Below are 276,614 nucleotides of genomic sequence, written 5' to 3' on the forward strand. Positions count from 1 at the left end.
CCCTGCACAGCTGTCAACCAGTGTCCACCTGTCACCAGCTTTCTGGCTCCTCCATCTCCTGTTTGTTTGTTTGTTTGTTTGTTTGTTTGTTTAGTATCTTTTTTTTTTTTTTTTAACATCCTCCTCAAAAAAAAAAAAAAAAAAAAATCAGGGAAATGGCCAAGAGGCAATTGTTTTATTCTTGACAGTTTGGTCATGTGAAGAATTCTATTGGGTAAGAAGTTCCTTTAAGATTTTGAAGTATTGAACCTTGTCTGCCGGTATTCTGGGTTATATTGTTAAGTCTGCTGCTATTTTGGTTCCCACTTATTTATATATGACTCTCCCTCCCTCCCTCCCTCTTATCCTCATACCATATCCAATACTTTAGCCATTACACAGGAAATTCACCCATGACACTGAGCATCTGCCCAGGCCTTTCTATCTACAGCTCATGTCCTAAAGTCATGGAAATTATGTAAAATGTATCTATATTAATGACTCTTCAGTAATTCCCCCTCATCAATATTTGTTCCTTCATTCTCCCGGGCCCCTTTCTCTCCTCTCCCAGTTAGCTGAGTTTAGATCTCACCATTTATTGAGCCCGTAACTTCCTTCTCTTCCCTTCCCTCTTTTTCTTTCTTTTGTTGTTGCTGTTATTTGTTGTTTTACTGACAGTTTTGTTTCTTCTCTTATTCTCTGTCCCAGAATATACCTGTACAGGAAGTGAAAATATTTAGGACCACAAAACCATAAGAGCTCTGACAGCTAGGCTGTCGACACTCTTATGAGACCCGGCCAAGGAGAGAGGCTAGTCATCCCAATCTGCTGTGGGCTTTGACTGGATCCCTCTGTCTTCAGTGTCACCCTCGGAGCCCCCTGTGCTCAGTTTTGAATGCCCTTATGAGGCCCTCCCTGGGACAGTTTCTACACTCTTCTCCCATGAGCAGCTAAAGATGTCCAGAGTTTGCCTGCTCTTTGTACATGCTTGGGGTCTGTCTGTCTACTTCAGACCTGGCCTTGGAGGTACCTGGGCCTCTCATCCTGAACCCTCTGCCTCTAGGTGAAGCGATGTCAAGTTCTTACCGGTTCCTTTGAGGTAGACAGAACACTCCCACTGTCTCTACCACCCATGGTCCCACACTTCCAATCACATGACCTTTTTCCTCTATTGTCATCTTTGCTTTGCTTCTATTCTCTCATCTCTACAGATTTATACCATTTGAATTTCCTTATTCTGCCATTTTATTGGTAGCTCAGCAGAGAGTAAGAAATAGGCATGTATACAAATCACCCTGTTCAACTTTTTTCTATTTGTACTTCTTTTGTTTAAAAAAAATATATTGCAAATTTATGTTGTTGCATACCAAACAGAGCTGTGATTTGTATTTAACAATTTAAAATGCCACATCTCTTACTTTTGACAGTTCTAACACATTTTAAAGAGCTTTTCAAAAAGTCTTTTCTGGGAATTTCACAGATACACTCCGTTCTCCCCACCCCCTCTGGAACCCGATGTGTTCCACATAGGATCCAGCCATCGAATGTGTGATAGGAGCCAACAGAATTGTCACTACATCATTAAAACTAGAATCTTGGACTCTGTAAGATCTCAGGTGGTACAGTGACTATGGAAAGATGGGTGGGTTTCACACAAGGCACACAGGTGCACAAGGCACCTGATGGGAGTCTGGATAAATGATGAGGGGGGAAAAAGGAGGAGGATTTAGCAGACACATAATAGTTCAGTCCAGCTGCTGCCACTCTCACGTGACCATCAGAAGATGGGCCAGCCACATCTGTAAAGGTGGAGTTGAGGTATGAATTTAGCTGTGTCTGACTTCTCCAGAAAGAAAGTGGCCCGTCAGTTCTCAGATGCTGGCAGACTGATGTGGGGTGATAAATCTAAAGGCTCTTGGAAAATAAGGGGACTATATAAATTCACAAGGTCATTATCAGACCCAATACAGTCCAGACAAGTCCAGTCTTAACCTGTTATAGCATTATCAAGCAAGTACAGTACAATGATCAGTTGTGCAGATAGACAAGACAAGCCATTGGAAGCATCTGTGAGGAAACGTGCCATTCATTGAAGCCCATGTTATCTGAGACTCAGGAAGAGATCTGCCCCAACATTCATCTGCCTGTATGGAGCTCTCAGAAGACATGTGAAAAGGTATCTTAAAATGTTGTACTCCAAGTCTCCAAGTGACCAGATAGTGGCTCTCCCTTGCTGGCCCGCAAGTAGACTGTCTGAGTGAGAAAACCATGGTGCTAAGCCACAAGGATTTGGGTAGGTTTATCATGGAATAGCTTATCCTTCCCCATCTGAGGAGCCGGACTCAGAAGGCTGCTGCCAGGCCCATGGCTTCTCTCACCCCCCAAGGCAGTTTGCCCCCCATAAGGCAAGCCTAGATGCAAAGAAGTAGATGGTGCTTTGAATCCACTTGAGACTTGAGGCCAAGGATCCAGGGTTGGGGCGGGGAGGGGAGGGTGAGCTCAGCCATGCCGTTTCTGTGCACACAGCCCCGTGAGTTTCAAAAACGTTCACATCCTTATTCAGACAGTTGTTCTTGTGTTGGCCAAGAAGCCCAAAACTTTGAAGGTGTTTTGGTACTTTGCCACTTTGGACAGCCCACCCACTGAGTATTGAGTTTTAAGATTGGATTTTCCCAAGGCCTAGGAGAAAAAGGACCAGGAGAAAATGTGAACAGAGAATAGAAATTCCATGCCCAAATCTTAGGAAAGAAAATGTGTTTTCAAGTTTATCATCAATATCACTGAATTGTTTCATTTTTTCAAAAATTACCGCCGGCTTCCTTTTCCGTTAGAAATTGAGCAAGCACAGCACATCTCAGGCATGCCTTGCTAACCACAGATTCCATTATGTGTTTAATAATTGACTATTCAATAGAGCATTGATGCATTTTTGTCTGGAACTAATTCACCTTTGTCTGTGCCTGAGCACGGATGTTTGGTGAATCACAGATGGGCTTGTAGAAACGTTCTAGCACCGGCTGCCTGACACAAACCCACATCCTGAGGATTATTCACATCAGGCCTTGTGCTCAGGAATGTTCTAGCATGCTAAAACCACCTGAAGATGTGATTTATGAAAGCCGTGGAATGCGAGACTACACCTTTTCCCTTCTAATGAGAGCTAACACATCTCAGTCGGCCGGCGGCTTAAACCGGCAAAGAAACTGTCAGCTACAAAATTAACAATGAATACCCTTAGAGCCCTTTACGGCCCCAGAGCTACCCAGTTGAACAACGGACTATGATGGGTTGACTGGGGAAGGGGGAAATCAGCCAATGCGAGTGGCTCGCCATTTCTGTGGTGAAACTTGGTGGCACTCAGAGGAAGGATAGCAGGCTACCAAGAAGAGACTTGATACCCTATGAGCATATACAGGGGGAGGAAGTCCCCCTCAGTCACAGTCGTAGAGGAGGGGAGTAGGGGGAGAATGGGAGGGAGGGAGGAATGGGAGGATACAAGGGATGGGATAACCATTGAGATGTAATAAGAATAAATTAATAAATAAAATAAAATAAAAAGAAAATCCCTCACCTCCTGAAGTGTTGCCTTGCCTTTCTCTGTTGGGCTTATAGATCTGAACAGCCCAGCAAACAACCCAATATTGCAGAGCTTTGCGATGGACCAGGTACTCCATCCTTCAGGGCTCTTATGCCTGGACTCAGGGGCTGAACGGGGCTGGTGTGGCACAGTGTGGCAAATCTGGGGTGGCAGATTTGTAAAGGGGCAGGAAGAACCTACTCCCTGGCAGTCATCTTGGCTGCTACAGAAGCAGAAGACTCAGCAAGGTCTCCAGGGAAATCCAGTCCCTGAGGGAGGCGAAGAATGAATGAGAAAAGAAGATGGCGGCCTTGGCTTACAGCCATAAAAGACAAAGGGACTACGGGGGACGACTCCCTGACTCCCTGTTCTATTCTATTCAACCATTTGTGGAAGCTGGGTATATAGTTTGATAGCTTGTGTGTTATTTTCTAAAATTATCTATCTGGTTCAAACTTCCAGGGCAGACTTAGCTGTCTAAACTTTGTTCTTCTTGTAGATTGAGGTTCCCAATGAAATTTCCATTACTGTTTTAAAATTACATGTATTATCTGTAGGCCCGACTAGCAATCTATTAAAACACAGACACTTATTATATTTCCAAATAGCCTTAGTCAACCTGGGGCAGGGCAGATATCAATCCTCTAAACTACCTTCCACAGTGGGGCAGGCATGGGATCCCTGTCTCAATCCCATGCTATCTGCTTCCAATAACTTCTATCAAGTTACTTTCCATCCATAATCCCGAACACTTGCCAACGTTCCTCATCTGGGCCGGATTCTCCATCTACACCGGCCATGTGCTTCTCCTCCAGCTAACCCATGGCAGCCTTCCTCTCCTCACTTCAGGTCTCCTCCTCCTCTCTTGGCATTCCTTCTTCTTCCCAGAATTCCTCTCTCTCCTAGCCCCCACCTATCTCCTGCCCTGCCCAGGTGGGATGGCTTTTTATTAAGCAAAAGGTGGGCCAGACAGCAAGCAGTAATTAGCATCAAAATATATCATATTATCCCAACATTTCCATTGCTTGAGATACAGGACCTGTTTTATTATTTACCAAATGCCGAAAGATAATGAATAGCCGGCTTCATTCCACCGGAGGATTCAATGCCTCTGTTGAGTTCTGGAGAGAGAAAAGCATTTCTCTCCCAGCTCCGACCTGTTACGTCCAGCTGCCTTGAGTGCAAGTGCAGAAGCCAGCACACACTCCCAGCCAGGGCTGAGGAAGGCTGTAGTCCTTGAGACACCAGGAGGAGCATGAGACTGGAACATAATCACAGCCGAAGCTGCAGCTGAACCAAGACTGGAACAATTTGGCCTGATGATCCTTCTTTTTCTACTATTTTCTTAAAATATCCTCAAATGCAACACCTTGGAGGCCTCTTGAATGAACAGGAAATATTTACTTTTTTTTTTTTTTTTTTTTTTTTTTTTTTTTTTTTGCCTTTACTAACTTTGTTGGAATAACAAGGCCAGAGAGCCCATTATCCTCAGCTACAGCAATAACCTAATCCGGCTGTGATGATGCTACATGCTTGTAATTATGGCACTTGGAAAGCTGAGGCAGGAGAATAATCATGAATTTGAAGTCATGGGATCCTGGGCAACATGGCTTTATAATGATTTCATGACTCACCTGTCCTCGAGCCAGACTATACTGGCAATGTCTATAAACAAACAAACAAACACATAAATCCAATGTGTATAGTATTAAAATGAATGCTCTGTTGTAAGTGTATCTACAATTTAACTCTAATAACTCCCTTAAAACTATAGATATGGAAACTGAGGCACAGTAAGGTTAAGCAACTTGCTCTAGACTATGCAGCCAGTGGTAGAGCAGCTTGGCAGTCATAGCCTATATACCAACATGCCACTGCCCTTCATGGGGAGGAAATCATGCAGCTTTCACTTTTGGACCATAAATTGCTTTATTCAGTGAGGACACTGTGACAACTCTTAAACAATGCAAGGTAAATAGGGAGTCTGCTCTTCTCCTCTGGGTTCCAAATAAAGGGCATTCTGAAAGGAGTGTGGCCGCCTATGCCTCCTGGCGGCTGGGTGGACTTGGCAGCATAATTTACCTCACAGAGTTTCCATTTATAAAAAGATGTTGAGCAAGGCCCCAAGGCATCCCTCTTCCAGGCATCAGGGCTGCTCTGCCAAAGGCCCACAGTGGGTGGTCCCTACTAGGGCATGCTTGAGCTGATGTGACAGACGGTTCAAGTCTGGGACGATTAGCATCTCATGGTCTGGCTTTGGTATGCTGGTGTTGGTTTCTTTAGAAGGTGTCACAGAGCCTTTCACAGGGGACAGGGGACTAGTTTAAACAGAAACCCTGGAGTTGTATAACACGGGGACTCTCGTTTAAGAACAAAAGGCACACCAGGAGAGGCTGAACAGGGAAGACCTAGGAAAAGGGAGACGGGAGGACATTCACAGAGTGTTTTAAAAGGATGCTTAGAAAGTTTGTAGCAGACATCTTCCTATGAGACCGTGGAGGGCAGGAGCTCGCCACTTGTCAGTTGAAGTAGCGGAGTGATTTGTGAGGGCTAACAGCAAGAGTAGAAAGAAAGGAAAGCCAGCCTTTCAGCAAAAGCAGAGGAATCCAGAGGACCCGCCACTGTTCACTGCAGAGCTCAGCGAGCCATCGCACCAGGTGTCAGTGTGAGAAAGCTCACACTACAGAAAGGAGGAAGGGTAGTTCAGGATAGGCTCCTCCAAAGAGGAGGAGAATAGTGTGGCTTCCAGCATACATGGAGACAAAACCGTCCTGTGAGCTCTGAAAACTCTGCCCCCATATCTATTCCAGGCCTACGTGGCCTAACAAAATGGCACCATTCTACCCAAAGCATAGAATGAAGCCCTTCTAGAAAGAGATGTGCCTGACACACCTGACCAAACCTATCATCATGTTCTCTGGATGCAATTTTTAAAAAATTATTGAAGAGACAATAGGCAGACACAGTTTTAAGATTACTGTGTCCCCAGTCCTGTGATTTAAGGCTTCTGACAGCATGATGTGTGTGTGTGTGTGTGTGTGTGGGTGGGTGGGTGGGTGGGTGTGGGTGTGTGTGTGTGTGTGTGTGTGTGTGTAGATTACTGGAAAGAAACAGAAAATGGGATGGAGGAGGGATGAAGAGCCGATGGCGCATGGACTGACCCAGTCACCTTCTTCTGAGCTCTGAGTCAGAGTCTGAGAGATGCTGGGGTGCAGCCTGGTGCCCCTCAACAAAATTTTTGTCTTTAAGAGACCATATAAATACAGCTAGTGCTTCTAGACAGTGACTGAGAGTCTATGGCCATGCCCATCCTCCGTGAAGTGGTCACACAGCATTCTCTGAGAAGGTCACCCAGTCAGTCTTCCTTCTGCCTGGTTTCCCACGCCATAGTGGTCTATTAACGGTGCCTGGGAAAGAGAATGGGGCACCATTTTATAATTGCCTATGTGAGCCACACACTGGCTTGGAGGGGTGCTATGTACCTGACGAAAGCAACTTACAGAAGTGGGTGCTTGATTGTGGCTCATGGTTTGAGGGGATACAGTGCATTGTGTTGGGAGCGCCATGGCAACAGGAGTGTAAGGTCACATTGTACCTGCAGAAAGCAGCAAGATGTAAATATGCTCATGGGCAACAGTTTTCTATTTTCTCCTTATTTTTTGGTATTGCACATGTATATATGCATGGTCTACATGTGTACATGCACGTGCATGTGATGATTGTTCTTGTGGAAGGCTGAGGCTGACATTACATGTTTTCCTTGCAGCTAGGCGTGGTGGCGCACGCCTTTAATCACAACACTCAAGAGGCAGATCTCTGGGAGTTCGAGGCCAGCCTGGTCTACAAAAGCGAGTCTAGAATAGCCAGGGCTGCAGACAAACCCTGTATCAAACAAACAAACAAACAAGCGAACAAAAAACTCTCCCTTGATAGCACTCTACCTCACACACTGAGGTAGGGTCTTTCACTCAGGATAAGAACTTGGCTAGCTTCCATTAGCCTGTTTGCTATGGAGATCCTATGTCCTCCTCCCCAAAGCGGAGGTCACAGGTGAACTGGCACACCTGCCTGGTTCTTACGTGGGTACTGGGGTTCCGAACTCCAGTCCCCTTGCTTTCATGGCAGCCACTTTTCCCATTGAGCCATCTCCCCAGCTGCCTTTCCCCCTTTTGTCATTCAGATGCGATTCCCAGCTCCTAGGTTAGTGCTGCTCATACCCAGCTTAGGTCTTCCTTTCTCAGAGAAACTTCTCTGGAAATACCCTCAAAGGGATGCCTTTGTGTCTGCTAGGGATCCCAAATCCAAGCATGCTGACAATGAAGATTCTCCGTCTCAGGTGTCTTATGAAGCAGGCTTGAGACATGCCCTCTATATAGGTCAGGAAACTGGGCGTCTCCACATGACGAACAGACAGTCAGCAATGCAATTACTAAGCTGGAGCCCTGGGCCTTGAGGCCTGTAGTCACCAGACCAGCCTGACTCACACTCACACCTCTCTTGGCCTGGCTTGTGGAGTCTCACTTTTTCTATGCAAAGGGTCCTTCTACCCTTTGTTCACACTGGATGGCTCCTGTCAGTCGCATGCCATCAGCCCATGGCTCAGGTTATCCTAAACCCCTCCTTTGTCTAGCCAGTACTCCCTAAGAGCTTGACCATGATGACGTTTCTTCCAAAATGTTTTGCCCCACTACCTTACTAACCAGCAAGGCCCTTTGCCATTGCTGCTCAATGCGTGCCATGGCCTTTACTTCTCTTGAGACCAGAGCCAGGTCAGGTTCATCTTTGAGCTCAGCACCTAGAAGAGGACCTGGCTAAACTGAGACCCCGTAATTCTCTGTAGGAAAGAGGGGAAGGAGGAGGGGGAGAGGAGAAAAGCTGTCCCCAGGACTGGCACAGGCCTCCCTTCCCATCCTGTGCTCTCTGACCTTCTACCCCAACCACCACCTGGCTCTCGGATCTGACAAAGAGGACAACAGCATCCCCATCCCCACATCAGGGCACAGATTCCCATGCGTGGGCAGCAAATTGACACTGCGGTCAATTTTTAGTCTTCCCAAAGGGCACAGTTTGTTAGCTGGTGGTCTGCAGTGAATCTGTAATCACAGAGCTGCCTGCCGCTCCTGCTCCCCGCTGCCCTGACAGTCTCAGTGAGGCTGTGTGCCAAGGGATTCTGTTTGACGAGAACCGGCAGACAGACTGGTTAACAAGGAGATTGTTGCTTAAGCCTCAACACTAGCTGCTGAAGCCTTGTGAAAACATCTCGTGATAGCTGTTCTCTCAGCCCTGGGACAGTGCAGTGTGGAGAGTGTAGGGACGGTTTCCTCACTCTGGACTAGTAAGGACTGTGACCACTGTCACGCCAGGGGCACGGAAACAGATGCTATGACAGGGACCAGTGTGGATCTAAGGTTTCCCGGATTATAAAGTCTTCCGGGTGTGTGGCATCTTGAAGCCTCACAACAGCAACACAAGGGATAATATCACAAACATCACCGCCTCTCTGGATGTCTAAAACATGCCAGGTAGGACATCAAGATGCCTGAGTGGATCAGCGCACTTGTCACCGAGGCTGGCAGTCTGAGTTTGAAACCCAAGACCATCATGGTGGCAGGAAAAAAACAAGTCCTGCAAGTGCTCCTCTTATCTACACACACACACACACACACACACACACACACACACACACACACACACACACACAAAATGTAAAAAATATATATATATGCCAGGCACTGCACACACTGCCTTTATGATGTTACCCCTTTTATGAACTTGGCATTTGCGAGACAGGTGTATCTTGTTTTACAGCTGGCACTTTGAAGATGCTAAGTGCTTTGTCTGAAGCTGCACAGCTAAAAGGGAAGTCTCGAGCTTAAAGGTGGGTCTATATGATAGTAAGGGTCCCCGCGCTTGACCTCTTTGACAAGCTGCACGTCCATTGCACAGATGAAAAGTTAATGCCTGGCAGGCAGATGGGATTTGAGCAAAGAGATAGCATGGGGGCTGGGACCAGATGTATGGAGTTTAAATTTGTGCCTAGCCACTGACAAGGACCTGTAGCCTTGGGCGAGTGGCCAGGCCTCTGAAGGCAGGGACAATACTTCTAGAAGATAATGTACTGCTAAACCTTTGAAGAGAGCTGTTCTGACATGATTAGAAGAGTCTCCCTTCGATGGTCTTCTAGGAATCCAAAAGTCCCTTGACAGCCCCTGTCAGCTCACGTTCTCTCCTTAAATTCACTCATCCAGTGGTCATAAGACAAAAGAAATAAATAGTGCTGTTGAGGCCTGACCACGCTTCAGCCACTGTGCCGGGCGTACTTCTATGTGCTTGAGAGCAGCATACAACGGGCGTATATTCACGCACAGATGGCAAAAGGAAGGCGGAAAGAGATGAAGTACTAGTTTTAAGTTTTGTCTCGGCAAAGCCCAACCCCTTAGCTGTCTACTTTGGCTACAATTTGCTACATCAACTGTCAGTCATCCCCCTAAAACTCTCCCTTTCCTTGCTCAGGGACCCTGCCCCTGCCTAACAGAAACTCTCCCCTGGCCAAGTTAGGTTCAGTTCTAAACAGCATGACTCTGGTAAGTTAAGAACTTAAATACTCGCCTTTTTCTTTTTATATTTTAAGATAAAATGTGTGTATAAGACAGAGAGGGCTTTTTCCTTCTGTTTGCAAATAGTATTATTCAGCCCACTTGTACCGAAGGGAATTTACTTAGGAGGAAAAAAAGAAAGAAAGAGGAAAAAAGAGGGAAAGAAAGGAAGGTACTACAGTGAACAAAAGACCTGGGGGACATAATTACAGAAACGCTGCAGGTTCTGCATTAGCTGGAAAATTGAAGCCATTTCATCGTGGGAGCAAAGCTATTTTCTTTTATTTTAAAGTGGATCCTTCACCTTCCAAAGGGCTAATTATGGTACTGCCTACATGTTGTGCTCATAGGCTCCAATTTCATCTTTTCATTAACCACACCAGCAAATAACAAAATTGTACCTGCACTCTGGAAGCATCTTCGTGCCAGCTCCGTAGCAGGCGGAGACCATGGCAATCACTCACTTGTGACTCAGTCCATGTTTTCCATAATTGGGCTCCCCAAAGACCTTGTCAATGGCTCCTCCTCCAGCTCAGCCAAGAGAAATTCATAAAACAAAGCAGACGGGCAGCAGGAGGGACAGGGAGGGCAAAGTGATGCCTTTTAAGCCCTAAATGACAAAGTGATGTCTATGGAGAGTTTTAATGATGTAGGAGAATTTCTGAAATGCAACCCGTATAGGAGAAACAGCAGATTACACAGTATGGGGATAGTACGTTTTCACCTGCGTTAAAAACATACAACACGTCATCACATATTTTTTAAATTTTTTTATTAATTTATTCTTGTTACATCTCAATGTTTATCCCATCCCTTGTATCCTCCCTTTCTTCCCTCTCTCTCATTTTCCCATTATTCCCCTCCCCTATGACTGTTCCTGAGGGGGATTACCTCCCCCTGTATATGCTCATAGGGTATCAAGTCTCTTCTTGGCAACCTGCTGTCCTTCCTCTGAGTGCCACCAGGTCTCCCCCTCCCAGGGACATGGTCAAATGTGAGGCACCAGAGTACATGAGAAAGTCATATCCCACTCTCCACTCAACTGTGGAGAATGTTCTGACCATTGGCTAGATCTGGGTAGGGGTTTAAAGTTTACCGCCTGTATTGTCCTTGGCTGGTGCCTTAGTTTGAGCGGGACCCCTGGGCCCAAATCTGCCTATCATAATGCTCTACTTGTAGGTTTCTAGGACCCTCTGGATCCTTCTACTTTGCTATTCTCCCATGCTTCTCTCATATCACATGTTATTATAGTGCTTTGTGCTTGCTACAGAACTCTTCACTGTCCTATACTAACTCAAGCCCTAGTCACACAGGAAAGAAAGCATCTGTAGCCTTTCCCTGAGAGTTCAGGGACGCCGTCAGAAAAGAGAACTCAGTTTTTCTAGTAGCTGTCTCTGACTTCATCTTCCAAATCCTCTGTTTGTCTGGGTTACTAATCCCCATTAAGATAACTCAATATCTAATTGAGAAATGAGGCTCAGAACTAAACAGAGAATTCTCAACAGAGGGATATCGAATGGCTGAGAAACTCTTAAAGAAATGCTCAATGTCTTTAGTCATCAGAGAAATGCAAATCAAAACAACTCTGAGATTCCATCTTACACCCATAAGAATGCCTAAGATCAAAAATTCTATCAATGCCACATGCTGGTGAGGATGTGGAGAAAGAGGAGCACTCCTTCGTTGCTGGGAATGCAAACTAGTACAACCACTTTGGAAATCTATTTGGCGCTATCTCAGAAAACTGGGAATATACCCAGAAGATGCTCTACCACACAACAGGGACATATGCTCAACCATGTTCATAGCTGCCTTATTCATAATAGCCAGAACATGGAAACAGCCTAAGTGTCCCTCAGTAGAAGAATGGATAAAGAAACTGTGGTACATTTACGCTATGGAATACTATTCAGCTATTAAAAGCAAGGAATTCCTGAAATTTGTGGACAAATAGATTGAAATAGAAATGATCATAATGAGTGAGTTAATCCAGAAGCAGAAAGATTCAAATAGTAGATACTCACTTATAACTAGACACTAGCCCAAGGGACATGTCCCATGAAAGTCTTCACCTACTAGAAAAGTGGGACAGAGGGGAGGATATCTTATTGGGACTCTAAGTAAGAGAAGTATGGAAGAATGGGGAAATGGAAGGATCCAGAGGGTCCTAGAAACCTACAAGTAGAACATTATGATGGGCAGATCTGGGCCCAGGGGTCCTGCTCAAACTATGGCACCAACCAAGGACAATACATGCAGTAAACATCGAATTCCTACCCAGATCTAGCCAATGGACAGGAAATTCTACACAGATGAGTGAAGAGTGGGGACTGACTTTCACATGAACTCTGGTACCCCATATTTGACCATGTCCCCTTGATGGGGAGACCCATGGCACTCAGAGGAAGGATAGCAGGCTACCAAGCAGATACTTTATACCCCTCAGTCACAGTCATAAGGGAGGAGAATAGGGTGAAAGTGGGGGAGGACTGGGAAGATAGAAGGGATGAGACAACAATTGAGATGTAAAATGAATGAATTAATAAATAAATAACTTTAAAAAAAAGATAACTCAATACCCACCCGGTGTGTACCCTGCCCCTCTTCCTAAACACTTCACCCCTCTCAGGGTAAGCATCCCTCTCCTGCATGTCCCAGGGCATCCTCCACATCACAGCGCTGGTGGAATAGGAGTTGGGAAAAGTTTTCCAACTAGCAATGGCTAGGACTATGATCCTTGATCAGAAAAAAAAAAAAAAAAAAAGAAAGAAAGAAAGAAAGAAAAAGAAAAAAAAAAAAAAAAAGCAAGGCTTCTTTCTGTCCCTATCTTAGGAGTTCTGTGCTGTGGTAAAACACTATGGCCAACAGCAACTTGCAGAGAAAGGGGTTTATTTCATTGTATAGCTTGTAGGCTATCATCCAGGGACTCTAGGGCAAGAATTCAATGCAAGAACTTACGCAGAGGCCTTGGAGGCATGCTGTTTGCAGCCTTGCTCCTCGCCCCTTGCTCAGCCTGCCTTCTCACTGCACCCAAGACTATAAGGGAATGGGTGGCACCATCCACAGTGAGTGGGCCCTCCTACATTAACCATCACTCAAAAAAAAGCATCACGTTCCCTCCCTCCATCTGCTTCAGATATCTGTTTTATTTCCCCTTCTGAGCGAGATTCAAGCATCATCTTCCCTTGGACCGTCCTTGGGTTCTTTGGGTCTGTGGATTGTAGCATGGTTTTCTTGTGCATTAAGTCTAATATCCACTTATAAGTGAGTGCATACCATGCATGTCTTTCTGGGTCTGGGTTTCCTCGCTCAGGATGATATTTTCTAGTTCCAACCATTTGCCTGCAAATTAATTGCTCAATGTCTTTGTTTTTAATAGCTAAGTAGCATTCCATTGTGTAAATGTACCACATTTTCTCTATCCATTCTTCGGTTGAGGGTAGATAAAGACTGGGCTGCCTTGTCTGGCCTCAGTGAGAGAGGATGCTCTTAGTTCTGCTGTGACTTCATGTGCCATGGTGGGTTGGTACCCACGGTGGGGAGGGGCTCCCATGCTCTTAGAAGAAACAGAATGGGGAGGGAGGCATGGAGGGTGGGGCTGGGAAGAGAGGAGGGAGGGGACTGGGGTCAGGCTACAAAGTGAATAAATAAATAAATAAATCAAAAGTATGAAACAAAAGAGGGAACGCCAACATTTCTAGTAACACTGGGACCACTGTATGTTCCCATCTGTGGGCATGCAAGCACATGTTTGCTTGTGTGACAAAGAAAAAAGAAAAGGAAATGGACCACAAACCAACATGCTGGGGCATTTTCTCAACTGAGGGTCTCTCTTTTAAAATGACTCTAGCTTATATCAATTTGATATAAAGCTGCCAGCATAGTCCCTTGTCCATTCACAATCTATCTTCCTCTCTGCCAGGCTCTCTCACACTCTGTCTGCATCCCTCACTTTCTCCCAGCATACCACTGTCTTGGGTGGTCTTTTAGGTGTTCCAATATGATCAAACTTGTCTTTTCTAATTTCCAGAGCCCCAGCTATCTCTTCTTTCAACAGAGAACTGAAAAAACATACTTGATTAATATGCAGAGAATTCAGAAAACTCTTTTATGCCACGTTTCCCATGCAGACCAGTCCAGGAGAACAAGAGAGGGGAACTAATGAGCCCATTAAGGTGTCTTCCTAAACAAATGCTCTCCCTGTCCTTCCACCTCAAAACAGAAACAGCTGCAGTTTTAAAAATAGCATGCTTTCATCTTTTGAAGGAAATATGCCAAGTTTTTAACACCAGCTATCTTTAGGTGACATGGAGCAGTGTAACATTATTTATTTCTTCCTATTTTTCTGGATCTTCCAAATTGTCCTTAGCTAGCATGAAATGCTTTATCATAATAAAAATCTCCAATGTACTATGCACCTGCCCAGTATCTGATTTCATCTCCGCAAGCTCCCCAATAAGGAGATATTTATAGTCTCCTTTAGAAGTTCAGAAAGGTTAAGCAACTTGTTCAAGGTCATACGAGCAGAAATAGGTCAGAGTAGACCTTTGGCCCTTCAGCCACTAAATCACAGGATACGTGCCAAGACCTGGTGTCTCCTTCACGTGCAGATAACATTCTCACACTGGCCTCACTGGACCAGGCGACTCTCCACTGCAAGTGTGAGCAAGTCTATACAGTACGATTCACAAAAATGGCCGCCCCTAGGGAGATTTCGGTGAATTCTGTGTTCCTTTCTCATCCAACTCAGACTCAGCCCTGTGACTTGGGTGGCTTGGGTGGGGAGGGGGTGAGGCTGTTGGTCCATGGGTCCTATAAATGACCCTGGACTTAATTAACAAAACTTAGAGGAAAAATGACATGTCACTTCTATGCCAAAGTGATGGGGGTGGGGAGTATGACAGCTTATGATTCTCCATGCCCCTCTCCTTCTGCCTCTCCATAGCAGTGTGTAAACAATGTGAGATAGACAGGCGACAAGTGTTTTTCATACATCCCCCTCTTGAAGGAAAATGCAGAGGACATCCTCAGCAAACCAGTACAGTGAAATGGTCTTGGGACAGCTCTCTTATCCCTGCCACGCTGCCACAGCAACTTCCTGCCAGCCAGAGTCATCCCACCATCGGCTTTGGAAACGCCCAAGGAAATGCAGGCCAATTAGTGCTTGGCTCTGAGTCATCCCTAGATTAAGAGGAAAGAGTGTTTGGCCTCTGTCTTCCCCTCCAGGAACGTGACCTCCTGTCAGCTGTGGCCACAACTGGAAACCACAGCCTCGGGTGCCATCTGGGCACAGTGTGAAGCAGTAAAGACCAACAGAAGGAAAGCTCCGGGTAGTACAGTCAATTACCACCTTTCTGCCTGAGACCAGGGGAGCCACACAGCCCTCCCAAGCAGTCTGCAGCGCCGTGCCATTAGCAGCCCTGTCTTCTAGGGAAGAATGGTAACTTAAGCCAGGAGCTGCATGCTCAGACTGAAAACCAAAAGCCCCTCTGCACTGAGATATAGGCAGGGGAGGAAGCAGCCAGCAAGGGAGGCTCTCCTGATCCTGCAGGGTATCCCTGGCAGGGGAGGCTCGCCTCACCTCATCTGCAGTGACTGGGCGGTGGTTCAGTTGCTGAAGTGTCCTTATTCATTTTGCTCTTTTCTTGTCATTCTTCCAGTCTTCCATCTGGGCCATCACTCCTTGTGTCGTTTATCTTTGCAATCCATTCATTCCCTGGTTTACTGGTCCAGCAGGAGGTCTGAGCATCACAGGAAGATGGAGGGAAGAGGCCCAACCTGACCCAGTTTGCCAGAAACTTTGGCTTACAGCCATGCATAGGTAGGGACCAAGGCTCCCTTACACACATTCTTTTTGGCTGGAGGAGTGGCCCACAGGGACACAAACAGCTCAGACCTGCCTTCAGAAGGGATTGGCTTTGAGGGGCAAGTGGTCTCCAGATGTCAACATCTTTATAGCTGCCTTGCTCTCACATCAAGGTCAGTGTTACTGGGCAGCTGGTGACCAAGCATGGGTGAGGTCATGGCCTGGCCACTGCTGCCCAAGGCAGGACTTCTCTTCGGGGGTCAGCATCCAGGTCTGGGGACTTCTTTTTGCCAGCTTTTCTTTTGTGTCTTCCAAATGAGGCATGCCTTATAGAGCTTTGGGGCCTGTGTGTCCACCTCAGCACTTGCCTCCTGCAGAAACAAGCCACCCATGGAGGGAGTGATAGAGGGAAGAAAAAATAAGCAGGCACCCCTCTTTTGCCAAGAGCTCTATAGTTCAAGAGTGGGTGCTGTTGCTGCCTTAAAGTGGTTTTTGTTGGTCCATGTTCACCCAAGGAAGAGTCATGACATCATTTTTTTTTTTTTTCACATCTTGACTGAAGCAGGACAGTACCAAATATCTTTAGTTGGTAGAAAAGATCAGGACAGGCCTTGTGGCTCTTTAAGATCTGGACAGACTGGATGGGGCCACACTGCTGACTGTGAGAATTAATGTCAACATGGAAATGGTTCCTGAGTGTTCCAGGTCCAAAAGGATCATTGGTTACTGGGGCCTTGCCAAGGCACAAGAAAGCAACATGACTTGTCTGCAAGAATGTGAATCTTGGAAGGCTGCATGGAGGAACAGGGGGAGGAAATGTGTTGGAACATGGTCCAAGAATGGAGTCGGGTGAAGAGAATACTGAGTGCTTGTGAGAAAACTCCACGAAAATAAGACACAAGTCTTGTGACATCAGTTTCTTCAAAAACAAGCAATTATTTGGATTATGCTTTAGTGGCCCTCCGAGGTGCAGCAAATAGGAGTGAGTTTACTTTAGATTATTGTTATTTGTTTATGTGCCTCTATGGAAAAAGCGTTTTTGTCATGAGTGGCTCATCCTTGTGATTGTACACATGACTCAGGTTCTTCTTCTTAATCCTTGGAGTATAAATTGTCTGATGCTCTAAATAAACTTAGCTGTTGCATGAGACTGTAGTCTGCCTCATTTTTGAAGCTCTGTTCTCTCAGGTTCCCCGTCTCTAGAGTGGTAAACAGAGGTGGTGATGTGTGCTCTGTGATATCAGAGCTCCTTTAGGACAAAATACAAACCAGGCCCTATGGCATGCTTTGTAGACACATTTAGAACATAGATTAGACTATCGCCACGGCTTCTTCAGACACCAGCAAAAGAAGCAGATTCTGGCTAAAGTAACAGGAAAGGAGATTGTCGGGAAGGCCACTGAAAAGCCGAGGCAGGAGAAAGCCAGCAGAGCAGCTATGGGCTCCCACATGGTGAGAGGCCCTCCCACAACCCCACCAGGGTATGGGTGTGGAAATGAGTAAATGCCATCTTTAGTGTCTTGTTTCTATGTTCATGGTTCAATTTCTAAAGACAGGTACAGGCTTTTGCCTGGTAGGGTAGGTGTGGTGTCTTGCACATTCCTGATGATCTAAAAATCGCCATACCTTCCATTTTGAATGAGTGAGTTTATTAACAACATAGCAAAATAAATAAATAAATAACAAATAATGAATAGAAAAACGTCATCAAATCGGGCTTGCAAATATCCAGCAGAAACTAACTAGGGAAATCCAATTAAGGCAGCCAACTAGCTGTTCCAATCAGGGAACAAGAGTAGATTGTCCCCTCTGGTGAGGCTTCCATGTAAAATGACAAGCAGCAACAAAGAGAGACAATGTCATCAAGTTGGGTGCTCACAATACCCAACAGAAACTGACTGGGAGTTGAGGTAGTCAACTAGAATTCTCAGTTTTCTCTCCATAGATGAGCTTCCCATGCCTGAACTCCCAGCTTCCCTTTCACACTGGAGACTCTTTTATTTCTTGGGATAAACAATTGTAACCTCTGTGGTTTGCTTTCTAGCTGTGTTTCAAGGCTGTGGTGTTTTTACCCTTGGTCAGTTTTGTTGTTTTCTGCCTCCCCTGTCCCAGACAAGGAGCCTTTGAGGATACTTTGAGGCAAACATACTTGTGTCTGATATGGAGTAAAGTAACCCTCCTTACAGGGCCAACCTCTCTGTGAGCTCAAATAGCATGTGATAATTTACAAAGATCATGCGCGTTACACCTGGCAAGGCAAAATGCATCTCATGACACAAAAAAAAAGAGTGAGAGAATGTAAGGTTACAACAGGAGGAGTTGCCATCTATGAAGCCAGGGACCACCATCATCCAGTGAGGCACACAGGCCCAGGGAAAGGAGCATAAGGATGTGCTGGGAGGAACTGACAGTCAGAAAGCAGATCTGGGTGCAGGCAAGGATAGAAGCTAGATTCTGGGGGCTGCGGATTAACCAGAGGAGAGAAGATGTGGGCAGAGCCCTCCTTTGGAAAACGTAGAGTAGAAGAGTACGTGAGGACGTGTTTAAAGAGGTCTTTGGTAAATGGTGGGTTTTTTGTTGTTGTTTTGTTTCGTTTTTCTAAGATAGGACAGAGTTGAGCCTCTTTGTGGACTAAGAGGAGAGAACAGGAAAGATGAAGCTACATCAGAGAGCGGTCACATCAGACAGAGAACAGGGACAAAAGGGAGGGCAAAGAGGCCTGGGTCCATGCTATGCCTTGAGCTCAGTCTTTGCAATTCGGGTACATTCCTAGCTGCTAAGAATGGCTTATAGGGCAGGAGAGATGACTCAACAGATTAGCACGCTGGCTGCTCTTCCTGTGCGATTCCTGACGCCCATGTTAGGTGGCTCGTGACCACCTGTAACTCCAGCTCAAGGGATCCTACACCGCCTTCTTCTGAGTTCCAAGGGCACCTGCACTCGTGTGTTCCTATACACACATTTTTAGAAAATGGATCATGAATTAATCTCTTGCTTCCTAGTTTCTTTTACTTTAGCCTCTATGACGGTTCATTTTTGCTTGAACAAATGACAGCCAGAGAGGAGGTAAGACATTATCTCTGGGTGAAGTGAAGATGATGGGGCTTTGGAGGAGACTGGCATTTGAACCACGGATCTTCTTTCCTTCCTTCCTGCTCTCGCCCTCTTTCATTGAGTTGGGCTGGGACACCCAATATTTTCTTCCCCTGCCATCAAACTTTGAAATTTATCTTAGTATTCTTGTCACCCAACCCACCTGCTCCCCACCCCCACCCACTCTCCACCCCACCTGCTCCCCACCAGCTCCCTGCCCCACCCACTCCCCACCCCACCCACTCTCCATATCCTCCTGGGCTCTCAGGCCTTCGGACTCAGACTAAATTCCACCAGTTTCCCTGTCTCTCCAACTAAGCAGAAGGTGACAGATTGTAGGATTTTTCAGCTTCCATAGTCACGGGAGCCAACTCCCATAATAGATCCTCTCTTCTATAGCTCCATAAATCATAGTGGGTCTGATCCGCTGGAGAACATTGTATAACACGACCTAAACTTGCCTTAAAGTCAAGAACTGTGTCTTTGTAAGTACAAAGATTGATGCTGCATAGGGAGTCAAAAGCCCTGAATGTTAGACTCCATTTATACTGCGGGGTTGTTCTGGACTGTTTCTGAGCTCGGTGACTTGGTCAAGTCAATGTTCAGTGTTCTTGTAAGAGGTCACAAGGCAGGAAGCTCGGGTCGGTGCCCGAGCTCATGATGTGTTTAACCTGATTTCATTGGCTCACCCTGTCGTTCTTAGCAGAGAACTCTAGATGTTCTCTTTGTCATCGCACAGGTTTAAGATGAAGGCCTAGCCTCCAGGACCATATCAGCATTCCATGCTAAATAAGGAAGAACCTGCATTATGCAGCCTGTGTCTGGATGCATGACCTTCCTAGTTGACTCGAGATAAGTCCCGTTTGCATCTCAGGGCCACTTTCAGCTGCACGAGGGGATGTCACTCTAAACAAAACAAGGTTGTCATTGCATCTGGCTTCTCTGGTCCCTGCATTCCTCTAACAGCACCCTGGGCTTCCACTGGGATGTGCCTCCCCCCATCCCCCGCCACAATGAGTCTCAGAAGATGAGCAAATTAGACATCTTCCTCTCAACATCCAAAGCCAAACACCTTTCCCAGACGGTGGAATGGAGTGTATCCTAATATCAGCCAATCAGAGGGCCTCTCTCAGGATTTGCCCCCATGTGCTGAGGCCAGAAGAAGCATCTGGAGTTTAATCACCTATCCTCGCAGTGCATCCTAATTAGGCCACTTTCACTTAGGGCTCATTTTCTAAAGGTTCACACCCTAGCTTTTTGGAGCCTTCTTACTACCTCTTTCTAAGATGAGGTTGTCAGTCAGCCAATAAGTTCCGAAGGGGCATTCATGCCAATCAGGTCCCTTCTACTCAGTGAGAAGAGACTATAGCTGCTGCTTATAACACACAAACAAAAATCTGACTGATGAGTTGTTGTGTGACCTTGTGAAAAATCACCTTCCTGCACTGAGCAGTAGAGTTCATCATCAAATGATGGTTAGTCCCAAAGGGTCTTCTTTTCTCCATGACTACTGTTTGATTACTTCCGGATGACCATTTGGTACCAAGGAGGTCCAAACGAGCATCAAAGCCTCGACGCAGGTCTCAACAGAGGCTCTGTTAGGAAAGCAAATTTCAGAAATGGGGTGCTGTGACTGGAACAGTTCTTTAGGACAGCCAAGCCTAGGTAGAGCCTTTGGTTATGAGTGGTACTATAGCCCGAGGTTTCCAGGAACAAACTTGCACTAGCTGGTGTCTTTCTTCCCTTAACTGCAAGTCTGTCTCTTCAGCTGTGTTTCATTGTAAGCATCTAAATTACACCCGTGAGACAGGACTCAGGGAGCATGCACTGTCCAGGGGAGGGCCTCCTCAGCTCACTGCATCTGTCCTACAAAAGCTCATCGTGCAGGAGAGATGAGTTTGTAAATTCAGACTTTGTACCTTCAAGGAAAAATTATTTTGTTAGAACAGCAAAGCGGCCTCAATCTGGCCTTATGTTCTAGAAAAAGCTCATTGCTTAGCTGCATTTAATAATCCATGAAACATCCCCATTAGCTTTGGTGTGAATTGTACGATTGCCTGAGTAAAAACAAAGCGAGGGGCAGAAATACAAAACATGCAAAAAATGAAAATAAGTGAGATCTTAAATATTTGATCAAGGTCTCTATTTTCAGGTAGGCAGTTACCACCATAGGCTCTCGAACACCAACAGAAACCATGGAAAACCATACTGAATTATTCAAATGACCAGGGGAACCTTTTCTTTTTTTCTTTTTCTTTTTTCCTGTTTACTACTTTTAAATGAGCATGCAGCCTTTCAAGCTAACCTTTACTTAAATATTTTAACACCGACACCGGGTCAAATATAAAATAGCAGAATTTCTCACTCAGAAACCCAAGCTGTAATTGTGAACCAGCTCACAGAACACAGCTCAGCCCCCTTCCTGTGTTCCAGCAGTTTCTCATGTGGGAAGAACCGGGTCTATGCTAGGTGAAAGTCCAAATTTTGGATTTTTGAACACTCTGGGTCCCAGGCACTTTCCTAGGAGAGGGATTATATCAGGAAGACTCAGTTCCTCTTGATCATAACATGAGACAGATTAAAAAGTGCCACAAAGGCAGGTTAAAAAAAAAATAATATGAAGGGAGGGTGTGGGACCCTAATGGCTGGGGATTGACAGAGGAAGGGTTGAAGAGAGTTGAAGAGACTTAATGAGGACAGCAGAGGTTGGCTCCCTCCTCTCCCCAATCTGTCAAGAGAAAGTCGGCTGCCCGCCCCGCTACCAACCCTGGTAAAAATGTAGTACACTGACACTTGTTTGCCTTTCTTACAATTTCCCCCTTCAGACCCCACCTCCAACCTCTGAGTATGCAGATGAAGTGTTTTTCAATACCCCTGCTCTGGCCAATTGTATGGGGCCACACTAACCTTGCCCCAGAGACCCTGCCCACCTCCCCAAGGGGATAAAGACACCCTCCATAACCTGAAGTTGTTCTCCGAAGCTGTTCCTGAGTGTGTATCTTCTATGTGTGTGCACTCACTGCTGATCAAGGCCTTGCTTGTACCCACCTGCCCCTGCCTAAGCCCCCCCCCCCCCTTCACTCCAATGAGCGAAGAGCTTGGCTATCTGGAGGGGGATCCGGCCCCAGACGCACAGGGCTGGTGTATGGGAATGTTTCCTTGAGGGCAGCCTGTTGATTGGGAAGCTGAGAAGTTGAGCAGGTGGCCTTGAGAGTAGTCAGATTATGTCCACCAATGGGTGAGAAGTGCCATACAGGCTCAGTGTGCCTGCTTTACTCTTCTTGCTGTGACTCCACACCTGAACAGACAATTTAAAGGCCTATAGTTTAGAGGGATGAGGCCACTGTGTGTATGTGCTAGGGAAGGCATGATGGCGGAAGCAGATCCTGGTGGGAGGGCCTGTGGTGTGGCTTGTTCATAATTCGCCAGATCAAGAACACAGAGGAAGGATTGGGAGGCAGCTGCTATAATAATCAACGCCTGTCCCTCGTGGTGTGGCCTATGTCTGCCTTAAGCACCATGTTCCAAAGTTTCCACAGCCTACCAAAAAGGCTCAGAGTGGGGATCAAGTGCTCAAAACACAAGCACACGGGGACATTTTATGTTAAAACCACAACAGTGTTTGAGAAAGAACAGAAAAACCAAGGAGACTGAAGATTAGGAAGGACCAATTGCACGATGTAATTACAATGTGCTGTGGGCACTCAAATTCCTATGTAGGTTATGGGGGAGACTCCGGGTTTTAACCTAATTGTGATGGAAGCCAGTAAGGGCTTCTGTGTGGTGTGGACTGATTCAGAGTTTAAAAGCCTCCTTCTCGCTCAACACAGAAGCTTTCTAATGGCCCTGTTCAATAGCCGCAAAGGAAAGACCTGGCATGAATGTCCTCTGTCTGGTCTTTGGTTGTAAGAGAGCACCCACCTTCTAAAGCACTCATAGTGTTTGAAAAGCCTGCCATCTTTGGTCATTTTAAAAGTCTACCAGTCTCCTTTCACACATTGTATTTTTCTTTATTCAACCAAAGCTTGTTCTTTCTGAATGAGAACTTAGAAGTCAAGGCAAGAACACCTCATCTAAGTGCAGAGGTTGGCCAGTCAATGGTCCCATGCAGAGGTTGGCCAGTCAATGGTCTCATGCAGAGGTTGGCCAGCCAATGGTCCCATGCAGGGGTTGGCCAGCCAATGGTCCCATGCAGAGGTTGGCCAGCCAATGGTCCCATGCAGAGGTTGGCCAGCCAATGGTGCCACGCACAGTTCTTCTGAGGACCAGTTCTTCAGAATGTCCTCAGAACATAGCCTAACATGGCCCCTCTCAGCTAGCTATTCACTGATGGCTGCCCAAAGTACTCCCACAGAGGGAGACAGCCTCAGAACGTGCTAAGTGGCAGAAGGCAAGAGCAGAGCAGCACTACACAGCTGCTGATCTCATCTTAGTAAGAACAATTTTATGTCTAGAAATAATTTCTGAATTGTTTGAAAACACAAGCTAATTTGTCAGTTCCTTTTAATTCCTTGGGGGTGGGGAGCCTGACTCCTGAAAGTTTTCCTTGGGTGGGACAATCCCAAGCCATGCTCTGCTTTCTAGACTATTTCTTTAAGATTACACTCCAATTCTAATCACCTGCTAGATAGGTGAGCTGGCTTTACACTGCCTCGTCACAGAGCTCTCTCCCTGTTCTAGTTGCATTTTTTAAAACATTTTTTATTGAAAAAATAATTCATATTACATCTCATTTTCTATCCCATCCCATGCATCCCTCCCCTTCCTCCCTCCCTCCCACTTTCACCCCATTCCCCTTCCCTATGACTGTGACTGAGGGGGACCTCTTCCCCCTGAATATGGTGCTAGGGTATCAAATCTCTTCTTGGTAGTCTGCTATCCTTCCTCTGAGTGCCATTGGGCCTCCCCATCAAGGAGATATGGCCAGATATGGGGCACCAGAGTTCGTGTGAAAGTTATTCCCCAGTTTTCACTTAACTGTGGAGAATGTTCTGTCCCTTGGCTCGATCTGGGTAGGGGTTTGATGATGACTGCACGTATTGTCCTTGGTTGGTGCCTTAGATTGAGCAGAACCTCTGAGTCCAGATCCGTCCATCATAGTGTTCTTCTTGTAGGTTTCTAGGACCCTCTGGATCCTTCTATTTCCCTATCTCCTCTAATTGCATTCTTATACCTCATGAATAAACTACTTTCACTCAAAGGCTTGTAGTGTAGTCACTTCTGAGAGACCCGGGTACATAGCCTACATCAAATCCTTGTCCTTTCTGGGATGGCATTTCCTAGATGTCTTCCTTTAGTAAGCAGCAGGGTCATAGAGAAATTAAACTTACCCATAAGCTCCCATTATCCTTATGATATTGTAGCCAGCTGTTACCACAGTCAAGGGATCTGGTTACTGGCCTTCTGGAACTAGGCACCTATCCAGACTGAGTTTCTCAGGCCTGCCTCTCTTCCCACTATGTTAGCTAAAGCCTGGCTGTTGTGTGCTGTTCTTACTGCCTTCCAAAAGTGGTGCCACACACCGCTTCTTGTCCAGGAAGCCAGCATTCTCTTCAGCCAGGAGAAGTCACTGTTCAAGCCCTGGTACACATCAGTAAAGAATATCCTGAGGACACTGTACACTTAGCTGTTTTGCCGCTTAAACCTCCTCCGAAGCCAGTGAGGTGGAGGGTTGTTTCTGCTGATTACAGGAGAGAACACCGAAACCTGAGTAGGGGAGGCTGCGAGCTCAAGGTCACTTTATGGAGGCACATTGTATCCTAGGTCCTAAGAAGACACCCAGAATGCATGGGGTCTACTACCTACCTGAGTCAGGAGGTATCCTTTCCCTGGGGCCTTAGTGAGGCCAAGACAAAGGTATAGCCTTTCCCAAAAGCCTGGGTCCCAAGAGCCTGGGAGCACTGTGAGGGGCTGGGGACAGAAACAGGGTCTAGAGACAGCTTCATATAGCACTCCCCATGCAGGAGTTGCTTGCTTTGTCACTGTGTCCAGGAGGAGGGGGAAATTAATGTGTAGCAGTCACAGAGCCTTGACATCATCTTTTTTTTCCCCCCACTTCAACTCACTTCATTAGGATTGAAAGATGCTGGTGAACTTGATCTTCAAGACTCCTTCCTGCAAGATCCTTGTGAGCGCTGGGCAGCTATAGAGGGTTATGGGGAGGCTGAGAAACCACATTGCATTAGCAGAGCAAATTAAGGTTCTAAATTACACAAAGACCTCGGGGAGAAGGGCCTGAATCTCCAAGGATTTGGTTGTAATTTTTTTTAGTATGAATGAATATACTCACTAGAAAGCCTAATTGTATTTTCTTCCTAAAATAGCCCTCATTTTCCCATCCCCCAAACTGTGTCAGCTTCAGGACCAAGCCCCGCCCTCTCCCCTCCCCCCTTCTCCCTCACCAGGGCAGAGCTGGAGAATAGAGAGGTGTAAATGTGTCACAAGAGGGAAGCAGGGCACAGGAAGAGAGTAAATCCTCATCTAACACGGCAGAAAGTCAATAGATAAATCAAGAAATCGCTATGTAAGCTCTTTTTATCTTTTTTTTTTTTTTTTTTTTGCGACAGGAAGTGACCATCTAAAGAAGGGACTGATGAAAAAGGAGGGCTGTGGTGAAACAGAGCAGGAAGGGCTTGTTGCTTTCATTACAGGTAGCTATTCTATACTTTAAGAACTGTTCATACATCGTTTAATATGTTTTTAAATTCAGACTTTTGTTTTGTTTTGTATTTTTGTTTTTTCGAGACAGGGTTTCTCTGTGTAGCCTTGACTGTCCTGGACTTGCTTTGTAGACCAGTCTGGCCTCGAACTCATAGCAATCCGCCTGCCTCTGCCTCCCAAGTGCTGTGATTAAAGGCGTGGGCCACCATCGCCTGACCTCAAACTTTTAAAGATAGTGAAAATTGGATAAGTAAGCGCAATACAAAACCGAAAAATAAAAACAAACACAAAGCAGAAACGCCAACGGTTTCAACCTACTGGGCACCTGAGGAGCAGGGGCGGGGCATTGGGCGTGGTTTTAGGCCGGCGAGAGGGGCGGGGCTTCTCCGGACCCACCTTCGGGGGAGGGGCAAACCTCGGAGCCGAGTCCCTCGGGCTCTGCCTCCAGCAGGAAGCCGGGAGCTCAAGGTCAAGTTCACTCTGGGCCCCGCCCCCAGCCTGGGTCAAGGAAAGTTAGTCTTGGAGCTGTTTGGCGGGTGACCTGATCCCCACCCTTGTCGAGCAGCAGCTCCTCCGTCCCTCTTGAGGCCCGAGACTCTCCAGGTGTCGCTGCGGAGCCCCGCGACGCTGAGGTAAGCATAGCCAGTGGACCTGGCCGCCCGGTTCTGCCCGCGTGGGTGCTCACGAGGCCCTAGATCCCGCGTTCCTCCCGGGCCCACGTGACTCTCGGCGGCTGCGACTCCGGCGCGCGCGCGCGCGCGCGCACACGCGGGCGTCAGGTGGCTGTGGAGCGCAAAACCGTGCCAGCTCCACGGTCAGGCTTCTCAGGGAACGGGATCGGGCTGCCACGGGTTCGGATCTCTCCTGCAGCCCGAGTACAGTGTGTTAGGCGATATTCTCCTTCTATTGGCCTAGCATGGAGCGCGGGGATCTCTGGTAGGGAGACCTACAGCAAAGATAAACCACACACGTTAAAATATGCACGTTCAAGTTAGTAGGGGCTGTGGAGGTTAAAACAAAACAAAACAAAACAAACAACCCCAGTGTTCTGGAGTGGTTTTTATCAAGTTTCCTGCATGCAAAACCTGCTGGAACTAAAGCTGCCTGGTAAATTCTGGAATTCCAGGGTGAGGACACTGGGACACGTTTTATCAGGAGAATAAATGTGGGCTAGGGAAAGAGGTTCGGAAGGGTTGGCCTACAGAGAGCCCGGGGCCTGCAAGTTCCTGTACTGGTCAGATTTCGTTGACATAAGCAAGATTCTTCTGGAAAGACGAAACCTGGATTGTAATAATGCTCCCATAGAGCGAAGGTGGCCTAGAGCAAATAGGGTATTTCTTTCATTGATGATTGATGTGGGAGTGTTCAGCCCACGGTGGGTGGTTCCACCACACCCCTTACCAGAAAGGTGGCCCTGGGCTGTAAAAGCTGAGCAAGCCATGGCAAACAAGCCAGAAAGCAGTGGTCCTCCGTTGGCCTCTCCTTCACCTCCGGCCTGGATTTGTATCATTTAATGGACTGTGATGTTAGAAGCGCAAGCCAAATAAAGGCTTCCCTCCTGAGTTGCGTTTGTCACAACCCTTGTTCTAAAATGGGATCGCTTGTACATCTCGGAAATGGGTTTGTAGAAAGCAGTCGCCAGAGCTGTTCAGGACAGCAGCCAGTGCAGCAGGGATGAAGATGTCTTTTGCAAGGAAGCTAGGCTCCTCAGGACTGACCTTCTGATGGCTCTCACAGAGCAAGCCTACCTCCCCTTCCTTAGTCCACTCTCTTCCGACACGTAAGTGCACTCTTAAGCTGAGGGCTGGTTCGACCATTCCTCTTTGAAACACCTGGCTCATGCCTTTTCCTTGGCCCTAAGGGGGTCAGAGAAGCTAGACACAAGACCTGCTCTCCTGGAGCCTCTGCAGGGTTGGCCATGTGCCATGCTGACCTCGAGCCTCGTGAGGAGAAGCTGCCTTGCTTCTGTTTAGCCCAGTGGTCCTCACCCTTCCTAACGCTGAGACCCTTTAATACAGTTCCTCATGTTGTGGTGAACCTCCAAACATAACATCATTTCATTGCTACCTTATAACTGTAATTCTGCTCCTGTAATCGTGATGTGCATGTATCTGATATGTGGCCCCCAAGGGGGTTACGACCCACAGGCTGAGAACTGCTGGTCTAGGGACATGTCTCCCAGCAAGCTCTGCCTGGTCCTGCCAGCCCCAAGAGCCCCAGAGTACATGTTCCCACTCTTTCACCAAGCTCTCAGTGCTTGGTGTCACTCTCTAAAATCAGCCAGAAGGCAGCTTCCCTTCTTCTCAGCTTCTCTGCTGAGGACCCTCAGAACTTGAGGCTAGCACAGATTTGAGGGCATGCTTTGCACCTGTCAGCTGCTTGGCATTTACGTATGTGTGTATTTATATTATTTCTTTTATATTTTTAAGGTTATAATAAAATTACATCATTTCTCTCTTCCCTTTCCTTCCTCCAAACCCTCCCATATATCCCTCCTTACTCTTTCAAATTCATGGCCTTTTTCTTTATTGTTGTTAATGCACATATATGTATTATATATTACAGTATATGTATATATGTATAACATATACATAAATAATATATATTACACATATATATGCATTAACAACAACTAATGAAAAAACAGGCTTGGTATATTTTATTCCTTGGATGATTCCGATGTCTTCTGTGGTCTTGTCTACACCACTGATGTAGAGTTAGGATTTGATCTAAGAGAACAGAATGGGGAGCCAGAGATGGGGAACACAGTTAAGGGAGGAGCCTGTCACCATTGGTGGGTTGTGGTCAAAACAGGATTATTAATGGGATGTCGGAGGGAAAGGAGAAAGAGCAGCCATGGTGCAGCCCCTGTGTTTCCCCTCACAGGCCATGGCAGTATGCTGGCCAGGAGAAGAAGAGAGGCTTCAAGTTGGTGGCCGTAGTCCTGCGACTTGCCAGCCTTGCGGCTGATCTGAAGAGGGAGGGTGCTTATCCTTAGCAGGTTCTTGGCATACAGTTCTGCTCCGAAGAAATACTAATCTCCTATGCTTTCCTTTTCCAAATAAACTAAAGCAAGAATAACAGTGCCTGCTCTTGAGGCCGCTGGGACCCAAGTACCCAGAAGCCTTGGCGTCATACCCTGCATGGAGGAAGTTTCTATGCTACTGGTCTTGCCTATTCCTTATCTCAGCAGACACTGGTGCAGTGGAGGGGGGGGGGGGTTTAGGAACTGGGCATGGTGATTAGTGAGGGGTTGAGCTATCTATGGCAGTCGTTCCCCACCCCCACCAAAAGCACCAGCCTCCAAATGTGAGGCATGCTCTGTCTACATGATAGTGGACTCAACACTTCAAAGGCCCAAGAGTCTGAGAAAACTTGGGCCAGAAAAAACACAAAAGAAGAGGGGAAAAAACCCAAAGAAACTAGCCAAAAGTTCTAAAGTTGCCTTCCGAGCTTAACTCATGACTGGGTGAGTCCCCTCCCCTGCAAGGGGCTACTGTTGCCTCATTGGCCTCTTTATAAATACAGTGGTATGGTTAGGATAACTGCCCAAGACTGATCTCATTCACTAAGTAGCTTGGGAGTGGTGAAGCACTTAACCCCTATACAGGACAGCCATGCTCAAAACACTACAAACAGATGAATGAATGAAGAAATGAAAATAAACCCCTAGAACTTTTTGAAGTGGTGTGTGTGTGTGTGTGTGTGTGTGTGTGTGTGTGTGTGTGTGTGTGTAGTAGGAAGTTAAGTATGAAAGCAGAGAACAGTAATGTGCTTCAGTATTTGCAGAGGACTAAACACCGTAGGAGGCAGCCTGATGGATGACCCCCCACCCCCTCCCCCACCCCACTCTGATTCCCCCAGCCCCCCACCCCCGGCTTTCCAATCAGATTACACAGTCTATGGCCAAAGTCTTAGCATCTATAAAATGAGAATCGTATGCACCTAATAGTAAGCAAGATAGGCACATGAGGGGCTAGCCTCAGCACCTAGATAGAGTATGGGGAAATCTAGTCAGTAATAGCTATTTTTATATTTATCAGTCCTCCCACAGATGGATCACACACTACCAACCACAAGGAAAACGAAGGTCACCAATGTGTGGCCTCTGTTCCAAATCAGTCCTTTCTGGTAACAGAGGCACTTCAGACAACCAGACCATGTGTGTGAAGGGCAGTCACCCTCATGTGTGTTTCTCTTATTACTTAAAACACTTGACTGTGGGGTGCTTTTTCTTTTATATTTATTTATTTATTTATTTTCTCTTATTTTTTATGGTTTTTTTTTTTTTTCCCCTCCATGACAGGCTTTCTCTGTGCAGCTTGGCTGTCCAAGACTCGATTTGTAGACCAGGCTGGCCTCGAAGTCATAGTGCAGCTGCGTCTGTCTGTCTGGGTGCTGGGATTACAGGTGTATGCCACTGTGCCAGCTCTTTTTCTTTTATTTTAGAGAATATAATATAATTACATCATCTGTCCCTTCCCTTTCCTCCCCTCCAGCCCTCCCATATACCCCTCTTTGCTCTTTTTCAAATTCATGGCCTCTTTTCTCATTAGTTGCTGTTACATGCATAAATGTATATACATATATATTCCTAAATATAACCTGCTCAGTATGTATAATGTTACTCGTAAAGGAAAAATAAAACGTGAAAAATCATAATTTATGTGCCTTTTGAGTGCAGGTGTTTTATCATCTAGATAAATCTTCCATGCATCTATGTTAAACCACTTTGGGCTGTCAGAGCTCTTAAATAAAGTGGCTTGTCCTGGCCAGTGTCTGTCTGTGATCGTTTATCACCGCTCCCTGGTAAAGATGGACAGATCCCATTTCACAGGGCAGGCCTCAGGCCAGCATCTCCCTCCCGGTGTGCTAGCATGCAGACCCTGAGGGGATAGTGCTCAGCCAGCACAGTGGGCTGGCTGCACCTTCCCTCATAGGTGGGGCTCGGTTTACTTCTTTCTCTGTGGTGCTGGGGCTTGAACCCATGACCTCATGCATGCTAGGCAAGGGCTCTTCTGCTGAGCTGTGTCCCCAGCCTCAAAATAGCCAGGCATTCCATGGCCACTGTGGATGTAGGAACACACTGGGGACATCTGAGCTCGCTCTCTGAGGTGATGGGTGAGAGGGTAATTGTGCCTGGCATGAAATGGCTCGCATCTTCAGAAAGTCATAGCTGTCTGATCTTGCCATCCAGGGGTGCCGTCTCTATGCCTGGCCTCTTGCCCAGGGAAGCCCGCTCTTCCTGCTGCCCTGCCTCTGGCCACAGCGACCCCTGAAATCTTGATGCATGGGCAGCTATAGAGCCACAGCTGGGTCAAGGAAGCCCTCCTCAGTCACTTCATAATGGTGGACGCCTGCCTGCAGGTCCCAGTGCCACCTCTGTTGGCTGGAAGGCTTCCACACCCGTGGGGCCAAATGTTCCCTGGTCCCAGCACTGTACCTGGCCTATTGTCTTGCCTCCCTCTATCCGTTCCTTCCACAGACCTCAGACAGTGTCCTGGGGATCTGACTAGGGACACAGATGGCAGTCTTAACCCTCGTGAAGCCCATACATTGGAGGCAGGATTAGTAAAGACAGACATGAGCACATAAGCAGACGCCCAGCAGCGAATCATCAAGGTGGTTATCTGTCCAGCAGCAGAGGCCAGGGGGTTCCGAGACGGCATGTGAAAGTGGGCCTGCGGATGCTGTTGTTTGGAGGCTTATACTCACAGAACACCTGCCTTTGAAGACTACTATAGGGCATTTTTGTACAAATTCTGATGAGTGGTGATTTGTGAACTTATCGAGAATGTGTACTTTTAAAATGGTGGGCCTCTGGCTTCTAAGCAGAAGAGTAAGTCTTGTGTTCACTGCTAGTGTCTGTGCAGTTCTTGTTTGCGTCTTGTCTCCTCAGAAACCCCAGGTGCCATTACCGCCCATCTCAGGCTGAGTCAAAGCAGCAAGTGGGCGCTGACGCACCTAAGGGTGTCTTTGGTGAGGTGGGTGCTGGAGCCCTCTTCCTTCTAAGTGACAGAATGCCCAGAGAGCTTGTTTTCTCCTGTGCCTAGGTCCACCAGGTCAAAGGTCCACATAGATGTTACCATAGGGCAGCCAGTGGCCTGTCATCTCAGAGGAAGGATGGCCACCTGTGCCTACTGCTGGCCCCCAGGGAGGGCCTTGTCTGTCTACCCCTGTGTGAGCTGGCTAAGCTGGTGGTGTCGGGAGGAGCCTGGCCTTCCAAGAGTAGTCACTTGTGAGGGACACCATGCCTGCCTTCAACTGGTAAGCCGTGACCTGAATGCCTATGGAAAATATTATCTTTCTATGCCCGAATATTATTAGAATAACATAATTTGCTTGGCCAGAGATGTTGACAAGTGGAAATCTTAGAGAGCCGAGCTGCCTGTTTGCCCAGAGCAAAGGACAGAGGCACACACAGGAGGCCCCTGACTCCTCCTGGTGGGGAGTGTTTGACTGCCACACAGGCCAGTGGGGAAAGGCCAGATTCCCAGGGCACGGCTTTAATAGGATTGTAATTGTGTGGCTCATGGCCACGGAGCAAAGAAATAGCTCTGGCAATCTCCCATCCATAAAGGCTGACACGCAGGAGGTATTTATGCCTCCTGAAAGTGCATGTTAAGTGGTAGATATTTATGAAAGGGGTGCCGAGAAGTAAATGTGTCCATCAGTCAACCTGGAACTCTTTAGAGCTCCTAAGATGCTTTTAAATTAGAGCCAATCTTCCCTTGCCTTCCACCTACATCTCACACACACACACACACACACACACACCAATCCCGTTCCTCTTGTAAAAATGAAGCGCCAAGGCCTTCCACCTACAACACGCACACGCACACGCACACACACACACCCCAATCCCGTTCGTCTTATAAAAACAAAGCGCCAAGGCAGGGCCAAGCATAGACAGGAGGTGGAACTTGTTGCAGAGGAGAGTGAGCATACTCATGGTGACTCTTTCCAGATCTCAGTGTTCTGGAGGTGGCAGAATGTGGGACAAGGAGGCTGACAGAGTTCAGCCTAACTGCGTCCAGGGAGTTTGCTCCTGAGGGCGCAGAGAGGGGTGGTGAAAACAAGCAAGGCTAACAGCCTCAGTCTGAGCTCAGCAAGGGGCAGAGGGGAGAGAGTGGATGCCATTGTTGTGCGAGGCATGCTGCGGAAGGCTGGGAGTTTTGTCTGAGCAGGTGATCTTTGGATCAAGTACCTGGTACATGAGCCGGTGTGGAGGAGTCTGGCTGGAAATTGGTATTCTCAGTGCTGATTTTAAAGATCAGAAGTAGGTGTTTGTCACAAGAAAACTATCCTTAGTAGCTGAGCCTGCTTAGATTCTAATTCTCCATCTGGCCTCTTTTATGAAACTATTATTGGCCATTTTTTGTCTTACTGTTGTTTGGAGGGGAGGTGCTAATGTCTGCTCCCCACTACACGGAAGAATTCAGAAAGCTGCCGATGTTTGAAGGAGAGGGGCTGCCTGTTTCAGACCTCACTGAAATGTGACTGCCTCTGAGCTTCTGTGATTCTTCCTTAAGAAAACAATCTGAGTCTAAAATTCTGAATGAAAATCAATACCTATCATATCTCATCTCTGTTAACTTAAAACATCTATCTTGATCTAAAAACTTCTTAACCCCTAACCAACTAAGCTTAATTGTAAGACTAAACTATCTGGTCTTCAGCCCTGTCAGAGACTTGAGAAGGAATAAAACTTAATTTCCTGAGAGACTCAACAAGATAGGAAAGATGTTTTACTTCAAGTTTGCCAAATACAAATAGCCAAATCACTATGAATGTAACATTTATATAATTCCTGATTGTTTCGTGGTTCTTCCTGCTGTATTTTATTTTATTTTATTTATGTGTAATAATATAAATGTATCTGTTTTTAAAAGAATCATAATTTTAAAAACTTGGAAAAAAAAAAAAAAGCAATAAAAGAAAACAATCTGGAAAGTGGGAAGAGCCGAGGTATGGTGACAGTCTGCCAGTCATCATTTGTGATGACGAAGACTTGGGCATGGCCTGAGTGACACTGTATAGGGAGAAAGTGAAATTATGGGGTACCACGTTGGTGGAGTCCTGTGCAGTGCTGAAGCCTGAAGCCGAACCCCCACCTACAGAGAAAGCAGAAGGCGATTAGACCGAGCATGTTGAGAAAGACAGTGTGCAAGGGCGTCCTAGGGTGAGCAGTGGGGCAACGGATACTTCGTTTTCATGACTTCACGTCTCTATTGCTGTATTATTTCTGATGGTTACTTTTGCCTTGCTGTGACCACAGTATCTGACAAAAACTAATTAAAGGAGGGTTTTATGGATCCTGATTTTGTGGATCCCAGTCCATCACTGTGGGAAAGGTAGAGCAAAACGGCTCATGGCAGTGGGAGCATGCAGTAGTGGCCGTTCACATGACAACCAGTCAGGAAGGAGGAAAGAAACCACCAGAGTTCCTTCATGTGGGCCAATAAGGTGAGAGAAAGGGGAAGAAACCAGAGTCTAGGTGTAACCTCCAAAGCTTGTTCTCTTATAACCCTCTTTTGCCAGTTGGTTCCTACGTTTTCAGGGTTCCATAGCCACCCCACCAAAGTACTGCTGCTGGCTGGAAGTAAGATGAATGGTGCCACGGAGAGGACTGGTTGTCCTAAGCAGGGATGAAATGCAACAGGACAAACCTGAAATACTGTGTATCCACATCTAGCATCTGGGGCATATGGTGGCACCCTCTGAGTTCCCACAGGCTTGCACAGCCCCGCCTGCATGGCCTTGCTGTTTGAAGCCTCCACGGTTTTCCTCTTGGGCCGACTCTGCCTGGTACCTGCCACTTTTCTTCAACAGATGCTCTATGCCCTCCACATCGCTAAGATCCCTTGGGTTTCCACAGAAGCGTTGGCTTTACCCTCAAAGAATTACGCATCAAATTATCATGAGCTCCCTGTAAGGAATCTTACCAGCCCATATGTGGCCTAGCCCACTAGGTGTTCCTTAGAAACCTAAGTGCAAGCTTACATAACGTTGTGACTTAGATCCTGCTTGCTTGCAAACCTGAGACCATGTGGGCAAAGCGAAATTCTGATATAGCTGCTCCCTTTGGACCATGAAGTAGTCTCTGTGTCTCCTTCAACTCTTGAACCAGGAAAAATCACTTCCCTAGGCTGCTCTGAACGAGCAGGGTACCCTGGAGGGTGCCTCTGACTAAAAGTACTTTCTTTGAAATTATTGCAGTCTGTGAGAGGCGAGAGAGATGCCATCAATTCCCAAAGTATTCTCAAGGTGCATTTCCTGTGGTCCTGGTACAGAGAAAAAAGTGTTTGGCCTCTCCTTAATGGTGTCAATCTTTTAAACACTTACAGCCTCATTGTCCATAACTGTAAACACACCCTTTTCCTAGCCAAACAAACTGCAGGGTTTTCCAGTCCTCTTGCTCTATGTTTTGGTCCCAGTTTTCAGCAACAATCATGCCAAAGCCTGAATGCTATCCTGTCTTGAAATTTCCTCTGCCAAATTAATCAATCTATTACTTTGTTAAACCCTGCTAAAAATTATCAGTTGATGTGTATATGGGTGATTGGCCTGTTTATATGTATGCCTAGTACCTGTGGGGGTCAGATGAGGCTGTCAGACCCCCTGGGGTTGGAGTTGCAGACAGTTGTGAGCTGCCATGTGGGTGCTGGGTCTCAAGCGTGGGTCCTCTGCAAGAGCAAGGTGTGCTGTTAACCACTGAGCCAACTCTCCAGCCGCCTAGTCTATTACTTTTTAACTCATCCTTAGTCAGGTTTTCTGGTGGGCAGAGTAGACAATTTGCTTTTCCCCAGAATATAATACAGATGGCTACTGCTGCCGTTCCTATGGAGTCCATACTCCCATTTGAACCCTGGCCTTCGCCACTCACATTTCCGTCAGCATTAGGGTCTTTTGAATTCTCACCAGAATGACTTGGTCATCTCTGTGTACCGCATGCTAGGACTTCACTTCCTCCCATAAACAGCTCCAACGGCCCAAGACCCACAGGCTAGCAATGTCTCGGCATTCACTTCCCTGGAGCAGTGTTCTGTTCTAATTACTTTTATGTCATTTTGAACACTGTACCTGACAGAAACTGTTTCCTGACCTTTCTGATGGGGAGGACACAGTGACACAGCTAAGTTCATGGTGACTGGGGTGTGTTGTGGGGGCTGCTCACATCATGGTGGGCCAGGAAGCCGAGGGACAGGAAGAAAGGAAAGATTGGATATAACCCCCAAAGGCCCGCCCCTGACGAGCTCCTTCTGCCCACCAGGCCCTACCTTCTAAACATGCCAGGCCTCCCCGAATACACCAGCAACTGGACATTCAAAACATGAGCCTAGAGGGGCCGCAGTAGATGAGGCAAGTTAAATGATGTTCTTTTCTGCTGTTTGCACTGTTGTGGTTTTCCTGAATTCAATCTTCCAATAGGCTCTTTTCCTTTGTTCGAGCTAAGGTCTCACTCCGTAGCCATAGCTGGCCTATAACTTGCTGTGTGAGATAGGCTAGTCTTGAACTTGCGATGATCCTTCTGCCTCAGGCACGTGAGTGCTGCATTAGAAGTGTGTGCCATCACATCTAGCTCAATCAACTATTTTTGAAGTGGGCTTGGCTCTCCACCTCAGTGTCTGTAGTTCAAGGTCATTCTGGGTCCCCTGAATGAATGGCTCATAGGTGTGCTCTCCCCAGTACTGTGGACTTAAGAGTCTTGGGATTTTGAGGTTTAAAAAAAGGGCTAACACCTGTCTTGGTATCCACTGATTTAAGAGGGGTTGATTGGAGTTTTGAGAGCATTGTTGGTGACATTTCAGCACCCTCTTTCCCCAAGATGAGTGCAAGTACATGCACAAAGACTCCCCCCCCACACACACACACATGAGCATGCAGCAGCACTGGGCCACCCCTGTACAATGTATTATTGTACAGGCTTTGATGCCTCAGGAGCTGAACACCACGTCCCATACTCCTCTGTGTATCCACATACTTTCTCTGCCTATTCTTGGCCAAAATCCCACGCACAGCCAGCCATATGTCCTGAGTGGCATGCGTTCAGTCAGCCAGACATTGGGGATTTACCATATGTCTTTATTTGAGATGTGGATTTGAGTTTTATTTGGGAGAGGGTCCAGGAACTGCTGGCAGGAAACGGGGGAATGAGCCAAAGATGTCCTCTGTCAAACAGGGACCCAACCTGGGCAACCAGAATTTAACAGAGGCTACAGATTATCTGTCCCGGAGTTGTCCTCTCAGGAGGCTTGGGGACTGAGTGCGTGCGTGCACGCGCACACACACACACACACACGCGCGCGTGCGCGCGCACACACCACTCCCCTCGGTTACTGGTTGGGCATCTTTAGGGGTGAGTTAGTCATCAGATCCTAGGCACCGGGCAGAGCACGTGGGCAAGGAGCTGCAGATCCTGGTAGTTGGAAGTCAGGCTGGCTTGCCTCAAGGTGGCAAAGCCTGCAGCCAAGGGCACATCATAGGCTGTAATGCTTAACACCACAAGCCTCACCTGAGTACGAGTCTGAAGGTGATCCAGGTCATTGTTCCACACTAAGTCACAGCCAGACACACCAGGTTGAAGACAGCACTGAGCAGAAGCCAACACAAAACGTGTGAGAAGACAGCCGTACAAAGAATATGGTCTGTTCCCAGGGAGTAGGGCTGGAGCCCTAATATTGATTTAAGAGGCAGGATGCCAGTGCTATGCAGCTGTGCAGTTAGAGACCCACCACTTCAAAAGGAGGCCTGATGGGGTAATCAGATTTATCTGTTTCGTGGCAGTGTTTTCCCGTCTGTTGATTACACCCGCTATTTCTCCAGCACATTCGGATGCATTGAAAAGAAAAATTCACTGGGAGAAAACATTTAACCTCATTTGTATCAACTCACGGTTAAATCTCCCGTGCCATGTTTTACTATTTACTGGATTTACTACACTGGCGCTGGTGCCAGAGTGTCGGGGAATTTCTGTGCTTACGGCTTCTGGTGCCCTGATAAATGATTTGTAGTCACTGCCTCTCTGCTGAAACTCCAATCTCCAATTAAAGGTTTGGTCAGCTCTATATCGCAAGACGGCCGTGCACAGTTGAGGTACGGGCTAAGGTCGTGCTGACATTTGGACTTAATTCACCAAGTAGTTGTGTGTCCATAACCATCCCATCTGTTTTGTCTTCCTAAACACAGAGGAGGTCTTCCGGTGGCAATTTGGGGCATAATAAAAACCCTAGGAACACCACATATGCTTATTGTCCCTGAGTGTGCCACAGCCAGGGCCTTACTCAGAGGCCAGTGGCTAAAGCTCACATGCGCTGGGTTACAGGTACTTTAGAACTTACATAGTAGGATTTCAAGATTCCACTGTTTTGGAAAAGTGAAGCCATTTCCCTTTAAATTGTGTTCCGGGGTGCATTCTACAGAGACCGAGATGACAAATTCTCTGCTCCCTGCCCTGTTGCTATGCCCTGTGCACATGCAGACAGCACTGACTGATGCTAGGGCCCAAACCTTGCTCGGCAGAGGCCTCCAGCTGCCACTTAGTAAATCATAACTGGTTCACAGGCTCCAGCCTATGGACGCTCCCTGCTCTACTCTGTCCCCAAGCTGACTATTGGCTAGAACAGTTACTGCAGGACTCACCTAAAAACATATATACAACTAACCTTATACAGACTGAGCAGATTGTTCTTATGTGTAGAGGAATATGTGTGAGTGTCTACAATTAATGAAAAAAGAGGCCATAAATTTGAAAAAGAGCAAGGAGGTATATAGGGGAGGGCTTGGAGGAGGAAGAGAAAGGAGAAATGATATAATTATATCTCAAAAAGTAATCTTAATAGCTACTGCACACATGTGTATAATGTACATGTGATTGCATATTTATATAAAGCATAGGTACGGCTGTGTGAGATGCGGGTCTGTGTGTGTGTGTGTGTCTACATAATGAATTCAAGAGGTAGCTGGCTTGATTGGGTTGTCTTTTCACCTTTTCCATTGTGTCACGGAGATAATCATTCAACTTGCCATTGTCATATCCTTTCGCTTTTTTCTTCTATCATGACCATTTTTCTTTTCCTTCTATGCTTCTTTTCTTGTCCATAAGATGAAGCAGGCAGCTCCAGTAGTATGTGCTCTTGTCTCATGACATAGCCTACGAGCTCGATAATAACGGTCACCTTCCCATGCGGGTCTTCTGCAGCCTTATACCCATCACATCTCCTCCCCAGGGTCCGAGCCTCTGTGTCCCACAACTCGTTCCTCTTATGTGTCCCATGACCATGCAGAGTCAACATGTTTCATCTGTTCTAGTGTACTCCTTCTTCCTCAGGGCCAACTAAACACCTGCCCACTGGGGTGTTCTGCTATCACCAGGTGAGGTAATAACTAGGTAAGCTTGTTAGAAAGCTCCTGCCCTAGGAAATCACAGCTGAGAACTTAAATCGATCATTTTACTATTATGTCACAATCTAGGGTGTGGGCCTGGCTGGGCTTGGTTAGGCAGTGTTCGTTCTGGGTCTGTTATTCAATAGCAATTAGGTAATGGCTGGCCAAGGCTAGAGCCACCTCAAAGACGTTCTCACTCGGTGGCGGCTCGCATATGGCAGTGGCTTCCATTTGGGACCTTGTGGTATGACCTGGATTTTCTCACAGTGTGCCATCTGGGTTATGAGGAATATCCCAAGAGTGCTAAGTACAAGCTGGACCATCTCCTCCATCTGCCGTGGAATCTCATAGCATCACCTCTGCCATGGTTACTGGCCTGCATGGTTTCAAGAGGGCAGAACGTAGACCCATTTCTTGCTCAGAGACATGTCACCATTTCTTTGTAAGAAAAGTTTGTACACAGGAAGTGATGCCATTGGGGTAGAAGATTTTCAGGTTGGGTTTGCTTTGTTGTTTGTTTGTTTCTGTAACTAGCATACAAATGGGAGCTTGGGGGGGGTGGCACAGTGGTTAAGAATGCCTACTGTTCTTGCAGAGGACTTGAGTTTGGATTTTCACACTCATGTTGAACAGCCTATCACCACCTGTAACTCCAGATCTAAGATATTTGATGCCCTCTTGTGGCCTCTGCTGGTTCCTGCGCACTCACATGTGTATACACACACACAGACACACAGACACACACACACACACACACACACACTGTCTTTCCCCCTGTCTGTCCATAGACAATCACTGTTGATTTTTCTGTTCTTTTGGAGTTTGTGTTCTCATGCATCACTTTGTAACTCAGCTCTTTGCTTCTTCCCCCTCCCCTCATCTAGCAGTATATCTGGGATGGATCATCTAATCAGTATGCAGAGGATCTCTCCCCATCACCCCTCTCGATTACAGATGCACTTTAGTCTATAATGAATAGTATTCTACCTCAGCTTATTTAATCAGTTTTCTGCGGGTGGGTTCTGAGCAGCTGCCAGTCCTTTGTTACTGCAGACAACACTGCAGTGAATAACGTATATATGCCCTCTCGCCTGAGAGAGAATAAATCAGGAAGCTTCCCTCAAGGGCCCTAGACATAGAGGTCCCCTTCACACCTCACTTTACATCTGATCCCACCGCACACTTCTTGTGATCGTCAGGGACTTTTCCGATTGTTGTCATCAGCTATCCAAATGGAAGCACCTTACGGGAGGGAGGGCTTACGCTGGCTTACGGTTCAAGGAGGTACAGTCCTCAGCGGCAGAGAAGAAGGGGTGGTGGCAGGAGCATGAAGTGACAAGTCACAACGCATCCACAGGAAGGAAGCAGAGATGACTGCCTGCGATCGGGTCACTTTGTCCTTCTCCGTGGAGCCTCCCTCTGCAGTTAAGCCTTTCTGGAAGACCCCTGGTAGACATGCCCAGACGTGTGCTTCCATAATGACTACACTAGGCGAGTTGACAGTGAAAGTCAGCCATCACACCACGCCTCCACACATGGGATATGGCCTCCCACAGGTCATGGAGCATTGCCACCTCAGTCCATGTCCATGCTGCCCAAAACACAGGGCCTGAGTGTTCACACTGAACAGAGGCGGCCCAGGCAAGGAGGAGTGGGAGGGAAGTGGATGCAGGTGACTGGGTAGCCCCACTGCCTAGTTTTTATGTCAGCTTGACACAACTAGAGTTATTGTAGAAGAGGGAACCTCCGTTGAAAGAAATGCCACCTCCAGATCAGCCTGTGGGGGACTGATGTGGGAGGCCTCAGCTCACAGTGGGTGGTGTCACCCCTGGGCTGGTGGTCCTGGGAGTTATAAGGAAGCAGGCTGAGCAAGCCATGGTGAGCAAGCCAATAAGTGGTGCTCCTTCCTCCAGATTCATGCCCTGCCTTCCATCTAGAATGGTCTGTGATATGGAAGTATAATTGGAATAAACCCTTTCCTCCTCAAGTTGCTTTTGGTTATGGTGTTTTATTACAGCAGCAGGAACCGTAACAAAGACAGTGACTCAGGTTTGACCTCTTCCGGTTGTGTTTTTCAGCGTCTCATAGTGACAGTTAACACTTTGGGCCTATGTTGCTCCTCCCTCTGTCCCTGAAACTGGCTGGTTCTCATGCACAGAGCAAAGGAGGCTCAAGCCCTAAGACCAGTGCTGATTACAGACATCCTCCGTTGTCAACCCAGATGCCTCCCTGGCAACTTGTCTAGTTCAGAATAGCATCGTACTGGGCTTCGTGGTAGTTGACAGTGGAATTTGAGGACCTAAATTATTGATGAATCGCTATCCTCTAAAAATACAGCAAAATGGAGTTTTCTGCTTCTTGAGGAAGTATTTTTAAATCACATGCTTGTGTTGTTTCCATTAGGAAATGTATTCATAAAAAAACATGCTTTGTTTTTGTTAAGTGAGGAGACCAGACTCCAATAAGCACAAGGAAGATTGACAGCTTCGCTCATTGCTTTATAATGCTTTCTGGAAAAGCTGTGGGCAGGAGTCTTTCTGTTGTCAGAAGCAAAACCTTCACTCAAGCTAGAGTAAGTGGAAGCAGGGACGTGACTGTTGCTCCTCCCTGAACTCAGGCCAGGCTGGCTCCAGGTGCTGCTCAGATGGTGTGGGGAATCTTCTAAGGCAGGGAATGTGGCTTCTTAATAAGCTTTTGTCCAGTGTCCAGATCAAAAAAAGACCTCTGAGTTATCCTGCCAGGCTCTTGGACCAAGCGTTTTTGAGGCTTGGATGTCTGCCCCCATTTTGAGTGTTAGACTTTCCAGAATCATAAAGGGCTGGTGGCCCAGCAATTCAGAACAGAGGGGCTGGCAGTCCACACACAGGGAGGCATCTGTCCTAGATGGTGTGGAATGCAGACGGGAAGGTACCTGAATTGCAGGTGGAGGTGGGGGGGGGATGGAAGTCAGGAAAGGATTATTATGTTAATTGTTTGGCTTTTGTATCTGTTAGAAAGTTTGTGTAATAGAAAGTTCTTTCTTAAGGCACCTTAGCAAGGGATGGAGAATTCTCTGGGCTGGGATGAGAACACTCAGCAAACAAAGCCTTCTGGCCCCGATTGCTTACTGTCCTGATTTTCTCACTGTTTCCTTTTGATTGTGCAAAGAAACCTTAATCCTTCCTTCTCTCTAGGCTGAGGATGGTGGGGGTCAGGGGGAGCACCGTGCTTGACTCCAGATGTGTGCAGTGTGCTTGGAGGGGTAGAAGAGGCAGAGAGGAGTCCTCAAGTCTACACAGTTTTCTGGAACAAAAGCCTTGACAGTTCCAAGTGGAGAGAGAAGGGTTAGCCAGTATGCCCTCATCTGAGCCAGTCAGTGTGGAAGGCCACACCAGGGGAGTGCTGGGTTGTGTTCTGGACTTTCTGGTGCAGATATGAATGGGAGGGAGGCCCAGACGCTCTGAGCTCTTTGACATCTGCTAATGCCACTGATGGTCCCTGTCTCACCTTGCTTCATGGCCAGTGTTCCAGAGCAGCTCCCCGCCCTACACACACACACACACATTGAAGGCATGGCCTGAGGCTCCAAGAATTCAGACAATAGGCTGAAGGTCGAATTGGGGTTGGCCTGGATCTAGAACTGGCTTTTAGACAGAACTGGTCGCTGATGTGTGTTGGTGGGGGGAGACAAGTGTCCTGTCTTCCACTGCCAACTGCGGGATCTGTGAGCTTGTGTTTGGATGTTGTAGCCTGTGAGGTGACTGCCTGTATCTGTCCCTCCTGCAAGATAGGCCCCTCCCATCTTCCTGCATCTGGCAATGAGGGAGCCTAGATAAGACAGGATGTGACACACTTTCTTTTTGGGGACTTTATGGAAATAAGTCATATCTGTTATTCACTGGCATCCAATGACAACTGTATCTATATTTTATCTTCTATAAGACATACAGTAATATTTAACTTGTGTTAGATAATACTGAAGTAATTTTTGTGAATTACTAATTTTGTTAGGTGTGAGCATGATACAGAGATATAAAAATGTTTCCTTATTTTAGGAAGTATCTGTGTTTTTGAAGTATTTAAAGACAAAAATATCGCAATATTTTTAATGGGTTTTAATATACTTCAGGGGCAAACAGGAAGTTAACATGGAAGTATGCTTGTGTTTACCTGGGGGCCTGAGCATGCCATTCATTATATTTTTTTGTTTTGTATGTTTATAATTTTTCATAATAAAACACTGTAAAAGCCATTCCCTGTTCCTTAGGATACACCCACTCTGAAATCTAGGAGAGAACACACAAGTAAGTGACTTGGCTGTGGTGGAAGAGGCACCTTGAGCTGTGGTTGGATGGTGGCTGGGAGCAGAGGTAGGACGTGGCCCGGGAGAGCAGCTAGAAGGAAGTGAGGCACCAAAGGGATTCAATCCCAGAAGGAAGTGAGACGCCAAAGAGATTCAATCCCAGGCCTTCCAGGTGTTCAGGGGCCTGCATGTTGTTAGTCTGTCCTGAGTCTTATAAAGAAAAGGCAGCAGCTGCTTTGATGCTGGGACATTGTACCTCGAGGAGGGGCGGCCCCTGCCCCCTCTGCAGTGGTGTTTATTCACGTGCTGCTTTATGGTATTAGGAGAGACCCACGTCGTAGTTGGTCGGACATCTCAGTGTGTGCAGTGTGTTTGTCATCTCGGATTTCCCTGCAGTTTCTTTTTGGAAGGGGAGAGATCCTGTGATCTAATAGGTTTTACATGAAAGCTCATTTTTCAGACATAGCCCTGGAGCTGTAATCAGATTCTCCCATCTCCCAGTAGCTTCTTTTTATTTGTATTTTTCCTTATCAGAATAGCCAGTGGGAAGAGACACAGCCCTGTGAGTGTTCCACTTTTTTATCTTCTGTAACTGTTAATGCCGAGGACGCTGCCAAATCAAAGACCTGTGTTGAGCGTCTTGGGATAGAGAGATCATTGCTAACCAAAAGGCTGTGCCTCACACGCATTGGTCTAGCTCTCTGAATTCCCCCTTAGCCTTCAGTGGAAGGCTTTTCTTTCTTTCAAGCATAGGAATACATAACCCAGCAACATCAGTGGTGATTCCTTAAAGCCTTGGGGAAGTGAATTGTCTCAGACCAGTGTAGCCACAGATGCATCACATTTTTTGAGCTGTGAGGGTCTGTAAAATGATCTCGTACAGCGCTGTTAGTAGATGAGACATTCACGTTAACAGCATAGTCAATTCCCAATTAACGAGGGTAATGGCGTGGAAGGAGGTCACTGCTGATCAAAAATCCTGGTGAATATAAGATTACAGTCAACACCTGATTTTCTGGGGGCTGATTAACTGGTTTGCAGGTTAACTATAGTTAAGACACCGTGGGCTTTAGGATGCCATCCCGTTGGTGATTGGCCAGCAGCGGCTCAGCTGACAACCACCCACTTTCCCTGTCCCAGGGAGAAGAGGGTTTCTCTTGGGGTACGGTCAGGTGGAACAGGCAGATCTGCTGTTGCTGCTGCAGCAGCTGCTGAACACAAACTTTCCAGCAGATTATACATGAACATCCTTCAGAAGCTTTTAATAGCTGCAGCTAGCTGTATGCACTTGGCCAGTTATATGAAAGGCTCCTGATACGGGACCCAGGCAGGACCAGTGTGAGCACTCCCTGGGTTCCTGATGTGCAGCAGATATTGACAGCCATTGTCCCATAGAGTGCTGCCTATGCTTTAGATAGACGTGCACGCCTTAGGTCCACAAACCTGCACCTTAGACACTCACACCACACCTTGTGATTTTCTTTTCCCCTTGGCATGGGTCATACATGGGCGAAGCTGTGAATACAAATAAACTGTCCATTGGCATGTAAGGCCTAACTTGGAACTCCACTGCATCTCATCAGATTTTGGGAGCCTCTACTCTAGAGCGGTGGTTTTCAGGTCCTTTTCTGTCACAAAGGATGTGTCATGCACCATTTGTGTTCTTTGTCCTGGCAGGGCCTTGCTAACAGATACCTGGTCTGCTTCAGAATAGACAAGCAAGACTGACTGTGTTTCAGAATGGCCCGCAATGGGTCTAAAAAGCGGACCTGCCCAGTGAGAGCATAAGCATTGTATAGCGAAATAAAAAGCACACTGTGGATTCAAACCCTCATGTGGATTGTGCCAAGTAAAATTAGACAAACAGCACCGTGTGTGAGCCGTCCGCATCTGCTTGAGGCTTTAAATGACATATCCATGGTGGGGGAAAACAGTGGCCATGGCTTCTGGGTGGGGCAGTGAGATTGAATGGGACAGACACAGGGTCTCTAAGGTGAAGGGATGTTTTGTATGTTGATGAGAAGGAGTGGGCTGACCTGGGTGTATTTGTCAACATTCATAGAATGGTGCCTTCCAGAGTTCTACATTCCATAGCATGTGAAAAAGGCAGGACGTGTAGTTGACAAGAGCCTGCACATTGTAGGGCTGAGAGCACCGTTGTCAGCATCTAACTTTGTTAAGTGTCAAAGAAGTAAGATGGATCAAAGAATGGATAGGAGGCAGATTTGTAATAAAATAAGAATTGTGCACTTTGGGACTTGGGCAGGCAGGTGTTCACTTTGTAAGTCTTTGAACTTTGCTGTGTGTTTGAAAATCTTTTGTCATCAGGTTTGTGGAAATTGACACATATATTTAAAACAAGTCCTTCACCCAGAAGCCTCACCTCTTCTGTGTTTGCCACCCAATAAGTCACGCTAACAATTGCTGTGCAGGTATTAGGTGAGCCAGAGACCTGGAGGCGGGGCCTGACTGCAGGGCAGGGTGGGGCCAGTCATGAGGGGCTGCTGTGTGTGGTGGAGGCTTAGGGAACCCTAGAAAACCCCGAATCTGAGCTTCCTACTGCTGGGTCTCTCTTCAGAGAAGAATGCCAAGGTATTTCCTTCTGTCTCCTGTGCTGGGTCCTTGGGGTTCCCAGGGAGGGCCACCTGGACAGCCAGCCTGGAGAAAGGTCAGAGAAGAAGCTGTGCCAGCTGAGCTACACAAGCTGCTAGGGCGTTGTCACCAATGGGACTCCCTGCCTTTCCTCAGCCCGAGATATGTGAAAGCTAGCAATATTAGGGCATAAGCGTATTCTCCTGGGGGGTTAGGAAGGTTTATAGGGAAAGAATGACCCCAGGCACAGTTGGGTGCTTACAATATGATACCATAGCACTGCCCAGAGACCACACTGAATCCTAGCAGCTACCTCCCCTTCAGCAAACCACAGCTCCTCCACAGCACACCTCCATAGCACACGCATAGCACTCTATTGTACACCCACAGCTTACCACAGCATACTCCCTCAGCACTCCACAGCACACCACAGTACAACCTCACAGCGTGCCGCAGCATACACACAACATACCCCCCAGCACACCTACCACATGCCTACCATCTACAGCCAACCTCCCTGTGTTAGGTCCCTCTGTATCCCTACAGCTCTCTCCCACTGTGTCCTATTCCCTGCATGACGTAATGCCCACAGTTCATAGGGAAACGTATGTCTCGATCACCTGTCCCCACTCCATACTGTATTCACAGAACACATCCCACAGGACACCCCAAGGACCCATCCTTCATCCCAGCCCTCCATGTTGGACTCCCACGACATCCTTCTAGACCAGAGACTCCTGTGTGATACCTCTTGTGGCTCATACATTCCAACAGTTCTCTTCCCAACCCTGAAGGAAACCTGAGAGGCCCCGCCTGTGCCCTTGGAGGATGCTCATCCTGGGATCCAACCGCAGGAAGAGCTGGCCTGCATCTACCATCCTTATTTTTGCAAAGCAGGAGGTGCTCCTGGGGGAAGGAAGAGTTTATGATTGATGGCTAAAGGACTGTTAACATGCAGATTACATCTATTGTTTCTGACAGAAAAATGAATGAGCCCATCATGAACACCAAAGAGCTGGGGGCTGGGACAAGCAGGCTGGGCTCTTCAGGGCTCCTGTCGCCTCCAGAGATAGCCGGAGTAAGTGGTCCCTCGGGGGCACAGGAGCTGCACCTGCTCTGTAGAAATGAATCCACGAACCAGGCCTTCAGCCTCTGAGTCCCCTTCAGAAACAAGATGACCTGACAGTTTTTCCCTGCATAGTTTTAACACAGAGTGAAGATAATATGCAGGGCAATGTAGGTACAAGGAACAGAGAGTATGAGTTCAAAACCATAAAAAGTGCCTCTTAGAGTTCTGTTTAGCTATTGTTACTGTTGCCGTTTCTATGGTCGTGATTTGTCTTTGCTACCGTAGGAGTAGCTGCTTTTTCCTGCATCCCGGTTTCCCCTCTAATTGGGAACTATATGTATCATACTCATTTCCATCCTCTGGGACCCAGTAGTTGCGCACAGAGCTTAAGGATCTGGATGGTGTGTGCAGTGGCACAGCTCCCTCTGAGCAAGCCACCCCAGGACCAGCATCATTTATCTGAGCTGCACTTTGAAAACCTACCGTCATCCTCAGAGCATGTTCTCAGTTCCACCTGCTCTCCACTTAATGTCACATGCTAATTAAATGGGTCATTAAGATGCCTATAGGTCTGCAACTATGTGTGGTACAATCTTTTCAGTTTGAGCCAGTGACCCGAACTCATTGCTTCTTATCCACTACCAAAGCTTGTCCTCAGCCCCATCCTCAGCCACCACCACCCCCCATCACACACGGCCCCACCCCAGACCTGCTGGGAAGACGCCCCCACACCAACCAGTTAATGCACCAGCTCCAATTATATAGTGTGACCGAGCACTGGAGCTGTGAGCATGCATCTTGAGTTATAGACATTGTCATCTTTATAATGTCCCCCTAGGGGCAGAAAACAAAAAAAGCTAGAGGGCCCAAAAGTCAGGGGGGGGGGCGGGGCAACCCAGCTTCTTATGAGCTGCTTGTGGATTTGCAGTTCCTGCCACCAGCCAGCCCTGGCTCTCTGCAGTCTTGACCGGGTTTAAGGTAGAGATCGCTGTGAGCAGTGCCCTCCAGTGTAGCCCACAGCTTGCCTGGCTTTTTTTTTTTTTTTTTTTGAACTCTTGCTATTTTATTGCCTTGGGCAAAAGGATGCGGTGGTGGCTTCTTCTCTCCCTCTGTGGCTCAAGCACTTTAGTAATTTAAAAAATGCTTTCCTCCTTCTTCATCTAAAGAAGTAAAAACAATTATACTAGAAAATGGGTGATTTGCAGCTGCGATGCCGGCTGATAATCAAAAACTTGTAAATGGAACACAAGCATATGTTCATCACTTCTTTAAATTAGAATGCAATTGAACGGAGCTGTGGCCTCTGAGAGGGGCATTATGGGAGGGAAGGCAGGTGTAGTTGTTAGCTAGAGACCTGCCTATTAAGGAGGCTTTTAAGCTGCCTTTGCCTCAGCAACAGTGAATAAAGAAGGTGCCCCAGGACAGACTCAGCTGTTCAGGGGACCCTCAGGTAATGACTCGTGGGTTGACCACTTCCCCAGGTAAGAGCTCACCAGCCACTGCTCCTGGGATCAAGTTTAACTTGGGCCAGCTAGACCGCTCTCCACATTCACTAGTCTGCCTGCCCTCTATGGTCCCAGCATGCCCTAGAGCCAGGCACTTTCCCAGATTTTTCAAACGTTGTGTCCCTTATTTATCTGCCTAAGCCTTATTCATCCTTTAGAACTCAAAACACCTGTTACTTCCTCCTGGCCCCTTTCCTCCAAACTGGCTGGACTACAGCCCTCTTCCATGGATCCAGACTCCCTCTGTTTTCAATGTGCCAACTCTTCCCGCTCTGTGTTGTGACCCTGTAGCCATTGGCTTTTTCTACCTGTTACTCGCATAGGCAAGCCGCTGGGCAGGAATGCACCTTACCCTCTGGCTCCTGGCTCCTCGTGGGTGCCATGTGAAGTTTGTGATATGAAAAGCCAATTAATAGCAGCTAAGTCTTTGAGAAAGAGAGGTATTAGGACTTAGTGTCTGTGAGAAGCCCCACAAGGCCTTCCACCACCAATTGAATGGTTCAGAGCCCCTGGGCCCATCTTTACCTTTGAATTGGACAAGCGATGGATCATGAGGTATAGCTGCTTAGCCTTCAAGCCGGATAGAACACTGGTGTTAAACACCTCCCGCCGCTCTGCTGTAATCAGTCAGGACAGCAATGTGTTTGTTGCTCGCCTCTTCTTGTGATATTATTAGAAGCCTGAAGGGCTCACAAATGCTTTCAGCATCTGAGGGAGGTCAGTCCTATTAACTGAATTGGTTGCAAGCCTGAAAAAAAAGTTCTATTTGTGCTCTTTCTCTGAAGCGCAGTGCCCCTCCCCCGCTTACTCTCCCACCCCCCCACACACACCCCTACCCCCCTACCCCCCCCACCCCCCGCTGCTCACTCTCCCAGACTCAACTCCTGCCTGTGAGAGGCGCTCTGCCTGGCTTCTCACTCCTGCCTCTGTCCCAGCCTGAGGCCCATGGAGAAGGGAGCAGTATGCTTACCTCTCAGTCAGTCACTGGTTTGCACTGGGCCTTATTTTTATCAACAGTTTATAACCACACGGTTAGCTCGTCATTCTGGCCTCCTGTTGCCTCCTCCTTCTCCTGAGCCATGGAGAAGACAAGTGGGGAACCATGACTCCTGCTTTGAGGATCTCATCCATAAGACAGCCAGTGGGACACGCCGGAGTCGTCTCTGCTGAACTTCTAGGTTAGGATTTCTGTTGGTGTGCTAAAACACCTTGACCAAAAGCACTTTGGAAAGGAATGGGCTTATTTCATCACGGTCCACCATGTAGGGAAGTCAGGTCAGAAACCTGGAAGTAGGGACTAAAGCAGAGACCATGGGGCAGTGCTGCGTGCTGGCTTGCTCCTCATGGCTTGCTGAGCCTGCTTTCATATAGCACCAAGAACCACCAGCCCAGGGGTGTAATCGCCCACTGCCAGCTGGGCCCTCCCACATCTACCGTCAATCAAGAACATGTCCGCAGGCCAATCTGGTGGGGCATTTTCTCAGCTGAAGTTCCCTGTTCTAGAATGATCCTAGCTTCTGCCAAGTTGACATAAATCTGCCAACACACTTCTCTTGTTCACTGTCCCAATCCAGAACCCTGCTGTGTTAGCTATCAAAAAATTAATCTGGATCACAAGGAGTGAGGTGGGTACCAGGTGTCATGTGCCTTTGGTCTGAAATCGCACCTCATCTCCAGTGTGCTGACATATAGACCAGCAAGGGCCAGACACTCACCCACCAATGTCATAGCACTCTGGGTCTGAGTTAGAACATGTTGCTCCCGTTATGCAGGTCGTGAGTGAATGGAAGCAAGACGTGGAAGGCTGGGTAGCCAGCCTGGATCTGCAGTAGGAGTTCTGGGGAGGGACAAGCTGGACTGTGGCCCGTTCGTCTACTCAGCTAGCATTTCCAAGTCAGGGCTCGGTGCCAGTTCTGTGCAGGCACAGAAATGGGAGGACAACAGCCTGAGCCCTCTGCCTACACCCTGCTGCTCCTACCACGTGGGCTCATGCTTAGCAGGCAAACGTGTGGTTCCAAAATGTATTGGAGCCAGTTGTGCTTAATTAATGTAGTCAAACAGCCTTATTAAATATTATAGAAGCTGATGAACTGTGAGCGTGGGAGGAAAAGCCATTTTGAGCATTGAACTGAATACTGTGGAAAGAGTCAAAGTGGGCATGGTCGCCTTCGCATTCGCCTCCTCCCCTCCAGGGGCGAGTGATGGATTCACTTCAGAAAGATGGTTGGAGGTAGAGGAAGGAGACAGAAAGCCTCACGTGGGTTCTGGCCTTTGTCACCTCTTTATCTCAAATAAGCTGGAGCGGGAAGTTGTTGCTGATGAATAACAGTCTGAGGAAGTCCCCTTCCGGTGTAACACACCCTGGCCCTGGATCTAGTGACATTCTTGCACCCATTTTAATTTTTAGACTTTTTTTAAAAAAAGGATTCTCCGTTTTGCCCATTCCTTTCTGCTGTCCTCTTCAGTGGGTGGCAGTCATCACTGGAGTGGGGCTGAGGGGCTAACTGCTGGAAGATGGGACTTACAAGGGTCACAAGAGCCAGCTTGGGGTCTTCCTAGGCCCTGGACCAGGAACAAGTGATGATGAACAGTGTTGAAGGGCCACACAGAGGTACCAGGACTGTGCAGTATTGCTGTGGCAGACCTGACTACAGAAAGGCTAGAAAAGCCATTGAGTGTTAAAAGCCCAGTGGGGTGTTCTGTAGGAGCTTGGATAAGAATGTCGAGAGCAGCCTGGCTTGTGACGTTTCAGGGGAAAGTTCAGAGATTCTATCAGGACTGTTTTGCTATTTTGTCGCCCTGGTGAGCTGAAGAGACAGCTATGATTAATAAGAGACAAGTGCCATTGAAGTGAGACCTTTGTGTTACGGGGACAATTGATGCTGTTCAGCTGAAGCAAAGAAATTAGCAGTAATTAAGAGATCATTGAGGTGAAACCTTCAAGGAAAGGGTTTCCTCAAGGTCAGCATACAAAAGCTGTGGTCCAGACGTGGCCATTGTTAAACCTTATCCTGGCAGCTGAACTTGGTGATGTAAGAGTCACCCAGGTGGTACTGGTTTGGAAGGCATGAAGGGGTCATGGAGGGCAGCTGAGGCTTGGCACTGTATGGCAGGGCTGGAAGGTCTGGAGAGAGCCCAAGAGAGGCTGTTGGTGAAAGTTAAGCAAGCGACTGAAGCTGTTTTGGAGTTGCGAGGGCCATGGGGTGACCACCAAGAAGAGCAGCAGCTGTGGAGTGGAGGCAGCCAGAGCCTCGGAGACAAGCTGTGTGTGCTACAGCAGGTGGAGCTGGAGACGACCCAAGCCCTTGGGAGGAGCCCAGGAGATCGTGAGTCCCAGATAATTGGATATTGAGTTATTTACACAGTTGGAGTTGCTTTTGCTTCGTTTAGATTGTGACTGTGCCTGGTTCTTCTCTCTTGAAGTAAGAAAGTACTTAATTAATTTTTTTATTTTACAGGAGCCTACAGTTGAGAGACTTTAAACTTTAATTTAAAAGAGGTTTTTGGGAATTTGAGGAGAATTTGGATTTTAAAAGAGACTGGATATTTTTAAAGAGGCAGTTTTAAAGGGTTTGGATTTTTAAGGCCGTGGGACTAATTACGTTTGTAAAATATTTTATATTATGACTTTATTAATGTGTGTGGTGGTTTAACAGTGATGTGTTTGTATGACAAGTTGACAAGGGGTCAGTTGTGCTGGATAGTTCTATGTCACCTTGACACATGCTAGAATTATCTAAAAGGAGGCCTCAATTGAGAAAATGCCTCCATAGATCTGACCGTACGGTGATTGAGGGAGGAGGGCTCAGCTCATATCGGGTGGTTCCTTCCCAGGGCTGGTAGTCCTGGGTTCTGTAAGAAAGCAGGCTGAGCAAGCAGCACCCCTCCATGGCCTCTGTGTCAGCTCCTGCCTCCAAGCTCCTGACCTCACTGATGGGCTCCATTGTGCAAGTGTAAGCCAAGTAAACTGTTTCCTCACCAACTTGCTTTTTGGTGATGGTGTTTCATGGCAGCAGTAGTAATCCTAACTAACTCAAGTAGGCTCTGAGTTGACTGATTGGGTAATGGTGCGGTCACTCATGGGAAATTGCAGTCACTGTAACTACACTGGTGGACACAGGGCTTTCCAAGTGAGGGAAGAGCTGCAAGGAAAAGGAAGGAATCAAGTGGCTCCAAGCCAGATGGATCATGAAAAGGTCCAAGACAATGGTGTAATTTATTCAGCAAGCATTTGTGAAACATCTTCTGTGTACCACCTTAAAGGCCATGCACATAAAACAATGGCTTGGTCTCAGAGTTCCATGAGGACAGCAAGAGACAGGGTGCCCGCCTAGCATGCCATGAGGAGAGTTGAGGAAGGACAGAGCCATCATAGTACAGAAGTGCACCATGGCAGGTCAAGTTTCAGGAAGTGATGGTGGTGGCCAGCATCAGCGCCTGGGCAGAGAAGGGAGCAGGCAAGGAAGCTAGGCCTGCAGGATTCACAAGGAGTAGAGTGAGAATGTTGGTGTCTCATAGTGCAGATGTTTTTATGCCTGAGGCTGATTCAGGAAGATGGTGGCCACCAACCTGCTGCTAAGCCATCTGTTAGGTACCTAGAAAATAGTAGTCAGTTCACACAACCATTTTATGACTTCTGCTTTCACTTATCTTTTAGCTGGACAGTTTTTAAAATTATGATGGATTTAATGACACCCCCTCCTTTTTTTCCCCCCTGTTCTGTGACCCACTGAGAGGTGCGAGATTGTTTTGCATTTGAATTTAAAAAAACTGGATAAAGAAACTGTGGTACATTTACACTATGGAATACTACTCAGCTATTAAAAACAAGGAATTCCCGAAAATTGTGGACTAATGGATTGAATTAGAAATGATCATAATGAGTGAGTTAACCCAGAAGCAGAAAGAGTTAAATGGTATATACTCACTTATATCTGCACACTAGTCCAAGGGGCATGTCCCATGAAAGTCTTCACTTACCAGGAAACTGGGACAGAGGGGAGGACAACCTATTGGGACTCTAGGTGAGAGAAGCATGGGAGAATGGCAAAATAGAAGGATCCAGAGGGTCCTAGAAACCTAAAAGAAGAACATTATGATAGGCAGACCTGGGCCCAGGGGTCCTGCTCAAACTATGGCACCAGCCAAGGACAATATATGCAGTAAACTTCAAACTCCTACTCAGATCTAGCCAATGGACAGAACATTCTTCACAGTTCACAGGAACTCTGGTGCTCCATATTTGACCACGTCCCCTGGAGGGGGAGACCTGGTGGCACTCAGAGGAAGAATAGCAGGCTACCAAGAAGAGACTTGATACCCTATGAACATATACAGGGGGAGGAGGTCCCCCTCAGTCGTAGTCATAGGGGAGGGAGTAAGGGGAAAATGGGAGGGAGGGAGGAATGGGAGGATACAAGGGATGGAATAACCATTGAGATGTAATATGAATAAATCATGAAATTAAAAACAAACAAACAACAACAACAACAACAAAACATTCCCCAGTCCCATTTTATCTGCAAGATGACTTCTGAGGGACCAGTTCATCCCACCATGTATTTTTATTTATTTATTTATTTCCATTAATTTATTCATTTTACATCCCAATCTCAACCCCTACTCCCTCCTCTCCTCTCAGTCCCACCCTCCCACCCACTACCCCCATACTCCACCCCCGGGCACCAACATCCCCCCCCCCCACACACACCCGCCCCATCACTCAGGAGTGCCTTGATTGGTTCTACTTGAAGGAGCCCAGGTTAGTTGGCTTTGTATGTCTTCTTGTGGTGTCCTTGGCTCCTCCAGCTCCCTCAATTCTTCCTCAAACTCTTCCCCAGGACTCCCTGAGTTCCGCCTAATGTTTGGTTGTGGGTCTCTGCATCTGTTTCCGTTATCTGCTGGATGAAGCCTCTCAGATGACAGTTATGCTAGGTTCCTGTCTGTAAGGATAGAAGAGTATCATTAATAGTGAGTGTCAGGGGTTAGAGCTTTCCCACGGGGTGAGTCTCAAGTTTGCCTAGGCATTGGTTGGCCATTCCCTTAATCTCTGTTCCTTCTTTTATCTTGTAGGCAGCACAGATTTTGGGTGCAGGTTTTTATGGGTGTTGATGTGCCCCTCCCTCCACTGGACATCCTGCCAGGCTACAGGATGTGACCACTTCAGTCTCAGTACCCCCCTCCCCCGCCTCCGCTGCTTGGAGTCTCAGCCAGGGTCATCCCCATATCTTCCTAGGAGCCTCCCCAATCCCAGGTCTCCAGACTGTCCCCAGAGATGCCCCAACACCAATTTCCCTTCTGTCTCCCAGCCCTCTCACCCCTATCGCTGCTCTCCCCAAACCTGGTTCCCTCCACCCATCCCCCTCTCCTCCGCTCCCTCTCTCACCCAGGCCCCTCTCTCCTTCCCCCCTTTTTTTTTTCAGTCTTGCATTTTATTGTCCTTGCCACCTCAGGCCTTGACTGCACATCTGTGCAGCAAGTACAGCCGCTCTTGCCGCTGCTGCTGCTTGGTCTTCATCTTCTCCTGGTGCTTGGCGAGCTGGCGGTGCAGGGCGCTAGTCTTCTTGGGCTGCAGGTCCAGAGGCTTGTACTTCTTGTCCTTGTAGAATTTCCTGAGGTTTTCTTTTTGAGTCTGATTAATGACAGTGAGGACACGGGCAGACGACTCATATCTTGGAGAGCTTGGATGCAGCACCGCCTGTCACCTTGGCGACCCAAAGCTGAGACAGCTCCGCCTTCAGATCGTCCTGTTGTCTCAGCAGCTCCTCCTTCTTGCCCGGCAGGTCCAGAGCCTCAATTTTGGCCATGGCTGCCTTGCTCACCACTGAGGCCGCCTGGTATGAGAGCTCTCCTTCCACTGTCACTGTCTGTTTTATTTCTCCTTCTTAATGGGAATTCAAGCATCCTCCCTTGAGCCCCCCTTGTTGCTTCTCTTCTTTGGGTCTGTAGATCGTAGCATAGTTATCCTGTACTTTATGGCTAATACTCACTTACAAGTGAGTACGTGCCCTGTGTGTCTTTCTGAGCCTGGGTTACCTCACTCAGGATGATCTTTTCCAGTTCCATCCATTTGCCTGCAAATTCTACCATGTATTTTTACAGGATGCAGTGTGCACAGAAAGTGACAGTAATAGCAGTCATTTGTGACATTTTTGAACTTCTGACATTCCTGATCTCTGTCCTTTCCTCTAGCATTTGAACTCCACCATTTTGGTAAAATAGGAGGAAGGTGCTTTCCAAGCCCATCCATTCTGAACTGTGGATCCTTTTCTTTCCTGTTCTAAGGACCTGCTGCCCCTCTGTGAGATGCATCCTGCCTGGTATCTCTTCAGTTGCATTGGCCTTTGAACTTGCAGACTTCCAGCAGAGGCTTTTGCTCTCAGAAAAGCAAAGCTGCCCTTAGCTCTGTAGTGTCCCTAGCCTCGCTGGAGGATGGGAGGGTGGGAGGGCTGGCATGGGCAGGGCCTATTGGGTCTCCTAGGGGAAGAGGCTATGGGCCATCTTTTTGCTCTTGCTTTTGAAATTAAGGTGGAATTAATTTGTTTTGGAGAGCTTAACACACAGTGCAATTGGGCACGTGAGAGTAGAACCAGGCGGTGGGGGAGCAGAGCAGCTGAGAGGAGCAGTTGCCACCTCTAGTTTGCTTGATCACTCCCAGCCAGCAGACCCCTGGAGAACCCAGCCAGGTAGGAGCCAATCCTAACTCATCTTGTCATGCAGCCTTAAGCGTATTAGCTCACAACTGTGGGTTCCAGTCCTTTGTGCCAGGGTGAAGTAACAGTATCTAGTGTGGAAAGCAAGGACAGAGTGCCTTTATGTGCTTGGTAAGGGCCTTGCCCAGATCACATGCTAGCTCTACAGCTTTTCCTCAGGGTTCAGGATTACTCAGCCTTTAGACACAGACAGCAAGTGTGGGCCACCTTCATTCTGAGATTGGCCTGGAGATGTCCCGAGGATCCTTAGGAACCTGGAGTCTCATCATTTCTGATGAAAGAGCAGTTCAGAGCCACAGCATCTGCAGATAAAAGCAGCACACGGCTCTAGCTTCCACCCTCTTTAGCACCACACACGTTAGGTTGACCTCTCAGAACAACTGCTAGCTTTCGAGTTACTGTCATGAGGGTTATGTTTAACATAAAGACAATGATAACAGATAATAAGATATAATAAGAGATACCAGGCAGCAGATAATATGTTATAGAGGAGTTTATTAAATGAGCATGGGGGGACAAGGAATGCGGGGAGGGGTACCCCAGAGAGAAACACAGACAGGGACAGACAGGAAGAATAAGAAGAGAGAGAGGGTAGAGAGAGAGAGAGAGTAAGAGGGAGTAGAGTGGGACCACGAGGAGGCTTTGTCCTTTTATGTAGCCCTGGGCAGGGCCACGCCCCAGTGGCAGGTAAGCAATGACATCACAGGTAGGCAGACCGAAGCAGAATGCTAACAACGAATGTATGGGGAATCATCTGTGGAGTTCGTAATCTATTTGGTTTTTACCTAACCCAGACACTACCCTAGGAAAAGTGGGGCCTTCTTAGGAGAGTCGAGATGGACGCCATGTGGTGGGTACCATTATTTAGTTTCTGATATGCAAGTTTTCATATCTGAAGTGTTTGGGGCTCTCACGGGTGTTTGTGTACCCTGCCTTCCATCCAAGTTCTCATAAAGTGACCTGAGTGTCCTATGACCTTAGCACTTCTACAAAAACCCAGTTAAGCTTTCAGAACACTTGTGATAAAGATGCGAAATTTCTTAGCTCCCAAAATGTCTTCCTTTTATGGCTGAAAGGCTCACATTGGATTAGAGCAATAGTTATTTTAAATAGTCACTTCTGAGTTAGCGTAGAGGGGGAATTTTTTTTAAGCCATGTAGCAGTTTTCTCTGGTTATATCTTGAGTCCTACTGTGGAGGGGAAGTCAGGCTTTCTGTCTGTAAGTGGTCGTGAAAGCTCTAAAGGGTTTTAGAGGCAAGACGGACCTATGTCACCCTGAATGATGCCAGTGACCTCGGCTGCCAGGATGGGGGGAAATGGATAAACATTGCCCTGAGTCAGCTGTGTGCCTTGCTCTCAGTGTCCTCGTCCTACTTCAGGGAGAGGGTCTTCCATGTTTGTCCCCAGGTGCCTGTCTCATTGGGCCTGGTGTGTGGCTATCTGCAGTAACACAGCCCTCAGATACCCCTGACAGTCTGGAACTGAAGAGCTTGCATTCTAGCACCCTATGCTAGAAATCTCAGCGCTAAGCTGGAAGTCTGAGCCTAGAGCTCTGTTCTCACCCTAACTGGCTTCTCAAAGAGCCAGACTAAGCAGCATCCTATCCTGTCAGTTTCCTCAGCAGCAAGACAGGTGGAGTTCCTTCCACTTGGATGTTAATGCTGCAAGTGGAAGCACGAAGTAAATGGAACTAAAATTTTTAATTCATTGGGATTCATCCTTTGTTAGTGTGTGGTCTAGTGCTTTGTATTCATTACCCCCTACCCCACCCCAGATTCTTAATTACTAGTTACGAGCAAACTGTCACATACCCCAAGTATTGCTGTTTAACCTCACCTAAGACATTATTCCTGATTGGCTGATTAAAAGTCCTAAACCTGGGCAGGGCAGAATAGCATAGGCTTGGGGAGAGAAGGATCTTGGGAGAAGAAGTGGACAGGTATTGGAGGAGGAGGGAATGGAGCCGCCTAGATGGGTTAGGTGAAGAGGTTGGCATGGATGGAGGAGATGGACAACATGAACGAGTATATTGGGATTACAGATGGGAGGTAGCCCCGTCGAAGTTATTAGAAACATGGGTACAGGGACTTGGGAAGTAAAAAACAGCTTAGGAGGTAATATCTGCCATGCCCCAGGGGAAGACTGGTCTAAAAAATACAACAGGTGTCTGTGTCTTTTTTGACTGATAGCAGGTTTGAGAATACCATGGTAATAAATATAAGCTGAATAATAAACATTTATTAGGCCATACTTTTAAATTAATAACAGTCCTTCAAGATGGAGTCGCTCTACCATAGAGAGGCCTTGTTTCTGATCCTGGGCATCTGCCTGACAGTTTGTTTTAAACACAGGATATGAAAGTCTTGAAACTTCTATAAGGAATTTTAAAGTGTCACTGATTTTAAAACTTCGGCAAAACTTGACAAAATGTACTTTGAAGAATAAACAGTTCATCTTGTATGGGAGGAAGAGGGGCTTGGTTTCTTTCAGTAGGCAAACCCTAGTAATTTCACGAGATGCCATCTCAAGTAGTGTGTATGTAGGGACTTGTCAAGTAGCCTCATAGCTTGTGTTGCTGACTGAAGTGATCCATGCTCTCATGTACCCTAAAAAGACTAGAATCGCAGTGTGTGTTTGTTTTGAGACAAGATCTCTCTATTATATAGTCATGGCTGGTCTAGAACTCACTGTAGACCAGGCTGACCTTGAACTCCATATGCCCCTGCCTCCCAGTGCTGGGATTTAAGGCGTGCACTGCTATCCTTGGCAAGAACCGTAGTTCCTTGTCTAGATATCACTTCTCTGCATTGGGGCCTGAGGTGCCCTTTTCCATCTCTTCTGAGCCCCTGAATCCATGGTAGACTCTGTGTCAGTGTGTACACCCAGCCGTCCTCCCACCCTCGGGTGTGCAGTTGAGCAGCGTGCGTCACGTTATCCAAACTAGTGTTTCATATGGACAAGGCCTTTCATCCCAGGCGCTCTCTCAGTCTATGACAGAGCTCAGTGTACTTTTCCTGGCAGCAGCTATGGAAACCAAGATGGCTGCCACTGACAAACCCTGCAGGGACCATTGGCTTCCTGGGGAAAAAGTCTTCCTTCTTTGGGGGTGAAGGGCCCCTCAGAGAAATCCTCCTACATCATGTTCAGGCACGATTCCATGCAGCTGAGGTGGGCATTGCTGAGTCTATGAACGGGGGCTCTGGCATGCAGTCACTGGGACATGCCCATGTTCTCCAGGCTGCATGCCACACAGGACCAAAAGGTTTATGTCTATGCTATTTTTATTTTTGTTTGTTTGTTTCTCCAAATATATAGAAAGACTCCTGCAAACCCCCTTTCTGAGGCGCAGGGCATGCCGGTAGGTTGTACTGCCCACCGGAGTGGGATAGGCTTCCTTCCTTAAGCAAGCACATCCCAGGCGCTGTAGCCATGGGATGAAGAGCGAAAACTAGCACGGCTTCCTTAGTCCTTCCTCACAGTTCCGCAGACAACGTTTGTTCTCACTGTAGACCTCCACGTAGGATTGTCTTAAAATCTAATATTATTTTGTGTCTGTATATTTGTGAGTATATGCCACTTGTGTGGGTACCCACAGAGGCCAAAAGAGGGGGTTGGATTCCTTGGGGCTGCAGCTTCAGGCAGTTACGAGCGGCTTAGAATGGGTCTGGAAGAGGAGCCAGAGCTCTTAACCATATCTCCTGCCCAGGAGTTCTTTAGGTGTGTGTGGCGGGGCAGGTATGTGCATGTTCATGAGTGTGTGTGTGTGTGTGTGTGTGTGTGTGTGTGTGTGTGTGTGTGTTTGTGCGTGCATGTGCGCGAGTGCGTGTGCGCATGCCATGGCATGCCTATGGAGGTTAGAGCACAGCTTCAAGTATCAGTCCTCCCTGTGCACTTGTTTTAAGGCATGGCGTCTAGTTCACCTCTGCAGATGCCAGACCAGCTGCCCATGGCTTCCAGGCATTCTCCTGTCAGCCTCTCATCTTGCCATAGGCATGCTGGGGTTACAGGTGCTCACCTGAGGAGCTTTGTCCGCCAGGCTGTCTCCCCAACTCAGAGTCAGTCCCCGCCTTCCTCTCTCTCTCTCTCCCCCTCTCTCCCTCTCCCTATCTCCCTCTCCCTCCCTCTCTTTCTCTCTCTCTCCCCTCTCTCCCTCTCCCTCTCTCCCTCCCTCTCCTTCCCTCTCTCTCTTTCTCTCTCCCTCCCTCCCCCCCCCCTCTCTCACACACACACACACACACACTTTGTCAGTACAAGGAAATACTTTACAGCTTTAGCATACTCAAATTGCCAGGCAACATCGCTCCGCTTGCACACGGGAGCCATTTCAAATAAAATACAGGTTACTTGAGCACAAACATTAGGATGCTATAAAAATCAGACTGAGAAAGTAGGTGGCTATTGAGTGATTAGTGGGCAGACAGCATATACAGACCAGCCAGTCTGGACTAGGAGATGGTCCGTGGTATGGGTAGAATGGAGCAGAACGGCATATTTCACCATGCTTCTCAGAGCAGCATAAAATAGAAACATTTAAAAGTATGTAAGGAAAATCATTTCAGTTTGAAATGATACGGCCACAGCCCAAGTGAGTGAGTCCACTCTGCTTGCCTTCTCCCAACAACTCTGCTCCTTCTGTAAAGGTGCCGCAGCTTACTGCACATCGGATGTATACCTACCTGATGAATTTGTAAATAGGTATAGATCCATATGTATATTGTGTCATTCCTGTGTATTAATACTAGTATAGATTGCCTTGCCTAATATGAGACAATGCTATAATTCTGCCTGAAACTTGCCTTCATTTCTTCACCTAATATTTACTCATTAATAATCAGTCATATCAATATATACATGCTACTCTTTTTAACAGCTATATGAAATTAAGCAGCATTTATCCAGTCCTCTATGAGCAGGCATACGGGTCTCTGATTTTTCATCAATGTAGACAAACCTTCGGGGAACAGCCTGCTGACAAGTTACTGTAGAGAGCTGATCATGTTTGTAAATATTACACGTCATTTGTTCTAGGATGTTCTTCCTACGTAGACACACACCCACACACAGACACAGACATAGCTGCACTAGGAGGCTCATTTGTGGGAAGTTGCTTAATTATTTGTTATGCTCTGCCCACTTCCCACTTACTCGTTCAGATGTTAGTTGTAAGAACCGAGCATCTTCTCTTCATGTTCTCTACTTTCTGCTTCAGGTGAGAGCATCACGCAGAGCTGGGAGGTAGATGCCTACCATCCAGCGCTGTCGGAGCCCACTTGCTGGAGGCTGAAGTTGAGTTCTGTTAAAAACCACCAAGGAGGATGTGAGGAGATAGTTAGGCTAATGCGTGAGGATCTGATTTTGGAGCCTCAGCACCCATATAATAAAAAAGGGCTTGATCATCTATTTATAATGCTAGCACAGGAAGGGCAGAGATAGGCAGACCCCTAAAGGTAAGGGAGGAGATAGGAGGCTCCTAAAGTTAAGGGACAAGGTAGGCATAATCCTAAACCTAAGGACAGAGATAGACGTACCCCTAAAGCTAAGGACAGAGATAGACGTACCCCTAAAGCTAAGGACAGAGATAGACACACCCCCTAAAGCTAAGGGTGGAGAAAGGAGACCCCTAAAGCTAAAGGCAGAGATAAGAAACTTCTAAAGCTTAGGGTAGAGATAGATATCAGGCCAGATAGGCAGACCCCTGCCATCTAGTCCAGCCAGTCAGTGAGAACTAGGTTTAGTGAAAGACCCTGTCTCGGAAGATAAATAGAAAGCCACCAAAGGAGAAGCCCGATGGGATCTCCAGCTTCCACATACACCTGCAGACATGTGTAAGTTTCCTCCAGATGAAAACATCATGTCCTGATGAGCAGGCAAGTGGAGGGTATGAGACTCAGGGAATAAACAACAGACAAGTCTCAAGAAGTTCCTGAAACCAGGTTCAGAAAGCCCCTCCCCTAGGCTGCACAAGTGTAACCGGTATTGGAGAGGAGACTCTCTAACGCGTCTAGCCTGTAAGTTTTTGCAGAGAGCTTGATAGCAGCAGTGTCTCTGAGAAGTGATCCATGCTGGAGTGGGCTTTTCAGTGACCCAGCTGCCTCTGAGTCATTCAGACTCCTGTAAGCAACCCCCACCCACGCTTCTGGAAGTAACCCTAATAAAACTCATTGGTTTACCAAGTTGGACGTTGGTGAAATGATTACTTTGTTCTGTCAACAGTACCCTATCTGAAGTGAATAGATGTTTGTTCATAACTTCATAGAATACTCAATCATACAGCAACGTGTGTGTGCATGTGTACATGCATGCACATGTAATCATTGAAATCAGGGTGCTTTAGGATAGCTTTTGTACAAAGCTACATACCTCCTACCAATACCTCTGTGATGAAGCAGTTTCTAATAACTGCTATAACAAAAGACCACAAACTTGGTAGTTTAAAACCACAGAAATGTACATATTTACCTCACAGTTCTGGAGGCTAGGAGTCTACACCCAGAATCCAAAGACCAAAATCGCAGTGTCAGGGGACACATTCTCATGGGTAGCACCAAGGGGAGTCTGTTCTTTGTTTTAGCCTTGGTGGCTTCCAGCATTCTGTCTTGATCAGGGTTGCCAAGAGGGACAGTACACATAGAATGAGCATATATTATAAGAGGGAATTTATTTGATTGGCTTATACAGTACAGACTGGAGAGTCCAACAGTGACCATCTATACACTGGAAACCGCATGAGACCCAGTAACTGTTCAGTCCACACATCTGGATGCCTCTGCAGTCCCAGGCTGACCTGGAGACCTGGAAGGTTTCTAGAGAGCCATGGTCTTCAGTACACATTGGAAGGCTAAAGAAATGGAGCCCAGTGTCAGTAGAGGATGGTGACACCAGCAACAACAGCAATGATAGATGCACTCACCAGCAAGAAGCCAAGGCTAACAGGCATACACTGCTTTTTCCCCTCAGCCCTCTTTATATCCAGCCCACCATATAGAAGGTGCTGCCTATTCTGAGGGAAGAGAACCTTGCCCAATCAACAGCAAATTCTCCCTGGAAGCCCTCTCACAGACATGCAGACTTGTGTCTTAGCTAACCCCAAATTCTATCAAGTTGTCAGTCAAGATCAACTGTCACACATCTCTTAGTTTGTGACCCTGTTACTGCTGTCCTCAGTACCTCCCCCAGGTTCCCCCATTGTTTCTTCACACAGGTTTCTCTTTGTATGTCTCAAATCCCCTTTTCTATCCCTCGTATAGAGACACATAGCACCCTCATCTCAACAGCCTCAGTGACATCTGCAAAGACTTTTTTTAAAATAAAAGTAACATTTAGTCTGTGGTCTATAATATGGTTTATTTGGGGGCATTATCCTGTGTGGGGTTTTGGGTCTTAGTTTCCAATATAATTTATGACTGGGACATGCTTGGTGTTTCCTTTGAGCTCTTTAGAAGAATGTCTATGCACAGAGAAGCCAGGTGTTTTGCTTTGTGCTCTGAAAACTTGGCCTCAGAGGTGAGATGGCAGAGTTGGTCAGACAAAATCTCTGGCTGACACACTCCTTGAACCAGAGACTGCTGGCATGAACATCATGCACTCTGATGCACCTTAGCACATGGCCTGTCGGCTCTTTAATTAGAGCTGCTTAGCTCTGTGACCTGTGTATGGGCTGAAAGGAGGTTGAGAAGCTGCCTGCTTCCCCCCCCCCCCCCCCAGTAGAACAAACTACACTCAAACAATGAGATAGTTTTCAGACTGTCCAGATGGACACACGGGTGTTCTACTGTTAGAAAACAATGGAGGGCATTGGACAATAGCAAGGGCAGAAGGCCAGGGGAAGCGCATGCCTGTCAGGCTGGAAGCACCATTGAAACACAGGATGAGTTCCTGGACTCACATTGATTTGACAGTGCTCAGCGTCTGTGCCTTCTAACTCTGATCCTCCCTATGAAAGGCCAGTTAGTAGTTTTGGACTCAGCCCTGGCCTGGTCACGTGAAAGCTAATGTCTTATGGTTCTGTTTCTCGATTTCAGAGCAGACGCACATGTTCCTAAACTGTGGGGCTCAGCATACCGCGTGCATTCTAGGATTTGGTCCAAATGGTTCAAATTACTGCCTATCTCAGCAGAACTCCCTTCGGCCATGGCTTGTTAATATATTATAGAGACATTAGGACAGCAGTTCAGGAGTGTGCACAGGCAGGTGCGGAGCATGTTTCCCTGAAGAGCTCCCCAGCCAGATAGGAGTGCTCTGCGTGATGGAGAGAGATGCTGGCCATGTCGGTTCAGAGCTGACCTGCAGAGGGCCTGCTGGTGTCAAGTGCAGGTTTGTAGTTCAGTTAGGCCAGGGCACGCTCCTCAATAGTGCTAGTGAGTCCCAAAGAATAACAAAGGAAGGGCCTCAGGTGGGCCTCACCCTCAGCAAGGCCTCAGTCATGACTGGAACTGCCCACCAGCCAGGTCTCATTTCCACACAACACAGCAGCGATCACACATGCCTCTAGCTAGGTGTTGGGTGAGCACAGTTAGAACCGCTAATTAGTCACAGCCGCAAACTGGGCTCAGTCTCTGATTTCATAGACCTCTGCTTGGTTTTGCAGCTGTCTGCTCATCACTATGGCGCTCTGTTCGTAGCTCAGTGAAGAGAAGGTAGGCTGCTGGGCTTCTCAGGTCTAGAGGAGATGGTGTTGCGCGAGGCTGGAGAGAATGGCGCCGTACTTGGTTATGTCGTCCCCACTGGGTGTGATGCCCTGTTTGCCTTAGTGGAGAGCCTGGCTCAGTTTCTACCTCACTGGTATTTTGAGGCCCTCACATTGTCCTCTTGTGGCCTTGAGAAATTTGGCAGCAGTGATAGCTTGTTTTATATTGGGGTAAGTGAAAGAATAAACAAACTAAAACAGAGGTGTTGTTTTTAGAATCCATGTATGTGTGTATGATGTGTGATGTGTAGTGTGTACGTGTATGTGATGTGTGTGATGTGTAGTGTGTACGTGTATGTGATGTGTGTGATGTGTAGTGTGCATGTGTATGTGATGTGTGTGATGTGTAGTGTGCATGTGTATGTGATGTGTGTGATGTGTAGTGTGTACGTGTATGTGATGTGTGTGATGTGTAGTGTGTACGTGTATGTGATGTGTGTGATGTGTAGTGTGCATGTGTAGATGATGTGTGATGTGTGGGTGTTCTCATGCCACAGCATGTGTGGAGGTCCTTGGACCTCACCATCCCCTCTGTTTGAGATAGTGTCTCTTGCTTACGGCTGTATGCACCAGGCTACTGGCCTGAAGCTTCTAGGGATTCTCCTATTTTCTGTCTCAGGGGTGCTGGGATTACAGGCCCACACTTCAGGTTCTGCACATTTGAAAGCAGGTCCCAATGCTGATGTACCAAGCACTTTGTTCGCTGAACCCAGTTCATGGCCCCTCTTTGTTAGAATTCTTATATTTCATTTTAAAGCTTGTCTAAAAATAACCACTCTAAGAGGATTTGAGATCATATAGGAAAGACAGCTGTCACACCATATTCCTTGGCAAGTTTTGTTTCTTCATTGCCAGAACCTTCCTTCCTCTAAACAAAAAGAAGCCTAGCTGGTCTGTGAGTTTATGGGACAGACATGGCATCCAACTCCTGCTCGGCCCCACATGGTTGCCAGGAGCCCATTAACACCTGTTGCTGTAACTCCTGAAAGCTTTTAGGTCCTACAATCCAGGACAGCTCTGGGTGCCCTTCCCTGCCTTGCCTTCACCCCCCAGTCCCACCGCAGGCTCTTCTCACTAGGCTCAGGACGCCCTAATCACCTTCCATACAAGGACGGCCGGGCCACACTTGCATAAACAATTTCTCTCATCTGAGTTTCTTTCTGTCAGGAGTAATATATTTGTGTGGAGTGTGGAGCAAGTGTGGTCAGGGCCTTGGAAGTCTTCCTGACGGCCCCTCAGCTGTTCTTCCCGTGTAGTATTTAATGGGTCATCAGGGCAATCCTGAATTTATCTTCATATTTTTCAAGAATGGCAAAGGGGCTGACAGTTCACCCTCTGTACAAATTGCTAAACTGGCATTGGGCAGCCTCACACACACTGTAAGAAGGCATAGGAATCCTGACCAGAGACAAAGGATACAGCAGCCGTACCAGCATCTGGGTATCAGGGTTTTCCTGTGCCACTGTCTCCTACCGCAGTTCCCCAAGGTGAAGGGAGGGTCAGGTGACATCTTCATAAGCAGTGGATTTGGTTACAAAAGAACGGCCATGTGCTGGCTAGTTTTGTGTCAACTTGACATAAGCTAAAGTCATCTGAGATGGAACCTCAATTAAGAAAAAGCCTCCATAAGACCAGGCTATCGGCAAGCCTGGAGGGCATTTTCTTAATTCGTGATTGATGGGGAGGGCCCTGCTCATTGTGGGTGACTCCATCCCTGGATGCTGCTCCTGGATGCTATAAGAAAGCAGGCTGAACAAGGCATGGAGAGTAAGCCAGGAAGCAGCACCCCTCCATGACCTCTGCATCAGCTCCTGCCTCCAGGTTCCTGCCCTGACTCCCCTCAGTGATGGACTGTTACCTGGAAGTGTAAGCTGAAATAAACCCTGTCCTCCCCAAGTTGCTCTGAACATGGTGTTTCATCACAGTGATAATGACCCTAATTAAGACAAGCCCTATGCTTAGGGAGCCCAAATATTTTATGAATGACAGACTTGCCTGCCCTTCGATCCAAAGACAGGCATTACCTCTGTTATATCACTCAGTGACCACAGCTGCCTCTGTCCCGGAAGAGGACGCTGTCGCCACCTTCTGCGACTGCTGCTCACAGGCTAGTTAGATGTTTCCAGCCTTCCACTAGGACACCTTTTCTTGCTCATTTTAGTAGCATGGAGTCCATGCAATGACATGTGCCAATTTGTGCCCAAGGTCCAGTTCCTGATAAAAGATGCCTCCCAGAATCCTCTTTGTCTGCTAGTGACTGGCTCTATTCAAGGTGGTAGTTGATCTCCTGTCTTAAGTCCCGGGTTGAGGGATAAATATTTACAGAGTGGAGTTTCCAGCTGCATGAAATGAGTGTATAGGAAGCTGACTTTATCCTAACATTTGGGGGTGTTTGCTAATGCAAGTTACTTGTCTTCTCTTAACAGTCACTCAAAGTAGCTCAGCTGGGAAGTTCTTCGTTTTGTGTGCATGTCTGTCTAGCTTGTTAGCTCGTCGGTATGGTCCCGTGGGCACCTGTAAGCAGGAGCAAGACCAGAGCTGTGGGTCCTGGTGTCACCTGCAGAAGTGGGGGCAAGAGTGGAGGGAGGCATGGGGCTTACTCTGTGAGCTTTGGAGGCAGATCTTTCTCATGTCCTTTCTCTCCCTCAGTTGATGGTAACATCCACATGGCCTCCTTTCAGACTCAGGTGGTTCTGAGGTTTTGGCTGGAGCGTATAGACAGCTGAGCCCTCAGAACGTTGCTAAAACTTTGTAGTCTCTGATGTCTGGAATTAGTCCAAGTGACTTGAGGGTTTGCTCACTTGTAAATGTTTGAGTGTCGTGTCCACACGTTGCAAATCGAGAAAGTCAGCTCTGAGGCACAGCTGTTCTTTGGGAAAGACCTGTCTGCGAGCATGAGCTCCTCGCAAAACTCTTCTGCTCCATTTGTGTCAAGTACCAGGAAATGATTAGAGCACCAAGCCATATGGCAAATGCCCACTCGAAGCAGCGCAGCGGCACTGGGTAATGAGTCTCTTTTTGGGGAGTCAGTGTGGAAGCATCTGGGTTTCTGTGATGTAGACAGGAACAGACTTGCCTCTGCGCATTTCAGGTTTCCACAGCCCTGAGTAAGGACTTTTCTACCCATGAAAAATTCATAGAAAAAATTAACTTACGGTAGATTTTTTTCTTTAGGTGTATTTTTCTTTTCAAATGATATGCACTTGAGTTGCTGCATATAAAATGAACTTAACTGAGGCCACAGAAACTTGTGAAATTTTTGCATTTTCTTTCTTTCTTTCTTTTTTTTTTTTTTTTTTTTTTTTTTTGGTGCTACTTAGATCAACATTCTTTAGCTGTCTCTCCCTCAGTTAGAATCCTGTTCAATTGCACAAAACAGGAAAAACAATGAAAACAATGGTAGCGGAGAAGGGTACTTCTCCTCCATGTTGAAGATACCAAGAAGTCAGCAGCCTCAGGCTAGTGTGGTCATTAGGCTCCTGTTCTTCTTAGTTTGTTCTCTGCCCAGCTGGAGTTGGCTTTTGTCCTCAGCATCCAAGCTGCCCTACTCTAGCCATCACATTGCAGGCAGCAGGGATGAGGGAGGAGAGATGAGTTTTGTTCATTTTGGTTTGCTTTGTGACAAGGTCTCCCCTATGTCACTCAAGTCAGCCTGGGTCTCACAGTGTGGTCCAGGCAGTCTCAAACCCACTGTCCCACTGCCTCATCATCCCACTGAGTGCTGGCATGGTAGGCACAGGCCTACCCCATGCTCAGCAAATCACATTCAGTGTCTCTCTCCTGGAGATGTCCTAGCTAGTCAGCCAGCCTCTCCCTGCTTCTCAGGCAACTGGAAGGGTCGTGGTTGTCCAGTTAGAGGCAAGGAGTCAGTGACTGACTTGAAGGGCATTAGTCTCAGGCAGTGACCAGGAGACTCTACCCTATCTGAGCTCATAAATACTTGGTCTCCTCTTTGAACCATACCTGGAGGGCAAGAGCAGACTTTACATGGTACCATCTGACTCTCATGGGATCTCTTGCTTCTTGTTTTCTGGAAGGAAAAAATTAGCTAAGAGACAAACTGAGGTAAGGATTGGCTCAATGGTAGAATTCCTGTCTAGCAAACACAGGGTTCTGGGTTTAATAGCAAGAGGCATAGACAGTTTTGTTGGTTTTGTTTTGGTTTTTTTGTTTTTCTCCCAAGACAGGGTCTTACTATGTAGCTCTGGATGTCCAGTAACTTGCTATGTAGACCAGGGTTGGCCTAGAACTCACAGAGATCTGCCTGCTTCTGCCTCCCAAGTTCTGGGATTAAAGGAGCATGTCACCACACCCAGCAAGACATAGACAGTTTAAGCAGAGGTTTACGTAGCAAATGAGATGGGAGTGAGCTGCCCTAAAAGTGGGGAACAGCTCAGTGGGTTCTGTGGTGCGGATTTGACAGGTGCCTATGACTATGAGGCAAGTGGCATATTCATGACATAAGGTGACTCCTTTCTTCCAGGTCACTGTGGATCAGAGCTCCCTTTAGGGTATTTTTCCCATTATCCTCTAGAACAGCCTTTTGGCAAGTGGGGCAAACCACAGTCCAAATGATACTTATAATGAAGTCAGGGTCCTCTGAGGATGCAGACCCTTCATTAGTGCATGTGTGCATTGATTGGGTAAGTGCCCTGGTGCCCTAGTTTTAGATAGAGCAGGAAGAACCTATCTGAAGCCTCAAGGATGCTTAAGGACAGAAAGGGCTAGGAGACACGGCCACCAACTGCAATGTGCCTTGGTTACTTTATATCCAGCTCCCTTCTACCGTGTGTCACCAGGCATGCAAGTCTGAGTGGCCTGTGTGACAGCAGGAGGATGCAGGTTGTGTGCCCAAGGGCTGCCAGGTTTTACACATAGGCAGCTAGAAAAATGATGGGACCCTTTTTCCAGCAGAATAAACAAGCATCTGGAAGCAGGTGCAGAGATGGGGAACTGTGTGTTAAGCACTGTGAAGGGGACCAGGCAAGGGCTCGGGAGGATGCTGTAAAGTGGAATAGGAGAAACCAGACCCAAATGAGGCAGGTCGTTAGGAATGGAGTTGCTTGGCTTTCACGAAATGGCTTACTTCTTTGTTCTTGTCCTCAGTCGTTTAAACTTCCCACCTCTGCACTACCCAGTCTGATCCCTACTTTAATCAAGTCCCCCAGCCAGCAACTGCATCCTGCCTGTCCACGCAAAAGAATGAGGAAAACCAACGCTGCCCCACAGCCTACCTAGAAGAACCGAAAAGCCTGACTCTGCTTGCTGGGCTGTGAATGGTGTGACTTTCGCTTTAATAAGTCTTGACAGGGTGCTGTGTCTTCAGACTTCTCAGCTTGTAACTCTTTTCTCCAAAAAGAAATGAACTCAAAGTCTCCCTGGACAGCATCGTTTGAGGCCTCACTCGGGACCTGTGGGAAGGCCATCTTCCAATTACGGTCAGTCACAACCAGGCCAAGCTGCAAAGGGAGCTAAGAATATGGTTGGCTGATGCCTCTCTTACCCCAAAAGTGTTGGGGGGAGAAGACTGCCTCCATTAGCAAGGCTGAACTGCTAGACCAGTGTTCTTAGTGTCCATGGTAGGAAGCCCCTCCTCATTCCAAGGCGCCTGGTGCTGACTCAAGGCACATTTTCATAAGACGGAAAGGTGGTCCGCAGGCTCTAATCCAGGAGCTGGTCTGACCCACCTCATGTCAAGAAGGTGCCCACTAGTGACCCTGAAAGGCCCTGTAGCCCAGTATGAAAATAAAACTAGAAAAGAACAAGAAGACAGCCACCAAATTGGACCAAGAATTATTCTAACACTGTTCTGCAGTTAGACCTGGGCTTGTAGGAAGAGAGCGGACTGTACTCCCCTCTGCCCAGCTTTTCTTCTACCTCTAAAACCACCATGAATTAGCAGAGAATTCAAACTACAGTTCCACACCCTACCATTGCTATGCTTTCATCCAGGAGAAGACCCATCCCCTGACCAGGAGGAGAAACGGTGAAAAGTCTCCCCAACCCATACACGCTGCTGCATACTCCCAGTAACCTTCTGCCCACAGGATTGTGTCCCCGTTCAATCACCCCGGCAAGACAGGAAGCCATGTATCTTCCCTTGACCAAGGTTGAGGTGGAGGGTGAGTGTGGCAGCAAGGAATCCATACTAGAAACCCTGATTGATATATACAGTTCTTCCACCAATTAAACCAGCTCCATGAACTGGAATTGCCACTGTTGGAACAAACCGTCACCCCTCTAGGTAAGAGAAGGATCTGAGACCGAGCTGTCCAGAAGGGGAGTGACTTCTCCACTGCTCAAGTCGAAGGAAGGATTAACAAATACAGGACACTTAATAGGGACAAAGCTGTCCCCTCTCAGAAACCTGAATGGAACTTGGGAAGTAAAAGAGGTGACTGGCTCATGAGCCCCCTGCTGTCATGTACCATAGAAGGGCTCTGAAAAACTCTCAGGTTTTCCTCATCTGTCAGGACGACAAGGATTCCCCCAGTGCCTTCCTAAACACACTTCAGGAGGCCACAGTAACCTTCACCAACACAGAGACAGGACCACCGAAAAGAGGAGATCCTCCTAAGAGGTGCATTTCTCACCCACTCATCCCCAGACGCCCCTGAGTGCTCCAGAAGCTGACTTAGTCCGGGTTGACAATAGTGTTACAGTCAGGGACAGGAGAAGGCAGGACCAGAGAGCCGATAGCTGCTATGAGAATCAACCTGACAAAGGGTCCTCCCACACCCAGAAACCCATCAGGCCTGGAGACTGTTCCTCTGTAGACAAGAAGGCCACTTTGGAGGGATGTCCACGAAGACAAAGGCCGCTGTCGAGACCCTGACCCGGTTTCAGGAGGATCCCTGGAGGACTCAGTGCTCTGGGGACCAGTTGGGTTCCACATATCTCCCCTTAGATCCTGTGGTCTCTATAAAACTGGAAGTGTCCAAAGGGTCTCAACCAAAGGAGGTTAATCCCAGACCTCTAGTTAGGTAACGAGGAAGTGGCCCCTCCCTTGCTGGTGGTCACCAACCCCTGGATCTTCATGACCCAGATGCCTCCGGTTCAGCCTACTAGCCGGTGCGTGATCTTTTTTTTTTTTTCTTCCCCCCTCCCTCCCCCCCCGCCGCATTCCCCACCCCCACCCCCGAGACAGGGTTTCTCTGTAACAGCCCTGGTTGTCCTGGACTTGCTTTGTAGACTAGGCTGGCTTTGAACTCACAAAGATCCACCTGCTTCTGCCTCCCCAGTGCTGAGACTAAAGGTGTGTCCCACGCCTGGCTCAGTGCTTTATCTTAAGAGTACCATTTTTGCATCCCACTTCACTATTAACCCAAACTTAATTTGTATTTGATGCTGCTCTCTTGGAAAACTGGCTAGGTTATATGTTCTCATCTATTTGATGGAGCCCTCGCCCTATAGTTAATGGAGTGGACATATCCCAAAACTACCCTAACCTTATAAGTAGATGACTTCTTGCTCTGTGGGCCAACTGAAGAGACCATGTCTTGAGAGACAGAGCTAATTCTTCTGTTTTTATGTGACGGGAGCTAAAGGTTTCGTAGGAGAAGGCTCAAGTACGTCAGACAAAGGTCTCAAACTTAGGTCTAGTTTTATCGCAAGAAACTGGTACTCTGGGACCAGAATGAATCCAGCCAATCTTAACCCTCCCCTCCCCCAAACTCCCAACTGAGAGCCTTTGGGGGAGTTGGGATGTTGCAGGGTTTAAATCCCTGGATACACAGAGCTGGCTAAGCCCCTCTGTCAGGTTCTCGAGAAGGCCTCTGCCAAAGGTCTTAACCAGATAGAATGGTCCCCAGAATCATGAACGGACCTTCCAGAAACCTAAGTTTAAGGATATAAAAGCATAGGCTTTCCAAGGGGTAGCCAGACTCTGCTTGGGATCCCCTTCCCTCACAGGAGTCTGTGTGCTGGCCTGTGCCATGTTATTTTCACTTTAATAACTCTCGACTCGGTTCTGTGTCTTTGGATTTCTTGTGTTGTTATACCTTACTCGAGGAAGAAAGACACCTGAGGAAGGACCCTGTGGTGCTGTGAGTGCGAGTCACCCCCAGTGGCTCACGTCCCAGTTGAACTGTTCGGAAGGGCTAGGGGATGTGACCTTGTTGGAGTACCCATGTCACTAGGGGTTGGCTTTGAGGTTTCAAAAGCCCACACCAGGCCCAGTGTCTCTCTGCCCACTGTCTGTGGATCAGAATGTCAAACCCTGCTATCCACAGACTGACATGGGACTTCCTGTGGACTTCCATGACTTCCCATGACTCCCTCTGAAACTGTAAGCACACTCCCAATCTAATGCTTTCTTTTAAAGTTGCCTTGGTTCTGGTGTCTCTTCATAGCAATAGAACGGTAACAAAGACAGACCCCCCCCCTAGATGGCATCCCCTATCAGGGCCAGGCACTGTGCAGGGCTTTGCCCCAGTCCTCATGAGAGCTCTGAAGGGGTCCCTGTAATCATCTCCACTTTGCGTGGGCCTCACTGAGGCTTGGAGAAGTGTACAAGACTGGGATGCAAGCCTTAGCCTTTCCCTTCCAGGTGCACTGAAGAATTAGCCTCAATATGTGCAGCATCCTTAGCGCAGTGTGGAGCCTATTGCTCCGTAAACCCAGTAGCTATTACTAAGCTCCACTTAGAGCGGCAGCTGAGATGAGCCCCAGACTCAAACAAGTGTGGCATGGCAAGGGAGCTCCCTCCATTCCTCGGAAACCTTTGGAAAGTTCTCAAAACTGAGGCTTCCTGCTTCCCTGGGACTCTCAATAATTAGGATGAGTGCTTAATTGGCATGTTTGTTTCCTCTAAGGGGAGGCTGGCACAGGATCTTCACAGCGACACAGAGGCCTGTGCCTTTGTTCTTAGCAGCACTGGGTGCCCATAGCAACGACAGGCAGAGCCAACAAAGTTAAAAAGAAAAAAATGGCTGAGTTCTCATGAAGGTTGATTGCCTCAGAGAAGTTGACACATTCACACAGATAAAAATGATCACCCAGGCTCTTGAAAAATGTGGCTGCCAGCCCTCCCCCACCCCCAGATACAAACCCTGACTCTTGTTCTCTTTAAGATGAGGAGCCTGGTCAAGAGGTCTGTGTAACGAAAGGCATGGAGGAGGCCTGTTGAATCCATTTCCATTCCGCCCAAAGCCACCTGCTTTATGTCTGTAATAAACAGGATGTTTGCAGCCCCGTTCCGGGGTCTGCTGTCAGAAGCACTCACTGCAGGGAAGGGGAAATTGACAGCCTCCCAAGCCGTGAGCGTTAACACGTTACATCTGCAGCGATGCGATGGCTCTTAACCTGCCTGGCTCCCTTTCTTTCCCGTGTCTCAGTGAGGACCTGAGACAAATGGCCGCGGTGTACATGATGGGTTAGAACTGAGTGTGTGGGACACTGGCCAACTTCAAATTACTTGGCAAGTGAGGTCAGATGTGTGCAGTAACAAAGGCTATCTTCCTGGGCATGGAGACCACCTGACCACCACCAAGCCAGAGGACCAAGGCAGGATGAGGTCCTCACAGGGTCCCTGAAGGCCCTTTCTGTAACATGGACCTGACTAGGCAGGCCATTCCTGGTTTAAAATCTTGCTGAGGTTTCTCCTCACCAATAGGATAAAGCCTGTACTTCCCATGTTTCTGAGCCTACAGTATCCTCCTGCCTTTGTAACCCCCAATGCCAACCAAGCCCCTCACATCAGCTCACACCCAACAGCAGCCCTGCTGACACCTTGTTCCTTCCTGCCTTCTGTGGTTTCTGTCATAGCGTATCTCTGCCTCACGCAGGCTGTGTTCTCCTCCTCACCACCCTGCTTCCTCCACAGTTGACCACAGACAGTAATTCTGACGTCCAGAGTATGCTAGGAAAGTGGTAGCGGGCCTTAGACACCTGTGTCCCCTCTGAAGATTCTGAGGGTCTGGTTTCCTTGCCTTGCCTCGCAATCTGGAGACCGCTTACTTTGTTTGCTGTGTGCCCCTTCCTGCAGACTGCCTTCTTGGCCATTGTTTCATTGATGTATCTTGCCTTGATAAAACGGGGTAATTAAGATAGCCACCGTTTTTCATGGCTGTGGTAGTTTGAATGAAAATGACCCCCATGGGTTCATAGGGAGTGGCACTATTTGAAGGATTAGGACACATGACAGTAGATGTGGCCTTGGAGGAAGTGTGCCACTGGGGATGGGCTTTGAGGTTTCAGAAGCTCAAGCTACGCCCAGTGTCACTCTCTCTTCCTGCCTTCTGCTGATCCAGGTGTAGAACTCAGCTACTGCTCCAGCGTCATGTCTGCCTACATGCTGCCATACTTCAAGCCCTGATGATAACGGACTAGCCCTCTGAACTATAACCCAGCCACGATTAAATTGTGGTCATGGTGTCTCTTCCTAGGTATAGAAACACTAAGACAATAGCCTTGTGTTTAATCCCCTCTGCAAAGTGCCATACCACGTAGCCCAACATATATCCAGGCTCAGAGGATTAGGATGTGGGTGTCAGGCACTGTTACCCCGCCTCCTGTGTGAGCTGTCGCACTATAAGCCCCCTCCCTCCTGATGTTGAATTGTCCCTTCCATCCACAAGCCAAAGCTCTCTGAGGACAGGGGCTGCTTCTGATTTTCTTTCTGTTGTACCTGATGCCCAGGTCCAGACTCTAGTGGATGCTGAGTAGGGTTGTCTGGTGGATGGAAGGTGGACAGTGCCAGAGGCCTGAACATGGCACAAAAGCTGGGTAGTCTTGAAAACTTGCCCTGACGTCCCTTCAGGGCAGCACAGTGGGAGAGTGATCCAGAACACACTGGAACTCTGGGACTATAGGGGCAGAGCGACCACAATTAATTTTCACTTCTTCAAAGCAGAGGAGTGACTCTGGAGTTACCCGGTGTGGGTGGGACTTGGTTCAGGATATTTGATCACAGTGTGAACCTGGAGATTGTGCTGTTTACTAGAAATGCCTGTTTCCAGTTGTGGTGTGGCTCAGCTCTAATTCACACCTTTAATCCAAGAGCTTTCTGATTGAATTAAATAAAATTAGTCATATGTCAACAGGGAGAGCAAGCACGCAGTTGAGCGGGAGTGACAATAGGAAGGAGGAGGACAGGAGGACGCTTAGGGACACACGGGAACTATAAGGGAGAGACACTTGGCCTCAGGAGGACGCTTAGGGATGCACGGGAGGTATAAGGGAGAGACACTCAGTCTCAGGGGTGTTTTGAACTGCTGTGGAGGAGAGCTGCTTTTTTTTTTCCTTTTGGGGTGTCAGGTGAGGAGGAAGGTCAGCTGGGTGCTTTCTCTGCCTCTCTGAGCTAGCAGGCTCTCACCCCAGCATCTGGCTCCAAGTCTTTATTGGTAAGCGGGAAAGTTAGAGATTTTGTTAAAAAACAAACAAACAAACAAACAAAACCAACAGGCAATAACTCTGTTGACAGAATCATTATGTTAACAGTGGCACAGCAGGATGGATTTGTTTGATTTCAGTCTGAACTGGTTGTGTGGACTGATGTGGGGGGGGGGGAGGTGGGGTCTTCAGAGTCTAGGACATCAGGAATTTCTGTTTCTGTCCACAGAAGGCTCAAGCCAATAACAATGACAACAGAATAGGATCAACAACAACAGCGAATTAACCATGTAACAAAGTGGGTTGGTCAGGGACAGTGGCCTCACTGATGTTACTGGAAGGTGAGAGGGTGGAGACCAGCAGAAACCACACACTGGGACCCACCTTCCACTGGGAAAGAGCCGCGGGCGAAAAGGCTATGCCTTCATGCTTCTGTGGAAATGCCTGCAGGTGCACATTTGCTGGGTGGAGGAGGAGCCATAGGTAGACACCCCAAGAGCACCTTAAAGGGCTGAGGAGAACCTTTCAAGGGGCTTTACTCCCATTACAGAAGCAGCAGGTTCTAATTGGCAGGCAGACAGTCACTCTCTGACTGACTGTGAGGTGGGAGGCCACAGCTGGAGAGGGGAAGGTGTGCAGAGCTGGAATCGACCCTGACCCCAGTTAATGATGAATTCCAGGAAGGAAGCCTCAAGGTGTTAAATCCTCCAGCAGCAATTATTGCTCACTCGGCAGGCCTCCACTGAGTGCTTATTGCTGAGCGGTCTGTCCCAGTCAGAAATCCCCCAGGCTTCCCCACCCCACTGGACACCATTTAGAAGTGAGGGCTGCTGGGTCTGAGGGCATCTGGTGAGGCCAGCTCTCAAGCCAGAGCCAGGTGTGTTCTCTCGCTTGACCCCTGCAGTGAGTCGATGCTGCCTGAGGCCTTGTGGCCTTGTCGCCTTGCAGCCTGTCTTCCTCTGGGTTTGCTTGGGAAAGGGCTTACCTGAAGCTGGGGGCATGCGCCAATGGTGTGGAGTGTGCTGACCTTGTTCTTGAACCAGCAGGGCAGCCGAGGTCAGGTGCAGCTGGCCATGAGCTGGCTGTTTCCTCCCAACCCAAGATTGGGGGGAGCGGCTAGGGGGCTGGAACAGAGTGAGTCACTGTTGGAGCAGTGTTGCTCAGTATGCCCATGGCAAGGAAAGGGACAAATGAGAGGCCCTTAGTGAAAGCCATTTGTTCCTCTCAGCATGATACTTTTCCACAGTTAGGGCCACCTTTGAAACAACTGTAATAATTTACCTTTGGAAAAATGAACCAAAACTCCGGGTTACCTGAAATGTTGTGGTTATGGTTTTGGTTTTTGGTTTTGGTTTTTTGGGTTTATTTATTTATTTATGCCTCTAAATATTTTTATTTTGTCAAAATGAAGAAAGATATTAAAAAAAGGCTTCAAGATGACTGTAGAAAACACATCTTTTCCAGACACTCTCATCATGAGGCTACTCTTGTGGATGGCTCTTTGAAATATCTCATTAGACCACTCCACTCCCTGAAGAAAGAAGGCTGCAGCAGCCTGTAGCCAGTGATTCTTTGCACACAGTAGGGGGCGTTCCTGCTGTATAAAAGAAACTTGGAGAGGCCAGCTGTGCTACATCTGGTCTGTGCGGCTGCATCCTCACAGGCAGCTCAGAATACACCATGAACAACTTTCCTGCATTGCAGAGTACACTAGGCTTTCTCATGGCCAAAGGCAGGACCCCTGGCCCGCTGGCAGAGCCTGCTTCAGCATCCACCAGCCCCACTGCAGTCAGGCTGCTTGGAGCTCAGATCCGTGGATAAAAGGCTACTCCTATTCACATAGGGCATATACTACCCAGGAGCAGGAAGCACACTGGGCTTTTCTTTTTTTCCCCTCTTCTGTAATGTGGCATGTGACCTATTTAAAGGTACATCCCGGACCAGATGACCAAGTTCCAGGCACAAAAGCAGTCTTGCTTTCATCCCTCTCAGCAGCTGGGCAGATGTGTCCCAGCTTTTTCCTACTGTGGATTAGCTCACCCCATCCCAACCCCTTGCTTGCTAATTCCTATTGGAAAGGCTGTCCAGCCTCCCTCAAGGCTAGAGGGGTGTAAGTCCTAGTTCTGACCAATGACCCAGAAGCAAACATCTTCAAGGAAACAAGTTTTTAAATGGTTGTGTTCTGAATAAGAGGGACAGCCATTCTAGTCCTTGCTCTTTTAGGGTGCCTCGACCTGGGGTCCTGGCAGTTGCTGCAGCAGCAATCTTGTGACCATGACAGGAAAGCCAAGAGAACTAACTACAGGTCCTCACTGAACCTGTGACCCAGCACGTCACTCAGAGGCAAGCTTCTTCTAGGCTTTCTGCCCTAGAGAAACAAACAGCCCTCCGTTTGTCTCAGCCACCAAAGTTAGCCCTCCATGACTTGAGTCAAGCGGGCCCCTAGCTCCTTAGGAGGCAGTCAGTAAACAGGGGGGGACGTTCTAGGGGCTGAATACTAACAGCTGTGCTGGGGGCTGTTCTGATTGGGGGAACTGAAATAGCTTTACTCTGGAAACTTTTTAAAGGAAGGTGTCATAGGGAGCTGACAAAGAGCCAGTGACAAAGTTTGCTGTTGATAAGTCAGCAGTAGGCAATGCTTGGGTATGAGCCAGGAAACATGGACAGCAGGGCCCAGGTTACACACAGGCCTCAGGTGCCTTGACTAAGAACTCTCTAAGTGTGGCCAAGGCCACCATAGCAGGAGGAGTGAATACCTGCCTCCTGTGGCCAGGCCACTGTGTCACTTACTGTTGCTGCTAGACAGATTACCTCTAAACTGTAGCCGCTTCAAACAACATGTAATGAACTTATTAATTTATTTTTTGTCTTGGCTTATGGTTCCCCAGTGTCCATGAGTCAGGTCTCCAGGTATAGCTTGACCACATCTTTTGACCCAGAGTGTCTTAGTTAGGGGTGACTATTGATATAGTGAAACACCATGTCCAAAGAAACTTGTAGGGAAAGGGTTTATTTGGTTTATGCATCCACATCGCTGTTCATCACTGAAGGAAGTCAGGACAGGAACTCAAACAGGACAGGAACCTGGAGGCAGGAGCTGATGCAGAGGCATGTAGGAGTGCTGCTTACTGGCTTGCTCCTCATGGTTTACTCAACCTGCTTTCTTATAGAACCCAGGATGGCACCACCACAATGGGCTTCCCCATGACCATCAATCAATCACTCATTAAGAAAATGCCCACAGGCCTGCCTATAGCCTGATCTTACTGAAGGATTTTCTCAGTGTAGGCTTCCTCCTCTCCAGTGACTCTAGTTGTGTCAGGTTGATATAAAACTGGCCAGCACAGTTTGTCTCTGAGGTGTTCACATGGCTATAGTGTCACCTGAAACTTGACCATGGAAAGATCTGCATCACAGTCAGATACATAGTTGTGACTGACACTGTCTCCTGTGGTTTTTGGTGACTGTAGCTCTCCCTCAGTCCCTGGCCTAGTCAACCTCGCTATGGACAGCTCACAACATACAGCTGGCTTCATCTGAGAGCAAACAAGAAAGCAAGGGAGATGAACAAGATGGCAGCTAGAGTCCTTTTGTCACCTTATCTCAGAGTTGGCATCCCTACCTGTTAGCTGTCTTCTGTTAGTAGCAGGTCACTAGCGCCAGCCCACATTCTAGGGGGGAGGATTACAAATAAGTAGCTACCAGGAACAAAGACCCCTCTAAAAGCTGTCTGCCACGGGGGCCTGGCTGTCTTGCTCTTCTTCCCCGTGGCTGAGGAAGGGAGGAAACTGAGGCTCAGAAAGAAGCTGTGGTTTGTGAGCTGCCGTCTTCTCACAGGCCCTGAGAGGCACAGCAGGAGTCAAAGCCAGGCCTGTCTTGAGTGATGCTCCAGCACACTGCCTCCAGGGCTGCACAGCCAGAGTCCAGAGAGCTAGCGGCAGCTAGCCCACAGCCACCAGGCTGATTCTGTCCTGCACCTCAGGGCTGCAAGTTACGGAGGAGGGAGCTGGGCTGGGCTGGCCTTTCAGAGCCCTTAGGTTCCGGGTAAGGTACAGTGGGTGAAATCATGCTGCCGTGTTTGCGTGTCTAAAGAGATATTCCGTCTACAAGCTCCTTACAAACACTTTAGGGGAACACTTACTTGTAGAGAGAGTGTGCACAGCGTAGGAGAATGAATATCCAAATGTGTGTCCAAACTGTTAGTATTGGGAAAATATGGGTAAAAAAACACCATACAAAATTATTTCAGAATATAAAGGTTTTCCAAAGTGCCACCCTGGAGTCTATCACAGATGACATTGTGGGAGTCACGCAGACCTCTTTTGGACCCCCCAGATGATGAGAGAGAGCCCAGGGAGGAAGTCGGGAAGAACAGATACAGAACCTGAGTTTGGGCTGCCTAGATCCCAGACCTGGCCCGGAGCTGCTGAGGTCCCTGAGCCGCACAGTGTCCATTCGAGACCTGCAGAGGGTTTGGAGAAAAGGTTCATGTCTCCATATGATGTGTAGTGGTAGACACAATCCCTGGACTACGGTGATCTCTCCGTAAATGTTATTGTCGTCGCCTCCTCATGCATCGTGTAGTGATGGGTCATGCCTCTGTGGTTTAGACACTGATCTAGACAGTTGTCGCCATGCTAGTTCCTGACATGAGCTTTTGTTCCTCTAAAGGCAGGGTGGCCACTGCAGTGGGTGCGGATGCATGTGGCAGCATGAAGAACCGAGTCCCTGTGGTGCTTCTGGCCTGCGGTTCCTTCAACCCCATCACGAATATGCACCTGCGTTTGTTTGAGGTGGCCAGAGACTACCTACACCAAACAGGTCAGTCAGAGACCCGAGTGCTACAGACCTGATGGGTCGGGGCTTGTCTGATGGTGTCCTTGTCACCATCAGTAAGACTGCTTGGTTGATTCATTCTCCACCTCAGTTGTAGGCTACACCTCCTCCACCCTGAGCAGAGGGCTCAAGCCCTTAGCAGCACAGCATGTGTTCATCCCTGGCCACAGTTGATAATCTCAGACTCCATCCTCCTTGCCCACCTAACATTGTCCATGAATACTATGAAGATGCAGGGAAAGGGCAGTTTAGGGAAACTGTACCCCACCTAGGGCTTCCTGGATGTTCCCCACATTTACCCACACTTGTCTTTGAAAGGTCCTGCTACCTGCAGCAAGTAAACAAATGTTCAGTAATGGGGACTGACATTTCTCCTTCTGAAGAATAGGTCTTTCTCTATAACAGACTGTTTTATGTATTCATAAATATATTTTATGTCTGCTTTATGTTTTCATAAATGTGTTTTGTATTACTGTGTTGGCCAAAATTTTTGCCTTTAAAGGCATTTTTACACCAAAATCAATTCCTATTTATTTTTAATATAGAAAAAAGTATTTGAGTAACATGTCAGTCATTCACAGAAATAATACACAAATGTTGGCTTATTTTTATAGAAAATGACTTTGTTTACAAAACATACTTTTATTGCTGAACAAATGATCATGTGTGTCTATCCACAGTAAACAAATGGCTTTTACAAAGGAATTTTTTGAAATACAAACAATGTAGTTAAAATTGCTCATTGGGTATTAGTAGGCAATATACCAAAAAAACTATAAATGTGCAATAAACTTGAGGATAAATATTCCAGATCACTAGGACACAATGAAAATGCAAATAAAAACATGAGAAACGTGGCCAGGTTATATGCATCATGAGGGTAGAGACTGTGGCTTCAGCACAGCCACAGAATTGCCACCACCTGTCACTGGACTGTTAGTTGCTTCCCAGTAAACATCAGTTGTAGGAGCCAGAAGTCTCATCCTGTGAGACTCGCAGAGGTTAAAGACTGGCAGAGCCCAGGGCTGGCAGCGCAGGGAGGAAGCAGAGCCTCGTGCCCTGCTAGTGAGCCTATCAACCAGAAAGCAGCTTTGTGGAGCAGCTTGGTATCCAGTCACAAAAAAAGGTATAGAACCAACATCCATAGTCATAAAAGTAGATAAATCAGTCATTGAAACCGAACCAGAACCAGCAAAGGCTGAAGCAGATGTTAGAATTAACAAAGGGACGGTGAGAATCGATGGCTGTGTGCCATATGCTCAGTGTTTAAATAAAAGCAGAGACAGCATCAAAAAGGGCCCAAATCAAACTTGTAGAGATAGAGAGAACTGTGTGAGGTGGAAACACACCTGTTAGTATTAGTAACATCAAACATTACAAAAAAGACAAGGGAGCGGGCTGATCCAGCAAGGGACCAGCCAAAAGAAAATACAGAGAGGGGAAAAAAAAAATTTTTTTTTTTAAACGGGAGTAACCATGATCTGTGTGTGTGATAACTTCAAGCCGCTGCGTTATACACCTGTCACCAGAATCTCAAAAGGAAAAATAAAAAAGAGAGCAGGAAGAATGTTTGCAGAAGCCAAGGCTGGAAGCTGTCCGGATTTGAGGGAAGCAGCTCACCGGTCCAAGGAGCCCAAAGCTGAGCTTGCAGGAGAGAGTCAGCCCGAGGAATGTGATCCTCAGATTCCTCAAAGCCAAAAGGAAAGAACAAAACTGAGGGTGACAGCAGATGCCTTGTTACCCAATCCCCGGGAGAATTCAGTAAAATCATTTCCTCAAAGAAGAGAAAGCAACGCCAATGAGCCCCGAGCTCTGCAGCCTTTCAAAAACAAAACCGCAGGGTTCTCCCAGACACAGAATCTGGAGGACTCCACCAGATACCCTCCACTCTAAACGCCATGCTTCTAAATTCCCCTGGACAGGAGAGTGACAGCTAGGAGTCCGGGTTTCCCTGAGGGACTTCAGGGAGTTAGAAACAGTGACCACATGGGGCATTATGCAGCACGATGGGGTAAATGTCTTTAAAGGAAGGTTGACAGTTTTACATGAAAATTCAATATTGTGGGATTCTAGCCTGCAGATGTAAACCCCGGGGCAGCATTAACACTGGTGGGGAGGGGCAGAGTGCACATATTTGGCCTGTGAACTGCTTCAGTGCTACTCAAAAAAAAAACTGTGGTATGTTAAAGATAAGCATTTAAACCCCCAAAATATTTGTGTGTGTGTGCCCATACATGGTCTTGTGTACAAAGAACACATGTGCATCTGTGGAGGTAAGAGGACAGCTTCAGGAGTGTTCCTTGGGTGCTACCCTCCACCTTTTGAGACAGGCTCAGCCACTCTCCTGGAGCTTGGCAAATACCCTGGCTACACCGACTGGCTAATGAACCTCAAGGTTTTACCTGTCTTTGCCACCCCAGCACAATTATTACAAGTCCACGTAAAACTACGCTGGAGTGGTTTGAACAGGAATGGTCCCCGTAGACTCTCGTGTGTGAAGGCTTGGCCTGTGGGGAGTGGCCTCGTTGGAGCAGGCATGGCCTTGTTGGGGGAAGTGCATCACTCTGAAGGCAGGCTTTGAGGGCTTACATGCTCAAGCTACTCCAGGTGTGATACGAAGTCTCCTTCTGCTGCCCGTGGGTCCAGATGTAGACCTTTCAGCTCCTCCAGCACCACGTCTGCCTGGATGCTGCCATGCTTCTCACCGTAGGCAATAATGTCCCAAACCCCTTAAGCGCCAATTAAGTATTTTCCTTTATTAAAGTTGTCTTTTTACAGCAACAAAACCCTAACTAAGACACATGCTCAGTTGTCTTTGCATGGGATCTGAGGATTAAATTCAGGTCCTCATGCTTAAAAACAAGCACTTTGTAGATTGAGCCATTGTCCCTGCCCTAAGCCCCAGATATCAGAGCAGGTAACTATGGTTAATAAGTATACAAAGGAAATAATATAGCACTAGAATATACTCAGTTAATTCAAAAGAATAAAGAGGGGACAGAAACAGGTGGGACAGTCAGAAAACAAGTAAGATGTAACACCAAAACCTGACACTGTCACTGATCACTTTAAATATAGACTAGTGGCATCTGATAAACTTTGGATTATCATGTCCAGTAAAACAAGCAAGACTCAGCTCTCTACAGTTGAGCTGCCCCCTCACTACAGGAAATGTGTTCCAGGACCCTCATGGATGCCTAAAGCTTAAGATCATATCAAACTTAATGTACTGCATTTCTTCCTGCATGGTTACCTATAGTAAAGTTGAATTTAGACATTAGGCAAAGGAAGATATTAACAACAGTAGCTAATAAAATGGAATGCCTATACTGTACACTGTAATAAAGTTTATTTAAGACATGTAAGCTATTTCTGGAGATTTTTGTTTAATTTTCATAGAATAGTTGATCACAGGTAGCTAAAATGGTGGAAAACAAAATTGCAAATAAGAAAGGATTATGTATTAAAACCACACTTTACATGTAAAAATAGGAATGTGTTAAGGAGAAAAGAATTAAAACTTATCCCACACGAACAGTAATTAATGAAAAGCTGACGTTGCTATTGTACTAGAGGACATAAATTTCAGGGAAAACAATATTACCAGCAATAATAAAGTCTTTCTATAATTACAAACTTAACCCCAGTTCCAAAATACTGAGACCCACAGCCAGACAATATGCAGAGCGTGGGAGACCGTGTAACACTCAGATCTAAATGGCTGTCTCCATCACATCCCTCCCCTCAGGGCTCAGGGAACCCTGCAGAAAAGGGAGTGGAAAGAGTTTAAAAACCAGAGGGGGTGGAGGACACCAAGAAAACAAGGCCATCTAAATTTCCAGGATCAATGCGAACACATACACACTCACAGAGACTGAGGCAGCATGCACGGGGCCTCCACAGAGCTGCACCAGATGGAATCCTAGAGCTGAAAGAAGTGGACAGGTGCCCCATCCCTCACCCAGAAACCATCTCCAATTGATAGCCACTTGCAAATGAGCATTAGTTTCCTCCAAGGGAATCTCACTGGGAAACAAACTACTCTTAAGGGCAGGCTGCATGCCCAGCAGTAGATGGCCAACAGAAAACGAACTCAGTGGTTTATTTGTCTCATAATGTTATGTCAGTGCTTTTTATTTTTATTTTTTAAATTATATGTACATAGTGGTTTGAATGAAATGGCCCGATAGGCCCATAGAGACTGGCTCGCTTGGGAGCTGCAGCCTTGTTGGAGTAGGTATGGGTTTGCACGCTAGGCCTGGCATGCCACATTCTCTTCCCGCTGCCTGCTTATCTAGATATAGAACTCCAAGCTCCCTCTCCAGCACCATGTCTGCATGCCACCAATCTTCCTGCTGTGACAATAGTGTACTAAACCTCTGAAACTGTAAGCCAGTTCTGATTAAATGTTGTCCTTTGTAAGAGTTACTATGGTCATGGTGACTCTTCACAGCAATAGAAACCCTAACTCATTGTGTGTGTGTGTAATTGTATTTCTATATATTAATAATAATAGATTCTAAATAGGAATTTAAAGTCAAATCATTTACAAGCGAATAAAAAATACTTGAGGTTTCCAACGTGTGAAAAAACAATACAATAAATAAGACATTGATAAAAGAAATTAAAGACCTCCTCACTATGCTGGAGAGATGGTTTAGCTGTTAAAGACGAGGCTCACAACCAAAAATATAAAGACCTCCTCATTAAAATAAAGAAAACTTTGTCCATAGGTTGGAAGACTCAACATGTTAAAAGTTTATTTTTTGGTGGCCTTATTAATAAGATTTTGCATTAGTATATATTTATTACTCATGGTATTGGGCTTTATAAGGACATTTTAATACAAAGTATATAACATACTCAGCCTGTCCTCTATACCCCTCCACCATCTCCTTTCTCAGGAAAATCTCTCCAAATTTTTCTATAGATCCATCCTAATTGCAATAGGTTTTTTATAGCAATAAGCTGATTCTAACAATTATATAAAGTTAGGCTTGCTAGGAGAGAAACATAACTGAAATAAACAGTTTGGAGGATTGTCACTGTCTGTCTTTAGAGATAATTATCAAACTGTAGCGCTTGTGACAGTCCTGTGCTGCGGCAGATAAACAGATCAATGGAACCGAGAGAGCCAAAGTTGACCCCATTTATATAGATAACTGATTTTTGTGAGAGTGCAAAAGAGAGAACATGGTAAAGACAGGTGAGGTTTTTTCCATAAATGGTTCTAAAATCATTGGGTACCCATATGCAAATTATGTTTAATTCATAAATCATAGTATACGCTAATTCAGCTGGATCATAAGCCTTAATATAAAAGCCCAAACCTACAGAATTCCCAGAAGAAGGCACAGGACTTTGTAACTTGAGGTAAAGATTTCTTATATAAAACACCAAAGTGTGATTCATGATGGAAAAACAATGGTCAGTTGGAGTTAATCAAAACTAATATGCTCCCGAGAGACAGATAAGAGAAAGAAAGGACAAACCGCGGGCTAGACGAAGATCTGTGGAGTTTAGATTTGATAACAGACTGATATCCAGAATGTACAGGGACCTCTGGACTCAGTGATTAAACAGATAGTAGGCTTGACCCAAAAGATACATAGATGGAAAACTATCACATGAAAAGAATCTCAAAGGACATGAGGTAAGAGCACAGTGTGTCCAGCGAGGTGGCGCATGCCTTAATCCCAGCACTCGGGAAGCAGAGACAGGAGGATCTCTGTGAGTTCGAGGTCAGCCAGGTCTACAGATTGAGTCCAGGACAGCCAAGGCTACACAGAGAAACCCTGTCCTTGGGGGTGAGGAAGGCACAGTTTGACAGCACCACACCTGTGAGGACAGGAGAGTCTCTTATCCCATGCTGAGGAGTGTAAACAGGGCAATGGGTAATGGCTGTTTCTAGTGGCACTGCAGTTTCTTAAAAGTTAAGCGTCTGCCTACTATGTACATGCCCAAGACTGTATGTGAATGTCAGAGCAGCTTGAGCTATTAAACAAGCCAGCTTGTAAATAGAGGAGCAGATTGTGATTTCGCCAAATTGTACGCAACAGGAAACAGATCAAACCGACAGTAGAGATGAATCTCAAAAACAATTGTGCGGAGTGGATGAAGTCAGCCCCAAAAGAGCATATTTTATATCCCATTTCTAGAAAACGCAAGTTAATCTACAGTGACAGCAAATACAGTAGAAGCTGGGAGAGGGGAGAGGCCTAAGGCAAGGGATAAGTAGAAACATGTTCCTGTGTTCAGGGATGTGTGTGTGTGTGTGTGTGTGTGTGTGTGTGTGTGTATGTACTAGAAATGGCTCAGGAAGTAGAAGACCCTTGCTTCAGATCCATAGTATTTATTTAAAGTCAGACATGGCAGCCTACCTCTGTAACCCAGCACTAGCTGCAGGCAGCATTGGGGAGGGAACAAAGGCAGATCCCTGGGTCTCTCTTTCCAAGCAGTCTAGCTAAATCAGTAAGCCACAGGTTCAGTGAGAGGCTTTCTAAAATATAAGGTAGAAAATACCTGGCATCAACCTCTCATACCTACCTTCCTCCCTCCCTCCCTCCCTCCCTCCCTCCCTCCCTCCCTCCCTCCCTCCCTCCTTCCCTCTCTCTCTTTCACACACACACACACACACACACACACACGCACGCACGCACGCACGCATGCACGCACGCGCACACACACACACATGCACACATGCGCATATACTCTCATGCAGACACACTTACTAAACTTGGAAAAGTTGACTCCATAGAGTTGGCTCGGTTGTATATAAAATTCCATAATTTCCTTAGGACAAATGGCCCAATGTCTTTAACAAATAAATAGCAAAGAAAGGAATAAGAAGCTGTATAATTCAACAGAGGCTCAAAAAAAAAAAAAATGAAATATGGTGTATGGACTTAATTTGAATTCCAGTTCAAACAAATCAACTATAAAATAGTATTCATGAAGAAATTTAAACCCACGTGGATAGTAAATGTTATCAAAGAACTATTTTTCTCAAAAAGAGCTACTACTTACATTAAAATAAAATGTGCTCCTTGTTGCATAGAAAGAAGTGTACATAGCTATAGCCCAATATTCCCTGCATACCTTACAAAAGAAGTGTGGGGCACGCTTAGCTTCAGGACACAGAGCTTCTGCCCACCACACTGTTGGAGTATGCTGTAAACATCTGTCTGACTGTAAGCCCTGGCACTGAGTAGCTCCCCTGCCAACCATGCTCATCAGAAAGGCCTCTGGCTTTAGGAGTGCTGTATTGTGAGGCTCTTGGGTACAGGCCTTGGTCTCCAATATGGAATGGGCCACTTCACAGACAGCTGTTAAACACAATCTGCAGACTGCAAGTACTGCTGGTGTACCTGCAGGCTTTCCCTCAGCCTTGTGGGAAGGCTTTGCCATGGCCCAATGAGAGCTCTGCTTTCCCCAAAAGTCATAGTAGCCACCAAATGTATAGACAATGGGTCTTATGGCTATATCACATATTTATATGAGGCTTGATTTCCGTCTCTTGGTAGTGTTGGATCAGATGTCACCTCAGCTCCTGCCTTGCCTTTATTCTCTGTCCTTCTTTGGAAAGCAACTAGCCATCTTTGCAAATGTGCAGTGTACTCACTCTCCTACCTTCCTGGGAATGTGCGTTACCTTTAGCATCCCACAGGCTTGCGCTTTATCATCTCCAGGTCAGGCACACACTGCAAATAGAGTGGCAAACCGCACCTGCTGCCAGACAGAAGTGTACAGCCTCAATGGCAAGAGGATGAAATCCAAAAATGGAAGACTTAGTGTAGGGCTCAGTTGGTGGGGGGGGGGGGTGTGTGGTCGGGAGGATGAAATCTGGACATGGAAGAATCATATCCTTGCACGTGGGAAATGCATCTGACTGGTGTGGGAGTTCCAGGCGTAGAGAGAGTCTGTGTTGCTATCATGAGGTGGTGCTCTGTGAATTTCCCTTCGCCAAACAGTCAGGCATCATCTCCACCTACCCACAGCAGCAGATGCCCTGCTACCACCTCCCACGGCCAGATTTGTGCACCAAGCTTGGCCCTACCCAGCCTCTCCAGGGACATGCATTTAAATGGCATATTTTCTCTCGATCCAAAACAGATCTCCAAGTGAAAATCTGGCCCCCCAGCTGACTTTTTCTTTCTTCATAACAAAAACAAAGTCTCCCTTCTGTTGGTGTAGTCACCAAAAGCAACTCACGGTTCTCTGTGGTGCTGCAAACATACAAACTGGATTAAACAGCCTGACACCATTTTTGTTTACTGCCTTTAAGTAGACACTATACTCTCCTGCCTCAGCTCTCTCTGCCGCTTTGCTTTGAATCCATTCCCCTTTCACAGCTAGCCCTTTGCCAGTTGGAGCCATTCTCCCTTTACCTATTTCTTCTTCTTTTTTTATTTTTATTTTTTTCCATTTTTGCTGAACAGAGCCTTGAAAACTGACAGAAGCACAGTAATACGTCAAAAGTATCTGCCCACTGGTTCTATGACAGTGCATTCCCTGATGATGGACAGAGAGGGCAGTGGATGAGAGAAAGTGGAAACCGAGTGTTGGTCTGTGTGATCAGTCACCCCCCACCAGAGTCTCTTCTCAGTGGATAAATGCCACACCTGGCGCTCTAACTCCTTAGCCTGAAAGGCTGTTAGGAAGAATGAGAGGCTCCCATGGGTCTTCTGTGCACACACTGGCCTAGCACTATGCTCTGGGGCTCCACAGAGACTCTCAAAGGCTTCATAGATGAATTTGCATCCTGGATGTCAATGATTCTTAAAAGTTTGTTTGGGGTTTTTATTCTTGTTTTCTGGTTTCAAGAGAAATTATTCAGCCAAACACATGGCTAGTCAATAGCTTTAGACGCACCTAAAGCATTCAGCGAATCTATTAAGAATTCAAGCTTGCATTTCTCTGAAGATGTTGGATGTATTCCCAGCTGTAAGTGGTTGTTTCCCAACATGCAGTCACAAACTTACAAATGGAGGCTGAATTAAATTTAAATGTTGTTTTCTGCTATTTAGATGGCTTAGTGTTTCTGATCAATATATTTGGCTATTGGCCTATGTTTCAACAACAGTCTCCTTGTATTTCCTTCTTCGCATCAAATCTTGCCAGCTTAATTAAGACCTTCCTTTAGCAATGAGCTAGCACCTGTTCATTTTTTTGTCTTTAACTACATTTGTGTCATTACTCACTACACCCTGGTAGTCCTGGGCCCTACGAAGTGATGTTACTGGTTTTGTAGATGAGGAAGCTTGCGCAGAAGCTGAGAGAGACGGAATGTCTTGACTGCAGCCACACATTTAGCTGTGGTAGAGCCATTCTCCCTCATTGCCCGTCACCATCATGCCGTGCTCCCTCCAGTCATTTTCCACACCCCCATCGGCTGACCGCGCTGGGTGCCGTGCTGAACTGCAGGGCACACAGAGGCAGAGGTAATCCTTATGGTGGGGGGCAGTCAGAAATCAAATCTCACTGAAGTAAAAATCACCAAGGTGACACGCCACTAAGGAGACATTCTTACAGCTATCACTGTGTGGTGATTTGGCACACACGGAGAATCCGGGGAGGTCATTTCTAAAGTTATGAGTGACTAAGCTGGTGTACAACCACAAGGCATTACTTAATTACCAGTGAAGTTGACTGGGGCCAAGAGGTGCAAGGACAGTTTCAGCCTGGAAAGTTACATGTATGAAGACCCTGCAGCATATGACAATGTGGCTCTTCCAGCTGTGAGATGAGAAGAAGTTGCTCATCTCTCTCTGTCTCTGTTACACATTCGAGCCCAAACACTAAACTGTGGCTGACAGGAAGCCAGTAGGAGACTGCCGAAGCAGCTTGTAATGTAATGTTGTCATGGTCTGGCTATAAACTGCCCCTCATAGACTCATGTGTTTGCAAACTTGGTCCCCAACTGGTGGTGCTGTTTTGGGGTACTAAGGGTTAACAGAAAAAGGTAATCCCCACTGTGAGTGCTGGCACAAGACCCTACCACCAGGAACTGGACTACTCCAGCCACTGTGCCTTGGAGCTCAGCATCAGCTGCACACTTTCAGTTATGGGCACCAGGAGATGGCACTGCGGTTCTGGAAAGCCTGGAGTGCATGAGAGGGCCAAGATGGGTATTGGAAAGTGGTGCTTGGAGGAGGAGTGAAAGCCTATTTGTCTTCCAAGCTGGGTGACTCAGCCCTGAGAGTGAGGCCTACAGAAAAGGGAGAATATTGATCATGCTGTGAGAGACCATGTGAACCCAAACCTCTAATGCACTCTGACACAGTGTGGCAAGTCCAACGAGGACATTTCTCAGCAACCCTGTGAGGTGGCTGCTCTGGGGCAGCTTCAGAGAAAAGAGGTAAGAGTTCAGCAAGGGGAGAATATGCTACTGAGGTGTGGTACAGCGCGGGAGGGGTGGCAGCGGTAGGACATGGTGCTTTGGGTCTTGCTGGGAGTATCCTTAGAAAGACTGATCTTGGCATCCTAGGAAGATCAAAAGTAAGACAGAGTGAGTGGATGGTGGGGAGAGCTAGGGACAGGACAGGCTGAGCCCCAAGAGGCAGAAGCACAGGCTTAACAGATGTGGTAAATAGTGACTAGGGAAGCGCTGAGGCTGTGGAGGTACCATGCATGAAGGGGTCTCATGGTCTCCAGAAGCTAAGGAGAGACTTTTAAGGACAAGAACGTAGGGCTCCAAAGTGGCTCTTCTGTGCAGACTTGGAAATAGGCTACATAGTGGTCAGATTTGAGCTGAGGAAAATTGTCAGATCCTAAGGCCAATAAGTGACCCTGGTTTTGTAGATTGTGGCAGGATCCCTAAGGACAAGGAGATGTGCTGTGACCGGAAGGGAGTGTGGAAGGATGGAGGCAAAGGTAACTGAGTCCAGGCAGAGGGGTGCAAAAATGGCTGTGAAGTAGGTGGTAGAGCCCCCCCAAACAGTGCTCTCACACAGTTGCATCTTATAAAGATGCAGTTGCTTCCGCATCGCAGGAATGTTTGAATCAAATGGGCCACAGAGGAGCCTGAGATGGGAGCACAAGACAGGTAAGAGGAAGTATAAGTAAGGATGGGAGGAGGAGGGGGGGAGGAGGGGGGGAGGAGGCTCAGTAGGCAGCGGGAAGGATTACCATCCCGGATTCTATGACAGGGAAACTGAGGCATAAAGAAGTTACATTTAACACAGCTAATATGTGGGGCACTGAGGCCCACCCTCAGCTCTCTGTCCCAAGGCCATTGGTCTCTTCATACCCCCTCCACACTGCAGAGGCAACAGCAGGTTATTGTTGAACTTTCCAAGTGTGGAATCCCAGGGCCAGACTTGCACAGGGCAGAATCTGGGTCCACTAGGGAGAACAGGAAGTGGCCATGGGTTAATTTTGGAGTCCATAGTGCTAAGTAAAGATGGACCTTAGATGAGGGGACTCACGGAAAGTCTTTTACCGAGCACCCGCTACATGGGATCTCTGCCATGACACAGGAACCCTCAGTCTTCAGAAAAGATGCCCCCTTCAGCTCTGGATTGCTGCCCAGCAGAGCTCATTGTGGTTGCCTCTGGGTCCCATGGGTCGCAGAGAGGCCTCTGGCTTCAGTCAGCCTTGCTGTCAAACCCACTCAGTGGCCACATGACCTTGAGCAGTTTACTCCAGCTGCAGTTGGTTTCTTTGGTTGTTACCTGGGGACAACATCTCCCAACCTTACAGGGTTATTTATTTTAAGGCTTAAGTAAGAGGCTGACACTATCTATCCAGCACATATTTGACCCCTTTTGCACTGTGTATAAGCCCCAATTCAGGGCCGGCCATGACCAGAGGGGTTAGCATAATCTTCTCATATGTATGCATGGAAGAGAGAGAGAAGCCACAGAAAAGGACCTCCTGTTTTCTCTTAGTCTTTTCTTGATACTTTATGATGTTATTTTGTAATGATCTTGCCTCACATGCTTGTGGCATCCCAGATTAAATTGCATCGTAAAGATAACAACCCAGCCCAAAGCCTTGTCCTTTTTTGTTCCCCTTTGGACAACCTTGAGGAGGGGAAAGGTATTTTATGGCTCCTAGTTTCTCCTCACAGTGACTTGCATTTTAAACGCAGGCATATTTATTATAACATCGTTTACACTCACAGTTTTCCATGCTAAGTAAAAATGTCTGATGAGTGTCCAGTATGATGCACAGCCCCTTTGTTCACCCCGTGATTTTCATCTTATCCTCTGTTGCACAGTGCATATGGAAAAAGTTAAATGCATCAGTACAATCTGAGATAAGGGGGAAATTAAGCTATAATAATTCCATTTAAGCCAGTGGCGGCCCCAATTCAGCATCTTCTGGGTTTTTGGAGATACCAGGAGAGCCTAAGTAAATACTGTATAAGCTCAGTGTGTTACTTTAATCTTGGACTTACACGGACGTGTATTAATCAAACAGAGTGATTTTAATATACATTTATGGGTAACGTTCCAGCTTGGTCTGAAGAAAAAAAAAACCTTTGTTTTCATATTTCTAATTTAAAAGAATTTTCTGGAGAACATAGGTTTAAGAATGTTGAATTATCCCAGCAATTGTTTTGAACCAAGATAATTTTTTCCCTGAGGCTTCAAGGATTTGAGGTTGTATTATATATTCGTTCAAAAGGAGATATTTTTCTGATTTAATAATACAAAAGCATTTTCCTTGTCCTTCTATTTCTTCCTTGAGATGTGGCTTTAGGGAAACAAATCCTATGAGGAAGCAGTTTCTGTGGCAGGTGTCATGGCCTCAGCCTCTGCCACTGTAGGCTAGAGTGTGAAGGGCACTGCACTGGCATGTGTGACCCATGCCCTCGGCTCTTCACAGAGCCCTGTACGGGACCTTCTCTGTCCAGTGCTATAAAAATGGAGAGCCTATTATTCATTATCTGAGATGTCCCAGCTTCCTTCTCCTGCTTCCTCTTTATCTTCTCCTTTCTCCCAAACGAATACAAAACTAAGGCATATCCGTGTACTTGTTCATCCTCCAAAGGAGTTATTGAAAGCCACATGCAACAAGACGCTAGTTTCTGGAGTAGATAATGACCTCTCAAAACTCAGCCATCAAAGCAGTCAGCCCATCCAGGAAAGGAGCAAAGACATGATAGACATCGCACTGTGGCGCATGTGCAGATTGTGAACAGCATGTGGGAAGACAGCCAGCATTCGCCTGTAAGAAGATGCAGCCTCAGCACCATAAGCGGCATGGCTACACCTCTTCCACAGGAGCTCAAATGCAAGCTCTTGGCATCAGCCGATGCCAGGAGGAATGCAGGGAGAACAGAGCCCTCCCAGCTGTGGCTGGAGAGTAGCGTGCCCAGCTGTGGCAGGAGAGCATGTCTGACAGCTTCTTATGGAATCAACATGCAGCTCCCATATGACCCAGTAGTTGTACTTTTGGGCATTTCTCCCAGAGGAATGGAAAGATGTTCATATAAAAGCTGGTACACAAATGTCCATTGCAGCTCCACTCATGTTGCCAAAACCCAGAAACCACCCAGCTGTCCTTCAAGCAGCAGCTATATCCACACCACAGAATTCCAGCGAAAATAAAAGAAGTTTTTTATGGGTTTTTGTTTTTTGTTTTTTTTAAAGGAGATGTTCATCTCAGTAAAAGGAGATGAACTACTCTCCCAGCACCTTGGCTGAATCTCCAGAGAGTAGGACTGAGTCAAAAATGTCATTCCTCAGAGGTCACATGTTACATGATTGCACTGATATAACACTCTGGAAGTGACAGAATTGTATCAACGGCTGCTGGGGATGAGGGGCAGGGGCCGGGAAACAGGGCACAGTAATTAATAAGCAGCAGGAGAGTAGGGTCCTGTCCTTGCAGTGATGGAAGTGTTCGTGTCTTTACTGGTAGCTACATGTCAACTGTAATGAGATAACCCAACCCACACCTTTTATGCACATATCCTTGAATGAGTGTGTGTAAAACAGGAGACATCGGAGGAAGGTGGCTGGATTGTGCCAGTCTCGAGATCCTGGCTGAAGTATTGTAGTGTACCACATAGATTGTTACCGCTGAGAGTAACAGTGTGGAGGGCACAAGAGACCACTCTGTTCTTTAAGACATGTGTGTCCACAACCATCTCAAAAGGTTTACGGAGAAGTACACAAGAACCAGGAAGCGCCTTTTAGACAGTCACTCTCCACACAGTCCCAGAGGTTAAGTGTTAATGACCTTGTTTTGTGGAGAAGGGAGCAGAGGCTTGGGAATGCTTAACAAAGCCTGGTGTCTGGGATACAGAACCAGAGCTGCTTCGGTGCCAGCCCCCCAGGCCAAACTCTGAGGCCCCTGAGGAGAGCTCTCTGGGCTTAAAGTGCCAGGGTTGGTAACCATCTCTGCCTTCCAAATAGGAATCGACCATCACTCAGAGTCAGGGGCCAGTGTTTGGCATCTCTGCTAAGCAGACCATCACTACAGTCCATGCAAAGAGCATCCAGCACAGCCGAGCAGCATCAGGGCAGACAGTCGGCGAAGCAGAATTCCCAGCAGCACAGAGGGCATTAATTAAAAGGAACTGAATAGATGTGTCTGTATAAATATTCCTAAAGATGAGGTTGTCAGGACAGAGTTAGACCTTGGGGAAATTTATGAGTTACTGATAATTATAAGGAAAATAAATTTAAAAGGACAAAATCATTTAAGAGTAGATTTTATAAGCTAATGAGATAGGTTAGTTAGGGGATGGCTGGGAAGGAGTGGGAATGAGGGGGGATGAGACAGGTAGAAGGGATGAGCAGGGGCTGTGCTCTGGGCTTCACAGCTCTTGACTCTCAGAACATGGAATCACATGCCAGAAAGGCTAAATACATATTTAAAGTCTACCAGGATGCCCTGGGAGAACTCAAGATGAAATACAAACAGTGGCAAATGAGCCTCGCTGTGTTACAAATGAATAGATAACTGCCCAGAAGAGGAGAAAGGAAGAACCTAGTCTTGGATTCTTAAAAACCACACCAGGATGGCTCCTTCAAGGCTCAGGACAAGCAGGTTCATTCTGCTCCCACGGGGAGAGGTTGGGCATCTTTGTGACATCTGTTTATACATACTAGAGTCAAACAAGGATGTCCATGATTGTGGATAAAAGGCAGACATAATCTCTAGTGTTGACTTGGAATTTGAGGTTTCAGTATATGAACACATAGTTCAAACACACACACACACACACACACACACACACACACACACACACACACACACACACACACGGGAGGGACAGGGGTAGAGGGCGGGGGGTGGGGGGAGAACATCCCAAGTCTAGAAACAGCAAAACTTCAGTAGCAGTGAGTGTAGCTATGCCACTCTTCAGGAAAGGACAAAAGGGTGGCTTGGGATGTTTGAACTGCTGCTCCCAGGCCTGCTGGCGTAGGGCCTGTAAACTCAGCCACTCAGACAGCTGAAGCAGGAGGATCAAAGGCTCAAGGCCAGCCTTGCAACTTAGTGACAGGCTGTCTTTAAAAGTAGAGAGAAAGCTGGGGGTGCGCAGCAGGGCCAGAAAGTTTGCCTCACAAGCCTGTGGCTCCAAGTTCACGCCTAATACCACAAAGAAAGGGAAGAAGCAAGGTAAGTCTGGACATCTTAAGGTTCCAGAGAACAAGGGCACGCCTAATAAATGACGAACAGATGTCGGAAAAGATGCTGAACCCACCCAGAGGCATTTGCTTGTGTTAGGCTCATCTAGGGTAGTTTAAGAAACAAGGTAAGTGAGGACACTAGATTATACCCTCACAGAATAAAATAAGTACCCTGAGCCCATGTTGATAAAAATAAATAAATAATGCAAGCGAAAGGACACTTTTTTTTCTTACAGTAGAATTATAATTAGTGCTGCAGAAAGAATGTTGGAAAAAGAAAATCGTCCTTCACAAAGCATCACAGTAATGATTGGCGTGGACCATAATCATCAGTATACGCTAAAATTAGTAGGCAAAGGCAGGATAGGAAATAGGGTATTTGCATAGTGTTTTTCTACAAGAACTTCCTAATTACAGATTCACAGGAGGAAATAGTGACTTCACTGCTGGGATCTGGCAGGTACCAGCCTAACTAGGTATCAAGGTTAAGACACCTGGAAGCAAGACACATGAGCAGCCTCTGATGGGCTGCCTAGAGAAGGACTCAGCCTCAGTTCTCAGGTGTTCCTGCCTAAAGCCTTAAGAGGCCCTTGAGAAAGTATCAGCACAGAGAGATGCTCCACACAGTTAACTGGCCCAGAAGTTTTTTAGAGTCCAGAGTTTTGAAAGGCTGGGAAGCTGATTGAAGAAGACTAAAGGTACATGACAGCCACGTGAGACGGGATCCTAAATTCAAGTGTAAACCAGAAAGGTGGCGTCGCAGGAGGTACCAATCACTGGTAGGTGGTGTTAAATTCCTGTTAATTGTCTGCTTTAGGAAATCTGTAGCTTGGTTATTTAAATGTTAACATTAGCAGTAGCTGCGTGACGAGTGTATGAGAACTCATTACACCTATTATCTTTGCAACTTTATTAAGTCTAAAATTAGACAAAGTAAAAGTGAGGATCGCAAAGGACGTGCATTATGTTGGAGTCATTATCTGGATATTTAAGCAAATGTGTTAGAGTAAAATAAACGGTTTTATCACCTGAAACCAACATAATAGTAATAACAATAAGGAGAATCATTTCTTATACTTTTCAAAGTATTTTTTAACTTCTAAATCTCCAAAATAAGCCCATGAAGTTAGCTTTTTTTTCCTCCTCCTCCCATCGCTTTTTCTCTCCCTCCCTCTCTCTCCCTGTCCCTCTTCTCCCCTTCCCTCTCCCCCTCTGCCTCCTTCACCCCCGCTCCACTTTAGGGATGTAAAGTTCTATGAATCTTAACCTAAGAGGTTCTTGGTGTTGTTAAAATGAGCACAGAATATATAAATATGCAAAACCTCCAAAGCCAGAGAAAGGACTTGATTTCAATCCCATACTACTGTCTCCAACCTTGAACCGGCCTCACTGGCCTCGTGTCAGGAAATGCAGAGGAATGCATGGACAGTTGCTGTTCAAACTTTTCTAGAGATGAACGCCCTGAAGGACAGACCATGATCTGACCTGGGCACTGACAGAAAGGATGGGATGGTAAGGGCAGAAGTGGTGATGACGGCAACTCTGAGCCCTGGGCATCTTTGAGTTCAGCCCCACAGCCAGTGTCAGAGTAAGCAGCCCTGACCATGCTCTGAACCACCCGTGGAGTCTTAGCATGACCACACCTTAACACTGCAGAAGGTTGTCTATGTCCTTTTTTAAAAAAAAATTCTATCTACTCAGGTCAGTATGTCTAAAAACTGTACATATCATAACACAGTTTTGTGTGTGTCAGGGAGTTAAAATGTTACTTCAATATTAGTTGCCAAATAATAATTCATATCAACCTGTGGGAGAAATGAACAGGAGTGAGAAAGGATTAGTGAGCATGGTTGGCATCTTGGCAATCCCCTTAGTCTTGCCCCTAACGTGTACATCTCCTCTGGCACTTGCTGTAGTGCAAATACTTGAAATTCTTATAGCTCTTTGACCCTGAACTGTTCTTCCTTGAGAATCATCTAGATATCAATACGTTGTATCCACTGTGAGGTCAGGACAGGCCATGACGTTGCCTTGCATACCATGGCTTCTCCTTGCATGGGGTTAACGTGAAGAGGAGGATTCATCTAAGGATGGTCCTCTCTCTATAATCCCATCCTATACCACGTTGCTGTACTTTGCATTCCTTTACCCCTTAGAAAAAGGGGCGGTGCCTAAAAATCAGCGTTTCTCTAAATTAAATAGATCAATAATCTACCTGACCATCCTTAAACTCAAAACATGCCGGGGAGTCTGTGTATACAGCTAGTGCTTATGTACTGCAGCAGTGTGACACTGCATGTGTTTTAAGACTACATGAATTCATTATTTAGTCCAGCAATTAATCAGCTCTGTAATGTTGGGATAACTGAATTTGGTGACTTGTCCATGAGGAAAATAGACAGTTCTCCAAAGGACTTATAAGGATTGAGATGGTGACTGTAAGCCTGGGGAGATGGTTCATTCATTAAAGCAGGAGGGTGGAGTTAGATCCAGTAACCATGTGGAAAAGCCAGGAGTGATGGCTCGTACTTGTAATCCCAGCACCGGAGAGGCAAAAATGGAAAGCAAAGGCTTAGTGTTTTCCTACCACCATTTAGCAATGTGTATGAGATTGTTCTGTCTTTGGATTTTGTTATTTTAAATGGCTGATTTTCAAAATTCCTGTGTGAGAGCCATCAAAACGGCTCAGTGGCAAAAGCACTTGATGCCAAGCCAGAAGACCTGAGTTCAGTCCCCGAACCCATATAATCAAAGGAGAGAATTTACTCCTGAAAGTTGTCCTTTAACCTCTATGTGTTCACTTACACACTTACATACAAACACACACACGCACACATGTGCGCGCACACACACACACACGTAAAAACATCAGTTATCTTAAATTGCCATCTAAGTTGAGTTGAATTTCATTAAAAAGGGAATCATTCAAGAGAGGGAGAGATGATTCAGCAGTTAAGGGCACTTGCTGCTCTCCCAGAATTCCTGGGTTCAATTCCAGGTGCCCACATTGTTGCTAACAACCCTCTGTAACTCTAGTTCCAGGGTCTGATGCCCTCTTCTGGCCTCCACAGGCACTGCACTCACATGGTACAAAGACATACATTCAGGTAACGCACCCATACATATAAAATAAAATTTAAGTTTGAAAAGGTTAAAAATCAGTGAATTTTGAGTTGGAATTAGCAAATAATTTTAAACAATTTCTGAAATGGCCTTAAACACACTCCTGGCATATGTATTTATATATGAAGCAGCATTCTCAGCATTGATGATTATAAAATCAAAATATTGTGATCAACTGTGAAAAATGTTAAAGATGTGGTGTCCTGGAGTATCAAATATTCAGCCAAGATTTAATTATTCATGTAAAAACACATAAGCACTTCCAGCTCATTAGTATGCAAAGCTTGTTTTCATCTTTACTTAATGGCAAAATTATATCTATACTAAAGAACTGTTTTAAAGTAAAATTCTTGATTATCAGCAAATGTTTGATTTGTGTGTCTGCTTATGAAGCTAGGTATGTGAAATTTCTGTGGGCAAAAGAGGTTATGAGTAGAAAAAGCTCAAGAAGCCCTGCTTTAGAGGGGCGTGCTAGCTGGTCACAGTGCGGTGACACACTATACTGACACTGTTAATGGTGAGATGGGAAATGGTGTCATTATGGGCTTGCACTAGGAGAGCGTGGGGCAGGAGCAGTGACTGCTGTAGGCCATGGTGATGGTGTTAGCGGTGATCTTGTTAGCTGTGGCGTGATGTGGTAGAGCTGCTAGTGTGCTAGTTGTTGTGAGGATCATGGTGCCGGCCAAGGATGCTGGTCCCGAGTTGACGATGTCAGCAGTCTTGGTGACCAAGTGCATGGTGTTTCCTATAGTATAAACCAGCATTTAAATCTGGATAACAGAGCTGGGATGTTCGTGTTCTATGCAACTCCTCCAAATTGACTGTATATACATCCGCAGCTATAAAATAATGACCTGGGCTAGGGACATGACTCATCGGGTGGCCCTTGTCATGCAAGTGTGAGGACTTGAGTTCAAGTCTCCAGCACCCAGGGAAAGCCAATGTAATAGCTTATGTCTGTGGTCTCAGCACTCCTGTGTGGAGATGAGTAGAGACAGAAAAGTCTTTAGAAGCCTGAAGTCCAGCCAACATGGCCTATGCGTGGACAAACAACAAAGAAACCTTGTCTCCGACAGGGCAGCAGATGAAGACTGACACCTGAACTTGTCCTTTGACCTTCAAACACGTGCATGCTCCCCCATGCCTCTTATTCCACTCCACCAGCCGCCTCTCTTACACACGGAGATTTAAGGGGAAAGTAAGAATTTCTTGTGGTCCCTTAAGAAACAGGCTGGCCCCTTGGTGCCATCTGTCCATGGAGTTAGCGTAGCAGCATTTGTTAGTCCTCTGAATACCCATCCAGCAGAATATCTGTGAAAAGGGAATGAGCTAAGGAAAGCCTGGGGTTTCTGTCACCTTCTTGGGGTTACTGTGCACAGCCATGTGTCCAGGGCTCTCAGAGGCTCTGCAACCTACAGTAAAATCCTGCCTCACTCTTCCTACCCCAGTGTTTGTCCAGCACACTCCCTCCCTGAACACTTTCCTAGAGGAGGCACTGGTTCCTGTTGAGCATTACAGAGAACAGATAGAGAAGCACTATAAAACAGCACTTGAAAAGAGGAAAAATACAACTTAAAAAAAAAAAAATCTCCCCACAGGGAGCAGTTGTTTTAAGTGTTGGTTGAGAATGGCTCGCTTTAGGTTAGTTTAAATTATATCATATATTACACATGGAAGGACGATCCTAAATTTACATAAGCAGAATTGGCCAAGGTCTATATTAGGCATGTAAATTCAAGGGTATTATTAGAAACAAACCTCAACAGTGAAATTGCATTAACTGGAGAAAAAGCATTTACAACCTGAAAACCAAGGCCTTTTATTCTGTACTCATAAAATTGCTAATCTGAGCATTATACAAAGCGGGCCTTGTTTACTTTGTGGAGTCCTGGCCTGGGTGAATAAACTAACCTTAGGTGGCTGAAAAGAAGTCTCCACGGTTAAGGCTCATCTGATCCCCTGCTTACCTAGGGAGAAGTAAAACCTCTGTCAGAGAGCAGTCTGAGTATGCAGAGAAGGTGCACTCTTTGCAGGCCTCTGAGCGGCTGTCACTGGCAGAGCTGCCCCTCTGTGCATTCTCCCCAGTGTTAGTCTTAGGGAAAATCCCTGCTCCGGGCTTTTGTTGCTGCCCAGGTTTAGGAGCAGCCAGGTGGGAGAGGTTGGCCACGGGCCCCTCAGGTCTCTTCCCTCAGTTCAATGTCTGTTAACCTTGAGGGCAGAGTCCACAACCCTACCAGATGCACTTAAAGAATTAGGAAAATGGTGCCCTGGCTTCTGTACCCTGGGCAATTATTAGTCTTAACACGAATAAAGGGGTGGGGGAGACAGCTAAGCAGTTTAAGTTTTATCCATAAAATTAAGCCCCATGTTCCGACACAGCATTTAACTCCATGACCTATTTTATTGAATCCCCTGGCCGAGCTTAGAGAGTTTCCTTAAGAATAAATTACCATGAAGGTAAATTGAAAATGTATCGAGAAATGAGCAAGGATACTCCGTGCAGAGTCACAGAGTCATCAAGCTCCAGTTCTGGTTTTGTTTTGTTTTTAATCCCTCTTTCAATACAATTAAGGTAGAAAGAATTGATTTGACTAGCAAGGCTTCACCTTCCATAGGTCGCTGTCTGCACTGAGGGTGTCCCACTTATAAGTCCAGCCTCCAGAAAAACCACCCTTCTCTGAGCCTCTTCTGAGATCCGGAGGCTAGCCCACGTGCCTCTGCCGAGCAATAACCATCCTGTGGCTGGCTGCCTCCCTGAGGCTCAGGATCCAGACCCATGAGGGCTGACTGCATCCATGTTTACTTAGGACCACCCAAGAGGGAATGGTACTTGTGGTGGAAAAGGGGGTGGGGTTAAATCAGATTCAGTGGTCTTTCCTGTGAGCCATCCACCATGTCTGCCCATGACCTGGTTTCTGTTCCCCATACAGATGCATTTGATTGCTACACCAAGGCTTTTGAAACACGTGATATCGTTTATCGTTGTATAGGTGAAGGGACTGGGGTACTGAGAAGTGACATAAATTTTTGAGTTCTCTACAAAATTTGAATTTAGGGAACAGATGAAGTAGCAAATTCCCCCCTGTTATATGTTCATGATTAGCAGAACCCATTTGTATTGGTTCCCACAAAGAGAGGACAAGGCAGATTTGAGCTACATTCCCTTGAGTTAAACACCTGCTGATCACTCCCATCCCCAAAGCTCCCTTACACCTACTTTTCTTTCTATGGAAAGCTCATTCCAGATCTAAGGTCCCAGGGAGAAGGTAGTCAGTTTCTGAGAAGCCATAAGACCCTTATATTCTCCATGCTCTTAAAAAACCCACAGGTTTTTTAAAAACCTGTATTCCTAGCATTTAGGGAGTGGGGGCAGGAGAGACAGGAGTTTGAACCCCAGTGCAGGCTAAACAGTAAGGTCAAGGCCAGTGTGCACTACATGAGACCAAGTAAACAAAACTGGGGAAGTAGGCATATGGCCCCTGGAATGACAACTGGTAGACCTTTTCCTTATGGCCATGTGCCATAGGAAGCTCTCAACCGAGAGCCACTGAGAACTAAGGGCCCTGTTATCTGAGCTTAGCACTGTAGAGAGCTACTCCAGGTAGCTGTAGTACTAAGGCAGCGAAAGAGCTCCCAACTCAGGACAGGATCTGGAAGATGCTAAGACTAACACGGATGACAGAGCCAAGAAACACTGGAGAAGCTGAAATTGTGGAAGATAAAGGGCTATACAGAGGCACTGCTATAAGGATTCAAGCCCTGGCCTCTCAACAAGTTCAAGAGGGCTGCCGAGGGTGCGAGGCCCCAATCAAAGCTCTGGAGCTCTAATTCTGGCTACTTGGTATCCGAACTTCTGCCTTGAGCACCTAGAGCATTAATCCTTTAGCTTTAGAAGCTTGGGGCCATAAGCTACTGGGTCTCAAGGCTTAGAGACAAAAGCCTCTGGATTTGGGAGCCTCTGGGGCTCAGGGCCATCAGTGAGAGGGGACCGCCACTGTGCCTATCTGTGTTCTGTCCATATAGAGTAACAACTGCCATTTGTGCCATTCTTAAAAGACAGAAAGTAGATTTCACCAAGCAGAGATTCACACAAAGGGTGTCGGGGAGAGGAGGGGACACACAAAGGCATCCGTGCAGGTTAGTAGTTTCTAACTGTATGTATGCAGGGCCCCAAGCAAGCAACCACCCACCAGGGCCTTTGTTAACTCCTCACGCAAACAGAAGCACCATCATCCAGCCAATGCCAGGTGCCTATAAATGATTGCAGAGGATGGGGATGGAGAGTCTATGTAAAAAAAATAAATAAATATTGTAGAAAGGCCGGAGAGATGGCTCAGCAAGTAAAGGTGCCTGCCACAAAAACAGTTTGTTCCCAGAAGTCTCATGGTGTAAGGAGAGAGTGGACTTGTGAGTATTGTCCTCTGACCTCAATACCAGTGCCATGGTGGGAAACTTTCTTCCAAAGTTTCCATCCCTTCTATACAGGCCCTGAAGGAGAGTGCAGACCCCAGGAAATACTACTGCTTTCTTGTTTGCTTTCACAAATTGTTACAAAGATGCACACAAAGAAAGCAGGGCGTTTGGCAGTGAATGAAAAAGAAAACGCCCACTGGTAAGCCCGGCATTGAACTGTTCTGGAGGGGCAGTCAGGATTTATAGCATGCAGGAGGAGGTTGCCTGTTGAAAGGAAGACACTGCACAGACAGATCAAGAGCAGAGAGAGGAGCAGCAAGCACAGAGGGAGGGTGCTGCGCGTACTTGAAGCCAGACTCCACTTTGGGGCTGCAGGCTACCTGAATCTGCTTTTCCCTCTACCCCAGGCCTCCACAATCCAAGTACGCCGTGGCCTTGGGAAGGGGTGAGAGCTGCTAGAGATTCACAAGAGCATGGGGCTGCAAAGGGCTAAAGCCTCTGGCTGAAGACAAAAACAGATGCAAAGCATGTTAAATGTGCTTGGAATCTGATGCAGAAAAGAAACGAGAGCCCAAATGGCCCCGTAGCTTCAGCAGCCCCCGCTATAGCTTGCTTTCCAGGTTCGCTTAGAAGCCAGGTTTAATCACAGTAATCTCCTTTTAAAAGCAGGCTTATCCGTCTGGTTGAAATCCTGGCTTTTTAAAAACCTGCTATCCTCCAGCTCTCCTCCCATGTTTTCTCCACTCCCCAAAACGTGTGCAACAGTTACTGTTGTTAAGTCTCAGATGTATTCCCTTTCAAGGCCTTATTTCCAGGATGCTCTTCAGCTGGCACAGCCAAAGAAAAAGAAAAATGAGCAGGAAGAATGCTGATGTGGGCAGGGCAGGAAGAGTGCTGATGTGGGCGGGGCAGGAGGAGTACTGATGTGGGTGGGTCAGGAGGAGTGCTGATGTGGGCGGGGCAGGAAGAGCTCACGGGGACCTTGTGCTTCTCTGTTCCTGCTGAGCCCAGGACTAAGTCCTTGTGTTCCCAGACAGCCACACCCTAACATTACCCACCTCTTACCTCAATTGTGTTGATATGTGTAGTTTTGTTTATGACAGGTATGGTAGGCCTTAATAAAATGCTGATAAGTGTGCCAAGGCATTCTCCATGGAAATAATGCAGTTTTTCGTTTGGAATGCTGTTCTTCGCTTCCTGGTTTGTGAGGCTGCCAGAGTTTTAAGTAGCAATAACGTTTTATTTAATCTTGCTGGCAAAGATGGTCAAATCTTTCAGGTCAGCTCCAAAGAGGCCTTCTCTCTATCATATTCCGCAAAGTAGCATGGTGTGAGGACCACATTTCTGGCATGTGAACAGTAGCCTAGGGACATCCTTCTTAGCCCTGGCTAGCTTAGCTACCCCCATCCAGGCTTCATCAGCATGCTGCATCAGAAGAGCAGGGACAGGCTTGGTTTCTAGTCTAAATCCTACAGCCAGGTCTTACAGAGGCATGTTCTTAACTGAGACGCCCTCTGCCCCAGTGACTCTAGTGTGTGTCAGGTTGACAGAAAACTAGCCAGCACAGCTACTGGATGAAGAGCTACACCAAACTTGATGGTACAAAGGACCCTTTTGTAATGTTCACCAGTTCAGTGAATCAGGAGTTTGGACTGAGCGCTCGCTGGCCTCTTGGTCAGTTTCTCAGCCAAGACAACTCAAAGACTAGACATTGTTTCATTCTTGCCTGACATGATGCTGAGTGTAGAGACCATAACATGTGCCGCCCGGCTCTCTCCACCTAGGCTAGTTTAGGACTCCACAGCATGACACCTATATGGTAAAGATGAAGTGTCCCCAGACTCTAAAATGGAAGTGCCCAGTTACCAAGCTGTGTCACTGTGATCATGTTGTGGCATAGTCACATAGAGAAATGGCCAGGACCCTATAAAATGTGCAGTTGGAGGATAATGTGGGCATGTTTGGCCCAGGCAGGTGCCACAGTTCCCTCCCCTGCCACGCCCACTGGGCCAGGACAGAGGAGGAGCCCAGACTGAGTTGGTTATGGGGATATTTAAGCAGTATCGCCATACATCTTGTTACCATATGGAGCATTAGTTAAACCCAAATCACAAGTTCTCAGTGACATGGCAGAATAAGCAGTTTTTTTTTTCCCCCATTTTGAGACACTGTCATGTTTTGGAGCCAGGCCTCAAACTTGTGATCCTCCTGCCTCATCCTCCAAAGTGCTAGAATCACAGGCTTGCACATCACCCCAAACTGATATAATTTGTTTCCTGATCACAGTTGCATGCATGGGTCAGTGGGACAGTGAATGCCTCTTCTCTTCTGGAGTCTAGGAAAATAGGTTGCCCTTCCTGTTCCTCTGATGGAGACAGCAGAGGTGTACGATAGCAAGTGCTAACAAGCAAGCAGGTTTTACATCATACCCCAAAGTCAAAGGGTGGAGAAGTCCGTTCTGTCTTTGTATAATGACTATAATGGGAGTGTGAGGAGTAGGGAGCCGTGATTCAATCTACCATAGCCATTTTCTAGCACAGAGAAAATTGGATAAGAATATTGTGGCATTACAGCTAGTGTTTAACAGCATAATCGTGGATACAAAATACCCATATAAAGTAGAAGGTTATCAAATTGCTAATAAAAGAATAATTCAGCCAGACCAGGTAGCATTTACCCCAAGTATTAAAGGAAAGTTTTCTATAAAGATCCCTATTCATGGATCACATTACTAAGACAATATATTTTTATGAAACCTAACTTGTCATCTTGCTACACACTTACAAGTCATTCTGTAATATCTAGTACCTACTTAGGTGGATTTTTTTTATACTCTTAGTAAATTAGATCTATAAAAAATACTTCTCTAGCTGATATGCAGTGGAGCCTCATTTCAGAAGCTTCACCGCTGAGACACGGAACTGGAAAAGAATGCCTTCCCACCACCATGCCTTTCCAGTGGTGTGAGTCCAAAAAAAGAAACACAATGGAGGCACGGTTGTCACCACTGTGGTGATGTCACTACACTTCTTGTAAAGCCAGAAACAGTTGAAAAAACATTAAAACTAATACGTTGAGTAAAGTAGACTAAAGTATGGTGCTTTCTATGTGGTACTTATAATGCAATCTAATGAAAAACATATGGCAAACTATAGTAAGAGTAAAAATCAACCACAGAGTAAATGCCCACCGTACACATCCCTGGAGGTAACCTGAACCAGAGAGGTGAAAGATGCCAAGTGGAGCAGCTCTGCCTTTGAGACACTTGGCAAAGTGGAAGTGTGGCCTGGTCCCCATAAGGACGACTATCCAATGAAAATACCAGTGGACACACTTACTTAATTCTCAAGGTCCTCCTAGAAAGCTAAGCAGTTGCTCTCTTTTAGCCAGAGATAGTTGAATGTAATTGTTCAGAGACAGGGCTGAAAAAGCTGGTACTGACTCCAGACAGCAGAGGACAGCATGACGTCTGCATTGAACGACGATAAATGTGATGGGAGTAAAGATGCAGGCATGATGGCCTGAGCTCGGATTCTTCACCCACGCAAAAAAAAAACCAGACAGGGTCTCACACACCTGTGATCTCAGCTTGGAGGAGGCAGAGACAAGGCAACTTTTAGAGCTTGCTGGCCAGCCAGTGTAGTCAGACTGGTGAGTTCCAGATTCAGTGAGAGATCCTGCCTCAAAAAATGATGTGGAGAGCAACTGAAGATAACATTGACCTCTGGCCAGTACATGCATGAACACACATATGCACACTCACAAAGCTCACACACACACACACACATGTTTAAAGATAAAATAATATATATGAAAAGAACATTTCAGTGTAGATGGGGAAATACTTAATAAAGTGAACAACATAATCATTTAAGTATTTGGAGAGAAAAGTGACTTTCTATTTAGTATTTCATAGATTTCCCGCTGTAAAATGCTAAAGAGAAAATTACAAATGGAGAACCCCCTGCCCATGGCTTCGGCCTGTAGCAGCCTCCTAGGACTGTATGGGCATCTGTCTTAAGTACAAAAAAAAGTGACAATAAACCTGAATGTGTCCTTCGTCTGTTGACAGAATTATTAACCAAGGCCCTTCCCAGGCTCTGGCAGGACTGCCCAGCAGCCAGCATAGAGCTCAGACAGTATGCAAAGGACCTCAGCCCCAGGGAAGGGACGAGACCACCGATTCAGGGCAGGGACTTCTGTTTAAGAAAATGCACTGTGTCAGCCCTTGAGAGCCAAGAGGAAGCAGTGATCACAGCTGGAGAGCCTACCATGAGAAGGAACAGTCAGGGTGGCTTTAAGAATGATGATACCGTTGTTCAAGTGGTGCTCAGGGAGACTGAGCAGTAGAGGCCATTTCCTGCAATAGAGCATCAGTCCAAGTATTACCAAGATAGAAAACGATGCAGGCAGTAGAACAGAGGTACAGAAATAATCCAAGAAAACCCTGAAGATGGGGCTCCAGAAATGAAAACTCGAGGCTATACTCAGAACAGAGATGGGGTGACTCTGCCCGTCCATCTCCCAGTTTGAGACTCCCCACACCAGACAGGAGCTAGTTAAAGCTCTTAATAGGAGAGGATCCTCTCTGTGTGGCCGCCAGCAGACTGGAGAAGCAACTTCAGTTCTTCATCACAGAGTTTTATAACTCTGAACTGGCATGATTTTAAGCACAGATTTAAGCCAGAAAAACAATGGTGTTTTGTTTTGTTTTGTTTTTAGTGAGTACTCCCATTACTAGCCCATATACTGTGAAGTAGGATCTTAATAGCTGCTGATAATTGCTGTTCACAACGTGTGTGCATGCATGGGTGTGTGTGTGTGTGTGTGTGTGTGTGTGTGTGTGTGTGTGTGTGATTTGAAGTAGAACCCAGGGTCTCGCATATGCTAGGCAAACATACTACAATATGCTACATCTCTGTCCCTTAATTTTTATTTATTTATTGCTTATTTATTTCCTTTTTATTGTTATTTGTTTATTTGTTCATTTTTTTGACACAGAGTCTCATTAAGTTCCCCAGGCTGGCCTTGAACTTCTTATCCTATTGCTTCGGCCTCCCAAGTAGCTGTGATTACAGGTCTGTCTCCAAGACTCACATTTGTCCAGAATTTCTAAGAAGTGGTGTAGAAAGATTTAGCTCCTTAGCTTTTTGCTTTTGCTTTTTCTATCTCTCTTTTAAATTTCCCAAAAGTTGGACCATGCTCTACAAAGATGATCACCACATACTGATTCTTGCACAGTTTTATTTTTTAAATTCCATTATTGTGAAGACATTAAGAATTACATTTTCAAGAGAGCTATTGCCCAAGAAAAAAAGGTTGATCATGTAGTGGAGTCGTAAAGTAGATATAAATAGCAAATGTAGTAAATGGTCTTATATAACACAAAAGAAAACTATAAAAGACAAATCAACCAGATACGTAGTAATGACGACATGTACTTTATTCTGATCCATTCACTCTTCAGATTTAGATACTGTCTAACTATTGGCCTCCAGTTATGAAAAATGAGGACTTAGTTCTGTCACACCTCCATCCTCACACCACGCACACTTCACCCCCACTGCAAGCTCCCAACTGGATTAGCTCACACTGTTTGGCTGATGTTTTCACTTCACATTTGGGCTAGTGTAAACAGTGTTAACTAGGCCACATAGGCCCCTCTGACTCCTTTGCCTCTCATGGGAGCTTTGGTTTTCCCTAGAGCTAGCTGCTTCCTGCGTTTGTTTGCCTGGGTTCCTTACACCTGTCACTAATTTAGTCCCAGCTTCTCCAGAAGGTCCCTAAGAGTCTTGTGTATCTGCCTGCATCCTCGCAAAGCACCCCATGCTGCCATGTATCATCTTCCTGGGCTTTCCCTCAGTTTCCTCAGGGAGTCCCTTGTCTATTTCCTGGTCCTGAACCGGCTTCTTGAATCCCATGCTTCTTCCTTTTTTACTGGTTTATGGTCTCATTTTAGAAAAGGTGCATCCTTAGGAATCTTCCTAAGGAATCCTGCATAGTGGGTAAGTTTGCCAGGACCTTGCATATGTATGAACAAGATCTTATTCCGTATTCATAAGGGCAGTAAACTACAACCCGCAAGCCCAATCTGGCTCAAGGGCTCTTTTTTATTCATTTTGTGAATTAAGAGGGTTTTAATGTTTTCTATTTTAAATTATCTAGAAAGATTGTCTGTAGCCTAAAAGGCCTAAGTTGTTTATAGTCTACTCTTAACAGAAAAAAAAATCTGCCAGCCCCAGTTTTAATTGATTGGTAATTGGCCAAATACAGAAGTGTACTTTGGAAGTCATTTTCACTTAACACTCCACTGTCTCCTGATTCCACAGCTGTCAAGAAGCACAGCGCTTCCCCGACCAGGCATGTTTGACCTATAGCTTCCTCCTGGAAACACCCACTTTCACGGTTGTGGGCTGCCATCTCCTAAGGGGCTGCCATACTGCCACCATTTTTCTGTTCACAGTGCTAGTAATCAGCCTGAAATGTATCGTTTTAATGTAGAAAAAAGTGATTTCCCGTTCCTTTGATGGTTTCATCTTGTTTTTCTGCTGCGCCTGGTGTTTCTGTTAACTTCAGTCCACCTCCTAGATTGAATGTCCCATGTTATCTTTTTTCTTTGCACATGGTTCTCTTACATTTTTCTTCTAAAGTCTTCTACTAGTTGATGTCACTGCCACTGTCTTCCACCAGAATATAAGATCCATGTATGCAGGAGTCAGCCGATAGCATCACTATCCACAGTAATCAGCCTATACCACCACCATCCACAGGAGCCAACCTATAGCATCACCATCCACAGTAATCAGCCTATAGCACCACCATCCACGGGAGTCAGCCTATAGCATCACCATCCACGGGAGTCAGCCTATAGCATCACCATCCACAGGAGCCAACCTATAGCATCACCATCCACAGTAATCAGCCTATAGCACCACCATCCACGGGAGTCAGCCTATAGCACCACCATCCACAGGAGTCAGCCTATAGCATCACCATCCGCAGGAGTCAACCTATACCACCACCATCTGCAGGAGTCAGCCTATAGCATCACCATCCACAGGAGCCAACCTATAGCATCACCATCCACGGGAGTCAGCCTATAGCATCACCATCCACGGGAGTCAGCCTATAGCATCACCATCCGCAGGAGCCAACCTATAGCATCACCATCCACGGGAGTCAGCCTATAGCATCACCATCCACGGGAGTCAGCCTATAGCACCACCATCCACAGGAGTCAGCCTATGGAATCACCATCCACAGGAGTCAGCCTATAGCATCACCATCCACGGGAGTCAGCCTATAGCATCACCATCCGCGGGAGTCAGCCTATAGCATCACCATCCGCAGGAGCCAACCTATAGCACCACCATTCACAGGAGTCAGCCTATAGCACCACCATCCACGGGAGTCAGCCTATAGCACCACCATCCACAGGAGTCAGCCTATAGCACCACCATCCACGGGAGTCAGCCTATAGCACCACCATCCACAGGAGTCAGCCTATAGCATCACCATCCACAGGAGTCAGCCTATAGCATCACCATCCACGGGAGTCAGCCTATAGCATCACCATCCACGGGAGTCAGCCTATAGCATCACCATCCACGGGAGTCAGCCTATAGCATCACCATCCACGGGAGTCAGCCTATAGCATCACCATCCACGGGAGTCAGCCTATAGCATCACCATCCACGGGAGTCAGCCTATACCACCACCATCTGCAGGAGTCAGCCTATAGCATCACCATCCACGGGAGTCAGCCTATAGCACCACCATCCACAGGAGTCAGCCTATAGCATCACCATCCACGGGAGTCAGCCTATAGCATCACCATCCACAGGAGTCAGCCTATAGCATCACCATCCACGGGAGTCAGCCTATAGCATCACCATCCACAGGAGTCAACCTATAGCATCACCATCCACGGGAGTCAGCCTATAGCATCACCATCCACGGGAGTCAGCCTATAGCATCACCATCCACAGGAGTCAGCCTATAGCATCACCATCCACGGGAGTCAGCCTATAGCATCACCATCCACGGGAGTCAGCCTATAGCATCACCATCCACAGGAATTATCCTATAGCAACTATCTGCAGGAGTCAGCCTTTGGCTTCAATATCTGCAGGAGTCAGCCTATAGAATCACCATCCGCTTCCCTATCATCAGCACCACACTTGGCATGTACTAGGCAGTTGATAAGCATTGTTGGTTGAATGAATATCGTCTAATCTCTTAAGAGTTGTGTCTTGTTTGTTTTATAATTAATTCTTTATAAAGCTCTCAGTCCTATTTCATGGGTAGGATATAGTCCCTGAAGTATTCCTGACAATATTACTGTGACTTTTTAAAAACAATAATTTAATTTGTGTGTCATCAGGATCTTGTTGGTCCTGAGTGGATGTATATTACTGACATGAGCACAGCCATGACCTCAATGCCTCAGGCCCCTGGGAGTGGCAAAACCTTCCCCAGGTGAGGCTCAGAGGGAAGGCAAAGCCTTCCTGTGGCTCGTGTGCAGATGTTGCTAGTGTGTGTGGAAAATGTCCACCATGGCTTCCTCCTATCTCTCAGATGTTTATAGGCTAGAGACTGCTCCTACCAAGATTAGCCAAACATGCCCCCTTGTTCAATTATATACCATAAACCCCTCTCCCTGTTCACTTGTATACCATAAACACACTGAGCTTCCAGGGTGCTATTAATTTCTCCATCAGAAAGCTCAGACTCCCCAATCTCAGACTTTCTGTGCACATATCTCTGTCTGTCTGTCATTTCTTTATTCTGTTGTTTTTCTAGTTAGAGTTCCAGAACCCATGCCATACAGTGTGTGTGTGTGTGTGTGTGTGTGTGTGTGTGTGTGTTTCTCAAGGTGAAAGGACAGCTTGCTAGAACCAGTTCTTTTCTTCCATGATATTTGTAGATCCTGAGTATAGAACTCTGGTTGTCACCTTCATGGCAAGTGTCTTTACTGAACCATCTCATTTCCCCTGGAATATTTTTTTTCTTTAATTTTCTGTTGTTCTCTGTGTTGACTTGCAAAGACTTTTTCTCCTGGTGGCTGGTTTAGTCTCTGTTCTTTATGGTAAGACTCCTTCCAAAATTCATCTTCTCTTAGGCCTAATCCACTATCAGTTGTAATAATAAAGGTGCCTGAGGCCGAGTTGTTCATAGTTTTGGAGCCTAGAAGCACAAGATCAAGTTGTTCATCTTCTAATAAAGGCCTCATGCAGGATATGACATGGCATGAGAGATCACATGACAAAAACCAAAGCTGAAGCCTGGGAGGAGCTGGTCTCTTTTATAACAGCTTTAATGATAACTCTCTCATTCTGAAAGCATCAATCCCTTCAAACTGTGACTTGATGACCTCAGTAGGCCCCTCCCCTTGGTGTGAGCCACATTGGGGACCAAGCTTCCAACACGTGAACCTTGGGAAGATGTACTTAAACCATAGCAGACCCTTCAGGTGCTTAAATGCTGACCTAAACTCCAGACACATGTGTGAAGCTGGCATCACAGCAGCACTGATGGCTCTGTGGGTACAAGGTCCCCAACTGAGACAATGCCATAGGGATCTGGATACCTTCCCCATAGAGATGCCTCTACCATATATTCTGGAAGACAAATTTAAATGATCCTGTCTATGTGATCCTTTCAGCCCCTTCAACTGTATTTATACCCAGGAGTCAAAGTTCTCTCTGGTCCAACCCAATCAGAAAGCCCATATTTTGCCTGCCAGGGTGGAAGATAGGCACTGGCATGCGGGTGGGGCTGGGACAGATCCTTAGAAAGACTCTCAACTGGTCCTGCTTTCTTCTGGTCTGTCACCTCACCCTACAGAGTGTACTACTTCTCCTGGCTCGTGTCACTCTGGGCTTCAGCGTCCATATAACTTGCTTTCTATTGTGTCTACTGCCGACCGGCTATAGTCAGTCCTTTACCATCCCTCAGCACTCCAGATTGATGCTGCTTAACTATTGCTTTCTCTCTCACAACCCCGTCACCCCTGTGATCTCAACTTTATTTTATTTCCCCTTTTCCGCCTTACTCATTTCCCAGGTGAGCGGGGTAAACAAGGAGCCCTGTCTGCCAAGCTAAATTCACAGCCCTGTATTGCTTTAATAACCCAAGATGAGGCTGGCGACGCTTCATACTAACTGATGCTACCCAGGAAGAAATGACAATCTCGAGTCCTTTAGGTGCTCTCAGTTTCTTGGGGAAGACAAGGGTGGACAGATCTAATCACACCAGAGCTGTAATGGAGGGAGGCTGAGCATCAGGGGTCACAGGAGAAGCACTTGCCAGGAATGGAGGAGCAAGCCTGTTCCTATAACAGGCAACACTGAGGTTGCAGCCAAGAAGGGCCCCGAAGGGAAATAGCTCAGACTCATGACCCATTTGGAAAGCATGAAGGAGTCTTAGCCCCAAGTGTTATTTTGATTGACTGTTCTCTCCTGGCTGTTATAAAAGAGTATTGATTTCTCTATGTATGATCTGCTGTCAGAATGAGCTAACCCACCAGAGAGGACACCTGACTGTCCAGGATAAACAACAGAGTGGCAGCTTGGTCTCAGTCCTCCCACCCCGCTTTCCTATAAATGGCAGGTTAACATGAAGGTCGTGTGTATGTGTATGTAAATTGCCCCAGACAGTCTTTCTGGGCCCCATTTCTTACAGGAAAACAGAAAAAAAGTGATAGAGCCCTCCTCTGGAGAAAGCAGGGCACAGAAGTGCAGGGTGTAACACTCTGCTTTCTTTAATGTGTCACAAGTGTTGAAGGAAAAAGATCTAGTTTTAAGCCAGGTCTCCCACAGGCTACTTATTAATGAAGTTTGTCTTTTTCTGCCGTGCTCTCCAGGAACAGTATACGCATCCTGGGAAGCTTTGCATTCTGCCTCTAGAAAGATATGCCCAGTCCACACTGTCCAAGATAACAGTGTGAGCAGCTTGTGTCCGCTCTGTCCCCACCATTGAAGCTTCCCCAGTGTCACTTGGCCCAGGCTATGTCCCTGCTGCTGGGCCCGGGCTCATCATGGTCCCTATACTCTGTACCCTCCGACTGCTAATTCTTAACCTTCTTTGTCACAGCATTCTAAAGAGTGGAATTTGTGGCTCCCTCTCCCAGGCCTACTGATGCTAAGAGAGGGGTATTTTCTGAAGCGCTCTGCCTATACATGCTGCCCCGCTGTTTTGCTCTGTTGTTCACACTGGCATGAGACAGTGTGAGATGCCTTTCTCACAGAATTCCAGGAGGAAGAAGAAACAGGAGCCTACTAGCCTCAAAGCTTCCAGACTTAACTGGTCCCCTTTGCTGTACCCATCTGCCCTAGTGAGATTTCTATCTCTGAGATAGACACTGTAAAGCAGCTTGGGAGGGACAGGGTTCATTTGGCTTATAGATTACAGACCGCCGTCGTCAAGGGAAGCCAAGGCAGGAACTCAGAGCAGGCACCCAGAGGCAGGAACTGAAGCAGAGGCCACAGAGGAACACTGCTTACTAGCTTGCTTCTCCTGACTTTCCCAGTGTACTTCCCTAGCTCGCTTTCCTATATATCCCAGGACCACCTGACCCTGGTGCAGCACTGCCCACAGTAGGCTGGGCCCCATGTTGATCATTAATCAAAAAAAATACCCTACACAGTTGTCTGCAGGCCAGTCTGATGGAGGTAGTTCCTTGGTTGATATTTCCTCTTCCCACATCTGTCTGTGTCTGTGTCTGTGTCAAGTTGACAAAAACCAACCAGCACACCACCCAGCCCATCACCAACATGGCTCGTGGCTCAAAGGTGCCAGCGTATGAGGAGCCACCTTTACGTTGTGGCTCTGCACTATGAACTACAGCCCTTCCAGGCTCTTCTGTGCTCCTGCTGCACAGTGCACCACAGCTCAGAAGGGGCTTTCCTCTTGTGTCGTCCTCTTCCTGCTACTCTCTGGACTTCATGAAAATCCTGATCTCTGAGTCCCCTGGTGTTGGTTCATGTTGTCTGTCAACAAGCCTGGCTCTTGCAGCGAGAACACTCATCTTCACAAGTGCTTCCTTTGAAGGGATTTTTAGGAGTGACTCCTGGAGTCAGGCTGAATGCTGCCTCCTCACCCTCAGCTGGCTTCTTCCACCCTCGAGACCCTAGAACGTCAAAGTCTAGGACAGAGGGACCAAGGCAGCTGAATTGTCCAGGCATACAGAATGCATCCGAGAGCTTACCATTTCCAGGAGAGAAGGCTTCACCATGTGGAGCATCCACTAGCACAATAAGAACATCTTTCAAGCTTCGCTTTTAAAGCTAAAGTGATGAGCTATTAAGCATCTGTAGCCACCGATGTAAGCAGTTTACAGTGATTGATAGCATGGACAAGCCACCTCGATGTCAGTCACTCTAGGATCAGATGAGAGCTGGAAAAAAACAGTGCCCCTTCACCTCCTCCCCACAGTTCCTTTGTGTACTCTCTCTCCCTCCCCCCATCCATATCTCTCTCTCTCTCTCTCTCTCTCTCTCACTCTCTCACTCTCCCTCTCCCTCTCTCTCCCTCTCTCTCCCTCTCTCTCCCTCTCTCTCTCTCCCTCTCTCTCCCTCTCTCTCCCTCTCCCTCTCTCTCCCTCTCCCTCTCTCTCTGACTCTCTGACTTTAAGCTGTCCTTCTTAAGCTTTAAAGGGGACTTTTCCCATCAGTTCCCAGTCCTTCTGCCTCTGATATGATAGGCTATCTCCTTTTATGATCTCTAGTTTTGTGGTACAGCCATGCCTCTACATGTCTTTCTTAGGTCTGTCTTCCAGGGACATTAGCCAGCAAACATCTAAAAACTAAGCACAAAAGAAGCAAAAACATATGGATGAGAATAAAATATTTTAAAAAACATGTTGTAATTGTATTATCAAATGAAGATACTGAAACTTTATTTTTTATTAAATTTATTTATTTTTAACTTACTTTACATTCCAATTATAGCCCCCTCCCTCATGTACTCCTGGTCCCACCCTCCTCCCTCTTACCCCCTCTCCTCTTCCCCTGGTCCTCAGAAAAGGGGAGCCCTCCTCCCCTACCATCTGACCCCAGCCTATCAAGTCTCCTCTGGACTGCCTGCATTCTCTTCCTCTGTGGGATGCAAGGCCACCCTGCAAGTGACCAATGAGTGGGCAACAGAGGTAGCCCCTACTCCCCATATTACGGGACCCACATGGAGACTTTGCTGCCTGTCCACGGCATTTGAGCAGAAGGTCTAAGCCCTTACCATGCATCATTATTTGTTAGAGCATCAGTCTCCACAGGGCCCGCCTGTGCCCAGATTTGTCGGCTCTGTTGGTCTTCTTATGGAGCTCCTGCCCCCTCCAAATCCTCCTATCCCCCCAACTCTACCCCAAAGTTTGCCTGTGAGTGTCAGCATCTTCTTTGATCCCCTGCTGAGTGGAGTCTTTTAGAGGGCATCTGTGGTAGGCTCCCATCCTCTTCCCTCTCTTCAGCTACTACTAGTGTATGTTTTATTTGCCCTTCTGAATGATAGTTAAGCATCTTCCTTAGGGCCCTCCTTGTTATTTAGCTTCTTTATGCCTATGGATTGTAGTAGGGTTATCCTGTATTATATGGCTAATATCCCCTTATAAGTGAGTATATACCATGCATGTCTTTTTGGGTCTGGGTTACTTTACTCAGGATCATCTTTTCTAGTTCCATCCATTTGACTGCAAATTTCAAGATTTCCTTGTTTTTAATGGCTGAGTAATATCCCATTGTATAAATGTACCATAGTTTCTTAATCCATTCTTCAGTTGAGGGATATCTAAGTTGTTTCTAGATTCTGGCCATTATGAATAAAGCTGCTATGAACATACTGCTATTATCTCTTCTTTGAAGGTCTGGTAGAGTTATGCACTGAATCCATCTCAGGTTTTTGTTGTTGTTGTTGTTTGTTGTTTTTTTTTGTTTTTTGTTTTGTTTTTTGCTTGGGAGACTTTTGATGATTGCTTCTATTTCCTTAGGAGGTATAGGGCTATTTAATTTGTGTACCTGATTTTGATTCAATTTTGGTAAGTAGAATCTATCAATAAAATTGTCCATTTCATTGAGATTTTCAAACTTTGTGGCATATAGGCTTTTGAAGTAAGATCTAATGATTCCTTGGATTTTCTCAGTGTCTGTTGTTATTTCTCCCTTTTCTGATTTTGTTGAAATTGTTTTCTTTGTTTCTAGTTTATTGATTTCAGACCTGAGTTTGATTATTTCCAGCAGACTACTCCTCTTGGGTGTGTCTTGTTTCTCTTCCCCCTACCCCCACCCCCGCTCGGGCTTTCAGGTGTGCTGTTAAGTTGCTTGTATGAGATGTCTCTAATTTCTTTATGAAGGCACTTAGTGCTATGAACGTTCCTCTTAGCACCACCTTCATTGTGCCCATAGGTTTTGGTATGTTGTACTTTCATTTTCATTGAATTCTAGGAAATATTTAATATCTTTAGTTCTTCCCTGACCCAGTTGTTGTTCAAGTCTACCTTTAGTCCATGGTGGTCTGATAAGATATAAGGGGTTATTTCAATTTTCTTGTATCTGTTGAGGCTTGCTTTGTGACCAACTGTATGGTCAATTTTAGAGAAGGTTCTATGAGGTCCTGAAAAGAAGGTATATTCTTTTGTGTTTGGGTGAAAGGTTCTGTAGATGTCTGTTAGGTCCATTTGATTCATGACATCTATTAGTTTCATTATTTCTCCATTTAGTTGCTGTCTTGGTGATCTGTCCGTCGGTAAGAGTTGGATATTGAAGGCTCCCACTATTAATGTGTGGGGTTCGATACGTGATTTAAGCTGCAGTAGCATGATGATGATGTCATTGTTGTTTGTTTGTTTTCACAAATGTGGATGCCCTTGTATTTGAGGCACAGATATTCAGAATTGAGATGTCATCTTGGTGGGTTTTTCCTTTGATGAGTATGAAGTGTCCTTCCTCATCTCTTTTGGTTAATTTTAGTTCAAAGTCTATTTTATTGCATATTAGAATGGCTACTCCAGCTTGCTTCTTGGGTCTGTTTGCTTAGAAAACCTTTTCCTACCCCTTTACTCTCAGGTAATGTCTATCTTTGTGGCTGAGGTGTATTTCTTGTTTGCAGCTGAATAATGGGTCCTGTTTATACATCTATTCTGTCCGTCTGTGTCTTTTTATTAGAGAATTGAGTCCATTGATGTTGAAAGATATTAATGACCAGTAACTGTTAGAACCTTTTATTTTGATGTTGGTTGTGAAAGTATGCTTATGTGCTTGTCTATTTTTGGTTTTGCTGTAGTGAAGTTATTTATATCCTGTGGTTTCTTGGGTGTAATTAACCTTCTTGTGTGGGAACTTTCCTTCGAGTACCTTCTGTAGTGCTGGGTTTGTGCATAGATATTGTTTAAATTTAGTTCTGTCATGAATATCTTGTTTTCTCCATCTATAGTAATTGAAAGTATTACAGGGTATAGTAGACTATACAGACATCAGTGGTCTCTTAGGGTTTGCAAGACGTCATCCCAGGCCCTTCTGGCTTTTATGATCCCTGCAGAGAAGTCAAGCAGAGAAGTCAAGTGTGATTCTCATAGATTTGCCGTTACGTGTTAATTGGCCCTTTCCCTTGCAGCTTTTAAATTTTTTTTTTCTACACATTTAGTGTTTTGATTATTATATGGCAGAAGGATTTTCTTTTCTGGTCTAATCTATTTGGTGTTCTGTAGGCCTCTTGTAAGATTGGAGAAATTTTGAAAATATTTTCTGGTCCTTAGAGCCAGGAATCTTCTTTTTCTTCGATTCCTATTATAGTTATCTCTTTCTTAAAATTGGGGAGACTTTCTTCTATGATTTTGTTGAAACTATTTTCTGGGCCTTGGAACTGAGAATCTTCTTTTTCTTTTAATCCTGTTAAAGGTTTTGTGTCTTCTCATGGTGTCCTTGGTATCTTGGACGGTTTGTGTCAGGAATTTTTAAGATTTACCACTTTATTTGATGGATGCATTGACTTCCATTGTGTCTTCTACACCTGAGATTCTTTCCTCCATCTCTTGTATTTTGTTGGAGATGCTTACCTCCTTAGTTCCTGTTTTCTTCCTAAATTCTTCCTCTCCAGTATTTCCTCCATTTTTGTGATTTGTTTGTTATTTATATTTCATCTTCAGATCTTGAATCATTTTATTGAGTTCCTTCACCTGTTGGTTTGTATTTTCCTCCATTTCCTGAAATTATTTTTTTCAATTTCTTCACCTGTTTGTTTGTATTTTCCTGTAATTCCTTCAGTGATTTATTCATTTTCTCTCTAAGGGCTTCAAACTGTTTGCCTGTACCTTCTTATATTTCTTTAAGGATTTTATTTGTTTCCCCCATTACCATTTTCATAAGCATAGGTGTGATGTCATTTTCTTGAGTTTCAATTGTGTTAAGGGATCCAGGGCAGCTTGCCATAGGATAACTGGGTTCTGAAGATGTCATATTGCTCTGGTTTTTGTTGACTGTGTTTTCACACTGTCCTCTAGCCATCTGGTTGACTATGGTATTGACTGGTCCCTCCTGTTGCCCACTGGCATTCTCGAGGGGTGTGGGAAGAGCCCTGGTCAGGAAGCTGGATGTTCTTGTAGATGGTTCTCAGGGACTTGCCCATAGCTCTCCTTAGATATATGATCCTGGGGACCAAGAATGCTCCTTAGGAGCCCAGACACTCTCCTCTTACCAAGCGAAGTCCTGGAGTCAGCTGCCCTGCTACTGGCTTTCTTGATCCAAGGTTAGTGAGGTCCCACTACCCAGACACTGTGCTCACTGAGTTGGGAAGCCCTCCATGGGATGGTCCAAGGTTGGAGCCACAAGCCTCAGTACCAGAAGGTATCCACTCCATGGAATAGTGCAAGGTTGGGTCTGCAAGCCATGGTTCCCAGACAGTGGGAGTGGCCATGTGATCTGAGGCTAAGACCAGGCTGTTGGGAACCTAGGAGTTTTTCCAAGGTTTAGCTGGGTGACCTGAGGTTAGACCTGGGAGTTTCCCTGACCATGGGTTGTTATCTCACCTGAGAAACACAGATGTTGGGGATTTGGGGTCCATAGCACAACCTGTCAGTTGCTCTGCTTTCACTGCTTTCCTGCTGTTCCGATACCATGCACACTTTGCACCACCATCTTAGATCTCTCAAAATTCCTAGATTCAGAAAAGAAAAGAAAACTATGAAAAGTGATGTACCAAAATTGTTGAAGAACCAGTTAGAATTTCTACCAATTATTTCAAAAAAATTACAAGTTCAGTGGTGACCCCCTTAAGACATAACAGTCCTAAAAATGTGCACTCTAAGAACAGAATCACAAACCACATGAAGTGAGAACAGAGTTAAGAGGAAATTAACAAATTCACAAGTGTAAGTGAGGATGAACCCTCAGCCTTCACTACTACTAGGCAGAATACAGGATGGAAAGACATTCAGGAAGGATATAGGAGAGCTGTTCTTCTGCATCTAACTGAACTGCACGAGCTCAACAGGCAGCACAATGCATTTTTAAAGCACAATTGGAAAATTCGTTAAATCATACCCTGAACTAGGACATGTAGCTCAAGTGATTCAAAATGATGGGAATCATATATTATATAGTCTTTGATCCTAATGTATGGAGCTGATAGTAAAAGAGACAATGACAAAAAAAGAAAGAAAAAAAAAAAAAAGAAAACTAGAGAAGTTTTAAATATGTGGAAATGAAATCATAGCCAATCAAAATGTTGTATGCAGTTAGAACCCTGAAAATATTACTAAATGCTTATGTTTGGATAGGAGGAGGCTCAAAGAATAAAGGGTGCTCACATAAGTGAGGAAAACCCTTACCTAGTTGCCTGTGGTGCGCTTGCCAATACAGCACACCCTAGCTGTGTGTGAATCTGAACTATCCCCACAGGCTTGAAATTGGAATGTTTACTGCCCGGCTTGGTAGCGCTGCTTTGGGAGGTGCTAGAAACTCTGGGAATGGATGAGGTAGGAAACTGAGGACAGGTCCTTGAAGCTTCCTTATCTGCCATGATGTTAACTCTTACCCACATGTGCCTGTATTTATCAACCAAGCTATTCCACCATGAATTCCTAGCTATGGTCCACTAAACCCTTCTGAAGCCTTAAACCAAAGTGAACCCTTCTTCCATTGAGTTGGCTGTGTTAGGTTTAGTCCCAGTAGCCATAAAACAAGCAGTACAAAAAAATTAGTACAAGGAGTATGGTTGCTGTTGCCATAGACCTGATTATGTGATGTCTGGGCCTTTCAGGACTTGGTTTAGGGAGGGAATTATCAGGAATACTTTAAGCAGAGCTTCCTGGGCAATTCTTAGGTTGGAAATACCAAATGCCAATAAAAGGTCTATAATAACAACTTTGTTTATAAGATTTCAGGTGTAGACAAGAACTTAAGGGGGGGAGGGTGTTATATCAGAGATTGTTCTTATTACACTTTGGCAAAGGCACTCTATATTTTACTATTGTCCCAAAATTTTGAGTGAGGCCAGATTCAAAAACAATGGACTAATTAAGTTGGTAAAGGAACTGTGAAGCTACAATAACATTCATCTTATGTGTGGCATGCTTCCTGCTCAGTGCTTTTACCTAGTTTTACAGTGAAAATTGGAGGCCAAAAGCAGAGCAGAATGATGTGTAAGGAATGAAAGTTAGCCAGAAAAAGAACTTGTTTAAAGTTGGAGGGTGAGGGAAATGATAATTAAAGATATTGTAACCATGAAAAAGAAGCAAAGTACTTCAGGCTAGGACAGTAGGAAGGATGCCTCCAAGTCATTTCAGGATTTATCATGACCTAATGAGTCAAGAGCTCCAGGATGTAAAACTACAAACTAAAAGACCTTCTTGTTACCTAAGTGTCTAAGCCTCTAAGCAGGTGTTTCCCTAGGTTGAGCTACCCAGGCACTCACAGACCACAAAGGCCAGGGGACCTGCCTCCCGCACAAGCAGACAGCAGAGCTGCATGTGATCCCCATGGTGCAAGTTACAGGTTCATATAGGCTTCCATCAAGTGTATAGGGAGAGCGGCAAAGCTAGTCAGCGCATCGAGGGTGAGATTCCAGGAAGGACGCTCCTAACAGATTGATGTATAAAACCTTGCAAGTGAAGCCTATGATTCCAGGCACATAAGAATATCCATAAGCCTGGAGCTCAAATCATGCCACCACATACCCCTAATATCTATAGGATTTTTTGTTTCCTCTATTAGGTTTCAATCTTGTGTTGGTCCCAGCCTTCTCTTATGCCCCTATTTCTCCATTTTGGAATAGGAATATTTGCTTTGTCCTATTGTATATGATGTGACTGGCACACACCACACACTTTGCCATTTCTTCCTCATCGTGATGGACTGAAACACTCAGAAATGGTGAATAAAAACCCTTCCTCCATTAAGTTGTCTTTTGTCAGTTACGTTGATTACAGCATTGGAAAAGTAACTAACAAGCTGCAAGATAAAGATCACCACACACACACACACACACACACACACACACACACACACACACACATTTATATGATAATAACTAGTGTGAAGACCAAACTTAAAAACATCATACCATTTAAAGTTGAGTAAAGAAAATGAACAATTTAGATTAAGTCTAACAAAATGTGTATAATTTATGTCTTGAATTATAATAGAACAATGAAATCATAGGAGACCTAAACAAATGTAGTATTACTATTTTAGAGACCAGAGAATATTAAAGTGTACTGCATGGTTTTGAATCAGGCTGATGACAGACTGAGTGGATATGAATATACATGAAGTGAAATTGTCCACAGTAGAACACAGAGATTTTAATAAATCCCAGCAAGGGTAAGATGTGGAGGCTCCCCATATCCAGTGAGAAAGTTGGAAGGAACAGAAATAAAGAGGCTCATAATATTACTACAGAGATAATAACTAAGAATTTTCCAGATCTAACAAAAGACACTAATCCACCTATTAAGGACATTCCAGGCCAGTGTAAATAAAGGAAAATCATATAGACATAGACAACAGATGAAACATCAAGAGTACAGATTGCCATCCTGGGCATGACAAACCTATCCAGGACCTCTCAACGGCAGCGATATAGGGCAGTATAGCGATAGTTTGAGAGCACTGAAAAGAGATAATATTTCAACCCACTTATTTTATACCCAGTGAAAATATATCTCAAGATTATAATTTAGAATGAAATCAACAACTTAAGGCAATCCTACTGGGCGTATTCTGTCTGAAGAAGGGTAATTTTAAGGTAGAAAGACTTGTGTGCAGGAAGAAAGGTACAAAGAAAATAGGAATTATGGACCTAAATTTAAATTATCATCAATTATATTAAACACAACAATAATGTCTAGCAGTAAAGAGAAATGTGTGTGTGTGTTACACACACACACACAGAGATATATATATATATGAGCAAAGTAACGAGAGCTCGGTTTTCTTTGGTTGTAAAACTGTAGTGTCTACTCTAAGAGACAAAAAGAAAGAAATAAAAATGAAAACACTCGAGAAAAGAATAGAAGTATAGAATGTGTGCAAGAACAATAAAAAATGAAATAACATGCTACCTTTAAATGCTAATGAATCACGGTAAGTGTGAGTGAATTTAATGTTTCAGTTTAAAGTAAAAAATTGTCAAGCTTGACTGAAAATGTCTTAATGAGCTATATAAAATGAACGGCTTGCCTTTTAAAAAGTATAGAAATGTTGAAATTAAAAGGTGAAAAAATTGCCAAGCATGATGATTCACACCTTTAATCCCTGAACTAGGGAGGCAGAGGCAGATGGGTTTCTGTGAGTTTGAAGCCAGCCTTGTCTACATAGAGAGATCCTGTCTTCAAGAAAGAAAAAATACAAGGGATGGGATAACAATTGAGATGTAATATGAATAAATTAATACAATATAAAAAAGAAAGAAAGGTAGAAAATGCATATGCTATGTGCACATTATTACCAGACAGACTAAAATTTAACACAATCTTACTAGCAATAAAAAGCCACATATAAAGACACATGTTATCAATGTGTGTTCCCCCAGCCATGTATATTAAAATATCAAGTGAAAATTTTTAAAAGAGAAAGAAAAGGAAAAATTCACAGTACTACTGGTAGATTTTCTAACATTTTGTGACTAATACCACAGGCAGACACAAATTCAATAATAACAGATTTGAACAACTCCATCACTTGCCTTGCCTGGATGGACAGCACTGAACATCCCCAGAATGGATGTGCATGCTTTTTAAGCATGCCTGCAGCATCCCTCCACCCTGCTCATGCCCCACTGCGTAAAATGCCTGAAGGAAGACATAGCACATTGCAAGAGATTGGATCCACTTACAGTATGCTCTCTGACTATCGTGGAACTAAGCTAGAAATTATTACCAAAAGTAGAGCGCCCCAAAATCATGATGTGCCTAGAAATTAAGGAAAAGTTCCCAAATAGCTGATCAAACAGACATCACAATGGAGATTAGAAAATGCTTTGAATGGAAAGATCATGAAAGCACAGATATCAAAACGTGTGGGGAACAAGAAAAGATGGGGAATTTTAAAGTCTGAATTGTGTATTTTAGGAAATAAGACAAACTTCAAGTTAATTAGCTGCGCAGATACCATGAGAAGGTAGAAAGTGAACAGCAGGCTACTAGAGTCCATAAAAAGAAGAAAAGACATTGGTGAGACAGAAAATAAACATTTAGCAGAGAAAAAAATCAATATAGCACGAGTTGGCTCTTTGGAGAGACTAACAAAATAACAAGCCTTGCAATCCTGTGCGAGGAGAAAGAAAGGGGCCCCGCATTCTGAATGAAAAGGTCCTTCCCTGCAGATGGTGCAGATGTTAAATACTAAGAGGCTTTTGAAGAACTGTGTGCCAGCCAACTGAAAACTTTAAATGTAATGAGAAAATTCTGGAAAAAAAATGTACGTTACCAAAAATCATAATGAAGAAATGAAAAATCTGAATCAGCTTCTAGCCATTAAGGAGAATCAGCTTCTAGCCATTAAGGAGATTAAATCAGTAGTACAGATTTTTCATACAAATGACACTCCTGCCTTGTAAGACTTGACTGGTGAGGTACAAGGTAAAGGCTCATACTCCATATGAGCCCCAGCACAGCAGAAGGGACAGGGGAGGAAGCAGAGCGAGAGGGGGCGAAGAGAGGGAGGAAGAGTTTCACTGGCAAGCTCAGTCCTTCACACTAGCCTTTTAGAATACAGAGGAGGAGGGCATCCCCTCCATAGAGAATCCTGATTCCTAAAACTAACTAGCAGTCAGAGCCCATCAGTGCGCAGGCAGATGAGACAGGGCCAGCATGGTAGCAACACCTTTAATCCCAGCACTCAGAAGGCAGAGGCAAGTGAGCATCTGTGAGTTTCAAGCCAGCCTCATCTATAGAACAGTGCCAGGCCAACGTGGTATGTGTAGTAATTTCCAAGCTAGTCAAGGCTACAGAGTGAGATCCTGTGTCAGAAAGTACGTAAATAAACAAACACGTCTCAAAACAAATAAATTGTAGTTCACTTGGGACTAACGAGATAGCTAAATGGTGTAAAAGTGCTAGCTGTTTTTATAGAATATGTGGGATTCATTCTCAGTACCCAGAACTGCTTGTGACTCTAGCTCCGTGGGACCTAATGCCCTCCTATGGCTTCCACAGGCTCTTGTATACACATGGTTCTCATATTCTCCCACAGGCTTGCTTTTACACACACACACACACACACACACACACACACACACACACACACACACACACATTAAAAAACAGTAAATCTTAAAACAATAATACAATAGCTTGCCTTACCTGAGATCGCTACAGGAATGCAGTGTTACTTCACGATTAGTAAATTGATCAGTGCTGTTCATTCCTCTGTGGCAATTGACTAGAGGAGAAAAATTACACAATAGTTTTTGAAGAGTACACAGTACACTCACTGTGCTGGCTAGTTTTGTGTCAACCTGACACAAGCTAAAATCATCTGAGACTTTAAGAAAATTTCAATTAAGAAAAATCCTCCATAAGACCAGGCTGTCGGCAAGTCTAGAGGGCATTTTCTTAATTAGCGATTGATATGGAGGGCCCAGCTCATTATGGTGACTCCATCCCTGGATGGTACTCTTGGGTGCTATAAGAAAGCAGGCTGAACAAGGCCTGGAGAGTAAGCCAGGAAGCAGCACCCCTCCATGACCTCTGCATCAGCTCCTGCCTCCAGGTTCCTGCCCTGACTCCCCTCAGTGATGGACTGTTACCTGGAAGTGTAAGCTGAAATAAACCCTGTCCTCCCCAAGTTGCTCTGGTCATGGTGTTTCATCATAGCAATAGAAACCCAAGACACTCATGTATGACAAAAGCTCTTAAACTGGAAGCCACAGGGAATATCTCTTAAAGTAGCACCTCAGACTGTGCAGGCGTGGCCAGGTGCCATTGTTTCAAGGATTAAACCCCAGTCTGTTTCCCATCAGATAAAGCCCTGTGCGCTTCCAGCTCAGCCTGCTCCCTGCCCATCAGCCTTCCCTTCTACTAGGCTTCCCTTTCATTGGCCACACGTCACTCCAGCATCACAGGGAGCCTGTACAGTCAGCCACATCTCATTACCCTCCAGCCTGGCTTCATTCCAAATTCCCTCTGTCCTCATCTGCCTTCCATTGCTGTGATAAGCACCATGACCAAAATCAACTTGAAAGAGGAAAGGTTTATTTGTTTACAGATTACGCAGTCCATCACTGAGGGAAGCCAAGGCAGGAGGAACTTGAGGTGTGAACCTAGAGGCAGGACCTGAACCAGGCCAAGGAGGAACACTAGCTCACTGGCTTGTTCTCACTCAGCCTGCTTTCTTAGACCACCCAGTACCCCCACCCAGGAGGAGCACCGCCCACAGTGAGCTGGACCCTCCCTTATCAAACATATAATTAAGAAAATGTCCTACAGACAATTGGCCCCCAGTTCAATCTGATGGTGTCAGCTCCACAGTTGAGATTCTTTCTTCCCAGATGACTCTGGTTTGTGTCACAGTGGCAAAAGCTAGCCAGTACACCCTCCCTTTATTGTCTAGCCACCCCCCCACAAAATCCTCTTTTGGGGTAAGACTACACAAATACGGTGCCCTGTAAGAAGGCACTTCATAACGGTAATCAAACGCATCCTATGCCAGTTGTCCTATGATCTGCTGACTGGGCTCCACCCTCACAGCTTCCTCTCAGTAAAGTGCCACTCTGAGGTGTAGAAGACACAGGACCACTGAGATAACACCCTGGCCCTTCCTTGCAAGCCCCTGGCCCACTCTCCACAGTCTGCTCACACTCAGGCTGGAGGCGGACACACTGAGCACCTGCCTGCACTGTGCTTCTGGTGGCGAGTGTCTGTCCTTATGCACAGCATCCCCATTCTCTCTCACCTAGGAATGTACCAGGTGATCGAGGGCATCATATCCCCTGTCAACGACAGCTACGGGAAGAAAGACCTGGTGGCTTCCCATCACCGAGTGGCCATGGCCCAGCTGGCCCTGCAGACATCTGACTGGATCCGGGTAGACCCCTGGGAGAGTGAGCAGGCGCAGTGGATGGAAACGGTGAAGGTGCTGAGGTAACTGGAGTCATGTTGTTGACCTGCAAAGGAAAAGGATGGGACAGGTTGCTGAGATGGCTGCAGCCAGACTGTCCCAGCTAAGACCAGAGAAATGTCTCCGCTTACATGGGAGAGACCTGCAGAGTCACCTTTTCAGAGGCGTCCCTGGGCAAAACTCATTGAGAAGCTTTTTGTATTTGGGACAGTCATGTGTCAGAGGACTGCAGCTCCAGGCCCTCTGTCAACAGCTCTATAAACAGATGACTTAGCCTCTCTTAGACCTCTTCATCACTTGCAAAGACAGTATAATCAAATGAAGATTTTTAAGCAGCTTTCCTGGCTGAAAACCAACACATTGCCTTCACGACCGGGGCCTTTAATTTCCCATCACTGACAAGTTTGAAAGCTGAACCTGTATAATAAACCCTCTCTTCTGCCTGTTCACTAGACACGGGCTTTAACGTAAAGGGGAAGAGGGTTATTTTTAAGAGCAGAAATGGCTGCTCTAGATTATCTTCTGTCTTCTGAATTCTTGCTGGTGTTCAGCATCTCCACGACAGCTCTTTGAAAGCCCTGGGTCAGCCCTGCCCATTAGCACAGGGCTGTGACCTGTGCACTCAGTCAGGTTCTACACCTTCTGGTAGAGAAGGAACCACAGTGAGTAGTCAGCCACTCCAGTGCCACCTCAGAACCTGCTGCCTAACTGATCGGACAGATATTTAATAACTGTATAGACGCACGCCCTCTTCTTTTTAACCACCCTTTGGCATAAGCCAAGTCTCTCACTCTGAAAACATGCAGCCAGAGCGTCCTTTTAGATGGTTCAGTGGTTAAGAGCACTGTCTGCTTTTCCAGAAGTCCTGAGTTCAAATCCAGCAATCACAAGGTAGCTCACACCCATCTGGGATCTGATGCCCTCTTCTGGCATACAGCTGTACATGCAGAAAGAGCACTCACATACATAACAAATAAGTAAGTCTTTAAAATATAAAATAAAATGAGCCTTTCTCACCACTCACTCCTGTAGACTAATCCAGAGGAGCAGAGGTAAGAACAGATTATCCAGCAAATCATTTAGCTATAGTAAGTACTCGGCAGCTAGGGCTTTCTCCCCATCCCTGTGAGAGCAGCATTTGCCTGGCACTCAGGCTTTGAAGCCATGTTGAGCTGAGTGACTTGCTGTAAGTGATTTGGCCTCGCTAGGCTTCAGTTTCTCACCCAATAAAGCGAGCATATCAGCATCTGCCACAAAGCAGGACACTGGTTTTGTTGAGATGCTACAGGCAAATTAGCTGATAGGCAGTAGATGCTAATTAATGTAATAATGCTGGCTGCAGTTTGTCCTCAAAACCAGAACGCCACTGGTGGACACATAGCTGATGGCATAGTAATCCTTGTTGGTATTGCTTCTGCACAACGCCGATGTGAGCAGAGATCCTCCCAAACATGCTCTCTTTCTTTTCCCTTTGCCTGCTAGTCAAATGCTCTGGACACTGGATACACAGCACACTTCTAGGTCCACCACCCATGTACTCAGAGGCTGTGATCTTATTGGTCTGGGTGAGAGGGGGAGACATCCAGCTTTTCAGTTGCTCCTGGTGACTCTAATATGATTCTAGGCTTAAGCCCGACATTTGGCCCCCAAATGAGGCGATCAGGATTCTGATCGGTGCTGAGACCCACTTAAAGAGCGGTTGCCTTGGCTGCCAAAGTCACTTGGAAAGCTTTCTTTAAGGCTCTCTCCCAGCCCAGGGCTCTCAGATTACTGGCACAGACACTAACCACAGGCATCTGTGTAAAGGTCCCAGTTGAATTATGTTGTACTGGTGTGGTTGAAACTCGCCAGTAGAGTCAGCCATTTCTTTCAATAGATAGCTGATGATTTTTTTTTTAAGGTTGAAAATCAAGTGGTTTTAGAATCATGGTAGAAATCAGCTCCCATACCTGCTGCGTTTAATGTCCTCTTGATGGTGGTCACAGTGGATTCACAACACAGTATGACAAAGGTCACTGATATCAGTTCACTGAGGCACTCATCAGAGACTCTTTTTATCCTGGTGATGTTTACTTTTCTGCTAATGCCATAAAGTCCAGGCCAGCTTTAATGAGCGAGCCTGTGGTAACTGTGGTTGCCACTTTTTTCTTACAGTGGAAAATAACTACAAGAAACGATTTTTAAAAATCTTATTTTTGCTCACACTTTGAAAGTTTTCAGCCCTGATCTAGCATTGCTATTTCTGGCCCATTACGAGTCAGAACATGAAGGTGGAAGGCTAGGGTGTGGCCAACGTATTCATTTCATGGTGGCCAAGAAGCAGAGAGACAGGGGAGCCCAGAGTAAGGCCCAGGCCCCCAAAGACATATCCTCAGCTAGACCTCACCTCTGAGAGCTTCTGTCATCTCCAAAAGATCCCATTAAATTACAAGTCCTCATGTTGTGGGGAAGGCCTTCGTCAGAGTGCTACTTCATGTGGCCTGTCCTCCACCCACATCACCTCATGAACCCACTGTAAACACGACCTCATGCCCTCATTCTACAGAGATCAGTGAGGCTCAGGAATTCCCCGTCGGTCACAGTCACACAGCAAAAAAGCAGGAGGCTGAGCTCTGGCCGGCACGGAAGCCACACCACAGCCATCCTCAAATAATGGTGCTGGCGGCGTGTGAGGGGGCTGACTTTTCCCTTGCCATAGTTACCCTTTGCTGGGGTGCGCCTCAGCGAGCTTCTGAAGCCACAGAAATCATGCTGGCAGGGTCAGTTCAGAGCCCTAGGGCTGTGCACAGTGGAGTGCCACTCAGGCAAGCAGCAAAAAGCCAGCAAGGACCACTACCCAAGGAACAGAAGCCACAGGAAGTATGTGCTGAGTCCTAAAAGTAACCTGCCTCTTGCAAATGCAGCCATGATGATGTCTCATTGAGTACGGGGTACCTGTGTTTGATAGGAAGTGAAAGAGCGGGAGTCTCGAAGATAGATAGCTTAAAACCAAGCATGTCAAATTTGCAGAAGTCTGATCATACCTAACATGCTGTGTGACTTCAGGGTGACAGCCAGCGGTGCGAGGGCTGGAATTCAACCCAAGCCAGGCTCTAAGCCACCACCTCATAACCTTTTAAAACACAAGTTTGTGGTAAGAGTGATTCAGGAGCTAGTTGAAGGCCACGCTGTGCGTGGGCTTAACTGTATGTAGCCCGTACCTTCACAGAATCCTGAAATCAGGCATTACCACATGCACTTTCCAAAGGAAAAAAATGCATGTTTAAACTTAGATCTGTCTGTTTTCGAGAGATTATGCCTTGGGCACCTAGTCAACACTAACCCCTGTATTTCCAATAGGGAATCCCTGAGATCTGTCGACAGGCTGCTTGTGTAGAATATGCTGAAGTGAACTGAACGGGGCTCTGTAGTGTGTGCTTTCTGTCCTGCCTCCTGGAACACTGCCTGGCGCATCCTCCATACTCATGGAATGGTCTGAGATGCGTAGAAGCAAATCATCACTTCTGCGGTACTGGGGTGGTGTCAGAGGGTCTAGAATACAGCTCATTCAAACAGTGTGTTTACACTGCAGGCACCATCACACTGAGCTGCTCAGATCCTCGGCCCAGAGGGAAGGCCCAGACCCTAGCAAAATATCGTCAGCCTCTGCAGGTAGGTGCTGACCGACCCCTCATCTACAGCCCTCTCAACATGGACAAGAGATTTGAAGCCTGCCTGGTAGTGTAAATATGTCCAAGGTCAAAAGGTCAGATTAGACAACCTACCTTTCCCACACCCACCCCAAGCCCATTAATTTTGCTAATTTGAGATTTACCTCCCGCAGTTGTTAAGCCACCCTCTGACTTGTGCTCGTGACATGGATCACAGTGAGGGCTACGTAGGGACAAACTGAGGTTGTTTAAGAGCCTTAGCCTTTGAATTTAGGTGAGAGACTAGCACTTCCTAGCAGCCACTCAGTGACGTCCTCAAAAGAGGAAAGTTGGCTTTAGGGGAGCTCAGGGTTTTCTTCCTAACTTAGCAACCATGGTCTCCACTTGGTTTTGTCCAGCTTGGAAGAGGCAAGTCCTGTGACTTCAGAGTGTGCCAAACCCTGGGGCCCAGGGTCACAGACGTGGTTCTCTCCTGGAAACACACAGGAGTGGGAGCATGTTAGAGGAACGGATAAGACATAAACTATGAGTCACTGGCTCCTCTGACCACATTTTCAGCAAGGTCCCCAAGGTTGGAGCCACTTCAAGGCAGAAAGGCAGAGATAGAAGAGCAAGAAAGTGTCAGTATGGGACATTGTAGGCCTAGGAAACATCGGGACTCCAAGGAGAGGCAGGGCAGCCAGAGGTGAATTGGGGATGGCATGCTGAGCCCGCCTCTTGTATTGCCTCTCTGCAGGTGCTCACAGAACCCCTTCTGCCTCTGCGTGGTACCCGTCCTTGTTCCTCCTTGGAAACCCTGCCTGTCCTATGAGGCATTTGGAACCCACATTCCCAGAGAAGCTAGCTGCTAAGCTTCTGAGTTCACCATCTATCAGAGCCCCACCCCATGACTGTTCTCGGTCTGTCAGGGGGTTACATATATAATTGGCCCCATGTTTGGTTCTTCCTGAGACTCACACGCCTCAGCATGTGCTCCCATGCCCAGCGTTTGTTGTTTGTCTTGTGAAGCCAGACCTCACTATGTATGTAGCCCTGGCTGGCATGGAACTCACAGAGATCTGCCTGAGATTAAAGGTGTGCACTACCACACCTGCTACCCACCCCATCTTAAAAGCCATTTTTTATTAATTATCAAGAAATCTATACCTAGTATTTTGAACATTTATCCCCCTCACCCATCTGCTCCTAAGTCCACTCCTCCATTCCATACCCACCCAACTTTTTTTTTAATATTTTTTATTTATTTAATTTTTTTTTTTTTTAATTTGTGTGTGTTGCTGTGAGGGTGTCAGATTTTGGAGTTACAGACAGTTGTGAGCTGCCATGTGGGTGCTGGGAATTGAACCCGGGTCCTTTGGAAAAGCAGGTAGTGCTCTTAACCACTGAGCCATCTCTTCAGCCCCCCTCCCACCCAGCTTTTTGTCCTCATTTTTTAAAGCCCATTAAGTGAGGCTGGAGAGATGGCTCAGCAGTTAAGAGCACTTTCTGTTTTTGCAGAAGACTCGGGTTTGGTTCCCAGTACCCACATGACTGCTCATAACCATCTATAACTCCAGTTTCAGGGATACTGATGCCCTCCTCTGACCTCAGTAGGCTCTTGCATGCACATGGTACACATGCGTACACTTAGGTGCAACACACAGTCATAAAATAAATATCTCTAAATACATGGAGCCCATGGCCTATGTATTTTTAAGCGTGTACCCATCCACTGGAGCGTGCTAGACTTACGAGGGCCACACCCTTATAGACAGCTAACTCTCCCTTTCCTGGAAGCCAGCGATAGCTGATTAGTTAGGAGTGGAACTACATGCCTACCTATTCCCTCCCTGCTGAGATTTTCCTGGCTCAAGTTTGCACAGGACTTTTACATACTGTCACAATGCCGATGAGTTCATGTGTGTAGCTTCCCTGATGTGTCTGGGATGACTGTTCGTAGTCATCCACTGCCTCTGGCTCTTACAGTCTTTCCACTCCATCTGCCAAAGTGATGCCTGAGTCTAGGGAGGAAGGACATGTAGTAATAGATACTCCATTTAAGGCTGAGCATTCCACAACCTCTCACTGTCTGCACATTGACCACCTGTGGGTCTCTGTGCTAATCACCATATTCTGCAAAAAAGATGCTCATCTGATGAGGACTAAGGGATGCACTGCTCTGTAGGTATAACAAGACATCATTAGGAGTTGATACAGTAATAGGTTCTCCTCTGGGGGCTCTGACTGGTCCAGCCACAGGCTCTTGGCCCCAGTAGCTGACTGCCCAGCCACCACCATGACCACCATTTTTTTTTTTTAAACTTTTAGTTTTGAGACAAGGTCTCACTAAGTTGCCCAAGCTGACCTTAAACTCTTGTATCCAAGGCAGGCCTTGAATTTGCAATCCTTCTGCCTCAGCTTCTTGCGTAGCTCAAGTTGCAGGCTATCACATAGTTTTCACAATTGCAGGGGAAAAAAAAAAAGCAACAAGGAGTTAATATGTAATGGACTGTGGAGTAAATTACACTCTGTGCGTCAGAAGAATCTACATCAGAAGTTTTAAGATGGAGAAACACTGCGGAAGTGGGGGGCCACCACACGATAGTGTGTGTATAACTTCAGATAAGAATGGGTGCAATTCCATATTGTTTCTGTGTCAAAATCAATATGGAATCCTAAAAACATGCACCAACATGTTGATAGCTATAGAACCCAGAGTTTTAAACATTTACAGTTTCCATATGTTCCATTGTGGACACACCTTTCATGTTCATTATCAAAAAAGGAAAAGGACAAAACCAGCAAACATTTTCATACAGGAAGGTGGGCTCTTCTCAGCATAAGCTTGGATTTTGATGGGATGGCACACATGTTACCAGTGACATTTATTTCTAAGGGCCACTGGGAGCTGTGTATCTTACTGTGTTTTGTCATACTCTGGGATGGCAGATTACACACTGAGCTCAGCACTGGTGGCAGCCAGATCTGAGCCTGTCACTTCTATAATTGTCAGACCTCCTTCGACTGACTGTCCTCATGTGGACTGCTGTGATCCTGGACACTTGAGTGACACTGGAATGGATGCCACCCCAAGGCCTTTACCAGCTGCCAAGCTGACTGTCTGCCTGTAGTCTTAGGGTGGCCCTGCCCTTTGCTGATAGGGCTGAGCCTGATTCAGAGAATTCCCTTTCTGTAAACACAGCAGGCACCAATCTTACGTCTGTTTCACCTGGGATGGGTGGTTGGAGGACCGACCACCAAGTGTCATTCCTAGAGTCATCTCCAGCATCCTCCTATGCAGATCTCTCAGTGTGTTGGAGGGTACCATGGCACATGTCACCATCCATGGCTATGTTCATACACAGCAGTTGACAGGCTTTCTCTCCACCTGTCACTTCCCATAACTTCCATGGAACCTTTACTGTCCTCATCTTACAGCTGAAGAAATAGGCCCACAGGCAAGGTCACTCCCAGTGTCCCGAGAAATCTAAAATTCATACCTAGGACTGACTAGCCTCAAGATGGATGCTCTTTAATGCCATCAGCTTAGTGCCACTAGACATGCAGGCTTCTAGGTTTGGGGGCATTTTCCTTACAGCTTGTGTAAATTTTGGCCCATCTGCTTTCTAAAGTCCATAGCTACTCAACATCAGACTACGCTGCTCACCAAAACTCCACAGACTTCCCGCTTATGTCACTGCACGACTGCTGGGCAAGTGACACTGCAGCCCTTGTTCCTTTTTCATTATTATTTGGGGTGCCTGCATGCATGCTTGCACACCATGCACATGCAGTGCCCATGAGTTACAGACATTTGTAAGCTACCATGTGGATGCTGGGAATAAAGCCCTGGTCCTCTGGAAGAGTGTCTGAAAAATGCCAAGCCATCTTTCCATCCTCCAGTCTTTACTCTTGAATTACATACTTTGAACTTGAGCAGTTACTTGGTCTGAAACTTCGGTAGCGTTTATGTGGATGAGTTTGAAAGGGCTCTGAGAGACCTGCACATGAGCAGCCTGGAGTTGTGGGCTGAGGTACGTGTGGCCGTGAGAGTTCAGCACTACATTGTCTCGTCTAGTGGGATAACAGGAGCCTCTAACCTCATAGACGTGCCTTTGATTGAGGGGCAGAGCTCAAGCCTTTCTAGTCCTTTCTAGTCACAGATCAAAGCGAATATTATTTCTTATGGTCAATATTAATGAATCGGTTTCTAATGTGGAAACAGAAATGCCAAAAATGTCCCCCACAAAACCAGCCAGGAGAATATGGGGAGATGACCATGTGACAGATGTGCCAGTGTTCAGTTCCTACCTACTCAGGTCTAGCACCCATGTAAAAAGATGGGAGCAGCTGTATATCCTGCAACCCTCAGGGAGGGTGGGAAGAACCCTCAGGGAAGGCAGGAAACAGGAGTGCTGCTGGGGCTTGGTGGCAGCCAGCTCACTCAAAAGTGGTGCGCTTCAGGTCCAGTGAGAAGCCTTACCTCAGTGGATAAAGCAAAGAGAGCAATAGAGGAAGAAATTCAATTCCCCTGGCACGTAAGTCACACACACACACACACACACACACACACACACACACACACACACACACACACATACACACACAAAGGGGGGAAACAGTAGGAGAGAAAAGTGTCTTGTCTGCTCTCTGACCTGTAGAAATGGAGCGGATGTGCCCCAGGTCCCAGGAGATGTTGAAATCAAATGAGTATCATTGACCCAGTTGTTTGCAAGGCCAACCCTGGTCTCTCACTCTCCCGCAGTGACCCAGTAAGTAAGAATTAGAGCAAATCCTCACAGCTGTTGGAAAATACCAATCCACACCAAATTAGCAAAGCGTGAGTTACAGAATAATTTGTACAGCACAATTTTATTGCTTTCAAAATCAGGAGATAATTCGTGCTTACTGGATGGATGTTTCTGGGCAGATGGGTAGCTGAGTGGATAAGGAAATGGATTAGTGAATGAATGAAAAGCAGGTAAAGCATATAGCACTGTGGCAGCCATGGTTCGCTCTTGACTGGTGAACTCCTCCAGGGTTGAACCGACCCCACAAGATGAGCACCTACTAGCATGCCCGTTTGAAAGTTGCAATCACAGATGCCACCAAATAGCAGAACCCGAACTGAGCCTGCAGCATCTGGATCTGTCTGTGGCCCCTGAGAGCCTTGTAAGCACCAAAGAATGTCCCGGTGTTGTTGACTAGAAGCATTCTGAGGAAAAATCTGTGTGTTTGGGGTAGTAATAGCTGCTGCTGTGAACTGTCCCTGGGCCTGATGTCTGTTGTAGGCGAGGAAGCTGAGGCCCTGAGCAGGGAGGCCAGTTTCAGCCCCACAGCAGTGCTTGCCCCAGGGAGGCTGTTCTCAGCCCTCTCCATAGCACGGCCACTCTGTCCTCTTTCTTCCCAGGCTGGGTATAGGTTGGCTTAAACCAACCACTTATACCATGTTTTCTTTCACGTGTGGCAGCCTGGAATCTCTCCCTTGCTGAGTCCTCAGGGTGACAAAGATTGGAAGCTAGCCTTCGTCATCTTCTAGAATCAGTTTTCCAGAAGCACCAGAATCCCAGAGTGTGCTCCTACCATGGGCTTGGCTTTCCTCCTCAGATTGGCTCATGCCAGATGAATGGTGTCAGCGAGTCAGCAAATGTGGCTTCCTGTTCATGGCGCAGGTGCAGATCCTCACCAGCAGGGGGCAGCAGAACCTAGCTGCTACAGATGCCCCACCTGGAGACCAGCTGCCAGTTTGCACTATCTTCCCAACTGAGGACCTGAGCCCTTTCTAGCCTCTCTGTGCCTTGGATTCATCCTTGCAAAATGGGCACAACAGACGTAAATTTGTGCTGGGGATCACATGGTACTGTGCACATCATGCCTAGTAATAGTATCATATCATACTAAAAACCTCAGAGAAGTTACCGCAGTCAGTATTCCGTTAGACCGGACTCCACAGGATTGCCACACTGGCCAGCTGTCCTAGAGCTTTGTCATATCTCAAATGAAAACAAAAAGGCCACCCACTGAGATCTTAGAGACCTTTCAGTTGCCTAGGAAGCTTGTTCACTTTCATGAGGTCTTAGATGAAAGCACTAGGTCCTCGGGATAATAGAACAACCAGGGCTGGCATGAACGTCGAGGTGGTGACTTATACAACACTCAGACCTTCTTGATCTTGGGACTTTAAAAGTCTCATTACTCATCAGATAATGGACTTCTGGGGACAGAATGGCCACCTCTGGGACTCTGCCCAGGTCCAAAGCAACCACAGACAGACTTCTGTCTTAGCACTGCACACCGAAAAGCAAAGCCTTTTTTGCTTGACTTGACACTTTGCCGCTATTGGCCAAAAGCCATGATGCCGAAATCCTTACTTATAACTGTGTACCCCGATATCGCCACAGATTCCTGTAACTTTGCTGGGATCTGCCCTTGTTTTGCAGCACTGCCTGAGCTGAAGCTCCTCTGTGGCGCAGATGTCCTGAAGACCTTCCAGACCCCCAACCTCTGGAAAGACGAGCACATCCGGGAGATAGTGGAGAAGTTTGGCCTGGTGTGTGTGAGCCGGTGTGGGCATGACCCGAAGGAGTACATCTTCAACTCGCCCATCCTGCGACAGTTTCAGCACAATATCCACCTGGCCAGGGAACCTATTCAGAATGAGATCAGTGCCACATACATCAGGAAAGCCTTGAGCCAAGGGCAGAGCGTGAAGTACCTGCTCCCTGACCCTGTCATCACCTACATCAGAGACCACAGCCTCTACACCAATGACAATTCCCAGAAAGGAAAAGGAAAGGCTGGCTAGGGGCCTCTTGGGGAGTGGGCAGTTAAGTTTGCTCAGGTTCTGCGTTTCCCTTTCTGTTTGTTTTATTTCTATGGTGGTGTTACCGTGGGTGACTTCCTACTCCAGGAAGAGATTGCCTCTACGGCAGGGACAGTCCAGTGTCAGAACAGTTTAAGTGGCATGGCAGGTCATAGGGTTAGGCAGAACCTCTCAGGGCCGCTAATGAGGAGAGCTGCTTACTCTGTGTAAATGGTAGTTATAGGAGCATGCCTGATGCTTTTCTGAACATGGCAGGCCCGAGGGGTCAGATCACAGTTGCCCTCATGCATTTTTTTTAAACTTAGGCCAGGTGTAGCATGCTGGTATTGATTGGCAGGATTTGACAGAGCACTAAAAACTGAACAGAGGGCCCTTTCAATATCCTTGTTTCAAGCAATGTGTGTTTAAGATTTATTTTATTATATATCTCTCTGTGTGTGTGTATGTGTGTGCGTGCGCGCACATGTGGCAAGAAATCAGGGACATCAGAGTGCCTGAAGCCGGAGTTATTGGAAGTTGTGAGCCACCTGATGTGGGTGCTGAGAACCAAACTCCAGTCTAATGGAAGAGCAACAAATGCTCTTAACCACTGAGCCATCTCTCCAGGCCCCTCAAACAATATTTTTGATACAGCAAGTATTTTTGTACTGCTATACTCTTAAGTGCCAGAATTCCCAATATCCTGATTTCTAAAAAGGAACTGAAGTAAAACAGACGCCTGGCTGTTTTAGAAGATCTTTTGAATGTTTTATGACTGCCTGCCTGTTTGAATATTGGCAAAAGGATAAATAATAAATTGACATCAAAAAGTACTAATGAAAAGTTTCTCTTTTTTTTTCTTCCTTTGTTATATTATTAATGTCCAGTGTTCCAGCTGTTGCTCTTCCTTTTTTAACTACTCTGTGAAATTTGCTCCTGTTCCAGTCAAAGTGATGTGAATGTAAAAGATTGTGTCCTGTGAGTCTCCTCATCTGGTTGGATCCCATGCTGGGTCAAGTCTTTGACAGGACCTCTATGGTAGGCTCCCTTCCAAACTTCAGGGTGGAGCTCAGGGAGTCATATGGAAGAGTTGGGAAGTAGAAGGACCTGCAGGGGTCTGGAGTTCCACAAGGAGACCAGAGGAGCCAACAAATCTGGGCAGAGGAGGGGGTGCTACAGAGACTGACGCACCAGCCAAGGACCGTGCATGGTGAGGACCTAGACCCTCTGCTCAGATGTTAGTTAGATAGGCAGCGCAGTCTCCTTGTGGGACCCATAATACGGGGAGTAGGGGCTGCTTCTGACGTAGACTCTGCCCTCCCCATGTTGATCACTTCCCCATGGCAGGCAGCCTTTGCCTGTCACAGAAGAGGATACAGGCAGTCCAGATGAGACTTGACAGGCTGAGGTCAGATGTTAGGGGAGGAGGGCTCCCCTTTTTGAGGACTAGGGGAGGAAAGGGAGGGAGGGTGGGACCAGGAGGTGATGTGGGAGGGGCTACAATCAAGATGTAAAGTGAACAAATTTTTTAAAAAAAATTTTAAAGAAAAAAAAAAAGCTTATGTGCTGAGTACTGGAAGTAGAGGAGTGTCCTAATCAGATTAACTCAGCCTAGAGTTACCTAGGAGAGAGGGGGCTGTCTTGATTGTTAACTCATGTAGAGACACCAGGCCACTCTGGGCAACACCATTCCCTGGGCTGGCAGTCCTGAGCTGTGTGAAGAAGCTAGCTGAGCATGAGCTTAAGCCAGCCAGCAGTAACAGGCCTGCGTGGTTTCTGCTTCAGGTTCCTGACCTGACTTCCCTCAGTGACAGCCTGTGGCCTGGACGTATAAGGTAAAATAAGCCCTTTTCTCTACCTTGCTTTAGATCGTAGTGTTTTATCACAGCAACAGAGATGAAGCTGGAACAAGGAAGGACTAGCATCTCAGCATAGCCCGAGCCGTATTCTAATCTAAGGCTGTGGGCCGTGGTGGTGTGCACCCTGGAAGCTGAGAGCGAAGTGTTCGGGATTTGCCCCTCTACTCCTGGATTAGTCTTTGGAGGTCTACTCTTGCTGCCTGCTGAAGGAGTGGCACCAAGTCTGAGCCCCATGCTCTGTACTGGCCCATTTTTGGTTTGTTTGTGTTTGTTTGTTTGTTTCTATTACATATTTAGTGACACAGAAAAGCACTAGGGCAGGCAGGGAGGATCTGATCTCTAAAACTCTCAGCATTCATGTGAGCTGTGAAATGGGTAAGTAGGAAGCAGAGTGCCCCTCCTATGAGTTCCTGCAGACTCCCTCCTTGACTGAGTTCTGCCCTCAAGGAGGTCCCTGAAAGCCTTCCTCATTCAGGGACACAAGGACCAAAGCCTGCCTACAGCCTGCCAGGGTACCTAGAAGGATTTCAGCTCCTTCCACCACTGCAGGCTGCACTGTCTCTAAGTCCAAAATGGAGGGTTTAGTTAGGCCTGCTCTGAACGCTCCCTACTCTAATTTTCTTTCTCTTTCTTACTTAAAAGTGGGGCGGGAGGGGCGGATCTAGTTAGTTAGGTTTGGTTTGGAGCTTCTGTTTTGATTTGTTTTTGTTTGTTTGGGGTCACTGTGGTTTGGCAACGTTTCAGTCTTAACTCACACTGGCCTGGAATTTGCTAGGTAAGGTGTACTGGCCTGACCTCGTTTTTTCAGCAATCTTGCCTCAGTGCTGAGATTCTGAGCACACAACACAACACCACTCCCAGCTCTGCCCTGATCCTGTAAGACTGAGCGCTCTGTTCCAGCTTCTCTGACCTTTTTGGAGATGCCATATCTATCTGGCCAGACTGCAAGCTTCCCAAGTCAAGGCATTTTTTTTTTTTTTTTTTTTGTTTTCACTTGCAGGAGGAAATGTGCTATTGCACTGCTGGGAACTGGCTCCAAGAAGACTTTCAGGCAAATGGACCAACAGAATCATCTTTCTAATGAGGCTCAGTGGCTTCAGCATCCTTCACTCCATCAAATGATCACTTGTTTCATTAAGCTGAAAGTACCATTGAAACTGCATGGCACTCCAGTGAGTACCACCTCTCTTATCCTCTGAGCCACATGGCCCCACTGTCCTATGTGGGTGCAGAAGGGAGAGGACAAAAGCCTGCAGAGAGCAGCATCCAGAAGGTGAGATAGAAAGGGAGTCCACAGGTTTGAGAAAAGGCCTCACAGCTTCAACCACAGACATTCAAGGCTGTGTAACTCTGCCTGGGTAATTCTTTCCTGGCCCGTGTGTTATAAGACTCCTTCCTCTGTGCACAGGATGATATACTTAGCAGCCCCCAACTGTGGCAACACAACTGCCCAGTACATTTGTCAAACGTTCAGGACACCAGTTCTAACTGCAGCTGCTGAGACCCACTGGTTGGAGGCTATGGTTAAGAAGGGGGAGAGGGTAGGGTTTCTCTCTCTCTCTCTTTCTCTCTCTCTCTCTCTTCTCTCTCTCTCTCTCTCTCTCTCTCTCTCTCTCTCTCTCTCTCTCTCTCTCTCTCTCTCTCTCTCTCTCTCTCTCTCTCTGTCTTCCCTAGTTGAGGATGTCAAGAAGCTGCAGTGTCTGAACGAGCTGCTCTCACAGAAGGCCAGAGACAGGTCCCTAGCGTGCATGACGTCATGTTCATTCTAGGACACACGGTGCCATTGCTAGGAAGTCGAACACCACACTCCTGATGCCCAGGCATCCCCACTTTCATTCTTCCTATCTCAGTCCTCACAGAGTCTCTCTGGATTGGCTTTTCTAGCTAAGGACTATAGCCTAGCCTTCTGGACCAGCGTCTAGGGCCCGACAGGTGGAGGCTCACCATGTGGGAGTTGGCTATTTCCTCATTGTTACTGAACTTTAGCATTCATTTATTCAGATCACATTCATTGAGTTCCTCGCACATGGCAGGGGTGTAATAGTGAACAGCCACGGTCTCCATCCTTAAGCTTTATAGTACAGTGGAGAACAAGCACGAATCCATTGATCACAAGCTAAAGATGTGATTGCCAACAGTGACGAGGGCTCTGATAGGCTGATGGCCAGAGGCAGCATGTTCTCCGTAGAGCTAATGAAGCTTGTGCTTTGGCTCTCCCACTTTCCAACATCCTAATTATGTAGGTATCTGTGTTCCTGATTCTTTGTATTTTTTCTTAACTTGTACAAGGTATAGTTCCATAAAGTGTTTCTCCCTGATAGTGTAGACAACAGAAAAATGCTAATGGGTGTGTTCCAGAGACTCTGGGAATGGGTAGAGAGGCGGATGGCTTTGAAGAAGAATGGCATATGCAAAGGCCCTGAGACAGAAGGAGCAAAATTGGCATCATGGAGAGCTAGAGCCATCACTACCTCCTTAACAATGTGCCAGTGGAGGCAGGCAGATCTCTGTGAGTTCGAGGCCAACCAAAGCGAGTCAAGGCAGCCAGGACTACAAGAGAAGCCCTGTCTCAAAAAAACCAAACAAGGTGCCAGTCACTACACTGTACCTGATGGCAAGTGCTCTGCATGCCATAGTCTTTCCACCCAGCTTATCTGTGAGTTTAATATCCTTTGAAGGGGATGCCTTTATCTCCTCGATCATGTCCTCACTGTGTGGCTCCCAGTGGGTAAAACATCAACTACTTCCAAAATAAACCACAACAAAATCTATGGAGTGTGTGTGTGTGTGTGTGTGTGTGTGTGTGTGTGCGCGCGCGCGCGCGCGCGTGCGTGCACATACATTTATATGCACATGTATCTTAATTTATGTCTTCTGCCCTGATTCATGTCACCTTCCTTAGTTACAGAAGGACAGATACATATCACTTCTGCTCCTGGTACCACTGTGCGTACTGATTTCACATCCCCTCCATTCCCTCAGGTGTCCTCTGCATCTTGTTTGCTTGGGTATTCTGTTTATTTTGCAAGAACAGAAAAACAGTGGTTCAGGCTCATGGGTAAATAGAATTTCCAGCCTTAAATAAAGGTTCTCCTGTGACACTATTCGCCCCCCAAATGAGAATGGCGCTGTATCCTTGCCTGGGGAAAGAAATTTTCATTTCTAATACTGTCTCTGTCACTTGGGACAGATGATGTGAAATCCCATTTCAAACCTGTAGAGCTCCGGCTTTGCAAGGCGAGTTTGGTAATTGGGTTAATACATGAATATGTATTCCCTTAGCCTCGCCCTCACTTCCTGTGCTGACAGCGGAGCCGCCTCTCCCATTTGTGGGGTTCTTCATACACCATAGTATCCGGTTCAGCCACCAAGTTATTTTCTTAACCCCAAACCTGACATTACAGATGCAAATATGACTGACTGACAAATATATCTCTGTAGTGATTCACATAGGCACGTGCCTCTGAATAGTTTAGTATTGTTTAAATAACTTCTGCAAACATTGCTCTTGACAGCACAGACTGCAGGGACTGTGAGCGGGACTCGAGAGTTCACTGGGATTCATGTTTCTGAATTAGCAAACACTGGGCTCAGCGAGCTGGGGTTTGAGCATGAACAGCGGTGTGCTCTGGGCCAGGTTTGGGAAACCCCGCCTTACCTCCTGTTGGAAATGTAATGTGCCTGCATGCCCTGTTGATGCAGCCCTCTGTGCATCCATCATGTCTCCTCCTCTTCTAGTTTCTTTCCTGTTGCTGTGATAAGTACCATGGAGAGAAAAGGGCTTATTTCTTCCTCTTCTTCCAGGTTACAGCCCATCGTCGTGAGGAAGTCAGGGAGATAGAGGCAAGCATGCTCACTATTCTATATAAAGTTAATTCTCACCAGTGAATGAACTCACAGTCCCCAGAGTATGCAGCAGGAACCATGGAGGAGGATGCTGGGTGCCTGGATCGCTGTCTGGCTTCCTGCCAGGCTCCTGCTTAGCAATCTCTCTTTTACATCTTCTGCAGCCTAAGGAATAGCACCACCCACAGTGTGCTGGGCTCTTCTGCGTGAATGAAGGCAGTTAAGGTAATCCCTCACAGATATGCCCATAGGCCACACTCATCTGCATAATTCTTCTACTGAGGCTTCTCTCAGATGGCTCTAGGCTGTCTCAAGTTGGCAAAGCCAACCAAGACACCTAAAGACATTTACCACATCCTCAGCTCTTACCTTGACTGGTGGCAGTGATATAATGGGGTTTCCCATTCTACCCCTGGATCCTGCAGTCAGTTCTTCGCCCAGGAAGTATGAGTGCACATCCATGCATGCATGTCCAACTATAGTCATATTTCCTATTGATATTCCTTCTGGAAGAAGCCACTAAGAAAACAGAACAATAAGCCACAGACCGGGGGGTGGGGGGGGGTGGAATATTTGCACGATGTATGTATAAATGAATTGTTTCCAAAGTATGCCAAAAAAAAAAAAAAAAAAAACCAAAAAAGAAACCTCTTAACAGCAAAAGATAACCCATCAAAACCCAATTAACCAATTAAAACCCAATAACTCAATTAAAAGTTGATCCAAGGAGTTATGTGCCTGAAAGGATGAAGCCAGGCCCCTGACAGTGCTGGTCGGAGGGTCTGCTGGTGGGGCTGGTCTTGCTTGGCATGTGAGAACTCAGCTTCCACGATCCTGCCTGTGTTTCTTCCTGGGATGCTGAAGCCTGCTGTCCCACCGTGCCGGGGGCGTTCATACAGTATCGCTGTGGCGAACATCTGCCTTCTAGGTGGTTGGAACTTCAGTAGCCACGGCTGGGTTTGTACCAGGGGTGCCTATATCACCAACCCAGGAAGCGAACCCTGACTTTGAATCTCAAGCCAACTTGTCTGGCAGAAGCACTGTGAACTGTTGCATTTTGCTGCTGGAGAACACGCGTGTTCTGTGGAACTCCCTGCCCTGGGGAAGACTTCAAAGCCTACACCTGCAGTCCTCCCAGCTCTATCTGCTGTGGCTTTTCCCCCTCTGTGCCCTTTGGTTGTAAGACTTATCGCTGTGCTAGAACTGCCTCTGAAGCAGGAAGTCCTTCAAGCAGGTTGAAGGACTCCCTTCCCAAAGAGGACATACAGGTGACAGGTAGTGCTTGTCAGGACATGAGAAGGTGCTCAACACCATTAGATACAGGAAAAAATCCAAAACCAGGCAGAAATGAGGCGTCATGCACACCTAGTAGAATGGGTAAGTTCAACCCAGCAATCTGCTTCCAGGAAATCTAGAGAAATGGAAACAAAAAAAAAAAATTAAAAACCAAACAAGCAAGCAGATCCACTCAGACCTGTTTGTAATATGTCTGCAGCATTAAGTGGTAAGCAAGTAGAAGTGCTTACTTCATTAGGTAATATAAACAACTCGTGTGCCCATTTGGTGACTGGAGACATAAGTATCTTAAATCCACTCAATCAAATTCTTTGTTGGCTTTCCAGATAACAAATCCCTAAGAAATCTAAAAAAAGATAGAAGGCTTGTTTTAACTCACAGTTTTAGAGATTTGGCCCTTTGTTCTCCTCTGACTGTATTATTTTCAATTATGTCCATCTGTCTATCTTTTTACAATATTTAGAATTCTATTGGTTTATTTCATGGGAAGGGGCATGTGTGGACTATGCACGGTGTGGATATGAAGGTCAGAGGACAACTTCTGGGAGTTGGTTTGATCTTTCTACCATTTTTTTTGTCCTGAGGATGGGACTTGAGTCAGCCTGGCAGCAAGCATCTTTACCGGCTGAGCCATCTCACTAGTCCTATGCCCGCCTGTCTGTAGCTTACTGATCCTTTGTTCACTATGATCTACCCTGATCTTGATACACTCTTTTTTTTTTTTTTTAATCTCATTTGGTGTGCTTTTCAGTTCAAGAACTTCAGATTTATTTTTTAAATGCCTTCAATTTCTCTTCAGTTTCTGTGACAGAATACTGAATTGCTTCTCTGTGTTTTCTTGATGTTCTTTGGGCTTCCTTAAGACACCTGTGTTGAACTCTTTGCCCTGCGGTGGTGGGGAGGGGGGCAGTTGTACATATTGGTTGTTAATAGTGTTGGTTCTGGGTGCCTTACTTTGCCTACTAAGCAGTTATTGTTTCCTGAAATTTGCTGTTTGTTGGAGCACATTACCATCTGTGAATTGAGGGACAGAGTCTTCATTCCATGTGGGCCTTTTTCTTTTAGAAATTCCAAGCACACTGCTTATTTTATCTTTGCAGAAGTAGAGTTTTCTGTTCTTTCAGCAGCAGATCACATCCTAAGCCCATAGTTGGGAATGTTGTTAGAATTTCAGCACTAGAGGGCATCCCAAGCCCAAGCTTCTCCCCCAATCTAGAGTTGATACAGTGTTCTGAATGTACCAGGGGAATATGTAGGAATGGTTGTCCATCCTTTTAGGTTTCCACTTGAGGTCATTATGGGCTGAATCTCATTCACAGTCACTAGCTGTTCAGGAACCATAAAACTTAACTCTGGACTTCACCATGAAGGGATCAGCCCCAGGCTATGCAACTTGGTGCTACATTTCCCCCAACACATGGAAAATTATTCAGTTTTGTGCTACCTAGATTCCATGGTAAATGTGTTACATAGTTTGGTAGCTACTGAGTACTTAGTGCTAGGCCATGCCCAAGAGCCACAGGTCATGAGGACCAGCACAGCACAAGGACAGGACCAAGCATCATACTTCTATGACCTGCCTCCTGCTGTGCAGTACTCATGATTTGTCACTGCAGCCAGCCACAGGTGATCCCCACTAAAATAGAAGTTTATCTGGCTGGGGTGATGGGTCTCCCTTGGCAAGGTAGGGCCATTTATGGGCACTGGCCAGAAGACAGGACCTGTTGAGATCTGCCCAGTGTTGGCTTTCACACACACACACATTAATTACCAACCTAGAGTCCTGGTACTGTTCCAACAGATGAAATCATTCTGTGCTGTGCTGCTGAGAAGTGGGAGGCTGAACTAGGGCTGAAGATCAGGGCTCTGCCATGATAGCTAGCCTGGAGGCAGAGGCTGTGGGCTCTGCTTGGTATTGGGTTGTGCATGGAAGTCCTGGGCTTAGTTCCCTCTTGTTCCCCAAAGTGGAAAGCATCTGTCCACACTGCATTGCTCAGTCTGGGAAGGACTAGTAGAGCCAACTTTTCCTCCTGCCTCCTGCAGTGTGGTATGTCTTAGAATGCTCAAAGCAGTCACTGTGATCTTAGCTCTTAGGAAAGTGGTTTTTGTGTATGAACACTTGGAAACGTCCATGTTTCTGTGAGAAGACAATTAGTCAAGGTCCTGGCACAGTTGTCTTACAGGAATTTCTGTGCTTCAGTACTTTAGTGTGTCCCCCATACGCCCCCCATTTCCTCCAGGATGGAGTGCAGGTAATTTGTTGCCACCAACCCTAAGGCTGGGCCACATTTCTTCCATCCCCACCCCCTACCCCCCCCCCACCGCTGAAGATTCCAGTTTTCCTACAACTTGGAGCAACCAAGCAACCAACCTCAGCTCTGGGTCACACAAATGTTTTTCTTTTTTTCCTTCAAACTTGGCTCCCATCATCAAACAGTGAGCTCGGAGAACACTGTTACATCTCTGTCTTCTTCTAGACATCACCTCCCTCACCATTGCATCTCACTCACGGCAGTGTCCTCAGAAGCCAGCCAGTTCCAGGCACCAGGAAAGTAGTCCAGAAGGGTTTGCCATAAGGATCCATAAGCACATAGTTTTAGCAAGCCCTGAGTTCTCTCAACACTAAGCTCATGAGTTCGTGCCCAGCTCCTGACATGGTACTGTGAGAAATAGAGAATTAACGAAATAGTCACTGCCGCTAAGCATAGGCATAGTCTTGCTAAGGGAGCCAAATCAGGTGCATACAAGTTGGCACGTGAGGAAGAGCTCCGTTCACTTGGGGCAGTGCAAGTCACGTGACTGTGAGTACTCAAAGAAGCAGCCGTGGTAAAAGTAGAAGGGACGGGGGAATGCCAGGGAGGTGGCTCAGTGGGTGAAGTGTGTGAAGATCTGAACCTGATCCCCAGCACTTCTGTCAAAAGCTGGGCTTGACAACACACCTGCAGAGGGAATCTCCTGTGTATTGTATGGATGCAACATCTGTCAATTAAAAACAACCTATGGCATATAGCTTAGGCAGGAAGTAGGAGTTGGAACATCTGTAGGCAGAAGAGATTCTGGCATAGAGCCGGGCACACGGGATTCAGCCGACAAGATGTGAGGAAGATGGATGCATGGTGCCTGAGCTCAGGTAGTCAGCCATGTGGCAGAATGTAATTTAATATAATAAGTTATTAAGTGATGAGCTAGCCAGAGAAGAACCAAGCTGGTGACTCGAATGTTGTGCTGGGTTACTCCATATCCAGATCCTTCACGGGGGGCAGGGGTGACAGGTGAAGAATGGGGGATCCCTCCTGATGAGGAGGATTAAACTCTGTACAAGAGTAAGGGGAGATGTTCCAAGAAATCACAGACGTCATATTTAAAGTTGTGAATTAAAATGACTTGCCAAAAATGAGAAGAAGAACGTAACTGTATGGCCTAGGCATTTGTATAATATTTAACAAGTCTCAGGAGTAGTTATAACACATGCCTGTAATCTTAGCACAGGGAAATGGCGACAGGAGGATCTGGGGCTCCCAGGCCAGCCAATCTAGCCAATCAGTGAGCTCCAGGTTCAGTCAGAGACTGTGTCTCAAGAAACAAGGTGGAAAGGCACAGAAGACAAAAGACAGCTGACATTGACCCCTGGCCTTCACGGGGACATACATGGGCGTGCACACCCACATATAAATGTGCTCACATGCCAATAACATGCACATGCATATAAACTAGATGTTGACAGGTGCAAGGGAAGGAGAAGGATTTAGCACAAAGGACATAAGGAAATGGGGCTTAGCTGTGAAGGCAGAGAGGGAAATAGCCGCCATCCACTAATGGCGCATCCACAGATGCAGGACTTGGAGAGCATGCTGTGGTCTGGGGGCAGAAGGCCACCACTGACAAAGGGAGCTAACTAGAGTTTATAGAGGGCATTTGTGCCAGACTCCTTCAATCTCCCTTGTGGGGGTGATACTTCTGAGACACCAAGTGGCTTACCCGAGATCAGACAGACTACACGGGGTCCAGGGTTTAAGCCAGTCTAATTCTGAAGCCCACCTCTGTTCATTCCATGTGCCTCTGTCAGTTACTAGACAACAGGAGGGTCATAGACAAGCAATGATCATGTGCTATTTGGGAGGTGGACACTGTTGTGAGGCAGTGAGCTTCCAGCCTGTTCCTCGTCTTTGCAGGTGTCTGGGTGCTCTGCAGCCTGTCTAGAAACATCTTTGCCCTCTACTGCCTCTGAGGAGATAAGATCCAGCCTAGGACCTTATGGTAACCCCAGATGATGTTAGCCCATCCCTCTGAGGCCAGCCCCTCCTGGCCCTGGGTCAGCAGGAGCAGATCTTTATTCACTCCCAGAAAACGCCTCAGAGGACTCGGTCTCATGCCTGCTGGAGATCAATGTGTGTCTGACTAGATGTCTCCCTTTCATCTTTCATCCCTTTATTGTAGAACTCTACCCCAAGATCACAAAAACATCATTCTGGCAAGATTTGCTCTTTTTAAATCTGGTCAGGGCCTTACTAAGCTACATTAATTCTTAACAGCTTATAGATTTTTTTTCTGCTTAGAATATATGCCCTGTGTTTTGATTTCATGAGGTATTCAGTTTCTACTTCCTTACTGGTGATGACTTGGAAGGCTTCTTTCCTTACTGTGACTCTCTTCTGTAGGCTTATTTGTCAGATCCAGCAGGCAGGGGTGGGGAGGGTGGGGGGGCGATGGGAGCATAGATCCTCTCCTCACCGACAAAAACAGGTGGTTAAGCTCTGAGGCTTTGGAACCAGACAGAGCTAGACACAAACTCAGACTCCAGTCAGTCCTGACTTTCCACACATGTGACCTAGAACAAGTTAACAAAAACAAAAACAAAACAAACACAAAAAAATTCTCTCTCTAAACATCCTGCCCCTCAAAAAACAAAGACCCAATAGTCTCATCTTATCCAGAATTTTACAGCTGTGTGTAGCTAGGATACTTGGCTTTGAAAAGCCCCTAACTTTGCACAAGGACTTTTGCGCTTGTCACCTTTCATCTTTCTCCATCTCTCTTCTTCTTCCAAGAGTCACTGCCTATTCCCTCTGTGTCTTCCAAGCAGCGCTTACAAACCCATCCCCACACCCTTTGTTAGGCTTTAGAAGGTGATCACATGGCAGGCTTGATGGTTAGATTTCCTAACACCTTTTTATTGCTGGAATTGGGGTTAGATTTTCTTTTTCGTCTTCTTCCTTTTCTTTCTTCTTCCTCCTCATTCACTTCTTCTTTTCTTCTTTCTTTTTCCCCTTATACTGTAGCCCAGACTGGTCTTGAACTCACGAGCATCTTCCCATCTTAGCCTCCTGAATGCCATGATTATAGAATAAGCTACTACACTCATCAGAGCCTTTTCTTTTTCTGAGATGTACAGGCAAAATAGCAGCCCTCTCAAAGGTACCAAGGGGCTAACCTTGAGACTAGCAAATGTTTGTTATTGCTCGGTTTGGATAAATGTCCAGTAAAGACCTGTGTATCAAAGGCTTGATCTTCAGAGTGGTGTTTTGGGGAGGGAGTGAACCTTCAGGAAGTGTGGCCTTGTGGGGAGGTCCTTAGATCATTGCTCTTGACAAAGACCATGATAATGTGCCTCCAGTTTGTTCTGTCACTTGTTCCACACCATTGCTGCATGGGATGCCCACCAGAGGCTCAAAGCCATGGGTGGGTCTGATTTTAGATTCCAACCTATGAGGCATAATAAGTCTTTTTTTTAATAAGTTAATAGTTTCAGGCGTTTTGTTACAGGGATGAAAAACTGCCTAACAGAGTTTATGATAGAGGCCTGCAAATGGGATGGTGGACATGATGGAATCATACAGTATAATTCTAAACCAACCAGAGAGTTGAGAATGAAGAAAATGGAGGAGAAAGCAGCAGTCAGAATGTTGTAGCCACGAGCTAGAGAGTGTAGGTAGCATCTCAGAACTGGGAAGTGGGAAGCAGGCTCTCCCATAGATGCGGGAAGGAGTGTATTTGATTTTAGCTCATGAGACCATGTCAGACACTGACCTTCAGAATGGAAGATAATAAATTCATGTTCCTTTATTCTCAAAAGCAAGAGCCCTTGTCTTTAAAAGACACTTCTTAACATGATACAATGTCTCATGTTTACTTTAAATGTTTTGAAAAGTGGGGGATGAGAGAAAAGAAACAAGGCTGACCATGCTTTAGTAATTGTTAAAGCTGGGAATGAATCCGTGTTGGGTGATTAAATATTTTTTTCTTTTTATGGTTTGAGATTTTCCATAATAATATAGTTTATAAAGCAAAAAGAGGAGGAGGAGAAAGAAAGAATGGAGGAGAGAGGGGAAAGCAAAGAGGGAGAAAAGGCCCTGAAGGGACTGTCTCAGGCTAAGAAATAGTTGTCATGTGATTGGTTGAGAAGTCACACGGAAGGCAGCTGACCCACTCTGTACAGCCATCTTCTACGCAGAAATAAACACCACCCCCACCTTAGGTTATGAATCTAGGAATTACAGACATGGATGTATCAATTGCTTATTTGAATATGGTGTGTGTGTGTGTGTGTGTGTGTGTGTGTGTGTGTGTGTGTGTGTCCTTGTGTATGGAGGGCAGAGGACAATTTTCTTTCCTTCCAGGTCAGATCCCAGGACAGAACTCATGTTGTATCAAGCATGTACATCAAGTGACCTGCTGAGCCATCTCACTCATGTCTGAATATTGATGCACTCAGCCATCCCTGCCCTCAGCCCTTAGGACCTCTTGATAAGCAGTGTCTGCCTAACACAGTAGCCTCAGAAAAGCAGTTTCTATGCCCACCCCCTTCTTCCATTCAGACATTAATCTTGAAGATAGGACAGGGAAAGCAGGGACCCTAAAGTGGGGTCACTCTCCAGAGTGTGAGTGCAGAGACATGTTTGACCATGCTCCAAGGCTCCAAGGCTCCAAGGCTCCAAGGCTCCAAAGCAGGCTGAGCCCTTAGGAAGAGAAGCAGAGAGATACTGTGAGCACACAGGTCAGAGGGCCAAGCCATTGCTCCCCTATATGAAGTAAGGGTCCTGGGGTGGGAGATCTGGCAGAGAGGATGGGGTGATGTTGGTACCCTGCCTAGCATCTTGACGGGCATTTTCTGAGGAGGGACAGAGCCTCTGTCTGTCCCATTGTTCTGGGAGAACTCTGGTTCCAACAGCCAGAGAAGACCCTACGCCATCTGTTTGCCCTAGCAGGGCCAGAGGACAGTCCACTTCACAAGGCAGTCATGTGAGAAAGATGCTCCCTTTGCCTCTGGTATGTTATCCCATGGAGAAAAGCTGAAGGATGTAAAAGCATGCTTCCTCCTGGTTCTCAGAGGGAGGGCCTGGAGTTCCTCTAAACCCCTCCCCTTTCGCAGTGGTTCTCTCTGCTCCCTACTCACCACAGCCCAAGAGTGCTCCTTGCTCCTTCTCCTCCCACTGTACCCACACAGGCATTGGCTTGGCCACTCTTGACCTGGGCAGTCTTTGGGCCTCCAAGAACTAGTTGTGAATCTCCACTCTCATTCCTAGGACTAGGGAGTGAAGAAAGCCCAGTTAGAGGCATCCTAGTGTATTGCACCCTGCCAAGACCAAGCCTGCCCCTTTCTTCCCGCTGCATGCTGACTCTCCCCTGTACCCCCTTGTCACTTCTTTGATTCTGTCTGTCCTGACGCTCCCACAAGAACCACCTCATTTAAGGAGCCCTCCTTGATCGATAACACCCAGAGACACCCCCCCACACATACACATCTCTGATGTTCTCTCCTCCATAGTTGCTCTTCTGTTTACACGTACAGGTGAGCCTACATCTCACAGAAGGCTCTACAGAACCCAGCTGGTAGAGGCAGCCATCAGCAGAGGGAGAACTAGTCTGGTACCTACAACTTCCATAGAGCACTTTGCACTTCAGTTTACCAAGTAAGTCTTATGGCCTCAGAGTGGGGCAGAGGGCAGCAGTGCCTCTCCCCCTTGCCTCTTCCCTCATGCCTATTCTTCCTCTGGCTCAAGCACAGAGGGTGTGGGACTGCCCTCTATGACATGTCCTTTATATATCTTTGTCCTTCGGGCCCCACCACTCTGAGGGGTAAGTAATCAGTGTGCCCATTTTACAAATGTGGAGACTAAGGTACAAAGACGCCAAGTAACTTACCCAAGATCACTCAATCAGACAGTGTGACATGGGCTACATCTACACAGGAGGTCTGCCTTAAAACCCACACGATACAACCTGACACAGCTACAAGAAGGTCAGCATCTATGACTCCTCCTCCCCAGGCTCATATGTTTACACTCTTGGTTCCCCAGTTGATAGCACTGTTGAGGAAGTCTTGTCTTGTCTGTTGGAGGATGTATGGGTTGCGTATGTAGAAGGCGGGCTTTCGGGTTTCAAAATCCTCCCTTCATCCCCAGCACACTTTGCTCAGGCTTATGAATCAGATATGAGCTCTCGACTACTTCCCCAAGACCATTCCTACCTGCCTCCACGTTCCCCACCATGATCCTAAGCCAATAATAAACCTTTCTTTCTAAAGTTGCCTTTGTCTTATCACAACAATAGAAATCCTAACCTTAGTGCTTCTCAGCCTTCCTAATGCTGTGACCCAGTTCCTCATGTTGTGGTGACCCCTCCCCCTACCATTTTTGTTGCTACTTCGTAACTGTAATTTTGCTGCTGTTGTGAGTTGTAATGTAAACATCAGTTTTCCAGTGGTCTTAAGTGACCCTGTGAGATGGTTGACACCCTAAAGGGATTACACCCCCACAAGTTGAGAACCACTGCCCTGACTACTACAGGGAGTCTCCTGGTAGATCTAGAAGTGCAGGAGCTTTTAGACCTATTTAGGGCACTAGACAGTAAGATAGACAGAGAGTAAACTAACTGACCAGCTACACGCTCAGCAAACTAGCTCAGACTAAAGGTCAACAGAACAGGAGATGACCAAAGTGGCCAGGGAGAGAAGGAGTGGTCAGATCTCTGTCTTCCCTGATGAGGCGTGGAGGCCTGGGGCAGGACAGAGTAGAGAAACAGGCTCTGGGCACAGCAACAGACCAAGACTCACTGGCCCTACTGTGTGCCGAGCACCACACTGGGCTTTGGTATAAACCATCTCAGGAGACTCGGCACAAAGGGAAGTGGCTGGGGAGGGTTAACATGGCACCTGGTGGTGAGGGGTCAGGGGAAGGGCTTTAGACTTGTTGGGGGTGGCTGAGAAACCATTAGTTCAGCATTCAAACCCCTGGCCAATCCTCTGTTCCAGTGAGCAAGGATGACAAAGAAGCTGTGTGTCGTGACTGCCCCTCACACAGTACCTTAGATGAAATGATTCGGGCCCAGGCAGGACCTAGCCCTGTGGCTGGTCACAGAAGTGACATGTTATACCTTCTGGGTTAGGCAGGGCTGGGATGGGCTGCCTTGGCTACTCAACCTAGCCCAGCTCTGCACTAACTGGGGAGGGGACACAGGGCCAGGATCTAGATTACAACCCACAACCTGAGCAATCCAGAGTGAATCAGGGACAGAGACCAAGGATATGATGAGGATATGGCTATGACACTCAATCTGGATGATTCTCCCAAGCCCAGAATTTGACAATACCTGGAGGCATCTTTGCGGAACTTAAGGGAGTCACGTGACCAGGAGTGCTACTGAAAATCCTACAGAATACAGGACAGCTTGCCACAACACACTTCAACAGTGAGAATCCTTGGGAATGAGATGGGCTAAAATCCCAACCTTTCTCCCAGAGGACACTTCCCCCACCCTTTCGTCATTTAGCCAACCGCACACTGAGGACTGGGGGAGGCATGGGTTCGGCATCAAGAAGAAAGCATACCACATCTCATTCCCCAGGCTCCTAGGTCTCTAGTAAGTCAAAAGTCAGCCACTGTATGTCATCTCTTTGTAGCACACAGGTGGCAGGTGAGATGTGATAAAGGTCTTCACTGCTTCTGTTGCCAATGGCAGCAAGGATCAGAAGCCACAGAACACGCCCTACCCGCCCACGCTCCCGCCCCTACTCCCACCCCCATCCCCACCCTGATCCAGGCAAGCAGAGGAAGCCTACAAAGACAATGGGAATTCATTCTATGCACAGGTTTGGAACATAGTAACTGAAAAAAGGAAAAGTGCAGAATCGAGAGGGCTGTACTGTCCTTCCCTGGAAGGAGAAGAAAACACAGTGTCCCGAGGAAGAATGACAGGCCACCTGCAAGAAGCCTTGGGTCTGTGGCCACCGTGCATGCCTTCACCTGGAGCGATTTCTTGTCCAATGCACCTTTTATACTTTATTTTCTGGGAAAGCTGTGCGCAGTTGCTCTGTTCTTCATCTCCGGAGTTAAACAGCTTTTCTGAACTGGCCAGACCACTGGCATGGAGCTTTCGATAAAGGCCTCTAAGTGGTCCCTGCCTTAATGTCACTGGTAATCCCGAAGGAGTGTTTTCAACACTCAAAAGGCCTGTGGGTGAGGATTCCAGGCGTTTGAAGGACTCCCAAGGGAAGGGTGGTGGGTGCACAGAAATCAAGGCCAATAGTAACCCTTCCCCCTTTCACGTCTCCTCTTTCTAGGCTGGGGAAGTGAAAAGAACGAATGGAAGGTCTGAATTGGAGGTGGCCAGCATTCGGGACTAACCTTCCCCCCCCCCCCCCCCCGCACCATCCTCGCCCCCGCCACAGTCCCCGCCCCTGTCCCGCCCTCTCACACACGGAGGAGGGGCTGCTACAATGGAGCCTCCTGCGGGCTTTGTGCACTCTTGGAATCCAGCTGTCGCCGCCCCGCGGAGGTCGGTGTCCCCCGAGGGCGCCCATTTCCTAGCCGCCCATCACCCGGTGTGCATTGGCAGCCTCTGTCGAGGCCGAGCCCACAGCCGCTCCTGCCTTCTCCGTGTCGGATCATCCCCAGTCTGTCTCCAAAATGCCTGTGGACTTCAATGGGTACTGGAAAATGCTGAGCAACGAGAATTTCGAGGAGTATCTGCGAGCGCTGGGTAAGCTTGGCCAGTGGTGCGCATCCCCGGGCTTCCCCGCAGACCCTGCCACCCCGAGCTCAGAGCACGGTGCTGGCAGAAAACTAGAGGGCCCCGAGCTGTTAGGGTTAATTGGTAGCAAGAGTCCGATAGCTCACCCCAGAGGTAGATAATTCAGTTAGTAGAGTGGGACTAGCTTTGCTAGTTTGTTTTTAAAGGTCTAGGGCGTAAAAAGCAAATAAAAACAAAACACAAAACTTTGTTTTCAAAAGAATAAAAAAGGAAAGGAAAGGCACAGACGCCTCTCAGAGGCCTCGCAAAGTGAACTAGGAGTCCCAACCTTGTTTTTCAGTTGCGAACGCTCCGGAACCCTGCTAGCTAGGGAACCCTCCCTTCTCTTTTTTCTTGACAACTCTCTGCCTCTGCCTCCCATTTAGATGTCAACGTGGCCTTGCGCAAAATCGCCAACTTGCTGAAGCCGGACAAAGAGATCGTGCAGGAGGGCGACCACATGATCATCCGCACGCTGAGCACTTTTCGGAACTATATCATGGACTTCCAGGTTGGGAAGGAATTTGAGGAGGATCTGACCGGCATAGACGACCGCAAATGCATGGTGAGATCCCTTTGTGTCTCCTGCCCAGGGGCTCTGTCCTAGAGCTGGCCTAACTCATCCGGAGGAACCAGAGATCTGGTGTCAGGGTAGGCAAAACCTAGTCTTCAAGTGTTGGTGGCTGAACAAAATCGGTTGTTTGGTTGGCTGTGAAGGCTCCAGTTTTCTGAGTCTCCAGCACCCACTGTCCAGGTTCTGTGCCAGGTGCTCAGACACACATGGCCTCAGCAAAGCTCACCCTAACTGTGAGGAGATAGGAGCTCATTCATTTTATAGATAAAAATCAACATAATGAATCAGGTAGAGTAGTGGGGAGGGGAGGGAGCAGAGTAGTGGGGATGGGGCCTGGAATTCCAAACAAAACCCTAAACTCCTTAGTGGAGAACAGGAAGAAAGGAGGAGAAACAGGGAGCCCTGTGAAGTATAGTTTTTCCCAAGTGATGATCTGGTGTGAGTTCTCTGTAGGGAACAGGGGCACCACCATCCCCCCACTGCCCCCCCCCATCCCTCACCCCACCCCCGGCTGGAAGTCCCCTGACCTGCAGTTCTTGGTGCAAAGCTGGGATTTGGCCCTGAACCACACTGATACCCACTGAGCCCTGAGCTTCCTTTTAACCTTTCACCCAATTCCTAAACCCACGGAACTGTACCCAGCTTCCAGGGTCAGAGGAAGAGGCAGTAGGGGCAGGGTAGGCCCCAGCCCCTCCTGTCCCAAGAGTGGGAAACTAGTGACCCACAGACCCCAATTAGCAATAGCTCAGCAGCCTCCGGAAGGTCACCCTCAGGTCTCCATCCACATTTTGGGCTTTCTGGGAGGCCAAGATACTCCCAGTGTCTCTTGCTTGGCTGGGTCCAGACCTGGCTTATGCCTGTTCCCAGCAGCTGCCTTGCTTTGCAGAAGAGGAAGCTTGCTACCCTTCCCTCATTTGCCAAGGATGTTTAGGGTGGCCTGCCATATACTGTGCACTCTGTGATGTCCCACCACAACTCAGTGAAGGGGCCACTGGGAACTCCGTATAAGCTGGTTACTGGGAGGAAGAAAATTGCAAGAGCTGGTATTTGAGTCTTCTTAGGTTGAAGGCCACATCCTGCCCTACGCTCTCCCAGGCCCCTCTGTGGACAGCGTGTGTGTGTGTGTGTGTGTGTGTGTGTGTGTGTGTGTGTGTGTGTGTGTGTGTGTATGTGTACACACACATATACAGAAACAGTATAGCTAAGTTCTGGAGGCTGCAGCCGAAGAGGGTGAAGGAGCTCCAGGAGGACCACTCAGCCTTACCTGCTTTGTTCTTTGGGAAACCACCTGACCAGTATCTGAGTCTGCCACTGGGAATTGGGGGCTGTAAGGAGCAGTGTCCTTGGAGAGGCCCTGGGAGGGAGAAACGGACTATTGTAGGACAATGCCATGCTCAAAAGCAGCAGTCCTCAACCTGTGGGTCACAACCTCTTTGGAGGGGGAGGGGGTCACACATCTGCTGTCCTGCATTTTTACATGATGATTCATTACAGTAGCAAAATTACAGTTATGAAGTAGCAACAAAACAATAATTCTAGGGTTGGGGATGGGTGGGAGTCACCACAACGTGAGGAACTGTTGTGGTAGGGTCACAGCATTAGGAAGGCTGAGAACTGCTGACCTAGTCTCCGGGCACGGATGCTTGCAGTCAGAATGGGTACCTTCAGACAGGGGCTGCTTTCTCTCCATTACCCAAGACTGCTTCCAGGGGGAACCGGGCCACTACATGGAACTCTGCTCCATAATCCAGTTCCCTCTTAGGGGTGATCTCATAACACATCAGATGTGGCGTTATTTAGGGTCACTGCGATTCTGACTGTGCTGGCTTGTACTGGATCGATTCTTGTTCCTGATCTGCTGTGTGCCTGTGATGTCATACCTTACATTAATTCATTGACCCTTCCCTGACTTTATACAGAGGATTTCTTCCTGTGGTAACCTTCGAGTGGTGTTCCCTGCAGGGCAGCGGGAAGGTCTGAGTGAGCAATCTGCCTCCCTCACACCAGGCTCGCGCGTGCGCGCACACACACACAACACACACAGAGTACAGTCCGTGACATCCAGGAACACAGTTATTGTGTAAAGCGGACACCCAAAGACCAAAACAGTGTTCTCCATGAAGACAAAGGGAGCAAGTCATGGGCAGGCTGGAGGGGATCCTAGGGCTCTGGAGGAGGTCCCTTCTGCAACCAGTGGGAAGGAATGGGACGTGGGGTGGGGGTGGGGGATTTGGACCACAAAAAAAGGAGGAATGGACACCTTTCTTAGACTTTGCTGGTGCCTGAACAAGTGAAGAAACCTAGTGGCAGCTCATGCAGGGTCATGCGGGGATGCTGCTGCTGCTATCTTTACTGCTGCACAATTTGTTGGCATTATTCTCTGGGAGGTGAGACTGTTGTCAGTGTTGGGGTCACAGTCTGTACCTCACAAAGCCAGGCTCAGCTACCTGTCCTGGATACACCAATTCTTTAAAAGACAACTTGAATAGTAAAGAACAGAGAAAGGAAATTTAGTCAACATGGCCACACTGGAAAAAGGGACAAAGAGACCCAGTGGCCCATCCCCCAACTTCATCTTGGGGTCCTAAAGTGAGATTAAAGGTTAAATACAGGGCCAGAGATTTGCATGTCTGAGCAGTCCTGCCAAGGTATGTCCCTGCTCACCACTGCCCCCCTTTGTCTTTGCTGTCATGAGCTGTAACAAGTAGCTATCTCTTTCCACTTGGTCTCTGGCTGGCAAAGGCTTTAGGCTTTTTTTTTTTTTTTTTTTTTTTTTGCCAGAATGAAATTTTCTGAGGGAATTCCAGTTTCTTGGGGTCCATTGTTTCAGTGGTCTGATAGGCAAAAAGGAGACACAAGGGTCTTTTTAAAATATCTTTATTCCCCACCCCCCAATACACAAGATAATCCAGGAGATGGACCTAGCCCTCTGTTCTTGCTGGGGTGGTCCTTGGGCCCCCTCAAGTGCAAAGAAGCCCTTCCTTCAGGACTGTCCTCTGGGTAGTGTGCAGGTGTAGACTGCAGTGGAGAACAATATTGGGGTAGGTAAAGGATAACAACCAGGAGAGCTCAGAGAGCCTCAAAGGACACAGATGAATGCCGAGGCCCCTTGCCCAACATCTTTTGAAGAGCCCCCTAGTATTAACACTTCTGCCAAGCTTGCCATCTGCACTGTACTGAGAAACCCCCAGCCTTCGAGGTGTGTGTTTGCAATCGGGTACCAGAGTCTCATTTTGACTTAGGCTTAGTCATGGGCTCTGTTTATCCTTCTCCTTGGGCTCTACAAGCATTTCATGTCACTTCCTCTCTTGTCAGTGAGGATCCTGTCTTCATGGAGTGCAGTGAAGGAGTGGGGCTTAGGAAGATTAGTGGTAAGTGGTGGGGTGGGAGTGGGGGGTCTAAGGCAGTCAGTCACACTGTAGTATGATCTAAACTAAGAGACTCTTTGGTCTAGGAGGTCAGAGACAGTTCTCATTCACAAGGAAGTCTGATCTGAGGTTGGTAGCATAGACAGGAAGTAACAGTAGCCAGCCAAAGAGGAAAGGAATGAAAGGGCAAAGGGCAAGAAAAGTGTCTGAGAAATAGATGTCATGTTGGACCTGTTTCTTGCTGGGTTCTGAGCTCAGCCTGGGGGAAGCTTCCTGGGTGCCCAGGACAGCAGAGGAGTGAGGTACAACAGTGGGCCGTTGCAGACTCATTCATGGCAGCAGTATAGAGGACTGAGGGTCACAGAGCTGGGGCTAAGGTAGCTATGGTTGGAGGAGTCCCCCAGGAGGGAGCCCCTGAGCGCAGTCCTGAAGGACAAGGTGGGAAGGAGAATGAGGAGACCAGACCACGCACGGTGGAGCCTGGTGCTCTGCAAGAGCTTGTAGCTGAGATGCAAAACGTGGCAGAGGGACACCAGGTGATGAAGACCTGAGAGAGGACCTAAATATGACCTGAGAAGCCATCAGAGTGTCCTTACTGAGCAAGGCAGGGCCAGGCTAACATTCCTCTGCAAAGGGCCAGGAGGCTGCTGGCGCAATGTCTCTGTTTCTTCTTCTTCTATGGGAATCTTATCTGTATTCAGAGCGGCAGCCAGAAGATGGAATCCGGCCTGCAGATGTATTTTGTTTGGCCTGCACAGCGTTTGAGCCAGTTGCCAATGAGGGCCAAGGATTCTAAGATTTCACAGGGAGAGGGGAAAAAAAAATTCTACGTCTGACTGTTCTCACAAAACAAAACATTAAGAGCTGAAAACAGCGAGCTTGCGTTCTCTCTCACTGTGTGGGTCTCGTGGACACTTGCCAGTGCTCTCTTTATATGAGCGGCTTGTCATCATCCTCACCCACCTTGGTACCCAAGGTCCAGGGTCAAGTAGCAATTTGTCTCTTTTTACTGTGCAGCTTCTCCTTTAGAGTAAGGTGGCATCTCTCTGTACTGGCTCTGTTTTACCTCCCTTGCCACCCTGCCACCACTTAGCCTACTAGTCTGGCCAGTAGAGATCCTTCATGACCACGGTGCCACACAGGCCTGGGTTCTGGTAGATGTATAGAAAGGCTGGTTCAAACCCAGCAGGCACAGGGGAATTCTCCACCGCCTTCTGTCTCCTTTGCCCACACTCTGCTGGTATCAGACAAGAGACCAACCACGAGTGTCAAATACAGTCAACCTGCATGGGTTTATCCGGGTAGGGCTCCCTCAAATAGGGCCCCCACTTCCAGTCAAAACAATCCCTAGAATCATTCAGTTCTTTGTCTTCAGCCATCCTCCATATTGAGTGGGTTCTGTGGGATGAGACTGAACCTCAGCAGTGAGCCTGGCTCTGCATCCTTGGTGGCAGAAGGGCCATTTGTCACCCCACGGTAGACACCAGATTGGGGTTTCCCTGGAAGAGGCCTCTTTTGTTCACTTGGGTCTGGCACTGCCTCCGTATCTAGCTTTGAACCCGGGATGACCCCTCCACAGGGCCTGCCTTCCACTCCCGGCACTTGGCCCTCTGCTGCTTTCTTTGTTTTTATTATAAAAGGGAAAGAGAAAAAAAAAATCAAATAGCGGAAGAAAACAAAAAGGGACGGAAAGGGCCCCCCACGCCCAACCCAGCCTATACACTAACCCTCAAAGGTTAATAGCGCTGCAGTTCCCAGTGAGTCTGTCTGGAAAGCCTTGCCACACGTGTCTGGTCTACCTACAGCTGGAAAAAAGGAAGAGAGGGAAGAGAAGAAAAGGGAAGGAGGGAAGGGAAGAGAGATGGGGAGATTCCATTTTTCTGTGCATAGTGTTTTTACTTCATGGTATTTTTTAGGCATCTCTTCTTATCCGCCCTTTGGGATTTTTTGAATCTTTTTTTTTTTAAACCGTCTGTGTTTCTCTCCCTACCCTCCTTAACATCCTTGAAAAATGCCCATTTACCCATTTATCCTGCCAGGCATCTAATTAGATATGGCAACACATGAAATCCATCAAGCCCCTCTTAGCGCTCTGGTTTAAAGTCTTGCCAGCTTCCTGATCCTGTTCTTGACCCATTAAAGAGATCTTTGGGTTCTTATGTTAATAAATATGATGCCAGTGGTGAAATTAATGCCTCAGGGCTGCAGAGCTCGGATGCTGTTGGGTTTGGGAGCCTTCTGAGAGCTGCCCCTGCCCAGATCAGGCCCAGGCATTCAGCTGGGTCTTTTCCAAGTCCTCAACACAGGATCTCTTTCATGTCCTAGCTAAAGTTCTCCGACCTTTGAAATCAGTGTCAGCAGCATGCTTTTGAGGATTATAAAAAGAAGAATTAAAGCAACCAAACAAAATGTACAAAGTAGCTTTCGGGACTCACACTGGCTTTTTAAGTTTGGAGGTTTTTGCAAGGCAGGAGTGAGGGAACAGAGCAGGCAGTAAATCATGACTGCGCCTGCATCAAGTGCTCTCCCCGCTTTCCTCACCTTGGTCCTCAGAGCAAAGGCTCTTCAGCGAGGATCCTTTTACCCATGTCATAGATGAAAATCAGAGGCTCAGAGAATGAGCCTCCTCGGTTCAGGCTCACCCAGGAAGCTTTCTGACTGACGTGTTTGTGAGGATCTCTGCCCCAAGGTCTGTAAGATGAACAGGGAGCGTCCACAGGGTCAGCGGGGCGGGGGAGGAGTGGGAAGAGCTGATGTTACTGTCAGCACAGCAGGCTGCAGCGTGATGGTGGCGACTGATTAGACACCCTGCTTCTGTTTTCACATTTGCAAAATGGGCAGTGTGATTGCTGCTCTGCCTGCCTCCCCAGGGGTCAATTCCATGGACCACAGAGATAACACACAGTGCCTTTCCCAACCTGTCACACCACCTGCGAAATAGGACCAGCTGACACCTAGACCACCGAGGATCAAGGCACACTCATCGAGGAGGTCCGGTTGTTTGCCGAATAAATCACAACTGGTCGATTTATTTTTTCCTGGCCGTCATGGCTTCCTTACTCTCATTCAAAGAGACACTTCTTTTTTACTGTTGGCGTGGGAATTCCCTACTCCCTTCCTGGGTCCTGGTGGACCCACACATTTGTCTGCCAGAATGAGTGCTTGTTGCCAGGGTGATGCATGGGACCCCAACTGGTCCCGTCACATCCTCTTGTAGGATTTAATCTGAGGACTATGGGAGAGAGCTAAGCTGGTGTGACACAAGCTCGAGGCTCTCTGTGGCCAGGGCTGGCACCCATCTTGCCACTCTCTGTGGCTACTTGGAGAACTCCAAGTGAAGGGGAAAACACAACAAGGCCGGGAACAAAAGCAGAGCAAGGGAAGGAGGGAAGGGGAGGGAGAGAGAAAGGTTGGAGTGGTATGGGAGTTCTCAACACTAATATAATTTTCTATATAGTTAACCTAAGAGGTCATCTTCCTTTCTCCTTAAGCCCTGTGAGATGGTTTTCTGTTTCTTTGTGCCTGGACACATCCTGACACACTCAAGACTCTTGAGCTCCTGAGCTAACCACCCAGCAGTAGTTTTCACAGGCTTGAGCCTGTCTTGCCACCAAGTTTCTCAATCAGATCTCTGGGGTGGGGCCCAAGTGTTTGTCTTTCTAACAAGTCCCCGGTTGCTGCTGATTCTGATGGCTCCAAGCCTCCCCCTCCCCCACCCCGCCATTGATACTGTGAGGAACAGCTGGCCAGGCCCAGGTTCCTGTGGCGTTCTCATCCTAGTGCAGAGCAAGAACTTTTGTTGCTTCTGTGTTAAAGCTGCTCATTCCTTGGGGCTGGATGAGTGATGACAGGTACAGCCCTGTCCCCTCGGGAGACAGGGTCAGGGACTGCCTGTGGACACCAGTCTTGCAACAATCCATGATAGTTAAGGGTCACAGTGATCCAGTGACGTGGCTGGATGTGGAGGTGAACAGACCAAGTATGTGCAGAGTAGATGAGGAATGACAGAGCGTTTAGTTTAGGCTGTGAATTGAGTCCTGCTTCACCTTCCAGCTGAAGAAACAAGTCCTCATGTCCTCATGTGCAAAGAGGAACCGGAGACCATACCCGCCTAAGGCACTATGGGAATTAAATATGGATATATATATTGCAGACTGGTAAGCTACCCTGAAAACCAGCACCTTAAAGCCAGTCATTTACTTCATTTACAAATATGAGCAAAGTTCAGAAGGGGTGACATGTCCCCCACTGAATGCCTGTCAGCTGGGGGCTCAAGGAGTCTCTCTCCAGATGGCTCACGTACACTTACTCTCTGTGGCAGCTAAGTTTCACGAGTGAGAGTCTTGAGAGAGGAAAGCAGATGTGTGATGTGTGTGACCTTTTCTTAGGAGCTCTGAAGTCACCGTGTCAGTCGGCGTTCCATTGCTGTAACGGAACGCCTGAGCTGACTTAACTTAAAAAGAGGAAGGGTTTATTTTGGCTTGCAGCCTTGCAAGCTTTGGGGGATGACTAGTTGATGCTGTTCCTTCTGGGCCAGCGTCGAGGTGGGAGGTCTCGGGAGGAAGCTCCTCACAGGAAATGGCTGGAATCAGAACAGTGTCCCAGTAGCCCCTTAGGGAGTATATCCTCCCATCACCAAAATGTTTCCAAAAATGGTCCCAACTCTTAAAGTCACACCGCCTCCCAGTAGGGCCACAGGGTAAGGGCTAAGCCTGGAATCCGCGGGGGCTCGGGGATCACCTATCCGAACTGTCATGTCTCCTGGCAACTCTCCTGAACTCTGTTGGTGGTGAGAAGGGCTCACCCCTCTACTTCAGGACGGAACCCAGGCTCCTCACCTGAATAAGCAGGGCATGTCAGAGCTCTAAACAAACACTGCCTGATGCTTCAGGAGAGCTGGCTGTGTTATAAGGTGACAGGCTGTCACCATGCCCTGCCGCACAGCCCCTTTCTCTGGCTAAGCTTTGAAGGTCCATCCAGATTGGGCTGTTTTGCTTCTGACTAATGGGAGTGGGTGGGAGAGGAGTCACAGCAGGTGTGCCCGAGCCTGTCCTTTGTAGTTAGGGTGGGGATTTCTCACCTCTGAGCCCAGCTCTGGAGACTATCCTGTGGTCTGCCAAGGGGACAGTAAGCCCTCTGGGAAGGCTTGAGCATCAAGTCAACACTCCCTGTGAAGACCTCCTACTGGCATCCCCATTGTGAGGGCCCAGGGGGATCCTGGGAGTTTGTGCCTTTGACAGTTACTCCTGTGACCATTTGTCACAGCCCTCGGGGTTAGCTTTAGTCATTTCCCTGTTGTCTCCAGTATTTAGTGATGTTTTTGATTTGGAGTTGATTGAAAACACTCCTGAAAACAAGGATTATGTCCCCTTTCTCTGGGAATCCTTTTTGGTAGCATCAGCCACTTCTTTGTCTAGAACCCCTGACACACACCCAGTCTTTGTGTAAGTTAAACTGTATTAGAGCTATTAGAGCGCACGTGTGTGCGCGTGTGCGCGCACACGCGCGCGCGCACACACACACACACACACACACACACACACACACACGGGGGGAGGTGTGTCCACTGACTCGCCCAGGAACCTGCCCTGCTGTCTACAACCCTTCATTAAAATGCATTTATATCATTAACAGTTCTGACTTCCGCTTGGGGTTCCCTCTAATGTGCAGACACCCCAGGTTGGCACCTTGAATAATACAAGGACAGTACTGCATCTTTCCTCCCGCCTTCCCCACCAGCCTGCCTCCTTTTTGATGTGGAGTACAGGAACAAGGTAGGGGTTGTGCAGGCAAGAAGTGTAAACCAGATGGATGTATACAGACACGGATGGCAGGAAACACAGGCTCCCCAGCCGTCTTCCCCGCCTTCACAGTGAAACTGGTCTTACATCCAGCCAACAGGAAAAAAAAATCTGTCTGGCAATGGGCTGTGAGTCAGAAAATCTCCCTACTCTCTGGCTCGGCCCACACACAGGCTTACCCAGGCTTATATTCCAGGAAAGCTTTTTTTTTTCCTCCTTAAGTTTGCACAAAGGTGTCTGTGTGCAGTTTCCTGATTAAAAAAAGTCCCTCACTGCCCCCATAGACACAGCCCTGAGAGCTACTGCAACCACATGTCTGTTGAGCTCTCCAGCGGGCTCTGCCTTCCCTCTTTACCCTCCGGGTGGGAGAGCTCTACCGGGGTCACACCACTTCCTAACTGTGGCCTTGGACTCCAACTTTAGATATTTGTGACTTTTGAATTTGTGTGACTCAGAGAACAAGCTGCCTCCTGCTGGCTTCCTAAATACCGAATCATCATGGGTAGCTAGAAAGACTGGCATGTTCGTCCCAGGGACCACTGCTGTGAAGATAAAAGTATTTACGGGCAATTCGTTGACGGACCAGTGCCAAGGACTCTGCTTTGTAATCTCCATCTTCCCGCTTTCTGTCGGCTTGCTCTGGATATCCTGCCTGTAATAACAACAGTGGTAACAATGTACATCTCTTGCGCTGGCCGTGTGCCAAGTGCAGCGCTTCTGTGGGTTTCGTATTTTCAGTCTCCTCCCTTCTCCCACCCTCAGCATTGCAGCCCCTCCTTCACATCTTCCGGGAACCCGACCACCATGCTGCTCCCCAGCTTGACACCCCCAGTGCAGACAGCCCTATGACCTTAGGATATAGCCTCTTGCCTCCCCAGCCCTACTTCCTGCCACACACCTTACACTCCTGGCCCCATCCTGGGTGTTTGTCTTCCTTTGTCCGCTCTGCCCACTTCTCTGGGACGATCTCTTTTTGGAAGCCATACTTAGCCATCGGTAGAAAGCCAGCCCAGGCTTACCTGCTCTGTTGGTCTTGTCTGGATTTCCCATCGTGCCATCATCCTCCTTTTTCCCCCAAGCACTGTCTCTGCGGGTGTTATATCTCTTGCTAATGTATGTGAGATTCTAGACAGCAAAGACCTCCTTCTGTATCTCAAGACCTAATGCAATGGGCTCCAGTGTATTAGTTAGAGGAACATTAAGTGAAACCACAGAACAGGATAAGGTTGCCATTGATCATATCATACTTTTAATAATCCAATTTGATGATAGATTGTGTCTGCCAGGTATTTCCTCTCTGCCAAACCTTCTTGTAAGCATTTCGTGTTGTGTGTGTGTGTGTTTGTGTGTGTGTTTTAATTTTAATCATTACAACAATTCTATGAAGAAGGTGCCCTAATTCTTCCCACGTTGCACATGAAGAAACTAAAACGCAGGACAGATAGGTACCCAGTGGATTTGGATCCAGGCAACGTGACTCCAGGTGGTCAGCAAAGAGAAGCATGGCTGTTACCTTAGGGGTCAGAGCTCGCTTAGGGATGGAAAATGTAGGGTCCCTTCAGGAAGCAGTGTTATGTGACGGGCTCGTCAGTGGCCGGGGAGTGAGGTCTGTTTTGAAGTCTATTCTATCCAATCATGGAGGCCACAGGACTCACCAAGAAGCCCAAATTTGGGGGAGACAAATATCCCTTATCTTCCTGTACATGATTTTTCATCCATGCCCCACTCTGTCTGAAGAGTCTAAAAGTGACCTGTCAACTCTGAAGTCCGACCTCCTTTGATGTCTTATTTCTGTGTGAACTGCTATTCTGGGTGAAATTATTCCCCCCTCTCTGAGCCTCCACTAATCTATGAAATGGGGGTAATTAGAAAGTCTGGGGGGGGGGTAACGGCTTCTTGGTGAAAGTTAAGTGATAATTGGAGTGTGAGTAAACCTTCAGGGTAGCTGCTTGTGGGGGTGGGCTGTTACTGTTTTTCCTCCCATCCTGTTAACTGTCACCTCAGGAGATAAATTCTGGGATAGACACATGTATGAAGGGACACCTGGCCATCCAGGGAAGATATAATAGGGTTAGGAGAATGGAAGGTTTAAAAAGGCAAGTGCCACTCCATACTACAGACCAGGCTGGGTGAGGCCAGCAGTGGGTCAGTGTCTCCACCCACCCATTTCCTCCCCCCCCCCTCTCTCTGGTAGAGCTATAACCACCATTTGCAATGAGGAAATGGAGGCTGCAGAAGTGGAGTGTACCAGACTCCCCTGCAGCCTGCTGGATGAAGATCCATGGTGGAAGGTGGCCCTGTGGGAATAGAGGACAGGCTGTGGGCTCAGAGTCTGACAGGAAGAGGTTAAAACTGTGACCCATGTTCCTCCATGCGACCCTTCTCCCCTGGCCTACCTGCATTTCCTAGGCTGTTCCTTCTGCCTGGGATTTTCCTTCCCGCCCCCTTCCTCCTCTTTTTTAATTTGTTGTTGTTGTTGTTGTTTTGAGACAGGGTTTCTCTATGAGTCGTGGCTGTCCCAGAACTTGCTCTGTAGACCAGGCTGGCCTTGAACTCGGAGACCTGCCTGCTTCTGCCTCCCAAGCACTGGGAATTAAAGATGTGCACCTCCTGTTTTTTGTTTGTTTGTTTGTTTGTTTGTTTAACAGAACTCTGTCTTTCTGACATCAGTTCTTGTCACCCGTGGCCACACCTACTCTGGGCTGCCCTCAGGCTGAGACAACCTTCTGCTTTCAGACCTCAGCATGTCAGCTACCCAGGATCTACCGTTCCTTTCTTCTAGTCTTCTTTTCCCTCACTTCCACCTCCTTCCCTCAAGCATCCGGTGTGCAGGAGGTTGTGAGAGGGCTGGACCATGGTTGCTGAATGCTGCTTCCTGCAGAGCCAGGCTGCACATCCTCCCAGGGGACTGCTGAGCACAGTCTCTGACAGATCCACAGCTGGGTACCCTCACTCCTCAGACCACACATTTCTAAAGCTGCCCTAGGAGGTCCTGAGGTATTGAGGTGACACGCTTCACAGCCTGCTCAGTACCCTGCCTGGTACTTTCTGAGTATCCACACTTGTTACGATGGTGACCATTGGTGGTGGTGATCATGATGTGATGCTGTCACTTCAACCAGGAAGCTGTCCAGATGCCTGGACAGGGAGGTGGCATAGACCTCTACCATTTTCCAACCTAGCTTCTCACCCCCTCCTCAGAACCTTGGCCTCAGTGAGTGCCCTAGCACTCTAATGGTCTAAACTGACTCCAGGCCCTTTCCAAAACGACTGGGGAGGGGGGAATAACATACCAAGATTATTAATCTGAACATATTTTTTGTCTGTCCTAAGACTCGCGTTATCATTTGCTGTTAACATCTGTGTGGTAGAACTGAACTTCTTCATTGCCAAATTGCATTCTCTTGAGCCCACCAAAGGTCTTGTTACGGCAGTATTCATTCATGGTGGCTATTTTTAGTGGTCTTTATGTCTCTAATTAGTCACTTACGTGTTTAAAGCCTTATTAATTTGGTTTTCATCATGGTTCACAACAAGTTGGCTTTCTCTCCTAAATGTACTGATTTTAGGTAATTCCCCTAGAAGAGGACCAGAAAAAGAGAAGCCACTGCCTACCCGTTGCACTTCTCAGCAGGACAGAACTGAGAGTGGCTAGCCCCAGCGGCAGCAGCCTGAACCTTACCGAAGCTTAGGGTTCCCGCCCCGCCCCCACCCCCAGCTCTAATACTTGCAGATTATTGAAACATTGTTGCAAGCTCCCAGGACAGGGAGGGCCTGGCCCTCATGTGTTTGGGCTTAGGGCTTTTCTACCCCTCCCACCCAACAGCAGATTTAATACAAGCAGCAAAGATATCTTAACACCCCCAGGAAGAGAAAAACCCCTACATGTGTTAAAATCAACCTGCAGGAGGACAGGCCAATCACTATCTTTTAACACTTCACAGACTGTAGGCAAAAAGTGCTAACTCTCTGTCAGGCCTTTGACTTTTACTTGCAAATCTAAAGAGTGTGGGTGTTGGGGTCAGAGCTGGGTCTGACTCTGGGGCTTGTAGACAAGACTCCTCATAGGCAAAGGCTCCTCTTACGACCTGCCTCTGGACCCACAGAGACAAGACTGACCCAGAGCCTGGTCCAGGAAGAGAGAACCTGGCAAGGCTGGGTGGACAAGTGTGGAAGGGTAGAAGTGACCAGTCACCCTTGTCCTTGGAGTGGATGAGTGGGAGCAAGTAGGAACTTTAATAAATGTCACACATTTTCTGAGAGCCACATGGAGTCTCAGCATTTATGGGTCATGCCAGGCCACTGTCTGTCACAACCTGAAAGGGACAAAAGAGCATTAGGACATCCCCCAGGACAGGGTCACCCAGGCTTCCTGGACACAGTGCCAGCTAGAATTCTGAGTAGTTGGGTGGTGGATAATGGCTTTTGAAATGGCAGTCCCTTGTCAGAGTGGTATAAAGCAATCCTCACTCATCTCATGGCACATGGCTTAGAAAGCTGCTGACACAGGCAAAGTCACGTGACTTGTTGTTCATTTTAAATAAAAATGTGGTCTGGCTTTGGTTAAAAGCACCCACTCTGGCTCCAGCCACTTTGTACCTTCCTGTGGTTCTGGAATAAGAACTGGTGAGGGGCTGAGCTGCAGTGTGACTGTCCCCTGCTTTGTCCTCAGATGTATCTGGCCTTTGTGTCTAAGGTGGAGTTCTGAGTCAAGGTGGTGTCACCACCACCCCCCCCCTCCAGTCTCTCTGAGATTTGAAAAGTGATGGGAACAGCTCCCTGACTGAAGTGACCTGCCACCCCAGATACAGACTAATTGGGTAAATTTAGGCAGGTGGATCAAATGGCCTCCAAGATGGCTGGCCACTGACCTCAGAGGAAGGCCAAAGATGTTTTTGGATCATAGAGTAGGCTGTAAGAAGAATTTACATTTTGTGTCATAGGAAAGGAATTACTACTGGGCATGGTGGGGCATGCCTTTAATTCCAGTACGTGGGAGGTGGATCTCTGAGTTTGGGGCCAGCCTGATCTACATAGTGAGTTGCCGGTTAGCCAAAGCTACGTAAGGAGACTTTACCTCAAAAGCAAGCAAGCAAGCAAGGAAGGAAGGAAGGAAGATTGCCTGTTTGTCCCCTCCTTCTGCCACCATTTCCCCCTTCGCTTCATTCTGAGTGATTGCCCTCCTCTCTGACACTCCCCACATCCTCTTTCATGTTCCTAGAGAAGGCCAGACTTCGAGTCATTGAGACAAACACCAGGTAGGCTAGGCTGACCTCACACTTACAGTGAGCCTCTTACCTCAGTCTCTCAAGCGGTGGGACCACCAGTACAAAACACACCTGACTTAAGCAGGTGTCTACCAGGTGGACTGCTGTGGGAAATAGGGGTTCCCTTGAGCTATGCAAGGTCCGTGTTCTAGGCCAAGTGACTCTGGTAAGGTCACCTAACTTCTCCAGGCTCAACTGCCCCTCCATATTCAGGACAGTCAAGAGTGATCTGCACTCTTAAGTTACCCCCTGACAAGAGTCAAGAGGAGCTTGGCTGGGGCCAGGAAAGGGCTTGGACACTGACAGGTGACAAGCAGGAGACCTTGTCCCCATGTGTAGGACTCTCTGAAAGGCTTGTATACATTAGGTATGCATTTGCTCCTGGACTGCTCCATCAACCATAGTGCCTGACCTTCTACCTGCCACCAGACAGCCCCATAAACAGAGGTATTACTTTTGCTTGTACCCTGATATGTCCTAGGATCTGGAAAGAATGACCATCTCCTGGGGCCGGAAGCCCACCCTACCTCCTGGATGTCCACCCCAGTTGAGGCCATTCTCTGACCCAGGCCATGAAGGGTAAACAGGTCTGAGTCTGGGGATCAAGTTGGCATGGTCATCAAAAGCTTTAAAAGCCTGCACACAATTCCCTGAGACAGTTCCTCCTTAGGACATAAGCTCTGAGAAAATCATGTGCTGAAAACTGTGTATAGGAGGAAGTCTTATTTATATTAGTGTTGAATTGTGAAATACTCAAATGTCCAAGAATAGGTAACTGGCTGAATAATAGCTCACTAAAACAACCACCAGGGCCAGCTTCAAGTGACTGAGTGCAATGGAGGCCCTGAGGGCCTCCACACTTGCCTGCTGTTGCTATCTTCAAATCATTAGCATTTTTAAATAAGGGACCCTCATTTTCAATTCTACTCTGGCCCCGGCAAATGATGTAGCTGTTTTCTGGCTAGAACCTAGCAATGAAAAGAATGCTTATGGATACTATTTCTAGAAGTGGAAATTGTCTCTAATAAGTGAAGAAATGAAGGCATAAAGGCACAAATGATCCAATCTTAATTTTCTAAAAGCAGAAATATATAGGCATGGTAATAGACGGCCAGACAGAAACATACCAAAATGTTCGGCAGGTCTCTCTGAAGAAACAAAATTACACAGACTTGTCTTGTCTCCATTTCTTCTAAGTAGAGGGTGTGAACCTGCCTACTGCCTAACTGTTCAGGAAAAAGCAAAGCTGTAGATCACAGCAGAGATCCAGTCAGTCTGTCCATGCCTATAGATGGGGTCAAGAGCCCTTCACCTGCAGAGTAAGTCTCTGCATAAACACAGGGTGATCGCTTGCTGAGGAAACCAAGTGTTATTGAGGAGCTGTTTGAAGCCAAGGACTCATTTCGCAGTCTGCCTCCCCATCCCAAGCCTGGCACGGATGGTACCCAGTGCATGGCTTTTTGCCACATTTGGGACAAGAGAACATCCTTTGCCTGTTAGTCTCACTGGACGTGGGCTACACTGTATTCTGATGTGAGACTGGACTCTCTCGGGCTTGAGGCTGCACATGTGCCCCAAGTGAGTCTCCAAATCAAGGAGAGGAGCCACAAGTCTTCTTGTGCCCTGACTCACTGTGAACCCCCTCCAGGAATGAGACCAGATGTATGTCTGTGCAGAGTGGTGCACACCCATCTGTACCTGCCTCCTTGTCCTATGTCTATGTGTGTGCTCATGTCAGTGAGCGCGGGTGTACCTGTGCTGTGGCATTGTGTGGAGGTCAGAGAACAACCTCAGGTGTCCGTTCTCACCTTCCACCTTGTTTTAGGCGTGGTCCCTCTTGTTCGCTGCTGTTTATGCTAGGCTAATCGGTCCACTGGCTTCAGGCAGTTCTGTCTACCTCCCATCTGCTGCTAGGGTCACAGTGGGATTGCAGACGTGTGCGCTATCGCATGTGGCTTTTTAATGTGGCCTCTGGGGATCCAAACTTAGGGCATCAGCTTGTGCAGCAGGCACTGTGCCTTCTGAAATGTCTAGCCAGTGTGTGTGTGTGTGTGTGTGTGTGTGTGTGTGTGTGTGTGTGTGTGTGTGTACACATGTGCAGGAGCATGTACATATGTGTGTGCCTGTGTGATGAAACCAGAGGTCAACCTTGAGAGTCACTCATCAGGAGTGCCATTTACTTTTGTGTTTCTTCTTCTCCTCCTCCTCCTTCTCCTTCTCCTTCCTTCTTCTTTCTTCTTCTCTTCCTCATCCTCCATCTTTTGTTTGATCCCCATTAGCCTGTAGTTCACAGATTAGGTGAGGCTCCCAAGGATCTTCCAATATCTGTCTCCCTAGTACCAGTATCCTAAGCAAAGATTAGCACCAGCCTTTTACATGAATTCTACTTTTGAGACAGACCCATCTCCCAGCTCCTCGTCCATATCTCATTGCAGGCTCATCTCAACAGCAGAGGGCAGTCATGCACAGCAAGCCCAGAGAGGGGGTTGGTGCACCTTAGAGAGCAACAAAGAGAAAGGGGACTTGGGCCTCCAGTGGAGGATCCTCACTCCACCCCACTGCCCAGATTTGTAGATGTCCTGATGCGACACTGGTTGTGGCAGAGAAAACAAGAACAGCAGAACCTGAGCTCTCAAAAGCCAGGGCCTGAGAGTCAGTGCCCTCATGACAGGTGGTACCGTGGGGACTCAGTGCATGTTAAAGACTCACCCAAAGACATGCAGTGAGCAAGGGTGAGCAGAGAGAGCCCTTCCCGCCACAGGAGGAAGCAGGGTTCATGGCGAGGACTTTACCTTATGGTGTGGATGTATATCTGAAAGAAGGTGGGCACGGTATGCGGAAGATGTCCTGGCCGTCTCTGTTCACCCAGCTAAGGGCCTGTTAACTGTAGGCACTGGGTCCCTCCCTGGTCATGCTAGGGAGACTAGACTGAGCTCCTGTTCTTTGGAGTCCTCCCTCTCCCGTGTTCCTGGGTGGGTCCTGACTGCTCCAAGGAAATAGAAACACCTCAGGGATCGCCTGTCTTCTCATCTCAGCTTCTGGAAGGGGACTCCATGCCCTGTGAAGATGCGAAGGTGCAAGCATGGGATGTGGCGGTGTTTCAGATCAAGGGCAGCCTGGAGGCTGATCTCCGGCAGGATGGGAGGACTCGGCACACAGTTCAAGTCCTGAGTACTTGCACCTTACACTATCCCACCTCTGCCTTTACCTCAAGAACTTATCTCCTACAGGTCACCCTTTCTTCTTTGGAGTCCATCCCAGTATCTCTTCCTTCCTGGCCTCTCCTTCCTTAACTTACTCCTAGCCTCCTAAGGAGTCTGGTTTGAAGTACCAATGACCATAAGGCCTTTATAAAAAGAAGCCACATAGCACAGTGGAAGAGGGGACTTCAGAGCCCCACTGACCTATGGCCTGACAACCCAGATAAATTGAGCAAGTCTTTCAACCTGACCCACATAAGAAGATCCAAGTCCACGCAGCAGGCTGCAACCATTGAGACTGAGACTTGGCTTAGAGAGACAGGAGGCTGTGGGCTAACCCCTGTAGCTAGTTGCGGACATCTGAGGTCATTCTCCCCGTGAGGTGAAGGCTCTTTGTGGGCATGGGTGGGGCTTTGCAGGTATTGCAAAATGTTGAATGACTGAACTTTCCGGGGATAGGCAGGGGTTTTCTCACAGTCAAGATCAGGGCCAGGCCCAGCTGGCGTACCCCTAACCTGTGCTCAGCCCCAACCTTCCCAATTCCCTCTCCCAACCCTACCATAGTAACATTTTTTTCCTTCCTAATTGCCCTTTTAAATGGAATGTATGAAGGTTTTCATAAATTTTAAAACTGATCCACACATTTTAATAAAAACGTGTGGGCAGGCTACGAATTTTCTACACTAAAATTGCCATACGCGCATCTTAAATTATTGAGGTCAGGGGCTTCCGTCTCCTTCAGTCCTGGAGAGGTGGGGAAGCTGCTTTGCCAGATCTGACTACTGTGTTTCCTGTTTTGGCAGACCACGGTGAGTTGGGATGGTGACAAGCTCCAGTGTGTGCAGAAGGGCGAGAAGGAGGGGCGTGGCTGGACCCAGTGGATCGAGGGTGATGAGCTGCACCTGGTAGGTTCCATGGTAGGCACCCAGGCTGTGTCCCCAGAGGCCCTCACTCCATGGAGGAGTGAACGGACACTGGGAAAGGTAACCATGGCTAGACCGTTGGCTCTTTTCTGGAGAAGATGCCTCGGTGACTCAGAAAGGCATACATTGTGTTTTAGAGGTCTAAGGCTGACTCAAGAAGGTCCAGCAGTGGGGAGCAGGTGGAGAGGCATTTGGTGGTACTGTCTGCTGGAAATGCCTTCTGTTCTCTGGAAATGAGAATCAGCTTCCTATTTTGGTGGTGAGGATGTGGAACTCTGAGAGGCTTGCTTGCACGTCCCTTTGCACTTCCACAAAGCACAAAGCCAACCTTTGCTTCCAGATAATATATGTGCCCTGTGCAAAACCGGACGAGAGCAAAGCAGAATTCAGCTTTAGGCCAGGGGCCAGGAAAGGACCATTCTCCACCGTCAGCCTCAGGTGGAAGCCACTTCTACTCTTATCTTCTGCCTGGGAAAAGCAAGCACAAAGACCTGGGTGCCTGCGAGCTAACATGGCCAGTATCCTCTGAGGGGGAAGTCCCTATCACTCCTCCACCATGGAACTCCCCAACCACCCTTCTGCAGAATGAGCCTGGTCCAGATGACCTTGAACTTAATTCTGGGCCACTCACTGGGTGCCTTGCGGCGGGGGGGGGGGGTCCCCAGCTGTCCTCATCCTCACCTCATAATGCCATCTTGCTCTGAGCTCTGCAGCTGTGAGGGTATGAGCTGCAAGGAGACGAGGCCAGCTGCATGGAGCCTGTTCTATGGGGTCCACCCTCTACTCAGGATCCACCCTGGGTCTCTGTTTCACTGCAAAAGGGGCAGGTATGATCTCAGTGTCCCCTCACTCTCTGCCACAGGCCACAAATCAGGGTGCAGAGGGTTCTCTGAGGTTTCACTTTGATTCTCAAAGGGTTTCAGGACTCTTCAGTCAGCACTTAAACTCTAGTAAATGTCACACAACTGTTCAGTTTCCCAGCCCTGCTTCCCAATAACTAAGAAGACGCAGACTTTGATTGCCGTTGTCAGCCGGCAAGAGTCTGCTGAAGCTGCCCCCGTGGGCAGATATTGGACTGTCTTGGTTGTTCATAGAACTGCTTGGGTCACCACACTCAGGATGATCTTTTCTAGTTCCCTCCATTAGCCTGCAAATTTCATGCTTTTCTTGGTTTTAATAGCTGAGCAGTATTCCATTGTGCAAATGTACCACAGTTTCTTTATCCATTCCTCAGTTGAGGGACATCCAGGTTGTTTCCAGATTCTGGCTATTACGAGTAAAGCTTCAACTAGGAAAAATCATCCTGAGTGAGGTAACCCAGACCCAGAAAGACACGCATGGTATGTACTCACTTATAAGTAGATATTAGCCTTATAATACAGGATAAGCACACTACATTCCTCAGACCTAAAGAAGCCACATGACAAGGAGGACCTTAGGGAGGATGCTTAATTCTCATTCAGAAGGGCAAATGGAATAGACACCAGAAGCTATTGAAGAGAGGGAACAGGATGGGGACCTACCACAAATGTCCTCTGACAGACTCCACCCAGCAGGGGGTCGATGCAGATGCTGACACAGCCAAACTTTGGGCAGAGCACAAGGAGTCTTATGGAGGATTTGGGGGATAGAAGGACCTGGAGGGGACAGGAGCTTCATAAGGAGACCAACGGAGCCTACAAATCTGGGCTCAGAGGGGCCCGCAGAGACTGGTGTACCAATCGAGGACCATGCATGGAGAGGACCTAGAGCCTCTGCACAGATGTAGTCTAAGGCAGCTCAGTCTCCATGTGGGTCCCCTAATATGGGGGAGGAGGGGCTATTTCTGACAGGAATTCTGTTGCCTGCTCTTTGATCATTTCTTTCTGGTGGGGCCACCTTGTCCGGCCACAGAGGAAAAGGATGCAGGAAGTCTTGATGAGACTTGGTAGGCTGGGGTCAGATCATAGGGGAGGAGGGCTCCCCCTTTCTGAGGATTAGGGGAAGAGGGAGGAGAAAGAGGGAGTGATGGGGGTGGAGGAGACAATAAAGATGTAATGTTAATAAATTAATAAAATAAGTTAATAAAAATAAAGTTTTAAAAAGGAGAAAAAAGAACTACCTAGAAGGCAGGATCCACCCACAAAGATACTGGCAACTCAATCATTATTTCCAAGCTCTGGTAATTCCAGTGGATAGGCCAGGCTTAAATCCTGTACCACTCTGAAGCAACCTAGTGAACCATGCCTCAGAGCCCAAGTCTCTCTAGCCTTGGCACAGACCATCCCAGGCCTAAAGGGCTCCTATAGCTCTTCGGCTTTTTAAGGGAGTAAGGAGAGGGAAGCCATCGCTGGCTCCTACTCATCACCTTAGAGTCACCCCCTCTCCCACCCAGCTCTGTCGATAGGAATCAGAGAACCTGATCTCTGTGGACCCCATTCCATCAACTTTCGAAGGAACTAGTGGAGCTCATAGGGAACACATTTAGCCATTGACTGTGTTCCAAGTCCCTGTCCAGAGATGCTCTGGGCCTCAAGTGTAGCACTGCTTTAGCTAATAACCAGTGTCTTTATCATTCCAGGAGATGAGAGCAGAGGGTGTAATCTGCAAGCAAGTGTTCAAGAAAGTGCACTGAGCAGCCCGAGTAGATAACCTTGGTCTTAAGGAACAATCAGGATGGGCTTGTGGTCAGGAGCTCCCTCTGCCTGGCGTAAAGCTGAAACACATGGCTGCCCAGGTATCTGCTGGCAGAGTCTCTCTCTCTCTGCCTTGTCTCTTTTCTTTTTCTCAAAATGAAGCTCTCCCCCCAATAAAGGTGATCTCTGTTTAAGACCTGTGTTTTGGAGAAATTCCACATTCACCTGCTCTTGTTTTTTCTCCAGGGCCTCCGAGGCCTGTTTTTCCCAATGCCTCCCTTGGGTAAGGGGAGAAACTCTGCAAAGATTTCATCCTGAGGATGCAGCTATGCATCTTTCTTTCCCCCAGAGACACAGCTTATCTCTGTGGTATGAGTGGTTTGGTACCCATCGTGTGGGTGTTAAGTACTTCCCACATCACTTGTCCAGCCCAAGCCACAGTGTAGTGATGCCACAGAAGCAAGAGGCACTGAGAGCCGAAAGAGGGTTGCACGGCAGAATCTGGCTTCACATGTGCACGGTACACCCAGGAGATGCTCCAGTGTTAGCTATGAAGGAGATGGGAATGGACGGGGTTTTCATCCAACGCTGGAATGAGGTGACCCCTAAGCAAAGGCAGCTGCTGATTGGACTTGACTTCCGTCTGCCCACTGATGGGCTGATGCCACGCTGTTCTCACCGTTCTACATGACCCATAACCCTCAAACCCCTCTAGAAAAGGGAAATCAGCCTCAGCTCCACACTCAAGTGTAAGTGATTGCTGTCTGTGCCACCATTGCTGTCTGTGCCACCTTTGTTGGCTGTGCCGCCTTTGCTGGCTGTGCCGTCTTTGCTAGCTGTGCCACCGTGGCTGGCTGTGCCACCATTGCTGGCTGTGCCGCCTTTGCTGGCTGTGCCACCGTGGCTGGCTGTGCCACCATTGCTGTAACTTAGAGAAGGGGCTGGAGAGGTGGCCCAACAGTTGAATGCTTATTGCTCTTTCAGAGGACCCAGGACATGTCCTAACACAAACATGGCAGCTCTTTACCACCTGTAACTCCAATTCTGACCACCTGGGGCTCCTGCACATACATGGGGTGTGTATGTGTAGAGAGTATATACACATACATATTCAGGTACATAAAAACACATAAAATTAAAATTAAAAAAATAAATATTTAGCTGGGCGTTGCGGCGCACGCCTATAATCCCAGCACTTGGGAGTCAGAGGCAGGTGGATCGTTGCGAGTTCGAGGCCAGCCTGGTCTACAAAGTGAGTCTAGGACAGCCAAGGCTACACACAGAGACCGTGTCTCAAAAAACCAATAAACAAACAAATAAATAAATAAATATTTAAAAGAAACAGGGAAACAAGTGGGAGATGTGGCTGTGTGTTAGAGTGCTTGGCTAGCAGCCATAAGATCCTAGGTTCTACCCAGGAGGACAGAGAAAGCAGACCAACACTGGAAGGGGAGTAAGGAGAGAGAGAAAATAATTGAAATAAAAAATGTCTCACATGGAGGACCCCTTGATTAGCAGTCAACCCATCCACCCAGGAGTCACATGCAAAGTTCAGGTCCCAGCTTCACCCTTCACAGGGCAACTCCATACTCGTCTGGACCTTGCTTGCTTCCATCACGACACCTGCCTTCCCTCCATAAGTGGGCTGTGAGGTCTGCAGATCGACGGGCACCAGAACATTCTGACTTGACTACATGTTAGACAGCCACCTAGAGAATTACTCCTCCTCCCTCTCCCCCTCCCCCTCTTCCTCCTCTGCCACCTCCTCCATGCCCACCAAGCCCTGGATACTCTGGTAGTTTTGTTTTGTTTTGTTTCTTTTTATTTCTTTGAGAATTTCACTCAATATATTTTTATCATATCCTTTCCCATCCCCAAACTTCTCCCAGATCCTTCCCGACTCCACCTACACAACTTTATACTCTTTCTCTTAAAATGGAAATGTAAAGATGGCAAAAGAACTCCAAAGTCTCTCACTCTCTGCACACTGTCCAGTTGTGGGTCTCTGTGTTAATTACCATCTACTGCAAGATGAAGCTTCTCTGGTGAGAGCTGATCCATGGGTATACCAATATGTGATTAGGTATTGCTTTATGGCTGTGTTTAGTAGAATAATAGTAGGTTTTCCCCTAGGCCTATGACCTACCTCGTCTCAAGTTCTTGGACATATTAATGATACAGATTTCATTTTACGGAATGGGCCTTAAATCTGATCAAAAAGTGACTGGTTACTCTCCTAACATTCTTGCCACTGTGGTACCACTGGGCGTATCTTGCAGGTAGGTCTCTATTATAGCTCTCATAGGGTTGGTATCTGGGGGTCAGATGGCCCCACTGGCAAATCTTTCAGTTGAGTGCCAGCTAGGTTTCCGCATGTTCTAGGCCGTAATTATGAGATGTCCTCAGCAATAGGTTTTCCCCATCATATTATGAAGGGCAGCATGAGCAACAGCTCATAGTGTCTGAGCAATCCATGGGCCCCTTTAGACAATGATTAGAAACATGAGACCTATTCCTAGTACTAGGGGTTTTATTTGGTAGCATACGGTGTCTTGTTGGAGTATTGTCTCCGTATGTATATGGTGACTCTACTTACATTCCTTGCACATAGCTATATATTTTAGGAAGCTTCTTCTATATTAGTAGGTTTCAATATGGCTTTTCAAAGGGCCTCTACCTTGCCTTCAAATCCCCTACTCCCTTTAATCTTTCTGTTTTAGTTTCCCTTTCATCCCTGTATAAAGACCTATTCTATTTTCCCTTTTTGGAAAGAGCCCGTCCTCCCCTACGGTCCCTCACTAGCTCCCTAACCTCTGTGGTTATTCTGAATGAAACACACATATCTAAATCATAAAAGCTAACATCCATAGAGAAGAGAAAACATGCAGCGTTTGTTTTCCTGGGTCTGGGTTAGCTCACTCAGAATAATTGTTCCCACCCTCATCCATTTACCTTCAACTTTCATAATTTCAATTTTCCTAACAGCTAAATAATATTACCTTGTGTAAAGGTACCACGTTCTTGTTACCCATTGACACCACAGGTTCCCATAGTGCCTCAGGCATCCATCGCCTGATGAACATCTTGGCTTTTTCCAATTCCTGGGTATTATGAATAGAGTAGCAATGAACATGGACAAACAATTATCTCTTTAGCAACATGAGAAGACCCCGGGAAGTTCTTATATGCTCCTGTACCCAGTCTGTTCCCAGAGACAGTTCTGTCTGAGCTATAGCAAAGCACCAGGCGTCTTTAGTTTTTAAAGCTCCCAGGTGGTTGTGCATACCATCAGAATTGAGAGCAGCTGTCCTGGACCAGGGGTTTCTGATGGGTACCTCAGCCCTACTCTCACCCTGGGGCCTCCAGCAATGTCTGGCATTATGATTTCAGGACTTGGACAGAAACTAAGCATCCTACAGGACACATGACAAAGATTTACGCAGATGAAAATCACGCTAACAAGGTTGAGAAAATGCCTTAGTCAAGCACTAGAAAAAAAAAATTTTTTTTTATCAGTGTCGCCAAAGGAGGAGAAAGCCTAGACTTGCCTGTGCTGTGGGACATCCCTTTGTTCATCAGCCTGTTTCTGTCCCCATCAGTAAAGAATTTCGGCAGGGATTCTTGAAAAGACCATTCATCCACACACAGACACTTCTGAAGACCTGTTACGTACCAGCCAATGACTGAGCGTTGCACTCACTGGGCAGTCAGAAGTGGTTTAAACACCATAAGTTGTCTCATACTACCTCAGGTATGGAGACCTCTCTCCATGAGACCTCCTCTCCGAATACACAAATGCTATACCCAACAATTAAGTCCTGATGGTACAAGTGCATGTAGGAATTGTGGCCCTAATTTCAGGAGCTCTGGGCCCATGAAGATCTGGTGTCATTCTCACTGACTAGCCTAAAGGCCAGGACTTGTTCTAGTGGGCAGTAGGGCACCAAGGAGGCTTTAAATCAAGAAAGTGACCTGCTCAGGCTTTGAAAATAATTGTCCTGGCAGCCATTCTCTCAGTAGTAATAAAAAAACAAGTGAAGAATAGCACTTAGGGGTTTGGCACAGGACAGGCATATTTAACTCAAAGTTCACCTGCCGCCAAAGAAATGCGTGTGAAGCAGAAGACAGTGTGTCATGTATAAACCTGTAACCACAGCAACAGGCCTGGCTTTAATGCTGTTCTTCATTTTCACAGCATGACTTCAAGCCCTGCTGCCTGACCAACATGTGGGTGTCATTGTCACAGGGTACACAGAGGTTCTCAATCCTTTGGTGCCTAAAAACATAACCAGGTACTTGCAATAGAATCTCCCCCCAAATCTCCAAAGCATGACCACAGCACTGTGACACCCCACAAGGGTTGTCAAAAGATAGAGCTTGACTGGTACTATGAGTTGTGGAGAAAGTTCCCCACATTTTACCAGTCCCTGGGACAATTGCCTCAAAAAGTATGGAATTGTGAGGCTGCTTTTGAAACAAGGGTTACAATCTTTACACGAGTGCTCTAAGAAAGACCATCCTGCTTTGGCATTATATGACTTTAGCCTTAAGAAGTAGGGTTGCCTGTGCAGTCAGAGGAAGGATGCTGAGGCTAGCCTGAGCTGTGCAGACCCTGCTGAAGACAGGCTCGGGTGGCTGAGCTCTGACTCCTCATATCCTGGACTTGGGTCCCAGCCCTGCTCTTTCCTAGCTCCATGAGGTGAAAGAATGTGGGCAAACACACTATGCCTCAGTTCATTCACCTGTCAGTATGACCTCACAAGTCCTCCAAGGCTTGTTCTATTTAAGGGAGTCTAAGAACAATTTAGAGACGATGGCAGAAAGATGATAGGAAAGCAGTTAGACAGACAGATGGTAGGATACATAGATAGATAGATAGATAGATAGATAGATAGATAGATAGATAGATAGATGGATAGATGGATAGACGGACGGATGGACGGATGGACAGACAGACATACAGACGGATAGATAGATAGATAGATAGATAGATAGATAGATAGATAGATAGATAGACAGATGGATAGACAGTAAGTAGGCTAGTATTTGACTTTGTGTCCAGCAAATAGAAGCCAGCTTACTGAATTTAAGCAAACAAAAAAGACCAAAGATGCCCTCACAGTTGAGGTAAGAGTAACAGTTTGCCCACAGGTATGTGACTGAGGAGGACCTGAAGCACAGGGCAAGCACGGTGAGCACAGAAGTCAGTTGGGAACCCCTGCCCCTGCCTCTGCCTCAGCAATAGAAGGGAGGGTTGGAACTCAGAGTCTCTGTTGTACATACATGGACACACATGCACACACACAGGATGTGGGCTGGAACCCTGGAGCTGCTGACATAGACAGGTGTCCTGCAGTTGTAGGGATAGTTAGAGGGTAAACTGCAGGACCCCTCAAATGTCATTCCCAGGGAGCCTTAAACCTTCTTGTAAGTGTAGTCTGACAAGGTGAACCCCATGCACCTCTCAGGAAGCCCTAATTTATAAACTGTCTCAACCAACGAGGGTACCAAGACTGTTTCTATCAAAAATAAACTAAACACTCATGAACAAAAGTAAGCTCAACACTAATTCTGAGCAAACTCAGCCCAGCCCTGAATGTCCCTTATCTATGCCAACAGTGACGGGATCGGTCCCCGACATGCCATGCCACCCATCTTGAATACCCCAACCTTCCACAGCCCTTCTATAAGGGCTTTGCTATGTCCTCAGCCCTGCCTCGTGGTCCTCTGGCTTGGGGTCTGCAGAGCTGCCTGAGCAGATGGAGCATGAACCCATAGGATGCAGGAATGGCCTTTCCTCTCCGGGCCGTGAGACAAGGATAAGAACTGTCTTCCTATTGTCAAGAACAGGGTCGATTTGCTCTGATTAAGACACTACGGATGACGTTCCCCTTTCACTCCAGTGATGGCAACAGGCCCTACCAGGCCTGCAGAGATGAGCCCACAGGTCCTTTTTCCCCACATCAGCACCCCAAATACCCTGTTGTTTAAGCTCTGAATTACCCAAAGTAAAACCTGATCATTGCCCCATTTTGAGGCAACTCTAAGAGAGGACTGCTAGGTTTTTGCCAAAATTAAAAACATGGATTGTTTAAAATAATTATCTATAGCAAATTAAATAGCTTAACAAAGAGAGAGACTGTGTAATAGAATTAAGCAGTGCTAGTCCACAATAATGGAAGGTTTATAAGACATTCAGATTAATGCTGCCCCAGGACAGTCAGGCCTCACCATAGCGCACAAAGTTACAGAAGATAAATGACCTTCGCCCCTCTCCTGTCACTGTGTTTCTGAACCCTTCTTGTTCAACTTTATTTAGAGACCATGTCAACAATTAAAAGGTCGTGAGTAAATGTCTGGGCCAGAGAGGTCCTTTCTCTACTATCGCTTGTCAGATAGGAGCCCTTGTGTGAACTCCTAAGGCTTGACTCTCATACTCCATCATTTTTATTTTGGCTATACTGGGGATGGAGCCTATGGCCTTACACTAAGCAAGCATTCACTCTGCCAAGCTACATTCCAGCTCTTTCCCTTTAAAACATTTTATTTTGAGGCAGGGACTTACTGAATTTCCTGAGCAGGTCTTGGATTTGTGATCTGCCGTCCTTGGCCTTCTGGGTTAGAAAACTGCTCCACCTCTCTTTAACATTGCTTGTACTTAATAATTATACATATTTATTAGATATAGTGTCATAGTTCAATATGGGAAGATAGCATGTGGTGATCAAACCCTGGTAATGAGTGTATCTATTGCCAAAAAATTCAGATTCTAAGTAGCTAGGATGGCACCCTTGTGGCTGTCATAGATACTGTCCGCACTGGTGGTAGATGCTGAGTTTTACCGCAGTGTAGACTGTTCTGCTTCCTCATGTGTGGCCTTCACTCTGAAGAACTATGAGAAACCAAGAATCTATAGTAAGTTCCTTTTCTACTTCTGGGTTCTGCTCACAGTAATGAGCAAGAAATGTGAGTAGGATGTGGTGCTTCTTACCTGTCATCCCGGCACTCTGGAGACAAAGCTGAAAGGATGCCAGCAGTTCAAGGCTAGCCTAGGCTACATAGACATCTATCAACAACACACTGAATGCTACATCTCTTGTAGATACCATCTCATAATGCCCGCCTTCTTCTCTGAGAGAAACCTCCCACATACCTTCCTATTCTCCCAGAACAAGGAGAGGCAGTGTAGCCACAGCTGTACTTCCTCACTTAGCTCATCAGCCAAGAAGGGCTGGACAGAGCTACATGAAACCCAATTCATGAGTGCTCGTTAGGGGACCAGTTCCTGGGAACTGAGATCCAAAGTCACTGACCAGCCAGGCATGGTGGTGCCCACCTTTAATCCCAGCACTCTGGAGGCAGAGGCAGGCAGATCGCTGTGAGTTCAAGGGCAGCCTGGTCTACAAAGCAAGTCCAGGACAGTCAAGATAACAGAGAAACCCTACCTCAGAAAAAAAAAAAACAAAAAACAAAAGTTGCTGGCCAGACTCTGCTGCTGAACCATGGGTCTGGGTATAGACATGGGAGACAGGTGAGAGACACGTTTTGCAGTTTGCTTGTGACAGTCTTTGGTCATGCTAAGTGATGCTTCCCACTGAAGACACAAGGAACTATTCTTGTGCTCTCCCACCACATTTCTCTTTCCTGTGTAAGCCAGTTACTTTGAACTAGAAGAATCTATTGAACAATAGTTATTCACTTGGAAATTAATCATGTGCTGCCTGAACTTCCTTATATGGTTGTCTCAGGTATGGCTGTTGTTTTCATAACACTTATTATGGGTAAAACATACAATAAACCTGTGATTATAATTTTGTTTTATATATGTGTGTGTGTGTGTGCATGCACATGTATAACAGATTTTTTTATCAATAACCATATTACTCCCTGTGCCAGCCAGCCACACACTGACTTTACCATCATAAAACATCCTTAGCCACCTTTATGAAGTAATTATATCAATTTTTTAAGTCATGGCAAATGTGATAACATCAACATGGTTACCTGTAAAGAGAAAAGTTAATGAGCCAGGAGGAAAGTGACACTTGGCTTCTACTTTCCACTTTATATCATGTTGTATTATTTATTATTTTAAGATGGAGACATATTCATTTTATGACTAGGAAAAGCTAATGACTCTTAATGAGTTGATGGATTGAAGTGCTGCTCGTCCATGGCTGCTAATGTCAGGAAGCGGAGAGGCAGCTGAGTGAGTGTGAGCATCCTATGTAGTGTGGGTGGGGACCAAGGACCAGAATGGGTAAACGAGGATTGTGGGGAAGGCATGGAGAAGGAAGCCTTCATGATTTAAAATACTTTGCCAAGCTCTTCTGGGCTGGAGAGATGACCAAACGGTTAAGAGAGCTCGCTGTTCTTCCAGAAATCAACTCTGAACCCAATGAGACCGTGGGTCCAGCAAAACACACACAGAAAGTTCAAGGACAGAGGGACATCTTATAGGACATTACGGAGAAGCAATCAGTAACAAGCAGGAGACACCCCACAACACATAACATGCCACTCCAATGGGTAAGCTGTGGGAGACAGAGTAAGATACGACTACCCTACAGTCTAAGGGGACTCAGGAGAGACCAGAGCTAATTACACTAGTTGGCCCTTATTGAATCCCAGTACAAACAAGCAAACCATAAAAACAAAATAAATCAAAACAAAGAAAATTGTATCATTGGGGGAATGTGTAAACTAGTTGGGTATTTGCTACCACTGGAGACAGGGCTAAGTTTCTAGTGTGATGATAATGGCAAAGCAATACTTAACCAATTAAGGAGCAGGATTTGTTTAAAGATCCTTGGGAAGGGGTGGCTAGGGATCAATGGCTCAAGGGCAGAGTGCCTGCCTTTCATGTACAAGGCGCGGGGTTCAACCCTCAGCACAGGCAGAATAGCAGCAACACAAGAGATAGTGGGGAGGAAAGGAGTAACAGAAAAAGAGACAAGCCAAGACAGTGATGAATGAGGTGGGGAGTGTTCAAGCAGGGTCTATGCAATCCATCCAGCTATCATGTCTGTAGCAGCAGATACTTGACTTAATGATGATGGGGATGGTGGTGGTAACCTAATTAAAGGATGGTGTGTGTGTGTGTGTGTGTGTGTATGTGTATGTGTGTGTGTGTGTGCGTGTGTTTTGTCTATTTTATTTGGGTTCTTATATCCACCATAATCCTTTCCAACACCCCAACACCAGGTAGGAGAGACAGAAGGTTGGTGGGGACAGGGGGCATTGAGATCTGTTTAGACTACTTCCTGCTCATGAAGGTCGTTGAGTTCCTTGGGGAAAGTCCAATCTTTGTGTTGTCCAGATATCTTCCATTTCTTCTTATTGGCTCTTTTCTCATGATCACTTGACAAACCAGCAATAGAAACAGCAGGAGCAGGAACCAGCGGGAGAAACAGCCCAACCCCTCTGCTGGTTCTGATCTTTTTATACCCTCTCCAGAGCCACCAGAACTAAAATCAACTATCTTCAGCTGGCAGAATCACACCCTTGCCAGAGTGCACATGAGGCAAATAGTCGAGTGCTGCGGGCAATCTGAAGCAGTCCCATATCCCACACCTGGGATTAAAACAAAAATATGTTTACATAACATAACTGGGTTTTTTTAGACACCAAAATTCTCACTGCAAAGGACCTGGAGAGGTGGCTCAGCACTTGCTGTTACTGGCAGAAGACCAGAGTCCGATTCCCAGCACCCACGTTGGGCTGCTCACAGCTGCCTTTAACCTTAGCTACAGGACTCCAATGTCCCCTTACAGCCTTTGTTATAATGATTTTGTAAGATAAATATTATTACTCTTGGCCTCCTGCTGAGAATGGAATGTCTAAAGGGTTAAGTTACTTAAAATTATAGTTACATGTGCTAAAGTTGTGTTTTCTTCCTAATCATTTTCTTCCTTTTTTTTTTTTTTTTCTCACTCAGCTTTGATGATGAAGGATTCTTTGGCCTATAGAGCAAGCAGTAAGAAGATGTTTGTGAGCACTAAGATCTTGCCTTAGAAGGCAGTCTCCCTATTAGCCAGAGAAAGTCTTCTCAAGTTGATATTCATTCTTTAACATTAGAGGAATCACACGCTCCGCACCACACCAGCAGTGCCTAAGACTTCTAGGATGGAATTTGACACTCACCACACTCACTGCCCCACACTCACACCACTCCAACATGGACACTGAGCATGCAGGGTAGCAGTTAGGGACGGGAGCAACGCAGCACCAGGACGGACGGGTTAATGAGCAATGTGGAGAAGGCATGGAGAAGGGAGCCTCCTCGAAATTAGAATGCTTTGCTGAGCTCTTCTGGGCTGCAGAGATGACTAAACGGTTAAGAGATCTTGCTGTTCTTCCAGACAACCTTGAGTGGCTCACAAGCTCTTGGGACTCTAGCTCCTGGTAGTCTGAAACCTTCTGCCTCCATAGAGCCCTAAACACATATGGTGCACGCGCGCGCACACACACACACACACACACACACACACACACACACACACACACACGCCAGTCTTTAAGTAGTTTGACAAATTCAAAGGCCTGATATGACACTTGAATACAAACTATGGACTCAAAGCATGGGGGACATGTGACACCTAAGGCTAGGTTATAAAAAGATACTGCTCCCTCCTTGCTCACTCACTTAAGCCATTTGATCTGCAGGAAGGCAGCACTGGGTCATGAGGACATTTAGGGAGTAATGAGGAAGCCCCCATTAAGAACACTGAAGTGGACACCGGGCATGGTGGCGCATGCCTTTAATTCCAGCACTTGGGAGGCAAAGGCAGGCGGATCGCTGCGAGTTCGAGGCCAGCCTGGTCTACAAAGTGAGTCCAGGACAGCCAAGGCTACACAGAGAAACCCTGTCTTGAAAAATAAAAGAACACTGAGGTGTGTGTCATCCCCCCTACCCGAGTCTCTGAGGCAACTTAAAAGTAGAGGCCAGATCTACATAGGCTGCTTTCATTTCCAGCCTTAGAACAGCTGTCTGTTATTTTCAGCTGAACAAACAACAACAACAAAAGCACGCCGATGAAGTCAAATTGATCACACGAACGGGTGTGATAATAGAAGCAGTTTCGTAACAGCCCCAGGGAACTGAGAAGTCCCCAGTGTCTCTTCATGTGTAGTAATATCCTGCTCAGTGCCAGAAGAGGTGCTAGGCCATTTCACCGGAAATGCCACATCAAGGCCACATGCAAAGGGAGCATCCCAGATATCCAGTGGTAGCTGATGGGACACAGTTAGCTGATGGGACAGAGGCTTCCAGAGGACCTCCTGCAAGCTACAAAGAGATTTGGAAGGTAAGGGGAGATTCTTAGCAGGCACAAACATACAGCACCAGATGACACTGGGGCCAGTCATCAGGGGACCAGAGGAGGAGGAAATACTTACAGAATGTGTTTCTAAGGAACCTGAAGCTGGGGCTGGAGAGATGGCTCAGCGGTTGAGAGTACTGAATGCTCTTCCGAAGGTCCCAGGTTCAATTCCCAGCACCCACATGGCAGCTCACAACTGTCTTTAATTCCAAGATTTGACCCTCACACAGACATACATGCAGGCAAAACACCAATGCACATAAAATTAAAATAAATAAAATTTAAAGAACTAGAAGCACAGCCAGGTGTGGTGGCAGACCAGTGTGATCCCAGCCTTCAGGAGCTGGAGACATGAAGGTCAAAAGTCCAAGGTCATTGTTGACTAGAGTGGTGTAGGGGAAGGGGACAGCCTGTCTCATAAATTAAAAATTTAAAAACAGAACCTGAAGTGAGCAGTGCCTCCATCCAATATTGTGATCTGGGACCTTCCTTGACATCTCAGACCCTGTGGGGAGGGATGAGGACAAGGGACTTTATAAATGGACTGCACGGGGGTGGGGAGATGGTTCAGAGATTAAGAGCACTGACTGTCCTTCCAAAGGTAGTGAGTTCAATTCCCAGCAACCATATGGTGGCTCATAACCATCTATAATGAGATCTGGTGCCCTCTTCTGGTGGGCAGTCAGAACACTGTATACATAATAAAATAAAATAAAATAAAATAAAATAAAATAAAATAAAAAAGAAAGAAAGAAAAAGAAATGGCCTGAGCCCATGGCACCACCTCCACTCCTCTCACAGAGCACGTGCCGTCTTCACTTTGTATTTGAGGCCCCTTGTGTCCCCCTGCAGCTCCTGAATGCAGACCTCCCTCCTGGAGTGAATGCAGGGAGCCCACACTGCATCTGTTCTCTCCCCCGACAAATGGCCCTTTTGTTTCCAGGAACTTGCTCTGACCATTTCTCCTACTAGAAGCTGTAATCGGATGACTCTCCTGACCTGCTCGGATTTGACTGGCATAGTACTATGGAAATCTTAGCAGGGAAGGGAGGATCCTGCCCACACATCCCTCTGCAGCTCCCTTTATTGACCCATCTTATTACCACACCACTTCCGGCAGACTTTTGCCAGCCAGCCAGACCAGGTCAAATGCTGTTTCCCCCACTCCCTTCCTGCTTCCCCTACACACCGAGTACGGCTTTCTAGACTGCTCAGTAAGTTAATTAATAGCCTGGACTTCACATACTGTGGTTATCAGCCCAACCTTTACCACCCTGTCATTTATGGTCCTTTTAAGAAAACCCAGGTCAAGTTCAGAAATCCTTCTGCCACGCAGCAATAGGCAGGGACCTTTGGCCTCCAAAAGAGCCATCTCTGAGAGGGTGGCCGCTCTTCAGGCGGGGTGGGCATTGCCTCACCTGTGGGTATTAAGATAATGCCTGGGAGGTCTTAAGAACACTTTGCTATTTTGCACTTTGGGACTCTGGACATTTTATAGCCTCCAATTAATAGTTCTCGAAGTTCTTGTCATCGACCATAGCGTTCTTCAAGACTCAGCTAAAAGCTGCACCTAAGCAAAAACACATTTCTGTTAGCCTTGGATAATCTACCCCCAACTGACACCGTGCTGTTCATAAATCCCATTCTTTTTGTGGTCTACCAAGTCCTATAAAGTTTTCTGAGTTAAAATATAATTTAAAAGGTAGCACTATAACTAGAAACTGATGTGAGGGGGAAACAAAAATGTGGGAGGAAAAAAAATCACCTATCTAGTGAAGAACTCATTCCCAAAATCAGTGAAGAATACTTTAAGGTCAATGTAGGAAAACAGACAGTCCAGTTAGAAAATGGCCAGAAGACCTGAGTGGAAATGTCACCAGGGAATTTCCACCAGTGAAGGTATCAGGGAAGCAAATAATCACATTAAAAGGTGTGAAGCAACATCGGCCATTGGGAGAATCCAAACAAAAGCACTGTGACATCGTACTGAGTGCTTTCTCAGACTGGCTAGAATTGTAAATGCTGATCAAGTCAAATCCTAGCAAGGATACAAAGGCTATTGATGCATTGCTAGAGAGGATAGAAAATGGTAACGGCTCTGGGAAAACATTTCATAGTTTCTTTAAAACTCAGCAGGCTTGCTCAGTGGATAAGAGCACTTGCTGCTCTTGCAGAGGACCAGGGTTCAATTCCCAGCAGCCACCTGTAACTCTAGCTCCAGGAGAGCCAACACTCTCTAGGTCAACAAGGGCACACGGTGCACATACACACAAGCAGACGTACACATGAATAAACTACACAGATGTAGTGTATATGTTAAATAGTTATTTATAACCAAGTTATTTATAATATCCAAAACCCAATGTCAAAATGTCTCTTTGCACATGAAAGACAGAACAAAATGCGGTACATGAGGCACTGCATAACTGTCACCCAGCAGTAAAATAACAGCACGAGAGTGTTACTTTACAACTATTGGGATGGATTCTACACATTTTTTGCAAGCCAGTAGCATGGCTGTGAGGGATGGCTCAGGCTGCCTTGCCACAAGGCCTGACAACCGGAATCCTTTCTTTGGCATCCACGTGACAGAAGGAGAGAACTGACTCCAGCTAGTCAGTTCTCTGACCTCCATAGTCATCACATTCATATCCATGTCATAATGTATTGAGAAAAAGAGTGTGGTGTGTGTGTGTGTGTGTGTGTGTGTGTGTGCGTGTGTGTGTGTGTGCGCGCGCGTGTGCACGCATACACACACGCACACGTGCACATGTGCGGTGTGTGTGCACTTTTTTAATGCTACGTTTATATAGCACTATCTCAATGGCAAATGTAAAGGGGACACACCTGAAGCTGTGAGGAATAGGGAAGGGGCAGTAGACAAATGATGTAAGAAAGGGGAGAGAGGCCCTATCATTATGGCAGGGGTTATACATCTGATTAAATATCATAACATTATACCTAAAGGTGTACAAATGAGAGCACACAAAAACCCAGTGAAATGTAAGCTCTGTGGTCCAGTTCACTGTATCCATCAGGCCAGCAGTGTCCTGGCTCTCAGCACGCTGTGGACTTACAGAAGATGTGACTACCAGGGAAGCTAGCTAGGAGAATAAGGGATCTTTTGGTATTCTTTTTGTGGTTTTTTTTTTTTCATGCCTATAATTACTTGAAAATTATAAGAAGTTTTATAAACACTATAAATGTCTATGCTTAAACAGGGATCATAAGAAGTAATTATAAATACTTGATAAAGTAGGAGAATGATTGAATTAAGAAATTAAGACTTAGAGAAGCCGGAGAGATGGCTCAGTCCAAAGTGTTTGCCACACAAACAGGAGGACCCGAGTTTGACCCTGAGTGCCAACATACAGAGTCAGGTGTGGCAGTGCACACCTGTAACCCTAATGCTGGAGAGGTGGAGACAAGCAGGTCGCTGCCACCCTGTCCAGCCCAGTCTACTAAGAGGCCTCGGGTCCCAGTGAGAGATCTTTTTTTTTTAAAGGGGAGTAGTTAGTTCCTGAGGAACACCACCAGAGATTGACCTCTGGCCTCTACCTGCATGCACATACATGTGGTGTACACACTCTCACACATGCACACACACCTTGTACACATGAACAACCCCACCCTCAAACACAAAGACATGAAAAGCTACAAAGGAGGAAGAAGCTTAAGAACAACAGCAGACAGAAACTGTAGATTAAAAAATTAATTAACCGGTATGTTAATGAACAATATTGAAAATACAAATATATAATGAATCCAAGCGTTAGATCTTCACAAATAAGAGGCAAGCCACTAGCTTACCAAATCATGACATAATGAAGAAGCCTAGAGCAAACATTTGCAACTAGGATGAGGAAGAGAGAGGTAAACCCTAGGGAGATCAGTTTTCTTGCATGAAATTGAGAAACCTGTCAAAGGAGGAAGTTTTCTCACAAAACAACAGGCCAAATGGTTTTGAGTGCATACTCTCATTAAATCTTCAAGGAGAAGAAAGTACCCTGACATGCACGCACGCACACACACACACACACACACACACACACACACACACGAGTTTATTCTTTTTATTTTTGTACTTTCATTTTCCAACTCCCTCCCTAAAAGTCTGTTTTAATACGGTTAGTATAGCATATTTACATTTTTTTAAAATCTAGTATAACTGTGGTTGATGGAGGTGAGGTCGGTGTGCATGCCATGGCACATGTGCAGAGGTCAAAGATGACTTTGTTGGGTTCTCACCTTTTTGTGGGTTCCAGGGGTTGGGCTTGGGTCAGGAGGCTTCTCAAGAAGCACTTTTAGGGCTGGGCATGGTGGTGTATGCCTTTAATCCCAGCACTGTGAGTTCGAGGCCAGCCTGGTCTACAAAGGGAGTCCAGGACAGCCCAGGCTAACATAGAGAGACCCTGTCTTGAAAAGAAAAAGAAGAAGAAGAAGAAGAAGAAGAAGAAGAAGAAGAAGAAGAAGAAGAAGAAGAAGAAGTGCTTTTACCTGCTAAGCCACCTCTCCCACCCCTAGCACAGCAGGTTTGTACAAGCCGTGCTTTGTGAGTGCGGCCACGTTTCCAGCTGTACAACTGCAGCGTGTTATAATGTCATGGTTCCCCACTCTGATCTGGCTGTGTTCATTCCTTCCCCTCACTGTTCCTAGGCCTCTTCCTCGATCTTTAGTAAACCTGTTGAGTTTCCTCCATCAAGGTCAGGTAGGGTCCGCTTCCGTTTATTCCTCTGTAGATTTCCTGCCCTTGTGAGCAATTCCAGGTGTTTAGAAATGACTTCGGAAAGTGAATGTCATGGCTGGCACAGGGCCATGCTGTTGATTTGGTAAGTAGTTCAAATATCTGGAAAAAGTTCTTTAGTTCTCTTATTTGTATTACCTTCTTCTTGCTGTGATTTAAAAAAAAAAAAAAAATATGAGCAAGGATCTACAGTTCCAGAGGGATAAGAGAGTCCATCCCAGCAGGAAGGGGTAAGAGTCTATCATGGCAAGGAGGCGTAGCAACAAGCAGCAGGCAGAGTGGCCAGAGTAGCAAACTCTGTGCTCTCATCCTCAACCACAGGCATGAAGCAAAGAGAGCAAACAAGAAGCGAGACTTTAACACTTTAAACACTCAACACTTCCCCTCTAAGCGACATTCTTCCAGCAAGGCTGCCAATTCCAAAACCTCCCCAACAGCGCCACCAACTGGAAGCCAAATGTTCAAACCCCAGAGCCTAAGGAGAACCTTTCTCACTCAAGCCACCACACTTAACCCTTATCAGTTTTAACAGATTCGGGACAGATTCTGATTGTTTCCTAGGTAAATAATAAATAATCATATAATATTAAATACTGACATTTTAAGTTTTCAGTACACGCAAATAGCACGTAAAACAATCTATAAAAATAAGATGAAAGTTTGTAAATGTTAAAAATAAATAAATCTACTTCTGAAGGAGTCACTAAATAAACTGTCCATCTTACAAAATTCAATGAACATGTTTTGTAGGGGGAAATTATTGAGTTGTATATAGCAAATGTATCATGTATCACAGACATTAAAGGGATTCAGAAAACTTGGAATAACGTTAAACGATTCTGTTCACAAAAAGGCCAGATACGCACTGGACAGCACTGGCCTAAACATGACTCGATTCAGTGTTGTATTTTAAAGTAAAAGGGTCTGTTGTCAATTAACACTTTAAACAACAATTGAAAAACATTTCTAATCAATATCATGAGGTAAAACACTACCAAGACCCAAATAAGTGCAGGGGAAAAAAAACCAACAGAACAATTTGTAAGACTTAAATAGTGTGGCTTTGTTTTTTCTTAAAAGCGTAATATATGCAGAAATGAATATGTTAACGAACCTCTAGGAACTGCATGTAAAGTATAAAGTATCCTTAGCCCCTATGTTAAACACCTCACTGGTACACATTCTGTTCTAGGGAAGACAGAGAGTGTTTTCTGATTTGACAGCTTCTTCTATTCAACCCTTCCAACCCTATTTATTTGGAGCATCTCTTTTTATAAGGTAAAAGATAAATCTTTGTAATTTGCCAGGAATCCTCTGGGAAATCTCAAAGCCTGTTTGAGATTTAAAGGATGCTCTGCAAGTTTTATTTAATTTTCTTCTATATCTCACACTTGATTTGTGGAAGACAAAAATCAAAAAAAGTTGTCAGAGAAGATTTGGATTCTTGATTAGGAGAGAGAATGGGTGTTTGCGACGCAGTGTCTGGTCGCCTATTGAATCAAAGTGACAAGCAGATGTTTAAAAATAAACAGAAGGAAGTGAGATTGAAAAGAACACTGTTTCTTTTGCATGAGGAATCCTCCTCCTCCTCCTCCTCCTCCTTCTTCTTCTTCTTCTTCCTCCTCCCCCTCCTCCTTCTGTTTTTCTTTAATCGTTTCTCTTCCTCCTCTTCCTCTCGTCTCCTTTTTCATATTAAAGGCTGTAAGTCAGAACACAGACTGTAAAGTTGCTAAGGTCACCTGCAGGATCTTTGTTTTCTAGGCAGACTATACACAGAGTGACCAAGTGCTCTGACTTTCTCAAGACAACCCTGGTTCTCACACTGAGTGTTCAAGATCAAGAAAATCAGCAAGGTGGTCACCCTAGAAATAACAACCATTGAGAATGAAGAAAAATTCCACAATGACACCTATGACCACATATGTTAGCCTAATGATTTAATTTAAAAAGCAAGAAAACAAAAAACATTTATACAGTATTAGTAGGTGAAGACATTAATTAATAAAACAAGAAAGAAGCTCTATCAGAACTAAGTAAGTCAAGCAAAAAATTAACTTTAATTTTTTGCCATGTTGACTGGGGCCAGAACCCAGAGCCTTGTTCATGCTAGGCAAATGTCCTATGAGCCCTGCTAATGCCTTTAATAATTTATAATGCTAAGCTTTAAGATTTTCAGATTTATTGTTAAACCATAGTAGGTAGAAGTCACGTTTTGAGATTTGTCCTTGTGATTCTGTTTTATACTCTGATGACATTTTAATTCTGGTGCTGGCCTAGGATTGGGGATACAAGTTCAAAGGTAATTTTTAAAATTAATTTAAGATTATTTAAGATTAATGTAATACACAGTCATCCTTACTATCTTCAAATGACTATCTTGTTTTAATATAAGAAACAGAAGTAGTTAGTAACACATAAACAAAAGTCTTTAATGATTGCAAAGTGGCCAGAAGATTTTGTTCTTTTGGTGTTTTTCCTACATTATTTTACCTAAGAAGTACAAAAATTTAAAGAGTTTAAACTTAGGAGCTGGAGAGATGGCTCAGTGGGTAAGAGGACTGGCTGCTCTTCCAGAGGACCACGGTTCAATTCCTAACACTCACATTGAGGCTTACAACTTTCTGTAACTCCAGTTCCAGGGGATCTGACACCCTCCCACAGACATGCATCATGCAAAACGCAATGAACATAAAATAAATCATTTAAAATGTTTTTTAAGTTTAAATTGTCAGTGTTTGAGATTATTTATTTATTTACCTAAAAAATAAAAATCAGAATCAAACCCCAATCTCTGAGATCTGATCAGAGAACTTATACCATTTTCCTGCTATCAGAAAAACCTGCCAAATCTATAGCATTGCCCTGTGCCAGCTGAAATCTACCAGAAGTGTAATCTAAACAGCTGGAATTGTTCATCTACAGAGACAAAAACAGAAGCAAAACCCACATGGTCGTGATGGAGACATCTTGACACTTTATTAAAGAACTCATTGAAGGACTGATTTGTGGGGAGGCATCTGTGTTCGATCGGTCATGTAACATGGTGAAAGTTCATTTATAAATTGTATCTACACCCAAAGGATGGCTCTGCTCTACAGCTTACATGAAATAATAATGGCCTGTGGATAGAAAAGTCTTTGTAAAGAGTGGCATGGGAGCGGGGAGAGATTTGTCTTCTTAGAGATTAAGATACACTGCTAAGGCAAAGCGACAAATACTCTAGGGTATGGGACATGTGGAGCAGCGGGGTGGGCAGGGAAGACAGAGACAGACCCTTGAGGGCGTGGGAAGTTAATGTACGGTGGAAGACACTCCACAAGTCAATGGGGAAGGGACAGAGAATAGAAACGTAGTCCACTAACCGGTGAAGAGCAAATCAGACACCCTCATGATTCCTCACACAAGAGGCACAGGCTGGGTGGACTAAGAGCTTGAGTAGATATGGAAAAATAAAAAAGTTTGAAGCAAAACATTGCCTATTTGGAGACCTGAGGGAGAAAGACTTAAAACTTCAGAAGCACCAAATACATCACATGTATTACACATAACTTAATGATTTCTGTTCAACAGATGGTACAACAAATTGGGCTGATTCATAACAGACAAATGACCCATCTAAAACAGAAAGTGAGTTATTATCTAGAACACATGTAGAATTGATAAAAAAAAAAAACAACAACAACAATCTCAGTCTTAAAAATACACAAAGGAAATGGATTGCGGTGGTGCACGCCTTTAATCCCATTTAGCACTTAGGAGGCAGAGGCAGGTAGATCCCTGTAAGATCCAATCCAGCCTGGTCCACATAATGAACTCCAGGCTCTCAGGGCTACATGAAAGACATTCTCTTAAAAAACAAAACAAAACAAAACAAAACAAAACTTAACAGATATGTAAAGGACATATCTTTGTACCAATACCTGGACAGAAAAGAAAATTCTAAAAATCTAAAAAAAAAAAAAAAAAAAAAATTTAAAATAATTCTACCCTTTGAGTTCTACTATAAGAAACACCATAGAGCAAAAGATCCAAAAGATGTGCACAAATGTCCTTAAATGTCACAGAGTGAAGCCCAGGAGACCAGACCTGCATCCTCAGTGGTATCTATCTCCCTATCAGGGAGGTTCCCTGTGGGCATACCAACCGCTGGAATTAGTTATAACTTTTTGTTTGTTTCTTTGTTTCTTGAGACAGTGTTTCTCTGTGTAGCCTTGGCTGTCCTGGACTCTCTTTGCAGACCAGGCTGGTCTCGAACTCACAGCAATCCACCTGCTTCTGCCTCCCAAGTGCTGGGATTAAAGGCATGTGCCACCAGCACCAGGCACTAGTTATAATTTTTAACTGGTGCAATTAACACTTTCTTCACATAATAAAGAGATGGGATAATTCAGATCTCATTTCAGCCTATTAGCAAAGCATGGGACCTGACTCTTTACAGTCTTTGTTGTAGTATTTGCTTTTTCTCCAACAAAAGCAAGTAAAAGTACATTCAATTATCAATAGGTCAGTGCTCTGCTTGTTGAGGCCTGCTTTAGCTCTTTACATAACTATAGGCCCCTACTTTAGTTTTTAGTGTAACTGAGCTCCTCTTTGGACATCTGCTTTTGTCTTTAACATAACTGAAGTCATTTTGTATTTAGTCCCCATTTTTATCATAAGATGAAATTGGGTTCGAGTTCTCAGGCTCTGTCTGCCTGACATAAGAATAGCCTTTTACTTACAATTCAATACTTGCTAAATGTTCTGCCTGAATTGATGATAAATGTACGTTCTGCTTAAACAAAGCCACAGTGCCCTGCTATACTCCTTTCTCCCAGAATGGTAGGGAACTAGAAAGTCCCCAAGTTCCCATCCCAGCCAATCAGCTTCAAGGTCAGCTGAAATGCTTTGTCTAGCTACTTAGGCACAATGTACCTGGAATAGAATGGATTCTTCCTGCTTGGTTATGGTATTTTTCCTTTAAAAGCTCACTCTGAAAATGGCTTGGGGTCACTGTCTTGGTTCCTGAATCCAGAGCATGTCCCTTACTGGTCAGCCTTGGCTAAGCAGTCACTAAACTTCTGTCCGTCTGAGTCTGGAGTCCAAGTGCAGCTATTCCTGAGCCACAACCTGCTCGACCCAGTGAGCCCCTCTGTGACCACTGACCACACCATAGTTGCTCTAATTTAGCATCAATGCAAATGTTTAAATCATGTAGAGATCTTGGAAATTATCTTCAACCTGACATGCTATAGACACAAAATGGCTGTTGCAGTAAATTATTGTTAAACGACTTGATTCACTTGAATATAAATTTACATTTTTCTTAAACACTGCATCAACTTCAGCTTATTTGATAAGTTAAAAACTGGCAAAACACACCAACTAAAAATATGCTATTTATTTAATTGTGATATAAGAAAATGATGTTAGTAAGCTATTCTCATTCATTTACAACATTTATTTACCTATGTGAATTCAGATTCTTTTGAGATGTTTGAACCAGGTCTTAGGGCATATCTGTGTGATGGCTACACTCAGAGTTACAGCAAAACTGAGATCAGCCTGGTTTACACAGCCAGGACTACATAGTAAGATTTGTCTCCAAAGCAAACAAACACAATTTATGAGTTAGCTGGTGAAAAAAAGAAATAGCACATTGTCATGGCGTGTTAAATAATTTGATGTTTAATTATCCTACATATTAGGGATTTTATATAGGCATTTGCTCATTTTTATAAACCAACCAGAGAGAAATAATTGTAGTTTTAAAATACTTTAAATTTTAATTTGTTTACATCCTCAGAAATAGGAATACATACACACATGTTGAGAAGAAACAGCATTTCCTAATTACAGACAGAGAGCCAGTGGCTTCAATTTTACAATTATAGGCCCAGGCTGAGGGACACAAGGGATGTGAATTAAAAATGAAAACAAAATACTTTCACTAGCAGTTATGAAAGAGATGTTCTCATATTCACAGTAGATTTGACATTTTTAGATGATTTGTACTCAGAAATGGACAAACATGTAAGCTACATGAACTAACAAAACAAGACAAAAACTTAACCTTCTGCTAAATTCTCTATTGTGTCTCACCCAGCAGAGGCCATCTTCTGTCTAACTGGCTATGCCATGATGCTAAATTCTCAGTTTTTCTGTCTTCAAGGAGAGCTAACTCCTTCAAACTGAGTCAAAACCAAACAAGAAATGAACTGAGAGGGAAAATTCCCAGTGACCCTAAGTCTGCAAAAGCAAAAATGTAGTCCCACTCAGAATTCTCATCCTCAACACCAAGCAGGGGTGGCTTAGGGGAGGAGTCTCTTTTAAGCTGTTCAGAAGACAAACTTCTGCGGATAGATAGTCCTTAGGACATATTGACTTACAAGGCAAAGTCATAAGAATACAAATATAAGTGAGTGCATGGTGAAGATTTCAGCCTAGCTCCCTCAATAATGAGGAAACCTGCAATGTGTTCCAAGTGATTCCTTACCAAATAAGACTGTTGGCATTGTCATGGAAAGGAGCCATCTACACAGCTTACAATCAGAAATGTCTACATTATGAACAGTCCTAGAAGTTACTTTGATTGTAGCTATTTTCTCTAAACAGGAGCATTGGGGATCTTAAGACTCTAGAAATATGTAGAACTTACTAGATTCAAGAACCACAGAAAGCTACAAGACTCTGAGGCTCCTTTCCAAGGTTGTATGAGCAATGAGCAAGTGATGGAGGAGAGGTAATTCAGGTAGAACTGTCTACAAGTTGCACAGGTAACTCCAGTCATTTTGGCTTCCTTGAATCATCACCCACCATGGGTGAGGCTCTCATAGCTGCCTTTGAGTCACTCAAGTTCCTATAAGAAATCCCTCACCCATGTTCCTGTAACTCCAATAAACTCGTTGCTTCACCAAGCTAGACTTTGGCGGAATTATTCTTTGGTCTATGTATGTGGACTAAATAGTTGTTAACATCTTCCCAGGAAAGGTCACACAAAGGTCATGCAAAGCAACTGTATTCCAAAGAGACCAACAGAACCAAAGAGGAGTTAGGGAGGAGGAGTTAGGCCCCTGTGATGGGTGGATGATAAGACATACAACTGGGACTGATCCATCTGAAAGTAGGGTATCTGTCAGAGGAATCCCAATATGGCTGCCTTTCCTGGTGGGGCATGAGACAGTTGTAATTGCAGGGTGGCTATCTTTCTCTGCATGGTATAATGTAGCATGCCTCCTTGATGAATGGGGTTGACCATGTGAGTATGGGCTTACCCCAAACAGATGATGGGCTAGAGATTATTTTACAGTCATTGAAAGTAGCACACTTGTTTGTGAATGGGCAATAATAGTGGTTGCATGGCCTCGGCTGTGGGAAAGAAGGTATCCAACTGAGGCTCAGCTATCTTCTCAGAAGGACCTTGCCTTTCAGGGAGGAACTGCAATGAGAAAGAGACATGCAGAAGCTGCCCTCCACATTGTCCTCTGACTTGGAAAGAAAGAGGAAAATGAAGAGATTGGGCTGCAGTCTGGAGACTTCTCACAGACGGCAGGGTACGTGGGAAAGAGAATACAAATAAGACATGTACTAAATAGCCTCTCTTTAAACACACAGGCGATAGCAGCAACAAGCACCTCTCAGAGCCAGAATCATGACGCTATGAGACATGTGGGTCCATAGGAGCAGCCTGGATGCTGTGAAAACAGAAAAACTGAACAACAAAGCTGCTCATCCCTCCTTGAGACAAAAGCTGCATCACCTCAAGCAACACAAGGAAAACAGCCCATGACGGACGGGATCACAGGAGCCATAGGAATACTTGGTTATTGCTAGCTGGGGTCACCATAGGTATCAGGTACTGGTAGACAGCAGGGAAAAGGACAGGCCACACGGAGGGAAACGAGCATGTTTGGTGCCCAGTTCACTGAGCTGGGCAGGGCTTTTTCATAGGAGAATTAAGAAAGGTAGTTCAACGGAACCTCAGGACTATTTTGGGGCTTTAGCGGTTTTGCTGAGCCCTGTGGTGGGACACGATCTGCATGAGGGAGGAGAGACCTTTGTTGGTGAATCGGAATGATTTAAATAACATGTAAATAGGTTCATAATGTGCTATAGAATCAAGAGGAGATGAAAGAAAACAAGGAAATAAAGGGGGGAAAGAAGGAAGGAAGATAGGAAGAAGGCAGGAAGACAAGAAGGAAGGAAGGAAGGAAGGGAGAAGGAAGGAAGGAGGAAGAGCAGACAGTATGGCTTGTCTTGGTTATTCAAGGCAATCACGAGGAGCTTTGTGTGGAGCTGCTATTACCACTGGGAAATCAACAGAAAACCCAATGCTGTGGTAGTCAGCATCTAGAAGGCTTTACAACCTAAGCAGTTCACCAATGAGGTAAAAAGAAAGGGCTGAACAACAAACAGAACTGTACAGACTCAAAAAAGATTAAATTCACATAGGAGTTATCCCACCAGAGTGCATTCTCCCCTTCGGGAAAGGATACTGGAAGAAGAAATGGCACACACACACACACACACACACACACACACACACACGTAAAAAATTATATGTATCACCCTACCCAAGCCTCAGAAAACATCATGACAATGAGGCAAGAATCCAAAAGTCAAAGTAAAAGATAAAGTGTCATGAAGCTGGGCCTCCTCCATAAGCAATAAACAGTTGCAGGGCAGGAGAGGGGAGGAGAGACCCCTGGAGAGAGCTGCCTGCAGGTTTCACAGGAGACTCTGGTGCTTCAGGGGTCCCATAATGCAATTTTCTTGACTCTTCACCCACACAGGGGTGGAGCTTTCCAGTAGCTCTGTGGTCTTTTCCTCATTCGAGTTCCTGTAAATAGCTCCTCACCTGCCTGCATGTAAGTATCACCAATAAATTCACTGGTCACCAACCTAGACTTCAACAGGATCATTTTTGCTTTGTCATTGGTGCCCTAGGTGGGATAAATACTCATTTTCATCCCCCTACGGCAAAGCCACACAACAACAGACCTGGAAAATAGTCCTGTTCAAACACACCCATGACAAAGACAACTGGAATGGTGGATGAGGCGATTAACTACCCATTAAGGTCAACAACATTTCACAGAAGTCTGAAGATGACATTCATTCACGGAAGCAAAAGGAGTGAAAGCGCAAACAACAGCAAAGGAAGAGTCGAGAAGCTGAGATGTGGTTGGGTGGGAGGCCACAGACTTACTGGAGTGGAAGAATTGAGGCTCAGGCTGACAAAGGAAGCTGATTCCAGCTTCCCACAGCACTCTGGAGGAAGCCATAGGCTGCAGCCAGATATCCCAGAAGCCAGCGTGGTGACAGATAGAAAAAAACAACAACAAAACAAAAACAAAAACAAAAATAAAAACAACAACAACAACAAAAAAAAAACCTTAACTGTCTATAAAGCAAAAACAATGATCTCATACTTTTTTAACAAGCGCAGATAGAAAATGAACTGCATCTACCTGCTCCCTTCTTTTTTTTTTTTTTTTTTAAAGATTTATTTACTTATTTATAGGATAGTCTGCCTGCATACTAGGAGAAGGCACCAGATCTTAGATTTTATTATAGATGGTTATAAACCACCATGTGGTTGCTTGGACTTGAACTCAGGACCTTTGGGAGCACAGACAGTGCTCTTAACCTGTGAGCCATCTCTTTAGCCCCAACCTGCTCCCTTCAAGAATTGAAACTTTACACTCTTGGACAGTGGTTGTCAACCTGTAGGTTGCGACCCCTATAGCAGCTGAACAACCCTTTCACATGGGTCACCTAAAACCATCAGAAAACACAGACATTTACATCATGATTCATAACAGAAGCAAAATTCAAGTTATTAAGCGGCAATGGAAATAATTTTGAGGATGAGGGTCACCACAACATGAGGAACTGTATTAAAGGGTCGCAGCGTGAGAAAGGTTGAGAACCGCTGTTCTAGGAGCTTCTTTCAAGAGATTCTGGATTCGAGGACACCAACAGCACAGTCACTGTGGTTCACTCCCAACCCAGTGGCTGCTCTGAAGATGATGTGCCAGGTGGGAGGGCAGCCACAGCCGTGGCCATCACTTGTGCCTAAGCCAGAGGCCTGGCTCTCTCAAGTCTAGGGCCCAGCACCTGCAGTGTAGAGTCCCCGGGGAGCCTGTGAGGCAGACACCCCACCTGTCCTGCATCTTGTTCTTTTTTTTTTTTTTTTTAATTTTTAATTGTAATTTTCTTTTTTTTTCTTTCTTTCTTTTTTTTTTATTAATTTATTCTTGTTACATCTCAATGTTTATCCCATCCCTTGTATCCTCCCATTCCCCCCGCCCCATTTTCCCATTATACCCCTCCCCTATGACTGTTCCTGAGGGGGATTACCTCCCCCTATATATTCTCATAGGGTATCAAGTCTCTTCTTGGCTACCTGCTGTCCTTCCTCTGAGTGCCACCAGGTCTCCCCCTCCAGGGGACATGGTCAATATACTCACTTATATCTGCATACTAGCCCAAGGGGCATGTCCCACGAAAGCCTTCACTTACCAGGAAACTGGGACAGAGGGGAAGGCATCCTATTGGGACTCTAAATGAGAGACGCATGGGAGAATAGCAAAATAAAAGGATACAGAGGGTCCTAGAAATCTACAAGTAGAACAATATGATAGGCAGATTTGGGCCCAGGGGTCCCGCTCAAACTAAGGCACCAGCCAAGGACAATACAGGAGGTAAACTTTAAACCCCTTCCCAGATCTAGCCAATGGTCAGAATATTCTCCACAGTTGAGTGGAGAGTGTGATATCTTGTTCTTATTTATACCACAGCCTTATGAGACTACGCGTCAGCCTGTTGCGTCCCAGCTCTGCCGTGCTCTCGTTTATACAATACACATTTGGTTCTCCCGCTTTGCTGGGCATCAGAATCACCTGCGGAGCTAACGGAGCACAGAGACGCCTAGTGTGGGAAAACAAGACCAGATAAAATCAGACGGAACAGTTTCTGGGTTCAAATCCACCATCATTCTTACTAGCTGTGTGGCCTTTTCGGAAGCACCTAACCTCTCTGAACCTCATTATCATCATCCTTAAGTAGAGAATCCAACAACACCTCCCTCTTTATTGAAATAAGATGGGCCAGGTACTCAGCACACAAGAGGTCACGATTGTCATTCTAATCATGGGTCAAACCAGTTACTGGACCATAACACTATATAATAGAACTTTTTGAATGGTGCATCTTCATTGATTTTTTTTAGGACATCAAACACATTTGGTAAATGGGGGAGAGTGCCTGGACCAATATCTTAATTGATTAGCTCACCGATGCTTTTATTGAGTTGGAAGTCTTGAAAAGAAGAATCGCTGACAGTTCACAGAACCACTTGTATTCAAAGTCCTTCTGTCCTTCCAGCTCCAGGAGACACTGAGAGTTAGGGCTTGCCATGGCAGAAAGACCCACCCAAGACAAACAGTGCACATTCTGCCTGAGCCTGCGTGGTCCTCAGCTACCACAGTGCCCGCACTAGACAGGGGGAGTCAAGTGGCTCCTAAGCACTCAGAGCCAGTAGATAGAGCGACTCTGCCTGATCAGGCATTCCTTGGGTCTCACTGAAGAGGGCAGGGCAGGGAATAGAAGCTTCCACTGGGTAGAATTGCCAAGTACCCCCTAGAGAGGTTAGGAGCATCCCTATGGAAAGTGGTGCTTTGGACTCAAGCCCTCAGCTCCTGCCTTCTCTGGACTGCAGGATAATGAAAGGAAAGAAACTGCTGAGAGTCAGAGCAGTGTGATCCCTGGATCCCTGGGGGAAATGAGAATTTTGTGACCTCCTTGCTCTCTCTCTCGCTCTGCCTTCTGGAATGCAAGTGGACCAGGTACATACAAGATCTAGCCCTGCCTGTGGCTCAAAGAAATTCCAGGTCCCCTCGCTTTGTGGTCTGCAGACACATCCTGTGGACTTTCTGATCTCTGTAGAGAGCCCAAGCAGTTGGGCCAGAGTCACAGGAGCATTGCCCCAGAGGAGAGCCAGGGATGGTGTCTCCCTGGAGATGCTAAGCAGCATCCAGCACAGAGCTTTCTTCGTTCTGAGGGAAGGAGGGGGGCTGGGAAGAGCTCAAAGGTGCAGTGCTTGCTAGGGTGCCCAGGTGAGATCCTGGGTTTGTGTCTCAATGCAGAAAAACAACAATGAGGAAGGAGGAAGAGGAAAACAAGATGGACTTGGGAGGGCCTGGGCAGGTCTGGACAAGGCTGCCCTGGTTAAGACAGCCTCCCTAGACCAGCTGTCAGGTGCTGCTGAAGGCTTCACACAGGCCTGGGCCCTCTGTCAAGCTCACTCTCAGCTGACTGATCTCAGGTTCACCCTTCCAGCCAAAGCCACATTTGACTCTCTTTCTTGTTCTCCAGAAAGTTCCTTGCAGGTGAGTGATCACTGGGAATCTTTTCCAGGCTTAAGAGTCACCTGAAGGATCCCATAAGGTAAGTAGATACAAAATGGGGTGCACACAGGTCTGGTCAGGGTTGGAGGGAGAGTGGACTAGGATAGAATTTTGGAAACCAGCTCTAAGGGCCATGATTTTCCCTGAACTTGTTAGTGGCTTACGTGGCCACTGCTTTTCTCACTCTCTGTCCCTTACTTTCCCTCTTACTTTACCTTTGACCCCCTATACACAGATCATAGACAGAAACATCCAGAAGTTGTGGGGTTGGGAAGGGTGATGACAAATCAGGCCCTTGCCAACAGCTTGGGCTGCAGACCACCTTACTGCTGTTACCTCGGACAGATACTTATTAGATGCCAGGAATCCTTCTAAGAGCCTTGGGATCTTGTTCTCTATTTAAATTCTTAAAATGACAGGACTTGGGAGATTGCCTGGCACAAGCATGAGGGCCTGAGTTGGATCCCGCCCCCCCCCCCTGCCCTGAGAACCCACATTAAAAACCCAGGCACTGTAACACATTTGTCATCTCTGCACTGGGGAGGCAGAGGTCCTGAGGGCCACCTGGCCCTAATCAGCAAGCCCCAGGCCAGTGAGAGACCCTGTCTCAAAAACCAAAGTGAGTGGGGCTGGAAAGGTGGCTTTGCAGTTAAGAGTACTGGCTGGTCTTGCACAAGACCCAGCTTCAGTTCCAAGCATCTACATGGTGGCTCATAGCCACCTGTAACTCCAGTTCCAGAGGGTCTGACACCCTCTCTGCCCCAAGGGCATCAGGCGGACAAGGGCTGTACAGACATACATTCAGACAAAATACTCATACACATAAAACTAAATTCTAATTTAAAAAAATAAAAGCAAGAAGAGGGATGGCCTGAGAAGCTACTCTGGCTTGTACACACATGTTCACACACACATGCAAGCATTCATGTGTAGTGGATGAAAACATGTTTTTGTTTTGATCCCAAGTGTGGGATGGGTAACAGACTTGTGAGAGAGCAGGTGATGTTTATCCACTTGGAGGTCAAACCACTTCGTGGGGGGTGGGGGGGGAGGCTGATTTTTGCCAGCTGAAATACATCCTAGTACAGACGCTGAGAGGAACTATGTATACGAGCCCAAAACAGGAGGCTGGAGCTTTTTGGGTCTTGGTATTGTTTGGCTGTTCATTGCTCCACTTCGAGATGCTCCTAGAGAGAGCCGCTCCAGCGAAGGCTTAGAGGCTCCAGGCTTCAGCTGCTGTTTCAGGTTCCAACAGCAACTTTGGTGGAATTGCTGGTCAGCTGAAATCCTGGCCACTATGCCAAAAGAATCGCTCTCAGGAACTGAATTCAACAAAGTCTAATTCTCCTGTTCCCATTAACCTTTTTTCTCTCCCATCTAGGGTAGGTGGGTTGGAAGGGAGATATACACATTAAAGAACCCCAAAAAAAGTAGGTTTGGAAAAGGCGAAGCCTACACCCATGAACATGTACTCACTCTGTCTGTCTGTCTCTTTGTCTCTGACTCTGTTTCTCTGTCTCTGTCTCTATTTCTCTCTGTCTCTCTGTGTGTGTCTCTCTCTGTCTTTGTCTCTGTCTCTGTCTCTCTCTCTCTCTCTCTCTCTCTCTCTCTCTCTCTCTCTCTCACACACACACACACACACACACACACACACACACACACACAAACAAACACACAAGACTAGAGAATAAATGTGAAACTCAGGGTAGGTAAGTGTCTAGGGGTCAAGGTCAAGAAGTGATGTTTTCTTCTATTTCTGTTATACAATACTTTTCACATGTGGTCCTGGGGCAGTGGCAGTGGCACCTGGGGACTTTATAGAAATGTCCATTCTTGGGTCTCCAAAAGCCTGGACTCACTGAGGAAGGATCTCAGCAACCTGCGCTCTGGCGTGCCTTCCAGATGACTTGGAGGCTGGCCAGAGTTCAAGAACCATGGCTCCAGAGGGGCGTAGTCAATTTTCAAGACGATACTTAGACATCTGGTCGACCCACGGCAGCCCCCTCAGCACAGTCACTCCACTAGTCAGTTCCCATCTCACATACTTGTCCCAATGGGAAAGAGCTGAGTGAGCTCTAGATCCAAGGCAGAGCTAAGAAAGGGAAAAGCTGCAACAGGAAGACAAAGATGCCAAGCCTCTTGTGCCATCCCACTCACCCATCAGTTCTCTATAGACGCTAATAGAGAGTCAGCATTTTATAGGCTGTGTTGGGTAATAGTGTATTATCATACGGCACCTTAGTTGCCAAAATTATAAAGGTGATATTCTGAACAGCTGATTGGACAGACATAGCTGAGGTTGATACAAGACAAGGAGATCTTACGTCATCAAAGTGGAGGAGATAAGGCCAAGCCACATACTACAAACAAGGTAGGCAGGGCTCCTTAACGGAAACCTCAGCTTAAGCTGGCCGTCTTGGGCTGACTAGAGGTAACTGGGTAATTCACTTCAACAAAGAACATGAGAAGCGTTTGGTGATTTTTCCTAAGCTGGGATAAAGTTAAGCAATTGTCCATTCGTGGTGGGCATGACTTCAAAGGCTGCTTTCTCTTCTGCTTAAGCATGTTGATACTAAGGTTTGCAGGCTGAAAGTTGGAAACTTAACCCAGGATGCTGTTGCTGGCATCATCACCCAACATGAATAGCCTGACTTCATGATTCAGTTTGGGCTGTACACTAAGGCCTATGGGCTGACTGGTGTGCGTGTGCGTGTGTGTGTCGCGCATTCATACTTGAGTGACGGGCAACCTGGGTTTAGAATTCTTTAGAAGTATTTTCCTTGAGGGGAAGGTAGCATTTCATTGTTAGATTCTGTCAGGGCTGTTAAAAGCCTGAAACCAATTTGACTGCTCTAACTGTTCCTTTATAAATGATCTGCATCTAGGATTTTTGAATTTTATTGTTCTCCCCCTGTGTTTTCACCACAGTATCTTCTGTGTTAGTACTGTCTTGCTTTCCATTGCTGTCATCAGACAGCCTGACCAAAAGCATTCTAGGCCATCACTGAGGGAAGTTAGGGTAAAACTCAAGGCAGGAACTGAAGCAGAGAACACAGAGAAACACTGCTTACTGGCTTAGTCTCCGTGGCTTGCTCAGCCTGCTTTCTTTTACCACTCAGGACCACCTGGTCATGGGTGGCCCCACCCATAGGGGACTGGGCCCTCCCACATCAATAATTAAAACAGAGAAAATGCCCCCACAGATTTGCCCACAGAATAATCTGCTGGAACCACTTTCATAATTGAGGTTCTTATCTAGGGTTGTATCAAGGTGACAAAAATTAAGCAGCGTACGCACCCTCCGAGAAAAGTTCTCAGTTCTTCCATTTTACGGGTACTCTCTTCAGCTGTCTTTAATAGACTGTTTAGACCATCTATTGCCTTTTTTAATTTTAGCAACTATGTTTAATTTTTTTTTATTTTATACTAATGTGTGTGCCTAAAGGTATGCATATGCAGTCCCTAGCAACCATATTTTTAAATTTCTAAGTTATTAACAATATTGTTTGAGGCAGAATCTCACTGCATAGCTCTGGCTAACCTGGAATTTGGTGTGTAGACCAGGTTGGCCTAAAACTCATACATACTAACCTGTCTCTTCTTCCTGGGTGATGGGATTAAAGGCATGTGTCATTACACCTGCCAGCAATTTTGTTTTTTAAAATATCATTTTATTCCGTTTTAAGTTTTGGGTTGATTTTTTAAATTTCCATGTTGATTTTAATTGTGTTTTCTAATTGGCATCTGAGCCTCCTGGAGATTTGCCTCCTCCTGGGGATGTAAGCTCCGGGTAATTAACCTCACCATGTTTTCTGGGTTTGAACCTATTTTGACATGTCTTTACCATCGAGAACTCTGTCTAGCCTGCCTTGAAATGTGTCCTTCCAAGTAGTTTTACACTTACTGAATCCCTTCCGTCAACCCAGCAGTACAAATTCAAAGTCTCAACTCAGGCCAAAGCTGAGGACTTCTGTCAACCTATGCAGAGTCTAAGCTAAAGGCACAGACTTTCGTCCTGTCTTGGCATACTTTGACTCGTACACATCTTCACTGTAGCGATGACTCGTCAAGAGACTGTGCTTCCCCTGGGTTTTCCTTTCTTGCCTTGCATCAGCACCAATGCCTCCTTTCCCCATGCCCATTAACACCCAGGCTCCCAGCTCATCACAGTTAATAGTCCTCTTTATCTTCAGGCCTTTCCCCGACTAAGCCAGCTTTCCTTATATTCTTGCATGCAAGACCTGTGGGGTTTGGGGGAGACTGTTTTAAAGTGCTTGAATCTGAGTGGAGGGCAAATGATGGATTACCAGTGGCCCTTTCTCTTCCATTCTGCTGCCACAGTTCATTCTCCTGGCTGTGCCTTTTACAGGCCACCAATGGGCTTGTCATTTAACCTCTTTGAGCCTTGCTGACCTGTAGAAGGAGCACTGTTAAAGATAACCCACAGAGCTTCTATATACTAAGACAAAAATTAAAGTTCCAAGTGCCTCCTGGCCCAGATTACAGTTCCCCAGATGTGCAATCCACTGTCTTCAGCTTCACCACCCTGGTCAGAAGTGTGGGTTATGTGGTGGGCAGGGCCTGTCACTGGTGTCCTGTAGAACGAGTGAGGCAGGCGCTGAGTGTTTGCTTTCCTCAGGAAGTGTATGGAATGTTCTGTGTGGGGCCAGGGTCTCTGTAGGAGGCCAGACAGCCAAAAATAAGCTCCAATGGAGTGTGTCATAGAGGTCATTCAAACATGCATACCTGGCCACAGCAGGACTTTGTGCCTGGATTGCCCACAGACCTGCTGAACTTTGCAAAGGCAAGGACAGGTTCCTCTGAGTTGGGCTTATGTCCTTCGACTCTTATTATCTTCATACACCCGACCCGCTAAGCTATAAAAGCAGTTCAGTCTGATACAGTCTCCCTGCAGCTTGTTCCTTCACGGTCACCAAACGCCCACACCAAGCCAGAGGCCACCATCATGACGAAGGACCAGAATGGAACCTGGGAAATGGAGAGTAATGAGAACTTCGAAGGCTACATGAAGGCCCTAGGTAAGAGATGAAGGGGATGGGGAGGAAAAGGGTGTTAGGAGGGCAACAGACTGGTCCTCTAGGAGGTGCTAGTGTGGGACTCACCAGAGCAGTGTGCAAATCCTCTCTCCTCCATTCTAGCAGTGCAAAGTCAGCTAAGTCATATGAGCTCCCTGAGGCTGTTTTCCTACCTGGAAAGCATAAATGTGATAAGGTCAGAGTGTCCTTAGCACAGTGCCTGGCTGACAGAAAACACACACTGAATGGGAGGATACATACACATATGTACACATGCTAACACACACACATACACACACATACACACACACGCACACACACACACACACACACACACACACACACACACCCATGATCAGTATAGTCTGCCCTGAGAGGATACCACAATCACTCTCCTGTCTTGCCACCACCATGTCATAGATAACCAACTAAATCAGACATCATCACCAAAGACTTCTGTTTGAGCTTTTCTCAGACTTGTCACAGGAAAAAAACAAAAAACAAAAAACTGAAGGTCCAACCAGTAGATATCTCTACCTAGAGACATTCAGGCTCCCAGAGGCTGAGAGGGGCTTGTGTTGTGTGGTTTCAAACCACTCACTGCTTATCTGAGTTCTGCACTGGGCTCTAGGCCAAGGGCTACTAATCTGTGTCCCAAGTTAGTGACAGGGTCTGTAGATCTCTCCTGGTGTTGGCAGAAACATGTGGTCCTGGCCACCTCTGGGCTGTACTTGGAGGAAGATGGAGTGAGTCACCACAGGGAACCTCTAACTGGTGGTAGCAACTGGGCACCAGGCAAGGAGCTTAGCTACTGAGCTTTGTCCATACCAGAGCATCCTGGTCACTTTTTCTTCCTTGAAATTCTCCATATATGGAGTTGCATCCCTGCATGTGAGGGAGCCATATAAGCATGAGAGAAAGGGGTGTGTGTGGCCTCAGAGGCCCAAAGTATCTTTAAGAATGGGAATTGTGGAGGTTTCCTTTGCCATTAAAGAAGTCAGCCAAAAATCTTCTTGTTGGGGCTCCACCCACCATGGTTAAGACACCTAATTTATTTGGAACAGAGTGTAAAATGGCCAAGGCAAAAAGGAAATATTCTTGTCACACTCCTGTTTAGCTACATAAGTGGCCAATGGAAATGGGGTTCTGAGCCGACATATGCAGTTGATTAGAGCATAGTTCAGAACCATAATTGTGGACATTATCATCCAGATGAGGTAGGCAAGGCCAGAGTGAGTACAGCCCAAGTTACACCCAAGACTTCCTCTGTGATGTGGAATCAGGTTTTTGACTTTTCTGGACCTGTTTCCCCATTTGCCAAATCAGGATAATAACGCCATTTTGTGGTTTCCCTATGGTGCTGGGTGAGCTGTAATTCTAGACAACTGAAAGTTTTATCACATGGGCTGTTCGGAAGCACTGTGCTTTCATAAGCCACGAGGCAAGCCAGGCACATAGATTATTATCAAAAAGCAAAGTGCCTTTTGCTGTGTTTGCGTAAATGAATTCCAAGGCCTAGCAAGATGGTCCAGGGAGTAATAATACTTGGCACACAAGCCTGAAGACCTGAGTTTAATCCCTGGATCACACAATGGAAAGAATTGTCTTCTGCTCTGCACACACATCCCATGGCACAGGTATGCCCCCGAATCCCTGCACAGACCATGCATACCACACATGCTCGTGTTCAAAAACCCTTTACAAAAATAATTCCTATTTGACTTTAGGGTTAACATCCTGTTCCTGTTTAGCATATGACCCCGTAGGTAGATTTCTAAAGTCTAACTCCTCAGTCTGAAGGTTGTTTGGTTTGGTTTGGTTTTGGAGCCAGGTTTTTTGTTTGTTTGTTTGTTTGTTTTTGTTTTTGTTTTTGCATAGCCTTGGCTGTTCTGAACTCGCTTTTGTAGACCAGGCTGGCCTCGAACTCACAGAGATCCACCAGCCTCTGCCTCCCGAGTGCTGGGATTAGAGGTGTGCGCCACCACGCCCGGCTTTTCTCTGCACCGTTTTACACAAGCGCACACTTCAATGGGCATGAGCGTGTAACTGTCGTGTTTACATATTTCTGGGTTGACTTTTCTAATCCTTAATGTTAGTTGCTTGCTGTCTCTTTGGGATTCAGTAGAACCATGCAATCTAACATCACCTCGGAGTGATCTCAGTCTAGTGAGCAGATTTATTCAACTCTTTGAAGCAGGTCTTCACTTTGTAGAAGGGTGGCTGGCACTTCGTGGACTGAGCTCACTACAGGTGGCAGGTCTAGCAAAACACAGAACGTGGCTGTCCTTGTGCCTGCTTTGCCCAGCTGCAGATAGCCCTGTGTCTCAGGCTCCTAAGGATTTTCCCAGCCTCGATGCCACACCAACTTGTGCAAAAATACCTCAGCCAGAGTCACTTTCCCACCAATGAGACAGGGCAACTGACTTCCTTTAGGGCAGGGCAGGGCTGGCAGTGATGGATGTCAAGAGACTCAGCCAAAAAGCAGATGGGGAGTGGCTCCCCCCTCAGCCTAACCTGCCAAAAGCAGCTCCACAGATCGGTTTGATTTCTGCCACACCCAGCCGAAAGGCATGGTTGTTTTCCCAAGACTGGGAAATCAATGAAGCTTGCCTTCTGTGCCCTTTTGTGCACCTGGCATTTGAGATGCACACTGCAGAGATCTTTGCAAATCCCCAGATGTGTAAATGCCAGCTGGTGTGACACTGTTCTTTGCCTGAGAACCGTGGCTCTCTTGGGCTTTAACTATGTCTACCAGTGAGGGACCAGCTTTCTCTGGGGATCTGGTTCTTTGTGCAGTAAGGAGGGAGACACTGTTGAGCTGCTACTGGGAGCAGCACGCTGGCTTAGGCAATAGCCCAGTGGCTTGCTGGATATGCTCTCTCCACACGTGACTCAGGTACTGGCCTCAGCAACCTATGAGTTCGCCTCAAATTATCAAAGTCATTAAGAGCTCAAAGGTGAGTGTCCAGGATGATTGGATGGTCCCTCCTTTCCTGCCTTGGATACTTCAAGGCTTCACTAGACTCTTTCTGACTCTGATGGGAGCAGCTTGAAAATCCTATCACCCAAGGAATCTGTCATGCCCTAAGGTCCTCCTTTGGACCAGAAAGTGAGAAATGTCTTAATGTCCAAAGAAGGGCCAGGCAGAGATGTAAGTAGAAGATTCTGGTCACGTGAAGGAGACAGGAGCAAAGTCTACTAACTCTGCCCATGGTAGAGACTCACCAAGCTGTCACGAGGCATCAGCAGCTGCTCGTGGAAGCAGGAAGTACACCATCTGTAGCCGGATCCAAAGTGTTCTGCTCTTAAGGTCAGGCTGGTACCTACTATCAAGATCGTCATGTCCGAATGCTTCCGTGCCTGCTTGAAGTAGGTGCGTTCATCTAAGTACAGTCATCTTCCGTTATGTTCCATGGTCTAGAGATGAGTGGGTTTCCCTGGTGGTTCTTGCTTAAGTGCTCTCATCCAGTGCAAGGGGATAGTGGGTGGGGCTGCATCTGGAGCCTTCTTGAAGCCATTTCTACTCTAGCTAGGGGATGCTGGCTGGTACCTGAGACCTCACTTAGCTGTAGATGAGGACATCTGCATGGTCTCCCCATATGGTGTGGGGATCTTCACAGCCTGTGGGTAGGAAGTAGAGGTGCATGGTGACTATTTGTGACCCAGTGTCAGAAACCACCAGGTGCCTCTTCCAATGTGTTCTGTTGGTCCAAGTGTTACAGTCCCCTCCCCCAGTTTAAGGAAGCACCAGAGACCCCACCTCTCCAAGAGAAGAATGCCAAAGCCACACTGCAAGACTGATAGGATAAGATGCAGCCATTTAGGAAGATGCAATTTGTCATAGATGGCATAAATGGCCCCTAAATGGAGAACACAGTGAAGGAAGTCTAAGTATATGGGAGCAGTGAAGATTTTCTGAGTCCCTCTGGATGAATTGTTGGACAAAGCCCCAAGCAGAGGTAGAGCTGGGCATGACCATGAACAGAGCTATGGACCTGGGATACCAAAAAGAGTTGTCTATTTCAGAGCTAAAGGGGAAGGAGAAAAGCGATTCTGAAAGATGTAAAGATGGTTAATGTAATGTACCATGCATGAACTGCATCCACCAAGGACTGAGGACTCCCTTCCGGGGCGGAAGTGTGTGAGGCCATCACACCAACTTGGGCAGCCATCCAATGCCTCCACTCACAGAATTGGAAGGGGTGGTTGAACGGTTTCATATACTCACTGCACCTCCATGTAGCATGGAGACAGACATGTTGAGGTAAGATCTAGAACTTGGAGTATAGTCAGGCCTGGGGCTAGAAGGAGTAATTTTTCCATCCAATAATATGAGGAATCTGAAGGCCAGAGAAGTAGGAGAATTCCTAGGGACCCACGTGACCAAAAAATGGCAAGGAAAGCCCAGGCAGGAACCCATTCTGGCTCTTCTAACAGCATACTAGCCCTCCCCGCAGTGCTGTTCTGGGCCGGGTGAGGGTACCAGGTGGTGGTGGGAGTGGGAACCTCATTCTGAGCAGCGCTTGATGGGATATCCAAAGTAGAGAGCACCTTCAGAAACACAGTAAGAGGGTCATAGTGTCCCTAACTGACAACCAGTGTCTGATGGCCTAAGGATGAAGGTATTGTACAAAACTCTGGGTCACTGCTGGTATTGACATGCCAACAAAGTTCTTTAGTTCATCAGAGTCTTAACTGCACTACATGATACCTGGTTGGACTTTCAAATGGAGAAGTGGTTGAGGGGTAGAAAAACACAGGTGACAATGATGCGTGTTTCCCCCACCTCTGGTCCAGCTTTCGTGTGCTGGATGGACACTTCTATCCCTGGCCCCTAACCCCGTGGAGAACATTAGATTAATGGTGCTGAGTGCACAGTACAAGCCCAGGGTGACCAGCCTGCCCACAATAGCTAGGAAGGAGTAGAGGAAGAGACAGGCAGGGGTCAGTCTAATTTCCTTCTAAATGTGTTCTCTGGAGGAGGAAATGGTATGGAAAAAAGGAGAAAATTGCTCTTCCACTTGGCTTCCCCCTATTGCCTGGAAGTGTCGATGATTTGAGAATTAAGAAGTCTAGGTTCAAAGCCCATTGCAGCTGCACTTTGAGCGGTTCTCGGATTTCCCGTGATGGGTTCCTACGCATCTCCGCTCTTTAATTTACAAAGAGCACCTGCCCTTTTAGCTTGCAACTTTAGCTTTCCCCACAAGCACATTACAAAGCATTTTAATGTTGAGGAGCATGCTCATATTTCAGCTTTATGGCTCGCATTGTTCAAGATGCAGTTATGAAAAGTATGCTTAATAAAGTCACTTTCCTGTTGTTGATTTGTTCTTCTGCAGCAGCCGCCACAAGCCACGTATATTATCCAGAAATAGCTTGTCTTTGGACCTTTCTTTCTGAGATAGAAACGTACTTCACCAGGCTATAAATCAGGCTCTGGGGCACCTTTAATATAGAAAAGCAGATAAAACAAACTTGATAACCCTAGTGCTTGTTAAAATAGCATACAGGAAGTAGTTTCCTCTGCAGAGTTCAAAGAGGAAGTGTGTGTGTGTGTGTGTGTGTGTGTGTGAGAGAGAGAGAGAGAGAGAGAGAGAGAGAGAGAGAGAGAGAGAGAGAGAGAGAGAGCTTGCTCACGCATGCATGTAAATGTGTGTTCTACAGCTACAGTTAAACCCTTTTGATTAGCAATATCTAACAAATCCACCAGAAGAGTATTTGGCTCCCATCCCCTGGGAGGGGCAGAGGTGACATGATTAACTGGCTTGTGCAAATGCTAAAGGGTGGCCAAGAGGCCAAGCCATTTTTCAATCTGGAGGCAAAGCAGTTCTTGCTTCCATTTGCATAGAGCCCCTGATAACACCTCTCCCTGCCCTAGTCCAGGAAGATGGACTCGCTTGCTGTTTCCGGGACACACCGGTTCTCTCGGCAACCGGCCCTTTTTGCTGCCATCCACTTTCCTAGGCAGCCCGGGACAAGCAGTGATTTTTTTCCTGGGGAGCCCTAGCTGTGAATGACATGTGCTGCATATATAGGGACGTTGTGAAGCTGGATGGTGCTGAACTCACCACTTACCGTTCTCTGGGTCATGAGTTCTACTCCACAAAGCAGACGTAGATGTGCTCGCTAAAGACCAATTTGTTCTAAATGTCTCCACCGTTTCCCATTCTTCCATGGTAGTTTGCCTGCAGCGCTGCTCCCCTTTGTTTCAATTTGGTTAACAGCATCCTTTTCCTGCCTCCTAACGACGGCTGCAGGAACTCTGGTCAGCACAGCAGGGACTTCATCATGGAGGGCTTGAGGAAAAGCCATTGACCAAGCAAACTAGAGGAAGGAAGCTGATCCAGCCTGGGAAACGCCCCACCGAACTAGATAAAGGGGGCCCCCATGATAGCTACAGCTACAGAGTGAGGTGTTGATTTAGTAGTGTCAGGGAAACATAAATATGACCTGAAACTTCTGCTCTGGCCTAAACTGATCTTGTTTCCACATGACCCAAACAGACAGGGACAACAGCAGAGGCCTATGTGCAGTGAGCACATGCAAACACGTGGGTACCATGTACAGCCTCTCCCATCAAGTTTACTGACTCCTCACCACAAGAACCATACGAAAGGAGCGTCCCTGCCTTATGTTTTGTTTTGTTTTCAAGAGAAAACTGAGGTTCTGAAAGGGCAAGAGGCTTCTGTAAGGTCATAAAGCTAGGAAATTGGGACTGAATTGATCCCTTGCCCGCCCTCTTATGTGCCAGTGGTTCTAGGCTGAAGTGTGTACAAAATGAGTGTGAAGAGTTTTACACATCTGATAGGTTTCCTTGCTCCACTGCTACAGCTGGTGGCGGCTCAGGACTCTGGCTTGAACAAACGCTGTCCTGGACCGTGCACCTCCATTGAGAAATCTCTATTATCCGAGCATCTCCTATGAGAATAGGCCTAGGGCTGGTTCTGATGGGTGACACAAGGAGTAAAAAACTAGGAGGGGCAGAATAAATCAAACGCATGACAAAGTCGTGTGCGAGACAACTAACTCTCGCTTCTCACTTCCGTAAAGGGACGCGGCACATCCTCCATCTGCGTCTCTGGTCCTAAGCACTCTCTGCCTTGTTAAAGAAATGAATGAGTGTGGCTGCACACATCATAACCTCCACTACTCCCTCTGCCAACAGATATTGATTTCGCCACCCGCAAGATCGCAGTGCGTCTGACTCAGACGAAGATCATCGCTCAAGACGGTGATAACTTCAAGACGAAAACCAACAGCACGTTCCGCAACTATGACCTGGATTTCACCGTCGGAGTGGAGTTTGATGAACACACAAAGGGCCTGGATGGCCGGCATGTCAAGGTACACGCTCCTGGGTGGGCGGGTTTTCACTGAGCATGTTTGTGCAGGGCCTGGCTTTCTGGCTTCACAATGAAACAAGCCCAGGAAGGCTCAGGTAAGCAGGACCAGAATTGGCTTACTGAGGTTGACTGTGAGTTATTAGTGAAGGCTGAGGAAGGAAGAGAAGAAAGGCCTTAGATCATGTGAGAAAGTAAAACTATGTGGCTGAACAAACAGCTGAAAGAGAGTAAGGTGGGGTGTCCCAGGAATGGCTAGTTTACCTAGGTGTAAAGCCGCAGCTATGCTCAGCCAGCCCTGCCCTGCCCAAGAAAGGATGAAGTCTCAGGGTACCTGTTTTGTTGTTGTTTCATTTGGTTTGGTTTTGGGCTTTTAAAGGAATCCCTGAGAAGGCCGGAGTTTTTACATGTAACATCTTACTTAAGATGATTCAATTCACCACAGTTCTCTTTGGACAGTCATGAGGCAAATGCAATAACGGCAAACGCAGTAGAGCCAGTGAAGCCAGTTCCCCAGCCTCAGGACTTCCGGCTTCTGTCCCAGCAGAGACGGAACTCCCAGGCTGAAAACCCTGCATGAGTCAACGGCCATACTTCCAGCACTGGGATTGCAGTAATCCTCCCTTAGCCAAGGTCTCACTTCCCTCAGTTTCCACTGCCCACGGTCAACTGGAGTCCGAATGCAGAAAATGGAAAATTCCAGAAATAAACGAGCCCTGGGTTTTAAACTGCATGCCGTGAACAGCATCACGAAGTCTCTCTGGCCTGCTCCATTCTGCCCAGGATGTTAGTCGTTTCTTTCCCCAGCCTACCCACGTGAATGTGTCACTGGTGCACCCCCCCAGTCACCTGGTAGCCATGTTAGTCCCATGGAATATATAGGATTTGAGTCTACCTGTGATTACAGGGAGGCTCTTGGAACATGTACACCATCGATGGGGGGGGGGAGGGGGAGGGGCTATGTACCTGCACTGGTCAACCTGAAAGCGCATAGAAAACAACTCTCACCGGAAGGTGGAGGGTTACCTCAAAGACTGAGACCTTGACTCTAAGAAAACGTAGGCTTTTACCAAGAACACCCACTCATAAATAAGGCAGGGGCTGTTAAACAGCAAGGAAGTGTCAGGGTAAGAGAAGTAGCAGCAACAGTAGCTCCCTAACATCGCTGTGTGGTGTCACTGTGCAGTGGCCTGCCCCTCGCACTCTGTGTTCCCGTCTTTGGTTGTCCACATCAAATCGGTCCTCCAAACAGGAAGAAGAGAGATTTAATCTCAGTCCTATTTAAAGCCTCCCCTCCTCCAACCTTAGCGGCATAGCTCTAGAGATTATACAGAAAACCTGGAAGGGCTACGGGTCTGCCACCTACCGCAGTGGCATTGGCTGTGCTGTCCATTCCCGAGCAGTTTACACAAGGCTGGACATTCCTGGCACTCTCTGGGCCAACTCAGTTACCAGGCTTCTGAACAGAGAACACTGGAGCGGAACACGGTCTAATCTCTAGCCCCTTGGGAAGACACAGTGGTGTAGGATCTGCCGTCCTTCTCCACAGCTGCCTCTTCCCAGAAGAAGCCACTGTCTTGTCTTTCCAGGAGCAATTCCCAAGCCTCAGAGCTCTCCCAAAGCAAGGGGCACAAGTTCTGGTTTCTTTCCTGGGCTGGGAATATTAAACATTGGCTAGCTGGGGTCTTCTTTCAGTTCTACCAAGATAGAGACCACGGAGAGCTAAGGAGAAGCTCTTCAAATGCTGGTCTCCGGCTGCTTTTTACGTCCTTTGGTGTTTGGCTGTAGCAAGGGGTGGTAGTAGGTAGGCGGGACCAGAAGAAGGTGGTACCCTCTAGTGCCATTGGTCCTGTGCTGGACTCAGGCATGAGGACCTGTAGCCAGCAGGTGTTAGAGCTCCCAGGTAGGTTAGAGGTGCAGATTTCTTAACCCTTAACACTAACCAGTGTTAGAGCTTTTAGCCCAAGAGTCTGAGATTCTTGGCTCTAAAGACTTGATAGCTCTCTGGAAATCTGGTGACCAGGGAGATAGTTTCTCTTCTGTGGCTCTGTCCAGCTTTTTATCTTTCTTGAAATTTAGCTGTCTGAGGCCAGGTGTGGTAGCGTATGCTTTTAACCCCAGCACTCGGGAGGCAGAGGCAAACGGATTGGTGTGAATTCGAGGCCAGCCTGGTCTACAAAGCAAGTCTAGGACAGCCCAGGCTAACACAGAGACAGTGTCTCAAAAACAAAAACAAAAACAATTCAGCTCTCTGATGAGCCTGCTTAGAGAGCCAGAGAAAGGGGTGCCTGGATCAGTCACAGCAGTACCTCTGCCAGGCTACCAGAGGAGGTGGAAAAGTTGCAGGTTCAGTTAGAGTTGACCAAGGCCTGGGATGGCACAGTCTGGTACTGTTTCCCACAATCTTGGCTAAAGACAAGCCTTCAGAAACGAGAGCAATTAGCGATGATTATCAAGGAGCCTTCCCAAGGCATTCATGAGTGTTCAAAATGGCTGGAGACATCACAAGGGCAGTCCAAGCTCGCTGTTGGGCTGACAGACCTTTTGTGTGAAGGAATGAGGGCAGCAGGGGAGGGTCCTAACAACTGCCAATTAGGGAATCAGATTAGCCTCTGCCTCAACATCTTTACTTACACACACACACACACACACACACACACACACACCATCAGAAGGGGTGCTTACCATAAGAACTAACCATTAACTGATAGTGCTTTAAACCTATTTTAATAGTGCTTAACACCTTCCCAGTGCTCCAAGGAGTCATGGGTCCCCTCTTACCTGCCTCAGGAGGAAACGCTGTTATTCTATGGAGAAAAAGGCACATCTCTCAGACAAGGTGTCCTAGCATTCATAGTCCCATCTATCAGGGAAAATTAGATCCAACACTTCCTGCTAAGAATTAAAAAATTATTTTTAAAAATGACAGGGGTAAAAAGCATTTTGGAGATCTTCCATCAGAGCCTTCCTGAAAAGAAAGCCCCAGATTAGGATCCTTTGCTGTGGGGTTGTGAGGCTATGGGGCAGTGGGGCTGTGGGGCTGTGGAGCAATGGATCCACAAGCATTTTCTGAACTATGGCCAAAAAGCCAGTTCAGCAGCCACCAGAACTGATGGGAAAGCCTGCCTCCAAAGCACTGCTCTCTCCATTGTTCTAGCTAACCACTCTCAGTGACTCATTTCCCGCCTCCTTGCCATTGAGGGCGTGGGTTCTTGAAAGCTAAGCCTCCCCTCTCTGACTTGTTCTTTGTCACCTGAGATGACAGAGAATTCCCCCTTCCAGAAATAAGTCACATCCTTCTAGCTTTTCCTGATGCTGAAAGAATTCCACTTGTCAGCACCTAGCTTCCCAGGCCCCTGGCCTCTGCCCTTCCCTATCTCCTTCCTCAATGTCAGATGATCACTTAGCATCACTGCAGGGAGAAACACTGATTTTTCCCATGCCTCTTTGTCTCCTCTTTTCCTGCAGCAGAAAGCCAGGGATAGGGTGCTCTCTCTCTCTCTCTCTCTCTCTCTCTCTCTCTCTCTCTCTCTCTCATAAACACACACATACAGGCACACAGACATACATGAACACACACATGTATACACACACACACGCACACACCTGGTGGGATGAGACAAATTTGACTAGAGACTTGGACAATGGTCGGTTCCCATAAGAATTACAGCTCAGAATAGGTGCTCTCAGGACTGTCCACTGCCTGTAATTGGAATGGGACCTTAGAGGGTGCCAAGGAGGACAGGAGTCTCAGCCTCTCCCATCCCTCTCCACTCACAAGCTGTGTGTACACATGTGCGTGCACAGTTTTGTAGATGCGTGTGTTCTGTGCACAGCAAACATCATTTGGCATGCTTTCATTCCCTAGGGCTCCCCTTTTCAACTCTGATCATCCTCAGAACCTTCAAGAAAAGCTGACATTCACTAGAGAAAGGTGTGATTATAATAGAAGCCTTGGAGGCCCAGTTCTGCATCAGCCCAGAGCAGAAGTGTTAAAAACACATCAAAGCTAAAACTGACTCCTAGGGTCTCAGAGACACCCTACACCACCCTGTGCGCATGCGTGCACTTTTTTCTTCTGATCATCATGTCTGTTTCCCTACTTCTTACCTTGATTTGACTCTAAAAAGGTAAAAAGTCCCTTATCAAAAATACAGGAGCAGGGGCTGGAGAGTTGGCTCAGTGGTTAAGAGCACTGACTGCTCTTCCAAAGGACCTGGGTTCAATTCCCAGCACCCACATGGCAGCTCACAACTGTCTGTAGCTCCAAGATCTGACACCCACACACCAATGCACATAAATTAAAATTAAATAAAAATATATTTTAAAAAATACAGGAGCAGGAGTGGAGGTATAGCTAGCTTGTATACCACTTACCAGCATGCACAACATCCTAGGTTCAATCTTCCGATCTTAAAAAATACACATATATCTATATGTAAAATATGGAGAAGTAATTGAAGGGCTTGGGAGATACCCAGCCAGCAAACTTCTTGCTCTGCACAAGCTCGAGTACTTGAGTTTGCATCCCTAGAACCCACATCAGAAGCCAAACACAGCCGCACGCATCTGTAATCCCCCAGCTGGGGAGGTGGAGGCCAAAGAATCTCTGAGGCTTGCTTGTCCAGCCAAGTCAGTGAGCTCCAGGGTTAGTGAGAGACCCTTTCCCAAAAGGGAAGGTGGAGAGCAATTGAGAAAGGCACTCAACATTTACCTCTAGCCTACACACACACACACACACACACACACACACACACACACGTACATATACACACGTACATACACACACTGGCACACCCATAAAACCACACTAACAAGTATGTAATATACCAGTAGACAAGAAGTAATTGAAAACCCACATAATGAAATATAGAGTGTTACAGCCTTCAGAAAGAACGGCGTGCTGACTCCTAGCATAGTGGGAATACACCTGGAAAACATCAGAAGATACACACACATGACCATGTATTATACGAAGACACATGACAGGCAAATCCATAAGGGCAAGAGGTAGAGGACAGAAAATCAATGCTGAATGTTGGTAGATATAAGGCGATGAAACTGTCTGGACACTTTAGTGATGATAATTACATAATCTTGTGAATATATAATTTTTTAAAAAAGTACCACCTCCTGAACTCTATAGAATTATATAGATTTTAACAGAATGGATTTTATGGTTTGCAAAATATATATCTATTTTTTAAGAATGTTATTGGAATTAGAGTGTTGGTAAGGGGTGGGGAACGCAGGAAGAGAAAAGGCAAATAATACCACGTGATTTGGGGGTGGGTGGTTCCTCCTCTGGAGGGCAGCCCAAAAGTGGTTGGAGAAAAACTGACTTAGGAAAGTGGCAAGGAGGAGCACCTCCACAGGTCAGTGGATCCCTTCCATGCCTAGAACTTATAGCTCTTACTTTTCTTTCTTGGGGGAAGTGATTCAGATTCATAGAAAAGTTGCAAGAGAACCAAGAACAGCTTTGCACTCTTTGCTAAGAGTTACCTGTTGTTGGTGCAGGAGAGATGGCTTAGCAGTTAAGAACCTTAGCTCCTCTCATTGGAGGAACTCAGGTTCAGTTCCCAGCACCTATATCAGGTAGCTTGCAACCATCTGTAACTCTGCTTCCAAGGAATCTGATGTCCTCTGCCTCTATAGGCACCTGCATATATTTGGTGCATGTTAATTCATGTAAGCACATACATTATAATATTTTTTAAAGTTGCATGTTATTAATATTTGCCCCTTTGGGTTTTTTCCCATGTTCCCAGGTGTTCTCTCTCTCTCTCTCTCTCTCTCTCTCTCTCTCTCTCTCTCTCTCTCTCTCTCTCTTTCGTACACACACACACACACACACACACACACACACACACATTTGTACTGAACAATCTGACACAACCTCCAAATGGCTTTACTTCTAAAGAATTAAGATACTGGTTCTCTTCCAAGATTCATGAATTCACTAGCCTTGTGTAGTTGGCTTGTTTTATCCTCTTGTTTAATGGGCCTTAAGTCTAATTTGAGAGCTGTTGGTTACTGCCAAGCTGTATGTGCCACTACTGTACGCTTAGGATTATCATCCCATGGTGGTGGTGGTTGTGGTTCATAGATGTCATAACTGGGTAAGACTGGCCGTTGCTCCTCTCCTTTGGAAGCTTGCATTGCACCTTCTGGTACCATGAAGACTAGACCAGGCAACTAAGGAATACTGAAAGCAGGAGGAATAGTCTTCTCCAAGGGTCACCCAATGGTCAGCCCTGAAAACACACAAGTAACATCATAAGGACTGAGCAGGCTGTATTCACACACCTCCACCACCACCACCAACAACAACAACTAAAGAATAGGATGCCATGAATTTGAAGGGGGTTTCATGAGAAGTTTTGGAAGGAGGAAAGAGAAGGGTGGGAAATGGCATAATGATAATCTCAAAAAAATATTTGTTAAGAAATAGGATAGTCTTTTACAGGTCCATGGTACGGTTACTACTCTCACACTGAACACTGGGCTGTATCTAATTTGACATAAAGAGCCTTTTTGAGAGATGCTGACTTTGGAAGTGTGAGAGGAGAAGAAGTCACAGTAGGGTTCCACCCCCTGCCTCCAGTCTATCCAAACCTGCCCTTTTCAGAGCTCTCACCCTGTCCATTTTCTCACTCAAAAGCTATGGCTTCCTCGGCTGCAGGATCTTTCAAAACAATTTGAGTCAGTTTTGAAAACCTCTCAGACACAGGGATGAGGGCAGCAACCAAAATCTGGCAGGATAAAATTAAAAAATAAAATAAAATAAATAAAGCTGCCATGATAGAAAATACTGTAACCCCAGCACTCTGAAAAGCTGAGCCAAGGAAGCAGCTAGTTGCAGGCCATCCTGGAGGAGAAAGAGAAGGAGGAGGAGGAGGAGGAGTGGTGAAGGAGGAAGAAGAGGAGGAAGAGGAAGATAATTTCAGTCAATAAGACATCTGAGGTTTGGACTTGGTCCATTTAATCATTCTCTTCTTTCTGCTTCTCACGGCCTCGTGTAAGAGTGAAGCCCACAATCTCGTAAGCATTACTATGATTCATTGGTACCCAATTTACTTTTGGGTCAGAATGACTTTGGATCTCGCTGCCCAATGTGAGTTATTCAAATGAAATATTAGGACAGGCCTCCTTGCACTAACATTTTCCTCCTTTCTCCAGTCTGCAAATTTTGCTAAGTCCCTACTGCCCGTCGAGCCTGTGTCAGTGAGGTAGGTTGACACGATGCCTTGGATCCCCCCTGTCAGGGATCTCTAGCTTCCTACAGAAGGCAGACAAATAAATGGGCAGTGTCTATGGCAGGCCCCCCTTGCAGGGCACGTGTGCTCTCTGCTGCGACCTCCTCTGAGGCAGGAGGTAGGTGGGCTTCCCTCAAGACTTGCTGATCAGTGCCAGCCACTGTGCCAGGTGTCCTTGCAACCACCAACGGCCACCCAACCTCTCCTCTCCTGAGCATGCGGTGGGGCTTCCAGTGGAAGGCTGTCTGGGAGGAAGGAGAGGAGAAGACACATTCCTTGCCTAAAGAGAAGACAAGGGTCCTTACCCATCTACTAGGAAAGCAGTGGCGTCCAAGGCAATGGGGGAGTATTGGAGTTGCATCTTCCTCCCACAGGAGCCAGGAGACCTGTGACTTGACTTTCTCTAAATCCTTCATATGGCCTTGGCGGAAGCACAGAATATTTTATTTTTAAATTTGTTTTGGGGACTGTGACCACATGGATGGTTGCAATGTTTTAAGACAGTACACAGTGAACCGCTCTTCCCACCTCAGCTCCCCAGCTCCTTCCCTTAGAAGGGATAATTACCACCCAGGGTTTTCTTTTACTTCCTTGTAAAGGACAGGGACTTAGCAAAAGAGTACATACGCACAGCTCACCTGGTTCCTTTGTCTTAAGCACACTGCTCAGCATCTTGCATTTTTAAGCACTTAAACAGCCGCTCAGGTTGTATTCTTTCTATGGCTGCACAGCAGGGAAGACTCACACCGTATTTAACCAGCCACCCACTGACAGAATTTATGAAGCTTCCGGTCCTTTGCTGTAAGGAACAATCCCGTGATGCATCGAGGAGAAAAATGAGGAGGAATAACACTGTGCATAAAGCATATATCATGGTCAAGGTCAAATATTATTTTAGACATAGGTAGGTTTAACAATCTGTGGAGAACAGGTGTATATAATGCACAATGAAAAGAGAGAGAGGGGAAAAAAAAACCCACAAGTCAGTGTACGAAATGTAAAAGCAAGCAAGCATCAGGACCCGGGCCTGATTTTGTTCAGAGGGGTACCAGGTGGTTTGTGCATACATGGACAAAAACCCCAGCTGTGTCAAGCTCCCCCCCCCCCCCAGGAAGTAAGGCACTGATACAGTACGGATGACATAAACATCTCAGCGGGTTCAGTGAACGGGCCTGATCTGGGCACCGAGGGAGCTATTAAGAGGGGGACAGGGAGGGTCTAGGGAACATATAACTTGTAGACACGCCTCCTGAGTACTGGCACGCCTGTGGCCTCTCCAACCGCTGGCCAGCTCAGCTCGCTGGCACGGAGGATGCCCTCCATGAGCTCTGCCGCCACCTATGCTACCATACCACTAGCTAGCATTGCTACCCAGAGATATCTGCCAGGTATCTAGGGGACAGAAGCCAGAACCACGTGAGCAGCTCCCTAGTTAAGTAGGGAGCCCCCTTGTATTTATTTCCACCTACAGTGGACAAGGACGCTCAAAGGGTAACCCCTGAGGGAAAATTCCCAGGGTAGAAATTTCAGGTCAAAGAATGCATGCAATACCATCAGAGATGACAATGCCAGCACTTGGGAGGTGGAGGCAGGAAAGTCAGGAGTCAAGGTCATCTTCAGCACACAGTGAGTTCACAGCAAGCCAGGGCTATGTGAGCCCCTGTCTTTAAAAAACAAACAAAAAAACAAACAAACAAACAAAAAACCCAACAACAACAAAAAAAAAACCTAAAAGCGTACAAAATAGCAAAATTTCAAATAATAAGTTAAAATTATTTAAAACAAGTAAAGAAGTACATAAAAGCATAGCAAAACTACGTGCAGTTCCATATTTTGAAAACTAATATAAAACAGTCCTTGCAAAAGACTTCCCTTTCTACCACCCCTGAGAGAGGGTGCGCAGCCCTCCCTTCGGTTACTGAATCTTTGCTCTTTGACCATACAATTAATTGGATCTGAGAAGCCGTCTTATCAGCATTTCTCCTGTTATTTGTGAAGTAGAATTTCTCTTCCTACGTTTAAAAGCTATCTACTACAAGAGTTTCTCCTGTAAGCCCTTGCTTCGTACGCTTGGTTGGCATGGACTGTTCGGTTAATGATCTTTTTATTGATTCACGGAGGCCCTTTATATATAAGGACATCAAGTCTTTACTGATAATGTTACAGCTCTTTTTCCCTGTTGGTTATTTGTCTGTTGACTTTGAGGTATTTTCCCTTCCAGAAATTCCACGTTGTTAATAGTTGAATTCGTCATCCTCCCTTCGCTAGCTTGAAATGCTGTTTTTACCATATAACAAAATGGTTGAGTAAAATTGCTTAAAAGAGAATACAGCCAGACTGGAGACAACGTGTTGGCTGGGGTGGAGGGTACATGTGGGAAGGAGACTGGAGAGTCCCAGGGGTCTCTTAGGCGTGTGGGACCCTGGCAGAGCTTGCAGGAGCTGCAGCTGCAGGTTTATGCTCCTTCAGTCTCCCCCAAGGCCAGCCGTGTGATTTGCCCTACGATCTGTCATTGCAGACGCTGGTCACCTGGGAAGGTAACACCCTCGTGTGTGTGCAGAAAGGGGAGAAGGAGAACCGCGGCTGGAAACAGTGGGTGGAGGGAGACAAGCTGCACCTGGTAAGCCCTGGGGGTTTGTAAGGCGCTCTCCGCAGTGATCACCTGGCCAGGAGCTTTGACAAGAAAGAATGGCTCTGAGCTCCAGCCAAATGCGTTTGGTCATACAGTCAGAGAGCCATTCCCATCTGGCTCAGGGGACTCTGGAAAGAAATCTATACGGCTGTTTCTGTGAACGGCTGCAATTAAAAAGAAAGTTGAAAATGCTGAGCTAGGAAACCAAGGTCCGAGGAGAAATGCAGAGGACCTGCTAAGGAGCAGCTGGGGAAAAGGTGAGCCCCAGAATTAAGCAGCCTAGAGGACAAGACCAGGCATCCTGTCACTTACAGGGGGTGGGGGAGGGTGGCACACGACAGCATGAGGACAGTGAGGGTGGCATTGGCCCCTCACCCTATAGTATGGTGGACCTGATCCCAACTCCTGTGAGGTTGATTTGTTACTAGAACAGAGCAGTAGGGACAATGGCTGACATCCTTCAATAAACTGTCATCGTCTAGACAGCTTTATTTTTCATTCTTCAATCTTCGCAGCAATTTATGGGCCCCCGCATTAGACTAGTGAGAAAAGGGTTGCTCTTTCAAGCATCCAGTTGCTCATTTGCTAAATGAATGGCTCATTCACAAGTGCATCCCCATTCATTCATTCATTCATTCATCCATGCATCCATGCATCCATCCATCCATCCATCCATCCATCCATCCATCCATGTATGGAGTCAGGCAGGTACCCAGCTCTAAGGTCAAGATGCCCTTGAGATCCAAGCTACCCTCACCTGAGGTCTTTACTTCAGGGGCATGTCTGCTGATGACACATGAGAGGCATTCCCAGTGTTCTCCGCTGGCAGCTTTCCCTGCTCCTGTGGCTTAGATGGTGGATTTTTTTTTTTTTTAAATCGTAGGGCCATCCCCAGGAAGACCTGTAGCTAAGACAGCAGCTTCATCACCAGCTGCAGTGAGCACAGTGGTCTCCCTCATGCTCACCCACCCTCCTCCTTCAGGGTCCAGTGAAGTGCAGAGAAGGCCTGAGGTTCCCTCCACCTCAGCAAAAAGTGGAACCCTGTCAGCTGCGCAGGCAGGCCAGGGGGAGCCCTTCTGAAGGTCCTACCCTATTGTTGGGCCATTGCTCCCCACCTGTCTGACACTTCTCCGTGTGACCCTTCCGTTCCTCTTGGCTTCACCACCTTTTAATAAATTAGGCAGTGTTATTTAAGCATGAGAGTAGGAGAAACCCTGCCCAAGAGGGTCATTTCTTCGCATTTTACATTTTTAGAATTGTTCAAGCTCAATTGGAGTGTCAAAATCAAATTACTGCTACCTGCAGGGCATGGCAGCCGATTGGGTCTGCTCTGCGAGGGACAGTTTGCCCAGAACAATTAAGTGTCCTCTTAATTCTAGCCCCACCCACTTACCAGACAGTAAGAGGGCCTGGTGCTGAGCAAAAGGAAGCCTGAGCCACTCACCCACTTTCTGACTCACAGGAGCTGACCTGCGGTGACCAGGTGTGCAAACAAGTTTTCAAAAAGAAGTGATGGCCGGCGCAGAGGGAGCCAGGCGCGCGTGCAGCGTTCTGCCGGAAGCCAGGCGCGCGTGCAGCGTTCTCTGCCTGTTCTGGAAAGCAATATGGAGACCCTCCTGTTCCCGACAGAGCCCACTTAAGTCACCTGCCTGGGTTTGGAGTGTGTAAAAGGAGCCCAACCCCCACCCCCACCCCTGCCCCCCGACCTTGGAATCTGTTATTAAATGAAGAAACAAAATGTGCTTGCAGCTTTCGAAACTTTTTCCATCTTTTATTCCCAGTTGCCCTTTTCACCTACAGGCAGAGGAGATGCTGCCTGCCAGACTCGTGTTGCTCTTGCTTTCATTTAATTTGTTTCTTTTTTTTTTTTTTTTCCTGGTTGGTTTGTCGGTGGCATTAGAAATATCTTCTAGACAACACTGCTGATTCATGAATGTCTCCTCTGGGGGACACTCCTTCAGAGAGATACATATCCCTTCTCCAGCAGTCTGTATCACAGACCAAATAGAGCTGCCCACCCACTCCCCTCCCAGCCCCCACCCCACCCCGTGCCTCAGCAGCCTGCAATGTCCGCTGCTCTTGGTTCTCAGCACTTCAGCCCTGTACTGTCTATGTGTGTGTGTGTGTGGGGGGGTGCCCTGTTTACACCACCTCACCCACCACCTACCCAGGATGCTACGGGCTACGCGCCAGAAAGTCTTGAGTTGGAGTTCTGCCACTCCACTGCTTGGCTAAGTGACCACGGACACATCATTTTCCCTTTGGCCCCTGTTTTCTCTCTTCTTCAAGAGGGGAAGACACTAGGTCACCACGACAAGTAAGAAGTCAGCGCACACTAAGTGCTTAGGGTGGAGCCTGGCCCCTGGTTAGGACTCAGTCCCTTCCAGATGTGGTGATTACGCTAAGTTACTTTCAGGAGTAAAAGGAGGAGTAGGGGCACCATGGTGATAGGTCAGTACCTCTGAAGCTTCACCGTGCTGTCACAATGTTAAGTGTAGTACTCCATGCCAAACTGTGCTTTCCTGCTGGACACGTAGAAGGCTGCACTTGGAACGGAAGAGTGGTTAGCAGTAATAGTTCTATGGGGTTCATTGGGTCCTGAAGGTCAAAATAGTCTTTTTTTTTTTTTTTTTTTTTTTTAATCCCTCTGCAAAATGCCTGGAGTGCCACCAACAGGCAGACACTTTCTATAAAAAGCAAGTTTCTCCTGAGAGGGACAGAACGTGGTGGTAACAGACCCGTAGCGTGACCCAGGAACTGGGGGACAGGCAAGAAGGCTGGGATCCAGCCACATGGCCCAGGGCCAGCCTAACTCAAACACTCTGGCCAGGCAAGCTGTGCAGTGGGGCTCCTGGCAAGCCCTGCTTCCCAGCAACCCCATGCCCTGTGTCTGAGACAAGAAGGCCAGGAAAGTACCTGGGCCAGAGCCTCGTGATGGCTGGCTGGCGCTTCCAGGGGAGGTCTTCTAGTGAGAAAGTGGGAGGTGCCTTGTAGGCAGGGCAGCCTCCTACAGAGGACCAGGTTTCATCTCCTGGTGCAGGCCGGGACTGACTGAAAGGACTGAGGTTTGCTGTTTGTGTCACTTTTCCAGGAACCTCCTCCTCCAAAACACTGTTCTTCTCAATCTCCTCCTTGCTCAGGGTAGCCTCACATGACCCTCTTTTGTCTCAGGAAAACCCTGTTAAGTGAGAACCAGCTGTAGAACTGTCCTGAACACAAAGCAGTTTAATATCTGTTCGGTTATTTTGTTTTGGTTTTCGGTTTTTCGAGACAGGGTGTCTCTGTGTAGCCTTCGCTATCCTGGACTCACTCTGTAGACCAGGCTGGCTTCGAACTTACAGAGATCCACCTGCCTCTGCCTCCCGACTGCTGGGATTACAGGCGTGGGCCACCACACCCAGCTTCTGTTTGTTTTTTGAGCCTGGGTTCTGTAAGAAGGATTATTATTATTATTATTATTATTATTATTATTATTATTATTATTATTATTTATTATTATGTATACAACGCTCTGCCAGCATGTACACCCGTAGGCCAGAAGAGGGCATCAGATCACATTACATACAGATGGTTGTGAGCTACCATGTGGTTGCTGGGAATTGAATTCAGGACCCCTGGAAGAGCAGACAGTGCTCTTAACCACTGAGCCATCTCTCCAGCCCCTGTAAGAAGGATTTAATAGACTAAATCCCCAGGGCTCTGTGAACAGTGTGTGGGGAACCGAACCTCAGGTGTGTTTAGAGCATTTTAAAGCTCTGAAAAGTCGGCTGATGACGGAGCCACCCTTGAACCACAGGACCCCTTTCACCCAGCAGGTTTGCCCCCACAGAGTGGATTAGAACCACACCGCACACTCCTCCAATGGGTAAACTGTTTTAATGACAGACAGCAAGCAGTACGACTTACAACTCTGGTCTCCAAACGCAACAACCTCAGAAAACGTGTTCCTCATACGCCCCAACAAACTGCAGGATGAATTGGTTCACACACCATCCAAAGGAGTCAAAGCGGCTGGTAATTCCTCTCAGAGACGTGACAGAGGGTGTATGTGTGATACTGGCAGACCCATCTCAAAGCTAGGGCACGTGCCTTGCACCAGGGATACCCACACATTCCCGTACCCACCGTGGGTGGGATGAGTCGAGCCACTGGCTTCCTGCTTCTTGCCCTATCTGAAAACAAACCATGGCATGAATGCTTCACCCCTGCCCCCTGGAAGCCATGTTGGCCGGAATTGAGTGGAAGGGGTTGCTTTTGGACAGCCAAACGGGGAATGAACCGAAGGCGAAGGCTCTGGATGAAGTGGGTCATCGGCCCATCCCTACTTCCTGTCCACTCTCTGCTTCCTGACTGGAAGAGGATTGAGGCCAGCTGCCTCCTACTCCTGCCAGCTTGCCTTCCCTGCCACATTAGGCCACATTCCTTCCTAAACTGGGAGCCACAGTAAATCCATCCTCCCTTTGCATTGGATGTTTGCTCATAGAAAACAAGAAAAGTGAAAGAAGAGCCTGGCAACGTGGCTGAGTGGGCAGAAGCATTCGTTGTGCAAGCCTGCCCACCTGAGTTCAATAAAGAGAGGAGAGCCTGGCTCAGGCTCACCCTTGGTTCAAGAACACAGGCCACACCCCTCTCCAGCTGTGCCTGTTTATGAGGCAGTGCCTCTCTCTGAGTCTCTATTTTCTTCTTCAGTAAAGGGAGGACTACTGAACACAATTCACATGAGATATAAGAGCCTAGCATGATATCTGAGACACAGTCAGTTATCCAAGTCAATTACCAACACACACACACACACACACACACACACACACACACACACACACGACACACGCCTCCCCAGCTACACATATTTATATATATATGATGGTATGGTTCCCTTTGTTAAAAACATTGTCTTCTAAAGCTTCAGCAACAAGATCCCCGATAGGCATAAGGTTATCGTGTAGTTTAAATGATGCTGTGTAAACACTGATCCCCCATTGTCTCCCTGATATGTTAATAAGGCAGCTTACAGCCAATTGGTGAGCAGGGGAGAGAATAGGGCAGGACTTCCTGTCTGCCAGGGGAGGAGGAGTTAGAAAAGGAAGTAGGAGACTGAGCCAGGGGATTCAGCCATGGGGAAGAGGTCCACGAAAGACCGGAAGGAAGGAGCTGTAGCCGAGGAAAGCTACAAAACGCAAGTATCGCTGTGATGTTTGCTGGGAGTAAGAGGGTTAAGAATAGACATAAACTGCTCAAGATTGTGTTGCAAAGCTTCATTTTAAACGAGTATAAAAGAGTCCAGTTATTTGTGTGATAGCCGGGTTGAGAAATAACCTAAGAGAAACAAGCACAGTTTTTTAATAAAAATAACTTCAACAGACATTTTAAGAATTGACGGGCTGGAGAGATGGCTCAGTGGTTAAGGGCACCGCCTGCTCTTCCAGAGGTCCTGAGTTCAATTTCCAGCAACCACATGGTGGCTCACAACCATCTATAATGTTATCTGATGCCCTCTTCTGCAGATAAAGCACTCATATACAATAAATAAATCTTAAAAAAAAAAAAAAAAAAAGAATTGACAGTCACCAGGAACTCTTACTCAAAACAGGGACTCCTGCTGTGCCTCCCTCCCGGGTTTAGAGAATGGACCTTTGTCTAGACTTTACTACTTCAGCCCCCTGCAGGAGCTTGGCAGGCAGCACACAGACAACTCTGGCTTTCTTTATTTCAAACATGGTATGCTGAGGGATACACCACATTCTCTGATATAAAGCAGTTTCCTCTGAATAGACACATTCTGTCCAGGAGGGAAGCTTGGTAAGATTAGGATGTTCTAAAGCGGGGGGGGGGGGGGGGGGGGGGGGGGGGGGAGAACGGATGGGCCAGGGAGGAGGGGCAGGGGAGTGTTCATTAAGAACTCAAAAGTCTCAGGAAGTCCCTGAAACCTACCAGATGTACAAGCCCCTCTCTTCTTCAAGTTATATAAGCAGTAAGGTCTGCTGAGAAGAGATTGTCTGACCTGTCACGCTGCCTGAAAATCAGGCAGAGAACGCTAGGGTTCCAGTATCTGTGAGTTGTCCTTCATGCTAGGCTGGGAAGTTGGTGATCCGGTTGCCCTTTGAGTTATCCAGTTTCTTGTAAGTAACTCCTCATCCATAATCCTGTAAATAACCCAAGTAAATGCTGACTCGCCAAATTGGAGTTAGGTGGTATCGTTTCTTTTGTCTATCAGTACCTTGTCTCTGGTGAGTAGACATTTATTCACATCTCCCAAGAAACAGTTCACACAACATCCTCAAACAAACAAACAAAACCACTTTCATTATTGAGAAAAACCAGTTAACAAGTGTCAGCCCTACACATAGAAGGACACCGTCTTAGTTACTGTTCTATTTCTGTAAAGAGACCCCATGACAAAGGCAGCTTTTATAAAGGCAAGCATTTAACTGGAGGCTGGCTTACTGTTTTAGAGGGTTAGTGCATGATTGCCATGGCAGAAAGCAGACAGGCATGGAGCTGGAGCAATGGCAGAGAGCTTTACATCCTGATCTGCAGGCAGCAGGCAGTCAGGCAGGCAGGCAGCAGGCAGGCAGAAAGGGATGGGGAAGAAATAGAATCTGGGCCTGGCATGGGCTTTTAAAAATCACATAGCTCACTCCCAGTGACACAACTTCTCCAACATGGCCGTACCTTACAATCCTTCCCAAACAATTCCACTTTTTGCTTAGTAAGTATTCAAATGAATGAGCCCGTAAGAGCCGTTCCCGTTTAAATCACCACAACCACTTTGGCATTTTCAGAGACTTCTGATCCCACTTCCTCACAGTTATTTTTTCATAAATGAGTATTGTCTTTAAGTTTTTGAGACCAACTCGAGAGCACACAGAACAGCACTGATTCTTTTGCACCCTGCCTGGCTGGGGCTTTATGTCCTGCCTCTGCACAGAGCCTGATGTGGGCAAAGTTGGCCTAACAGCAGAATCTGCACCCGGCTCTCCACCAAACTACCTCTTTCCTTCATGATTTGTACTTGACTAGATGGGTAGAGGTCAAGTGCAAGAGATATTTAATCTTGGTTCCCTAGTGACATTTGTTATGTAGATGGACACACTTAGAAGCTGGGGACTTGAGAAAATTGAAATAAAAATTAACTAGTCTAAAATTTTAAGAACTTCAAATATTTGTTTGTAGAATTTTTTTCTTTTCTTTTTTTTTTTTTTGCAAGCCTTCACATTAATTGTTCCTTGTGGCTTTGGTATGATATAGTTGTGAAAATTGGGAGGCCAGGGGGACACAAGGGGCAAGTCTAGAAAAAGAAGCAAAACTCACACTTTGGGGGATATTACAATAGTAAAATAAAGTCAAAAAGATCTTCCTGAGCTCCTGCCATGGCCCAGGTGCTATGACAAAGGCTGGGGACCCAGAATGCATCAGCTCGGGTCTTTGAAGAAAGGATGGAGCCATTATAAGTAGTCAACCTGGAAGGAATATGATACAAGAGAAAGGCATTTAACATGGAAAGAACGTAATACAGAAAGTGGAAACAAGAGATGATGACACAGTTCAGAGCAGCAACATCAGAATGATACTAATACCACTAGGAATCCAAGCACACAGGGAAGAGAGTGGTGTTATCAGAACCCAGATACCAGGACTGCCACGCAGCTCTGGCTATGAAGAGGGGCTATCAGGCAAGGCACAGTGTGTTGGTCACTTCTTGGTGCTGTGGCAGATACCATAGAGACACAACCTAGAGCAAGGCAGCTGAGGGAGAAAGAGAGGGGAAGGACTGAGGAAGGGAGGGGGAATAGAGGGGAGGTGAGGGCATGGGAGAGGAGAGGAGGGAGGGGCGGGGAGGGGAGAGGAGACACCTTATGCCGACAGGATTGTTGTTTCTTCTTTGTTTGTCCCCAGCCTATTAGATGATGCTTCCCAGATTCAGAGCAGGTCTCCTCTTAGTTATTTGTTTCTGGGAACTCCTCACAGACACAATAAAAAAAATATGTCTTACTAACATCATAAGTCTACCAACAAGTCTATCCAACAAGTTTACCATCAAGATGAACTGTCACACAAAAGCCACTGCCGAAAGGATCCAGAGAAAGACCAGCCTCTCCTTACTTCCTACTTTCTAACATCCTTTCATCAGCCTCTTTGATAGACCCTCTGCGGGTACCAGAAACTTACTGCTGCCAGGGAGCCTGGAAAAGTAGTTCCCTTCAGGGCAGAACTGACCAGGAAAAGGCAGGTGTCTGGTAGGTAGAGGCCCCAGCTTCTCATCCCTACTGTTTGAGTTGGGTGAAGCTGAGGCTGGAAGTGCCTAGTGGGTATCAAGCTCTGGGTTTGATCTCTCAGCAATGAAAACAACGTTACTGAGTGACTTGAAGAGAGGTGGTCCTCATCTGACACCTCCATCCTTGCACCACGTGGTTCACCAGGTGATTTGCCTATAGACTGTAGCTCTCTGGATGCGTACACAACCTGCACACTTGTATTAACCCCACTTTACAAATGCAGAATTGGGTGTGGCCACATACACATGTAGTTCCAAAACTTGGAGGGCAAAGGTAATGGGACTGTGGCTTTGGAGCCATCCTGAGCTACATAGGAAGTTCTGGGCTAGCCTGAGATATGTTGCTAGACCCTGTGGGTAAAGCAATGAGGAGGCTAGGGCTCTTCAGAAGACCTGGGCCAGATTGTCAGAACCTGCATGATGGCTCACAATTGCTGTAACTCTAGTTCCAAAAGATCTAATGCCCTCTTCTGGCCTCTGCGGGTACTGTGTATATGTGTGCTGCACAGACATACATATAGGCAAAAAATCCATACATAGAACTCTTAAAAATGTGAATGAGGAAACGGAGGCCAGAATGGCTATGGCAGACATGCCTAGAGTGACTGCCAGGGCATGGCAGGGCCAGGGATGTGATGTGACTTCATGGAGCCTTCCTACTACCAGTGCTTGCTAGCATCCCACACAGTCTGCCCTCTGCAGTCACCCATCAGTCTCTGAGCAAATGGCAAATATGACCTTTTCCAATTGTATACAGACCTTAATCTAAATCATAAAAGACAATGGAGTGAATAAAGAAGCACTTATTGAATTGGAACAAAACAGACTTTTATTAGCCCAGTTACTTTTAACTCCTATTAAGTACTTAAATGCTGAGTAGAAATGTTTTCTTTTACTAAAGCCCATTGTTTTAAGCTTTAAATTTTTAAAAAATGCACTTTATGTGTATGAATATTTTACTTAAAAGTTCTATCTTAAGACTTTTCTAGAGCCCACGAAACAAGCTAGATCCCTCCAGGCAGGAGGTCTCACCTGACCATAGCTGGGGGGGGGGGGAGGGTGCCTCTAAATCTCCATCTCTCAGGGCTGCCACACTTGCAGTCTCTCAGGGGACCTGTGACTGTTGACTGTTGTCATCCTCCCAGGCCAGAGGCTCTCCCACGGCCAAGGTATCTGTGTTCAGTGTCACAGGAGCTGCTGCACCTGAGGTTTGCTGGCTGCTGGCTTTTGCCCGGTGGCGTTTCAATCAGCTCCTCAGTATTCATTGGCTACATAGCTACACCAGTACCTGTGACAGACACTAGGCATTTTCTTCCTCAACCTATTCATCTATGAAGAACCAGCAGCCAGGAATTGAGTAGATGGTGGCCAGCAAAAGCAGGCAGCTTCTCTCTTGTCCTAGGGTGTTTTCTACTGCTGTGATAAGACACCATGTCCGCCAACTCAACCTAGGGAGGAAGGAGTTTAGTTGGCCACAAGTAGTACATCATTGGGGAAGGCAAGGCAGGAGCTCAAGGCAGGAACCTGGAGGCAGGAACCGAAGCAGAGGCCATGGGAGAACTTGATTTACTGGTTTGATCCTCCTGGATTGCCCAGTTTGCTTTCTTATATACTTCAGGACCACTTGCCTAGGAATGACACAACCCATAGTGGGCTGTGCCCTCCCACCTCAGTCATCAATCAGGAAAATGCCGCCACAGATTTGCTCACAGGACAACCTGATAGAGGCAATTCCTGATAGAGACTCCCTCGCCCCAGATATGTCAGGGTTTATGTCAAGTTGACAAAAACCAGCCAGCACAGCTCTCATCCTAGATTCTGGCTTTTCAGCCTCACAACCTTGCCTGGCAGGAACTATGATCCTCATCCTGTAAATGAAAAGACTCCGGTTCAAACAGGGTGAGCAGATGCCCCTAAGAAGTGGCAGGGTCCAGACTCCTTGCTTGCTATGGTTCCATAGAGTTCAAATGTGTTCACCAAAGGTTCATGTGTTGGAAGCATGGTCCTCAGTGTGATGCTTTTTGGGAGATGAGATCTTTAAGATGTGCTTCTAGTCGTATAACCTTTAGGTAACTGGGAGTTAGCCTCAGAAGACACTGTAGGACCCCAGTCTGGACCCCTCTCTTTTTTTCTCTCTCCCTCCACCCTCCTTTCCATCTCTCTCTCTCTCTCTCCCCCTCTCTCCTCCATCTCCTTGGTTAGCAAGGGGACCTCTTACTTCCACAAATGCCCCTACAATTACCATCCACTTTGAGGAGACATGGCAGAAGGGAGCCCTCAAAATCTGCACTGTGCTATTGGAACTTGCAGCCCTTTGAACTGCAATGTAAAGAAGCCTCTTTAGAAAACTATCCTGCCTCATACGTTTTGTTATAGCAATGCGAACCTAACAAATGCATTGCTCAGCACCATCTCTCCTACTTCCTGGGTGTGGCCGGAGCTAGAAGAAGTGTCTGGAAATGAACTAGAGAAATTGGGACACTCTGCTACTTTCTGTCTTCCAATAAAAGAAAATCCACTAGCCACAAATAAATGACATCCCATCTGTAATGTCTTTCACACAACACCTAGCAAATACACTCATATAACAAACACTCATATAACAAGTAGTGGCCCAAACAAAAATAGTATGCTATCACTTTACTTTTAAAAAATGGACTATATTACTCTATTGCAGTATTTCTTAGGCAGGGACAATTTTTCCCCCAGAAGACATTTAGCTGTGACATTTTTTTATTGTCATCATTGAGGGTGATGTGGTATTGGGGTAGAGGTTAGGAGAACACTAAACATTCTACAACACACAGGACCTGCCCCCCCATAATAATTACAAGGGCCCCAAATTGCAAGCACAGAAGATAAGCAGTTTAGCTAGTGGGGACTTTTCCTGGGGCATTTACCATCCTGTTATAATGTTATTCTTAGTAGGTGCACGGCGATTGACCATGTGACTGATGACTTCCTGGAGTGAGCTGGAAAGAGAGGTTTTTCTCTGTACCTGAGTTTAGGAGTCATCTTCTTTGCTTCATTCACCTTAAGAGATTTAGGGCAGTGGCGGTGGCCTCTGAGGCTTCCTTTAGGGTAATACCACTGTTTGGTTCACTCCACACACGCCTGGGTCTCATTGGTTCTTCAGTGACTATGAGAGTTGCAATGATTTAGTCACTATTTGGAACGATTGTCCTCTGTGAGTCCTTTCTTTCCTTTGTTCCGGGCCTGGAGGCCCCGTCTTAGCCCTGTTATGATCTTTTGGTGGATGCTAATGTCCTTCTAGCTTATGGGAACCCTGGAAGCCAGTGGCATTAACACAAATCCAACAGATAAGAGCTACTTCAAATCCTTTAGGATTAAGGAACAATGACCTTGTCAGAAACATCCAGAGAATTAGAAACCATGTGTGGTTTCCCTAATCAGGGTGAGGCTCTGGGAGACTGGAAAAAAAAAAATCTGAGAAGCAGCTGTGCCTACTCTGAAACGTGAGGCTAGGCTACTGAGGGCCAGGCCCAGGCTCTTCCTTTTATGTGGCTTTGGGATCCTCTGGTTTCTTGAGGGCCAGCTGCACCTCACTAACAGTTTCACTTCTGTTTTGTTACTTGAAGTCTTGATACTGAGAATGCTCCAGGCTACGGAGGTAAGGTGGCCCATGAGACTTTCAGACATGGAGCAGGGGCTTGGAGTGAGACAAGGACATGGGACACACACCACTGAGGGACCTGGCCCTCCGTCCCTGTGAGAAGACAGAGAGGAAACTTGCTATGATCATTTAGTGATGTCTTCATTGAAAGGATGCTGGAATTCAAATTCAGAATCCTTTCTGAAGAAGATACCCACTTCCCTGAAGGCCATGATGCCTTTCTGTGCTCTTATTTTCAGATAGGGAGAAATTACAGAGCACAACATTGTGTTTGGATTGGGGAGGGGGGCGCAGGGGGACAGCATCTTTATGGCCATTGTGTTGGGAATATTAAAGGGACCCTCTTCCGTAGTACTCATTTAGGGACACTAGAGGGGCCATTTTCCATGGCTTTTTGTCAGAGATACTAGACAGACCATCTTTCACTTAGGAAACTTTCACTTTTTAACTATACTTTTGTGCCTGGTACCTTAGATGGCAACTGAATCAGGAGAGAAAGGCAGACTTCCACTAAAAGATAAAGGCCTGGGGAAGAAATCTCTCCATGGCACCTGAGCAGGGAGCCTCCTCAAAGGGCAAGGAGGAAAGTCGATGTTCTTTGATATGGCTCTTCCACTAGAATGTCCAGAACACAGAAGAAGGGAGGAGTGTCCTTGCCTGATTCCAGTAGCAGAAGTTAAGCCCCACCAGCCAAGAAGGAGACTCCTACCTCTTTACTGCTCTAAAGCCAGATCTTTGATGGTTCTGTTCCCAACCCCTAACTTCACACTAAACCTCAACAAAGAAATGGCTAGAAGGATCCTCATCCCCTAATGAACAAACCCCAGCACTCCTGCTTCAGGGCAGTTGATAGACAGACAGACAGACAGACACACACACACACACACACACACCCTATCCTCTCAGCTCTGCTCAGGTTTCCAAGAGCTACCCTGGCCTCTTTGCTGAGGAAATCCTTCTGTCCCTCCTCTTACACCACGAGGACCTTGCCTGCCAAACCCACATTGGTAGGGCTTTGTCACCAACCCATATCAGCGGGAAGTCGGCAGGCCAGTGGCCAGCCTTGACGCATTTCATGCAAGCTTCAGAAGACGCTTCTTTTCTGCCCACTTTCTTTGGAGGAGATTGGGGATGCTACTAGGAGCTGGCATGCCTATCATGGAAAACTTTTTTCATTAAACATTTTAAATGTCATAGTCTGTAAATCTCTGAAGTGTTTGAGGACTACCTATCTATCTAAAATATATCTGAATAGACAGACTTTTCTTGTTTCTAATTACTCACTTTGAAAATGTCTACAGGAGGCTAAATAAGGCTTATCCCTGTAATTAATTGGTACTTAGTATGTCTACAAATATAGTCCTGAACACAGTGAAGGATCTGATCATTTATAAGGTGACTCCCTACCCACTTGCATTTCTTAATTATCCTTGACAGTTAGTTAGTAGCTTACACAAGTTTAGGATTTTGCAGTTTTATCTCTGTTTAGTTTGAGCCTTAAAAATATCAATCCTTGAGTTGAAGCTCTTTTAGTATAAAATAAAGCTTTTAATCATAGATAGGGTTGATAAGGTCCATAGGGAGGCTGACAACTTTACTGATCCTGAAAATGGGCACAGAAGAAGAAAAAAAAAAAAGACATTTCATGAATGAAAATGGAAAAGTTTGTTCTAAACTGCCAAGGCTGTCCAGGGAAAAGGGGGGCTTGTGAGCTGGGGGGGGGGGGGGCTTGTGAACAGGGACTGGGAGAGCCTATGGCCAGGATTGATCTCGACAGGTTAACAGGAACAACCACAACCGTCATAAGTTAAGTGAAGGGCCACAAGTTCCTCTAGTCAGAGATGAGGAGAACAGCTCATTTTAACAAGCAGGGACTTCCCTGAAGCCCCTGAGAGAATGGGAGCTTTTGTCTAAATGCCCAATTTTGGGAAAAAAGGACTTTCTTGGAGACCAGACACACCATTATAGAATATTGCAGGGTTTTGTTTTTGTTTTTGTTTTTGTTTGTTTAGTTTATCCAAACAGCTAAGACTTAAAAGACAAAGAGGCTAGATAAACATTACTTTAAACCTCATTAGACCTAGGAGTTTATAGATCTTGATTATTTAATATACCTTATTTATCAAACATATGTTGTTACTTATCTGCATTTTCTAGCAGCTTGGTGTTGAGTAATTAACAGAACGTAAGTAGTGAGACATATATCTTAAATTGGCCTTTGTTAATTTGAATAGACCTTTTTAACCTTAAATTTTAATCATCATATACAGTATGTTGTAGCAAATACAACTTGGAGTTTCTATCATTATACAAACGTCCATACCAATCTAAAATATTTGAGACTTGTTGCTTTTTTTTTTTTTTTTTTTTTAGTCTAAAAGGAGATACAATGATAAACAGCTCATTAAGACTAAGAAGTTTTATAATTGTTGCTTTATACCATGTGGCCGTCTTAAGATGGTGAAGCCACATGGCAGGTTGCAAGCTATGTAGCTGGCATGGTTGTTATTTTAAAAACTTTTGTTTTACTAGTAAATCTATCTAGCTCTCTATATTTTTCAATGACTTGCATTCAGGTTGCATGCACATATACACATAAAGTTAAATCCAAGTTACATACACACATATGGAGTTGAATCTGAGACACACACACACACACACACACACACACACACACCATTGTATGCCTGAAACAAGAGTTGAATCATACATATATGTGTGTGTGGTTGTTTTAATTATAAGCCCTTTATTGTAAGTTTAAAGCCAACTATTGTTGCAGATTATATAGATTTTAAAGCATACTCAATGAGCAACTTACAAATCCTTAGATAAGAGTTTACAACATAATCTTAAAATAATTTTTTTTTCCTTTTAGAGAGCAGAGTGCGAAGAAATTAAAGACAAAAGATTTTTAATAGTGGGGAAGTAGAACCTTAAGTGTAGAGCAGAGTGAGTTTAGATATAAAATATTTGGGAATCATCTGTCCATGGCAGTGAAAATTTGGGAATCAGGTGTGCCAATGTCTGACCTTTGAATGGGGTAAGGTTGTTGTAATAAAATCTGGGCCCATGAAGGAAGAGAAAGAGAGAGAGAGAGTATGATTGGCTTAATGCAAGCTGGCTTCAGAAAGGCAGGAGGTAGGAAGGGAGCCATGTGGAGGACACAGCAGGCTGAAGAACAGGACGCTAGAATTCTGATTCAGATTCACAAATGACTCATCCATACCGCAGGAGGGCCAGATCTCCTTGGTTCCGGCAGCCGCTGGGGAGGAAACAGGTGTGTATGTTGAGTGCATCAGATGAAAGGTTTGGAATCCAAGTTCTTGGAGGCAGGGGGTCTGCTGGTGTAACCATCCTGCTAGTAAGACTGAGCTATAGAGTATTGACTACAGAGGGAGGAATAGAACAAGAGTGCAGTTCCCAAAACACTGAACATAGGGTGTTCTGACCAGTTGCCTATATGCCCTCAGGAATTTAAATCAGGTGTTGTTTGGACACAAGGTCTGGACTAGCAGAAATTTTAGATACATTTCACAGCAGGAACCCCCAGGGTGTCTAGCAAATTGATTTCGGGCGGAGAGGTGGCCGTTTTCCCAGCCTGTTTTGAAGACCCAAAGATTACTTTCAGGCATCGGTTCAACAGTGAGGGGCTCCCTGGAGCAAAAACTGTTGAGAACGGGCTTGCCCCAGGGGAGCCGAGGCTTGCCCTGGGATCCCGGGGATCCTGGAACTAGAAGAAGTACCAGGTGCTTACTGCTGGGAAAGGATTACTTACCAATTCTAAAGTTGAATTCGTCAGATAGAGAGAAAGATAGGGGGAAGAGGTGGCCCCGAGTCCCTATGGGGCCAAGAGTGGCTTCGCCTGCCCAGCTTGGTGCTCAGCTACTGCCGGGTTCTTGACACCACGATACTGGTTTCCTCTGCCGATGAAATAAGCCAATTCAAGACAAATTAAAAGTAAAAAGGGAGTCATGCATGGTGGCTCATGCCTGTAGTCCCAGCACTCAGGGAGGCAGAGACAGGCAGATCTCTGTGAGTTCAAGGGCAGCCTGGTCTACAAAGCGAATCCAGTACAGCCAGGGGCTCTGTTACACAGAGAAACCCCATCTCAAAAAAAGAAAAAGGAAAAAAAAAAAAAAAAAAAAAAAGTAAAAATGGCAGCTTTATTTGGGAACAGCTCCTGGTCAAGTTCACTGGTCCCAAGGAACAGGGCCAGGGAAATGCCCATGCAGACAGGGAGATAAGGGAGTTGGGAGAAAGAGCATGCACAGGAAGGGGGAGAGAATATATGAATATTGAGAAATAGTGGGGTTATAAGCTGGTGTTGGCAAGCCAGTGAACTGGAGGAGTTTAGGGCAGGGGAGCAGTTGAGAAGGGCTAGGATTGCAGAATGGACTTTGAAATGTGTAACAGAGGCTTGGAATACAGAGCCCTGCCCCCATCCCCCCCCCCCCCCCAACCCTCCAGTCCCACCAACCCCTCCGCCCCTGCCAAGCCAGCTTGTGCTTTGATATGCTAATAGGCTCCCCAGATAGCCATTTTTGTCCCTTCTGCCTTTTGGAATTTGGGGATATGGCGTTTCCTTTGGACAATTACTGGTGCTAGAGAACCTCCATGCTTCCTCCATGCTTACCAGAAGGGTCACACAGGATGGAGGCGGCAGGAAGGGAACAAAGGGAGGTTCCAGGGTCCACAGTGACCCCATGATCCAGCCATCTTGGTGACCATCCCCTCCTCCCAGCCTCCCTTGGGACATGAAATGTGCATGCCGTGTCTGTTGGCATGCTGATCTTGCATCATCAATAGACCTGGGATGAACCCTGGCCCCTGACCCAAGCCATCCTTAACCCTCTCCCCATGGCTAGTTTCCCGAGATGGTACATATCTTGTTTCTTTGCTCCACTCAGGCCTCGACCCAGGCCCGGGGTTGTCAGAAACAAGAAAGGCAAGAGGTGGCTGCAGAACACAGACAGCCTTACTTTGGAATGAACCTGAGAGCGCCTCTCCTTAGAGACAGAGAGAGCAAACTTCTTTTATAGGTCAGAGTTCTTTCTGGGGAAGGATGCTGAGTCCTAGTTCAGCTAGGTGGGGCTAATGTTTGGATAAGAGGAGGCCAGGCACTAGTGGTGTTGACTTCAGGAAATGGACTTTAGGGAATTGAAACAGCTCTCCACAGGAAGAGGGAGGCTATTCAGGTCTAAATGGGGGTGCTTCAGCTGGAATGTCATCGCAGAAAGGGGACAGTTATTAGAGCCAGAATGTAGCTCCCAGGAAGGGAGGGGGCTGGAATGCAGTTACCACTTACGCAATTGACCTGGAGCAGCACAAAAATCACTAGCTTTGGGCTGGAGGGATGGCTCAGAGGTTAAGAGCACTGTCTGTTCTTCCAGAGGTCCTGAGTTCAATTCCCAGCAACCACATGGAGGCTCACAGTCATCTATAATGAGATCTGGGTGCCTTCTTCTGACGTGCAGGTGTACATACAGGCGGAGCACTGGATACATAGTAAATAAATAAATAAATTAAAAAAAAAAAAATCACTAGCTTTGTCTGTGGTCCTCAGCAGCTACTAAGGGGCTCCGAGGAGAACACATCAGCCACAGAGACACTTTTCAGGAAGATTGCACAAAGACCATGTGAGGCTAAGTCACAAGGTAGGCCAGGCCAGCCTCTCTCAGCACCCAGGCCCCAGGATTTGTACACAGAGCTGAGTGGTTGCTAAGATCCTATCTGGGACCCCGAGCTTTGACACTGAGCCAACCTCCTGAAAGCAATGGTGTGTGTATAGCACAGCAAATGCACTCCTATGTTTCTTTCCGTGGTGCATTTGCTTAATTACTCCTCCCAGTAGTTCATGGGGTAGGTACCACTTTTAATTCCCGTTTTACAGCCAGGGCTCCCCGGCGCTCAAAACACTCAAAAGAAACTGGCCAAATCCCCCATTTGCAAAGCAGTAGAAACTGCAGCAAGTCCAGAGCCAAAAGTTCCGTCTCTCTTAAGGAGGTGCCTACCCATACCCTTCACTGTGACCACTACGAGCTGTGAACGCTGCACTTTGCACCATGGGAGGCAGGGGTGTGGGCTGATAGGGGTTTCCTGTCATGCGAGCGTGCCCATTAAGCATCTCCTACAGGCAAAGCCTGGATCTGAGCTGCCACTCCATGCGGAAGGCTGTCAGAAGATGGACCTAAAGCCATTTAAAATCCTGATTTTGCTTGCCACTTCCCCTTCTGACTGCATTCTGAGGAGCAATATTGATACATGTGGGAACCGTGGGTCACTTCGAATTCCAGCCTGCGCCCTCTTTATCGCGGACAGGAGTTAGGCACGATGCCAGGAGGGACAATGCTAAAGGTTTCTGTGTGTCCTGGGGAGGGGTTCTGGGTGGTCCAGTGAGCCAGTCTAAGAAACCAGGCTCCTGAAAGCAAAGAGGACGGGAGTCCTGCAGATTATTTCCCCCCCCCCCCCCCGCAGTCTTCTGATGCCAGAAATGGCAGTAGATGTTGGTAAGAAGCCAGTTGGGCTTCAGTTAATAGTGTTGACTCGCTGGAAGCTACCAATTGGCCTCCGTTTCCATTCCTCTCCTTTCTGCTATGCACCACAGTCACCTTGCTTTGAAATGAGACCGTCAGCTCACACATGGTACCCAAGCTCAGGCTGGATTCCCAGCCCTACCCAAAGGCCACCCGAGCAGGCTATGACATCAGTGAAGAGGGCTGTGCCCTCCCTTCCCACCTTTCCATCACCCTGCCACCCCCTGGCTTCCATTTTGTTAATTAAGGAAGCCATTTGGGCCCTGTGAAGGAGGCTATTGTCCCCTGCCTCTCAAAAGCAACAGGCAGCCCCACTCTCAGATGCAGTTGGCATGGCGACTAAGCCACAAGGACACTTTCAAAATAAGCAATTTAGCTTTAAATGATCATTGCATTTTTAACTGGTTGTCACATTCCCGTAATTGCATGGACAGCTAATTGGGCAATTGTTCTCAATTTTTCATTTCTGTCCCTTTTCCACTTAATGTTTAAAAGCACAAGTCTGCACACTTGCACTCATGCACGTCCACACTCGTGCACAGGCACCCACACAGAATCACTCACGAGATGGGCCAAGTTGATGGCTCTGTGGACACAGCTACAGAGGAGCTTGGCCTCAGAGCTGGATCATGTGCTGGACCATTTGGTGGCTGTTGATTCATCAGCATCAGCATCCATGATGGGCAGCCCTTGATGCTCCCACATCCCCTCCTTTTACATCAAGGATGCATTAACCCTGAGATTGGAGAGAGGAAAAACCAGGTCCACAATTTTGAGCCAAATCTGAAAGAAGCTTTAATTAAAAACCAACTGGATGATGGACTCTGGCCAGCTTTACTCCTGAGTTCCCAGGAAATGGCCACAAGTCACGGTTTTACAGAGGCAAACCCACATAGCACATGTATTTCGCATCAGGTACAAGCATGTATCTTGCCCTACTTCTTGCCTGAGTGCCTCCCACCCCCATGTGGTCAAGCACATCAGGTGTAGATGGGGCAAACAAACCCAGGACTAACAGGAACTTTTTAACTGTCTTAACTGGAAACAGAACCCTTAACCTGCAAGGTATGTTTTTCCTGCTTTGGTCTCCCATTAACTTGCAAGGTGTATGTTTCTGTTTTGTTCTCACAGATGTTCATGAGGGTCAGGATATTGGAAAGCCTGTGCTTGTGTTCTCTCTCTCTCTCTCTCTCTCTCTCTCTCTCTCTCTCTCTCTCTCTCTCTCTCTCTCTCTGTCTCTCTCTGTCTCTCTGTGTCTCTGTCTCTGTCTGTCTCTGTCTCTGTCTCTCTCTCTCTCTCCCTCTCTCCCTGACACTGTCAGCAGATCCATGAGGAATCCTATCTGGGAAAGGGTGACCCGGCTCTCTTCACATTTTTAGATTCTGGAGCCTGGAGCCAGAATATGTATCTATCTTTTTCAACATTACTGCTCACAGAAAACACAAATGTTGCCATCTGAGGGCGAATGGCCTGGATCGTGAAGAGATGGCTCTCGATTTAATCCTGGACCCTGTGGCCACATGCATGCTTGCCACCTGAGCTGAGTTCCCTGTGTCGCTGTTCTAGTTGCACACAACATATATTTGTTTAATTTATTTGTGTGTGCAGGTATGCCAACGCACTCATATGGAGGTGCCACAGAGCTCGTGTGGGGGTCAGAAGGCAACTTTCAGGAGTTAGTCCTCTCCTCCTATTATGTGGGTTCCAATGACTGAACTTGGGTCCTCGGCTTTGGCAGTAGATATCTTTACCAGTGGACCTGCGTCACCAGCCTAAATTTCTGTTTCTAATATTCTTTCCAAAACACCAATGTTGGGAAAGTCCTGCATTGCTGGGCCTGGGGATCTATGGGAGGGGGGCAGTCCTGCATTGCTGGGCCTGGGGATCAGTGAGAGGGGTCAGTCCTGCATTGCTGGGCCTGGGGATCTATGGGAGGGGGGCAGTCCTCCATTGCTGGCCTTACGTACTGAATGTGCTCCAGAGAAATTATTTCTACCAAACCCCAGGACACGTTGTTCCTGCAAAAAGAGTAGAGAACACTGGTTCTCTCATCTTAATTACTGTTTCAAATCTAAATTGCTGCTCCAATAAACTGGACATCAATGAATGTGCTCAACTTGTGCTTCAGCCCAGGGCAGATGGCTAATTCTGCTACTGAGGTGAAACCGGCGATGGAAGACTGGAGCCCAGAGCCTGACACTCTGGGAGGGAATGGAAGCCAACTTCCACCTCCGATGATAGGTGCCGTTCTGACCTCATGGCCCTGATTGCGAGCCTTTTGGAGTACAAAACACTTCCTTTGTTCTGCTCTCCTGACAACTGTCTAATCATGTGCTATTCATAGAAATTACAGCAGAATCTTCTTGTTTCTCACAAATCAAATAAGATAATGCACAGGGAAGTCAAGTTCTGGGAACAAATAATTGAACTGTAAGACTCCCACGGGGCGGGGAGATCACAAAGCCGGTTGGAGGCGAGGTGTATGGACAGGGAAGGCCGTCAACCTGCCACATCTCCAAATAAATGTTTCCTCAACCCACAGCCTGGCCATCAATAAAAATGCAAGGCTAATTTCAAGAGCTTAGTGGAAAGACATTGAGGAAGAAATCTGACATCCATCAAATATCTTTCACATGCGTTCTTTTATCAGATCCCTACTGTGGCCTGTAATGTATGAGGTCCCATTGATACTGTTTGATGGACAGGGCATTGAGGTAGGGAGGAAAGACAATCATCACTGCATCACTGCTGTCTAGTTGGTAGGGTGCTGGGTCCTTTCTCTTGTACAGCTTTCCACTCCCCCCCCCCCCCCCGGCTTTTCACAAACAATCCAACAGCCATGACACTAATGTCCTATTGGCTACCTACACAGCTGATTATGGTCAGGCTTGCTAAAGCAACTGTGTGGGGACGTCCCCAACACCTGGGGCTGCAGGACTGTCTGAAGGCCAGGCAGGGTGTGTGGTACTCTTTATGCTGCAGGGATGGCTCAGTCTCACACCTCTGGTCTTCTTCCTTCATCCTTGAGCGCTCTAGGTGGAGTGCTTCTGCGCAAGCCATGAGGACCTGAGTTCAGGTCTCCAGTATGTAAGCAAAAATGAGTACAGCAGCCTGTGTGTCTGTTATCCTGGTACTGGGATAGTGCAAGGAGAGACAGTGGATGGGGGAGGTGTAGGCAGGCCCTGAAAATGTGACAGTCAGCCAATATAGCTGAAATCAATGAGAGACTCTATCTAAAAAATGAAATAATAAGATGGACAGTAATAGAGGCTTTCTGGCATTCGTGTATGCACACATGTGAAACACGCACCTGTGAGAACACCTATGTATACACACACAAGAAAATTTTAAAAAATAAAAACAATGCGTATTTGGTGTGAGATTAAAAAGTCAACTCAGTGCAAAGAAATGCAACACAATTAGAAACATAAGGTTGAGCACATATATTTGAGCAGATATAATGTCTTCAAACATTAGCACATAACCATTGGTCTGCAGATCAACACTGCTCCTGGGCTCATGGGTTGAGGGGCATTGGTTTTATTTTTTTTAATTTACGTTATTCTTTCATTAGGTATCCTAGGAGTTTGTGACCCAATCTCATTCTCAGCCCACAGTTCAGATATCCAGTGCCAACCCATGATCCCTAAGCTGAGACCCTCTCCAGCTGATGTGTTGTGTCTCTCCCATCTAAGAACCCTAACTAAGAGAGTGTTAGCATTCTTTCATGAGGTTGCCACTCAGAGTAGGTTAGGGGGTACACCCTGCTTTCACATGACCCTGTTCTATCTAATTCCTTGAAAGCATCGTGGTCCCAAATAGACGTTATATTCTGAGATACTGGGGAGGCAAACTTCAACATGTGTGTTTTGTATGGATGGGGCCAGTTAAACCCATTGAAAGCACCAAAAGATTGGTTTAAGGTAATCGTGTCCTTACTGCTTTCCAGGTCACTAGTTTGGGCATGTCATTTACAAATAACCAATGAGACCACAGACATGCTCCCAAAACATCCTAGGGAATAATCCCATGCAAGTTCTATTTCCAAATGAGTTGACATTCTGGGCTGCTTGGGATTCGAACTTCAACACGAGCATTTTATGTCAGTGGGTGGACAATTCAAACAAGACAGACTTCAGGAGAGGCTCTCTGGTTTCTAAAGAGAACATCAGAAAAGCAGGTGTCATCCTCAGAGCTCCATCAAGCGTGGGTGTGACGTTGGGAACTACTGCAGGCATCCTGCCGCCCTCAGGCTAGCCGGCACACAGGTGCACACAGAAGAGAGAAACTCATAGGGCAGCCACATTCTGATGGACAGCTCCCTTTTGCTTTGCCCCTTTTAGTTCTCAGCAAAGGAACTGATAACCCTTTCTTGTCTCTTAAGCCAGTGTCAATGAGACTGTTCTGTCATCTACTTCCCAAATCATTCTAACTGACATTAACTAAAAAGGCACCGCAGGGTAGAAGGATTAGAAATATTGTTCAGAATTTCTTCAGCCCGTCAGCTTTGAAATGATACAATTGTGATGATAGGTGTATTTAGGGGAAATTACTCTACTTCAAGTTTGGCGCATTAAGACCAATTAATGTACAAATTCTCTTAGCTGAAAATAAGAGTTCTTTTGTTCTCAAACTTGAGAGTGCCTCAGAATCACCTAGAGGGTTTATTAAAACAGCTATCCGTGCTTGCCTGGCATCAGTCTGAAGGGGCCACACTCTGAGAACTGCTGATCTCTTAAGACAAACCCGTGTCTGAAGCAGTCAATGGTACGTGATGTGAGTCTTTCCTATGCAGGGAATGCTGGAGCCAGAACTGTCGGAGCATCCACCAATGTTTTCTTGTCCTTCACGTCTCGAAAGGAGCCTTTGAAGTGAGTTCACTAACTACAGTATGCAAGTGGAGAAATCAAGGCACACAGAAGCATACAGAATCTGTTTATCAGAGACTAAATACTGCTCTGAGCCTGAGGAGGACCCAGCAAGATGATCTGGAAAGCACTGGAAATCACAGCTTTACACTAAAGGGTGACTCTGGCTGAGATTAGGTGAATGGCTTGTCCCCTTGGAAGCTACCCAGGCCCCTGTTTTGCAGGATTGATCTTGGAGGCTGAGACCACAGGGTTGACCATAATGCTTTGTCATTTCTTCTCCCGTGATAGCTGCTGCTGGCTGGTGGAGCTCAACGGACATCAAGGAGAGCTGTGCAGCTGGCCATGCTCTTGCACCCTAGCCATATCCCGTCACACGGGGGTGCACTGATGCTGGCCTTTGGGTCACAGAAACCAGTCAGTATTTCCCTGGGATGGACAAAGAGGACGGAAGAGAATCTAGAAGGCAGGTTATGTCTGCTCAGGTCAGATGAGCTATGGGACCAGCAGCTGACTCCAGAATGAAACATGTCACTCATCCCAAAGAACACAGCTGCACACCTTTCTAAAGTTTTGGACACCCCAAGGAGGCAGCTGGCGTTAAATTTTGTTTCTATTGTCTTAGCATCTAGGCTTATAAATGTCATGGAACACTTTTCTTTGAAAACCAGAAATCCAGGGAGACTGGGAAAAGCCAAGTGATTGTTTACTACTGAGGACTGGTGTGTGCCAGAGGGTGGAGGTGGTGTCCTTGGGAAATGGTGTTCCTTTGGAAAGGCACAGTGCCGAGACACACCCCACAATGCCCAACAGTGCTCTTGTGGACCATCCTGGCTTCATCCTTCTCCTGGCACACTCTGTACCACCTCCCCCTTTCCGTTTGAGCCTGCCCACAGCCCAGCCTCCCGGCCTTGGACCTGGGGGTTCTTTTTTTTTTTTTTTTTTCGAGACAAGGTTTCTCTGTGTGGCCTTGGCTGTCCTGGACTCACTTTGTAGACCAGGCTGGCCTCGAACTCACAGCGATCCGCCTGTCTCTACCTCCTGAGTGCGGACCTGGGGTTTCTTGGGCTCTGCTGTTTCTTCACTCCCAGGAATAAACCTGCTGAAACTGGTTCCTATGGCAATCACTGGCACACACTCTTTTTTTTTTTTAAATCGGGTCTAGAGAGATGGCTCAGTGGTTAAGAGCACTTGGTGCTCTTGCAAAGGACCTAGGTTCAATTCTCAGCACCCACAGCTCACAACCATCTGTAACTCCAGTTGCAGGTCTGGTACCCTTTTCTAGCCTCTGTGGGCTCCAGGTGTGCATGTGGTACATAGACATCCATGCGGGTAAACACTGATACACATATAAACACATTTTTTTAAATAGGAGGGAAATCATACAGAGTCAGAAGAAGTGGCTTAGCTGTTAAGGGCACTGTCTGCTCTCCCAGAGGACCCAGGTTCAGTTGCCAACACCATGGTGGCTACCAACTGTCTGTAACTCCAGTTCCAGGGGATCTGACATCCTGTTTCGGCTTCTGTGGGCACTGCATGCGTGCATTGTACAGACACACATGCAGGCCAAACACCAGATACACAATATACCCTCCCTTCTGTGTGTGTGTGTGTGTGTGTGTGTGTGTGTGTGTACGCACGCGCGCGCGTGCACCACAGCTTGCATGTGGAGATTCGAGGATAACTTTGAGGCCTTTGCTCTCCCTTCCCAGGATGTGAATCTTGTAGATTGAATGAACACCTTCAGGCTTAGTGAAAAGCACTTTTATCGGCTGAGCCATCTCACTGGCCATCACAGTCTTCTTTTTACAGACAACAGCTGACATGCACAGGTTCAAACAGGATGAGAGCACCTCAGTATGACCCACCCAATGCCAGTGCTGGCAAGAGGTCTGCAGGGAGACACATCACTTACTAAACCGAAGCAGGGAGCTGGGGCAAGACACATCAACAAGAGTCAAGCAGAAGAAGCCAACAGCAAGAGACTTAACCGTTACCGAATGCCATGTCTGACCTGGGGGTTAGAAACTACCCTGGTGTGCAATATCTCACTCTCCTAGAAGCCACAGAGCATCTTTCTCACAGCACACAGCTCTTTTCTAGTGGATTCGGGAGGAGAAACAAGTGTGGTCCCCTCCAAGTCCATAGCTCCTTCTCTGGTGCCTCCTCAGCTCCAGCTCCACAGGGCCAGGCAATCCCTCCTAGCAGGCGTCACCCCATGAAATCGCCACAATCCAGGCCACCTCCCATCACCACTAGATCACTTCTCAGGAAGTGACCGTTGAACTTGCTTGATTTTGACAGGTCCATGGTTGTGTAAGATGTGAACCATGGTGTCGGCTTTCTTTCAACTGCTGCAATGTTTCTGAGGACTACTCATGGTTTTGCGTGCACATCCCTTGTTCCATTGCCATGTAGCTCTGCATCCATCCAGCACACGAGAGTGTGCTCATCCACTCACCAGCCGGTGGGCACTGAGACCTCTCCAAGGTTTCAGGTTATTACAAATAAAGCTGCCCCGGGCGTCCACACACAGGTCTCTATGCTCTCGAGTAAATACTTAGAAATGAAATGTCTTGGTGGCTATGGGGAAGCATGTACTCTTCCCAAAGTGGCCTTCCTGTTTTGCTAGCCTGCCCATAGTGGATGAAGTTCCAGTCGCACCGTGTTCCTGCCGACACATGGGTTGTTTTAATCATCTATGGTTGTGTTGGGTATTTGTTTGATATGTTTACAATACGAGACAGGATTTTAAGATTTTAAGCATGGAAAATGCTAAGAGAGAACTGCATTGCACACCTAGATTGCACAGCTGCAAACTAACACTCTGCCACACAGACTATGATTCTTTCCAAATTATCTGCGAATAAATTTCAGGCATCAAAGCATTTTGCCCCTGAACAGTTCAACACGGATCTTTAAAAAAGCAAGCATGTTTCTTCCACAAGATGGTAACAGCATGGTCACAAATGAGAAAAATTAACACATTTTAAGGTAACAATTTGATAATGATTGATAATTTAGCTTATATAATGCATTATTTGTAAAATAATAAATCACAAAGCCAATAACTTCCTTGAATACAGTATTCTGTCCAAATATAAACCTCAAGATGATTTTATAGCCTTTAGGAAAAAAATCTGGACTCTGTCAATGATTTTGTGACATTATTTCAGCTGTCATACTATTTGACTTCTTTATTTCTGTTTTTGTTTTTTGGGGGAGGGGTGGTTTTTGTTTGTTTTGTTTTGTTTTTAGTTTTTCTTACCATACTAGAGTTTGACACTAGTGTCTTGTATATTATAAGCAAGAACTCTACTGCTGATCCACATCCATAAATTAAATTATAACATCCCCACTACTTTTTTAAAAATGAGGTTTGTTTACATGTTGGTGACTTTGTGAGGGTTTGTGAATAGAAGTGCAATGCCCATGGAGGCCAGAAGAGGGCATTAGATTCCGTGGCTGCCTGTTGTGAATGCTGAGAACTGAAATTGGACCCTCTATAAGAACAATAGACATTCTTAACAGCTGAGCCATCTCTCCATCTCTCCCTAGGCCACTTTTGTCTTATGCTTTTTGTTTGTTTGTCTTTTTTTTTTTTTTGTCTTATGTTTTATTGCTTTAGTTTTATAACCTGTACAAGCCAATTTTCTGGTCAATACTCTATTAATCAGTATGCTTCATTGTTTTATAATCTCCCAGCCTCCCCAATTCTGGGAAGCAGATGGGAGGGTGTGTGGTGTTACGTGAATTTTGTGATAAACTAAGATTAGAATGTGTGGCTACGAGTGGGAAGATCTCAGGAGACCTGGCTTCTAAGCCTGGCTGGTGTCTAATAGTTCCTGGAACTTCCTCCCTACCAAGGGAGGTTATCATGTACAGCCTTATGGGACTCCCTCAAACAGGATGAGGACTCTGCAGAAAAACATCCAGCTAGAAGGCAATCCTATTGACTTTAACTGGAAGAAACTGAGAAATAAGCATGTTAACTACATCTTGCATTATAACCCATAAAATAGAACATATATCCACGATTCCTTGCTGATTAATTTTTTTAATTATAAAAGCAAATGGAAAGAAAGAATACTGCTTTCTTACAGGAGAATTTCAGTTAGTAAACATAGATGAAATGAGAAATACTGTTTCAATCACCACCAGACACCATAGAATGATTGCACATAAAATATACGAATGAATGTTCAAGTAATTGTGGGGGAAGTTTGGAGCGAAGCAGAATATCTTGGTGTTTTCAGGTATCCCCCTCCAGATAATTATCATTTGTAAGTGGTGAAGTAGTAAACTAGACACGACGGAGCACACCTATAATCCCAGCACTCCGTAGGCTAAAGAAGGGGGATTTTTACTTCAAAGCCAGCCTGGGCTACATAGTGAGGCCTTGTCTCAAAAACCTAAAACACTTAATCAAAAGGAAAAGAAAAGATTGTAACTTCACAAACTGCTTAATCAAGTGATCAAATTAAACCAGCCCCAGTAGCAAGAGTTATTTAGGGACACCGTTTTATGGCATTCCCATCCAATCCAGCACCTCATTCAAATAGTAAACAAACACCCAATAAACCCCAATTTACAGTTATTCAGCAGTGAAATTGAGTGATGGTCTTTAAAAGTGCCAAAGCCAAGAGAAGATTGAGGGATTGGTTCAGAGAGGGAGCAGCCCCCAGGAGTCATAGCAGCTGAGATAGCACAAGAGCACTCGAAGGAGAACTGCTCAAATTCAAATGAGGGCAGTAGTGTAGTTAAACGTATTAATAGCCTTAACAATAACATTGATATTCTGATCACCAGGCTATGGCTGTGGGTAGATACTACATTAGCATTCAGAGAAGCTGTGGGTTTATGAATATTAATTTGCATTAATATCAATTAATATTAATTAACAATTTATTAATATTCATTAGCTTTTCTGTGAGTAAAAAAAAAAAATCTCAGAAAAAAAAAAAAAAAAAAAAAGCTAAGCAATACAGCTCTAAGTATAAATGAAACTGAAGTTGAAGTCCTGGGGGATATAGGTAGGCCTTACCTGCCTTCAGCATCTCCTCTCTAGTCTGCCAAGATGTCTGGACATCATTCAAGATGCATCACATTTTAGAATTTTCAGTTTTTAAATTTTCACAGGAATATACAGTGTATGTTAACATACTCCTCCCCACACCCTCTGCCCCCAAGATGCATTTCTTTTAACTAAGCTTGTGGACCCAAAGGTCCAGTGAGTCATACCACAGATACTTAGGGAACATTTTCTCAATTCAGGCTCCTGTTTAGGTACCCAGGCTAGGCAGTGGATGAGGCAGACAGGACTTCTGCCTCCCTGGAGATCAGAATTAGCCGTTGGTGTTTTAATATAATCATAAAACTAATTTCTTAGCTCTACTGCCTACAGCAGCCACAAATAAGGGGCTGGGGAAAAGAAAATTCAGAGTGCCATTTGGTTGAAGGGCTGACTGTCTACAGAGAAGCTTCTGGAAGTTCTTCAAACCTGTTGACCCTGAGGTCAGCAGGAGGAGGCAGTTGGCCACCTAAGAGAAGCATATGCATGCAGATGAACCGACCTGGTAATGTGGCAGACAGCATCTGGAAGGCACTGGCTGTGTGTGGCAGGTGCTGTTCCTGTGACTCTATTTATGTGATAACCCATCGTGAGCCCCTGAACAAAGGGAGGTACCTTTATGATGGAGGACACTGAGGTGTTGGGTGTGAACATCACACCTGAGGTTAGCAGGGTCTGTGGCACAGCTGAGCCATGGATCTGAGCAGTTGGGTGGCAGGGTCTGTGCACTTCGCATTTACTCTGTCAGGTGCCTCTTCCAGGGTTGATACATGGGCACAGGGAAGGGAGGAGGGTGATGCAAAGCCTGGGTTCAGCCCCACCTCCTGTCCTGAAAAAGCAACAGGGTGGTGAGCAGGCAAATAGGCACCTCTACTCTTTTTCTCAGACTTGTCACTTAAGAGTCGCATTTCGGATACACCTCCCTTCTCGTGTTACAGATGAGGATGCTTAGAGAGGTCAGACATTCTGCAGTTCAATTAGCAGGTGAGGCTGGATTTTTCTCGTTTATGGGAGCCTTCAGCTTGGATACTATCTGCTCTGCATCTCATCCTTAGCTGAGCATGCGCTGGCTCTCTCCCACTTACCCTCTCCCTCCCTCCCCCCCCCCCCCCCTTGCCTTTCTCCACCTCTGGCTCCCTCTCACACGCTAAGTTAATTATTTAATACCCATAATATATATCTTGAGGATGGCATTTTGCAGCACTGAGCTTTAACCGTGCGTGTTTAAATACATTTAATCCAATGAATATTTCAAGGTAATTAATCTCCACAGGGTGAAAGAATGCTCAGGTTTCCCAGCACATCATAATACGTTGGAATCTGTTGAGGGAACGGTCCGCAGGCTCCGCAGTGAGTTCAGAAAGATTCACTGAAAGACTTTAGAGCTGCCGGGAGTGAAACCGGCAAACAAGATGCTGAAGAGAAGAATTAAGGCGCCGCCTAGTGGTAATGTCTATGCAAGGCGAGAACATGCTTGTGACTAGGGGACAAGCCTGCTAAGTGTGTCTCTGTCTTGAGGGGGTTACTGTTTTGATTTTGGAGAGAGGGGGGTGCCCTACAAATGTGTATATGCACACGTACACCTACACTCACGTACCTACAGGCACAGTCATGCTCACATGAAAGTTTGTGCGTTAAATATGCTCATCCTTGCATGCTTTGGGAGTGGCTTGGAGACAGGAGTGGGTGAGAATTTCAGTGGCTTTGCTGGGGTGATGCTGCCTGGATATGCTAACCTTTCTGTGAGATATTATCATGATTATATCTGAATTCTTTGGTGACATTTTCAACATATGGCATTTGTTGTAGTAGTAATAGCTGCCTAACTGAAGACACACATACCTATCCTGATATCTACACATAAGTAATGCGCACAGCCCTATTAGGATTGGCTGTAATGAAGCTTGCCACAAATTAGAGTCAGTCAAGTAAAAAAAAAAAAAAAAAAAAAAAAAAAAACCTCACTTGGAGAGCCGGCTTGGTTGCCTTAATTGATGCAGATTGTGGACCCATGCAGTAGCAACCCAGATAAAAACGGGCGTGGCAGGGATGCTATCTCGACTTTTGCTCTCTTGGCCTTCCCTCTTCCTAGTTTTGCTCCACTGCTGACAACAATGATTCTTTCACTAGTATCAGAACCAGCATTGCCTCGCTTCCATCACAGATTAAGGAACCGTGGCCGTCAAAGAACTTTCTAGGGCTTCTGTGCCAGTTTGGCACTTCTGAGGCACTCAGCCTCGCGCGGACTAAGCAGCTACTGGATCGTCACCTCTCCAGTGACAAACAGCTGCTGTAGTACTACTTGACGGCTGAGGCGCCCAGCCTAAAGGACCAAGCAGCTCCCAGGTTCTCAGCCTCCTGGGTGCAAGTCCGTTGTTGTTGCTGCTGCTATTTAATGTGTGCGCATGTGTGTGTATACATACCCAGATACATGTTCGTCCCAGGGGTCTGCTCTTCTAGAACAGTAGTTCTCAGCCTGTGAGTCACAGCCCTCCAGGGGCTGCATCTCACACACCCTGTATATCAGATATTTACGTTGTGATGGGTGTGAAGTAGCAGTGGGTTTTTTTGTTTGTTTGTTTGTTTTTGTTTTGTTTTTTCGAGACAGGGTCTCTCTGTGTAGCCCTGGCTGTCCTGGACTCACTTTGTAGACCAGGCTGGCCTTGAACTCACAGCGATCCGCCTGCCTCTGCCTCCTGAGTGCTGGGATTAAAGGCGTGCGCCACCACGCCCGGCTGTGAAGTAGGAATGGAATAATTTTATGGCCGGCGTGGGGGGTGGTGGTGGTGGTGTCTCCACAACATGAGGCACTGTATTAAAGGGGCAAGCATCAGGAAGGAAGGCTGAGAACCGCTGTTCTAGAAAATCCCATTTAGTCTTATCAGTCCTGTGGGAGATTCACTTTTGTTCGTTCCACTACAGATAAAGGAAACTGAGGCTTTCCTGAGGTCACGTTGCTTGTCAAAGCCAGGTCTGCTGACTGCTGAGCCCATATTGCTAGCCTTCCTATTACCCTGCCTTGTTTCACATTCACAAAGTGAACTTGGCTAGTGGTATCAAATCAACTGGTGGCCGTCACCCACCTACTAGATTGTGGTACTGTGCTTGGCACTGTTGGGGGACAAATACACACACCAGGATGCTTAGTTCAAGATTGCCAAGCTTAAGCCAGGCGTGGCAGCACATGCCTTTAATCCCAGCACTTGGGAGGCAGAGGCAGGCAGTTGGCTGTGAGTTCGAGGCCAGCCTAGTCTACAAAGTGAGTTCAGGACAGTCAAAGCTGCACAGAGAAACTCTGTCTCGAAAAACCAAAAAAAAAAAAAAAAAAAAAAAAAAAAAAAAAAATTGCAAAGGTTTTTCTCTAAAGCTGGGATGGGTGATATGTGCTCAGTCCTCAGAAGGCCAAGGCAAAAAGTGAGCTACAAGTTCAAGGCCAGCCTGCTCTACATAGTGAGTCCCATGCCAATCAGGGCTGTATAATAAGATTGTGAACAAAAATCCTTACCAGTTTCTTGCTGGCATTATACATTAAAAACTTCACTTTTTAGATCTTTAAAAATACAGACAACTGGGGCTGGAGAGATAGCTCAGCAGTTATAAACACTGATTCCTCTCCTTAGAGGACCCAGGTTCAATTCCCAGCACCCACATGGCAGCTTACTGCTGTCTGTAACTCCAGGATCCAACATCCATACACAGCCAGGCAGGCAAAACACCCATGCACATGAAATAAAAATGAATAAAAAGACATAATTTTCAAAAGATACAGATCTCTGCAAAACACAGTTAAGTCAACAAAGCATGGATAATGCTCTCTCACTGCCCAGCTGTGCCATACTGACAAGACTGATCCGGGCCTTGGGGATGGCTGGGTGGGTATCACTGTACCAGCAGCTCTGAGCACCCTGTCTTCCCACTCCTAGAGATCAGGAAGATTTTCAGAAGCTGGAATCCATCAGATTATGCAAACGCTTCGACCAGTCCTAAGAATACCTAAGACTGTGATGGGGGGCGTTCCGTGGCACATCGCTTTGTGGAGGGGGGCTAGGCTATGCATGAAATACAACACTGAAAACAACCAGAGTCTGTCAGAGGAAGGGGAGCGATGACAACTAAATGCACTGAGGGATCCCACAAAGGGAAAGCACCTCCCAGCTCTGGGTATGCAGGCCTCCAGTCACAGCTACTCTGCAAGCTGAGGCAGAGGGGTCACAAATTCAAGTCCTTAGCAGGATCTGGCTTCAAAACAGAAAATAAGCTGGGAAGTGGTGGCACACGCCTTTAATCCCAGCACTCGGGAGGCAGAGGCAAGCAGATGGCTGTGAGTTCGAGGCCAGCCTGGTCTACAAAGTGAGTCCGGGACAGCCAAGGCTACACAGAGAAACTCTGTCTCGAAAAACAAAAAACAAAACAACAACAAAAACAAACAAACAGAAAATAAGGATAGAACTAGAGATATAGCTCAGTAGTAGAGTGCTTGCCTGGCATGTGTGAGGCTCTGGGTTCAATCCCAGGAGAACAAAAAGACAAACAAACAAAAAAGCAAAAAGACCATGTAACTTTAGTGGACACACTGGAGGGATTTGAACGGAGCTTTGAACAAGATAGTAGCACCACAGTGTTCATTTCCTGGTTCTTAACATCACTGCGTTGACTCACAATGTTAAGGCTGAAGAATATACGGAAACTGTATCCTTTTGTTTTTTCTACGTCTGAAGATAGTCTCCAGCAGCATCTCCCTCTAACTGTCATCTCTTTAACGCCTGGCAGCTAGCCGGTCACGGTGTCTATAATCTTGTCGCTTGGGCCCTATCAAGTAGAGGAAGCTCTAAGGTGTGTGATGCCCCAGAATTGTTTTCACTGAGCATTGGCTGCTTGTCTGGAGATCCTGGGTTGTCACCAGCATCCGTAGGTCACCACTTCTAATTGCTGCATTGTGTCCTGTGGTGTGGGTGCCTCCGATTGTGTAACTCCTCACCCATGGAGTGACAGGCGGGCTGTTCCCAGGCCTTTTTGCTATTAGAAACAAAGATGTTGTAATCACGAATTCTAGGTTTTTCCCCACAGTTCCATTCATTTGGAAGAGAGACCCAGAAACAGGATTGCTAAGGTTTAGAATAGCTTCATGCTTAGGTTTTTGTTGTTGTTGTTGTTGTTGTTATTGTTTTGTCTTGTTTTAAAGAAAATGTTAAACTGACTTCCACAGTTTGCGTCATTACCAGCAGCAAATGAGTAATTGTGTCTCCAGATCCTGGCCAGTGCAGTAGCTGTGCTGATCAGCAATCGGCTCTTTCCCCAGTGGCTAATAATGTTGGATATCTTTTCCTGTGCTCATTTGCATTTCTACGTATTCTCTCTGATGGTTTATCTCTTTGTGTCTTTTGCCCGTTTGATAACCAGATTGTTTGCATCACTACTGAATTTGGAGCACCCTACATATAGTCTAGTTACCAGTCCTTTCAGTGACGTGTGATATGCAAATGTAACTTACAGCTTATGATTTTAAAATATTTTTGTTTTAAAATTAAGATATAATTACATCATTATCCTCCCTTCCCTTTCTTCCCCTCCAACCTTCTCCATGCACTGTCTCCCCCTCTCCCTCCCCCTTACCCCCTCCCACTCTTTCTATTTTATGGCCTCTATTTCTTTGTCGTTAGATGTGTGTGTGTGTGTGTGTGTGTGTGTCTATCACCAAGTCTAAAAACACAACTTGCTCAGCCCATGTGTCACTTGTATGCATGTGACTTCAGAGCTGACCATTTGATTTTCTCACTGTCAGCATTGCCTAGTTATGTGCAGTTCTTCCTCTAGGCTTGAGGCCCCTTATAGTCCCTGCTTCCTTGGCACGTCTGTGGTGTTGTCCTTGCTTATGCCTTAATCTTCATAACCCAGTCTTTGACAGGTCATTAATCAGATGAGGCTCAACTCATTATTTCCTTTTATGGCCTGTGTTTTGGTATCAAATCTAAGGATTCTTTAACCATAGTCCAAAGAATTCCTAGCCCCCCCCCACCCCCACGCCTCCCCCCTCTCCTCTCTCTCTTCTCTCTTCTCTCTTCTCTCTCTCCCCACCCCCAGATTGTATTACACTATTTGGTTTCTAAATCTTGAAATAGCCTTGCATTTCATTTCATTTCAAACTCCCCCTGGCTACAGTGTGTGTGTGTGTTCTGTTTTATTTTCTTTTTTTAAAAGATTTATTTTTAAGATTGTGTGTATATGTGTATGTTTTTGCAGGGGGTATATGCATGTGTCAGTGCAGGTGCCTGAAGAGTCCAGAAGAGGGCGCTAGAACCTCTGGAGCTGGAGTTACTGGTGATTGCAAGCAGTCCTTCTTTGGGTGCTGGGAACCAAATTCAGGTCCTGGACAAGAGCAGCACGTTCTTGCTGCTACTGAACCATCCTTCCAGACCCATATTTCCTTTTTTTTTTTTTTTTTTTTTTTTATAAGGCTAATGAGTTCTATGTTTGGGTTCGTGAGGAAATATTGATGTATAGTTTTCGGTTTTATTTCTGTGATGCCCTTGCTTGGAGTTTGGCATTGTAGCAGTACTTGGCTTCACAAAAGGAAGTGCAAAGTTGTCCTTCTGTTTTCTGGAAGAGGATGTGCAGAATTTCTATTAATTCTTTAAATATTTGGTGTAATTATCCAGGGAAATCATTTGGGCCTAGAGTTTGGAGGACGTTTTCAAACTATGGACTCATTTACCTTAATTCACCTTTTCAAATTCCCTTCTCATTTTGTGAGTCCTGATAGAATATTTGATGCGCCAACCACTGCATCCAATTGGTTAAGTCTACGTGGGGTTGTCTGAACTCTTATTACTCTCATGGCAGTGGTGGTCTGGAGTGTCAGCCCCTGCTCAATGTCGATGCTGGTAGTTTGTGGGCTTTGTCAGTCTTGGTTCTTTGTCTCACCGATTCCCTCTGTTTTCTGTTCCTAATTTCCTTGGTGTCCCGCTCTTACGATTTCTTTGCCTCTGCCTCTTTTGAATTTCGTTTGTGCTTCTGGGTTTCTGAGGTCAGAGTTTAGCTTAATTCACTTGAGGTGTCTCTTCTCTGCTAATGTACTCCTTTACGGCTGCAAGGTCACCTTTCAGTGCTGTGCTAGCTGCACGCCAGGGGTTCTGGTGTGCTGGTTTGCCATTTGTTATCCAATGTACTTTCTTTTTTTCCCCCCAAGACTTCCTCTTGTCACTTACTATTTCAACATGCGCTGCTGAGTTTTCAAACATGTGTAGGCTTTCCTGTTAATTATTTCTAGCTTGAATTGACTGCGATGGGAAAACAAACTCTGGGTTTTGGGAGGGGGGGGTATTTTTGTTTTTGTTTTTTGTTTCTTGGCTTTGATCTAGTTTCCTTCTCTTTCCATGACTCCAAGGACATAAATGTTAGAGTTACATAAATCCCAGAGCTCCATCTCTAGTCATTATGTTCTTCGTCCATTTTTCTCCGTGCTGCTGAGATCTGCTCATTTCTCTGTTCAATCGACTTGATATCAATTCTATCCAATGAGCTCTTAAAAAGTCAGTTATGGAATTTGGGCGGGGGGGGGGGGCGGTGTTTTGCTTTTCAAAACAAGGTTTTTCTATGTAACCCTGGTTGTCTTGAGATTCTCTGTAGACCAAGCTGGCTTCAAACTCAAAAGAGATCTGCCTGTCTCTGGCTCCCAAGTACAGAGGTCTGGCACAGTTCTGGAAATTTTAACATAATTTTTTTCATTAGCTCCTTCAGCTTTCATTTCCTTGCTGTTAATACTTTTAGCTTTTTGAGGCTTTTTGCTTGCATTTATAGTATACTCATCATTGTCTGTTGAAACATTTTTTTTTTTTAATGGCCGCTGCTTGGAAATATCTGTCTGATAATTCTGAGGTTTTTCACGTCTTGATGTTGACATCCATTTTTGTTTTTGTTTTTGTTTTTAGCTCTTGAAAAATCACTGATGAGTGATTTTCAATTGAAACCCGGGCATTGTGGGCACTGTGTTATCTTACTGGGCCGACTGTTCTGATGTTTTCTCACTGCTGTAGTGGCAGGCAGGGGCTAGGTGGCAGGGTATCTCACTGTTGGCAGGTGCAGGTAGGAGGCCAGGTTCCTCACTCAGCCTCCACTCACCCCTCCGTACAGAGTGGAATAGTTTTTTGTTACTGCTGGGCACTGGTACACATTTAAAGCTTACCACGAGGCTGTTCCTAATGCTCTCCTGGCTGGGATAACTGGGGGTGCATCACTGATGTTCCCTGTGTTGACTTTACTGGAGGTAAAGAAGGGGGTGTTTGCTTCTAGACCTTCTCAGAGTTTGCTCCAATGGGATGGGAGAGAACTTCACGTCTGGGTTGGAGTCCCAGGCTTCGCACTGGTCTCCACTGATGCTGTGGAGGGTGTGTGCCTCCTTACGATGCCTTCTAATACCAGTGGGGATGTGTTCCTAGATCTCTGCTTGGCTTTTGATGCTACCCCAGCAGGAAGGCTGGAATATTCTTTCACAACTTGGTGAGAATAAAGGCCTTGGTCTTTGCTTGTACGGGTGGCATCGGACAGCTTTGTTTGTGTGCTGTTTTTCTGGGGCCGACCAATCATTATCTAAAGGTCCCAGTCTTAATAGGCTGCCCCTCTTCCGGTCCATTGGTTAGTGAGAAAGGCCTTTAGTCGGGGTGTTTCTTGTTTGTGGTGGTTGGTGTTTCCAGGCTGCTGATTCTTCGGTTCCAAGTGTGAGATACGCTGTGAAGAGAGGGAACAGGCAACTCACCACCATGCCATTACCCGAGTCCTGAGCTAGTCAGTTATACTTAAGAATAGAGAAGACTCGAGAAAGTGTATCCACTCACAACCCTGTACGTGTGCCAGGTACTGGCTTTACAACTTCTAAAGCACCTGCTCTCTCAATGGAGTTCTTTCCTCCTTTCCATGCCTACTTGGTAACTGCACGCTACTCTTTTGTATATGGTTTTACGTAGTCCCTAGTGCAATAATAATAATAACAACAACAGTAGCTGCCTGTGAGTGGGGGAGGATAGAATACAGAACTTGTAGCATAAGGAGTGAAATGCAAACCCAGATGCAAAAAAAAAAAAAAAAAAATGGAGTTATTAGTTTAAAAAAATGTCACCGCCTCGAGTATACAGGTTAGGTGTTCTGAGCATTCTGTGGTGAAAAGGCAGCAAATTTCCTCAACTCAAGGGCATACACTAGGGGAAGCTAGATGTGCCTGGCTTATTTCCTAGGTCAATGAAGGTTTCCGAGAGCCTCCAACCAACCAATGTCTGTCCTCGAGTCTCAGTGACAACAACTGCATCTCGTGGTCATTCCTCACTGCAAAACCAAAGCGAGCCAAACCAAGCCACGGAAAACCAGAGAGCAGCCAGCACGTGTCTTTATAACCCATTACTGCTAACAAGAGCCCTCTCCTAATATAGCCTAAACCAAACCACTAGGGAGCCAACTTCATTTTTAAAAGGTGTATTCAACATACTTTCTCATATTTGGAAACTTTAAAGATGGGTAAGTTTAAAGAAAGTTACCATCTACTTGACACCTGAATCTGCGAAAGCTATGCTATTCAGTATATGGGGCAGAATTTATATTTTCCTTCTTTAAAAAAAATATTCACTTTACATCCTGATTGCAGTCCCCCCTCTCTCCTCCCAGTCTCCTCGCCCTAAACACCCTCCTCTCCCATTCTCCACTCTCCTCCTCAGAGAAGGGAGGGGGTGCTCCATGGGTACCAACCCCGGGCAGAGTTTAAATAGGTTTAAATGCATCACGTTGGGACTCTAGCAGCACGAGCACTGTGACGAGATCTAAATGAGGTGGCCATGATGGTATGCACCTGAAATGCCAGCGCTTGGGAGGGTCCAGCCAAAGGATCGGGTGTTCAAGGCCAACCTAGGCCTACATAGTGAGACTGGGGAGCTGGGGCACAGATGGAGGGAGGGGTCAGAGGAAGGGAAGAAAATAAGAGAGGGGGAAGGGTGGGGGCTGGGGGAGAGGAAGAAGGGTGAGAGGAAGGGAGGGATAGAGGGAAGGAGGGAGCCAAGGAGAGACTCAAAGAATACAAAACAGTACAAAAATGAGCCGACCCTCCTTTTCCCAGCTTCATTTGTTCTGAAGGCAGCCCGTCCTCTGGGCCTATCTAGAGAAAAATTGAAAGCATCGAACAGTTTGGTGACAACATTAGTCTTGTTCAGAAAGTACAAAGGAGACCTGCACGGTTAGGGACAGAGAAGAAGACGTGATGCCATCCACAGCGAGGCACTTAGCTCTGTGGGTCAGCGGTTCCCTTCAGGGTCGCCTGGCACAGAGCGAGGGCTACTCCCAAGAGCATAGCAGAAACTCCAAACTCTGGTAATAAGCGTATTTAACCTCTCCGAAAGGAACATTAAAGAGGCTTTAACACTTTGCGGGCTGGGGTGGGGGGGCAGGTGGGGGGGGCAGGTGGAATCACAACACTTGAGAATGAACCAGCAAGTGCTGACAGAGTCACTTTTCACCTGAAGGAAGCCTGCCAGAATCAATTCCGCAGAGGAGGGGAGGGTAATGAGGGCGCGCTGGGGATCAGACTCGCAGTCTACGTCTCTAAGAGCGTCCCTGGACAGACTGTAAATTACCCTGACCTTAAAGAAAGTGTTCACACCAAGGCTTCGGTTTTTATGAACATTCTGCCTGGGTAGTCTGACCAGGCTTTAGATAAAATAAGAAATAAGAGCTGAGAAAGCAACCGGGCCGGTGGGAGCCAAGGGTCAGGCCTGGCTCAGTGATTGATTCTGATCTCTTCTTGCTGTCCGTTTATCACGAGAGAAAAGAGCATTGATTCCATATGAGAGCCAAACCCAGGCGGATTTTTGTATGGCTCCTTGCTATTCTCACCTGCTGTGACTGTCAGTATAGTACATATGACCTTTGGGGCTTTCCTTCCGGTTTCAAGCCCGCTGCCAAGAGCTCCATCTCATCTCTTTTTGTGTGGGCATGTATTGGAAGGCTTCTGATTGAAAACGGACATGGACCCCGGAAAGCTAAAGCCTAAAAGCTGCACATTCAAAGTGTACTGACTGGGGAGCCAGAATACTGGGGAGCCTGCCGTGAGGTCTGTTGCTCCACTTGGTACACTGGAGATGAGTATCGGAAGGCCTGGACCATTCCACAGATGCTGCTGTGGGGTTCTCTGTGCCGTGGTTCCACTACCTCTTCAAGATGGCACAGATGGTCACCTCGTATTTCCATAAGAATATCTCAGGACAAACTGTCAATCATCCTGACTGAGGTCACCAAGGCACACTCAAGCTCAGGCCATGACGGAATGACAAACTCTCCAAGCTAGGAATGGCATGCCGAGAAACTAAAGCAACACTATGGACTAGAAGTGAGTCAGAAACACTGCCCCATTGTAACAATCAACTAGCTATGTAGCTAATGCCATACAGATATATTTATTGGTACATGTATATTACATGCACACATACATTCTAAGAAAAACTGGTGCTTCCTGGAAACTGATCAATAAACATTTACAGTCCTGGTTATCATAGATAAGTTTGGGTCTCCAGTAAAGAACTTATTTTCAACTTCTCAATAATTATAAGACTAGGTAAAACACGTGGGCGTGGGATTTGCAATGGGGCTCCTTGCCAGGCCCCAATGATGGGTATCAGTCTCTCTCCGTCAGCAACTCAGTTTACCCCAACTTCTTAAGCTACAGCTGGTGACCCTACGTGGGCTTATGTAACGGTGAATATCACAGAACGTTTGATATCAATATAAGGTTTCTGAACACACAAAAACCAAAATTATTTCATAATCAAATGCATAATACGCCTGGGAGGACTCTGTCCTGTGGCGTCTCAGCATCCGTGCAGCCTTGGTTCTGAGAACATAGCATGTGCACTTTGCCTATGGCATCGCTTCATGCTACCCCAATGCATGCTGCCTGAGACACTTCCGGGTAGGTCTAACTGAGCTTTTCTCCTCTCTTAGAGAAACATAGCGCGTTCATCACAGAAAGCAAAACCTCTATTATTTTCCTACTGTCGTTTCTCGGCCAGTACGTATCAAATTCCTCTATCTTTGTGTTAGAACGGTTTTAAAAATTGACGTTTGTATTGCTGACTTGCTTTTTAAAAAAAAGTCATTCAGTGCAGTTTGGCTCGGGCTGATGACAGGATTTCCCACAATTTCTGAAATGGCCTTAACATATGCTTGCCATTTTGTGCTATGCATTTATGCAGAGAGCACTGTCAGCACTGACATTTGTAAAACCAAAACACCTGCCAACGTTGAAAAACACTGAATGTACTTTCATCGCACAGTCAAGATTTAAGTCTTGATTCGAAAATAAGCATGCCCATCTCATTAATAGGCAAATTTGCTTGTCTTTAATAAATGGTATGTATTGCAAAATTATCTTAAGAGAGAATACTCATATAAAAAATATTTTAAAAACCTAAAATAATTGTGTTCCTGATTATTCAACAAATGTTTGATTTGTATATCATTTTACAGAGCCGTATTCCTGGGATCTCATAGGCATCTCTCAGGGAGAAAGAGGCTGTAAGCATCACAGTGTAAGAAACCTGTGCTAGGGACTTCCTCACTAAAACGCCTACTGTGCAAGCATGGTGACCTGAGTTAAGATCCCCACTGCCACAAGAAAAGTAAACATGATGGCCTACACCTACCTGTAATCCTACTGCTTGGGAGGTGGAGATAGGAGGATTCCTGGAGCTTACTGGCCAGCTAATCTTGACTAATCAATTAATCTGTGAGTCCCAGGTTCAGTGAGGGGCCTTGCCTCAAAAATTAAGAGAAACTAGAGAAAGATGCTTGAGCACACTCCTGGTCTCCTGCACACACACACACACACACACACACACACACACACACACACACACACACACGTCCTGCTGTTGCTGGCTTCTTGGCTCCTTTTAGACATTAACTGCTGAGCTCAGGGCTATAGGACAGACAATACAGAAAGAAGCGAGGGGACTTCTAATTACTGCAAGCTCAGTTAAGGAATGCTTTAGTTGATGTACCTTAGCCCTGTCCTCATAAAGGTCACAAGACTGTGACCTTACAAGTCCCACCTGACTTTGTGGCTCAACTCTACAATATATTGAGGCTTGGGGCAAGCTATGTCCCTTCGTGATTAGATTACTAGATTTCTTACCTCTAAGATGGGGGTGGGTGGAGTGGGCAATGAATTGGGTCAGCAGAGAGAGGCATTTGCTATGTAACATAGAGATCCAAGTTTCGCTGTGAGGAACTTAAGTGTGCTACTTAGTTTTTTGTTTTGTTTTGTTTGTTTTTGTTTTGTTTTGTTTTGTTTTTTTGGTCAACCTGCCAGCTTGGGACATCTGGGAAGAACAACCCCTATGAGGAAAATGTGTCCATCAGAATAGAATGGCATATAGAGAAAATTGTGGGCATGTTTTTGATTGATGATGTGGGAGAGCCCACCCCTGGGAAGGTGCTTTTGGGTTGATGAAGCTGGGCATAATGACACACGCCATTAATCCCTTACTCAGAAGGCAGAGTCAGGTCAGTCTCTGCATTCTAGGCCAGCCTGGTTGGCATAGCAAGTTCCAGGCGAGCCAGTGCTGCACAGTGAGACCCTCTCTCAAAACAAGACAAAAGAAAGAAAACAGGCTCGACAAGCTATGCAGAGCAAGACAGTAAGCAGCATTCCTCAGCAGTCTCTGTTTCAGTTCCTGCCTCCAGGTTCCTGACATGACTTTCCTCAAAGACGGGCTATGCTCAGGATATATAAATCCAGTCAGCCTTTTCCTTCCCAAGTTGCTTTGGCCACAATAATAAAAAGCAAACTAGGACATTATGTAAAGTTGGAAGAAGAGAACCAATGCCACAAAGTTTTCCTTTGACTACCCCCCCCATACATGCTGTGGCATGCACACTCATACTCACATATTACACACACACACACACACACACACACACACACACACACACACACAAATAAATGCAATAATAATATTTTTTTAAAGGATGTTGTGCTAAATATTTGGCCTTTCTGCCTTCTTCCCAGATCTTAAGAGTGACACTTCTACTTAGCCATGGCTCTCAAGAGGGAGTTTGCAGCCTAGATCATCAACTTGGCACTTGGGTTTTAACATGGGTTCCAAGAGGTCTGAAGATTTTATAAATTGTGGGGGAAGGTGAGCAGAGAAAGAAATAGAAAAGAGGAGAGGAATGGAGAGGGGAGGAGAGAGGAGAGAAGGGAGAGAGAGAGAGAGGAGAGAGAGAGAGAGAGGAGAGAGAGTGTCAGTCCATCCTTGGCAGAAGATCCTTTTGGATTGTGAGAATCTAATGACTACTGGGAACCTTCTCACTGCACAGCAGAAGATACAACGGCGAGAATAGAGACAGGTTTTTTTTTCAGGACTCATGGGAGAAACAATTTAAAGATTTAAGGACTCCGTGACTTCCAAGCAAAATAAGTAGAGCTCGTGTTTGGAAAATTCACAAAAAGCACTTGAGGTCGGAGACCTTAACAACTGCTTTAGGAAAAATTGGATTATCTCCAAAGAGAGACTGATAATTGACTTTTGACAGTAAGTCAAAAAAAAAAAAAAAAAAAAAAAGAGTAGGCAAAAGGAACTTTAATGTGCTCATAGAAAATTACTGTGACTCTAGAATTCTATACACACACACACACACACACACACACACACACACACACACACACACACACACAAACCACCTGAGAACAATACTGGTCCCTGTTCTTAGTCTGCAGCTCTTCCAAAATTCCGAGCCTTGAAAAACTCATGGTGATGGATTGCACTTTAAGTGTGACAAGCTAAGTAATAAATTCATCAGACTGGTGACTGGTGAAATTATAAAATAATGCATTTCCATGAAACAAAGGTGGCTGAAAAGGGAAGGATAGTTGTCTGTGCAACGTTGGAAGTGATGCCAAAACCTCACCCAGCCTACATTTAAATGTATCCCACTGTGAACACAGTTGGTTGCTGTCCTTTGGTTGGCTCCTCTTCTCATCTCTCCATGCCTCAGGACCAGTTCTTCATCCCTTTATGGAGGGACTGTACTGGCTGGTCTTGTGTGTCAACTTGATGCTAGGGTTATCTTAAAGAAGGTGATCTTAATTGAGAAAATGCCTCTGTAGGATCTCTTTGTTCCTTAGATGATGAACAGCAATATGGAAGTTTATGCCAAATAAGCCCTTTCCTCTCCAACTTGCTTTTTGATTATGGTGTTTCATTGCATTAATAGAAACCCAAACTAAGACAAGATGGTACTGGGATTGTGGAGGTATTGCTGTGACAAACCTAACAGTGTTTTGGGGTGGATTGTTGATGGACTTTTGAACTCTAGGCTAGAAAAGCTTTTGAGTATTGAGAGCTCAGTGAGCTGTTCTGGAGGAGCTTGGGTAAGATTTAAAAAAAATGTTGAGAGCAGTGCAGAGGATGGAGGCCTGGCTTGTGAAGTTTCAACGGGAAGTTTAAAGACTCTTTTGGGGCCACATGCTATTTTGAATTGAGATTCTGTCATGTTGGTCCCCTGGGGCTGTAGTTAACAAGAGACTGGCACCACTGAAGTGAAAGCCTTGAGTTACTGGGACAATCGGTGGTGGTCAGCTCGGAGCTAAGAAGTTAGCCACGACTGAGAAGGGACCAGCATCATTGAGGTGACATTTTCTGGGGAGCGTTTGTCCAGGGTCATCACACACAAGCTGTGTTCCAGAAGTGGCCGAGGTTGTGCCTCGTGCTGGCAGCCAAATTTAGCAGTGTAAAAGTCACCCAGGTGGTACTGGTTTTGATGGTATGAGGGAGGGGTCACGGAGAGCAGCTGAGGTGCGGCACTGTGAGAGGCCAGGGGAGTCCATTGGTGACAGTGCAGCCTCAGTAGCAGTTAAAGGTCCAGGACTGAAGGGGCCATGCAAAGAAGTTGAGGCTTGGCACCATGAAGAGAGCCGCCTATGAGATGCTGTTGGTGGAAGTGCATCCCAGATGCAGTGGAAGACGCATCCCAGATGCAGTGGAAGACGCCAGTGTTTTGGAGACACTGGTACCATGGGAGGACCATCAAGAACAATAGCAGAAGCAGTGGAGGGGGTCCACCCGGAGTCTAGAAAACAAACTGTGTGTGCTGCAGAGGGCTCCAGAAGACCGTGAGTGAATCCTAGATAAGTGACAGTTATTTATATTGTTGGAGTTTGGTTTTGCTTTGTCCAGATTGTGACTGTGCCCTGGTTCTCTCCTTCTTGAAGAAGGTATTTGATTTGGCTTAATTTTGATTTTTTTAATAGGAGACAGCAACTGAAAGGCTCTAGACTTTTAAAAGAAAATTTGGATTTTTTTTTAGAGATTGGATATTTTAAAGACTAAAATTTTAATGTTTGAATTTGTAAATACTGTGGAACTTTTAAAGTGATGTGGCTGTTTTTTTGTTGCTGTTGTTTTTGGCTTTGTTTGTTTTTTGTTTTTTGTTTTGTTTTGTTTTGTTTTTGAGAGTTTCTCTGTGAAGTCCTGGCAGTCCTGAAACTCACTTTGTAGACCGGGCTGGTCTCGAACTCAGAGATCCACTTGCCTCTGTCTCCTGAGTGCTGGGATTAAAGGTGTGTGCCACCACACCTGGCTTAAAGTTATGTATTTTTAATGTGAGATCTTGGGGATGAATAAGGAAGGATTAATAGTGATGTGTTTGTGTGTCAAGTTAACAAAGGGTCAGTTGTACTGGTTGGTTTTGTGACATAGAGGTGTCTTAGAGGAGGAAACCTTAATTGAGAAGATGCCTCCAGAAGATCTGGCACTAAGGCATTTTCTTAATTAGTGATTGACAGGGGAGGGTCCCTGGGTTGGCGGTCCTGGGTTCTCTAAGTGATTGAGGAAGGCAGGAGGAGCAGGCCAGTATGCATCACCCCTCAATGGCCTCTGCACCAGCTCCTGCCTCTAGGTTCCTGCCCTGCTTGAGTTCCTATCCTGACTTCCTTTGGTGGTGAACAGCAGTATGGAAGTGCAAGCTGGATAAATCCTTTCCTCCCCAGCTTGCTTTTTGGTCATGGTGTTCCATCACAGCCATAGAAACCCTGATTAGGACAAGGATACTTAACACTACTAGTTGTTGGTGCTCACAGGTAGCAAAGAGCTTCTCATGAGCCTGATGCTGGCTGTTACACAGGATTAGGATCCTGATGGAGCTCTGGAGAATGAGCTTTTTATCCCAGAGAGATGGAATGTGGATGTTCCTGGAAAGGAACCTGATGAGCTGGGATGATGAAGACATGCAAGACAAAGGCTCTTTAGCAACTAGGAGTTCAGCCAGGCAGTGGTGGCGCACGCCTTTAATCCCCAGCACTCGGGGCAGAGGCAGGCAGATTGCTGTGAGTTTGAGGCCAGGTTGGTCTACAAAGAGTGTCCAGGTCAGGCAAGGCTACATAGAGAAACCCTATCTCAAAAACAAAAAAACAAAACAACAACAAACAAACAAACAACAACAACAAAGCAATTAGGATTTCAATATTTTAATACTATATATGCCAACTGAGAAGAGCGCTGCTTATAGCCTTCCCACCCGTAGATCTCAACTAACTGCTCTCCCCCTGCTGTCTATCTACCCTCCACCTCACTCCTTGCCATTTTAAACCTTTCAACAGACTAGCTTCCTTGTGTGGTTCCACTGGGAACATTCCTTAACATAAATGCATTCCTTTCTCAAAACCTGGCTCTCTCTGTTCCCTCGATACAATCAGAAGGGGATTGCGTATTGTTGGAAGAACCCTGCTGTTTGAGGTTGCAGTCCTCCCAGTCTGGGTAGCCACTCTGAGCTTAGGTGCAGGGGAGAGGGCCTCTGCCTCTCCACCTGACTCCATTTGGAGAGTGTCTTTAGACATAGAAGCCCCTAACCTTGTTTGATCTATGGCCCTTGACATAGCTCCCTGCTAGCTCTCCTCTCCCTGCGCCTATAGGATAATTAGGTACTGTGTTCCTGCCCAAGATAGGAGAGTGCTGCCAAGTGCAAAACAAGCATCCTTAATGTGCCTGGCATCAACCAGCAGGAATGCCTATCCTGGAAGCCCCCACCCACTTGTGCTATACAGCCTTTGTTCTCCCTGATTAAAGTAGAATTACCTCCTGAAGTGTTTCCCTGAATGTTGATCTCCATCATGCTTACAGCCTTCCAGGCCCTGCATTTGGTCTTCTGCTCCTCTTACCTTGGTGAGCTGGTGGCCAACAGCCCCCATGGAAGAGGAGAAACACAGTAGATAGAGTCTCTTTCTTGCCAACTATTCATTTTGGATGTGACAGTGTTATCGTGGCATACCAGAAATGGATTTTATGAAATGAAAATAAGAGGTCTTTCTTTGTCAATCAGATTCAAATTAGCCTTCCTACAAAATTACAAATTCTTAGTGTGGTGACAAATGCCTGTGCTCTTGAACCCAGTCTGAGGCAATAGGACCAAGAGTTCAAGGTCATCCTCTGCCCCTTATGAAGTTTGAGGCAGGCTCTGGCTGTATGGGATCCTGTCTCAAAAAACAAAGAAAACGTGGCAAACTCTTTAGAAACATTTTATA

General features: G+C 46.5%; 3 protein-coding genes and 1 pseudogene across 4 annotated transcripts; 3 read left to right on the forward strand and 1 right to left on the reverse strand.

Moving 5' to 3' along the window:
• Positions 1-26,500: 26,500 nt before the first annotated feature.
• Positions 26,501-139,393, forward strand: Nmnat3 (nicotinamide nucleotide adenylyltransferase 3). 2 transcript variants are annotated; one of them, XM_051140488.1, is made up of 4 exons: positions 26,501-26,647; positions 128,615-128,798; positions 132,347-132,426; positions 138,845-139,393. In XM_051140488.1, the coding sequence occupies exons 2-4, from the start codon at positions 128,617-128,619 to the stop codon at positions 139,207-139,209; spliced, it is 627 nt and encodes a 208-aa protein (XP_050996445.1). In that variant the 5' UTR covers positions 26,501-26,647; positions 128,615-128,616; the 3' UTR covers positions 139,210-139,393. The 2 variants fall into 2 exon arrangements, 1 of the variants encoding a protein (XP_050996445.1); XR_007830102.1 differs by lacking the exons at positions 128,615-128,798; positions 132,347-132,426; positions 138,845-139,393 and adding an exon at positions 80,946-81,105 and having other exon boundaries at positions 26,601-26,647.
• LOC127184214 (60S ribosomal protein L35-like) lies at positions 54,994-55,351 on the reverse strand (annotated as a pseudogene).
• Positions 139,394-156,896: 17,503 nt separating the features above from the next.
• Positions 156,897-179,148, forward strand: Rbp1 (retinol binding protein 1). Its single transcript, XM_051140577.1, is given in 5 exon segments — positions 156,897-157,077; positions 157,079-157,184; positions 157,601-157,779; positions 176,228-176,329; positions 178,908-179,148. Coding segments are annotated over 5 exon segments (597 nt in total). The 5' UTR covers positions 156,897-156,921; the 3' UTR covers positions 178,962-179,148.
• A 28,131-nt stretch (positions 179,149-207,279) lies between these two features.
• Positions 207,280-229,830, forward strand: Rbp2 (retinol binding protein 2). Its single transcript, XM_051140378.1, has 4 exons — positions 207,280-207,398; positions 212,332-212,455; positions 219,618-219,796; positions 229,567-229,830. The coding sequence occupies exons 2-4, from the start codon at positions 212,383-212,385 to the stop codon at positions 229,687-229,689; spliced, it is 375 nt and encodes a 124-aa protein (XP_050996335.1). The 5' UTR covers positions 207,280-207,398; positions 212,332-212,382; the 3' UTR covers positions 229,690-229,830.
• Positions 229,831-276,614: the final 46,784 nt, after the last annotated feature.

This window comes from Acomys russatus, chromosome 32 (genome assembly GCF_903995435.1).
Source record: "Acomys russatus chromosome 32, mAcoRus1.1, whole genome shotgun sequence".
Lineage (NCBI taxonomy): Eukaryota > Metazoa > Chordata > Mammalia > Rodentia > Muridae > Acomys > Acomys russatus.

Bases quoted from the DNA above. Each gene is read 5' to 3' on its own strand.
- Rbp2 (XM_051140378.1), top strand. From the start codon at position 212,383: ATGACGAAGGACCAGAATGGAACCTGGGAAATGGAGAGTAATGAGAAC. The intron at 212,456-219,617 runs GTAAGAGATGAA...CTCTGCCAACAG, and splicing joins AGGCTACATGAAGGCCCTAG to ATATTGATTTCGCCACCCGC. The intron at 219,797-229,566 runs GTACACGCTCCT...CTGTCATTGCAG, and splicing joins TGGATGGCCGGCATGTCAAG to ACGCTGGTCACCTGGGAAGG.
- Nmnat3 (XM_051140488.1), top strand. From the start codon at position 128,617: ATGTACCAGGTGATCGAGGGCATCATATCCCCTGTCAACGACAGCTAC. The intron at 128,799-132,346 runs GTAACTGGAGTC...TTTACACTGCAG, and splicing joins GAAACGGTGAAGGTGCTGAG to GCACCATCACACTGAGCTGC. The intron at 132,427-138,844 runs GTAGGTGCTGAC...CTTGTTTTGCAG, and splicing joins AATATCGTCAGCCTCTGCAG to CACTGCCTGAGCTGAAGCTC.